Consider the following 288358-nt stretch of genomic DNA (forward strand, 5'->3'; position numbering starts at 1 on the left):
AACAGCGCCGATCCTGACAAACAGTGCCGATCCTGACAAACAGTGCCGATCCTGACAAACAGTGCCGATCCTGACTAACAGCGCCGATCCTGACTAACAGTGCCGATCCTGACTAACAGCGTCGATCCTGACTAACAGCGCCGATCCTGACAAACAGCGCCGATCCTGACTAACAGCGCCGATCCTGGCTAACAGCGCCGATCCTGACTAACAGCGTCGATCCTGACTAACAGCGCCGATCCTGACTAACAGCGCCGATCCTGACTAACAGCGCCGATCCTGACTAACAGTGCCGATCTTGACTAACAGCGCCGATCCTGGCTAACAGCGCCGATCCTGACTAACAGCGCCGATCCTGACTAACAGCGCCGATCCTGACTAACAGCGCCGATCCTGGCTAACAGCGCCGATCCTGACTAACAGTGCCGATCTTGACTAACAGCGCCGATCCTGGCTAACAGCGCCGATCCTGACTAACAGCGCCGATCCTGACTAACAGCGCCGATCCTGGCTAACAGCGCCGATCCTGGCTAACAGCGCCGATCCTGACTAACAGCGCCGATCCTGACTAACAGCGCCGATCTTGACTAACAGTGCCGATCCTGACAAACAGTGCCGATCCTGGCTAACAGCGCCGATCCTGGCTAACAGCGCCGATCCTGACTAACAGTGCCGATCCTGACTAACAGCGCCGATCCTGACTAACAGCGCCGATCCTGGCTAACAGCGCCGATCCTGACTAACAGCGCCGATCCTGACTAACAGTACCGATCCTGGCTAACAGCGCCGATCCTGACTAACAGTACCGATCCTGACTAAATGTGCCGATCCTGACTAACAGTACCGATCCTGACTAACAGTGCCGATCCTGGCTAACAGTACCGATCCTGACTAACAGTGCCGATCCTGACTAACAGTACCGATCCTGACTAACAGCGCCGATCCTGACTAACAGTACCGATCCTGACTAAATGTGCCGATCCTGACTAACAGTACCGATCCTGACTAAATGTGCCGATCCTGACTAACAGTACCGATCCTGACTAAATGTGCCGATCCTGACTAACAGTACCGATCCTGACTAACAGTGCCGATCCTGGCTAACAGTACCGATCCTGACTAACAGTGCCGATCCTGACTAACAGTACCGATCCTGACTAACAGCGCCGATCCTGACTAACAGTACCGATCCTGACTAAATGTGCCGATCCTGACTAACAGTACCGATCCTGACTAAATGTGCCGATCCTGACTAACAGTACCGATCCTGACTAACAGTGCCGATCCTGGCTAACAGCGCCGATCCTGGCTAACAGCGCCGATCTTGACTAACAGTGCCGATCCTGACTAACAGTGCCGATCCTGACTAACAGTGCTGATCCTGACTAACAGTGCTGATCCTGAAATGGCCTAGGTGGACGAGTTCCATTGAAAACGCAGGATTTGCACCTGGAGATGGAGTTCTTGACATATCATGTCTCTCACAGAACTTCAGAATGCCAGTGTTGATTGAGCGTGGACTTAAAATGTTGGATAGAGCTACATTAACATTGCTCCCTTCACTTGAAGATCAAGTGGGAAATTTGATATCACCTGTTTAACATTACCGCCAAGACAATTTCTCTCCAGGTAATTGGAAACTGTACGGCTCCAGAAATTAAAACTGAGTAACACTGAACACACTTTGAAAACACAATCCATTTCTGGCTAGTTGGAAGTGTTTAGTAACAGTGTGGGTCCTACATAGCTAATGCAGATTGATTCTGAGCTCAAACTGGTTCTTCAGGCAAGACGGTGCAATTCCTGGAAACAAATTCAACTCAAATATAAAGAAAAACAACTTTGTTGGAAGCCTTGACTCGTTAGGATAGCTGGGAGTCGTAATAACTGTTACTGTTTTCGATTTATACTTTGTCATTGTCAACAAACAGAACATGTTTCACTTTTGCTTCTCAGCTTCCTAAATCCGGACAGCAGCCTCACAAAGGCAGCGCAGACAGGCGGTAAAATCTATCACAGGATAGTCAATACTGTTTGAAAACAGAATTTCTAAAGGGCTGACATCCTTTATGTGACAATCTTTCAAGGATGGCAAACTTACACCTCCCTGATCCTGGAGAGGGGGGAAAAAACATTAATCTGGACACAAAACATATTTACTCCTGCAAAATTCCACAAGTAAAAGCAAAATGCAGGGGTTATCCTTGTGTTGGGAATGTTTCTCTTCTGACAGTGTTGTTTTAAATTATGTTAGAAAATCCGCCTCCCCCCTCCCCTATTTCCCCCTCTCTGGATGTCACAGATGTTGCAGTCAGCTCTGGTCCCCTGCTCAGTCCTCGTCTCAGCATGGTGCCATCAAGCTTTTCTCCCCCATTGTTCGACAACTTAGAAAAAGAAGAGGAAAAGTACAAAAGCAGTTGCAAACATGCATGATAACAAATTCCAATAATTTACCAAGGAGCCTGAATCAGGCAGGCACCAGGCAGCCACACAGACTAAGTCGGTTGCTGCTGATGTTGGCGTTGTTACCAGCCACGGGATAGGCTTTACTCTCAGACTCATTCCCTATATGATGCCTTTCCTTGCTTCTCTTTTGCTTTACCTTGCCCTTTTTGCCGGGGCAGAGAGTTCTAAAGTCTGCCAATGTCAATGTACCTGTCCACTAGACAAGCCTATGAGAGGGTCAAGACATCTGCACTCCTTCAAGCCCAGCTACAGATCTCGAAGTAAGTAGCAAACCTTCTTCAAAAATATCCCTTTTTTTAATATTGCTTTTTCTGTAACAATCAAGATTGGGTTAACAAGAGGCAGACACCAAGCATCTCTCTATCTCTCTCTTTCTGTTCTCAAATAAACACTTTTAACTTCGATACAATGGGGCTGATTACAAATTTTAATGACCTTTTTGATATGCAATTCCGCCTTTTCTCTCTTGAGTTGAGCTAACAGCGTCTGTCTTCTTTCCCCGTTAAAAGAAATATGTAAAACTAGTTAAGTGTCTCTTTGTCGAACCATTGGAGCATCCTGTATAGAGATAGCTCTTGGGCAAAGCCCATTCTATTTATTTACCATTGAAATACAGGCAAGGGTCAAATCCCAGACTGCAGCGTTTCAGAGCGAAAAACAAATAGAATTCCAATTAAGTTTTATTTAAACTAAACTAGTCTTTAAAATTGAAAATTATTACTACTGAATTTACTTTATTGAAACAAAATAAGGAGTGAGGAAAATATGAGTGCTATTTTCTTTTATATATATCGTTCATCGAACGCCCTCAATTTGAAGTTAACACAATACCTTCCATCAGCAAAAATTATTTTAGTTGTCAAAACATTTCGTTCCTAAAAAAGAGATTTCCCCCCCAAAATATTCAATTTTTAAAGTTGTTAGTAAATGTAAGGGACATGGTGGAACTATTTCTCATCAAAGTCTTTTGCCACCTTTATCCACACAAACTTAAACCTGTCTCAGTTGGCGTAACTGACCTAGATTTCCACGGAACTAGTTCCAGTTGTCTTTCGTTTCGATAATACTGCAAATTTCTATCGCACTGCATAACGCAGACCAAAGTGACTCTCTGAAAGCTTTTTGGCAAAGTAATTTTTTTTCACTTTTAACAGCCAGACGCCGGTTTAAGTAATTTTGCATAAGCGGGGAAAAGGGGGTGAAATAGTTTTATTAAGGAGTTGGAATAAATTGAAATATTATAATGGTTAAGCTGCATCGGTCAGAAATAGAATATTCGGCGTGTTTCTGTCTGAGGAAAGTTTAAGGTCGCTCGGTTTCAACTTTCTAAATGTCCCATTTATAGATCTCAAGGGATACATTCATTAATTGGTTTATATTTTTTTGCAAAGACGAAGGAAACAAAGCATAGAGCAAAGCTTAAGTAATATATAATGAGCGTATGTGTATGATTGTGTGTATATATATGTTCAAATTAAATATGAATGTGCGTATGTATAGATGTATTTATCCATAGGTGTGCATGCTTGCATGAATTGGTACTTACTTAATTCCCTCTCTAAAAGTATTGGAAGAATTGAAGGAAGCAGGAAAAGTTGAAAGGACAATGGCTCAGATCAGACTCTGGGTTTCCTGTGCAGGCTGGAAATCCAGATCTGAATGAATGTTTCTACAAAAAAAGACAGATTACCGATCTATGAAATGTTTACTTCCTACAGGCAAGCACAATGATACATGATCCCCACCCATCAAATCAGCTACTCAACCCTTGAAAATAACACTTTGCCTCAGCCCTACAAATTACTCCAAAAAATGACCCATCATCAGAAAGCTTTCTTTTAGAAACTGTTTCCTGAAATCTTTTACTGTGATACATTCTTTCACTAACCAACTGCACTTCAGAGAATTCCAGAAAAGAATCGTTCTGAACTTATTGATCTATTTTCTGGGTCAGTTAATTTTCCAGGCAGTTTTAATTGAAAGTTTGTTTCGTTTTTAAATAAAACACTAAGCAGTATAACTATCAGTAGCAGGGAAATGTATGTCATGGTCATAAGTTAACAAATAGTTAAAGATTCAAATTCTCTTGGTTGATGAGCAGAATGAACCCTCCCAATGTCATCTATCTATCTGTGTCAAGTGCCCGTCTCAGCTGGATTTGAAATTGTCTTTCAATGTTAATTTTGTCTGTTAATTCCTGAAATTGTTCTATCATTGAGCAATGCTTGGTTCATGTGCGTTCTATTGGATTGTGTTTGATTATATTAAATTCCCATTGGGTCATGTTCATTTCATGGGTATTCCCACTGGGTTACTCTTGTTTCATGTCAAACCTCCACTAGGTTTGTCTTGTGTTAAATCCCCATGAGATTGTGCTTGTTCCAAGTATAACATGCGCTGGATTCCATCTATTTTATGTATGGTTGTTCATCAGACCAACAATTTAGGATTTTAATTAATGTCATTTAGGGACAGAAACCTGCCATCCTTACCCAGTCTGGCCGATACGTGACTCCAGTCCCACACCGGTGTGGTTGACTCTTAATTGCCATCTGTAGTTGTCTCATAAACAAATCAGTTGCAAGAAATGGGGCAAATAAGGATGGACAATAAATGTTGTCCTTGCCAGCAGCGCGCACATCCTGAGAATGTGTTTTTAAGCAATTTCTCTGCTAGTTCACTGGCTAATGCATTCTCATACATTTCCATTATATTTTAACATAATTGTTAATTCATTAATAAACAAAGTTAACAATTGCATTAAAATAGGGCATAAAGTATCACCAGTGTGCTACCAGAGGGAGAGCTGAAAGCAAGTGAATTTATGTTGACTGCAATGAATCTTGTGTGACTTTTTTATAGCATTGTCTCAGTGAAAGGCTCAATACTTCACTGGTGGATCTGGGAGATTTCAATTCTTTTGTGATGCTTATTACTATATGACTGACTATCTAGAAATAACATAAAATAATAGATGCTGCAGTTCATTTAATGTGGGAAAATAAATCTGTCCTTATAATTGTATACAGTTTATATGCCTCCTAATTCAAAATTGCTTCATTCAAATGGTTGCATAATTCAGAATTATTTTTCATGCATAAAATGATTTTGAATTTTCAAGAGTGGACTGTACTTTATTAAAATCATTCATGATGTTGGGGGATGCTGCAATGAGCAATAGCTAGCACAGGATAAGGAGACTGGAGTTATGCGATTACAGATGTTTATTAAAACTACGCTGTGTATTTAGAATTATAGGAGATTTCTGTTTGTCCTGGCCCCTGATACACTACCAATTTTAAAGTTTGCAATAATGCATTTACCTATATTTTTGTATGGCACCTCATGCTCAGAGAGGCTTTTCCGAATGGATAATGAGTTACCGTCGAGTAGCAGGGGGAAAGGGAAGAAAGCAAAGGAAAATGAGAGGGAAGGAGGACTCACAAAAGGAGAAATTGGGACAGGTCACCAAAAGCTTGGACAAAGAGAACCGTTTTAAGGGGCGTCTTAAAGGAGGAGAGTGAGGTAGAGAGGAGGAGGGGTTCAGGGGAGGAATCCCAGAACTTGGGGCCTTGCCAGTTGCACAGCTGCCAATAATGAATGAATGAAACTGGGAATGCTCAAGATGCCGGAGCCTGGTTTTAGAACTGAAGGAGGTTACAGAGACAGGCATGGGTGAGGCAATGGAGTTAGAATGCAAGGATCAAGCTTTGAATTTTGAAGCAAAACAAGGAAGAAAATAACAAACATCAGTGTTGGTTTAGCTGGCTATTATTTGTAAGCAGTAAATACTCAGATGTCTGGTGGTAGCGCAATAAAAATGTTTGTACCTTTTTAATTTTCCGCTCCTCAAGGTAAGGCATGAACACTTGAACTTTCTAAGTTCATGGATATCAGTAACAGATCCTCCCTAGTTAGTTATAACTCAGTTAAAGGTCTTTTGTGAGAGTGTTTTCAGACACAATCCAGGAGCTTGGCATTTACCCGAGTCTACAAGCTGGTTTTGGAAACCAGATTTAACAGCATACGAATTGGGAGAAAACTTGTGAACACAAGATTCCTCAAATCCAATTTTTTAAGAGCCCTGATGGAAAAGAAGGAGGCCATTTGGCCCATCAAGCCCATGCTGACCCAGCCAATTTAAAATAAGCTTCCTCTACTTTGTCTCTAAAAATATAATTTAATCCCAAGTTTAGAATCATTTTTCATTCCAGCCATCCCGGTGATCTCTGGTGAGATTATCAATGCTAATAATGAATGACAAATAGTTTTGTGCAGCGATTCTGTGCTCTGACTTGAGGCTGCATGAAACACATTTCACATAAGGCCCCAACAGCAGGGGAGAGGGGACATTTTCTTCTGGCCTGTGACATCAAACTCATAATGAAAGGACTTTGGGCTGACGTTGGAATCTAATGCTTCCAATAGACAATGTATTTTGTGGGTCATATGGGCACAACCCATGATTTTTCATCTATTAAATTTTCATTAGGGGAGAAATCACAGAATCATAGATTCACCTCGGTTGCATCAAACCCATTATAGCTACCAGTCAGCCATCTTATATTTCTTCAAATACATCAGAGTTGCTGTCCGTGCTACTGCACATCTCAATTGATACATAACATGTCAAAGAATGTACCCTATATGCTTATACTGCTGTGGCCCCCACCTATAAACTTGCACGTCCTTGGTGCAAGGGATAAGCATTGATCACGGGGATGAAAGGAGGGACAATAAGAGTCAAACGCAGGCCTCTCTCCCACAGGGATTGTGAAGCGGTGCCAGAGCCTGGGAACAAATCGGCCCTCCCCCAACTCAACATGAGGAGGAAGTTAATGAAAGTAAAATGAGGTGAAAAATATCTATATTTTACTATAATCCTTTGATATTTCCATAAAGGACAAATAGCAACTTGCACATTCAAACAAGTGCAGTAATTCCTTTCAGTCCAAACAATTATTATTCATTAATCAGTCCCTCATTTCCTTTAATTGGCTAATTAACCACTCAAAGGCTCCAGACCTTAAAATTAATTGAATTAATTATTTTCTTTATATAAAAAAAGTCTAATTCTGCTTGACAAACAAGCTGAAGGATATTGTTTGCAGAAGTGTGCAGCGTGACACTGTTCCACAGAAAATGAGTTTGCAGCATAAAGAGGCACTGTGATCGATGCAGACCCACATTCAGGTGTCAGCTGTAGCTCAGTCATAGCAATCTCACCTCTTGTGGATTCAAGCCCTGCTCCAGGCACTTGAGCAAATATATGAAGCTGACCCCAGAGCAGTCCCAGAGGTGCTGTCTTTTGGATAAGAAATTTAACCAAAGTTCTGTCTGCCCTCTCAGCTTGACATAAAGGATCCCACAGCACTATTTCAAAGAGGAGCAGGGGAGTTGTCCCCAGTCACCTGGCCATTATTAATTCGTCAACAAACATCACGAAAGCAGACTTTCTGGTCATTACTGTTTGTGGGAGCTTGCTGTGTGCAAATTTGCTGCTCGTTTCCTCCATTAGAACTGTGGGATATCATATGCCTCATCCCATGATTTTTTTATCCATTAAATTTTAATAGGAGGACAATGATTTCAAAAGTAATTCAGTGACTTTGGAATGCCATGAGGTATTGAAAGGTGCTACATAAATAAAAGTCTTCCTGTCCAGCTTTCTGAGGGGGATTTTTTTACTTTGTCTTCATCCCAGAAGCCTTTTTCCAGTAGAAAATACAAAGACTTAAATATCCAAACACAATTAATGTCAAAAACCTGTGGCCCAATCCCAAATATTAGCCCAATTTCCTTTCACCTGATCTTGGAAGTGCCCCAGTTACATTCCACTGGTGATAACAGCCCTCTGGTCCCTTGGCCATTCTTCATAGAGTGTGATTTTCAGCAGGTATTTGACTGCAGGAGGCATCATAATACAGGGACATTCATAATGTCCCAACACTTCCTTGTAGCTATGTTGGCAACAATTAAGGATGGAATCTAGGATCTTCATGATCTGTAGGTATTGTTGCAACTGCTGTAATGGGTGCATGTCGCTACTGAGCCACCAGAAGCAGTTCCAAATCAATTATGTTTAAGCATTACTTTGGAGGAAAGCCATTTACTGATGCTTCACTAATTACGTCAATGCTGCCTGGTTATCAAAAGAAGCTACCAATGATTACTGGGTTTTTAATATACAGTGTGCATTATAACATTAATGGCCACTGAGGTCACAGGTCATGAACTTTCATGGCCACATTATGTAGTTAAATGTAGTTATTCTATGGTGCTGTCCTAAATATTTATAGATGTTCTAAGGCTCATTATTACACTCTGAAGGCCCGGCTATTTCTTCCTTGGTATTATGTAGACTCTCTAAGTATAGATTTTCCTGTTCCTGTGCGTGAGGCTTTCGGATCTTCTGGAAAGAGAGCATAGAGGGAAACTGCAGGGGCTCCATTAGGGTTGCCTATATTCCTGTATTTGCTGCACTCTGACAATTGCAGGTGCAAGAACAGGAAAATCTGCTTCTTAAACTCTTTCCTCTTTCAGTTTTCCCTTCCTCTTACAGCCTCAGAATTACTTAACCACCACCTCATCTTCTTCTCTGCTACTCAATTTAACCTTGGCAATGTCCTTCACTAGGAACCCTGAGCCTTCATCCCAGCTCGTGAATAAACAAATGCTTGCATTGGAGTGTTCAAATCTAGGGAGAAATGGTATTTTTAGCCATCCTGTTTCTTTCAGAGTTCTACCAATCTCCCACCTGAGAATCCCATGGGAATCTCCTTTGTTTCCGATGAAAGCCACCAGCTAGAGCTATTATAATTATGTAAGCTCCAAATTTCTTCAGGAATTCTTCATTGCAGCAGGCTCAGGAAGAATAGAGTGACTTTGGATTTGTGGTTCCTAAACTTTTCCTTGCCTCATGCCTTGGTCGGTCATAGACTAGTTGATAGAGATTTCTTGCTATCGTAAGTCAACAGCTACGTTATCAATGTATCATGCACCTACTAATATGGTGGAAGGTGAACTGCATGCACTTTGGTCATTTTTGTCTGGCAATTATATTTTTTTGTGTGTTCAGGTCTCACACAATAACAGCAGCAGAACCCCCCTGGAAAGCAGCAGAGGAATTGGTTGTGCTATTTTCTAGATGTTCTGGATAGCTTTGTAAGGAGAGGAATCTTCTCTGCCCTCTTGCAAGGCTGATGGCATCAGGAATGGCTGGGTATGGTTACAAACTCTGGTTGGGCATCATCACATGAGCTTCTGCATCCACCATTCCCCCACCCCCACACTCCTACCATTGGTCGTACAACACAATCACACTCTGAAGAAGAGTCATATGGGCTTGAAATGTTAACTCTGTTTCTTTTTCCACAGATGCTGCCAGACCTGAGTTTTTCCAGCATTTTCTGTTTTTAATTTCAGATTTCCAACATCTGCAGTATTTTGCTTTTATACAATCATACTCACGGTGCCCCACCATCTCACACCCATCGGAAAGTGAATAGACTGTTGATTAGCTGATTGGATGATTGGATGATTCATGACTGTCAACCAGTCTTTTTCTCCATATCCAATAAATTTTATAAACTAGTAAGAAATAGAGTCCTAAGACAATCTTCTAAAAATCACAGTTTGCAAAAAACACACAATGTCTAAGGTTAGGTGTGATTCCACAATTGGACAGCACTTGCTGAACAATCCTGGGTGTGCTAAGAATTACACTAACGACCAATTAAAGAATATCAGCTGGGCTTGCAATATAGTTCACTTGTACTTGCTAGAAGCTACATATATTCATATACAAGGAACAGTCCTCTTCAGGCAAAAGGAACATGCCCAGGCATTGCACCTTTTTTGAATTAAACAGAAGTATGGGGGATAATTGTTCCCTGGTCATCCTCCATGGTGATGCCTTGACCAATTAGAATCAACTTGTCAATCAATCAGCACCCTTTCCTCATACAGTATAAATTGTTGCTCCCTTTGGAATTTGGAATTCTTGCGTCTGTCCTGATGAGTGCAAGAAGAAAAGCTTCAACACCATGTCACTTTTTACAGTAATACTAAAGCACAGTTTTTTTCCTAAAGCTATAATTTTCCTCCTGGGCTGTTTTCAGCAGTCTCCTGGAGATTGAGCTTCAATTCTTGAAGACACCAGGGGAATCCTGGAGGATTGACAGCCTTATCCTCGAGGGCAGAACTGGAGGAGAGAATTCTCTCCACTGGCATCTCCTCAGCTCAGTCAGGATCTGATGGCGGACTATGAGTCAGTACACTGATGTGACAAGGTCTGAGCATCCATGTGGACAGAGTTGGACCTTACCTGTGGGAAGCCTGGTGGAAGGAAGCAGCATGGACTCCTGAAGACTTTAAAAGACAACAGTGGATTTCCTGGAGGGCTAACGGGACACTGAACAGGGATTTGGGCCCAAACCATCATCTCCCAACCCCATCAAAGGCAGACAGGCGCTAGACTTTTCAATTGTATGGGCACCATCGATGGGCTTGTAACGGCAAGGGCACTGGCTAGCACCATGGAAATTAAGTACCCTCCCACTGGTCCTGCAAATTCTGGCAGGGCCAGCACTGGAATAAAAACAGGAAGTGCTGGAAAAGCTCAGCAGGTCTGGCAGCATCTATGGAGAGAGAAACAGAGTTAACGTTTTGAGTCCAATATGACTGTTCTTTGGAACTGGGGTTAAGCACTGGGCGTGATACCGAATGCACTCCTGGCTGTTCTCCCACATTCTACCCTCCATAAACTTGAGGTCATTCAAAACTCTGCTTCCCATTCCTAACTATAGCAAGTCTGGTTCTGCTATCTTTCATGTGCTCGCTGACCTAGATGGGTCCCAGTCAAACACCGCCTTGACTTTAAAATTCTCATCCTTGTTTTCAAATTCCTCTATGGCCTTGCCCCTCCCTATCTCTGTAATTTTCTCCAGCCCCACAACCCTCTGGTATATATGTGTTCCTCTAATTCTGGCCTATTGTGTATTTCCAATTATAATTGCTCTACTCTTGTGACTCTGCCTTCAGTTGTCTAGGCCCCAAGCTCTAGAATTCCCTCCCTACACTTCTCCACCTCTCTACCTAGCTTTCTTCCTTTAAGACACCCCTTAAAACCTACTTCTTTGACCAAGCTTTTGGCAATCTAACCTAATAACTTGGTGTCATATTTTGTTTTATAATGCTCCTGAGAAGCGCCTTGGGACATTTAATTAAGTTAAAGGTGCTATGTAAATATATGTTGTTGCTGTAATTAATCAGATCATGGGTCATGACTTTTCTGGGCTACTGAGTCAGAAATGATACAGTGGTGCTGGAATTTGTTCCATTTGTAATAAATCACTTCAAAGTATTTTTAATGAAAAGATAGTGGGAGGAGGTGGCATAGTGGTATTGTCACTACGCTAGTATTCTAGAGTAATGCTTTGGGGACCTGGGTTTGAATCCCATTTGAATTCAATAAAAATCTGGAATAAAAAGTCTAATGATGACCATGAAATCATCATCATTATGATGAAATCGTTGCTGATTGTTGTTAAAAACTCATCTCCCCATCTGGTTCACTAATGCCTTTTCAGCAAGGAAATCTGCTGTCCCTTAGCTGGTCTGGCAGACCCACAGCAATGTGGTTGACTCTTAAAAATGCCCTCTGAATGATGGCAATTAGGAATGGGCAATAAATGCTGGCCTACCAATGGCACCCACATCCCATAAACAAATTTTAAAAATGTTGACGTCTCTTGATCAGGTGATGACATGCATGAGTTCTACAGGTTACTCCCCATCTTTAACTCACAATGTAGTTACAGTTCTGGTAGCAATTACAAACCATGCCTGTGCTTAGCAATGTATTCGGTTAACTCTAACTCTGCATTGCCCCCTGACCAGGCAAGCAGAGCATTATTCAGGCATGGAATTTCCAATATACATCCAAATATTGGTTACTTTTAAAAAATTATCTAACAGATGTTGTGCAATCTTGCACTGAAAATGAAGCTGAAGCACTGAACTATCTCCACCATTAGCTGGTTCTAAAGACCATCCGTCAAAACTCAATGGGCCCTCAGGAAAAGAGTCAGAATTGCAAACTCTGTCATTGGACACCATTTTGCAAACACATTTACTGATATTAAACACAAACAATGGGAACAGCTCTCAAATGAGATGAAAGTGCAAATGCTTTATAATTGTCCAAGCATTTCATTTTTATAAAAATACACGATACTAATTGGTGATTTCAAGCCATATAGAGACTTCCAGTTACTGTAAGTTACTGTGTCACTGTATTATTTAGATCCTTCCTCAATTCTATAGCCTGTGTTTGAAATAATTTCACTATTGGCCTTGAACTTGGTTGTGCTGTTGGAGGTCAGTAATCTCAGCTCCAGGACACCGCTTCAGGAGTTCCTCAGGGTAGTGTCCTCGGCCCAACCAGCTTCAGCTGCTTCATCAATGACCTTCCTTCCATCATAAGGTCAGAAGTGGGGATGTTCACTGATGATTGCACAATGTTCAGCACCATTCGCGGCTCCTCAGATACTGAAGCAGTCCATGTCTAAATGCAGCAAGACTTGGACAATATCCAGGCTTGGGCTGACAAGTGGCAAGTAACATTCATGCCAGGCAATGACCATCTCCAACAAGAGAGAATCTAACCATAGCCCTTTGATGTTCAATGGCATTACCATCACTGAATCCCCCACCATCAACATCCTGGGGGTTACCGTTGACCAGAAGCTAAACTGGACTAGCCATGTAAATACTATGGCCACAAGAGCAGGTCAGAGGCTAGGAATCCTGCAACGAGTAACTCACCTCCTGTCTCCCCAAAGCTTGTCCACCATCCACAAGGCACAAGTCAGGAGTGTGATGGAATACTGCCCACTTGCCTGGATGAGTGCAACTCCTATACTCAAGAAACTTGACACCATCCAGGACAAAGCAGCCTGCTTGATTGGTACCACATTCACAAACATTCACTCCCTCCACCACCGACATACAGTGGCAGCAGTGTGTACCATCTACAAGATGCACTGCAGGAATTCACCAAGGCTCCTTAGACAGCACCTCCCAAACCCATGACCACTACCATCTAGAAGGACAAGGGCAGCAGATAGATGGGAACACCACCACCTGGAAGCTCCCCTCCAAGTCACTCACCATCCTGACTTGGAAATATATCGCTGTTCCTTCACTGTCGCTGGGTCAAAATCCTGGAACTCTCTTCTTAACAGCACTGTGGGTGTACCTACACCACATGGACTGCAGCGATTCAAGAAGGCAGCTCACTACCACCTTCTCAAGGGCAACTACGGATGGGCATTAAATGCTGGCCCAGCCAGCATAGCCCACATCCCATGAATGAATAAAAAAAAACTAGTTTACTAAGTGGTTCCACATCATCCCTTTCTCTCTCTCCCCATATCTCTGTCTCTTTCTCTCTCTCTCTCATCCTATCTCCTTCACTCTATCTCCTCTATCTCTCTGCTTCTCTCAATATATTGCCATTATCACAGGAACAATCACATCACTTTGCTTGTAAGGCCTCTTAACATAACACACCAATTCAAACTTTCTCACCCCAGACTAATTCATATTTCCATCTGAATGACAGATTTTCATTAATATACCTAACATAAATTTTGAAATAGATTTATTTCTATACCATTTAATCCCTTTTTGTAGAAAACCTTTCATACATTCTTGCCTTGAGATTAGTTTTTCTTAATAGTGTTTGTTGTTCTGATATAACATCCCTGCCTACCTATTTTTTTAAATCCCTTTAATTATTTGCACATTGATTTATCATTTGCCAGCACATCTATTCACCAGATTTTCTTCTCAAATTGCTCTTATTAAAATGATGTAGCATTTCTCTTAGCAGAGTATGATTATATTTTACATAAATACAATGATATAAATTGGAAGGCAAAGGTACACAAAAGGAGAAGTAAGAAAAAGTCTGATATTGCAAATTACTATCTGTCCAGTACTTGACCCTGCTTGGCTCAGACATTTCATTGATTCAGCCTGATCCAATTTAGTTTTGTTATCTTTGGGATCTTTGTCTTTTAACATGGGACCACAGTTCAAACTGTTACCACAATTGCTGAATGTTAAGTTATTCACCTTGATGTTGTCTGAAAAATGTAAAGTGTTGGATGGCTCATTCTGACTAAGAAATTTCAACCCATCTTGAACAGTCTATTTTCATTAGTTAGAGAAGTATTCAGGTTACCTGGTACCTCCTACCTCAGTCACTGAGGCAGCATAGAGGTGTTTCAAAGATAGTCTTTCGTGGCCTGTTATGGCTTTAAAATTCAAAAAACATTTCTTTTGTACACAATTCCTCCAGCAACCATCAATATTCAAGGCAGTTTAAGATCTCAACCTAACTAGACTCACTGATCATTTTCTTAAACAGTTTTAACCATTCTACTTGTTCTTAATTCACATTTCATTCATAACTGAGTCAACAAATGATGCTCTATTATCCCCTTCTCGAAAGAACTTGTACCAAAGTACTTTGCAGCAGTAAAATACTGGTATCACTTTAAGATGATACTTGTCAAAGAACTAATGTCTTTCATTCAGCAGTGTAATGTGGAGTGTGAGTGTAAGGGGTGAATAACTGCTTCATTACAAAAAAAATCCATTGGGTGGAGGAGTTGTTCAGCACAATAGTAGTTTCAGGCAAGCTAATAAGTCAACAAAAAAAACCTTAGTAAATGTTCAGACTATAACTTTGCAATGCTCCAGAGATGCTTTTACTTTTTCAAAAATACTGATCTGTGCATTTGAGCAGCGATATAAACTAAATTACAATCAAAATAAATCTAGACCTCATGACTTTAATCCAAAAAGCATACAACTGAACACTCATATGAAAGCACAAAGGCCTCCTTAAATCTCCCAATTATTTGCATACACAATCTTAAATTAAAATGATCCTGGTGCCTTAATCATGCTTAATGAATAAAGCCTTAGTTGCTCTCATCCACCTTAATATATTGATTCCTTCTTGTGGATTGATTAACTCAAACGTGCAAAATTTAATGCAACAATCCCAAGTTGTAAGAATAAGGAATATCAATGTAGTTTAATTAACTAGCTGTCCATAATAGCCATCCCAGAAAGAAAAAGCAGCATTCATGATTTGATCATGTGATCACTCGGTCTGTTAATTTAAGTTTTCAAACCCAAAATCAAATATTGCAAAAACATATTTGTATCCATGTACAAGAGAAAATAATTAACAAATGGTAGTCAGTATGTGTTCATCGAGAAAGCACTAATCAAAATCCTTATATTACTGCCAACAGCAACAACCATCTACAAAGGGATACTATATATATATATATAAAACAACTTATTATAGTTGTAATTTTTTGTGCTGCAGGGAAAAAACACACATTTAAACAATAGTACATTTAAAGTACATGAAACACAAAGGGCAGAGTTTTATAGCCCTGTCGTGGCAGGGGCGGCGCCATAAAATGCAGCGAGCCATTCATAAGTCCATCGACTTCGGCGGGACTGGAATATCCCACCGGCGGGAGGGGCTGTAAAATTCCATCCAAAAGAAAGTTTGTTAGTCTGTTATTTCAATCTCGTTTTCTCACAACAGTTTCAAGCTCTGATATTCACTATGGGCTTTCCATTTCTTTCTCTCCCTAAATCTGTTTTTGCTCTCTGTATATCTAACAAAGGAATTTGTACCAAACTACTTTTCCACAACTTTCTGCAGGACTGGATGATCCCGATGGCAGGCAGGGCTGGAATATCCCATCTTTGTTTGGTGCAAAAGCATTAATTGGCTTCTTTTGCTCTCAGTTTAGTGATGGTCCCTTTTCACAGAAACTTTTAAATGCTCCTGAACAAACCACTGCTCCTTATTGGTCATCATCGTCATCTTCCAGTTTCAGAATTTCCTCTTCCTGAGCTTCTATATCTTACAATTCCTGGTTTTCTTTCTTCTAAAATCCTTATAACATCTATATATATGATTAGGGTATTTTATACCTTGATCTCTATAGGCCTTATCTATAGACCTCAAATTGGGTCCCCAGAGGCTTTAAAAATAGCCCAGGCCATGAACTGGTACCTTTTGATCTTCAAACTAGTTCTGTTTATTCTGAACAAGTTCTCCTTTAGTCTTGAACTTGTTCTCTTGGCCTTGCTCCCAGTGCTATGAATGTGTCTCCATTGTTGAATAGATGCCATGGTGCCAGTACAACAGGCAAAATGCTTTGCCAAAACTTCAGCCTACACAGTTGGCTGAAAAGTTATGAGTGATGAATTTTATCTCTTGCAACTGGTGTCCAGTGATACCCGAGAAAGGTCAACTCAGACCAATGAAAGGGAACCTGCATTTCTAACCTGTGCAGGCAGACTGCTCAGAAAACAGAAAATACTCCCGAAACTGGAAGTGTCTACATCACTGCTCTGACAAGGCTACCTCCAGGGGCTCTGGGGTAAAACACCTCTTCAAATGGGTTTTAGTATCTCCAGCCACAAAATTAGGGCTGACATAGTCAGGAACTGCCCTCAACAACATTCATCATCACTATCACCAGCACCCTTCCATCTACGTAAGATGAGGGACATGAAGCAACTCAAATCCTTTTTTAATGAAGTAACTTCATGTGGTGCAATTTTGCTGATAGCTGAAGAGTCTGTGACAGGCAGGTACTGCCACAAATGCAGCATATGAATTGGTTATCAGGTGTTGTTGTGGGTTTTTGGTGTTGGCGCTTGTTGCCAAGCCAATGTAGTCTCTGATCATTGTGGTGATGCACGCGAGCCCACAGGTGACGTCACCAATTTTCCTCTTGTCAGCCAGTGTCTCCCAGATGCGAGAATTGGCAATAGGGCCTTCACAATACACTTTTAAGCATCCTTGAAGCAGAGTTTTGGGTGTCTGACTGGTCGCCTGGCTCTGGCTACCTCACCATATAGATAGTTCTTGGCTATGTGACCATCCTTTGAATGTGCCCAAGTCAGCAAAGTTGCCTCTGCTTGATGAGTGCCAACATACTTGGGATCTTTGCATCTCCTTCCATGAGATGTCCAGAATTCACCACAAACAGCAAAGATGAAAGTTGTTGAACGTCCTTTTGTGATAGCTGTAAGTCGTCCATATTTCACAGCCATTCAACAAGGTGCAGAGATCACAGGCTTCATAAACCCGCATCATGATCCTAAGCATCAGCTTCATGCATGCTTTATGAGTCAGCCAAAGGTGGTAACTGCTTTCCCTATGCATGCATGAAATTCTGCATCAAGGGACAGATTGTCTGTCACCGTGGACCCAAGGCAGCAGAATTTGCTAATCACTTCCGGTGGGGTGTTATTTAGTGTAATCAAGGGTGGAGATGTGACACCCATTCCCATGACCATGGTTTTCTTTAGTGCTTATAGTCAGGGAAAACAAGTTGCAGGCATGGGAGAGACAGTCCATGAGTCTTTGTTGCTGAGTTTCTTTGTAAGCGAATAACGTGGATTCATCCATTGAAGAGTTCTCTGGTCAGGACTTGCTGTATTTTGTCTTCACTTTCAGGCTGGATAGATTGTAGACCCTGTCATCTGACCTCGTATGCAGGTAAATGCCTTCCATGACTGCAGGAAAGTTAAAGGTCAGGACCATGAAAAAGTAGATGCCAATAAAGTGGGGGCTAGGACACAGCCCTGTTTCTCTCCATCCTTCAGCCTGAGATTGTAGGAAGTGGTGCTGTCTAACTGTACAGTGCAGTGCATGTTGTCATGAAGGAACAAAGAGACTGAGGAGCTTTGGTGGGCTGCCAATTTTCCCTAAAATGTTGTAGAGTTATGCTGTATATCGGTTGGTTTTGAATGCTTTACTGAGATCTACAAAATTGAGGGAAAGAGAGGTATCCTGTTCTCTACACTTCTCTTGCAGCTGGTGTATCAAGTAGATCATGTCCACTGTAGATCTGCCAGCATGGAAACCACGCTATGCTTTGGGGTATGCTTGGTCTGCAAGCAGATAGAGTCGTTTAAGAATAATCATGGTGCAAGCCTTTGCAGTGATACTAGGGAGTGAGATTCCCTTGCAATCTCTCCTGACACCAAATTAGCATGGGGGACTGGGGTGGTGCTCACATAGTCAGTACTGAGAAGAACTGCAACAACTACAAATTATAAGAAAGCATTAATAACCTTGGAGAATGGGTATATAATTAGTAAATTAATTTCCATATAGTTGGGTGTGATGTATTGCATTTTGGTAGGAAAAATAAGGAAGCTACATGTTGGAGAAAATAAATCTAAATCTGAAAGAGGAGCAACAGGATTTGGAAGTACAAATAGACAAAATGACTAAAAGAATCGAGGTAGGTTATTATATTCAATCTCAGTACTGTGAGTGACAGCTACATTTTTTGAGATGTTATCCTTTGGATAAGGAACAAGTTTAAGGTTCCATCAGCCTGTTCAGGTGAATGAACAGGAAGTTTCCTGGATCCTGGGCCAGTATCCCTCTGCTAACCAACATCTATATATATAAAAGCCAAATGTCTGACTGTTGGCAAACTCCTCTGCAGTCCTTGGGCCAATCTCAACTAAACTTGGTGGTATGATACCTTGGACCAAGAGGCATGTCGTCAAGGAGTGGGGTTGTGGGGGGTTGGTGGGTGGGGCGGGGAGTTGACATTGTTGGTCAGCACTTGATGCCCATGAGACATGAGTGCTACCACTCAGCTAAGGTTGACACCTCCTTAATAGCAAAGCTTTGCAGAATGACAGAATATAAAGCAGATTCATTAGAATCCTAATGTAAAGTGCTACTATATGTAGATGGTGGGATAGGGGGATTGGAGTGGTTGGGTGTAGAGATGAATGATGCGCGATTGCATCCTTCCCAACATGACCTGATTACATCTCCCTTCTTTGTAACCAATGTTTAAATCAGATACTGACGGTGAGACACATTTTTTCCATCAAGTGTGAGTGACATTACAGCAGCAGAGTGATAAAGAGGACAGATGACTCCTGAAATTGACGCTGCTGGGTTGAGTGACCTTTGTGCATTGCTCTTTCCATCTATATTTGTCATTGCACACCAGTCTCCATGGATTTTCTGAGCTCTTGTGTGAAATGCCGAGATCAGATTGTAGATGGTTGCCTCACTTGGAACTCAATATTTATAGAGCAACTTCGATGTAGTAAGAACATACCAAAGTGCTTCACAGAAATGCTATCAGACAGGAGGCCAATATTGGTTTGCTCAGAGCTACATTTTCATGATTGAGCAATATGGTTGGTTTGTGCTGGTGCAACAATTTCCATTTCCCAGTGTAGCTAACTGTAACTGGACCGAGTATCCATCTTTGGCTGCAATTGACAAATGTAAAAGTGCCTTTAACCTAAAAACTACCTGTTGAGGGCTACGAATAGGGAGTGTTTGATATTGGTGCTAATATCTACTCCTGAGGCAGCACAATTGGGAAAATTTGCTTAATGAGATGTCTTCTTTAAGGATAATGATGAAAAGAGCTTATATTTACATAGCACATTGTCATATTCTCAATTATCCCAAAGTACTTCATACTCAATAAATTATTATTGTAGTGCAGACACCTGTTGTTCTGCAGGCAAATGTAGCAGCTAATTTGTGCACAGCAAGATACTACAAACAGATGATGAACTAGTTAATCTATTTTCGGTGGTATTCATTGAGGGAGAAATGCAGAGAACTTACTGCTATCCTTCAAATAGTGCGCTGTTCTAGTTCTTAATAACACAGCTGATGATAGAGTTCCTTTTATCCCCTCATTTATATTCTACACTTCTGACAATGCAACACTCCCTTAGTACTGGACTTAAGTGTTAGCCTGGATTCACAGAATCACAGAATTGCTATTGCATAGAGGGAGGCTGTTCAGTCCTTCGTGTTTGCACCGGGTCTCTGAATGAGCAATTTACCTTGTGCTACTTCCCCACCTTCTCCCCGTAACCCTGCACAGTCTAATTCCCTTTTGAACCTTCAATTGAACCTGCCTCCACTGCACTCTTAGGTAGTGCATTCCAGACCTTAACAGACATTCCAGCAAAAGTACTGAAGACTTGTGCTCCAGAACTGTGTCCCTAGCTAAGTTGTTCCAGTACAGCTACAAGGCTGACAGGCAGTGGGCGATCAAGGGGGTTGTCCAACCCAACTGTCTGCCCCTCTTCCGTGGCTACGTTCGCGGCTGGGTGTCCCTGGAGAGGGAGCACGCGGTGTCTGCCAGCACCGTCGAGGCCTTTAGTGCCCGGTGGGCACCGCGGGGGTTGGGGTGCTTTATCGACCCCCTTAATCACATTTTGGGTTGATGTTTGTAAGTTTCCTTTAAATGTTCTCTTTGGTTTTAGAGTTCCCTAATTTAGATGTTGTGTTTATTTTGTCCCTGATTTTGTTAATTTAGTTTATTTGGTTGACTCCAAAAGAGTTACAAGACTGACATCTACATGGCAATGTGCAAAATTGCCCAGGTACGTCCTGTCCACAAAAATCAGGACAAATCCAACCTGGCCAATTACTGCGCCATCAGTCTACTCTCAATCACCAGCAAAGTGACGGAAAGTGTCATTGATAGTGCTATCAAGTGGCACTTACTCAGCAATAACTTGCTCACTGATGCTCAGTTTGAGATCTGCCAGGGCCACTCAGCTCTTGACCTCATTACAGCCATGGTCCAAACATGGACAAAAGAGCTGAACTCAAGAGGTGAGGTGACAGTAACTGTCTTTGACACCACGGCAGTATTTGACCGAGTGTGGCATCAAGGAGCCCTAGCAAAACTGGAGTCAATGGGAATCAGGGGGAAAACTCTCCATTGGTTGGAGTCATACCTAGCACAAAAGAAGATGGTTGTGGTTGTTGGAGGTCAATCATTTCAGCTTCAGGACATCACTGCAGGAGTTCCTCAGGGTACTGTCCTCGGTGCAACCATCTTCAGCTGTTCATCAATGACCTTCCTTCCATTATAAGGTCAGAAATGGGAATGTTTGCGGATGATTACACAACGTTCAGCAACATTCGCAACTCCTCAGCTACTGAAGCAGTCCATTTCCACATGCAGCAAAACCTGGAAAAAATATTCAGGCTTGGGCTGATAAGTGGCAAATAACATTTGTGCTACAAAAGTGCCAGGCAATGACCATCTCCAACAAGAGGGAATCTAACCATAGTCCCTTGACATCACTAAATCCCCCACTATCAACATCCTGGGTGTGACCATTGACCAGAAAGTGAACTGGACCAGCTGTATTAATACTGTGGTTACAAGATCAGGTCAGAGGCTGGGAATTCTGCAGACAGTAACTCACTTCCTGACATCCCAAAGCCTGTCCACCACCTACAACGCACAAGTCAGGGATGTGATGGAATACTCCCCACTTGCCTGGATAAGTGCAGCTCCAATAATGCTCAAGAAGCTTGACGCCATCCAGGACAAAGCAGCCTGCTTGATTGGCACCCCATCCACCAATATCCATTCCCTCCACCAACAAAGCACAGTGGCAGCAGTGTGTACAATCTACAAGATGCACTGCAGCAACTCATCAAGGCTCCTTTGACAACACCTTCCAAACCCACAACTGTTACCACCATGAAGGACATGGGCAGCAGATGCATGGGAACACTATCACCTGCAATTTCCCCTTCAAGCCCCACACCATCTTGACTTGGAAATATATCACTGTTCCTTCATTGTTGCTGGGTCAAAATCCTGATACTCTCTTCCTAACAGCACTGTGGGTGTACCCACACCACATGATCTGCAAGAAAGCAGCTCACCACCACCTTCTCAAGGGCAATTAGGGCTGGGCAACAAATGCTGGCCAAGCCAATGATGCCCACATCCCATGAATGAATATAAAAAAAACACACGCTATGTGAAAAAGTTTTTCCTCATGTCACTTTTGCTTCTTTTGCAAATTACTTTAAATCAATTTAAATCTGTGCCCTTTCATTCTCGATTCTTTCACGAATGAGAACAATTTCTGCATATCTCTGTCCGGACCCCAAATGATTTTCAATTCCTCAATCAAATCTTCCCTCAGCCTTCTCTTCTCCAAGGAAAACAGTGCCAACTTCTCCAATCTATCATCACAACTGAAGTTCCTGATCCCTGGAGCCATTCTTGTGAATCTTTTCTGCAATCTCTCCAATGCCTTAACATCCTTCCTAAAGTGCGGCACCCAGAACTGGACATAGTACTCCAGCTGAGGCGAAACTTACGGCTTATACAAGTTCAACAAAACCTCCTTGCTCTTGTACTCGATGCCCTATCAATAAAGCCTAGGATACTGTTTGCTTTATTAACCACTCTCTCAACCTCTCCTGCCACCTTCAATGCCTTATGCACATATATATCCTGGTCCCTATGCTCCTGCACCACCTTAAGAGCTATACCCTTCATCTTATATTGTCTCCCTATGTTCTTCCTACCAAAATGAATCACTTCACATTTCTCTGCATTGAGCGCCATCTGCCACTTGTCCCCTCCATTCCACCAACTTGTCTACGTCCTTCTTGTCTACGCCATCCTCTTCACAGTTCACACTGCTTCAAAATTTTGTATTATTCACAAATTTTGAAATTGTGCCCCATACACCAGGGCCTAGGTTATTAATATATATCAGGAAGAGTAAGGGTCCTAACACTGGCCTCTGGGGAACTCCACTACAAGCCTTCCTCCAGCCTAAAAAACATCCATTAACCACTACTCTGTTTCCTGTCACTCAGTCAATTTCATATCCATGTTGCTACTGTCCCTTTTATTCCGTGAGCTATAACTTTGCTCACAAGTCTGTTGTACAGCACTATATCAAATGCCTTTTGGAAGTCCATGTACACCACATCAACAGCATTGTCCTCATCAACACTCTCTGTTACCTCTTCAAAAAACTCCAGCAAGTTAGTTAAACACAATTTTTCATTAACAAATCCATGCTGGCTTTCCTCAGTTAATCTGCATTTGTCAATGTGACTATTGATTTTGTATTGAATTCTTGTTTCTAGAACATTCCCCGCCACCAAAGTTAAACTTACTGGTCTGTAGTCGCTGGGCTTATCTTTACACCCTTTTTTGAACAATGGTGTAACATTTGCAATGCTCAGTCTTCTGGCCCCACCACTGAGTCTAAGGAAGACTGAAAAATTATGGCCAGTGCCTCCACAATTTCCACTCTCTCCACCCTCATTATCCTTGGATGCATCTCATCCGGTCCTGGTGCCTTATCAACAAGTATAGACATCCTATCTAATACTTCCTCCTTATTAATTTTTAACCTTTCTAATGTCTGAATTACCTCTTCTTTCACCATGACCTGAGTAGCAGCTTCTTCCCTGGTAAAGACAGATGCAAAGTTTAATTTAATACCTCAGCCTCCATTTGTAAATCCTCTCAATCATTCCTAATCAGCCCTGCTGCTCCTTTCACCTCGCTTATTACTATTTAGATGTCTATAGAAGACTTTGTATTCTCTTTCATGTTAGCTGCCAGTTTCTTTTCATATGCCCTCTTTGCTTCTCTTAATTGTTCAGTACTGAAACCTGGACTCCCTCACCGTGGAGACTTCATCTAAAGGAAAAGCTAACTGCATCCTTTTGACCTGAACAGTAGTGGGTTGTAATAGACATCTGCCGCCTTGAAAGAGTTAAATGCCAGGGTGGGAGGGACGATGGTGGTGAAGGGAGTAGTGCGATAGGGGTCTGTGGAAGCGGGTCCCAGCACCTGCACCAGGCAGTTAAAGAAATGTAATTCTCCAAGCAAAGGGGAGGAGGGAAGGCAAAACATGGGCAGAGCAAAAAGCTGAACTGGAAACTTCAAACAAACCACAGCAAAGCAGGAACCGGGATTTATACAGGCTCTTCCAAGAATAAAGAATGCTAGAGATTTGAAGGTTGGGAGCTGCGCTGACATATTTTCTGAGAGTTTGAGAGCTTAGGAAAGTTTCCCGGGGGTTTGTGGAAGTTTCCTGGCAGTTTGTTGAGTTTGTAGGACTTGGGCTGAAAGCGGGACAGGCGACGGAGTTTCTCTCTCGGATGCTCAGTGAGGAGAGAGAATGGAGCCCAGGACAGCTCTGCTCCTCAGGGTCCTGCTCCTTTCGAAACTTTTCCTATCCTTGGAAGGTAAGTTTGGAAACTTTATTCTGACTTTTGCCCTCAATGTGACATGTCTGGTTGCTATTTCAGACATGTTTAGAACTTTAAATACAATTCAGGGAATTAGAGAAGAAAACATTTCTTTAAAAACATGCAATTTTGTATTTAAGTTAGGAAGAAAACACATTTTAAAACACTGCATGCAAATGTTTTAAGGTCTAACTTGCTATTTGAGTCAATTGTCAGCTAAAGCCCATTTAATTATTTATAAAATGTATCTCGTTATAGTTGGGATTCAGGTAAATTCACTGTGTGGTAGGTTAGAAATTCACCCTCCTCAACTAGCGGGGAAGGTATTTTTGTGGTATTTTAACGCTTGTTTAATATTTTCATGGGAGAATTCCTATTCATTTTGTGTTCCAACTTCCCCTTAAGCTTTACCGGGAACGGGAAAAATGAAATCCTTGCGTATCAGTAGATGAATTTATGAAGCCATGTCACTCCATTTGTTTACTAGAGAATCTGCCCTTTAAATCATTTGATGTCTGCTGTAGATCCCATTCCTACATCGCAGTCTGTTTTAAGGGGTTGTTGTCAGGCTGTGTCGAGCAAAAAAAAAACTAGTTGGTGTCAACAGATCTCGGGTTCTGTAAACGTTGCTTTGAAGCGGTTGGAATGAGCCTTTGGTGTGTTCTTTTTGTAAATCTTTGTGACGAGGGTGGGATAGTTTAAGTGTGTATTGCATGGTCGTGGTTCACAAATACAATAGCGTCTAGCCACAGAACTTCTAAAAAGGGGCACGGCCAGCTTTAACAGGTCCGTTTGAAATGATTCCTGTTTAGCATGCTCGTCCCGACACAACAAATTCCCCCCACACACACTTACAGGCGCTAACAGGAGCCCAAACTAACCTGTAATTAAAAACAAAAAGCTAAAAGCTACTGCGGATGCTGGAAATCCAAAACAAAATAAAAACAGAATTACCTGGAAAAACTCAGCAACTCAGGCAGCATCGGCGGAGAAGAAATCAGTCAACGTTGACTGATTTCTTCTCCGCCGATGCTGCCAGACTTGCTGAGTTTTTCCAGGTAATTCTGTTTTTATTTTGTAACCTGTAATTAAGTCAATTTACATTTTAAAAGGAACATGTTATTTTGTTTAATTGCCTTTGCAATTTTGGAAACAAGTTACACATTTAGTTAGAATTTAATCACAGTGCCTTCTTTATTCCGCACCGCCCCCCGCAAAACACTATTTCTTGGCAACATTATGAATTTTTCCTCTGGTCTACGTAAAGGAGTCAATCTCTCATTATTGGTGCTTTGTAGTTAGCCTCTTCCAATGGTTCTGTATGTAAATGCACAAGGGATTTGGGTTCAATCCTCCATGTGTGCTGGTCTCTGACTTAGTTGTTACTGGGCCACGAGAATTGTCCTCAGCACCATCTGCGGAGAGGGGAGATCAGCCAGGTTCCCCAACACAAAAACACCCGGAAAAACTCAGCAGGTCTGACAGCATCTGTGGAGAGGAGCACAGTTAACGTTTCGAGTCCGAATGACCCTTCTGCAGAACTAAGTAAAAATAGAAGAGAGGTGAAATATAAGCTGGTTTAAGCGGGCGGGCGGGGACAAGTAGAGCTGGATAGAGGGCCAGTGATAGGTGGAGATAACCAAAAGATGTCACAGACAAAAGGACAAAGAGGTGTTGAAGGTGGTGATATTATCTGAGGAATGTGCTAATTAAGGGTAGAAAGTAGGACGAGCAAGGTACAGATAGCCCTAGTGGGGGTGGGGTGGGGTGAAGGAATCAAAAAAAGGCTAAAAGGTAGAGATAAAACAATGGATGGAAAGAACACACCTTTTAGCCTTTTTTGATTCCTTCACCCCACCCCACCCCCACTAGGGCTATCTGTACCTTGCTTGACAAAAACAGAATTACCTGGAAAAACTCAGCAGGTCTGGCAGCATCGGCGGAGAAGAAAAGAGTTGACGTTTCGAGACGAAACTTCAATTCTTTTCTCCTCCGCCGATGCTGCCAGACCTGCTGAGTTTTTCCAGGTAATTCTGTTTTTGTTTTGGATTTCCAGCATCTGCAGTAGTTTTTTGTTTTTATCTCTGTACCTTGCTTGTCCTGCTTTCTACCCTTAATTAGCACATTCCTCAGATAATATCACCACCTTCAACACCTCTTTGCCCTTTTGTCTGTGACATCTTTTGGTTATCTCCACCTATCACTGGCCCTCTATCCAGCTCTACTTGTCCCACCCCCCCTTAAATCAGCTTATATTTCACCTCTCTTCTATTTTTACATAGTTCTGTTGAAGGGTCATTTGGACTCAAAACATTAACTGTGTTCTTCTCCGCAGATGCTGCCAGACCTGCTGAGTTTTTCCAGGTATTTTTGTTTTTGTTTTGGATTTCCAGCATCTGCAGTTTTTTGCTTTTATTATAGCCAGGTTCCCCATTCTTGTTCAATTCTGCTTGGAAGTGCTCAGAGACGCTAAGTCTCTTGCTCCAATTCTGAATAACAATTGCTTGCGTTTATACAGCACCCATGACACAGTAAAACATCCTTCACAGATTGCCATCAAACAAATGTTGACAGCCACAGAAGGAGACATTAGCATTAAGAATATCTTGGTCAAAGAAGTAGACTTTGAAGAACCTATTATAGGAGGAGAGAGAGGTAGTGCAGTTTTGGAAGGAAATTCCAGAGCTTATTACCTAGGCAGTTGAAAGCAAGGCTGCTAAAGGTGGAAACAATGAAAATTGGGGTATACAAGAGGCCAGAATAGAAAAGTTTATATTATTCATTCATGGGATGTGGGCATTGCTGGCTAGGCCAGCATTTATGGCCCATCCCTAATTGCCCTTGATCAGAGGGTAGTTAAGAGTCCCACATTGCTGTGTGTGGGTGTGGAGTCACATGTAGGTCAGACCAGGTCAGGTCAGCAGATTTCCTCTGCTAAAGGACATTAGTGAACCAGATGGGTTTTTACGACAATCAGCAATGGTTTTGTGATCATCATCAGACTTTTAATTCCAAATTTTTATTGAATTCCAATTTCACCATCTGTTGTGGTGTGATTCAAACCCAGACTATTACCCTGGGTCTCTGAAATACTAGTCCAATGACAATACCACTATTCCACCACCTCCCCCTAATAGAAATCTCAAAGAAAACAGATTAATTGCATAGAATGGATGGGCTGAATGACCTCCTTCTGTGCTGTAAATTACTCATAACTCTAACTGATGGGGATTGGTACGTAACCTATTTACCGACCCAGCTGAGCTTTTTCAGCAATTTTTGTTTTATTTCAGGCCTTCAACATCTGCAGTATTTTGCTTTTACCTACTTACCAATAGTGGCTGCACTTCTAAAGTAGATTACTAGAAATATTTTGGTGACATAGAGTCATATGGAATCAGATTCAATAGTAACTTTTGAAGGGAATTAGACAGACAATTGAAAAGGCTGATGGATTGGCTGATGGCTGTTAAATTGGGAAAAATTGAATAAGTCTTTCTAATAACCAACAGACAGAATGGCCTCCTACTGCACTGTATGATTCTATAAGTATAGCTCCCTACCATAGTATCAAAATATCTTAGTGATACATGCAAATTAAATGGCAATTCTGTGCCAGGAACATTGCAACCTGCAACAATGAGATGAATGACCAGGTAATCTGTTGGTTGAACAAGGGATATTATTTAGGACATTGGAAGAACCCCTTGCTCCTCTATTAAGTGTGCCATAGGGCCTTATACATCCATCAAACAGTGATAGGACATTATTTGAATGACCCAATAATGCATCTGTCCTTGGTGTCCATACCTAGTTCATGTGTATAGGACTTTTATCCCAGAAAGTGAGAGAGAGAACTTCTGTTAACACATTTCTCGATTATGATTGAAGGCTTGGCTGAGACGCAAATGAATGGGCCTACCTGCCACTGAGATCAGGGGCTGCATTTTATGAGCCCCACCCCTCGCCTCTCACCCTCCACCCCCACCCCCCCCACCCGGGCATGTTTTCAGTTGGGTGGGGGGATATCTCGTCAAACACTCCACCACCATCCCACCCACCCCAAACTTACCCCATAATACAGTCAGTGATGGGGGCCAAAATTGGCCGGCCACCCCCCCATATTTAAATAGATAATCAAGGGTCAATCAGGCTGGTTACCAAGCCAATTGACCCCAACAATATACTGACCACACCATAAAACAGCAATCAGGCAAGACGGACAGCCCGATTTAAAAAATAATTTTTCAAAGGGTGGGAAGGGAGGCGAGGTTCTAGCATTGAGGGCTGCCCTTTGAAGATCTGTGGGGGTGAAGCACCCTTAAGAAAGAACCCCTCCTTTTTTTCTACCTACCTGCTACCTTAAACCCACCACCCCACCCCCACTGCCTCCCCCCAGCCTCCCTTACCTGCCCAAACCCTCCCTGCCCAAGACCCTGGAATTACTTGTTTCTGGGGATCCATAGGCCACCTTCTGCTTCTTCATTGCAATCGTGACAGTGCCCACTAATGTGTTCTTGGTGCTGCTGGCACAGATGGAGCTGCTGGCCAGTCAGATTGGCTAACAGCTCCAGAACGCAGGATCTCCTCTCCAATGAGAGGTGGTGAAAAAGGCATATGGGACACTTGCCTTTATCAATCGAGGCATAGATTACAAAAGTAGGGAGGTCATGTTGGAGTTGTATAGAACCTTGGTGAGGCCACAGCTGGAGTACTGTATGCAGTTCTGGTCACCACATTATAGGAAGGATGTGATTGCACTGGAGGGGGTGCAGAGGAGATTCACCAGGACGTTGCCTGGGATGAAACATTTAAGTTATGAAGAGAGGTTGGATAGACTTGGGTTGTTTTCATTGGAGCAGAGAAGACTGAGGGGTGACCTGATCGAGCTGTACAAGATTATGAGGGGCGTGGATAGGGAGCAGCTGTTCCCCTTAGTTGAAGGGTCAGTCACAAGGGGGCATAAGTTCAAGGTGAGGGGCAGGAGGTTTAGGGGGGATGTGAGGAAAAACTTTTTTACTCAGAGGGTGGTGACGGTCTGGAATGCACTGCCTTGGGAGGGTGGTGGAGGTGGGTTGCCTCACATCCTTTAAAAAGTATCTGGATGAGCACTTGGCACGTCTTAATATTTAAGGCTATGGGCCAAGTGCTGGTAAATGGGATTGGGTAGGTAGGTCAGGTGTTTCTCGCATGTCGGTGCAGACTCGATGAGCCGAAGGGCCTCTTCTGCACTGTGATTCTGTGAGGGGCAGAAGTCCCACTCTGCCCTTGTTTAGCCCACCTGCAGTGTGTTATGGCTGTGGGGGGTGTGTGGGGGAGTGGGCATGGAGTGGGTTGGCTCCATTGCATTTTGCTTCCAGGAGGGGTAGTGAGCTGTCCGCCACTCACCCCTCCTTCCCACCCTCCCCCTCGCTCCCCCAGTAATATTCTACCCCAGGTGTTGTGTGAGGTGCAGTATGGGCCTTCATGGTTATGCTCACCCATTCAGCTCACTGTTCCATGGGTACACACAACTGGTGCTCTGCTCTGTCATAGGAGGCATAGCCAGGCTGCACAGATTGCCAGCGCCAGGATTCCTGATGCAAAATTAAAAATGGCAGCATTAGGTCGGAGATACCTTGTCCTGTCTCATCCAATGATTTTGCTTGCAAAATCTAACTTGCATGTAGAATCAAGGTGATGCATATGATAAGCCTTCATTCATTGCCAGAGAATGATTCAATGTATAAGCCACGCCTGTTTTTGCAGGGATGAAGGGAAACATGGCCACTGGAAAATATGTGGTGTACAATTACACACACTGTTGTCTCAGCAGCAGTGCAGAGAGATTCAAATCACATTGCTCACATCAGTACTGCAGAGGACAATAATTTTGGTGTCATTCAAAGAGGCAATAATAACTTGCAATCCTTGCCTGCAGAAGGATTGCCTGCACTTTACAATAAGGAGAGAAGGAAATGGTGGACACCAAGTGTGGGTGAAGGAGAGGGAAGGGACTATAGATGCTTTTGAAGAGGTTATTAATCATCCAATGTGTGCAGAGATCTCTGAACTACTTACTTTCTTCATCAGAGAATGGTCTTGGCTATGTTTAGAGATCTTTTGCTGCAGCATCATTATTTACCTGATTGCTGATGCCAGCCAAGGGATAGAGTCAGTAATAGCTGGCTCAGGGATTGCAGCCCTTATTTGATATTTATATTTGCTAACTGTGGGGAGAGTTCAATGAAGAATAATGGGACACCTGGTTACTTTTATACTCTCTCCCTTAGCCTGTGGTACTGTTGACACTAAGCTAAGCTAAGGTAAAAGCAAAAAACTGCGGATGCTGGAAATCCAAAACAAAAACAAAAATACCTGGAAAAACTCAGCAGGTCTGGCAGCATCTGCGGATAGGAGATAAAAACAAAAAACTACTGCGGATGCTGGAAATCCAAAACAAAAACAGAATTACCTGGAAAAACTCAGCCGGTCTGGCAGCATCGGCGGAGAAGAAAAGAGTTGACGTTTCGAGTCCTTATGACCCTTCAACAGAACTGAGTAAAATTAGGAGAGGGGTGAAATATAAGCTGATTTAAGGAGAAAACCCCCCTTAAACCAGATTATATTTCACCTCTCTTCTGTTTTTGCTTCGTTCTGTTGAAGGGTCATTTGGACTCGAAACGTTAACTGTGCTCCTATCCTCAGATGCTGCCAGACTTGCTGAGTTTTTCCAGGTATTTTTGTGTTGACACTGGAGCTAACTTTGACGGCCACTGCAACTTGGGCTGAGGACAGCCCAGACTGGAGGCTTGAACCTGAACATCTATATTGTTCAGCATTGTTAACAACGGAGTCGTTGAGGGAGTGAGCCTGGTCCTCCTAACGTAAATCAAGCGAGCTATGTGATTGCAGAGCTAGAAGATGTAAATGTAAAGGTAGGAATATGTATTGAGATAAGAAATTGGAAAAAGTATTTCTCTCATGGAGCCATGGAATGGCTACCAGCAAGAATTAATTAACACCTTATTGGCACCACAGGCAGCAAAGAGATGGTTAATTATCTGTTTGTTAAATGTTCTTAAGTATAAAGATAGACCCTGATGCTCATGATCTGGTAGATGATAATTAAGGGATGGTGTAATGCAGCTGCTCAGAGGTGAGGGTTGCAGGATTGGAAGGTGCACACAAATAAGGTGGGGATTAATATTCTGGATTAATATTAATATTCCTTCAAGTAGCTCAAGGAGAAATTTCTTATTCTGGAAGTTTTGTCTGTAGAAGATCTCCCAAACTGAGAACAATTTTGACTGTCCTTTAAGGACTATTGGTTAGGCTGCATAGAGACCAGGTAATCCAAATGCAGCATGATGCCAGCTGCATTTAGCAGAAACCAATATCCTAAATGTATTAAAAACAAAAAACTACTGCGGATGCTGGAAATCCAAAACAAAAACGGAATTACCTGGAAAAACTCAGCAGGTCTGGCAGCATCGGCGGAGAAGAAAAGAGTTGACGTTTCGAGTCCTCATGAGCCTTCAGCAGAACTGAGTGTAGTTAGGAGAGGGGTGAAATATAAGCTACTTTAAGGGTGGGGGGGGGGGGGGGGGGGGGGGTGGAGAAGCCGCTGATGCTGCCAGACCTGCTGAGTTTTTCCAGGTAATTCTGTTTTTGTCCTAAATGTATTTGCCAACCCCCTTGATATACCCAAGGGGGCTAACCTCTATTTTAAGTAGTCACCAAGGAGGCCCTTACAACCCATCAAACTGATACAGAGTCTGATGTGTTTTTAATGCTGTTCGGATGTGGGATGCTGGTCTCCTAAAGCATATCTCATTACATCCGCTTTTCCCCTCCGAGGTCCAATGTTAACCACACATTCCAGAATTAGTAACAAACATTTACTTGACTGCATCCTTCTCAGTTCAATAATAATTGTTATTTTAATGCTGTCTTGTGATTTCTGTTCTGTTTTGGAATGCAGTAATCATGTGTACACCTGGGGAACAATCTGTCTCCGGTGCCAGTAAACAGTTATTACTGTACAAGCCAGGTGGAGAACCAAGCTAAGATGAAAAAGCAACCCCTGATTGTTTGGTGGTTAAATGCCATGTGTGGTACTGAGGAATGAAGACAAGGAAGATCTCCAGTTCAATCTCTGAGTTGTGCTCTGTTAGTTTTTTTTTGAAAAATATACTTTATTCATAAAATATCTGGAAGAACATTCCAAAACATTTTAAAATCACCATCACAAAAGTACAATCAGATTCAACTTTTACACATGGATCATAAGGTGCATCAATACAATCAATGAATATTACAATCATTTCAATATGGTCAATGCAGACAATCAGACAATGGTATTGGAGTTATCAACATACATCATGTTGCACTCTGAGGTGCTTCAATACAATTATAATTTAATTAGTATTCAATGCAGACATTCATTGTGAGCTGTACAGCCCGAGGGGCTCTCAACAGTTCCCAGCCCCTCGGTGCACTGTGGCAGAAAGGTCTTATGTTAGTTCTATGTTAGTTATCAGAGTGGGTGGATAGGTGCCTACCATGACTGTTATTGAGTGACTCCCCAACCACTCAAACAGCCCCAGTGATGGTTGCTGTCAGAGCTTGGCATTTGAGGGAGGTGCTAAATGTTGGAGAAAGAACAAAGAAAGACTTGCATTTACATAGCACCTTTCAGAACGTACCAAAGAACTTTACAGCCAATGAAGTATTTTTTGAACTGTAGTCTCTGTTGTAATGTAGGAAACACAGTAGCCAGTGTGTGCATGGCATGCTCTCACTAACAGCAATGTGATAATGACCAGTTAATCTGTGATTTGGCGTTGGTTGTGAGATAAATATTGGCTCCGGCACCAGGTGGAACTCCCCTGATCGTCTTCAAAATAGTGGCATGGCATGTTTTAAGTCCACCTGAGAGGGTGAATGGGACTTCAGTCTCATCAGTCTGAAGGCATCTCCAGTGCTGCACTGAAAGGCTAGCTTGCTCCCAAGACTCTGGAGGGAGACTTCAAACCCTGACCTTCTGACTTAGAGGCAGGACTGAGCCACAGCTGACACAAGTAAACTGTATCTTGTCAGAAGGGTTGAGAAAATGGAATAAGTAGTAACATGGTAAGATTATTTCAGTGAAGTGAGTGCAGAATAGGGTGCCATTATTGAAACATAAGATTCTTTTCTTGGCTCCTCCAAAATTCCTTTGGAGTCTCTGCTTTTTCTCTTCCTCGCCTGAAAATGTGCTTGTGTTTACAGCTGTCACATTGTTCTGACACATTTTTGGGAAATTCAAGCATTAGCTGCGGGTCAAAGGTCACCTGTATCATTTTCCGAGGCACCGACCCTCAGTCGGTAGCTTGAAATGAAGAATTGGGCCTTCGTATCACTACCCAACCTCTGACCGGCACTTCCATCCCATGGGACCCTGAGCCAGGAGCTAAATTTACACCTTTGATGTTGTTAAAATAAAGCCAGTTTTAATGGTCTCAGGTATTTTACACTACGACTGTTTTAGTTGTCCTATGGGAAGAATTGATCTATTTTCCCTGTGTTGGATGCAGTGCATAAACCACTAGTGCAACAATTGTGTTTATAAGACCCTGGGGGCTGAAATAGGCTGAATTTTGCTTAGCTTAGTACCAATGTTACTTTCCATTTTATATGAATGTTAATGTGATCTTGCAGGCACAAATGCTTTGGCAACATTGAATTCCCTATCACTTTGCACCAGGAGCTTAATGCATTACTTAGCCTTATGCTGTGTGATGACTGGCATGAAGTGACACGGAGTAACTTCACTCATCTTGTGCCGCCAACAGGGAAGGGAATTGTACTCTCACATTTTCAGGAAGACTATCCTTTTGTACGCCCAAGATGGACATCTTTAGAAAATATTTCAAAATACAGCGTTAGTTGGTGTGTGGTCAAGTGGTATAGCCCAGGGAGGTGCCAGGTTTGGTTCCTGGTCCTGAGTTAGTTCAACTCAATGGACCCAGCAGCGCAGCTTGGCATGGGAATTCCTAGCCTCGGGAGAGAAGAAAAAGAAACTATCATCAGGGTGTGCAAACCTGATTGCTGCCTATGTGGCTACTAGGGTCCCAATGCTCCCTTGATAAATTCTCATTTCCCACCGGCTGCCCAGGTAACCGAGTGCCAATCTGGTCTCTAGATAAATTCGCCTTTCCCATTTGCATTTGGTTACCTGGGCAGCCAATCTGGTCCCTAGATAACTTCTCCTTTCCCACTGGCTGCCCAGGTAACTGAGTGCCAATCAGCAATAGCAAAGTTGCTACCGAAGCATTGGCTTCGGCACATCTTGGCTGGAAAGATAAGAATTAGTTAGGATTTTGACTCCTGACTAGGCCAAGGCTGGAACATGCACACGCGTACAGACATCTGAACAGACTTGATCAGTGAATAATCGCAATCCAAGCTCATAAATCAGGAAGCATCAATTTGACAAAGTAACTTTCAGTTAAGTTGTAGCCCTGTTGAAGGAGTCAGGGCTTGGTTCATTTTTTTGCCATTTTCATTCGCTGGGGCCTCTGCTACTCTCAAAAATAACAACAACTTGTATTTATATAGTTCTCTTGCATAGCAAAACATCCTAAGTCACTTCACAGGAGCATTATGAAACAAAATTTGGCACTGAGCCACATTATGAAGATATTGGGTTAGATGACCAAAAGAGGTAGGTTTTACAAAGCATCTCATAAAAGAAAAGCAAGGTGGAGAGGTAGGGAGGGAATTCCAGACCTTAGGGCTTTGGCAGCTGAAAGCATGGGCACTCTCTGTAAATAGTTTAACACCCAGATTTGGCAAACAATATGGGTATGGCGATGTCTTGGAGCTGGCTTCTCTCCCTTTACCATTGTCGATTGTTGTAAAAACCCATCTGGTTCACTAATATCCTTTACGGAAAGAAATCTGTCGTCCTTACCTGATCTGGCCTACATGTGACTCCAGACTCACAGCAATGTGGTTGACTCTTAAACACCCTCTGAAATGGCCTAGCAAGCCACTCAGTTGTAACAAACCGCTACAAAGACACAAAAAAAGAATGAAACCAGACGGACCACCCGGCATCGACCTTGGCACCAGAAACGACAGCAGCATTTGCAGCCCTGTCGTGCCCGCAAAGTCCTCCTTACTAACATCTGGGGGCTAGTGCCAAAATTGGGACACTGTCTCACAGACTAGTCAAGCAATAGCCTGACATTGTCATTCTCATGGAATAATACCTTACAGATAATGTCCCAGACACCACCATCACCATCCCTAAAGTATGTTCTGTCCCACCGGCAGGACAGACCCAGCAGAGGTGGCAGCACAGTGATATACACTTGGGAGGTAGTTGCCCTGGGAGTCCTCAACATAGACTCCAGTCCCCATGAAGTCTCATGGCATCAGGTCAAACATGGGCAAGGAAACCTCCTGCTGATTACCACGTACCCTCAGCTGATGAATCAGTGCACCTCCATGTTGAACATCACTTGGAGGAAGCACTGAGAGTGGCAAGAATGTACTCTGGGTGGGGGACTTCAAGGTCCATCACCGAGACTGGCTTGGTAGCATCACTACTGACCGAGCTGGCCGAGTCCTAAATGACATAGCGGCTAGACTGGGTCTGCTGCAGGTGGTGAGGGAACCAACAAGGGAGAAAAATATACTTAACCTCCTCCTCACCAACCTGCCTGCCGCAGATGCATCTGTCCATGACAGTATCGGCAGGAGTGACCACCAGACAGTCATTGTGGAGACGAAGTCCCACCTTCACGTTGAGGAAACCCTCCATCGTGTTATGTGGCGCTACCACTGTGCTAAATGGAATAGATTTCAAATAGATCTAGCAACTCAAGACTGGGCAACCATGAGGTGCTGTGGGCCATCAGCAGCAGCAGAATTGTAACCTCATGGCCTGGCATATCCCCCACTTTACCATTACCAACAAGCCAGGGGATCAACCCTGGTTCAATAAAGAGTTCAGGAGAGCATGCCAGGAGCAGCACCAGGCATACCTAAAAATGAGGTGTCAACCTGGTGAAGCTATAAATTAGGACTACTTGCATGCCAAACAGCATAAGCAGCAAGAGATAGACAGAGCTAAGCGATCCCACAACCAACGGATCAAATCTAAGCTTTGCAGCCTTGCCACATCCAGTCGTGAATGGTGGTGGACAATTAAACAACTTACTGGAGGAGGTGGCTCCACAAGTATCCCCATCCTCCATGATGGAGGAGCCCAGCACATCAGTGTAAAAGATAAGGCTGAAGCGTTCGTAACAATCTTCAGCCAGAAGTGCCAAGTGGATGATCCATCTCGGACTCCTCCGGAGGTCCCCAGTATCACAGCTGTCAGTCTTCAGCCAATTCGATTCACTCCACATGATATCAAGAAATGGCTGAAGGCACTGGATACTGCAAAGGCAATGGGCCTTGTCAATATTCCGGCAATAGTACTGAAGACTTGTGCTTCAGAACTTGCCGTGCCCCGAGCCAAGCTGTTCCAGTACAGCTACAACACTGGCATCTACCCGGCTATGTGGAAAATTGCCCAGTTATGTCCTGTACACAAAAAGCAGGACAAATCCAACCCGGCCAATTACCGCCCCATCAGTTTACTCTTGATAATCAGTAAAGTAATGGAAGGGGCCATCAACAGTGCTATCAAGCGGTACTTGCTCAGCAACAACCTGCTCACTGATGCCTAGTTTGGGTTCCGTAAGGGCCACTCAGCTCCTGACCTCGTTACATATTTGGTTTAAGCATGGACAAAAAAGCTGAATCCCAAGGTGAGGTGAGAGTGACTGCACTTGACATCAAGGCAGCATTTTGACCGAGAGTGGCATCAAGGAGCCCCAGCAAAATTGGAGTCAATGGGAATCAGGGGGAAAACTCTGCTGGTTTGAGTCATACCTAGCACAAAGGAAGATGGTTGTGGTTGTCAGAGGTCAGTCATCTCAGCTCCAGGACATCAGTGCAGGAGGTCCTCAGGGTAGTGTCCTAGGCCCAACCAGCTTTAGCTGCTTCATCAATGACCTTCCTTCCATCATAAGGTCAGAAGTGGGGATGTTCACTGATTGCACAATGTTCACAGAATCACAGTGCAGAAGAGGCCCTTTGTCCCATCGAGTCTGCACTGACATGTGAGAAACACCTGACCTACCTACCTAATCCCACTTACCAGCACTTGACCCATAGCCTTGAATGTTATAATGTGCTAAGTGCTCATCCAGGTACTTTTTAAAGGATGTGAGGCAATCCACCTCCACCACCCTCCCAAGGCAGTGCATTCCAGACCGTCACCACCCTCTGGGTAAAAATGTTTTTCCTCACATCCCCCCCTAAACCTCCCGCCCCTCACCTTGAAGTTATGCTCCCTTGTGACTGACCCTTCAACTAAGGGGAACAGCTGCTCCCTATCCACCCCGTCCATGCCCCTCATAATCTTGTACACCTTGATCAGGTCGCCCCTCAGTCTTCCCTGCTCCAACGAAAACAACCCAAGTCTATCCAACCTCTCTTCATAACTTAAATGTTTCATCCCAGGCAACATCCTGGTGAATTTCTGCACCCCTTCCAGTGCAATCACATCCTTCCTATAATGTGGCGACCAGAACTGCACACAGTACTCCAGCTGTGGCCTCACTAATGTTCTATACAACTCCAACATGACCTCCCTACTTTTGTAATCTATGCCTCGATTGATAAAGGCAAGTGTCCTATATGCCTTTTTCACCACCCCACTAACATGCCCCTCCACCTTCAGAGATCTATGGACACACACACCAAGGTCCCTTTGTTCCTCAGAACTTCCTAGTGCCATGCCATACATTGAATACTTCCTTGTCAAATTACTCCTTCCAAAGTGTATCACCTCACACTTTTCAGGGTTAAATTCCATCTGCCACTTATCTGCCCATTTGACCACCTCGTCCATATCTTCCTGTAGCCCAGGACACTCAACCTCACTGTTAACCACCCGGCCAATCTTTGTGTCATCCGCAAACTTACTAATCCTACCCCCCACATAGTCATCTATGTCGTTTAAATAAATGACAAATAATAGGGGACAGAGCACAGATCCCTGTGGTATGCCACTGGACACTGACTTCCAGTCACTAAAGCATCCTTCTGTCATCACCCTCTGCCTCCTACAACTAAGCCAATTTTGAATCCACCTTATCAAATTACCCTGTATCCCATGTTCCTTTGCCTTCTTTATAAGTCTCCCATGTGGGACCTTGTCAAAGGCTTTGCTGAAATCCATATAAACTACATCAACTACACTACTCTCATCTACACACCTGATCACCTCCTCAAAAAATTCAATCAAATTTGTTAGGCATGACCTCCCTTTGACAAAGCCATGCTGACTATCCCTGATCAAACCTTGCCTCTCCAAGTGGAGATAGATACTCTCCTTCAGAAATTTATATTTCTATTCGCAGTTCCTCAGATACTGAAGCAGTCCATGTCCAAATGCAGCAAGATCTGGGCAATATCCAGGCTCGGGCTGACAAGTAACATTCATGCCACACAAGTGTCAGGCAATGATCATCTCCAACAAGAGAGAATCCAACCATTGCCCTTGATGTTCAATGGCATTACCATCACTGAATTCCCCCACTATCAATATCCTGGGGGTTACCTTTGACCAGAAACTGAACTGGACTAGCCATATAAACACTGTGGCTACAAAAGCAGGTCAGAGGCCAGGAATCTTGCAATGAGTAACTCACCTCCTGACTCCCCAAAGCCTGTCCACCATCTACAAGGCACAAGTCAGCAGTGTGATGGAATACTCTCCACTTGCCTGGATGAGTGCAGCTCCTACAACACTGAAGAAGCTGGACACCATCCAGGACAAAGCACTCCGTTTGATTGGCACCACATCCACAAACATTCACTCCCTCCACCACCGACGCACAGTAGCAGCAGTGTGTACCATCTACAAGGTGCACTGCAGGAATTCACCAAGGCTCCTTAGACAGCACTTTTCAAACCCACAATCACTACTACATATTAGGGTAAGGGCAGCAGATAGATGGGAACATTATCTGGAAGTTCCCCTCCAAGTCACTCACCGTTCTGACTTGGAAATATATCGCCATTCCGTCACTGTCGTTGGGTCAAAATCCTGGAACACCCTAAAGGATATACCTACACCACATGGACTGCAGTGGTTCAAGAAGGCTGCTCACCACCACCTTCTCAGTGGTAACTAGGGATGGGCAATAAATGCTGGCCCAGCCAGCGAAGCCCACATCCCATGGATAAATAAAAAAAAACACCCCAGTGTTTTTTTGTCGTACTCCCCTGAGCTGAGTTCTCTCCTGCCCCACTCACCAATTGTCATCAAAATAATTAAGAAAAGCCTGTGAGCCACATGAGAAATAAAGTTGTTTTTTTAGAAAAAAACCACAACATAAAGTGAAACAAATGATACTTTATAGTCTCTTGGTGGAATCATCCCAGATTTGCACTAAGTCCTGTAGCAGGCGGGAAAAAGAATGTTTTTCCTGCCGGCCGCAATGGCGACTTTTCAGGCCGTATCATCCCAATCCCGTCTCATTAATCACGCATTCCCAGGAAACATGCTGTTTTGATGGAGGCAGGCTCTCATTCGCCAGGCACGCCATTACCTCACCTCTTCCTTATGCCGGGCGCCATATGTAAAGTGCAACCGCACGCCCACCTCTTAGTGTTTCCAGCCCAGGACTGCTGGACAGCAGACATGGCCTCGGAAACCAAGAAGACTGTAGCCCCCTGAATCAGTGACGCTTCCCTGGGGTGCCTTCTGGACACCGTTGGAGTATGCCACGATATCCTCTACCCCTGCTCTGGCTGCAGGAGGCCCATCATTGTCACCATTCCAGCTTGGGAGGCAGTGGCAAAGGTGGTCAGTGCCAATGCTGCATAGAAGAGGTCAACCAACCAGTGCTGAAAGAGGATGAATGATCTCATCCGTGCAGCCAGGGTAAGGCAACCATCTCATCACTCTAAACTCTCACACTCACAAACCCATCACACATTCACTGGTATCTCATTCACTGCCAGCTTAACGGACATCACCACGCACTCTCTCACACAAACCCTCACATCTCCATCTGGTCTCATCTCCTCTGCAAACTGCCTCACTGGCCCTCACCCTCTTGAGGCCACAGATCAAAATGTGTTCCCCCACACATCCTGGTATAACTCACACTCCACCCCCCATTCCCCAATAATTCCCTGGCCCTGCAGACTCTTCCCTTGCCTCAGGCCAATTCTCCCCCTTCCACAAACAAGCCATAGCCCTGCAGCCATTGGAAAGCCACCCCCGCCTTACGGCTGGTCTCGTAAGTAGAGACCTGCCCGTGAGCCCCCCGCCAAAAGTGATGTGGTGCTGCCTGGGAAACCTGGTGCTGAGCGCTGCCTGAAGCAAGGTAGGCAAACAAACCTCGAAGTGCTGAGCAAAGTGCAGCTCGCCAAGTGCACGTCGCTTATGTTCAGTTGTGAAACACATGCAATCATGCTGACATGCTCGGATGATCCAGCGTGGAGGGATGATTCTGGTGAGCTGGGCTTATAATGATATGCAGATGTACTACAATAAAATTCCTGACATGCGGTGGTGGGAAACACAGCGACCATTGACGGGCAGAACGGACAGTTGCAGCCCCGTTTCACGATAGCATGAAACCCATTTTTGGCCTTCCTGCCATATTGCCCACCACCAGCGGACATGGAAATTCCACCCTCTGCCTCTTTACATCAACATAAAACCTGTGTGTTCTAGGCAATGTTTCCTTGCTTCTTGTGAGCTCCTGAAGGTGTGTCCCCAGAGGGTTATGGAAGCAAGGTGGTTAAACGGAAATGAGACACAGAGCAGTCATTATCTAACTGAAAGGGAGACAAAGCTTGACGGGCTGAAGAGCCACCTTTTGTTTCTTGTCCACTTTGACCATCCTGAGAAAACAAAGCTGGAAAAAAAAAGGTAATGCAAGGTTTAATTGTGGGACAGAAAATATGCAAAAATAAACAAACAGGCAACACAACTAAACAAAAAGAACCACTGTGTATGAGGGATCTGAAAAACACAAGTTTAATCTAACTAATGCTACTTAGTCTGAGCTGAATTGTTTGATCCCAGCCAGGGTGGCTATATTCCAGTCGATTTTGGTGCCCTGGGCTGGGAGGGTAATGCCAGCCAAGATTCCTGCTCCTGATTGTTTTCCTGCTATCCGTGCTGCTATAACCCATGTTGGAAAGTTGCAACGGGCATCTACTGAGGACAGGAATTCATCTCTAAAGGTAGTATTGCTAAACCAATCAAACAGGGGAGGAGCTGGATGGTCGTGTAACAATGGTGGCAACTCATTCAAATCTCACTGAAACAAGTTGTGGAACTGATTTCAGTGATCTGGTAATTTATGGACGGGCACAAGGAAAGGAAAATGACAATGGCAGTGACTGTCCAGGAAGAAAAATCAATTATCGATGGGACCAGTTATCAATGGAAATTGGAACTCGTCCAGTTGAGCTACTGTGGATTGTTGTGAAAATCCAACTGGTCCACTAATACCCTTCAAAGAAGAGAAACTGCCACCTCTACTTGGCCTGCTCATTGGTTCCCTCAGGAAGGGAAGGGGGAATAAACATTGCCCTGCCCTCTCTTCCAACAATTTCAACAAACCACTTGTTGCTGGCACTGTTCATGAGAATGCGATACACAAACAAGTATTGGCACTGTATCAAGTTAGAAAGTCTGCAGCTTCACTAGTGAAGCCTTTTTCCAGCGATTCTGTTAACCTGCCAAACATATCCTTTAAATATCTTTTCACCTAGTGTTACCAGTGACAGATTCATGTACCACATTGAAGCACAATCTGGCATCAATAAACCAGATTAAATGGTCCGCGTTGCCTCACATACAAAGACACCAATGACAATATCCTAACACAAACATCACTCTTTCAGAATCCCTATGGAATAAAAATGCAGTCATCCTGACATCAAGCCTCAATAGTTGTTCAGAATGGAGCTGACGCTGTTTCCATAGCCAGCCATCGGCTCCGCACTTACATCCTCTGACTTCCTGTCTGTGGTAGAAATAACCCAATTTTCATATTGACCTATTTCCCACCCCCACTCCCCACCATTGCAGTGACTGAACATGGAAAGAGCTTTCAAGTCAGAATTAATAAAAAAGGAAGTTGGGGAACTGCCATCCTGATGCAGGATGTCTGAGGCCGGGGCTGTGTCAAACTACAGGAAATTCCAACAAAATCAGCACCTGATAAGTGAATAGAATGGAAAATCCTTTGTCCACACTCCAATTTCCCGATATTCTACCAGAAGTTTCATGACAAAAGCTTATGGGAGCCTCGTGACTAAATCAGTCTCAGAGTTAAAGGTTTAGGCCTGAATTTTGGCTCCTGAATCTGGAATGCAGTGTCGGGAAAATTCCCTGCTCCGCAAACCTGACTCGGGGGAAAAGTGCCCCAAACAGTCAGATTTTCGTTTCAGGGCTGGGGGAAGTTGTTAACAGTAGTAGGACCTCCCCGTCCCCTGAAACAGTGTGGAGGCAGCCACAGGGGCTGCCAGATGAAGAGGCAGGCTACCTGAAAGTTCTCCTGGACTTCATCCCAGCTGTTTTAAAAAAAAACAGCCCTCCAGCCCTCACCCTTTATCCACCACACACTCCCCATGCCTCATCCATGCCAACCCATGGCCCCTCATACCCTCTATGCCAACCTATGCCCCTCTAACAATCCCCATGGTCCTTTATAGCCCCATGTCAACTTCATGCCAACTCATGTCATCCCATGCCCCCACTCACCACCCTTTGTCCTTATACCCTCCATCCCAATTCGCACAGTATCCACCATTGGCGGACCTCAGGATCCATGCTGAAATGAAATACAACAAAGTTCTAAGTGTCTATTGCAGACTTTTTTTTATAAAAACAAACTCATTCAAAAAGCTCATACACTACACTTACATTCCTTCAATACATAATCCCTTATAAAAACAAACATTACATTCAAGTGCTTAATTCATTATAAAACAAATATTTGTATTCATAGTCCCACATCAAAGACTTCATAACAACTAGGAGCTGTCAAACTGAACTGACAGGCACTCCACTGTGATAATGATATGTTGTGAAATCAGTCATGTAGCACAAATCCTATGATGATAGGCTTATGTCAACAGACAGAGCAAATAGCAAGCACTGTTTTTTCAAACTGCAGCATTTTAAAAAGATTAAAGGGCAGATTTAAATGCCTATACAGCTTGACCGTTCCAATGAGTTTATTCACTTTTTAAACACATTCATGTCTACTTTTAACAATCCCAAAGGGCACTTGACCTCTCAGAAAGGTGTCCCTGGACCTATCCAAAAGGTTCCCATACCTCCCCAAAAAGGTATCTACCTCTCCAAAGAACTCTGGCAGATATTGGACCTACTCCTGAAAGGTCTAAAGCCTACAAGTCATATTTTGGGCATCTCAGTTACTAAAATTGAATATATTTGAAGGCCGCTGCACTTTTACAGGTGCGTTTGGAGGTTTGCTGGCATCTATTGATCCATATCCCACTGACAGTCAGCAGCTTCAGGAGAGAAAGGGAAGGGATGAAAATTCACAACCTCTCCCTTCAAAAACTGCAGCAATGAAATGTTCCCTTGTAGCTTGATGGATAATCCTTTTAGTCTAGGTCCAGCTCTTGCATGTATGTTTGACATTTCAACCCAAAAGCTTCCCAAAGAAAGACCTTGGCAGATTGTACTATGGCCATGTGTTACGCTAGTCAATCTTTAAGATAGGAAGTGAAACTGAGGCTGCAGCTGCCCTCTTGGATGGGTGTAAAAGATTCAATGGCAGTATTTCAAAGAACGGCAGGACAGTTCTCCCTGATGTCCTGGTCAATATTTATCCTTAATTCAACATGTATAAAAAAAACAGATTATCTGCTCACTATCACATTACAGTTTGTGTGACCTTGCTGTGAATAATTTGGCTTCCACGTTTCCTACAACAGTGTCTACACTTCAAAAGTGTAAAATGCTCTGGGATGTCCTGCAGTGAAAGGAGAGATTCAGATCAACTTTCTTGTATATTGCTGTGCTTTTGTGAATGAGGTCTCACCCACCTGGTATTGCTTTTTGTGTTTTTTAGAAGTTGCAGGTTCCCTTTTCATCATCACCAAAACTTGGTGTACACTTTCTGTGGCTTGATGACCAGGGCACCACTCCATGTGGGGTATTGAGAAGCTCCAACTATGGAGACTTGCAATGTACAGTTCTGGTGGTTATGTCCCAGCGTTCATGGTTAACTATACAAATTCTAAAACCTTGCCAATTAATTATCTAGTGGGGGAGTGAACACTAATATGATTTCCTTATAAACTGGTGCAACTTACTGTTCGATAATGTAGAAACTTGGAATTACACTTATCTCTTGCTCCCAATTTATAATAAACTCGGATCTAGAACAGATGTATCAAGACTTTTGTTGATATAAAGAGTACAAAGGACTCCTTTCCTGCATGACATTGCGGTGAGTCATACTGGAACTCAGCACCGTCCAGCATGATGTTCGGGCTGGGTCATAGGTGATCAGAATAACAAGATCTCAGTGTACGTGATGTACGATTTGAAAAGATTTCCTGTTTTGTTAGCTATGCGAGGGAAGCAGTGTGGATGTTTTTCATCCTTTCTGTCTGAGCGTGGCCTTGCACAGAGAAAGTATTATTCAACAGTGCGGTCCCTGAGCATGCACGCTCACAGGCCGTACTCACTCGCAGGCTTAGAGGCTGCATTCACACGCACGCTCATGGGCCACACTCACTCGCGCAGTCATGGGCTGTATGCACTCACGTGTTCACTCACACATTCAAAGGCCATTAAGCAACAACAAATCAGCTATATTCCCAAAGCCATTTTATTCTTGCACTTTGGACATCATCAGCTACAGACAGGCTAAAGGTGGCCATGAAGGGATTTGGGACAGCTAGCTAATAAATTAAATTCAGCGACAGGATTTGATTTAACAGTGACAAAGGTGGAACTTGCTGCTCATTTATATAAGGGACAACAATGAGTCCAATGCTTTATGCTTTTGGCAACTAATCTATGAGTACTCCTAGATTTAATGCCAAGGAAGTCAATCTGTACTCTTACCATCCAGTGCTCCAAATTGGGTGCGGCAAAGGTTGGGTGCAAAAGAGAACTTCTTTTCACTGCTACACCAGGTAATCTTTGGTTGGGTAGAATGTAAGTTAGATGCTGGGGCAAAAACTGAAAAACAATTATTCATTAACAAAGGCAAAAAGAAACGAGCGGTGTTTTGGATGCCCTCAACAGGAGTGAAACTAGAAAATTGGTCACTGAGATGAGATGAGTTGGCTGATCTCAGCCTGGGCAGCAGGGGGGATACCCCTGGGTTAGAGAGAGGAAAATTGGCCAGGGTTCCCATTCCTGATGGGATAACCCCATCTGCACATTTGCGCCAGTGTGGTGGGCATTGGGTGAAAGTAAGATTGCACCCTTCTGCGATGGCCTCCAAATCTTGTTGTGCAGAGTCCTACATGAAGAACATCCACTTCAGTGAGGTACTAGGCTGATTTAGTGGCTCTGAAACTGTATGGCAGCACTTGTTTAAAAAATAGGTAATTTGTGGAATTGTTGCCGACAAGGCTGGTATTTATTACCTGTCTTGGCCACTTTAGAGCTAACCCAGTTGGTGTGGGACTGAAGTCACATCTAGGCCAGATTTCCTTCTCTAGCGAACATTAATAAGCCAGCTGTGCTTTTCCAACAGCTTTGTGGTCATTTTTACTGAGACCAGCTTTTTATTTCCAGGTATTTCTAGAAGATGAATTCAAATTTTCTAATTTCTCAAAACTGACGTAGAATTTGAACACGCTCCCTCTAGGTTACTACTGGTCCAGTAACAACCACTACCACACCACCAAACCTGCTCATCTAGCTCTGAAGAACGGTCATACAGACTCCAAACGTTAACTCCGTTTCTCTCCCCACAGATGCTGAGTTTTCCAGCATTTTCTGTTTTTGTGTCAGATTTCCAGCATCCGCAGCATTTCGCTTTTGTCTGTCCGTGTAGCTCTTGTGCGATTTTTAAGATTCGACTGATGAAATAGACCAGGTGTGGAGGCGGGTCATAACCTCAACCGCTGCTGATAACTGGAATTTATCATTCAGGTTTCAGGCCGCGGCTGGACGAATATCCCCCTCTGATAATCGAACATCCGACCGACCTGGCGGTCTGCAGAGGGGAGCCGGCTACCCTGAACTGCCGGGCGGAGGGGAGGCCACAGCCGGTCATTGAGTGGTACAGGAACGGCGAGCGCGTGGAGACCAGCGAGGATGACCCTCAGTCCCAGCGCACCCTCCTGCCTCATGGCTCACTCTTCTTCTACCAGCTGAGCCAGGGGCGCAAGGGGAAGTCCGACGAGGGCGTGTACACGTGTGTGGCGCGCAACCACCTGGGATACGTTGTAAGCAGGAACGCGTCGCTCTACGTGGCATGTGAGTAGTCTGCTCCTTTTGATGGCCGTGCGGTTTTCCAGTGACGCAGACGGGTTGGAAGGTCTGCTCGGGACTCGAAACGTTAACTCTTGTCTTTCTCTCCACAGATGCTGTCAGGCCTGCCGAGTTTTTCCAGCAATTTTTAGCTTCTGTTGGTTAAAAGGTAGTTTCCCCCCCAACCCCATGTGATAGTGGGAAACGGTACCATTTTAAACGGCGCGCGAGAACATCGACACGTCAATCTTTGAACAGAACAACCTGAGGAGGTTGTTTTTTTTTGGTGGGTGGAGAGGGGAAGCACGCGGGTATTGGGCGGAGACATTTATTTCTTCGCCTTTAAAAGTAGCTCCATTGCGGTCGGCAGCTGCGGGGTTATTTAGCAGACATCTGCAAACGCCGCCCGCCAGTCAGGGCCAAAATGGCAGAGGCGCAGCATCACCCCCACCCTCACCCCCCTCCCCCCACCACCCTCACCCCTCCCCCCCACCCTCACCCCCTCCCCCCCGCCCTCCCCCCTCACCCCCCACCTTCCCCCCTCCCCCTCTCCCTCCCCACCCTCCCATCTCCCCCTCTCCCTCACCCCTACCCCCCATTCCCCTCACCTCCCTCTCCTCCACCTCCCCCCCTCATCCCCCTCTCCTTCCCCCCCACCCTCATCCCCCTCCCTCACCTTCCCCACCCCCTCCCTCCCTCCCCTCTCCCCCTCACCTGTACCCCCTCACCCCCTATCCCTCTCCCTCACCCCCTATCCCTCTCCCTCACCACCCCCTCTCCAACACACACATACACACACACACACACACCCCCCGCCCCCCGGCCAACGGCAGTTTTTTTTTCCCATCAGCCTCGAGCTGAAGTGCCTGTCCAGACCGGGTGGTTAATTTGCCACTGTTCTGATTAATAATTTGCGATCTTTGTCTGTCACAGGTTCTGAGGTATTCCCGCTCCATTTGCTTCATGGTGGCCGGGTTTCATCCTCCAGGCGCTTTTCGCTTCGCCCACGTTTTGCTTTGTGGTTTTTTTTTTTGGTTGGGGGGGTGGGATTCGAATTTAACCTCCATCTCTGATTGAATACCCCTTATGATCGATATCTCTGATTATATTTTGGAGATGCTAAAATACAACTCGTCCCGCAGAACGAATTCAGCACCAGAAAGGTAGTGGCGTCCGATGTTAGCTCCTCACTGAGCCTCTGGATGTTAACATCTTTTTCTTTGAAGTGTCCCCAAAATCCTTCCAAGGTAAACTGGATGCTCAGCCGCAGGATGACATTTAAGAGGAAAAGGGTTTGAGTGGTAGCAGAGCAAGTGGGGTTACACAGGTGTCTCAGAAGCTACCTGAGATGGCTTATAGCCTGCATCAAACGAAAATTATATGTAAAAACTACGATACATATGAAAATATTCTAGATGTGTCACTATTTATAATTGGCAGGCTTTTTGATTGAATCAGCACACAGGTAAGGGAGTGAAAATACAAGGGGTAGTGTCAATAGAATAACTAGCAATAACTATTTAATGCTCAATGGAAGTGGTAAATGACATGGGTAACATGAATTGAACAGTTGTGTCCAATTTATAAATAACCTGTCAAAACAAAAGCATCCACTGCTCTTTAAAAGCAACACGCGCTGGAGGTTTTCTAGCCCCAGGGTGTTTGTGCTTCCACTTGCTGCTTTAGGGTGGGGATGATGTTTCAAGAATGGTAAATGAGTTAACTTTACAACCAGAGAATTACTTTACTATTTGCAGTTAAACGACATTTACAGGACAAGTGCATTGCTTGTGCAGTTACATATGTGGACAAGTGCAAAATCAGAGACTTAATCACTGAGCAGTGATAGGTGAGTGGGACTAAGTATCGTTTAAAATTCAGCTGATATTTGTTGGGAATGATTTAAGGTTGAGGGTTTGTATAGGATATGCCCCACTTTCATTGCCCATAGGTAAATGGGTGTGTGGTTGTACTAGACAAATGCAAAACCTCCACAGTTGAGGTTATTGAAACAACTAAAACATTTTTGACACGGGGAAATAATTCTTTGTTATACTTGTGGCATTGCCTCCCCATTCTTCTAAACAAATTTTAGTTTGATGCCAGTTAGTGACTGGATATGTTACACTATTTCAGACTTTCATCTTGTTCTTAACGCCTCCATCTCCAATCAGCATGGTCTGAGGACCCTCCACTAATTCCTTGAACAGCAGCCTAACCCCAGTCCCCATCCACCACCCTCTGCTTGGCTGAACTTATTCTACCTAATTTCTCTCAAGCTGTCTCACTTCCTGGGGAGGGGAGTGCTGCTATGGTAACTGCATGGGACATAGTTGTCTTTTTTGTGGGGTGTGTGGAACATTCCTTGTTCCAGTCGTTCTAAGCCCCCATTCTTGCAACTCTTTCTGGTATCCTGCTGACTGTAACAGTGCTGTACCACCTTTCTCTCACCTTCGGATGGCCCATCTCTGACACTTCCTCTATTTCTGTCTCCATTTCTAGGGATGGGCTGATTACTAATAACCATTATAACCTGACTCCCACAGAAACCTTGATTACACTTCCTCACACTCTGCATCCTGTATGAACTGCCATTTTCTCCATTGTATCTGTTCTGATGATGCAACCCTCCACAATAACACTTTTTGTTATGTCTTCCTTTTCCCTCATTTAAACCCACTGTGGTTGACAGCCCTCCACTGTGTCAAATCCATTTCCTGCATTTCTGCTGTTGCCCCTTTTCACTCCCGCTGGCCTCCACATTCAAAGGAATCGACTCTGCCACCTCCTGCACGATGCCACCAACAAGCACATTTTCCCCCACCCCTCCTCTGTCAGTATGCTAAAGAGGCCATTTCTCCATGGCACCCTGGCCCGCTCCTTATCCCAACGTCTGGTTCCCTTTCTGCAGCATCTTCTCATGCAATCACAGGAGGTGTAGCACCTGCCCTTTCACCTCCTCACTGTCCAAGGCCCCAAATATTCCTTCCAGATGAAGCAGTGATTTACTTGTACTACTTCCTCCATTTTGAATTTTTTGCCTCGTGCTGGTTTAAATCTCAGTCTCTAACCTAGACCAGATTACCCTTTTGTTCTTCCCCTCGGGATTGTTCAGCAAATGCTACCCAATTGCGAATCACATCTAATGTTAGATATCATGTTCTGAGTTTTGCAAGCACGGGTCGGTTGAGTACAGTCAGTACCCTGCCTATTGCAAACAGCCACGGTTGTTGCATATGGTTCACTAGTCGTTGGGACATAATGGGTTTCGTACCTGGCATCACACTGGCACTAAAGTTTATATACCACATTACTCGTTTGCGTGGTAGGTCAAATGTCTTTTATACAGTGAGATATTATGATCTGAAATGCACTGCCAGACGGTGGTGGAATCAGATTCATTAGTATCATTGAAAAGAAAATTGGATAGATACTTGAAAAGGAAAATATTGCTTGACTATAGGGGAAGAGCATGGGAGTGGGTCCAACTGGATAGTTCTTTCAAAACAGCAGCATTAGCACAATGGGCTGAATGGTCAACTTCTGTGCTGAAAGATTCCAAAAGTATGGACCAGGAAAGTTCCAGCTTGAATCATTAGTTTGTACCCAGTCTACTGATGCAACAATGGGGTGAGATGCCACCACTATCCCTGGGCTAGGAAGTGGTTAAAAAAGCCAGGGCTTCTATTCACAATGTTGTTCAATAACTTCTGCTGGACAGTGTGTGAGAACAAGTTCCAGGAAAAGGAAATATGTGTAACTAGTGATCATCTCCATCAACCAAACCTCAGGGACTTGCTTTGGCCTCTTAATTTCCTATTAAATCATGCCAAGCTTTTATAAATGTGCAAATATCATGCAGTACTTACCTCTTTATACAACATTACCTCTGCCTCGATCAGAACTGATCCAACTCCAGTACAGCTACAACACTGGCATTCGCCCGGCTGTTTGGAAAACTGCCCAAGTATGTCCTGTACACACAAAAGTAGGACAAATCCAACCCGGCCAATTACAGCCACATCAGCCTAATCTCGATCATCAGTAAAGTAATGGAAGGGGTCATCAACAGTGCTATTAAGCGGCACTTGCTTAGCAATAACTTGCTCACTGTTGCCAGTTTGGGTTCCGTCAGGGCCATTGACCTCGTTCAGCCCAGATTCAGCTCCTGATCTCGTTACAGCCTTGGTTCAAACATGGACAAAAGAGCTGAACTCCAGAGGTGAGGTGAGAGTGACTGCCCTTGACATCAAGGCCGCATTTGACCGAGTGTGGCATCAAGGAACCCTAGCAAAACTGGAGTCAATGGGAATCAGAGGGAAAACTCTCCATTGTTTGGAGCCATACCTAGAACAAAGGAAGATGGTTGTGGTTGTTGGAGGTCAATCGTCTCGGCTCCAGGACATCACTGCAGGAGTTCCTCAGGTTAGTGTCCTCGGCCCAACCATCTTCAACTGCTTCATCAATGACCTTCCTTCCATCATAAGGTCAGAAGTGGGGAAGTTCGCTGATGATTGCACAATGTTCAGCACCATTCGCGACGACTCAGATACTGAAGCAGTCCATGTCCAAATGCAGCAAGACCTGGACAATATCCAGGGTTGGGCTGACAAGTGGCAAGTAACATTTGTACCACACATTGCCAAGCAATGACCATCTCCAACAAGTAAGAATCTAACCATTGCCCCATGATGTTCAATGGCATTACTATCACGGAATCCCCCACTATCAACATCCTGGGGGTTACCATTGACCAGAAACTGAACTGGACTAGCCATATAAATACTGTGCCAATAAGAGCAGGTCAGAGGCTAGGAATGGTGCAACAGATAACTCACCTCCTGACTCCCCAAAGCCTGTCCACCATCTACAAGGCACAAGTCAGAAGTGTGATGGAATGCTCCCGACTTGCCTAGATGAGTGCAGCTCCCACAATGCTCAAGAAGCTTGACACCGTCCAGGACAAAGCAGCCCGCTTGACTGGCACCACATCCACAAACATTCACTCCACCACCAACGCACAGTATCAGCTGTGTGTACCATCTACAAGATGCACTACAGGAATTCACCAAGGCTCCTTAGACAGCACCTTCCAAACCCACGACCATTACCATCTAGAAGCATAGGGGCAGCAGATTGATGGGAACACCACCACCTGCAAATTCCCCTCCTAATCACTTACCATCCTGACTTGGAAATATATTGCCGTCGCTAGGTCAAAATCCTGGAACTTCCTTCCCGACAGCACTGTGGGTCTAAGTACATGGACTGCAGCAATTTTCAAGAAGGCAGCTCACCACCATCGTCTCAAGGGCAACTAGGAATGGGCAATAAATGCTGGCCCAGCCACTGAAACCCACATCCTGTGACTGAATGAAAAGAAACATCTACTTCTCAAAGGAATCCAGTGAATCAGCTTTCACCCCATGAACTGACACTTCCACACATCCACAATTCTCTGGGATAAGGATTACCTGCTGATATCTAACCTAGTTCTGGTCTTACAATAGTTTTGAGGTTATGTCTTTGCAGCTGCTGTCACACTCCATTTGAACACCATGATCCATTTCTAAAGCTTTCACTTTCCCTCAATCTGCCCTTAATTTACTCATGCTATTTTCCCTCCAAAGAGGTGGGCAGACCTGCAGTGTGATGTGGTTCCACAGGAACTACCTGTTCTCTGATATCATAGCCAAGCATCTGTCCTTCATGAATGGGCAGAGTTGCAGCTTGTTCTTCATCTGATGCCCTCCCTTGTACATTTTTCAGCAAGGACCACTAAATTGTGATCAGGAGTGATCGCTCTATTGCACCCGCCAAACCCAGGGGTGTTTAGCACAATTATACAATGCCAGTACATCTGTACAGTAAAGCTGAGATCAACTGACTCAGCATGAACTGGGATCAACTCTTTTTCTACTTTGGTCGATGCAGTTACAGATGAGCCAGTAGGACAAGTGTTATAGAGCTGGTTTCACTGTGCTCGTGTTTAGGGCTTCCTCTCTCACCAGCACTTTCCTGTTAATTACATATAGCATTACATAGAATGTACAACACAGGAAGAAGCCATTTGTCTCAACTGCTTCAGGCCCATGTATACAATTCAAACAAACCTGCTCCCAACCCTCTTCAGCTAATCCTAAAAACATAGCCTTCTATTTCTTCTCCCTTTTGTGTTTAGGAATTATAGGAACAGGAAGAGGCCATTTACCACCTTGAACCTGTTTTGCCAATCACTGGGATCATGGCTGATCTGTATCTTAACTCCGTCCAGATACCTTGGCTCAATATTCCGTAATACTCTTGACTGGTAAAAAAATCTATTGATGTCAGATTTATTAATTGAGCTGACATGTACTGCCATTTGTGGGAGAGTTCCACATTCTCCTACCCTTTGCGTGAAGAACCATTTCTTAACTGCTCTCCTGAATGGCCTTGCTCTGATTTCGGAGTTTGCCTTGGACCCATTCACCAACTAACAAGTTCCTCTCTAACCTCAAAATGCTAAATATCTCAATCAACTCACCCCTTAATCTCTATATTCCAGAGAATACAAACCTTGTTTATACAATCTTTCCTCACAATCTGACCCTTGAAGTCCTGGTAACATTCTGGTGAAAATGAACTACACTCCCTTACAGGCCCATATCCTTTCTAAGTTGCGGTGTCCAGAACTGTACACAATACTCTAGATGCGGTCTAACCAGAACTGCTATGGCAAAACTTCCTCCCCTTAATGTTGTAGCCCCCTAGTTATAAAACTTAACATTCCATTAACCTGTCCATCTAGCTTCCCCTTAAATGCATCTATGCTATTCAGCTCAACAATTCTTACGGCAGTGAGTTCCACATTGTAACCACACTTTGGATTAGCAAGTTTCTTCTGAATTCCCTATTGTATTTATTAATGGCTATCTTATATGGCCCCTAGTTTTAGATACCCCATAAGTGGAAACATATCCTCTACAACTATTCTATCAAACCCCCGCCATACTCTTAAAGACATCTATCAGGTATCAGCTTTACTCAATAACTTCAACATAGAAAGTTGTTCCAAGGCACATCAAGTAACAGTAGATGCTGTGTTTCCCAGGGAAGGGAGAGAGATGACTGAAGACTGTCGAAGCAATAGGTTTTTTTATAAGATTTTAAAAGGCAGTGCAAATTATGGGAAGTGTTTTTGAGAGTAGGAATGAGGTAGCTTAAGGTTCTGTCACTTGAGGTGCATAGGCAGAGGGAGCACTGTTATGATTCTTGTAGACTTCGATAACATTTAAAAAGAAATTTGAACTTCCAGTTAATAGAAAGGATGATACCACAATATTCCACACAAACTAAAAGCACTATTTTTGTAAGCAACTTATACTTTAAACCACAAAACAAAATCTTTCCTTTTTCTTTTAGCAGAATCGAAAACACACTTCACAGATATACTTCGCACTGTCCTTTAAGTAGACTTCAATTCTCCCGGAACCAGGCCAAGGTGTTTCTGAGTACCTAAAGGGTTTTCTGTTCTTTTCCTATTTCAGCCTGGGAACTTTTAATCTCAGAACTGTCTTTCACAGTGAGATTTTCCCCCCAGAGATTCTTCCTCTAGACAAGCTAAGTAAATCTTCCAGCCTCATTTTAGCTCCTCACGAATTTGGTCTTTCCAATTTGAGCTTGAGCTCCCACCCACATTCTTGCGTGGTGAACGTTAGAGACTTTCGGCCTCTAGCTGCTCCCTCTCTCCCGAACTGATAATCTTAAATTGATTGTCGATGGAATTCCTAACCTTGTCTGTGAGTTTTCGGTGATATCTTAGACCCTTCCTTTCTGAAAACTGGTCTCCATGGCAACGTGGATTGCATGGGCCTTGCATCCAGGTAGAAATGCTATCCCTGAGACCCCAATCCTCTTTTATCTTGGATGTAAATGGACAGTTTAAACTGTTTAAAACCCAACATTCTCAACATTTCTCTGGGATTTTGGAGACTCACAATCTATCCACAGTTAGCACACAGGCTGCTGCCATTGTCTCCAAATGTAAACATGTTGCACCTTCTTCCCAGTGAAACAATCTGGGCTCCCTTTAACCTCTAACAATCAAACCACCCAGGCTTGCTGTCAAGCAGACTTAAGAACAAATCACATGACCCCCTTTAATTTTATCTTAAATTAAAGACACGGTCCCAAAACACAATAGCCTTTAATTGTAACAGCACTTTTAAAGTGTTGCGACTCTGCCTTGCACTACCTCCAATTTGGGAGGAGGTTACCAGCTGGTATAGGAACTGTTGCTGACACATATTAGCATTCTCCTTTGCATCTGGATCCTTGAAGTACCCTCGCACATGCATTTCTGAAGTCACACTACATAGATATGTATTATGAAACCATTGCACCATTAATTGTACATTGTATATATTATAAATCCAATGTACATACTGATCTGAGGCTGCTAGTACTGGTTGGAGGGATTGCTTCAGGTCTTCCCAAATGGCCACGTGTCATCGTCATTGGGACACATCTATCCTCACCACATTGCATTCCTGCGCCAACTGGAAGGCAAACAGAGTTCAATACTCGATTGTATAACTCTTGACTGTCAGTCAGCCAGCCCCTATATTCTCCCTTCTCCAATATCTTTAGAGCTAACAAACAAATGGGATCAAGGAAAATGAAAAAAAAAAGATGCACTTTTTTTTAATGCCTTTCTGATTTCTCCCTGGGAGTTGCTCTCAGTGGTGCCTTGGAGAGAATTCCTGGAGATACTCCAGGACAATGCTGGAGAGTTGGGAACCCAAAACTGATCACATGGTGCATTTAGGAGGAGTTTCCTGATCCAACCAGGACTGTGCTTGTATTGGGGATGAGGTAGTTCAGGCAGTTTGAAGCAACTTGTTTGATCATTGTGTCTGCTTTGTATACTTTTTGTTTTGTTTTTCTCTCACTTTTTGAACTGGGGTACTCAAAATCTGACAATTTAAATTTTTAGGTTGTTCTTTCGCTGAGAATTGAGAAACATCATTGCTGTTAATCTGGTAGAGATGTGTTACAGATGAGGGAGAGCAATCAGGGGGTGTGGAGGGGCTGGAGTTAGCTGTTTACATGTTGTGTAGCTTTTGGTATGTATTTCAAATGGTATGTATGCTTTCCAGCACGAGATAGAAATCTTTAAAAGTCCACTGACCAAGAAATGCACTTTCTTAAAATACTGTAGCACCCTTGCCACAAGGTTCCCACTCCAAGGCATACAAGCTGGTACCCAAGTGCCAGTACCCAGGGAGTGCTGCACTGTAAGAGGCACAGTCTTTCAGATGACCCATTAGCCTGTGACTCCATCTGCCTGCTCCAAGAGACGTAAAAGATCCAATAACAATATTTTGAAGAAGAGTGTGGGGTGTGGGGTTATCCCTGGTTCCTGGCTAATATTTATCCTTAAATCGACATCACAATATAGATTATCTGATCATTATCACATTGCTGTCTGTTACAGTTTGTTGTGCACAAACTGACTGCTGTTTCCTCGATTACAAGAGTGACTGCACTTCAGAAATACTTTGTTGGCTGTAAAACGCTTTGGGAAGTCCTGACATTGTGAAAGGCACTACCTAGATGCCAGTCTCTCTTTCATTCTTTGTCAAAGTGCCATTTGAAAATTATATCCAAATGGAATGAGTGAAAATAAATGAAAGGAATCGGATGGAGCTTATGCTTTAATCATATGCCAGGAGCTAAATTGAAGGCAAGAGGGATCAGGGGAAACTTTCCACTGGTTGGAATTGTTCTTAGTACAAAAGATGGATAATCATCACCGGCTTAGGATGTTGCTGCAGGAGTTCCTTAGATGCCCAACTATCAATGACCTTCCCTCCAACATAGGATTGCAAGTGGGAATGTTCGCTAACTAACACACTTGTGTGTTCAGTACCATTCGCAACCCCTCAGATACTGAAGCAGTTCATGCCCGTATGCAGCAAGACCTGAACAATATTCAGGCTCGGGCTGATAGGTAGCAAGCAACATTTGCATCACTCAAGTTCCAGATAATCTTCAACTTGAGACAATCAAACCATCTCCCCATGACATTCGATGGCATTACAATTGCCAAATTCCCCACTATCACTATCTTGGAGATCACCATTGACCAGAAAGTTAACTGGAACAGACATATAAATACTGTCGCTACAAGAGTAGATCAGAGGCTGGGAAGTTTGCAGTGAGTAACTCCCCAATGCCTGTCCAACATCAACAGGGCACAAGTCAGGAATGTGATGGAATATTCTCCACTTGCCTGGATGAGTGCAGCTTCAACAACACTCAAGAAGCTTGATACCAACCAGGACAAAGCAGCCTACTGATTGGCACCCCACCCACCACGTTAAACAGATCCCTCCACCAATGAAGCACAGTGGCAGCAGTGTGTACCATCCACAAGATGCACTGCAGCAACTCACCAAGTTTCCGTCGAGAGCACCTTTCAAACTTGTGACCTCTACCACCTAAAAGGACAAGGGCAAGCAGATGCACGGGAACACCACCACCTGCAACTTCCCCTCCAAGCCACACACCATTCCTGACTTGAAACTATATCGCGTTCCTTCACTGTCACTGGGTCAAAATCCTGGAACCCTGACACCCCACCCCCCCCACCACCTTTACAAATGCTGTAAACGTACCCATACCAGATGGATTACAACAGTTCAAGGCAGCTCACCATCACCTTTTAAGGGACAATTAGGGATGGACAACAAATGTTGGCCTAGTCAGTGATGCCCACATCCCATGAAAGAATAAAAAACTGAGTAGTGGTGCACACTACTCTGAAGTAACTAAGTACTTGTGCCTAATGCTGAATATTTACTGGGGGAGAAATTTGCTTGGACTGTGCCTCTTCTAGCAATGCTACACAGACTTACCTTGATTCAGCGGGCAGGCAGGACTGCGGACCATGCAGCTTTGCTTGTAGCACTGCTTGTTTCTGGGGAATCAATGCAACTCTGCATAGCACCACTAGAAATGATGCTACATGAACAAATTTCTCCCCCCACTGTGCTTCACAATAGTAGGGGCAGCTCCTTCCTATGGCTGCAGTCCAGATACCATGTTCCGGAAGGATCCGTGCATCTGGAGGATAAACAGGTGGATCGAAATTCTGCCAGAGTTGGTCACAGTTCTGTGAGTCTGAACAGCTTTTATCTGTATCCACATTATGGGCTGTGTCATGGTGAATGAAAGGAGATTTGCAAACCATTATTGTGAGGATCCAACCAACCCGAAAGTCTATAAATGCTAAACCTACCTGCCGCTGAGAATAAAATCAAATCTCACAACACTCAGTTGCACTTCTTCCAATTAGTCATACCAGAGCTAATCTGTTGCCTATTTTCCATTCCCATATTTCCACTGACCTTCAGCTATGTAAAATGATTCAATTTTTCCAGGTCTTGAGCAGCAGCATCCCAGCCAGCATTTACTATCCTCCTAGTGAAAGCACTGTACCAAAATTACAGGTCGTATACGTTTGTAAATCTTTTACTTGCGGCTAAAGCGAACAAACATTTTCCAACTGCAGCATCCCCTCCCACTCCACCCCCCAGCCCCGTCCCCAACGCCCCCCCCCACCCCACCAACACTAGCACCCGGGGAACCAAGACGAAGAGATGAGAAGGGTTAGCGTAAATCTCAGGTTTGGTCGTTAAATGCAGTTCAGAATGGCTAGCCTCATTCAGTAGAAGGCGTTACCTAATGCCTTGTAGAATATCTTGTGTATAGGCTTGTGTGGACCATAAACACAGTGTGGGGCAGAATGCCCTGTTCTGTGCTGTAAATTCAGTGATTAGGATCTGGTCAGTGTTGCCTGAGTACAGGTAGTCCAGGTGTGCAATTGCAAATACTGCACCAGCACAAAACTGCCTAGATTTCTCATTTAGTGAAAGAAAATCAAAGCACAAGGCGGCGTTTGATTAAAATTCACAAACTACAATACAAGCTGTCAGGAAATCTGATCGCCAGCAGCTTGAAGCAGTTAATAAATCTTTTGATCTGCTTTAGTTTTTACATGGGCCCAATGTTTGTTCTCCATATGTTAAGCACTTGATTAATCACATCAAAAGATTTCTTTTTTTCCCTGCCGGATTTGATTCTAATCTTTTTCATGTTTCATTGTTTAGGATTTCCCTATAAAACAAGCCCTTGTCCTTTAAATGAGTGACCAGGTAGTGCTCATAAATCTCTGTCAAACAACTGCTGGTGCATGGAGGTCATGCTGACTGATTTGGTCCCACAATCCTTTGTACTCCGCACCCTCAGTGGAATGTTCTAGAATGAACTCGACTTTCTCTTGGCCACCTGTGTAATTTATCTGTGGTACAGGCTGTGTTTTTTTTTGTTTTCATGTTGTCAGTGAGGCATTTTGACTCCCCAAGCCTCTCATTTTGTTTTCGGAGGAGTTGCAATAGGACAAACTAGTGTCAGGATTTGGGGGCAGCTTTATTCACCTTGATTTCTTCAGCCGCTTTCTCCTATCTTACCTCATTCAGTCAGATGGCTGGAGTGCGGTCTGAATAAACACTCGCATAACAACTAACTGTTTTTTATCTTTGAACCTTCTGGAACATTCCCGTCTAAAAATATCCAAAAAAAGAGATCTTAATGTAATTTCTACAATGTGCTTACTCCAATCTAGGGACTATCTAGTGTTTATTTAACAATATGAAAGCACTTTACACATCAGATGAGTTAAATATCTTGGGAAAGGAGCGTAGATAAGTTGAAAATAAATAACCAGGACAGCTTTTCAACAGTGCCTTGCACAGTGGAAAGAAATAATTTAATTATTTTCTCCTCGTCTAACAGACGTGTGAGTCTGAGAATTGGGGTTACGTGTTGCTGTTATATCTCTATACAGTGACAATATTGAGCAGGACTTTCTGCTGAAGGCATGGAATTGGTCTTTTAAAGATGGCCAAGGGCCCATAAAATTTAGGTTGAATCCTAGCTAGGCTCAAGAAATGCATATGAACATACGAAGATCTGATTGTGGCCTCAACTCCAATTTCCTGTCTACCCCCTATACCCTTAAACCCCCTTGCCAATCAAGAATCTATCTAATTCAACCTTAAAAATATTCAATGATCCTGCCTCCACCGCTCTCTGGGGAAGGGAGTTCCACAGACTCGCCACTCTCTGAGAGAAAAAATTCTCATCTCCGTCTTAAATGGGAGACCCCTTATTTTTAAACTGTATCCCCTAGTTCTAGTCTATCCTGCAAGGGGAAACATCCTTTCGGCATCCACTCTGTCAGTCCCCTTGGGATCTTGTATGTTTCAATAAGATCACCTCTTATTCTTCTAAACTTCAATGGATACAGGCCCAACCTATCCAACCTTTCCCCATATGATAATCCCCCTCCATCCCAGGAATCAATCGAGTGAACCTCTGAACTGCTTCTAAAGAAATTATATCCTTTCTTAAATAAGAAGACCAAAACTGTACACAGTACTCTAGATGTAGTCTCATGAGTACCCTATGCAACGGTTGCAAAACTTCTACTTTTATGTTCCATTTCCTTTGCAATAAATGACAACTTTCCATTTGCCTCCCTTGCTGTACTTGCATGCTAACTTTTTCTGATTCATGTGCCAGGACACCCAGATCCCTCTGTACCTTGAGTAATGCAATCTCTCCCCATTTAAATAATATGCTGCTTTTATTGTTTGAAGAACTAAACTGTCTGTTCTGACAATCAGAGATAATCTTTAATATAGTCTCCCCTTTCACAGAATTAAGATCACAAGAATGGCGTCTGACAGGGTGACTGACTCGATTTGTTTTGTGAATTATTTGGCATTTTAGGAACTAATAGTCACATGAAGAAGATGCAACAAATTGTTTACACCTTTCAGCTAGGATTTGGGGTAAAGCCATCCTGTAACGCATTTCTGGGTTTTGGATATTTGGATATGCAGAAACCCATCACGGTGCTGAAGAAGCTATTAAACAATTTACTGAGTGATGCACATGAATAGAATTTCAGCTTGTCTGTTATGAAGTTCACAGCCTCTCCCTACAGTTGCACACCTCACTTACTCAATCTTTGAGATCTCAGGTAGAGGCTGGCAAAAGCCAAAGCTCACCCAGTTTAACTGGCAAAAATGGCACTAGTTTAGTAACATACATCACTGATAAGTTTTGCACTGCCAGCCTGTCTTGGGTCACCTTACCTATTGGGCCATTGGCCCAGAGGATTATCAGGAACAATATGGGAAGCATTCTGACCTTTAGTTACAGATTTACCATAACAGATTTACCTCTCCAAATCCTATCAGGCTAGGCTGGTCACATTAGCAGCACCATCATGGTGTATTGTGAAGCTGTGTCTCGCAGGGTTATTGTCTCAATCCCAGAGGGCAGAATCAGGCCTAATATCCTGCTGTTTATCAATATCGAGAGCAAACTCAGGACATTATGTTGGGGAATCTCCATTGGTTGGTGGAAAAGGGGGATTGTTTGGTGGTGGGGGAGCAGAACCCCAGCAGCAATTCATCCCTGTATCTTCAAGCGACTCTTTCTACTAAACATCTGCAATCCTTTCAGAAATGTCTGGGCCTGATGATCTGAGGCTGTGTCTTGTTAGTGACGAGGACATCAGGTAGAGAGGGTGACATTCACTTTGCCTCAGGTAGGCTCAGCAAGTTTCTCATCAAACTTTGCAGGGATCGCGAGGTGGGATTAAACATGACAGCTCCCAACTTCTTCAAGGTAGGGAAGAGCCAACTGCAGCCATGTCGGTGCTTTTGACCGCAGTTGTGGCCAAGCTAATCTATTTGATAAGCATCATACTCGCAAAACTCATAATTGGCTCCACGTTCAAGCTTCATGTCTGTCCAAGGAGTCTATACTCTGGGGTTTCCTGCGTCCATTTCTCAGCTGGCAAGGCGGAATGATTGGCATGGGTTGGGCTTTTGAATCCATTTCCATCGTATTTGGAAAAAGATGGTTTGACGGTCTCACCAGAGGCTTTGGATGCTTTTCTCTTTCGGGCATGTCAGTACACTGTTGGGGGAAAGAAATCAGCCAATACACGTTAAAACATGAAACTCTTACTTCATCAGCTCAACTTGCCCACATTATTGATGAAAAATAATATACCTTTTGGTTAATGGTTCAAAAACACTGTAGACTACAACCCAAATTTGGGAAGCAGAACATTTCTAATTGCACTGCTGGTGTTTTCCACACTTCCAATGGGCCCAATAGAAAAAAAATTGTACCAATCATGAACATTTACTGAAGCACTACAGACAACACAAATATACAATCACCAACTTTTAGCAATGCAAAGGCCCCTTTCTCTTTGGTATAGCAGCAGGCACCATTACTGCTATACAAACTGGAAAGCTGAATGTGTTTTAGTGTCAACATCAATAGCAAGATGACACGGGAGTGGCGTTTAGATATTCCCGGTGGTGGGGGTTCTATCTCTCTTCCCTTGGTGGTTGAAATGATGGAGAGAAGAACGTGAGTCATTAATTTGTGGTGGTCTAGTGTTGCCAACCCTCCAGGATTGGCCTGGAGCCTCCAGGAATTGAAGATCAAACTCCAGGACGCTGCTGTGTGCAATGCTGGAGAAAAATTGCCAAGACATTAAAAGAGATTGTTTTTGTTTTGTCAGTTTCTTTGAGTTTTTCTCATTACTGGATATAAAAATATTGAAAATGGCAGAAAAAGGCTGTTTGGCTGACAGTCAAGCATTATCCAATTGGGTAATGAGTCTTTTTGCTTTTCAGTTGGCGTAGGAAGGCCGTACGTCACAAGGATGGATGTGTTCGGTAACTAATAGCTAGAGCTTGGGGCAAGTCATGTTATGAAACCTCCAGGAATACATTTATTCACAGTTGACAACCCTGTGGTGGTCCCTGGAAAGCTTTGTGCCCACTGATTGCATAAGGTTTTAATTTCATATAAGTATATTTGAGTGCACATCCTTTAATAATTCAAGAAAACTATATTTACCAAGAGCAGTGCAGTCTGTAAAGAGAGTGAAGACTATGTTAGCGTTATTTATAGAGATGCTTGTTCCAAGGCCCTCATTTAACTGCTTTTCAAGTGTTCTTAATACTGAAAATTTACTGCCCAACCAGTATTGTCTTTTCACCATCTTCAGAACACTCTGTGCTTGCACTTTCATTTCCCTGAGGTGCGTGGTGACAGAGTGTTGCTGCCAACAGTGCTCATTAAGAAAAATAATTTATACTTAAATTGTGTTGCAATTAAACAGCATCCGGTATGCATGAGCAGGCCTTCAAATGAACAATATGTTAGTGATCGCAGCTCTGAAGAGGCTACAAGGCCCTCATTAACATTACAGCTTCCCAGAGGCCTTGTTAGTCATTTACTGTGTCAGCCAGATTGTCCAGAAGAATTGTGGGACAGAGAGAGGCCCTGTCTGTTAACTGAGGCGGCAAATCGTACTATGGTGACATTTGAGAGTGCGGGGCAGGGGGCCTGGAAGGTGCAATAATCAGTCAGGACTTTAATTAAATACAGAGGAGCTGTTGTTGTCCCACTGAGAGGGTGGGAGGTGAGAGTCACCGTAACGGCCTGAACTGCACAGGTTTCATCCAACAATGTGGTGGACTGCAAATCCACTGATCCTCATTTCAATCAAGCTGTCTTTGAAGATTTTAAACTGCCTCCAGAAGAAAGTTTATTATTAAACTTTCACTGATCTTCAATTATTGAAAGACTGAACAGATCTCAGTTCTTTTTGTTTATAATTGTTAAGGGTTTACATATGGTCAACATAGAGAAGATGTTTTCGCTTGCGGGGGGAGTCCACAATTAGGGCCAATAGATATAAGATAGTCACTGATAAATTCAGTCAGAAATTGAGGAGAAGCTTTGAGTATGTGGAACTCGTTACCACAGAGTGGTTGAAGTGAATAGCATAGACGCATTTAAGAGGAAACTTGATAAGGGAGAAAGGAATAGAAGGACATGCCAATAGGATGCAATGAAATAGGTAGAGTTAGAGGAGGCATCTGTGGAACTTAAACACCAGCTGAATGAATTGCTTTTGTGCTTTGAATTCTGTGTAATATTGCACCAGGGAGCCTTTTAAATAATTTTAAAACAATTATACATGGTGGGAAATCGCAATGAAGACATGGAGGTAATGAGCATAGATGGGTTAAGCAGATATGCAGGGATCTTTACCATTTTAGTTATATTCCTGTAAAACAATATGGGCCTGAATTTTTTGGATGGTTGGGTCTCACTTCCTGCCACCCAAAGTGCCCTGCAGCCATTTCACACTCGAATGAGCGTTAAATGGCTGCAGGCAGCACTTCCTCCCCCACCCCCCACACCAGTTGGCAACTCTCCAGTCCCTGCAGTGACAGCACTGCAGTGGACAGAAGAAGAAATGCAGGAGGGCGTGTGAACCTAAGTCTGGGCATTGGAGGCCCAGGTAAATTCAAGGGGTCCCAGGGCGGGGAGGGTAGGGAAGGCCTGGAGGGGCATGAAGGGGGCATCTGGGGTGGGGGAAAGGGAGGTCCGGAGGCCACTGGACCTTAATGGGGTGGGAGGGGTGCCTGACTTTAGAAGGGGCCTTCTGATGGAGGCATCCCCACCTTCCCGCCCAAGATGTAACTTGTTTTTTTTTGAGTATCCCCGACGGAAGTTCAATCCTCCTGTCAGCCTAAAAATTAAGGGCCTTAATTGTGGCAAGGTCAGGCTTCCCGTCCGAGACCTTGCCCGCCCCAGCGTAAAGTTGCTGTGTGGTTGGGGCAGGCGGGAACCCGGAGGGTTCAATTTTTCACACTTGTCCCCACCTCTCACCTAAAAACCTGTCGGTGGGGGAGCATCAAATTCTAGCCATGGTGATTTTAGCCTAGGCCGGAATTTTTCAGTCCCTCACGTCGGCGGGATTTTTTGGTCCCACCGATGTGAATGGAGATTTCAATGGCTCACCAGCCCCTCCATGGGGAAACCTGCCACGAGGGCGCTGGAAAATACCGGCCTTAATTAGGAAGATTGTCCTGTCATCTATTTAGGTGTATTGGATTGCCTGGACACAAGGGAATTTGATGGGCAGAACGCACACCATGTTTATCTATCAGTCTATATCTTCTCTCTCTGTCTCTCGCGTCTCCTGCCCTCACCTGGCTCCAGAGACCTTTAGCCAAGTCTGATACACTCACCAGCTTGTGGTTGGATGCCTGTAAGTAAGTGTAATATGCTCACCATAATTCCTGACTTATTAATGGCAATCCCCTTTCAGTACTTGATCATATAAACAGGGCTTCCAGTGTTGCCCCATGCTATGTTGTGTACAGGATTAAGTTTAAAGAGCTCAGTACAAAGGTGATTACTTTGTAAGGCCATTACTCAGGGTTTTATTTGATTTTTTTCTGTCGTCACTTTAGTTTTAAAGAGCTTTTGTGGTGATTGATGTATTGCTAACCTTTTCTGCATCAATTCCAATAGAAGCACATTGGGTTGCCCCTTGGGTATTCCTCTTCTACCTTTACAACTTGGCAGAAAAGGAGGATGCCAGATGCACCAGGCACTCTACGCCCTCTGGTACTTCCACACCAGCATCCATAGGCAGGGTTTAACCTATCTGTGTTCGTCAGTAGACCAATGCATGAAGAGGCTGTTATTTACAAGAGATGCCATGCTGAGCATGCATCGACCAGACCAGACAGGGCAAAATATCTGATATTGGCTCATCCACCCTTTAAAATTTTGATATTGCACATTTTATACTGTTGTCCAAAATCAAAATTACACACCCTCCCCAGGATTGTTTGAAGCTTCTTTTGGGGTTATAAACACTAAGGCAACCGGCTGCCCTTGGATGTATAAAGCGAATGACTAATGTGTTATTAAAAACAAAAAGTGCTGGAAAAACTCAGCACATCGGGCAGCATCTCTAGAGGGAGAAACAGAGTTAATATTTTGAGTCCAATCTGGCTTCTTCAGAACCGAAGAGAGGCAGAAATGAGATGGATTTTATGTTGTTAAGAAAGGGGGGAGGGTCAAATGGTCATGATAGGTTAGACGGTGGGGGAGATTAATTTACAAAGATGTCACGGAACAAAAGGCAGAGATAGTGGGAATGGTAGCAGTAAAGGAACAAACCATTGGTCTAGAGTAGGTGTTAATAGTAGAATAAAGTTTAGTGCTGTCTGAAAACAAAATATGAGAACAAGGTACAGACTGGCACTAGGGGAAGAAATACAAAATGGAGTACAGAGTTCATAGTCTGAAGTTGTCAATATTGAGTCCAGGAGGATGTAAAGTGCTTAATCGAAAGATGAGGTGCTGTTCTTCCAGCTTGTGTTGGGCTTCACTGGACCATTGCAGTAGGCCGAGGACAGAAATGTGAACATGAGAGCAAGATGGAGAATTGATATGGCAAGTGACCAGAAGTTCAGGGTCATGTTTTCGCACTGAATGGAGCTGTTCTGCAAAGCGGTCACCCAGTCTGCGTTTGGTCTCCCCAGTGTAGAAGGGACCACATTGTAAGCAGCAAATACAATAGACTTAAGTTGAAAGAGGTACAAGTAAATCACAGCTTCACATGGAAGGAGTGTTTGGAGTCTTTGACAGAGGAAGGAGGAGGTAAAGGGACAGGTGTTCCACATCCTGCAATTGCATGGAAACGTGCTGTGGGAAGTGAATGAGGTGTTGGGGATGACAGAGGAGTGGGAATGGTCCCTTCAGAATGCTGACAGGGGAGGAGAGTGGAAGATGTGTTTTGTGGTGGCATCATGCTGGAGTTGGCAAAAACGACTGAGGATAATTCTTTGAATGCAGAGGCTGGTGGAGTAGAAAATGAGGATAGTGGGAACCCTATCATGGTTCTGGGAGGGAGGGAAAGGGGTGAGGGTAGAAGTGCAGGGAATGGGCCAGACACGGTTGAGGGCCCTGTCAACCACAGTGGGATGGAGGTTGAGAGGAATCCTAGGTTGAGGAAAAAGGAAGACATGTCTGAAGTGCTGTTGTGAAGGGAGCATATGGACCAACCATATAAACACTGTGGCTAGAAGATTAGGTCAGAGGCTGGGAATTCTGCAGAGAGTAACTCAACTCCTGACTCTCCAAAGACTGTCCACAAGCTACAAGGCACAAGTCAAGAGTGTGATGGAATACTTCCCACTTACTTGGATGAGTGCAGCTCCAACAACGCTTAAGAAGCTCGTTGCCATCCAGGACAGCCCACTTGATTGACACCCTATCCACAAACATTCACTCCCTCCACCACCGACGCACAGTGGCAGCTGTGTGTGCCATCTACAAGATGCACTGCAGCAACTTCCCAAGGCTCCTTCAACAGCACATTCTAAACCTGCGACCTCTATCACTTAGAAAGACAGGGGCATCAGATGCATGGGAACAACACCACCTGCAAGTTCCCCTCCAAACCACACACCACCCTGACTTGGAAATATATCGTTGTTACTTCACTGTCACTGGGTCAAAATCATGGAACTCCCTACCTAACACCAAACAGACTACAGCAGCTCAAGAAGGCAGCTCACCACTACCTTCTCAAGGGCAATAAATGCTGGTCTAGCCAGAGACGCCTGCATCCCATGAACGAATAAATTTAAAAAAATCATCAGAACAGACATGCTGGAGACTGAAAAACTGGAAGAATGGTATGGAGTCCTCACAAGAAGCAGGGTTAGGTGTAGTTGAGGTAGCTGAAGGCTTGTAATGAATATTTGCAGATAGTCTACCCCTAGAAATGGAGACTGAGAAGTCAAAGTAAGGGAAGGGGAGTGTTGGAGATGGATCAAGTGAAGGTGAGAGAAGGTGACAACATGTTGTTTGCATGAGCAAGCTATTATATTGCCTTCTCCATGGACAATTGACAGCAGCATTAGAGGGTTTATGTCATTTTATAGAGTAGCAGAATGTCCAACAGAATAAGCATTATAGATTGTACCCCTGGGCCCTATGTCCCCATGTATTTCATTACACAATTCCACTACACAATGACTATCCACAAGAATAGAGAATTTATTAATCTCTCCCAATGTGCGGTTTGTTTCTGACCATCAACACTGAATTACACAAAGTAATGTTCACCTCCAAGGCAGCTTGCACAAATATCCTTACTTTAAGGAAGTCTATGATCAAACCATTATCAGACCCACAAAGACAAAGCCAAGTGGTTCCTGGTCAATCAAGGCTATTCCCTGGTGCCATTGGTCATGCTGTCTACGCAACATTGAAAAGCACCATTTGAGCATAGTTATAACATCCAGCACCCACCACTGAGCACACTATTGACAAGTTGATTGGCTGGATTGATCTGAAAGTGTCCTGCAGTACAACCTGACATGGGCTTCATGGTTTGTTGTTGCATGCTACTCAATTTTGCCCTGCAAAGAGGTATCATTTTAAAGGCCTGAGTGGAGGAAGGGTATTATTTCATCAGGCCAATAATTAAACCTAATCTTGGCAGCAAGAGCCATCCAGGAAACACTCTCACAAGATATCTCTGAATTTTCCCATTGCTCGCTACAAATATGCCTTCAGCTAACAAAACTTTACATCTGCCACCCAACTAGTGTGACCCTTGATGAAATCATGACGAGCAAATCACAACATGCATCCCAAGTGCATCAATATCCTATGCTTCTAGATTTATTATTACCAGGCATGTCTTGTATGAATGTCAGAGTTTTCTTCCAGTACATGAACATTTTGGCTGCTGTGTATTCAGAGTGGTACCTTGGGGCTGAGGTGGCCTTAAACTCTCGGCAGCAGAATCCTGAAGATCTGCTGCTGGCCGTCTCATTCTGTAACTGTGGTCAGCCTCTGAAACTATCACAGGAATGCTTGGTTATGCTGGCATCATCTGTGCCCATTCCAGCCTTGCCTCAGTTTGAGCATGCCGACTGATCAGCATGGTTGAAGAAAGGATGGCACCGATAAGTTCATTGAAACTCTCCCTGCCCCTCATGGTCCTCTCTAACTGATCATCAAACCTGTTGAATTTAGTAGAGATTGTTTGCTTTACCTGGCCCTCGTATCTCGTGGCGGCCACAGGTGAAGCAGACACGTTTATTGAATCCAAATCCAAACATGGATGGGAAGTGGGCAAGTAACAGGAATGTAGGCTTCAGGATAAGCTAACCATGCAACTGCTTGGCACATGAAAGGTATTCATGTTGAAGGAATTGGCTGTGTGGTGGGAAGTCTGTCCTAGAGCCTTCCGGCCACGGACTTAATCAGGGGGGAGATGGGAAGGCGGAGAGGTCCCCACCCTCTACCCCCACCCCCAACCTGATTAAATGCACCCCCACCACCAACCCAGCACAGGAGAGGGCATTAAATTCCACCCAGTGAATTACTTTTGAATTGCAGTCAACTGTTTTGAAGATGAACCTAGGGCCAATTTGTGCATAGCGAGGTCCCACAAACAATAAATGATGGGGTTGGTTGATGGAGCACAGAGAAAGCGTGATTTTTGCATCTTACTGCAGGGCTGCTATTTGGTTCTGTACTGCAGTTATTTGCTTGTTGGCATCAAACTCCAAGTCCAAGTTACAATATGAACACTGGAAACTATGGATCATATTACAGAGTTACTTCCTGTTTGAAAATGTAAATAGGGGTACAATTACCACTGTATTGCAGTGTAATCAGCAGTGGAGGTATTTACTGTGTGTCACAACTGCCTATGAGACATCATCTGTTCTGGAGAACGTATTGGTTGTTTCAATAGCTTTTCGAGGCCTGAGGACCATCACCATTTATCAGGACTCAGAATCCCTCTGCTGGTTCACAGCACTCATTGCACCTTAACACAGAAATGAAAGGAAAAGGGGGTTCTTTTGGCCAAAGCATGAAAACAAGCCCCAATAAGAGTAGCTTGTTTTTCTTTAAAGTCTGGATTTAGCGCAATGTTTTGGTCCTAATTGCTGACTGCCATCATTTTATTTTGCCTGGAGGTGCTGAATCAGAAATCTGGAGCTTTAGCACTTGGAGCTGCAGATTAGACACAATTTTCTACACCCATTTCCACTGAAGGTGTGGACTGCTCTGGTGTGCTCTGGCTGGCATGCAGCGGCCCATTGCAGGATAACTCAAAAGGAGAGGGGGCCGATGTTCTCTGTGTCACTGGAGGCTCTGGTGGTGCAGGCCCAGAGGAGCAGGGATATCTTGTACCCACAGGGGACAAAAGTATGCCACCATGCCCTCCTGTTCCTCCCACCTGTAGCCACTGCTGCTGCTACGCCTGGCCTGAACTGTCGTCCTTCCATCTCTCATCCAGATCATAGGGGAGCCCTAGCAAGGTGCCTATGATCAAGTAATATTTTTCTCCCGTTGACTCCTGTAAGGTACAGTAACAACATTGTTACCCTTTTGTTTAAGGTGAAGTCCTCAGGGAGTTTCCAGAATAAATGTTGCTCGAGTGTTGGTGAAATCCTTACCCGGGGATGGATTTTCTGCTTGGGGCCGGGATTCCATTATCGGGATCAAATGCAGGCCACAACCCTGTGTTGTGTTGGGAATTATCCCCCGGACATGATTTTTGTATGATTGGCCAGTTAGTGGCCGGGGGCACACTTGCTGTTCAATTAAGAATGGTGGGTGGGCTTCCGATGCTAGAGGGTCAATAGGAGGCCCTCCAGCGATGATACATCGGCAGTCCCGCTACCCGTGGTGTAGCTCATCCTTGAAATAATGCTGTGGGATCTTTTATATCCACCTGAGAGGGCAGATGAGGAATGTTGGAGGAAACACCAAATGAATTTCCTGTTTAGCTTCAAATAGCATGGTAGGTTATGTAACCATTCTGACTTGAATCAACTAAGGGTGGATCTCGGCTCAATATCATAAGGTCAGCACCTCTGAAAAGGCAGCACCCTCTCAATACAGCCCTGGAGAGTCAACCTAGATCAACCGAAATGCTGGACAGGAATCAAATGCACAAGCTTCAGAGTTCCAATTTTAACACAGGTCACATTCAGACTGTATGGGGTACAGGGTGGAAGGGAATTTCCCCATAAAAAATTCAGTGTGAGGCCTGGGCCTTTATAGTTCCTTGGGCCTCATTTGCATGTCTGGATGCTAACTCCCACCTGAAGTTGGCTGGAATCATTGCTACTCACAGCGAGTGAGAGTTGAAAATCAGAGCGGTGGAAGTGGGGAGTCACCCGTAGAAATGGTCACTGTTCTGTGAGTGTGGAAGGTAGGATGGGAGATTGGTAAGGGAGGGTCCGGGGCAAATGAAGCCTGTTGCAGTGGGTGGATGGGTTTGGTTACAATCATGCCTCATGAGTGTGCTGTGCTGTCCAAAGACTGAAGCACTGAAAAATATAATTGGTCTTTTCTTGTCATGGCTGTGACCTAAGGACCCATTTTAATAGTTAGTTCAGATATCCTGTCATTAGAAGGCTGATGGTCGCTACATGTCATTGTTTAACACAGTCTAGTGCATTGTCTCTCCCTCCGTAGCAACTCGCCAGGTATACCTGGAGATTAAATACACTTATGCTAATGATCTTGTTTCATTTCAGCCTTGCGGGAGGAGTTCAGACAGCAGCCGAGCAATGTGGTGGTGGCATTGGGTGAACAGGCAGAAATGGAATGCTTGCCACCTCGAGGACATCCAGAGCCAACCGTCACGTGGCAGAAAGATGGGGCACCTCTAAACGAAAAGGACGAACGTTACAGAGTGAGTCCATCACTTGTTTCATAGCTGACCCGTTCCAATTGTAGACAACAGTAAGACTTTTTAAAGAATTATTAGTCAGTTCGTTAGCTGGTGTGTATGGGAATCCATTGTAATGCTTAAGATTCTCCAAACTAAACTACTGAGGAGGCCAGTTGAGGAGCGTTTCCTTTGCCTGATATGGGGTGCATACACTCTTTCCATAGAATAACATCCTCACTTACTTAAAGCAGGGAAATTTGCAGAGCACAGACCATACCCAACCAACCCGCACTTGCAAAACCTAAAATAAAATGTCTACTGTTAGATGTGATTTCAAGTTTGGGCAGCACTGGCTGAATAATCCTGAATGCACTCATGGAAAACCAACAATCAATTTAAGATAATCAGTCAAGCTCATAACATGGCCCATTTACACTTCTAGAAGTGACATAAATTCATACTCAGGATCCATTCTCTGCAAACAAAAGGAATATTTTCAATCTTATGCCTTTTTTAATTATCCAAACATTTTGGGAGTCTGTAGTTCCCTGTAGCTTTCTCCATGGCAACGCCTTGGCCAAACAGAGGTGACTTGCCAACCAATCAGCACCCTTTTCTCCTGGAACATAACTTATTGTGATTGTTTGCAATCTGGCATTCTTGTGTTTGTCCTGATGAGTGCAAGGTGGAAAGCTTTGGCAATATATCTCTTTTCAGCAATACTTAAGTTCTGTACTACCAAGCAACTGCTAGATGAGAATATAAGCTGTGAGGAGGACACAAAGAGGTTGCAAAGAGATATAGGCAGGTTAAGTGAGTGGGCAACAAGGTGGCAGATGGAGTATAATATGGGAAGTGTGAGATTATTTACGTTGATCGTAAGAATAGGAAAACAGAATATTTTTTCCAAGGTGTGAAATTTATAAATGTTAGTGTTCATAGTGTTACAATCCCCAGATGAGGTTACCACTGGACAAACTTGATCCAGCTTGATAGATCCTAGCTTTTATTTGTTGTTTAGATGTGTGGAGAGTAGCTACTGAACAGATTTACAGGAGTCAGCTGATGAACTTTTAACAAAAGAATAAACCATTTGTTCAACAAGAAAAGATGAACTATATTACAATACTCCTTCGCCCACAATCTTATTTTTACAGATATATACAGATTTGTAAGGATAACACAAGTTACAAAAGCTATCTTGTACTTTAATGTTCACAGTAAATACACAATCTGTGTAAACCTATGGTGATCTGTGGTGGTCAGGTGCACCAGACTCTAAAACCAAGTGACAGATGCCACCCAAGCAGATGCTATGGATCTCTCCTCAACTCCTGCCCCTGCCCCTCCCAGATGCTTGTTACACCATGAGTCAACCGGTCTCATGGCACCCGTCTTTCACACGATGGTTTCCAATTTTCATTCTCCAAGACCTTGCCTTGGAATCTTTTCTGAAACTGATGTTTTCTCTCAAACACCTTCCACAAGGGTTCACCTCCAGGGTTTCAAACTCTCCTTCTGATGTTCCTCTTCTCTGGGTTGCCACATGCAGGCAAGCTGTCTTCCACACACACTCTATCTCTCTGACTCAGCTGTCAACAGTACACCACTGCTTCACATGCCCATGGCAAGAGTTACAGACCTTCAGTTGTCTCTTTGGATCTTCTTGCCTCTTGCAAGCTGTTCTCGCTTTTAATCTTTCTGCATCTTTTGACTCTTTAAATTTGAAGCTTAGAGCCCTTCTCTCTGCCCCTCACTCTTAACTTCACTTAAGAGGACCTTATCCCAGGTCCCTGTCCTTCCTTTGACTAGAAGGTCTTCTTTGGACTTTCCCCTCTTCCATTATCCTGGATTTTTGGGGTTTTTCTTAACTTGGAACTGCTATCTGTCCCTTCTAGACTGCTTCTGCTTCACAGCTGTCTTCAAACTAACTGAACTCCAACAGCTTCTAAAGCAAACTGCAGTTTCTCTTCTTCTATATGTGTCTCTGTGGGAGGGACCTGCCTCTCTGGGCCTCTGTTGGTAAGCAACAGTCCAATCCTTCTACCCTTGTATATTTACCTTTACTTTAGAGGAGTTGTAAAACTCCTCATTAGAAATGCAAGCACCTTTTTAAAGTGAAACTAAAACTCCATTTGACCTTCCTTAGTACACAGATACAGAAATACAATCAAACATAAACTTTAAAGCTAAAACTCATTCCTAACACCCACAAATACAAATATAAGTTACTTAAACTATCCCTATTTCCTAACACCTGTTCAACCTTTCTTCATAAGGTAAGTGCCTCATCCGAAGAATAAGACAAATGAACATTCTCTGAACTGCTAATGCAATTATATCTTTTTTCAAATATGAAGACCAAAATTGTACAAACGTTCCAGATGTGGTCTCACTAAGGCCCTTTTCAGAAAGTGAAACTTCCCTACATTCATATTCCATTCCCCTTGCAATAAATGCCAGCATTCCATTTGCCTTCCTAATGACTTACTGTACCTGCATACTAATTTTTTGTGATTCATGTACCAGGGTACCCAGATTCCTCTGTACCACTGACTTTTGCAAACACTCTCCATTTAAATAGTATGCTGCTTTTCCATTATTCTTGCCAAAGTGGACAAGTTCACATTTTCCAACATTATACTCCATCTGCCAAATTGTTGTCCATCCTGTCTTTAATCTGTCTTTATCCCTTTGCAGGTTCTCTATCTCCCCTTGACAACTTACTTTCCTACATATCTTGGTATCATTGTCAAATTAACTAAATTCAGTTCCCTCATCATGTCATTGATGTAGATTGTAAATAATTGAGGGCCCAGCACTGATCCCTGTGGCACTCCACTAGCTTCAGCTTGCCAACCTGAGAAAGACCCATTTATCCCTACTCTCTCTGCTTCCTGTTAACTAACCAACCCTTTCTCCGTGCAAATATGTCACCCCTACACAATGTAATCTTGCCTTGTGTGGTAAGCTTTGATGTGGCACCTTCTCAAATGCTTTCTGGAAATCCAAATATACCACATCTACAAGTTTCCCTTTATCTAACTTGTTTGTAACTTCCTCAAAAAATTCTAACAAATTAGTTAAACATGATTCCCCTTTCACAAAGCCCTGTTGACTCTGCCTGATCAAATTATGATTTTCCAAGTATCCTGCTATAATAATGGATTCTAGCAATGATGTTTGACAATTTAATTATTGAATGGTGGAGCAGGCTCAACGGGCTGTATGGTCTACTCATGCTCCTAATTCTTATTTTCTTGTGTACACAACAACGAACATGCACTTTTCCCCATAGTGGGTAAAATTTTGACTTTTGTCTTGTTTTTAAAGACGTATTGAGACCGTGTGAAAGATTTGTCAGAATGAACATTATCTTCTTGAAAGTAGGAAATAGACAGTTGGGCTTCTAACAATGGAATGTGATATCCTGACTTATATTCTGGGACTCCCAGCAAAAATGACTTGAACTGCTGAATAAATTGACTGTTCCACTATTGTGTAACCATTATATCGTGAAGCTCTGTCTTTTTTTTAAAACAAATCTTGTGCTCTGTTTGTTTAGCAAGGGAACATTATTAAGAAAGCCTTTACCCATTTGGATTTGTTTCAGCACTGTGCTTTATCTTTTCCTGCAGGTCACTGTTGGCAAACTCATCATTTCCCACACTCAGTGGAGTGATTCGGGAGTGTACATCTGTGTAGCAATGAATAAAGTGGGACAGCGGGAGAGCAAGGCTGCCCGTTTGTCCGTACTAGGTGAGAGAAACCTTACAATTATTACCAGAGCACAAAACTCCCTCACTAAAGGCTGAAAGCAGAATTGGAGATTACAAGGACATGTCAAGTCTGTGTTGATGAAATACTCCATGGAACATGAGATGAATGACTAGCTAATCTGTTTTTGGTACTTTGGTGGAATGTTGGTCAGTACCCCAGGAAAATTCCTTGCTCAACCTTCAGTAATGCAGCGGGATCAATTATATAATTTCAGATGATTATTTGAAAAGAAAAAATGTGCAAGGATAGAGGGACGGCAGGAGAATGGCACAAGGTGAAATGCTCATTCTTAGAGCTGGTTCAGACACGATGGGCTGAATGGCCTGTGTTGTAACGATTCTGTGAATATCCATTTGAGCAATTGGATGTCGCCTCTTTCTAATGGTGCACCTCTGACAATGTAACACTACCTCATTACTACCTTTTGAGTGCTTCACTATAATCCAATGGGACAAACCCATGTTCTGCTGTTATGAATGCAGATAAGATTTCAGGGCCACTTCTAATTCTGCCATATACTTGTGGTAGATGAACAGCTGTGGAAAAGTTGTGGAACAGCTACTTGTGGGGAAATCTACAGAAGAGCAGTGGGGAGTATTCAAAAAGGAAATGGGGGTGGTGGTACAGGCTCAACATGTTCCCTCTAGGATGATAGGAAGGAGTAACAAGCCCAGAGAACCATGGATGACCAGAGATATTCAGGATACGATGAGAAGGAAAAGAGAGGCTTTTAGCAGGTGCAAGGGGAACAAATCAGCGGAGGCATTAGTGGAGTGTAGAAAGTGCAGAGTGGAGGTTAAGAAAGCAATTAGGAGAGCAAAGAGGGGATATGAGAAAGCTCTGGCTGGTAAAAGTAGGGAAATCCCAAGATATTCTATAAGTATATCAATGGGAAGAGGATAACCAAGGAAAGAGTAGGGCCCATTAGGGACCAAGGGGACAATCTATGGGTGGAGCCAGAGGACATCGGTAGAGTGTTGAACGAATACTTCACATCTGTCTTCACCCAAGAGAATGAGGATGAAGGTATGGAACTCGGGGAGAGAGACTGCGAGGTTCTTGAGCAAATTGATATAGGGAATGACAAGGTTTTGGAGGTGTTGGCAGGCTTAAAAGTGGACAAATCTTCAGGTCAGGATGATTTGTGTCCCAGGCTGCTGAGGGAGGCAAGGGAGGAGATCGCAGGGGCTCTGACCCAAATTTTTAATTCCTCTCTGGCCATGGGGGAGGTGCCAGAGGACTGGAGAACAGCTAATGTTCCGCTATTTAAGAAGGATTGTAGAGATAAGCCAGGGAACTACGGACCAGTGAGTCTCACGTCAGTGGTAGGGAAACTATTGGAGAAAATTCTGAAGGAGAGAATCTATCTCCACTTGGCGAGGCAAGGTTTGATCAGGGATAGTCAGCATGGCTTTGTCAGAGGGAGGTCATGCCTAACAAATTTGATTGAATTGTTTGAGGAGGTGATCAGGTGTGTAGATGAGAGTAGTGTAGTTGATGTAGTTTATATGGATTTCAGCAAAGCCTTTGACAAAGTCCCACATGGGAAACTTATAAAGAAGGCAAATGCACATGGGATACAGGGTAATTTGATAAGGTAGATTCAAAATTGGCTTAGTTGTAGGAGACAGAGGGTAATGACAGAAGGATGCTTTAGTGACTGGAAGTCAGTGTCCAGTGGTGTACCACAGGAATCTGTGCTCGGTCCCCTATTATTAGTAATTTATATAAACAGCATAGATGACTATGTGGGGGGGTAGGATTAGTAAGTTTGCGGATGACACAAAGCTTGGCCAGGTGGTTAACAGTGAGGTTGAGTGCCTTGGACTACAGGAAGATATAGATGGGATGGTCAAATGGGCAGATAAGTGGCAAATGGAATTTAACCCTGAAAAGTGTGAGGTGAAACACTTTGGAAGGAGTAATTTGACAAGGAAGTATTCAATGAATGGCATGACACTAGGAAGTTCTGAGGAACAAAGCGACCTTGGCATAGATCTCTGAAGGTGGAGGGGCATGTTAGTGGGGTGGTGAAAATGGCATATGGGACACTTGCCTTTATCAATTGAGGCATAGATTACAAAAGTGGGGAGGTCATGTTGGAGTTGTATAGAACCTTGGTGAGGCCACAGCTGGAGTACTGTGTGCAGCTCTGGTCGCCACATTATAGGAAGGATGTGATTGCACTGGAGGGGGTGCAGAGGAGATTCACCGGGATGTTGCCTGAGATGAAACATTTAAGTTATGAAGAGAGGCTGGATAGACTTGGGTTGTTAGGTTGTTTTTGTTGGAGCAGAGAAGACTGAGGGGCGACCTGATCGAGCTGTACAAGATTATGATGGGCATGGGCAGGGTGGATAGGGAGCAGCTGTTCCCTTTGTTGAAGGGTCAGTCACGAGGGGACACAAGTTCAAGGTGAGGGGCAGGAGGTTTAGGGAGGATGTGAGGAAAACTTTTTTACCCAGAGGGTGGTGACAGTCTGGAATGCGCTGCCTGGGAGGGTGGTGGAGGCAGGTTGCCTCACATCCTTTAAAAAGTACCTGAATGTGCACTCAGCACATCATAACATTCAAGGCTATGGGCCAAGTGCTGGTAAATGGGATTAGGTAGGTAGGTCAGGTGTTTCTCACGTGTCGGTGCAGACTCGATGGGCCAAAGGGCCTCTTCTGCACTGTGAGATTCTGTGATTCTGTAATTCATCCAGTGTCTGGACTTGCTACTGGCACTGCAGTCTGCTGTAGCACACATTTCAGAAATTTGAATTACTGTCCCAGTCATTCAGTCTAGGATGGTGAAATGGGGGAAGCCACAAGATGCTGCTCCCAATGAGGATTCACTTCCTTCTGCTGGCAATGACACAGCTCTAACTGTTTCTATCTAATTCTAGAAAAGCCAACCTTTGTCCAGAGGCCGGGTGATGCGACAGTAACAGTCGGGGATACGGTGAAGTTTTCCTGTGAAGTCCGTGGTGATCCAATGCCACGTGTGCACTGGCAGAAGGAAAATGGAGACCTTCCCACCGGGAGGTGAGTAAAAAGTGGCTTTAGAGGGCAGCTGAATAATCTGTACAGTAAGTTCACCAACTGGAACATTCTCCTGAAACCAAAACATTCTTTTCTGACTGTCTCTCCAGATAAAGTGTTTAGAAAAGAAACAAAGAAGGAAATTGTATTTATGTATCTTCTACATCCTCAGGACATCCCAAAAGGCTGCACAGTCAATGAAGTGTTTTTGAAATGTAGTCAAAGCTGTAATGTAGGAAACAAGGCAGACAGAATTATGAAGGGGTAAATACTGGCTAGGACACCAGGGAGAACTTTCCTGCTCTTTTTCCAAACTGTCCACGGAATCTTTTTGCTCACCTGGGAGGGTATATATGGCCAAGGTTTAACATCCCATCTGACAGTGCAGCTTTCCCTCAGTAGCTGCACTGAAATACAGACCGTTACTCTTAATGTCGGACTTTCAAATATATGGTTTCCTTCATTTATCTTCTAAACTCTATTTTGTTTCACAAAAAATGAGGAGTTGCTTTAAAGCTGCTAGGCCCCAATGTCTGACACCACAGTATGAGTTATTGCTTAAGGCGAGGGGGGGAAGAAAATTGATTTTGCACTTTGTGCTCTGACTATAGTTTTGATTCAACAGGTACGAGGTGAACTCTGATAACACGATAAGGATTCATTACACAACTCTCAATGATGCAGGCCGTTACACCTGCCTGGCTGAGAATGCGGTGGGTTCAGCTGCTGCCTCTGTCTCCCTCATCGTACGAGGTTAGTTTTGAGTTTGAAATGTTTGACTGGGAACAAGAAAGAGGTTTGGCAAGTGGAAAAATCCGATAGTGCAGTAACCTGACACCACATTCAGCCAGAGGTAGTGGTGGAAAGATAGCATAAATCTTTTTAAGTTTAAAATATTAGAAAATAATGGACTCAATTTTGAGGGTAAAGGTGAGTGTTGGAGATGTTATCAATTAAAATGGTGGGGAGAGAGGGATTATGCTTTTAGTTATATTGGTGACAGTTATTTCTGGATCTTTGCTGTTACAGTTCTTTATGATCATGTATTTCTAATTATAAACATACAATCAGACCCACATCTATGAACCAGAGCTTGCTTTCTTTTACATGACGTGAATGGGATTCCCTGCCCCAGCATAATGACGATCCTTCTATCTCGGTAATGATGCGCTGGAGATTATGTGGTATATCCATCATGTTCTTCTGTCTGCTTTGGAAGGTGCTAACTTGACCTTACTGTCCACTCATATTATCCAATCTTAGGCAAGTGAGTCAAGGGTTATAGGGGGCAGACACGAAAGTGAAGCTGAGACCACAACTAGATCAGCCATGATCTTATTGAATGGTGGAGCAAGCTCGAAGGGCCGAATGGCCTACTTCTGCTCCTATGTCTCTATGTGCAGAATCTTCTGTTCGGCATGCGGGGGGCGGGCCCTACATGCCGACATGTAAAATTATGCGCGGTGATGTCGGGCGTGCGTACCGACGTCACTACGCGTCATTCTGATCTTCCATTCGGCAGGTGCGCACTGGAGTCGGCTGTGTGCCTGCCAAACTGTCAAAGGTCTGTTAAGGACATTAATAAAACAATTAACCCATTTGAGAAAGCTGCCCATCCAAGCTCAAGGTTGTCGGGCAGGCGAAGAGCACAGGCGGCCTTCGCATTTTTCATGAAACCTCTTCCACGGGCGGGATGACGCTCCATGAAGGATTTATTAATGAAATAAATTTTTTTAATCAAAATTCATAAACATGCCCCAGCTCATGTGACACTGTCACATGGGGGGACATGTCTGAATAATTTTCTTTTTTCTTTACAGTTTTGCAACTGCACTTAATCTCCCTGAGGCAGAGAGCTGCCTCAGGGAGATTACTGCGCTCTTTCGTGTGCATGCGCGAAAGAGCATCAGCCCCAACTCTTCCTCCTCCCCCCACCCACACAGCTGAGCGCTACTGGGCGTGCGTCACGCTGGTGGGCCTTAATTGGCCCGCCCACATAAAATGGCAGCTCACAGCCGATCGTGGGTGGCGATCGGCTCCTTGCCCGCCTGTGCCCGCTCCTGACCAGCCCGCCCGACGGGGAGAAAATTCTCCCCTATGTTCCTAAAATTAAGAATTTAATTTATTGTGGGAAGAAATTCCACAGAAGCAAAACAAATTTTAAAAAATGGACATTAAAACCAACTTCTTCAAAATAATGTCATGGGATCTTTTACATCCACCTGAGAGGGCAGTCCAGGCCCCCATTTAATATCTCAGCTCAAGGTGAGGACCTCGAGCAGTATCAGTCTAGATTTTATGCTTGTTCATGGAGCAAAACTTGAACCCACAAGCTTCTGAATTAGAGGCAAGAGTGCAACTCACTGAGCCATAGCTGAGATACACTTTAGATAGCCCTCACAATGAATGAGTTATCAGATACTCTCGTGTGGCTTTTGGGAAAGGTGGCCGTGTCTCACCAACTTGGTTTTATTTGTTTGAAGGAGTTTGTAGGTTCTTGGATATACGTAGCCTGATTGACATTGTTTAAGTTGATTTAGGAAAACCTTTGCAACACAAAAGGCTACTTGATAGTCTTGTGACATTTACAAACAGATGTTGGGTTGAATAAAGTATTATTTGTATTCTCATAACCAGAAGGCTGTGTGATATAAAGTGAAATATTGTAGATATTGGAAATCTGAGATAGAACCAGAAAGTGCTGGAAAAACTCAGCAGGTCTGGCATCATCTGTGGAGAGAGAAACAGAGTTAACGTTTTGAATTGAATATGACTCTTCAGAGGAGAGATAGAAATGTGATGGGTTTTATACTGGTGAAAGGGGGAAGCGGGAGGTAGAACAAAAAGGATAGGTAGAGGGTGGGAGAGATTAAATAACAAAGATATAATGGAACAAAAGGCAAAGGGAATGGTAATGGTTATAGTAAGGAAACAAAACATTGGTCCAGAGTAAGTGTTAATGGCAGAATAATGAATAGCTGTATGAAAGGAAAAACATTATTGTTATTCATGGTGGTGGTTTTGTGTGGGGACCAGTTACTATTGGAATCCCACAAGGGTTAGTGTCCTTCACCATCTTTATAACTGATTAGATCAGTGCATTAGGGGAAAAATTCACAAGTTTGCAGATGGTACAAAAACTTGTGCGGGTGTTGTTAGGACATTAGATGAGAAAAACAGGTAACAAATAAATCTAGATTTGACATGGGAATGTAGCTGTGTTAACGCAGATATAAATAATGTTATGCACATTGGTATAGCCAACATTATGCACATGTAATTATTCAGCACTGCCAGTTCATGATTGGAGAAATATCTAGATGTTATGGTACATCTCTCTGAAGCAACCTGTGCTGAAGTTGTTGCAAATGCAAGTACAGTGCTGGGGTGTTTTGCTAGTATGATTATACTGTCCTTTTATAAGACCTTGGTCAGGCCTCATTTAAAATATTGTGTCCGCTTTTGGTCCCCTCACATGGGTGACTTAGAGGCAATGAAAAAGTTTCAAAACTAGGTCATTAGATTAATGCCAGTTTAAAGGTCCTTAATTACCATGGTAGTCTTGAAGAGCTTTTTTTGTCTTTAGTAAAACATAACCTTTGAGGATATTTGATTAGGATCTTTAAAATATTGAAATTATTAGATTGAGTTCCATTTGGGTAGGCTAGTTAATTTAATAGATTAGGGAGGACCAAGGGAATGTATAAATTATGTGAGCATAGAGCAAGGTTAGATGTCAAATTTTTCATTTCACAAAAGTGTCACTGTCCATTGGAACAAGTTGCTGGCTTGTGCAATAAGTTGAGAATTACTATAAACCTTAAAAAGGGAGCTGGACAGGGTACTGACCATGGCTGACAAAACAGCGTATAGAGATTAGGTGTTGTTTTGGATATATCTTCCAATGACTGTGGTCTCCTAGAACTCAACTTGATTGCTTTCAGGGATTGGACAGGAGTTTGTCAGAATTTGTTTTCCTCTGAATTATTCTCGGGTTATTTTCCATTTCTTTTTACCTCCCAATAAATTGTATGGCTGGTTAGTTGAGGGGGAGGGGAGAATGACAAATGGGGGTCATGGTCTGCTGTATTATCATGAGATGAGATTGATGGAGCAGTTAGTCTTTTCCAGTCCTCCATTTTGTATGTTTAAAATGGATGATCCCTCATTCAATAGACAATAAGGGAATATGAAATAGAAAAAGACAAAACTGAAAATTGGTCAGCATTTGGAAAAGAAATATAGATTATCATGCCTGCAATGGACCCCACTGCTCTTACTAGTTCATGATTTGTTTTTCTTACTTTCAGATGCTCTTGACACTGGTCAAGGAGACAGGCAGAAGGATACTCACCAGGAACTGTTGGATGTTAGGATTTACCTTGATAACGTTACTGTCCTTCCAACATCTTCACATGTTTATCTCCATTGGAAGGTAGCTGTCTGGCCTTTCTCCCTAATTTTCAAGCAGTTATTATTTTATCCTATGCATGATTGCCACTAGGCTCATTCCATAGTTGTTTTGATATAATGCTCTGCTGATTTCCTGAAGTCTATCCTCAATTATTTGGAAATTATTTAACATTTTGGAGAGTTTTTTTTCTAAATTAGAGGATTATATCTGTAATTTTGCTGAAAAAAGAGTCATGTCGAAGCTTTTCGCCTTGCGCTGTATGTCACGCAAACTCAAGGACAGCCCTAAGGCCATCACTTTCAGCCCTGAAAAGTGCCCAGTCTACCTCAGATTACCCTGGAAGGGCAAGGTATCTCAAAAATTTGAGTCACAGGTGAAGCTAGCTGTTTCATGCTGCTACTGTGCAGTAGCAACACGAGTGGTGTTCGCCACTAACAGGATGCTGCTGCCAAGCCAAAAACGACATTCTGCCTATCACACAAATGAGCAATGTGGCATATGAATTTCAGTGCCAGTGTGGTGCTAGGTATGTAGGCCGTATGTCCCAAAGACTGGCGGATCGTATCAAACAGCATGTCCCAGCCGCTGTTCGCAATGGGCAAGGTACAGACCCAACCAGCCCATGCTTGCAAAACTCAAAACACAGTGTCCAACATTAGATGTGATTCTGAGATTGGACAACATTTGCTAAATAATCCTCAGTGTGCTAAGAATTATGCTGATAACCAATTTAAGATTTTCAGTCAGGCTCGCAGTGTTCCATATTTGCGTGTACCGGAGGCTACATATATTAATACACGGGGCCCTATTCTTTGCAGACAGAAAGAACACGTACACACATTGTGCCTGTTTCAGCTAAACAAAATAAGTGATAGCCATTCACTGACTCGTTCCTCAAGGCAATGCCTTGATCAGTCAGGGTCAAGTTCCCTGGTTTAAATTTCTAACAGTGCTTGGCAGTTAACTGTCAGTCACCATCACTGGTGCATTCTCCATGCCAATGCCTCTATCAATCAGAGTCCGCTTGCCAACCAATCAGCACACTCTTCTCATACAGTATAATTGTTGTTTTCCCCTTATATTTGTATTCTTGTGAAGTGTCCTGATGAGTGCAAGATGAAAAGCTTTGACATGTCTTTTTTTCAGCAATACTCAAGTTCTGTACTACCAAATGGCTATACCTGTAGTTAGTCAGCTCCCTCAAGAGATTAAATAAATGAGAATGATTCAATGGCAGAGTAAAATGTACATTAACACATCAAGAGTTTGGGGGAACTGGTGTAAGAGAGACTGATTGTTAGGCAAATAATTAAAACAGTGTATCAGGATCTTAGCTCTACATTTATTTCATACCGTTGTTAACTTAGTAGTGCATCCATATCAAACCTGATGTTCAACAATGACATTATTAAGTATATCCCTGGCATGGAGCCTCATATTTTATTTGGGATTGCATATTGGGATATCATGGGAGGCGGGTCTACAGATTTTTGGTATTTGAAGTAGATGCCCTGCCATCTGCACCAGGAGCCCCATTTGTAAAATTTACCTTTTGATGCCAACAGTGAGAAGGCCAGTGCCCAACAATGGCAGCCACTACCTTGAGAATACCTTGCATTGATCTTCTGAAAGTTCTTGTGTTCTGCCAACAGTTGTTCAGAACAACCACATCCTTCTGAAGCAGTTTCAGAGGGGTTTAGTATTGAGGTCTGAAGCGATACTTAAACCGACCACTGTGTAACATCCAGTTCTGTTGGACCAGTTAGACTCTAACATCAGATGGTGTTCACACATGGACAACTTCCGGTAGGAGTTGCAGGATAAGGAACAGGACTTGGAACTTTAGCAAACGTGTCGCTGCCTTTAGCAAGGTCAACTCAGTTTTGCTAATCCCAGTCTTTCCGCTTGAATTTTCCCCTTTGATGCAATACGTTTAGGCCAGTGATCAAAGGTGAACTCACTCATCTGCACAAAACTCACTCAATTTTGTCTCCTTTCTGGCTTCTGCAGGTTATTTCGCCGTCTCAATACATTGATGGATTTCATGTTTTCTTTCGTTCTTTGATGCCCCCGAGTGCGGAATGGATGTGGCAGCAGGTTGCCCACCCCCTCGAGTGGAACACAGTGCTGACCACGCTGAGAAGGGGCTACAAATATGAGTTCAAGGTTCAGGCGTACAGCGGAAATTTCTACAGTCCTGACAGCAACACAAAACATGGAAGGATTCCCGAGGAAGGTGAGAGATGAAGACAGTAGATTGCTCCCTCCGATAGGTTTCACTTATTGGAAGGGATGAAGCTCAGCAGTGTCAGGGCTGGTACTTGTAATGTAGGCCAGGGTGGACTATGTCCTGTGGCCCTTTACAGATCCTGCTGCTATAAAGTGGCTAAGTGGTAGCAATACTGGCTCTGATTCAGAAGGTTGCGTGTTTAAATCCCATTCCAGTTATCTGTGTACAAAATCTAGGCTAACTCCTCAATGCAGCAGTGGTGGGTGTTCTGCATTGTCAGAGGTGCCTTTTTCAGATGAGAAGTCAAACTGATGCCGTGTTGCCCATCTCAAGTCGACTTAAAGAAAGAAAGGCTTGCGTTTATATAGCACTTTTCTCAACCACTAGACGCCTCTGAGCATGTTATAGCCAATGAAGTACTTTTTTGAAGGATAGGCTCTCTTGCAATGTAGAATAGACTCAGCCATTTTACATTCAGCAAACTCCTGCAAGCAGCAATGTGATAATGATCAGATATTCTGTTTTTTTTTGTGAGTGATAAATATTGACCAGGGCCTGGGCAAACTCCGCTGCTTTTTTTTCAAAATAGCACCATGGGATCTTGTAAATCCACCCAAGCTCACCACCACCTTCTCAAGGGCAATTAGGGATGGGCAGTAAAAATGCTGGCCTAGCTAGTCATGCCTGTGTCCTGTGAAAGAATAAATAAAAAGCAGGCAAATGGAGCCTTGGTTGAAGATCTCAGCTGAAAGACATCACCTCCAACAATGCAATGCTTCCTCAGTGCTAAACTGGAGCATCCGCCTAGATTTTTAGGCTCAAGCTCTAGAGTGGGACTGAACCCATCACCTTGTGAAACAGAGGCAACTGTGCTAGCAACTTAGTCACTCACTTGTAAAAGATTCCTTTGCACTATACAAAGTAGAACACGATTGTTCTCCCTCAACCAACATCACAACATCAACCAACAACAGATTATCTAATCATCATCACATAACACTTGAATTTTTTCCTTGCAAATTGCTGTAAGTTCTTTCTTTCCATGTGTCTGGCTTTCTACTCATTGTTCTGGGATGTCACTAGAGTTGTCATTCAGTGCTGTTCATTTTACTTCTCTTGCAGTTGAGTGAGAGAATGTGAGAGTTACAGAGTGGTGTTATACCAATATCAAAAGAGTGAGTGAAGGTCAAAGGTACAGGACCTACAACTTAAACAGCTGAAGGCTGGGAATTGTGCAGAGAGTAACTCTCCTCCTGACTCCCAAAGCCTGTCCAGCATCTACAAGGCACAAATCAGGAGTGTGATGGAATACTCTCTGCTTGCCTGGATGAGTGCAGCTCCAACAACACACAGAGAGCTCAACATCAACACCACCTAGGACAAAAGCAGCCCGCTTGATTGGCACCCCATCTGCCACCTTCAATGTTCACTTCCCTGACCAGTGAAACACAGTGGCAACAGTGTGTACCATCTACAAGACCCACTGCAGCAACTCTTCCAGCTTCTTTCGACAGCATCTTCTAAACCTGTGACCTCTGCCACCTAGAAGGACAAGGGCAGTGCTTGTCATCACTACCTGCAATTTCCCCTCCAAGCCACTCACCATCCTGACTTGGAAATATATCGCCGTACCTTCACTGTCGTTGGGTCAAAATCCTGGAATTCCTTTCCTAACAGCAATGTGGGTGTATCTACACCATGGACTGCAGTAGTTCAAGAGGGCGGCTCACCACCATCTTCTCAAGGGTAATTAGGGATGGGCAACAAATGCTGGCCTACCCAGTGAAACCCATACCCTATGAAAGAGTAAAAAAAACAGAAACGTTACTCCTAAATGATTTGTTTCCCTTTTCTGTGGGCAGGCTGTTGGCATGCACTCAGTGACTGATATCAGGAACTCCGCATGTGGTGAACTTTGAGTGCAGGCACACATTCAATGTTAGTGTTTAGGAGCCTTCCTAAAAGTGAGCCACATACATTGCATTTTTAAAAATGATTTATTCTTGAGAATCCATCCATTGCTGGCCAGGTGGGCATTTCTTGCCCACCTCTGCCCTCAAGAAGGTAGTAGTATTGTTCAATATTCCAGCCTCTGAGTAAATGTTAGAGAAGTCCTGGACTAGAACGTTATTCTATCAAATGAGCCTGGAGTTCCTTTCCTTAAACATTACAAGATTTTGTGGACAGGAGAACGTTGTGAGATCTCTAATGCAGAGTGCCTTTGATGTGAGTGTTTGTTTGGTATTTGCTCTTAATCTCCTATCTCTTGTGCTTCATGCTTAGTGCCGGATGCTGCCCCTCACAGTGTTATCGTTGCAAAGACAGAAAGTAGGAATGGCAGCGTTGTGGTCAGCTGGGAACCCCCTCCTCCCGAGTCCCACAACGGCATCATTAAAGGTTACAAGGTATGATTATAAACAGATAAGAATGAAAGGTATACAGTGTTTCTGGGAATAGTCATGAAAAACTGAAAGCTAAGCTCAAATAAGGTACTGTAGCACAGTGGCTACATAACTGGACTAGTAACCCAAAGATCTAGAGCAATGATCTGGAGACATGAGTTCAAATCCCACCATGGTAGCTCAGGAATTTAAATTCAATTAATATACCTGGGATTTGAAAAATGCTAGTGTCAATAATTGTCATAAGAACTAGGAGAAGGCCGTCTGGCTATTCAATAAGATCATGGCTGATCTGATTGTGGCCTTGACTCCACTCACCTGCCTATCTCCCATAGCCCTCAACTCCCTTGTCAATCAAAAATCTGTCTAACTCAGCCTGGAATATATTCAATGACTCAGCCTCCACTGCTCTCTGTGGAAGAGAATTCCAAAGACTAATGACCCTCTTGAGAGAGGAAATTCCTCCTCATCTCCATCTCATTCTTTTTAAACTGTGTCCCCTTGTCCTAGATTCCCCAACAAGAGGAAACATCCTCTCAGCATCTATCCTGTCCGGCAGTCTCAGAATCTCATATGTTCCAATAAGATCACCTCTCATTCTTCTAAACTCCAATGAGTATATGACCAACCTGCTCAACCTTTCCTCATAAGACAACCCCTTCACCCCAGAAATCAGTCAAGTGAATCTTCTCTGAACTGCTTCCAATGCAAGTGTATCCTTCCTTAAGGAGAGCATGACTGTGACCATGAACTACCAGCTCGTCGTAAAACCCATCCATGTCCTTATCCAGTCTGGCCTATACCTGACTCCAGACTCTTAACTGCCGTCTAAGGCGACAGATCAAGCTACTTAGCCTTATCCAAGAAGGCGGCTTCCCATCAACTTCTCAAGGGCAATTATGGGATGGTGGTAAATGCTGGTCCCACCAGAGTTGCCCATATTCCATGAAAGAATAAAAGAAACCTGTTCCATGTGAAATTTGATCTGCGAGTCTCTGAGAAAACCTTCTGTGTTTGTCTGGCCTGCATCTCAATTATAGGCAAATTGATGAGTAGGACTGTACAGTACTCAGGCTTATAACACCTGTGCAGAATTTGTAAAGTGGACTCATTGAACAGTTCATCAAATATTTAACAGGAAGAGTACCGGGTATTTAATTTGCCATTCAGGTTTTCAATAAAATTTATTTGGATTAAGGTATCAGACCGACATCAGGATTGAAAAAAGATGAGGTAAAACATAAATTAATGGTACTAACGACTGAAATATATCTTACTGTGATGGTAACAAAGAGAATTTAGCCTGAATCCCCCTTTTGGAGGCTGTTTTGCTAACCGGATTTAAATAGTCAACATTTTAAAAAACAGTTTGTGATCGCTCGCTATGGCTTGATGAGGCCTTTAAGTCAACTTAGAAGTAATTTATTAATTCACAAATTTGGAGAGTGTCTGCAATGTAAACTAGAGTCCCTACGGTAAATTCTATTTTAGCATTGCTGCATCAGGACAAGATCACTTCGGTTTGGCATAATATGGCCTGATCTAAAGTAAATGTCTTCATCTAGCAGTTTAAGAAGTGTAGAGGTTGTCGCAATTTTGCAAGGGCTGTGTGGTGATGGTGATGCAACAATGGATTTTATCAGCCCCCTTAAGATGAGCTGTGAAGTGGAGAGGAGTCATAAATTGGTATCTGAGGACAGGGTTGGCGTGCCTGTCATTGTTCCACTACCTTGCTATCTTACCAGCCACGGGAAAATGGCCGACAGCCCTACCATCCAGAGTCCTACTGAGCCACTTAAGTGGGCAATTAAGGGCCTCCTGCTGCCTCTGCTGGCACTTTATCCCTTCTGTGGTTGTGATGGTGCAATTCCATTCCTGTGCCCTCCCCCCTCCAGGGCCAGCCCCAGCAGTGGCCATTTTTTCTGCTAAACTAATACTTGGCCGCATCTTGTCAGCTGCAGCCCTGGGTACCGCTGACCATTGAAGCAGAGCTGCCCATCGCTTTCAGACCCATCAGTGAGACTCCCACTGCCAACACTAAATTCAGCTCATGGTATTCTGTGAGCTCGGACTGAAGAAGATCGTACTTCCTGGAAATTTCCTGACTTGTGCTATCTGCCTCGGGAGTGAAAATCCGGCCCAATAAGTCCAATCGTTTTCTCCACACCAGCACAAACCTTTTGGATTTCCTGCTTACCCGGCAAGTTTACACATTGTGTTAATGCTCTGTTAATAAGCAGCATGTGCTTCATCTTCTATATTGGTCTCTGTATCTGCAGTATATTTGCCAACTCACCCACTAGTAGATAGGCATGCTACCGTGTTCGCGAGCACGGAATGTAGCAACTAGCGACGAGGCAAAATGCGACCAGTCGACGACACCGAGGAAAGATGCAAAAATTCCACTGAAGTGAATAGGCCGTGCCTTACAGGCCAATTGTAAGTACAGTCCTCACCATAGTCGTCAAAGTTATCTCCCTCCAGTATGCCACAGTTTGGCCGTATCGAGCCGTTTGATCAGACCATCGATGACTGGTCACATTATATTGAACGCCTCGCACTCTTCTTTTTGGCCAACAACATATCAGGGAAGGAGAAGAGGCGGGGGATCCTCTTATCGACATGTGGCAGTAAAACATACGGCCTAATTCGTAGTCTAACGGCACCCAAAGCCCCAGATTCCAAGAGCTTTGATGAATTGGCAAACCTTGTGAAAAGCCACTTTCAGTTGAAATCCTCGGTAACAACGCAGCATTTTAAGTTTAATTTGTGGTGTTGCGCCCCTCGTGGGACAATCGCTTGCTGTGGTTGCAGCCTTAAAACAACTGACAGAGTACTGAGAGTTCGGCACGTCGATCAACAACATGTTAAGAGACCGATTAGTATGTGGAATTAATGAAGATGCTATTTTAAAAAGGTTGTTGTGAGAAATGAATTTAGACTTCAGCAAGGCGCTGGAGTTGGTGCTCGCAATGGAAAGCGCAGTCAGGGATTCATAAGCAATCAAGGGAGCACAAAATGGGGCTGTCCTTCACGTTGGGAGGGAAGCTTCGGTTAGAAATGGCGCGGAAGCGCAGGGCTCCGTGAAAAGACGGAAACAGCCACCATTAACAGACCAGCAAAAAGCAATGGTTTAACGGATAAAATACACATTAATAATGGCAGAAATGGAACCAGACAGCCTGCAAATGAATGGAAATTTAAAAGAATTGAGTGTTTCTACTGCCATTGTAATGGGCACATTATGTGATATTGTAAAGACAGATTGAGACAAAATTTTAAACAAAAAGGTAGGAATTGTGAAATCCACATATTAGAGGAACCGGAAGAAACAGTCAGATATTTACTCACTACACAACTTAAAAATGGGTAAAACAGCCAATCTACGTGACAGTGGAAGTCAATGGAAAACCTATCCAAATGGAGGTGGATACAGGGGCATCCACGACAGTTATAAGGGAACATACATTTAAATATCTGCACAGAAGAGACCACTCACTAAATCTGGAAAATTCAGATGCTAAATTAAAGACGTATACTGGTGAGGACATACGAGTAAGAGGTATATGCAAGATTCCAGTACAGTATGGAAATCTGTCTGTTAATTTACCCCTGATAGTGATAGCAGGCAGAGGACTGAGTGTCCTCAGAAGAAACTGGTTAAGAGAGGTTAATCTTGAGAAACTACTGAGATCTCAATCAGAAGCAGGAAATGTTACTGTTTGGGAAAAGGAGTACGTTGAGACTCAACAAAAGGAACTCGTAGGTGCTCTAGGACCGATGCCCTCAGATCCCAATTTGGACCACTAAAAAGGTATGAGGAAGAACAGAAGAAATTCAGCATATCTCTGGCCAAGATGAAGAATAAATTAGCCCAGAAAACAGAACAATGCTTAATTCTCCAGGAAACAACTAACAAATTTAAAGAAGAGGTGAAGAATCAGCTACGTGTAAACCAAGAAGCTTTAAAAATAGAGACCCCTGAGTTTTCAAAGGAGCTGACAGATGAAGAAATACTGGAAGGCTCAACCACTTGAGCTCACTCAAGTTGAGTTTAAACCTGAGCCTAATCTGGCCAATAGGGAAATTGAAAAGAAGGCCAAGATTAAAGTCAGCACTGCTAAGAAGAAAACCCATCAAAAGAAGATACATAGGAAGAAAAAGCAGAATTACTGACAAGGCCCTGAATTTTATTTTACATACAGCAAGCTGATCAGACCACATTGAATTTAGCCTTGCCCACATTCTGATTTTGAGAACCTTCCTGACAGTTGACCTTCATATTGTTGCACTTGGAGGGGAAGGATAGCAGGAGTGCATGCGATTGGGCTCGAAAGAGGGTAAAAGGAACTCCCCTTGGTTTGGAAGTACCTGTAGGATCTGTTGAGCCTGAGAGATTTGAAGAGACGAACTTACCGGTTCCTACTGGAGAGCCTAGTGGACAGATGACTCCTGAGAGGGAGGCCTTGGATAAACCGTCTGAAGTCATAGGACTATGACGTTCGACATGTTTGAAGAAGCCTGCAGAGAGACTGAATTTGTAAGTAGTTTATTGTCTAAATAATTAATACATTGCAAAGATTATAAATAGTACTTTTGAGTAAAAGGGGAAGGATGTGGTAATCTGAGGTGCAATACACCTTTAAGAGATTGACCACGTAACTGTATTATCCAATGGTTGTGTAGTGATTAACATTTATACAATGTTAATCAGTAGTTTAGAATAGTGCCTGGTTGAAGAAGCACACATTGTGTTAGTGCTGTGTTACTTGTATAAATAAACAGCATGTGCTTCAGCTTATTGGTCTCTGCATCTGTAGTACATTGTTTGCCAACTCACCCCCCTGTAGATAGCCGTGCAATTGTGTTTGCGAGCGAAGTGACCCGACAGAAGGAACATAACAGACAGGATTGCTGGCAGAACTGGAAATTCTCGTCCAAAGTCAACAGAGTTTTGGCTGCTTTCCAAATTTTCTGGTCCCACCTGCGACAATTCCTTTTGCAGGCGGGACCGGAAAATCCTGGCTGTTATTTCTAAACACTTGTTATTAAAAATAGAGAGGAGAAAGCTTATTCCACCCGCTTACAAGTGGATGCACATCTATTTGGCCAGAGTACATCAGCAGAAAACAATTGGCCTTTGGGCATGTAATTTGTAACTTGCTGCTTATATCTTGAGAGAGAGAGAGTTCATTTTCTGGGGTTGTATAATGGACCTTGACTTAGTAATGGTGCTTTGGTTCAACAATCTCATAGCACATTCCCCAGAAGCACATCAGGCACAAACCTGTTGGAAAATGGTGTACAGTCTAACCCATGATAATGACAGCGGCACACTGGTTCCCCTAGCCTGTCCCACACAATACGCATCACATTAACATACAAAAACCACCCCACCTCATCAGAAAGCTGTGTAATGTGTGCTTGTGTGAAGCATAAGTTGCATGTGAAAGATTCCCATATGGTCCCAAGTGCTGGCACAGCATTGTCTTTGTACTTGAACAGTACACAATGTTGAACGTTTGCCACCTCATTTAAACCCTGCTAAGTATATCTGTGGCAATGCCATCAGTACTGTATGAACAGCATGGCTGATGCCTTGTTTTGAACCTCATTGAGTGTTGGCACGTACCCTTGGCTGACAACATTCCAGGAAACCAAAGTGAAAAAACATAATTATACTGGGCCAATGATATAATTAAGGGTCAAGGGCCATGTTTCAGAACCACCCTGGGGCTGAAAGGCATAATGAAGAAGATGCAGTAATGTGCTTAATGAGAAATTAGTGAAATCAAGCTTGTGTTTTAAAAGGTGGAAAGAAAGGGAGGTGCGTTAATCCACCATTCTGACATCCTGTGAAGCAATGAACTAGAATAGAGCCAATGCCATGAATCTTGGTTTCAGCACGGTGTGGAATAGTGATCAACAGTGAGCAGACCTCCCTTCCATAGCAAGTGTCTGCCAATCCCTGATTTGTTCCATGCCAGGTGACTGCTGGTAGTATGCCCTCATACTTAATATGCAGATATTTCAATGACCTGAACTTTTGTTAAATATTTCCAGAATTCTTTGAGGTGAGGGGAAGGAGCGATGCATACATATTTTAATCAGTATAATTAGTACATAAGTTGTTGAGAAGATGGATGTTGATATTCACGTAAATAGAAAATACTGGAACTGCAGTGCAGTTCAATCATCATCTGCAGTGAAAAAGATCAAGGCTGGGAATTGGTTCCAGCATTACTGAATAGTCATCAGGAACCGCGTCTGATTTTCTTTTCACTTCTTCCAGGCGCACCAAGCCCAATTGTAGCACCACCTTCCACTGCTCAACTACTCGGCACAGACTGGGACCTTCCTATAGTCTGACTGTTTCCACCAGTCACTGGATAAACTTGACTCAAAGCCACTGCAGGAGTCACAAAGAGAGATAGGCCAACCTCATAAGTCTTCATAAAAATTAATGGTCACGTTAGGGCACCCCCAGACCCTTAACCCACCTTCTCCCAGATAACCGGAGCTTACAGTAGTTTGTGCTTCAATTTCAGATCTCAGCTTTTCCTTTTGGCTCTAGTGCAGCGATTTCACCAATCTGGAGAACCTCACAGGGACAATTTCCCCTTCCTGTTGCCTGCATGTGTATGGAAATCATGGGCACAATGTCCACGGACTTCTGCCCATTAATTGAATAGAGAACCATGGGCAAGAGCCTGGAATTCTGATCTGTGCAATCAGCAGTTGCAGCTCCATCAATAGTGCAAACTTGAAAAATTAGCCCCTCTTCAATCACAAGTCAAGGGCCCCAGTATCTGAGCACTCACCCATTAGGGGCAACTCTGTCGCCGGGATTTTCCGCTCACTGCCTTGGAAGTGCAGTGGGAGTCGCCGGGCTGGATTTTCCCTGTGGGTTTCTGAACCCCAGGTTCAGGTTGAAATGGTGATCAGAAGCCCGCATTGTGTGGGAAACAGTCACTCAATTAACAGCCAGAGGGCGGCTCATTGTCTGGTTAACATGGTGGTTGGGCTCTCGAAGCTGGAAAGCCAATCAATGGCCTTCCAACTTGGAAGCAACGGCAGGATGCCATGGCAGGTAAGTGAGGGAGAGGTCGCTTCAAAATGGAGGCGCCCTCTCTCTAACTTTTCACAACTTAAATGGAGTTAAATAAAAAATGGCCTAGCAGCTGGGCTAGGGGATGCGGGGGGGCAGTGGGGGGAACCCCTCTACATGGCAGCCTAAGTCTGCTGCTATCCCCAGTCAGGCAGAGGTGGCCTCTAAGTCTGCCAGGAGTGCTAGTCCCCTGGTTTGCAGTTGGGAAGCCGCTTCTTGGCAGCTAACCAGGCTACTGCCATCTCCAGGAACCTGGAGGATGTGGAAAACCGCAGTTGGCCTTAATAGGCCCTTAATAAGTTTAATCAGCTACCTGCCCACACCCCTACACTTCCTGCAACCCAGTTCCTGGAAAGTGGTCAGGGAGGTGGAGGGGCTGGAGTGGGGGAGCCCTCACATAATCCGGCGATCTTTGAGCCCCCAGCTGCCTCCATTTCCAGCCCTGGTGGTGGCACAATGTTCAGTCCCCCCATTTAGTGAAAGACCTGAGGCCTCGTGCCTCATTTCCAGCAAAATTATTGTTGCTGAGCAGGGAGTATCTTTGACTCTTGGCCTAGCGGTTTTTGCAAGGAACCTTATCCTCTAGCGGTGCTTTTTGGCAATTCAGCCACATTCCACTCACAACCAATGTAAAATTGTGGCCAAATTTCTGATTGGCTAAGTTTGTTGCCAACATTTGTAAATTCCTAAGATTTCTCCTATTGTGTTCCATTTATAGCTTGACTCCCAGAGTTTCAATGCTGGATTTCATAAACAAATCAATCAGTGAGTATAGATTCTAAATTTAGAAGGTAACTGTGTTTTATTGTGTGTGCTATGATATTGTAATTCAGGCTAGGGAGAGGCAGTCAGAGTGCGATTAGTTGAACCATGATATATTAGATGTGAGTTGCAATCCCTGGATGACAGAAGCACTGCATGTCTTCCAAAATGTTTTCTAGGAGGATTTCCTCCCTTTTCTTCACCCTTTGCCTTCTAAATCCCAGAGCTGCCCCCCTGCTATATTCCCCCTCTGTGCCTGCAGCTTCTGGTTACTTATTGATCACCACGGGCTTTGGGTGTGTCCCCACATGAGGAGAGGAATGGACCCCCAAAAATTTTTCAGCTTTTCAACACAGTTCACATCAAATATTTGATGCAAATATGAAGAAAATATGGATCCAAACTTGCTTATATAAAACTATGAATATTTCAATGTTTAATAAGTAGTCATTTGGCTCCTGTCTGGTGTGTTTGTGCTTTTAAGTATGTTCCTATGCTGATTCCTATGTGTAAGTGTTTCAGTGACCTCTCCACCCCTCTGACCGTGGGAGACACCGGGATAAGAAATGTAATAAAGCACGCAGTTTGGCCAAATGAGCCCACGGTCCTTGCATGAGGTCAGCTTATTTATTTGATGTTTTGGTGCACTAGGCGATTTATTCATGGTACACTGAGAGTACCAGGACGAGTGTTAGGTGATGGCAACCAGTGAACGGATATCAGCTGCCTGATCTATTCTGGGTGATTCTCTCACATTGAGTGCTGTGCTCTTGAGGGGGGGGTTTACTGGGCTAGGGATACTAGGTGTTTTTCTGTGTACAGTAAGCCCCCATTTTAAGCCGCCTCATTTAGCGTTGTTCCGATTTAACGTTGCGGATTTAATGGGGCCGGTATGAGCATTTACCATCCACTTTAGTATTGTTTTGCACCAGGGCTGATGTAGCATGCATGACCTGTTGGGCGCCATTTTGGAGCATTCTTTCGAGCTCCCAGACACTCTCCTGCTCGCCAATCTTCCCCTGCTCCCCGACTCCCTTCCGTTCCCTGATCCTCCTACTTACCGCTCCCTACCACCAGCCAAGTCTCTCCCATTCACCAACTCTCCTTTCCCCGACACTCCTGTTCCTCGACTCTCTCCTGCTTCTCGACTCTCTTTTGCTCCTTGACTCTCTCCCACTTGCCACCCTCCCACTCGTTGCTTTCCTCCCCAACCCTCCTGCTTGAAGCTCCTCTCGTTCTTTCTTTCGCTTCCTCCCTCTCACGCCCCCCCGGGGAGAGAGAAGCAGTGTGCAGGAGAGGTGGCAAGAGGTGAGTAGAAAGAATTAGCATATTTACTTTATATTTTTAAATGTATTTTATTTTAAAAGTTATTTCATTTGTGGATGTAGGAATTTACTGGGTATAATGTTTTAATATGTTTTTCTGATGAGAAAGATCCTACAGAACCTAACGACAGCTTTTACATTGGTTGTAAATCTAATTTGATTCATTTAAAGCTGCAATTTTCAGAAATGCAACTACAATGTTAAGTGAGGAATTACTGAATGGCAATGCAAGCTGCCCCTAAGCAGACACTCCAAACAGGCACTTGGAGCAATATTTAGGCTCTCTAGTCACAGGTAAATAGGAATTGAGATTGGTGTTTATAGAGAATAATGAAAAGCTTAGAGTCATAACCACCCCGTGTGTGGGCAAGATGGCTGCCTCGATTGAGTTATAGGCCTTAGGCCTCCGTATCCAATAATACCGTTTGCCTTTTGGCATCGCACTGTCGGCCCTCTTCAGGGTCAAAATACATATTTATGTGATATAAAGTGTTTTCTCTCCTTTTCTGCCTGTTCAAATGACAGGTCTGGTGTTATGGGAATGAGACACAACATCACAGAAATTGGACAGTGGATGGCAGCACACACCAGCTGGAGATACCCGCACTGAATTCTGGGATTGAATACCGCGTGCAGATTGCAGCGATCAATGGTGCTGGAGTCGGGGTACACACCAAACCACAATCCGTCTATCTAGGTCAGTAAGAAGTCAGTGGACATGAGGGAAAGGGAAGGCCATAGGCCATGTGGTGATGGTGGAGTAGGGGTAATGTCACTGCCCTAATAATCCAGAGGCCTAAGCTAATGCTCTGGGGGCACAGGTTCAAAGCTCACCACGGCAGTTGGTGGAATTTAAATTTAATTTAAAAAAAAATCTGAAATTGAAAGCTAGTCCCAATTAATGGTGACCATGCAACTATCATCAATTTTACCATGATCTTATCGAATTGCGGAGCAGGCTTGGGGGGGGCCGAGTGGCCGACTCCTGCTTCTAGTTCATGTTCGTATTGCACTCAGTTCTATTTCGTATTCCCTCCAGTTCTGTGGGTTCTCAGAAGTCTCTTTAGTATTGTAACTTGTTTAAGTCAGGTTGAGGTGTGTCAAGCCAGCTTCCTTCTGCTAAAATGGGGGGGGATTTATAGACCCACGTGTGCTGCCAGCTGCATTTCTGTTGTTAATCCAGTTCCTCCACACTTTTAGTCTCAGTAATCTCTTCCAGCCAACACCCTGAGCAGGATTTTGGGTTTGGGTCAGGAACCCGACATTGAGCTCAAATGGGGGTAACAACCCTGTGTGGGGAACAACCGCCTGGCAGTGATTTTCCTCGAATTGGCCAATTAGTGGCCAGAGGGTAGGTTTGCCATCCAATTAACGATGATGGGCAGGCTCCCAAAACTGGAGGATTAAGAGAACACTCAGAAAGAGGTGAGGTCTGCAGTTCTGGTCCCTCCATATGGCTGCAGCTGAACCGGAGAGGCAGGATGGACCTCAAAGCCAGCCCAGAGCGCTGGTCTGCTGCCAGAAGATGCCTTCAGGTTACTGGCCTAGTCTTCCGATGCCTCAGGGGGCCCACAGACTGACTAGAAATTCCAGTCGGCCTTGGACAGTAGGCCTTAACAGGCCATTTATCCTGCTTAATTGACAACCAGCCACATGTTCACCCCCATCCTGCCTCGAGAAAAGTGGCTCAGGGGTGGGATGGCACTGCAAACCAGCTTGCTGGCCACCTCCAAATGGAGGTGAAAATCCTGCCCCCCCACCCCGGCAACCCGTGTCACTGACTGTATCTCTATTGATGTTAATCCAGCTCAGTAACTCCTGCCAGCCAGCAGCCTGTGGTTAAAATTCCACTGAGTGCCATCTTCACTGCAGTTGTTAATGAATTTGTCTACAATCCCCTATGAGCTATTTAAATGAAAGTAAACAGATTAATGACCTCATTAAAATAGCATGCCAGGAATATATAAGTGCATTAAAATATTGCTAAGTGGAATTTCAGCTGCTGCATCTCTATGAATAGTTATCTGTAGGTCAGTAACTTCTCCCAGCCAAGCCTCTGTGTTGCTGATGTTGAGCACTCTATAACTGAGGTGATAAAAGCCCTGGTGATGGTTTTGTGCTGCTACACTTCCTGAAAGACTGATACTGTACAGAATCTGCTCCATGCTTTACAAGGTGAGAGTGTCACTTGCCCGTGCTGCTTTTTCTCCATCAGTTGACTCCATGAAGGAGGAGGAGCACCCAAGGACAAGGTGATGGTTTATCCTTTGGCATAAATGCGCTGAACCTGCACGATATTGAATCAGCTATTACGGCCTGTACAGACAGACATCTAGAAAGGAGGGACAAATGTGTGTTTCTTTAATATCTCGTCTGGCAGGAGAGTCTGAGTTTAATGTCTTCTCAGAAAGATGGCACCTCTGCCAGTGCGGCACTCCCTCAGTACTGCACGGCATTGGAATAAGCTTTGATTATATGCTCAAGTTACTGGAGTGTGACTCAGGCAACTGAATTTCCCACTGTGCTATTGGGTAGGTATAACATTCCACCTTTCCATTGCTGTAAAGTGCATGGACAAAGCCCCCTTGCCCCAAGTTTTTTTCTAAATGATTGCTTTGCCTGGTTTAGCACAAAACTGGGCAGACCGTGGAGAATGCAGGCTGGAAGTCCAGACTTTGTTGAGTTAGCTGGTATTGGTTGGGACCCTGTGCCAGGGAAGTGAGGAAGAACAATCAGCCAGCATTCCTAAAGCTGATTGTTATCCAGTGATCACAGCTGGGAGATATACATATTGGGTGAGGACAGGATCAGGCTCTATGATGATAAGAACAAAAGAACGCAAGAACTAGGAGCAGGAGTAGGCCATTCAGCCCCTCGAGCCTGCTCTACCATTTTATAAAATCATGGCAGATCTGATTGTGGCCTCAATTCCGCTTTCCTGTCTGTTCCCCATAACCCTTAACTCTCTTATTGATCAAAAATCTATCTAACTGAAACTTGACCCTGCCTCCACTGCTCTCTAAAGAAGAAAATTCCACAGACTCACGATCCTCTGAGAGAAAAAAATTCTTCATCTTAAATGGGAGACCCCTAATTTTTAAACTGTGTCCCCCCTAGTTCTAGACTCCCCCACAAAGGGAAACATCCTCTCAGCATCCACCCTGTTAAATCCCCTCAAGATCTCATGTTCAATAAGATCACCTCTCATTCTTCTAAACTCTTATGGATAAAGGTCCAACCTGTTCAACCTTTCCTCATAAGCTACCACCTTCATCCCAGAAATTAGTCCAGAGGGTCTTCTCTGAAGTACTTTAATGCAATTGTATCCTTTTTAAAGTAAGGAGACCAAAACTGTACACAGTATTCCAGATGTGGTCTCACGTAAGGCCCTGTGCAGCTGTAGCAACGCTTTCCTACTTTTATGCTCGATTCCCTTTGCAATCCCTCTGTACCATAGAGTTCTGCAGTCTCCCGCTCTCCATTTAAATAATATATTGCTTTTCTATTCTTTGTGCCAAAGTGGACAAGTTCACATTTTCCTACATTATACTCCATCTGCCAGATCTTTGCCCACTCTCTTAACCTATCTAAATCCTTCTGTAGACTCTTTACATCCTCTTGACAACTTACTTTCCTATCTATATTTGTGTCATCAGCAAATTTAAGTGACCAAACATTCGGTCCCTTTATCATTGTGATAGGTTGTAAATAGTTGAGCACTGATGCCTGTAGCACTCCACTAGTTACAGCTTATCTACCATCTCCTATGGTTGAATGGCCTTGCTGTCAATGCTTAAAGGGGAAGAATGCAATCAGTGCCTTCAGGAAAATTGGGGAGAGAAAAACTCCAGCATATGAACCCAGTGCTCTCTCAATTGGAATAATACACAGATGTTAGCTTCAGAAAGAACAATGGGTTGAGGTTTTGTGTAGAACTTTTCATTTACTTTGGCGTTTTGTCCATTTAGTTGCCTGGTTTGTTCCCCACTTGTTTCTGTTGGGGCCTTTCACAGAATTCAGTCAGGGAGTTGCGAACTAGAGCCCAAATCAGGTGCTTTGAGTTCACAGTCCAGGCTAATGCTTTAATGCATACTGAGCAAGTGCTGCATTAGCAGAGGTGCCACTCTCTAGGCGAGGTATTACATTATGGTCCCATCTGCTTGTTTCAGTGGTTCAGGTGGATGCCGTAGATCCCACGGCAACAGGCTGTTCTCTGAATGTTCGACCAACAAACCCCACCCTTCTCCCTTGGCCCATGCTCCTTTCACATACCTCGGCCCATTCCCTCTCCTCCCTCCCTTGGCCAGTACAGCCCCCTCTCTTAGCCTGTGCACCCCCCTAATTCTCCGACAACTCTCCTTCCCCCTTGGCCTGCTTAAGCCCATTCGGCCGTAAGAAGCCCCTCTCACAGCCCCTCTCTCAATCAACACTCCTCCCCTTGGCAGCCAGCACTAAAACCAATTAATTGCTCGCTAATGACTATTTATGGGATCTTATGATACGAATATTAATTAGGAGCAGGCATAGACCACTTGGCCCCTCGAGCCTGCTCCACCATTCAATAAGATCATGGCTGATCTGAATTTAACCTCAACCCCATATTCCTGCCTACCCCGAATAACCTTTCATCCCCTTGTTAATCAAGAATCTATCTGGCTCTGCCTTAAAAATATTCAAAGACTCTGCTTCCACCGCCTTTTGAGGAAAAGAGTTCCAAAGATTCACAGCTCCCTGAGAGAAAAAAAATTCTCCTCATCTCTGTCTCAAATGAGCGACCCCTTATTTTTAAACAGTAACCCCTAGTTCTATATTCTCCCACAAGAGGAAACAGCCTCTCCACATTCGCCCTGCCAAGACCCCTCAGGATCTTAAAGGCTTCAATTAAGTCGCCTCTTACTTTTCCAAATTCCAGTCTAACCTGTCCAGCCATTCCTCAGAAGACAACCCACCCATTCCTGGTATTAGTTTAGTAAACCTCTGAACTGCTTCTAATGCATTTACATCTTTATTTAAATAAGGAGACCAGTATTGTACACAATACTTGAGATGTGGTCTCACCAATGCCCTGTACGACTGAAGCATAACCTCCCTACTTTTGTAATCAATTCCCCTCACAATAAATGATTACATTATATTAGTTTTCCTAATTACCTACTGTACCTGAGTACTAAACTTTTATGATTCATGCACTAGGACACCCAGATTCCTCTAAATCTCAGAGCTCTGCAGTGTTTCACCATTTAGGTAATAAGTTTCTTTTTTAATCTTCCAGCCAAAATGAACTATTTCGCATTTGCCCGCTTTATACTACATTTCCCAGATCTTTGCCCACTCAACTTAACTTATGTATGTCACTTTGTAGCCTCCTTATGTCCTCTTCACAATTTACTTTCCCACCTATCTTTGAGTAGTCAGCAAATTTAGCCACCATTCCTTCAGTCCCTTCATCCACGTCATTTATATAAATTGTGGAAAAGTCGAGGCCCCAACACTGATCCCTCTGGCACACCACTCATCACATCCTACCAACCAGAAAAATACCCATTTATGCCAACTCTCTGCTTTCTGTTAACTAGCCAATCTTCTATCCATTCCAATATGTTACCCCTACACCATGAGCATTTATTTTCTGCAATAACCTTTGATATGGCATTTTATCAAATGTCCCTGGAAATCTAAGTACAGTACATCCACTGGTTCCCCTTTATTCACAGCACATGTGACTCCTTCAAAGAACCCCAATAAATTGGTTAAACACGATTTCCCTTTTACAAAACCATGTTGATTCGGCCTGAATACCTTGAATTTTTCTAAGTGCCCTGCAATAAAATAATAAAATCTTTAATAATAGCTTCTAACATTTTCCCTATGACAGACGTTAAGCTAACTGGCCTATAGTTTCCTGCTTTCTGTCTCCCTTTTTGAATAAAGAAGATATAGTTGCTATTTTCTAATCTAATGGAACCTAGGGCCCTCCCCTTGGAATTTTTCTTCTCATTGGAATGTATATGTTCTGTGTATTCTGAAATATCCCTTTAGAAATTCAGTAGTAGATGTTTATTGACCTACCCCTTAACCTCATTTGCCAGTTCACTTTAGCTAGCTCTGCTTTCATGCCTTCATAATTACCCTTATTTAAGTTTGAAATACTAGTCTTGGACACACTAATTTCTCCCTCAAAATGAATGTAAAATTCAATCACATTATGATGACTGCTACCTAGGGGTTCCTTCACTAGGAGGTTATCAATTAATCCTATCTCGTTGCTCAATACCAGTATAGCCTGCTCTCTGGTTGGCTCCAGAACATGCTGTTCTAAGAAACTACCCCGAAAACCGTCTATGAACTCCTCATCTATGCTATCTTTGCCCATCTGATTTTTCCAGTCTATGTATAGACTAAAATCTCCCATGATTATTGCTGTACCTTTCTGGAAAGCTCCCATTATTTCTTCCTTTACACTCTGTCCTACTGTTTAGTTACAATTAGGGTGCCTGTACACCACTCCCATAAGTGACTTCCTGCCTTTATCATTCCTCATCTCAACCCAAACCACTTGCACATCCTGGTTTCCTGAACTTAGGTCATCCCTCTCTAATGTGCTAATACCATCATTAATTAACAGAGCCATCCCTCCATATTTTCCTAACTTCCTGTTCTTCCTAAATGTCACATACCCTTCAATATTCAGGTCCCAATCTATGACATCCTGTTGCCATGTCTCTGTAATGGCTATCAGATCATATTTATTTCTATTTGCACTATCAGTTCATCAGTTTTATTTTGAATGCTATGTGCGTTTAGATATAAAGTCTTTAGTTTTGTCCTTTTATTATTTTTGTAGCATTGAGCCTTATCTGCTGACTTACTCTTAGATTTGTATTCTCTGTCTCTTCCTATCACAGTCTGTTTATCATTCTCATATTAATACCTGCCTCTCTTGCCTTATCTCTACTCTTTGGTTTACCACATCTTTCCAAATTTGATCCCTTGCCCCCACTAGTCAGTTTAAAACCCTCTCTACTTGCCTATTTAAGCAACTTGTGATGACACCACCAGCCCCAGCATGGTTCAGGTGCAGATACTCCCAACGGTACAAATCCCATTTTCTCCAATACTGGTGCCAGTGCCCCACAAACTGGAACCCACTTCTCCCACACCAGTCTTTGAGTCACGCATTCATTTCTCTAATCTTATCTTAATTGTCCTATGCCGATTTGCATGTGGCTCAGGTAATAATCCAGAAATTATTACCTTTTGAGTTTCTGCTTAATTTTGTGCCTAGCTCGTCATACTGACTATGCAGAGCCTGCTTCCTCATCCTGCCTATGTCCTTCGTACCTGCATGGACCACGACCACTGAATTCTCCCCCTCCCGCTGCAAGTTCCTCTCCAGCCCCGAGCAGATATCCCAAACCCTAGCACAGGGCAGGCAAGTAAGCTGGTTGGACTCTCGCTCTGCTACAGAGAACAGTGTCAACCCTCCTCACTATACTGACCCCTACTACCATTACATTCCTTTTTGCTCTTCCCACTTGGATGGTCTCCTTTACCACGGTGCCATGGTCAGTTCGCTCATCCACCCTGCAGCCCCTACTCTCATCCAAACAAGCTGAGAGAACCTCAAACCTGTTGGACAATTGCAGAGGCTCGCACTCCTGCACTCCTGCCCTCTGGGTCCCCTTACCTGTCTCACTCGCAGTCACAACCCCCTGTCCCTGGCCACTGACCAAATCAGAAGACCCTATCCTAAATGGTGTGACTGCCTCTTGGTATAAAGCATCTTGGTAACTTTCCCCCTCCCTGACGTCTCGCAGAGTCTGCAGCTCAATGACTCTGAGCCTAAGTTCCTCAAGCCACAAACTTACTGCAGACGTATTTGCGATGGATCACAATGTTTTAAATAATTACTTAATTATATTAATCACTTATTTATGTTGCTTTCTTACATATCTTATTAACTTTACCACCAATTTGTGTACTATTTTAAACCTAAGGGATCGAATAGAACTTACCCACTTACCAGATACTCACCAAACAGCTACCTCCTTTCCCTGTAGTAGATCAAGCACCAATTTCTATGGGGTGAGAAAGATAGAAAGAGGAAACGAACAATTTCTTGCCACCAACTTCACCGAACTCCCCTCTCACCAACTTCCAAGTCTTCACTCAGTTAGTCAGCTGCACTCCATTTTCCAAGGCTGCACTAAAGAACCCTGACTTCCTAGTAAACTGAACTTGGGCTACAATAACCAGATTCAGCCAGTTAACTAATTAACAACGCAGCTCCTACAGCTGAGAGTGAGTTTACCCTGTCTAAACTGCAAGAAAGAAAGAACTTAGCCTGCTTACACAGTATTTTCCAGTTACTGCTAATTACAGACTAGATTAGATTTTAAGAGCAAAATTTAAGAACAAAGTTAGCACTTAAAACTCTCCTCAGACCAAACTCCAAGTCTTCACTCAGTTAGTCAGCTGCACCCCATCTTGCTGTGCAATGGAACAGCTGCCATTTTTGCCTGCAATAAATCAGTTCATTGTATGTGAAATACCTGGAGGTGTTTTGAAGATATTTAGTAAGGTGCTGCAGTCTTTCTTTATCTCTGATCTATTCAGCCTCTTGCCCTGGGCATTAAACACTACCTGTTCAACAGACATGAAGCATCCTAAGTAAGTAATTTGGATCTCACATGGGATAGATTGTCGCTCTGTACAAGTCACACAAAGGTTATCTTGTGTGATTATGAAATACAACAAACTCATTTTTTTTAATAATGAAAAATCTATTCATTTATCCATTGTAGATTCTTTCTGTGCTGTGTTGTAATGAGTTGAACAGAAAACAATCATTTATCATTTGCCCTGCGCTGTAGGATTGAGACAGAGTTATTTCACATCATGTCGGGTACTTGATTGGAAACAGGAAAACAGGAATTGTGTACATTACATGCTCAGCTCCCTCATTAATCCCCATCAATCACCTAGGGTTAGAGGCCAATAGACCCCGGCCCCTTTTACACATGCAGCCCAGTTATAAACACAACACAGTAAAAGCAGCACAACAGAAGGACAGAGTAATTTCAGAGATGGGAGATTTTTATGGAGTTGGCAGCAATAAAATTATTTTATGAAACCAGTCAGGAAAAATTATGGTACTTTACCAGGACGACAAAATCGTTTTTCCAGCTAAGAGAGTCTGGGCTGCTTTAAAGTGAAAAAAAAAGTTGCATTGTTATGGCACCTGTCATGACCTTAAGACATCCCAAAGCAGTTATCACCCAATGAAGTACTTTTGAAGTGTAGTCACTGTTGTAATTGTAGGAAACACAGCAGCCAATTTTCACATAGCAATCTCCCATGAACAGTAACATGAACAAACGAATTAGGAGCAGGAGTAGGCCATTCAGCCCCTCGAGCCTGCTCTGCCATTCAATAATACCATGGCTGATCCAATTGTAACCTCAATGCCACATTCCTGCCTACCTCCGATAACCTTTAACTCGCTTGCTTGTCAAGAATCTATTTAGCTCTGCCTTAAAAATATTCAAAGACTCTGCTTCTACCATCTTTTGAGCAAGAGAGCTCCAAAGACTCATGACCCTCAGAGGAAAAAAATTCTCCTCATCTCTGTTTTAAATGGGCAACCCCTTATTTTTAAACAGTGATCCCTAGTTCTAATGTGATAATGACCAGATAAATTTGTTTCAGTGATGTTGATTTAGTAATTAAAAGTTGACCAGGGCTCTCGGGTGAACTTCTCTGCTCTTCTTTGTAACAATGCCATGGCGCCTTTTACATCCACTTTAGAGAGCAGACAGGGCCTGCCTGAAATGTGGCACCTCTGACAGAGCAGCACTTCCTCAGTATTGCAGGACAGGGGCTTCTAGTTGTAGTGGTCATTGGAATATATTGTGTGCCTTATATACTACACCACCAACCCCCCCGCCCCTGCCCCTTTCACTTGGTGCTCCATTTATCATTAGGCCCTCTATCTCTGGGACAATAAAAGAATCACAGTGAGAAGGGCTCAAAGTGTTCTCATGAAAGGTGGGTGGTGGGGGTGGGAGGTGCTGCTCCAAGCTGGAGCCAGGGTCTCGCACCCTCCAAACAAAAGCAGAAAAATTTTAATTTTGAAACTTTTTAAGTGAACCCCTTGACACGGGGACATCTGGGACAAGGGGAGGGACCCAGTTTCCGACTTTGGACCTGTAGCTCTCCCTCTGGCCTTTCCAGCTCTTAATTAGAGGAACAACCCCATTACACGGCTGAAGGCCACCTTGGGTAGGCTGCTGCCTCTGATCCTGTCAACCCTGTAGAATCAGTGTGGATTTCTTGGTGCAACAATTGGGAATGTGCATGATGGTCTGTGGCCATGAACGCAGGGCTCTGTTCAGCAATGGACTTCATAATTGTTTGCCTGATCAGTGTGTAAGTTGGACATAACTTGGGAAAAATGATCCATTCTGCTGGATTTCTGCACATTAGCACCTCACCTGGTTTTCTGGTCAGGCTCCATACTGGTGCCTGAAAGGGTCCAGTATTGAAATTTGTGATATTTTTTATAGTATTTTCAAATCTTTTTGTTTAGTTCATCAAGGAACATTGTGCCAAGTGTTCTGCTGTTTATTTGGTGCATCCAGGATGTTGGAACAAATGGTTTCCCAATGGGAAATCCCCCATAGTTATGATTTCATGAGGAAGAATACCGTGAGGAATAGAGAAATGCTAGGATGTTTGGGCTGTACCGGAAACAGGCTCTATATTCATTTCATGACCTTTCCACACATTACATTTATCTACCCACCCAATTACTGCACAAAAGTAGCCAGACAGGCTTGAGGTCACTAGGCAGTCAGACACAGAACTGTACCATCTACTGCAAGGATACCTGTACTTAAAAAAGCAGTATAGAGCTGGCACTGCTGGTAACAGTTACCTGTGACCTCAATCCCTCTTCCTCTGTACCCTTTTCGGAATGCTTCTCTGCTGTCCGTTTGGGAGAGCGTGGACATACTTCGTGCTACCTTGTTCTAAGCCACTTGCACCTAGAAACTTAATTGCTACTCTCTGAATTTATCATAAGTATCATTGGGTTTTATCAGCCATTTTTGTTGCCCAAAGAGACTTTGCAGAAGATAAAATACACAATGAAAAAAATTAGCCGTCTTTTCTATTGTTATGAGCATTTTATCCCCACATATGCAGCCACTTAACCCTTTAAATGGCCTGAACTCTAAATTTGCCCATCACCTTTTACACCTGATTTCCAACACTAGTCGCCTCCTTGAACCCACGCGTGTGCGCGTACACACACACACTGACACACACACAGACATGCAGACACACATGGACATGCAGACACAGACGCACACCTTTTTACACCTGATTTTGCACCACTGGTCACCCCCTGAAAACAGGCACACGCTCACATATATGCACATGTGTGCACACACACCCCCTCCTGCATACGCAAACACACTTTCCCACAATAAGCCACTATAGATTAGGAATCTACTCATGTGATGTGAATTAAGTTGACTCCGAAACAAGAAATAAAATGGATGGTTAGACAGATTCTTACTACACAGTGGCCAAGAAATCCCTTGCCAGGAACTCTACCCACTGAGCAGCAGCTTCGGTGGTTTAATTTTTTATAAGGAACCCATTTTCTGTTCTTTCACCCCTATCAGGAGAGTCCATGGCTTCAGTGGGTGGGGAATGATACACAAGAGAGAACTGCCATGGTCTTGATGGGCTGAATGGCCTCCTCCTGTGCTGTAATGATGGTGAGACATTACAACTGTGTGGAACAAACTGGATGGACCAGTAGGTCTTTTCCTGCCCATCATTTTCATACGTCTGCATGCTGTTTTTTTAAGGGATAAGTGTCTCCACTCTGCATAATGACTCGTGCTTTAACTGTTTAGGGTGTTAAGTATTCATTTGCTGGGAACCTTTAAATTTCAGATCCTTCAACTCAAGAAAAGTCAATGGATTCCTCGATCCTTGGACTGGTGCTGGAGTTTGTGAGGCAGCCAGTTTTCATTGCGAGTGCTGGGAGTGTGATCTGGGCTGTCCTGATGGTGCTCAGTGTGTGTTTGTACTGTCGCCACCGGACAAAACGCTGTAATATCCAAAAGAAACACAGACTAAGCAAAGGTGAGAGAAACCTTGTGACAGGTTATCAAAACCACGGGACCCTTTAAGAAGTTTGGAGACTTGGCAAAGTAGTAACACGGAGCTGAGGGCAAGCAGGTTGATGCTACTCACCCATGGAGCTGTTTATTGAAGGAGTCCAGTGTTTGCTACCTGCCCTAATTAGATAGGTCTATGGGGTTGGGCATCATTCTACCCACAAGGAATTGTTTATCTAGGATATAGAATTAGCTGTGAAGAAAGACCAGGGGCCCCCTCAGTTTTGGGAACTACATAAGTCATATTCTATTTGTCATGGAGCAGTATTTACTGAAAAGCGGGATAGGGTGTGTGATGGTTTAGAGGAGGAAGTGAGATTGAAATGAAAGAGAAGGAAGAGAAATGGAATACTGAAGGAAGGAGAGTGTGATAGTAATGGAGGACAGGAAGAGATGTAACAGCAGCAGAACAGACAGAGATAGGAGTGGAAAACAAGGGAGGGAGATAGTAATGGAAATGTAGGCTGAGATTTTCCGGTCCCGTCATGTGGTGGGACCCGCTGCAGGGGATGCAGTGGGTCAGTCAAAAGTCCATTGACTTTCAGCAGGACAGAAATATCCTGGTGACGGGTGGGGCTGGGAAATCCCGGCCATAGAGAATATGTGGCACAGAATGAGGCCCTTCAGTCCATCCTGTCTCTCTGGTTGAAAAGTGGTTATCCAGCTGAATCCCATTTTCCAGTTCTTGATCCGTAGCCTACATTGCAGCACTTGAAAGCCAGAACTTTACCCCTTCCCCCATTTAAGGGTTTCTTTCAGCCACCACGAGTATTTTACCAGTGGCAGGGTTGGAGGGGGGGAGCGAGCGAGAGTTATACCCTGGCAGCCTGCTTGTGCCCCATGGAGGGCCTTCCTAATGGCTATAGCAGCCCCTTTTGAAGAGGCCCCTGCTTGTTAATACATGAGGTGAGGCGATGGCATTGTTGCTGGACTAGTAATCCAGAGACCCAGGGGCTAACCCGGGTTCGAATCCCGCCACACCAGATGGTGGAATTTGAATTCAATAAAAATCTGGATTTAAATGTCTAATGATGACCATGAGACCATTGTCAATTGTTGTAGTTCACTTATGCCCAATCTGCCGTTCTTACCTGGTCTGGCCTACGTGTGACCACAGACCCACAGCAGTGAAGCAAGCCACTCAGATGTATCAAACCACTAAAAAGTCACAAAAAAGGAATGAAACCGGACGGACCACCTGGCATCGACCTAGGCACCAGAAAATATAACAGCAAACTCAGCCCTGCAAAGTCCACCAATCGTGAATGTTGGTGGACAATCAAACAACTCACTGGAGGAGGAGGAAGCTCCATAAATATCCCCATCCCCAATGATGGAGGAGCCCAGCACATCAGTTGCATTTGCAACAATCTTCAGCCAGAAATGCTGAGTGATGATCCATCTCGGCCTCCTCAGGAGGTCCCCAGTATCAGTCTTCAGCCAATTTGATTCACTCCACGTGATATCAAGAAACAGCTGAAGGCACTGGAAGGCCCTAACAATATTCCGGCAATAGCACCTCTGCTCCAGAACTTGCCACACTCATAGCCAAGCTGCGCCAGTACAGCTACCACACTAGCATCTACCCGGCTATGTGGAAAATTCCCCTGACATGTCCTGTACACAAAATGCAGTACAAATCAAACCCGGCCAATTATCGCTCCATCAGTCTACTCTCGATCATCAGTAAAGTAGTGGAAGGGGTCATCAACAGTGCTATCAAGCAGCACTTGCTTAGCAATAACCTGCTCACTGATGCCCAGTTTGGGTTCCACTCAGCTCCTGACCTCATTACAGCCTTGGTTCAAACATGGACAAAAGAGCTGAACTCCCAAGGTGAGGTGAGAGTGACTGCCCTTGACATCAAGGCAGCATTTTGACCGAGTGTGGCATCAAGGAGCCCAGCAAACCTAGAGTCAATGGGAATTGGGGGAAAAACTCTCCGCTCGTTGGATTCATACCTAGCACAAAGGGAGATGGAGGTCAGTCATCTCAGCTCCAGGACATCACTGCAGGAGTTCCTCAGCGTAGTGTCCTCAGCCCAACCATCTTTAGCTGCTTCGTCAACAACCTTCCTTCCATCATAAGGTTAGAAGCAGGGATGTTCACTTATGATTGCACAATGTTCAGCACCATTCGTGACTCCTCAGATACTGCAGCAGTCCATGTCCAAATGCAGCGAGATGTGGACAATATCCAGACTTGGGTTGACAAGTGGCAAGTAACATTCATGTCACACAAGTGCCAGGCAATGACCATCTCCAAGAAAAAATCTAACCATCGCCCCTTGATGTTCAATGGCATTACCATCACTGAATCCCCCAATATCAACATCCTGGGGGTCACCATTGACCAGAAACTGAACTGGACTAGCCATATAAATAGTGTAGCTAAAAGAGCAGGTCAGAGGCTAGGAATCCTGCAACGGGTAACTCACCTCCTGACTTCCCAAAGCCTGTCCACCATCTACAAGGCACAAGTCAGGAGTGTGATGGAATACTCCCCACTTACCTGGATGAATGCTGCTCCCACAACACTCAAGAAGCTTGACGCCATCCAGGACAAAGCAATCTGCTTGATTGGCACTACATCCACAAACATTCTCCACCGACGCACAGTAGCAGCAGTGTGTACCATCTACAAGATGTACTGCAGGAATTCACCAAGGCTCCTTAGGCAGCACCTTCCAAACCCATGACCACTACCATCTAGAAGGACAAGGGCAGAAGATACATGTGAACACCACCATCTGGAAGTTCCCCCTCCAAGTCACTCCTGACTTGGAAATATATTGCCAATCTTTTACTGTCACTGGGTCACAATCCTGGAACTCCCTTCCTAACAGCACTGTGGGTGTACTTACAGGACATGGACTGCAGTGGTTCAAGAAGGCAGCTCACCTTCTCATGGCAACTAGGGATGGGCAATAAATGCTGGCCCAGCCAGCGAAGCCCACATCCCATGAATGAATTTTTAAAAAAAAGACTTCTCAAATTACCCACCAACCCCCACCCGTTGTAATATGCCTTTAAGGGCTAGCAGCATAACATCACTAGAAGGGATGTGTGTCGTGCGATCCAGTTTTAGTTTTCACATTTGCTTTTGAACAGAGTACATGCACACCTGCACGCGCACGCGTACACACACGCACACACACCGAGCTTGGGTGTTTTAATCTTTCTATCCATGTATACCTGTTCTCATGTACCTAGCCTAAATAAATGAACCCACAAAGTGTTTACCCAATCCCTTATGAGTGATTGGTGCTTTTATATCATTATAACAACACAGCATCCCCAAACACTGGTACCTGCCTGACTGGCCCCGGGGAGCCCGTCTCACGCACTCTCTTCCAGGCCTCCAGCGAAGCTTCTGGTCAGGGACTGCTGCAGTCCCGGAAGTGACCACTGCTCCAAGCGGCGCTGCTGGGACGGATGAGCTGCTGGCAGCTCTTGGAGGCGGGAATTCCTGCCTCGGGGAGGGGTGGAAGCAGAAGCCACGACTCCAGACCCACAGCTTGACTCTTAAATTCCCTCTGAACTAGGGGGCAACTAGGGATGGGTAAAAAATGCTGGCCTAGCCAGCGACACCCACATCCCATGAACGTTAAAAAAAACTTCCCTCCAATCTTGGATATGTGCTGTAAATTTGTATGATTCTGATCCGTTCTACCAATTACTTTATTTCTATATCCTCTGGTTGATGACCTCTCTGCTAAGGGAAATAGGTCCTTTCAATCCATTGTAACATAATTTTATACACCTCAATTAAATCTCCCCTCAGCCTCCTCTGTTTCAAATAAAACAACCCCAGCCTATACAATCTTTCCTCATTGCTGAAATTCTCCATTTCTGGCAAGACCCTTGTAAATCTCCTCTACACCATCTCTAATGTGATCACATCCTCACTGTATGCGGTAGTCTAGCTGTTTCTGTGTTCTTATTGTAGTGGAAGTTGAGGGAGATTGACAGAATTCAAAGGAGGGAGAGGTGGGGGAAAGGAGAGAAGAGAGAAGTGAAGGAGAAGTGGGGAGAAAGAAAGACAAGAGATGAAGAGAATAAAAGCCTTGCATTTTTTTGAACACTTCACCAGTGCCATAGCTAATGGAGCAGAAGAGCTAACTGAATTTTTGAGAGACTTGACCCAAGAACCTCTGAGACCCACTGATCGATATTCATTAGTATCCTATGAGCCTCATTACTGATCCTAACTAGATAGGTATCCAACTGCTTTTAAAGGAATTAATTATCAGAGCGTTAACTGCCTTTGTTAGGAATCTGTTCTACATATTAGTCATCCTATGGGGAGCAATATTAGTCATGTTTGCATGATATAAGAAATCAAGAATTACAGTGTAATTCAGATAGTAGGATGAGGCTTTTGCTTTTCAGTGAACGCACCATGTTTCACCTGTATATTGGACATTAGAAATGAAAGAATTGTTCTACCAATTCAAGATGGGGCAACAAGGTAAATTTAGAACTTCCTGCTCCTGATGCAGAGTTACCAAGTGCTGGGAACCTCCATCCACAAAGCACTTTCCAAGACTGACTGATTTGTTCTCCTGGAGCGAGGTTCTGCACCCAGAATGTATCGCTGTGCGATTTTTCCAACCTTTAGTTGTCACATTTATTATTTGCCCTGTCTTCAATGATACATGTGCAAACCTGATTGAACCACACGAATCACTAGAACATCTGAGACACCCCAGAATGCAGAGGCCTCATTTCTGTCTTATTAATTCATGTTATTTTATGCACTGTAGGCTTGTACAGACTGGCTAATGAAGACATTGTTATCAAACACAGGTAAGCTGAGGCAAGATGAAGTGAGCGTTTGCACTGGTTAATCATGGGACAGCTGGTCTGATGCCATTTTGCTCTGTTCCAGGATGAACCTGACCGATTCTCCCTGGCTGTCAAATTCCTGGAAATCCAGCAGCTGCTCCAAGAACTTCAATCCTGGGAATAGTCAGCCCCTCTGGCTCCGCAGCCAGGAGAAGCAGACATACTGGAAAACAGGTGAATTGGAAGTGACTGAGTGACACCAAGCTAATGGCTGAAATGTGTTCCAAACCAGGCTGCATTTATCATCTGGTTGACCCAAAAAGAAGTTGATATTGGGCCTTTTCCTGTTCTCCTTGCAGCAGAGAAGGGGAAATCAACAGATGTGCTCACAATAATGAAGGGTTTTGATAGAGTGGCAGATAGGGAAAAACTGTTTCCACTGGCAGGAGGGTCAGTAACCAGAGAACACAGATTTAGAGTAACTAGCAAAATAGAACCAGAGGTGATGAGAAATTTTTTTTGGTGTAGCACATAATCGTGACCTGGAGCATGAAGGGCGGGGGATGCCAATTCAATAGAAATTATGAAAAGCGAACTGGATGTGCGCTTGAATAGGAACAATCTGTAGTGCCATGGAGAAAGAGTAAGCAGGTGAGACGAATTGGGTAGCTCTTTCAAAGAGACTGCACAAGCACGATGGACTGAATGGCCTCCTCTTGTGCTGTATGATCCTGTGCATCACTTGTGTCCTTGTGTTGATGGTGCTCCCACGATTGTATGAGTGAGATCCAGGCTACAATGAAGAGTTGTAATTCAGGTTTTCGGTGATGAACCATTCTCACCTCCCACCTCTGAGACCTGGCTTTGAATTAGTTACAGGTTGATATCTCAGCCAAATGAAAAATCAATAGTGAGCTCCACTTGGTATCCCTGGTGTCAGTTGCACCTGTGAAGGTAAATGATTCAACCCATAGAGGTGACAACCTAACATATTGCCAGAGATTGGCTGCTAAAGGTAATAGAAGTGAAAATTCTATGGGAATCCTCCAAGATTGGGGATACAGCACTTAGTTGGGGTTTTACCATATGTTCAATCTGGAATTTATTGGACTTGATGCTTTGTTTTTGGACTGGATGCATAAGTGGGAAGCACCCCATTCTCCATCGCTAACGTCCCTCACCACAAGTACAATGGACGTTCACCAGACTAATCCCTGGGATTGTTTTAGGAGGAGAGATTGAGGAAACTGGCCCTGTATTCTCTAGAGTTTTCAAGAATGAGAGGTGACCTCATTGGAACTTACAACATTCTTACAGGGCATGACAGGGTGGATGTAGGTAGGATGTTTCCCCTGGCTGGTGAGTCTAGAACCACGGGACTCAGTCTCAGAATAAGAGGCAGGCCATTTAACACCGAGATGAGGAGGAATTTCTTCACTCAGAAGGTGGTGAATCTTTGGAATTCTCTATCCCAAAGGGCTGTGGAAGCTCAATCATTGAGCATGTTCAAGACGGAAATCAGTAGAGTTCTGGATACTAATGACATCAAGGGATATGGAGATAGCACGGGATAGTGGCGTTGAGTTAGTTGATCAGCCATGATCTAATTGAATGGTGGAGCAGTCTAGATGGGCTGAATGTTCTACTCCTGTTCCCATGTATTTGATAGATCTCAGAATTAGAGAACAAACCTATGTAACTCACAATGTTAATTGTTTCATTTCTTGATAGATGCCCGAGCAGATTTATTTAAGATGTGAAAGTAAGTTCTTCATGAAGGCTGCTACAATGATTAATCACAGTTCCTTAGATTTTAGCTCTAATTAGGTTACTTTCTCATTGATTAACTAGTAAAGACCATCCAAATGAAGTAGTGGGTACCAGGTAGCGGTCTTGAATGTTGATTTTTTTGCTCAAGATTCAGCATTACAACGTTTGTTCACTATCAAAACAGCGTCACCGAGCTATCATCATCTGATGCCTAGGCCAAGCCAATTAGAATGCTGGCCCAAAATACCTAAGTTCCTCTCAATGTCACTTATGCTACCAGGTTGAGTGAAAAGAAGCCTAGGCCCCTCTTCTCTGAATCTCCCTCTTTTATTTTGTTCGTAGGTTCATCAGTTGAGAAGGCCCAGGGTTTGAGAGACCACAACGCCTTTATAGTGCCCGACAACAGCCTGTACGGGACGTTCAGCGTTGAAGGAAAAGATTTGAAGACGTTTAGTACTCCGCTTTCGCAGAGGTCTATGAATTCCAACTACACAGTTCAGCTGACTCCAGACCAAAGCCCTTTGCCACTGCTGAAAAACAACACGAATAGAAACAACGTCAACAGCTTTGGCCAGGTTACAAAGTTACCTTGGAAACAAACACAATACCTACAGCCAAATCCAGATTTGTGGGACAAAAACTGCAATAATGGTGAGAGTTTAAATCACCATTAGGTCTGGAAAGTTCTAGTTTAAAAAAAAAATCTCTCAATAATGCTTCCTTTGCTGAAACTGTTGGCATCGTCACTGTGATTTGGTTCCATGTGCGGTCATTGTCTTCTGGTATTTTACCCAGTTGACCATTTCCATGTTTTGAGTCTTGCTGGTGAATGTCAGTAGGCAGCAGGTCATTCAACTAATGGAGATCTCACCGCAGAGCCCAATCACAATTCCCTTCCACTCCAAAGCAACTACACAAGAAGTTGCAGCAAAGATTAGTTTACAGATGAGAAGCTCCTGCACATGTAATCAACTGTGTCCCTTATGGGGGAGGTAATGGTAATACTACTCACTAGACTAGTAATCCAGAGGCCCGTGCTACAGCTCTGGGGTCATGGGTTCAAATCCTACCATGGCTGCTGGTGGAATTTAAATTCAATTAATAAACCTGGAATGTAAAGCTAGTCTCAGTAATGGTGACCATGAAACTATCATCAATTCTTGTAAAGACCCATCAGGTTTCCTAATGCCTTTCACCGTCCTTACCTGGTCTGGCCTACATGTGACTCCAGATCCACATCACTGTGATTGACTCGTAACTGTCCTCTGAAATGTTCAGTTCAAGGACGAGCAACAAATGCTGGCTTTGTCAGCAACACCCACATCCCATGAAAGAATAAAGAAGAAAAAACAGCTGAGCTCAGTTAACTAGAATGGAATCTAGAACCTTCCATGTAATGAACCACTAGGGGAAACAAGATAATCAGGACCAATTTAGATGGACAGTATAAGCATGTGGTTCCTTGTGCTGATTGCTATCTAATGACTCTGGTTTCTGTGGTTGAGGGAAAGATCAGACTCTGCTCTTATGTTCTCTAGAGTATCATATCATGCTGATTCTCACTATCTGAGCTTAGTCACTATAATGGACATTTTGATGAGGCACCAGAGGTGCCTGTTAGATGAGTGACGTAATTCCTTTAGGAAAGGAGAGGAGAAAAAAAAAAACTGGAAAATAAAAAGTAAGAATCTTTCTTCTTAAAAATTCAATCTGGGAAATGTGGCAAATGTTGAAGAAAACAAAACACTTAAGGTAGAGAGATACTGAGCTGTACAGAACAAGAAAGGCCCCAAGTTTAATCATTGGTCTGCACTGAGGTAGCTGATCGCAGCCAGTGTTTCAGCAGTGGCAGTGGCCTTATATTTGGCCAGTACTGATTAAGAAAGTGAAGAAATGTCTCGAGTTTCTGTTTCCTGTTCCTGATCACTATACAATTCTGGGACTGCATATGATTGGATGTCAGGTGAGGACAGGCTCAGCTGTGATGCCTGTCATGGTTGCGAAACCTCCTGCACGCGATGTTTAGGGTCACAAATCGTCCAGCTTTTCCCTCACGTTTGGGGGAGGGGTGGTGGGGGTGAGCAACCCCCCACAGGCACAGAGTCAACATTTTCAGAAAAGGACAATGAGGAAAAACTAACGGAATAAGGCGGGAAAATACTCTGAGAGGTCAAGGAGGTTGTTTATACATTTCTTTTGTTTGAACCAACAGCAGTTTATATAACTGAACCCTGCCTTTCCTATCCTCGGAGTCTAGAAGTCAGAGCTGATGGAGTCGATGGCTCCATTTCAAACCCTTCTCCCTTCCAAGAAAAGTTCCTAATTTGTTTGCTTGTGTTTCCATGGTGATAGTTACCCTGAATTACGAAGATTAGATTATTAATGGAGCCAGCTGGAATCACAGTGTGTGACAGAATACAAAACCATTAACACGCTAGCCTACAGTTAATTTAAGCATTAATCAATTATTTTCACCTGTACATTACAATTATTTTAACCAATTTATTTAGGCCTGTTTTAATCGTTCATCTTAACCATTCTGTTAAGCTATTTATGTTGATCCGTTTATTGAATCTGTTTACTTTAACCTGTTTGACCAGTTTATTTTGCTTTGTATATTTAATCTTTTAAACTTCTTTATTTTAATCTGTTTATCGTCTTTTTAACTCATTTATTTAACCCATTTTATTTTAAAATGTTTATTTCAATCCATTCATTTTAACTTATCATAACCCATTTACTATAACTTGTTTATTTAATTGGTTCTTTTAAATGCCCTTGTTAAGACTGGGTAGAGGACATTCATATGAATGCACTAGCTAATCCAAAAATTACAGGATTTGAACTGCCTTCTCACAGTTACCAGTCTCCTGGTTCTATGAGCTCAATTTCTGAGCTGGAAGGTCTTTGCCTGAGTTGCAGTCCATAGAATGTTGTCATGGTGGAGAAAGCATGGGATTCCTTGGGTTTCTCAGAGAAAAAGAAGGGGGGGTGAGGACATCATTAAAACCACATATGGAACCATTCACAGAAGATTTGTGAGGTGGCCCAATCTTCTAAATTTCTAAACCCTTTCTTTCCAGAATCTAGTGTATAGGATGTAAAGCCAGTTACTCTGGGGTTTTGCTTGATTTACCTTGTGAATGTTACTTATGGGTTGAGGAAAAGCTTTATAGATCCTTGGAGAGCTAGGTTTAGGAGCTTTTGTAGACGCTTAATCCACGAGACAAACTACGCAGCCTATCTTCAGAAAGGTAAATGAGCTGGGGTAAATTCTATGACTGGCTGGGTTGTACATGTTCTGTGGAAGCATGAACACTGAGGCACTTTTATATCTTTTCACTGAGTCCTTTTGATTCCATTTCTAGGAAATAATGGATCTGTTATTACTGTCAGTCGGAACCCAATCACCAGCCCTGGATCTAGCCGCAAAGGTAAAAACACTGTCTTTAACATGATGAAGTTGATTTTGATTTTGGTGATCTTTGCTGAATGGGGCTCGGATACCCCTTGGAAGGGTATAAGGAAGTATCCAGGAAGCATGGTGCCATATTTGTGTAGGATATGGATTCATAGCTGCAGTTTCTCACTCTCCATTGGTCATTGGGTGGGGGGGATGTACTGTGGTAGACATTACTGAATAAGATTTGGTGGGGACAGTTAGAAGACGAGTTGCTCCAACTGCTTGATGACTCCTTCCACATCATTAGTTAGAATTATACTATTAGAGGATGCAGAGATTGTAGAGGTGGGAAGATTTATAAAATATTCATTAAAATAAACATTGGTTAAGCCGAAAGTTAATACAATGGGGAGTGGATAATGTTGTCAACTCATTCAAAACTCACATGGCCTATGAACAAGCACCTCATCTCTCTGTTAACTGTCAAATGAGAGCAATCAGTGTCTTTTGAGTTTTGAGTTGACAGTGTAGATAGGGACTAATGCTGTATCCAACCTCCAATATACCTGACTTGGGAGTGCTCTGAGAGAACAAAGGTACATTTACCATTTGCTGCTAACTGAAACTTTCACCTCATCTGCCCAAATCAAGGTAAAGACCCAGGAACAAAAGTGAAATGTCCATCATGTCCATGTTCACAGCACTGACCCATACTCTGCTCAGAGTCTTACTTAACATGGCACAGAATTTTAGATTTAATATCATTTCAATATGTTCTCATACTTGTTCACCTCCTGAGGCGTCGACTCATGGATGCTACCAGCCCTCAATACTTCACCCAAGATAACCATTCTTCGTGTGTCAGTCATTTGATATGCAACATGAACCAATTGTGTCCTCTCCCAGCTCTTGCTTTCGAGAAGAGTCACTGGAAACTGATTAGGACATGCACTGCTGATGAGGTTTTCCCTCTATCCAAAGCAGAACCTTTCTCACCTGGGCTGAAAGCACAGTTTCAAGTGTAAACCCCAATGTTAACTGGACAATCACTTACACATGCACTCCTCTTTCAAGAAGCACATCATGAAATGAGTGGTCCCACCTAATTGTAGAGTTCTGTTGTTCTGTGTTTGATTTTGAGAGTCTGGTAACTGATATATGCTCCCTGTGTTTGACTGATTAAGTCTTGGTGTGGACTCAGTGAAAAGTAAACAAACTGTAGAAAGAGCTGGAAACCAGAGCTGAAACATGGAGCACACAGTTTAAAGCTCTGTGAATAAAACCTGTTACACCTGTAGAAACTAGTGTCATCTCTGCATAGCTCTGAGATATAAATATACAACACTAACAGTGATTGGTGCTCAGCCCCAGATTACCTGATAGACCTTCAGAGGAAGCTGATGTGCCTCTACTCGCCCAACCTACCAGCCAGCATGACAAAACTGGGTCCTGCCAAAGGACCAGGAACTACTAGTTTAGGAAGTCTTAGCACCTGGTCCTGCCCCCTGCTGACATTTGTCTTGGGACATCATTTGTATGTACATCATTTATGTATCAGTCCTGCCTGAGCCCCAGTCTTGTAAGATCTCCACATTTGAAACTGCTTGGTTTTCTTTCTGAGTCAGTTGGTTGTGTTCTCACCTCGGAGTCAGCATTGGTGATTGGCTTCAATCTCCAGTTCATGATTTGAGCACACAATCTAGACTGACACTCTAGTGCAGTTCTAAGGCAGCACTGTGCTATTGGAGGGCGCTGTCTTTTCGATGACACATTAAATGAGCTATGCTTGTGTGTACTGTATGCAGGGGTTTGTCCTGAAATTAACAGCACCAAAGATATTCATTGCTGCTGCTTATGGGATGTTTCTGAGGTGTGATAGGTGTCAGTCTTTCAAATTTCTTCATCCCAAGCAGTTACTGCGTTCTGCCCCTAGAGAGCAGCACCAATTCACAGTTGTTCTTTGAGCCTGATTCTTCAGTTTCCTGTGTCCAAAAGTGACTGTACTATAGTTCCACAGAAAAAAGCAGCTCTCTAGTCGTCTGTAAGTTAGACAGTGAATGCCAGCAGGATATTTGACCATGATATCACAGCTGAGCCTGACCTGATGTCAGCCAGTGTCCAGTCTGAGTGAATTATAACCTGGAGTTTGGATGACACCTCATTTTCCCTTTCTTCACTCAGAGCTACCACATGTCACTCGTTGTGGTTTAAATATTTAACCTATCTAAATGTAACTCATTCATTATGTTTGGCCTAAAAATAAACCTGGCTACCTGCAGCTGTTTGGTTTGGAGTTGTCAACTTACCTGAACCTGGATCATCTGGTCACGTGAGGTTTCATCACCTGAGATCTCCCAATGTTGTTCTATTGGGCCCCTTGTGTTTGAGTATCATTGCTTGTTTCACATCATCAGTTGTTGCATGAGAAGCTTTAAGAAGCAGGACCGAGGGTGCAAGGGAAGACGGGAATCCGAGGATGGAGGAAGGGGTGTAGTAACCAAAGGCAGGAAAGAGGGGAAAGTGACAATGGAGGAGGGGAAGGGAAGCCGAGGGCAGGGATTAAGCAAAGGGGAAGAAAAAACCGAGGGTGAGGTGCCGGAGGATTGGAGGGTAGCTCATGTTGTTCCGTTGTTTAAAAAAGGCTCCAAAAGTAAACCAGGTAATTGCAGGCCAGTGAGCCTGATGTCAGTAGTAGGTAAATTATTGGAAGGTGTTCTGAGAGATCGGATATATAATTATTTGGACAGCCAAGAGCTGATTAAGGATAGTTAGCATTGCTTTGTGCGTGGTAGGTCGTGTTTAACGAACCTTGTAGAGTTTTTTGAGGAGGTTACCAAGAAAGTAGATGAAGGAATGGCTGTGGATGTTGTCTACATGGACTTTAGTAAGGCCTTTGACAAGGTCCCACATGGGAGGTTAGTTCAGAAGGTTCAGACACTTGGTATCCATGGAGAGGTTGAAAACTGGATTCGAAATTGGCTGTGTGGGAGAAGACAGAGAGTGGTAGTGGATGATTGCTTCTCAGACTGGAGGTCTGTGACTAGTGGTGTGCCTCAGGGATCTGTACTGGGACCATTGTTGTTTGTTGTCTGTATCAATGATTTGGATGATAATGTGGTGAATTGGATCAGCAAGTTTGCTGATGACACTAAGATTGGAGGCGTTGTGGACAGCGAGGAAGGCTTTCAAAGCTTGCAGAGAGATCTGGACCAACTGGAAAAATGGGCCAGAAAATGGCAGATGGAATTTAATGCGGAAAAGTGTGAGGTGTTACATTTTGGAAGGTCAAACCAAGGTAGGACATGCACAGTAAATGGTAGGGCACTGAGGAGTGCGGAGGAACAAAGGGATCTGGGAGTTCAGATACATAATTCCCTGAAAGTGGCGTCACAGGTAGACAAGGTTGTAAAGAAAGCTTTTGGCATACTGGTCTTCATAAATCAAAGTATTGAGTATAGGAGTTGGGATGTTATGGTGAGGTTGTATAAGACATTGGTGAGGCCAACTTTGGAGTATTGTGTGCAGTTCTGGTCGCCTAACTACAGGAAGGATATCAGTAAGATTGAGAGAGTGCAGAGAAGATTTACTAGGATGTTGCCGGGTCTTAAGGAGTTGAGTTACAGGGAAAGATTAAACAGGTTAGGACTTTATTCCTTGGAGCGTAGAAGAATGAGGGGAGATTTGATAGAAGTTTACAAAATTGTGAGGGGTATAGACAGAGTAAATGCGAGTAGGCTCTTTCCACTTAGATTAGGAGAAATAAATACGAGAGGACATGGCTTTAGGGTGAAAGGGGAAAGGTTTAGGGGGAACATTAGGGGGAACTTCTTCACTCAGAGAGTGGTGAGAGTGTGGAACGAGCTACCATCTGACGTGGTAAATGCGGGCTCACTCTTAAGTTTTAAGAATAAATTAGATAGATACATGGATGGGAGAGGTCTGGAGGGTGATGGACTAGGTGCAGGTAAATGGGACTAGCGGAATAATATTTCGGCACAGACTAGAAGGGCCGAATGGCCTGTTTTCTGTGCTGTAGTGTTCTATGATTCTATGGCTGGGGTGCAGAGGAGAGACCGAGGATGGGGGAGAAGAGGAATCATCTGGTCCCACCAGCAGCATCAATAGTGGTGGACGGGGGAACTTAATTTGGTGGGAGGCTGTAGTAATTATGGTTTTGTTAAATGTTGGACTGTACCTTTAAGAATAGTCCTGGGCAGTAAGATCACATGATCTGTGTAAACCAATGTATTAGCAGCACGGGCTACCTCCTTAGTCAGTGTAGATATTGAGATGGAGTTGAAAACATACATGTAGATGCTGCTGACTGTATTGTAAATAAACCTAATATTCCCACTTAGAAAGAGGTCTGCAGATCAATCCTATTACAAATAGGCGACTCGGCCACACTACACTGGTGATGAGGATAAATCAGGATAAATCGGAATCGGTACTGTACCTCGCCCAGCAATTGGAGTATCAATGACTGTTTTAAATAACAGAAGATATACTCACCCAAAATGCCTCAAATTTGGTAGAATCGATCTCCCTTTGAGCCAGCCACAGACAATTGGTCTCAGTATATTAAACACCTCGTGTCCTTCTTTCAAGGAAACAAAATCACGGGCGAAGAAAAGAGGCGGGCGATCCTCTTGAGTACTTGTGGGAGCAAAACCTACAGTGTGATTTGAAGTTTGATGGCACCCAGTGCCCCAGATTCGAAGAATTTTGAAGAATTGGTGGACCTCGTGAAGGGACATTTTCAACCTAAGCCCTCAGTCACGTAGCAGAGGTTCCAATTCAATTCGCGAAATAGAGCCCGGGGTGAGACAATTGCTAGCTATGTGGCGAATTTGAAGCAACTAATGTAACACTGTGAGTTCAGTGAGACTCTGAATGATGTGCTCAGAGATCGTTTAGTTTGTGTGAAAGAAGACGCTAGAAATAGCGCTGACAATGGAAAGGGATGTAAGAGATTCACAAGCAACACAAGGGACGCAAAATGGCGCCATACTCCAAATTGGGCAGGGAACAATCAGCCGAAAGTGACGCGAGAAAGCAAGACTCTGCCGCGAAGTGGGAAACAGAAACATATCTACAGCTAACCGAAAAATAAGAAGGAATAATTTAGCAGCTAATGGAAGGACAACTTTAATCAATGTGGAAACAATCAGTCTTTTAGCAATTGGCAGTTTAAGAAATTAGAATGTTACTTTTGTCACAGAAGTGGACATATAATGAGACAGAGCAGAGAGATTTAAACAGGCTTGCAAACAACAGAAGAAGCCCAATGAAATCTACAGTGTAGAAGAGCCTGAAACAACAAATTTTGACATCTATTCATTGTTTAACGTGAAAGTTGGGAAGACAGAGCCTATAATTTTTACAGCACAAGTGAATAGTAAACCAGTAAAAATGGAAGTAGACCTGGAACTTCACTACTAAGAGCACACTTTCAGATATTTAAATAATGGTGAACATCAATTAAATTTGGAACAAACATCTGCCAAGCTGAAAACATATACACAGGCAAAAAAATCCAATTAAAAGGTATCAGCAGAATAACTGAAACCAGTCGGCACAGCAACCCATGATGGTGGAAGTAGGTGAAGGGCCAAGCCACCTTGGGTGAGATTGGTTAAAGGAGATTAAATTAAACTGGTCCAAAATCTTCCAGTTGAGAGTAAGTGGGCTACCAGAGCTGCTTAAAAAGTATGCCACTGTCTTCAAGGAAAAAAATCCAAGGCCTGCAGGCCAAGATTTACGTGGATCCAGAAGCAACCCTTCGCTTCATGAAAGGAAGACCAGTGCCATATGCCCTGAGAGAGAAGGTTGACGCTGAGCTGAACCGGTTAGAGAGGCTGGGTGTCATAAAAGCGGTTCAGCACCCATAGTCCCTGTTCTTAGACCAGACCAAAGTGTCCGAATTTGTGGGGACTACAAACTAATGGTCAACAGAGTAGCCAGATTGGACAGGTACCCCATTCCAAAAAAGACCTATATGCCAAGCTAGCAGGAGGGACAACGTATACAAAGCTTGACATGAGTCACGCATATCAATAATTAGAGTTGGATAATGCCTCCTGGAAATTCATCACAATTAATACAAAGGGTTGTACCAATATACAAGCATGCCTTTCGGTGTTTTCTCAGCCTGTGCCATCTTTCAGCGAACAATGGAAAGCTTACTGCAGGGACTACCCCAGGTTGTAGCCTACTTAGACAATGTGCTGTTAACCGGATTCACTGAAAAGGAACATTTGGCTAACCTAGAGGGAGCCCTAAAACGTTTTTACAAGCAGGAGTGCGACTGAAAAAGAAAAAATGCACTTTTCAAGCAAAGGAAGCAATCTATTTGGGCCACCGGGTAGATTCTCAGGGGTTACACCCAGCTAAAGAGAACACCCATGAACACCTCTGAACTTAAATCATTTTTAGGGTTGATTAAATTATTATGGGTGATTTTTACCTAATTTATCTAGAGTTCTGTTCCTCTGTATTCACCACTAAGAAAGAACCAATGTTGGGCTTGGGAGGCACCCCAAAAAGAAGCTTTCATGAAAGTGAAACAACTGTTACACTCATCCAACCTGTTAATGCATTATGACCAGACGAAAGACTTGGTGCTAACATGTGATGCGTCTCCCGAAAGAGTGGGAGCGGTACTATCTCATAGAATGGACGATGGCACAGAGCGGCCAATGGTCTATGTACTCAGGATGCTTACCACAGCTGTAAAAGGATATTCCCAGATTGGAAAGGAAGATCTGTCGACCATTTTTGGTGTAAAAGAATTTCAGCAATACATGCACAGCCGGCATTTCACGATTGTATCAGACCACAAACCACTATTGGGTTTGTTTAGCGAGGGTAAGGCTATGCCACCTGTAGCCTCAGCAAGAATACAATGATGGGCCTAGTTTTAGTGGCTTATGGTTACACCTCTGTGCATAGACCTGGCATTCACATCGCAAATGCCGATGCCCTGAGTCGCCTGCCCTTAGAAGAGAATGACGAACATGCCCCAGTTCCACAGGAACTCGTTTTACTATTAAATTTTCTAGATTCCTTGCCAGTATGTGCCAGACAGACCCGAGACTGGGCAAATCGGGTCCCAATCCTATCTCGAGCGTGAGACCAAGTGTTACGTGGTTAGTCCCAGGAGCCAATCTCTGATGAAATGAAAACCGTTCTTCAACCGAAGACACAAGATGAGCAGTCAAGATGGCATTCTATCATGGGGTGCGTGAGTGATAGTTCCTCCAAAGGGAAGAGAGGCACTTATAGTCGAACTACACAGTGCCCATCCAGGGATCTCTTGAATGAAGACCATAGTGCACAGTTATCTGTGGTGGCCGGGGCTGGATGGCGGTATTGAAAATGTGATAAAGCACTGTGTGCAATATCAACAGTTGTAAAAGTTGGTGGTGGCAGCTGCCTTGCACCCATGGGAGTGGCCTGGGTAGACCCTGGGTGCGATTACACATTGACTATGTCGGACCCTTCCTTGGAACCATGTTTCTACTGATTATAGATGCCCATTCCAAGTGGTTAGATGTTTATAAGGTGAAATCACCAACATCGGGCGCTACAATAGGGAAACTACTCCAGAGCTTCGCCATCCACAGACTATCAGAAGTAGTCGTATCTGATAACAGTACTGCATTCACGAGTGTTGAGTTCCAACAATTTATCATCTTCAACAGTATTACCCATGTGAAGACTGCACCGTACCATCTGTCATCAAACGGACTGGTGGAAAGGGAAGTTCAAACTTTTAAGGCGGGAATGAAGAAGTTAACAGACGATTCATTGGAGGCCAAGCTTTCACGCTTTCTCTTTTACAGAACAACCCCCCATATGATGACAGGAGCAACACCTGCAGAATTGTTGATGAGCTGCCATCTTAGGACAAGACCGAACCTAATATTTCCAAATTTGGAGGGTAAGGTGAAGAAGAGTCAAGGAAACCAAAAAGCTGTGCATGGCTTGCATAGTTGTGAGAGACAATTTATGTTGGAGAAGCAGTATACTTGAAGAATTTCGGTGGAGGACCGAAGTGGTTACTGGGTAAAATAAGCTCAATGACTGGACCATTATCATGGAAGTGAAAGGCCGGATCACCCACAAGCATGTGGGCCATTTAAGAAAAAGAGATACCACAACCAAGATATGGTTCCACCTGTAACCATCACTGAACCAGTATTTCCTGTTGAAGATGCTCAACCAAGGACTGACATGCCTGATGTCTCTATCAGAATGGAAGACACTGAACTGCAAGTGCCCACCAAGGTACCTGATGTTCATGCAGTTCCTGAATATGGTTCCCGAGAAAGAACCTGAAGTTGTGGAGCTGCAACATTCCACATGAATCAGGAAGCCACCTGAAAGACTGAACTTGTAAATTTCATGACCTGTGTACATATTATAATGTCATAAGATAAATATACTTGTAAATGCAATATGTACAGCAATGTACATAAGGAGGAGGAATGTAGTAATTACGGTTTTGTTAAATGTTGGACCGTACTTTTAAGAATAGTCCTGTGATGTAAGATCAGATGATCTGTGTAAACCAACGTGTTAGCAGCACAGGCTACTTCCACGGTCAGTGTAGAGATAGAGATGGAGTTGAAAACACACGTGTAAATGCTGCTGGTTGTATTGTAAATAAACCTAATGTTTCCACTTAGAAAGTTATCTGCAGATCAATCCTATTACAAATAGGCGACTTGGCCACACTACCACAGAGGCCAAAAATCTGTTTCCCGATGAGAGGCCGGAATTTTGTTCTCTGGACTTTCAAGGCGAGTTAAAGGTGGGTCGAGCTTCCCAATGAACAGTGAGCACTCCCCTTAATTACTCATGCCATCCACCCACATCTGATATTAGGGCAACAGCAGCAGGAGACGCAATAACCTCGATGAACAGAGGGCAGAACATGGTGAGCTGCAAGTAATGGCTTGCATGAGGAGTGGCCAGGCAGCATAGTGACAACTGATGGCCAGCGCTTAATCATTCACATGTGGGATTAATGAGTAACTACTATGCTGTTAATGTGGGGGAACTGAATCTATTGAAGTTCCTGATCGGACTCCGATGCAGGCCCACATTCCAGAGCCTTAAACACTGCAGACATTGAAGCAACTACCAGCAAGATGGAATTCAGGAGACTTCCAAACAATGAAAGTGAAAATATATTTACAATTGTGTAAAATATTTACAATGGCTGTACACCTGTACCACCTTTGTGACTTTAATACTTCCTAATTTTTTGTTGCCTACTGCTATGTCTAGGTACAGCCCCGACATCTCTCGCTGAAGCGGATGCAGCCTGCTGCCTGCCCTGCTAACTGCGATGGGTTTGGTGTGCATCCTCTTGTAGCCCGAGACATAGAGGAGCCCGGTCTGTTAAGGTCTCCTGCTCAGGCGCAGGTACACCCTCCTCAGCCTGACCTACTGGAGATGATGGGGAGGTGCAGGGTCAGGGTACCCTTGGAGTGTCCTGGGACGAAGCCCCCGGGGCGTCTGACTGATGCTCCCCCACTCTTCAGGTGCCTAATGGCACCTCTTTGAGGAGAAGGGGCACTTGGAGGGAGGAGAGGGTGCTCCATCTCCCTCTCGCCTAGCCACTGCTGCACTGCACCCATGGCTAGAGCAACGGAGTGCAGGTCCCAGCACATATCTGGCAGCCACTGTGCGTTCTGCTGGACCTGGGTCTCCAAGGTGGCCACCACCCTTTCCAAGGAGGCAGCCACATGCTCGCATGCTGGAGCCACAGCAGCAGACAGAACATGGATGGACTCCTCCAGCCTTCAGTCCAGTCTGCTAATGGCCTCTGACAGGTCTGCCTGATCTTCCCCTGCCTGTCTCTGCATCTTCACCAGGTCTCTTATGGCCAACTCCAGAAGCTCAGCAAGGGGCTAATCAGGTGCTTGTTCTCCAGCAGCCCTCCGGCTGTCACTGCCTCTGCCAGATGTGGACCCGCGTCAGTGATGTGCTCACCAGATTGTGACCCTGAGCGTAGTCTAGAACATGTATCCACTGAGGTGACTGTATCTGTGCTGGTGGACGGTGCAGGTGAGCCAAATGATGGTGCATCCTCTGAAGATTCTGAGGCATCTTCATCAGAGGTGGAATTGGGGCTGGGGCATGTCCAGGTGGCAGTACTCCTCCGTTTCTTGCTGGTACTTGGAATGGAAGAAAGAAAGACTTTGTGATTCACTAAGCAGGCTCATAAATTAAAGAGAACTCAGTCAGTGCACGCATGTGACAACTGGAGACTGGATGCACCCTCACTGGCTTCTGGGGAGAGTTCGATCTCATCTTCAGCACAGGCATGGTCCTGCTGTTCCCCAGCTAGCTCAGCGGCCTGCTCCTCAAAAGGGGTGAGGACCCGGATCTCTGGCATGCCCCTCAGGTCTTGGCCCGCTCCCTTCTGTTGTGGGCATTCTTCTCCTACAGAAAGGCAATAGGATTGTGTAGTAATTATGGTTTTATTTAGTGTGTAATATACCTTTAAGAATAATGCTCGTTAAGGTATATCACATGATCTTTAGTATCCAATAGGAGAGTAGTGCAGGCTACCTCAGTCGTTAGTAGTGTAGAGATAGAGTTTGAGTTGAAAGCACACATGTAGTTGCTGCCGAGTTCCTTGCGAATAAACTTTAAATTTCCACCCAAGGAGTGTCTGCTGATCAACTGATCGGCCACCACTCACAACAGATTGATTGTGATCCCAATGGATGTGTGAGCAGTTCAGGAGCATGTATGCCTGTGGCAGCTGCTGAGCCCTCCCCAGTAAGTGATTTAGAAGCCGTAAGTCCTGCAACTGATATGAGATTGAGAGCTTAAAGTGGTTGGCACATATTCAGCGCTGATGTCCCATCTGCTGGTAGTGTGTGACATCCCTGTGCACTCCAACCTTTAGACTGCCTGGTGCCTTTATAAGAGTGTCAGTTTGCAGTGAGTAGATGGTGTACTTGTCCAGGTGGAGCTGGACAGATCATTCATTCTCTTCTGGCACTGCTGCCTAGTTTATTTTTGGGCCCCATGGTGCTAACCACCCCTCCTCCCAGGCCTCCTGCTGCCACGCCAGGGATACAGCACCTCCCGCCTCTCCTGGATGGCCTGCAACTGAAGGTTGCTTTCTTTTCCTCAACATGTTTGTGGATGCAGAATTCCGGGCTCCTGGTCTGCAGTGAGTGAATGGCTGTCCGGGTGCCCTTTAAATATGGCGCCTGGATCTTCAACCCCATGAGCTAACCGCCTGGGCCCACCACAAGATTCGCCATGCTCTGCACTGATGAATAAATGATGAGCTGAATAGGGCAAGATCACATGTGTTCAGCTATCCACACTCCCACTTCTGCGTATGCCACTGAAATTGAGACTTCGGAGTGGAAGGTTCCACTCTTAGTGTGAGGTGGGATTCACAGGGAAACCAGAGGGGGGAGCTTTGATTCCACCAGTAACTAATAGGAGCTCACTGATAACACTGGTAACACTAAGTTTTCACCCGTGGCCAGCTGTAATACAATAGCTCACTGATGTATAACTTGTGTAAATAAATAGTTAATTATATAAATAATGTATATTGTTATATTATAAATAGGTAATATTATATCAGTAATTATTTGTTATCCTAAAGCCTGGTACTATTCAATGACTACAGCATAACCTTCTCTGCAGTGCTATTGAAGTAGACAGGGTGAGTCTGTACTTGCTTTCATTTTGATATATTTTGCTGGAAACAGTGGCCATTTTTCTCCAGTTTTGCCTAGTTCAGTTTCATTTGCCAACTCAGGTGTCACGGAAAATGCTGGAGATACTCAGCACGTCTGGCAGCATCTGTGGCGTTAGAGAGAGAGACAGAGTTAACATCCTGCTGAAAGTCATCAACCGGAAACATTAACTCTGTTTCCTTCTCCCTGGATGCTGGCAGACCTGACCATTTCTAGCATTTTCTATCTTAATTTCAGATCTCCAACCTCTGCAATATTTTGCTTTTGTGTTGTGAGGTATCGCAGTGCCAGGGTAAGAGTTTAAACATTGAAAAAGGAACAGAGTAACAGAATGTGATTCGCTCCTCTAGTCTGGTATGCCATTTAATTATGTCATGGCTGATCTGTATCTGAACTCTGCTTTTACTAGAAATAGTTCTAATGGAGTGTACAGTTTTTAAATTGGGGTACTCAATCCAGATTTTTACAATCCATATATTTGGCTGATGCTGTATGATTTGTAGGATGTAGGGTTTTATATATAGTAAACCATATGAGCCATAACTCACTTGGAGTACCAGCCAGCTTCAGATTGCCACCCCATGCCAACTTACCTATGCCAAATCTATTCCTTGCCTGTCTCGTCCGACTTTCCGACTCAAGCCGGGCGAGATCCAGGCAGCGCAGCTGTCTCTGATGTCCAGTGTTGCAGTCCAGCAGAGTCGGACTGAAGGAGTACACGCCCCCTTTTTTATGGCATTAGCTGCCGTAAACCAGCTAAGTTTAAAGGCCTGATTGAAATTAACAGGCCAGGTAGAAGGTAAGTGCCTAAGGTGAGTGGATAGGATTGAAGGGGAGGGGTGTAGTAATTATGGCTTTATTTAGCGTGTAATGTACCTTTAAGAATAATACTTGTTAAGGAAGATCACATTATCTGTAGCAAACAACAGGAGAGTAGCGCAGGTTACCTCAGCAGCCAGTGTAGAGTTGGAGTTGAAAGCACACGTGTAGTTGCTGCTGAGTATGTTGTAAATAAACTTAAAGTTTTCACCCAAGAAGTGTCTGCTGATCAACTCTATCATTAATAGCACAACTTGTCCACCCTACAACAAACTGGCGATGAGGATAAAATAATATTGAACAGAAGTTAAAAAGAAATCGACACTGTACCTCGCCCAGTGATTGTAAGTAGCATGCTCTGTTAGAATTGAAGAAATTATCTTCTCTCAAAATGCCACAATTTGGGAGAATTGATCCTTTTGAACCAGCCACAGATGATTGGCCTCAGTACATAGAGCGCCTCAAGTTCTTTTTTTGAGCGAACGAGATTACGGGTAAAGAGAAGAGGCACGCGATCCTCTTGAGCACTTGTGAGAGCAAAGCCTACGGTTTGATCGAAGTTTGATGGCACCCATTGCCCCAGATTCAAAAAAATTTTGAATTGGTGGACCTCGTGAAGGGTCATTTCAAACCCAAACCCTCAGTCACGGTACAGAGGTTCAGATTTAATTCACAAAATAGAGCCACGGGTGAGACAATTGCTAGCAATATGACATATTTGAAGCAGTTAATGGAACATTGTAAGTTCAATGCAACTGTGAACGAGATGCTCAGAGATCGTTTAGTGTGTGGTGTGAAAGAGGACACTATTCAGAAAAGATTATTGTCCGAAGTGAGTCTGGATTTCAAGAAGATGGTAGGGATGGCGCTGGCTGTGGAAAGTGCAGTAAGAGATTCAAAAGCAATACAGGGTGCGCAAAATGGTGTTGTGTTCCACATTGGGTGGGAAACCTCAGCCGAAAGAGGCGTGAGAAAGCAAGACTCCACTGAGAAGTGGGAAACAGCTAGCCAAAGAATAAAGAAAAATAACTTGGCAGTGATGGTGAAGAAAATTTTTAAGAGGTGGAAACAATCAGTCTTTTAGCGATTGGCAATTTAAAAAAATCGAATGCTACTATTATCATAGAAATGGACATATAATGAGGCAGTGCAAGGAAAGATTCAAGCAGGCTTGTAAACAAAAGAAGCCCAATGAAATCTACAATGTTGTTTAATCTGAAAGTTGGAAAGACAGAACCAATATTTGTCACAGTGAAAGTAAATGGTAAACCTGTTAGAATGGAAGTAGACATGGGAGCTTCCACTACAGTAATTGGGGAACATACTTTCAGATATTTTAATAATGGTGAACATCAATTAATGTTGGCATTGAGAGACAGAGAACCAAGCCTTGTAGGACAAAATTGACTAAGGGAAATCCACCTTGATTGGCACTGAGATTCCAAAAGGAAGCTGGAAACGTTTCTATTTTGAAAAAGGAGTGTGCAAGGACTCAACAACCTGAAGAAATGCTGGCTGTCTTAAGCCAAAACCTGGAAGAACTGCAGAAGAAACTTGGAGAGACCCCGCTTGATGACACAGTTTCAGATGAGGTGAACAACCTTCAAAGGGAAAAAGAAAACCTGTTGACAGACCTTCACACACTACAAGATGCCCTCAAGTCAAAGTTTGTACCTCTGGAAAAGTATGAAGAGAAACAGAAAGAATTCAGCATCTCTCTGGACAAACTGAAGAACGAGTTGGCAGAGAGACACAACAATGTTCAATTTTCCAGGAGGCAGTAAACAAATACAAAAAAGAAATGGAAGAACTGAAGCGTCAGTTGGCAGCAAAGATACAGCAATGTTCAATTTTCCAGGAGGCAGCAAACAAATACAAAAAAGAGACGGAAGAGCTGAAGAATCAGCTAAATGAAGCCAAAGAGGCTTTGGAAGCAAACGTTGCAGAATTTTCCAAGAAGCAGACAGATAATGAAATTTTGGGAGACTCAGCCACTGAGCTCAGACAAGTTGAGCTTGCACCTGAGAGAAGTCTGGCTAACAGTGAAGTTAAAAGAAGGCCGAGATTAAAGTCTGTGCTAGAAAGAAGGAAGAAGATACAGAAATACTAATAGGGCCTAATCCTGGCAGCATATGAATACACTTTCGTACATAGGCCTGGTAATCAAATCACAAATGCTGATGCCCTTAGCTGTTTGCCTTTACAAGAAAATGATGAGCACGTCCCAGTTCCACAGGAACTTGTTTTGCTGTTAAATTTCTTAGATTCCTTGCCGGTATGTGCTTGACAGATTAGACAAGTCGGGATCCAGTCCTATCTCAAGTATAAGAACAGGTGCTACATGGTTGGTCACAGGAGCCTGTATCTGATTAAATGAAACCGTACTTCAATGGAAGACATGAACCAACCAACCAGGATGGCATCTTACTGTGGGGAGCATGAGTGATCGTTCCTCCAAAGGGAAGGGAGCCGTTTTTAATTGAACTGGAATATGGACTGTATAAATCTGGATTTAGTACCCATCCTGGGACCTCCTGAATGAAGACCATAGCACGCAGCTACCTATGGTGGCTGGGGATGGATGGCGACATTGAAAATGTGGTAAAGTACTGTGAAGTGAAGTCACTAACATCAGGCGCTACAATTGAGAAACTATGTCAGAGTTTTCCATCCACGGGCCACTAGAAGCAGTTGTTGCCAATAATGGCATGGCATTTACGAGTGCTGATTTTCAACAGTTTATCAGCCTCAATGGCATCACTCGTGAAAACTGCACCGTACCACCCTTCCTCAAATGGACTGGCCAAAAGGGCAGTTCAAACATTCAATGCAGGCATGAAAAAGCTAACTGGTGATTCCTTGGCAACCAAGCTAGCACACTTCCTTTTTCATTACAGGACTACCCCTCACACAACAACAAGTGTACCACCTGCAGATTTATTGTTGAAACGCCGTCTCAGGATGAGGTTGAGCTTAATAATGCTGAGTTTAGAGGGGAAGGTGGAAAGAAGTCAGTGAAGCCAGAAAACTAGACATGGCTGGCATAGGCACGAGAGGAAATTGACCATGGGAGAGCCGGTATACGTGAAGAACTTTGGGGAAGGACCAAAGTGGTTACCGAGTGAAATAAGTGTGGTGACTGGACCTCTATCTTACCACATGGAGGTGGAAAGCCAAATCATCTGTAAACATGTGGACCATTTAAGAAAGACAGAGACAAATCACCAAGATTTGGTTCCACCAGTGATCATGACCGGGTTTGCATTTCCTGTTGATGATACTCAAACCAGGACTGACTGACACGTCTGATGTTCCTGTAAGAGTTGAGGATACAGAACTGCAAGTGCCCACCGAAGCCCCTGATGTTCAGGCAACTCCAGGAAAGAAGGTCCCTGACGAATCTGAAATTGTGGAGCTGCGACGTTTTACATGTACTAGGAAACCACCTGGAAGACTGAATTTGTAAATTCCTTACCCAGTGTAAATATTATGTTGTCTTGAAAAATATGTACTTGTAAATATAATATGGATAGCTGAGTTAAAGGGGGAGGAATGTAGTAATTATGGTTTTATTTAGTGTGTTAATGTATCTTTGAGAATAATACTTGTTAAGGAATATCACATGATCTGTAGTAACGAGTATGAGAGTAACGTGGGCTACCTCAGCAGTCAGTGTAGAGTTAGAGTTGGAGTTGAAAGCACACATGTAGTTGCTGCTGAGCGTATTGTAAATAAACTTAAAGTTTCCACCCAAGAAGTGGCTGCTGATCAACTCTACAATTAACAGTGTAACTCAGCCACCCTACAACAGTTAGACATCAGGGGGCTATGGGGCTCAGACATTTGAGTGGGTTCGGACATTGGGAAGAGGTGGAACAAGCCAGACATTCGGGAGGGTGGGGGGCTGTGGACATCGGACATTGGGAGGGGACGGGGGTGTCAGACATTCGGGAGGCGGTTGAGGGGTTGAACATTCAGGTGGGGTGGGGGCATCGGACATTTGGAGGAGGTGGGAGGGTCGGACATTCAGGGGGATAGGGGGGTTGGAATTTCTGGGGGGGGATGGAGGGTTGAACATCGGGACGAGTGGGGGTCTGGTCGGACCTTGGGGTTGAGGATGTGTCAGGTTGGGCCTGCGAGGTGGAGGTTAGGGTCGGGTCAGGGTGAGGATTGGACGTGCTGGGTGTTGGGGGATGGTCTGCTCGGGTTGGGGAGTGAGAGCTGGGCCCAAGGGAAAGAGGGAGTCTTGTGAGGAGTCCCATGTGGGTGGGGTGGATCCCATGGAGTGTTGGGGGCAGAGAAAGCTGTGGTGGGGTGATTAGTCAGGGGTGGGGATGTCCCTGGATGGTTGGGGGTGTTGGGGGAGTGCCGTGGGGGGATTGGCCTGGGTCTTTACAATAGTTACCCAGAAGCTAGAAGAGGTTTTAATTCTCCTAACTTTTCTGATTAACTATCGGTGTAACCCTTCAGAAGCATCTGAAGTTTGCGTTTTATTTCACAGTGCAGGGCAATTGCCCAGAGGAAGTTTGCAGTTCTGGGCAATTGCCATGTAAATGCTTACCTGTGAAGTTCCGAGAGGGATTCCCCAGCACATCTTTAGGGTACACCCCCACACCCTGCCCCCCTCACCCCCAAATCCGATGCTGGGGAGCTTGGAAGTTATGGCCCCATATGTAGACAAGTGTGCATTGTACAGGGCATTTATATATACACAGTGTGTGTGTGTCCCCTGCCTGTGTGTGTTTGTGTCCCTGCCTGTATGTGTGTGTGTTTGTGTAGTTATGAAAGGTCATTGACCTTAAACATTAACTCTGTTTTAATCTTCACAGATGCTGCCTGACCTGCTGAGTATTTCCAGCATTTTCTGTTAGTTTCTTTTTACATTGTGTTTTAAAATGCCACTCAATTGCACCAATTCATGGCAGATTCTGTTTTCGGTGATAAGCAAATTAATTTGAGAGGAGACATGGATTGGGAGGGGGATGCTTTACAATACTGATGCAATTTTGGGTGCAGTTTGTGTCGGACTCTGAGATTAGGTTCAAGCGGGAACGCTACGCCACAATATATTCGGCAGTATGAGGTGTTTAGGGCAGTATACAGAACAGACTCATACAGTGTATTGAGCAGTATATAATATACTTGGTTGTTTTGTATAGAACAATGAAGTTATATAGATTAATGTATCATTATATTATGATTGGATCAAGTCAAAAACCGTACAAAACAAGTGATTTATTTTAATCTGCATACAAACAGGGAATTAATCGTTCCAGACAGACAGATATTAACTATCTTTTTAAGTGTTCCTTCTTGTTATAAAGCTACCATTGGCACCAACCCTAATTCTGTTGTTGGCACTGTAAGATATGAGGTTTCCCTGCTCCCTCTGGCATTGCTGTGTGCCATGCTGAGATGTGGTCTCCACAGGTATCCAATGGCAAATATAAACACACCCATCAGAGGGTGGAGCCACCATCTGTTCTGGCCAACGGTTTGTTTGGCAAGTATCAGATGGGCCTTCTCAGTCATTTGTCGGTTGCTGTGGACTGTCCCTAAAAATGTAGATGGAATAGAGTCTCTAGTCAAAAGCCTCAAGCCACTCAGGATTATACTTGTGCCTATTTACAAACTCCGGTTAAGATGATCATTGCCTGTAGTGACAAGTTGGCACAAAGAAGTATGTTGTCTTTGTATTCCTGGGAAAAGGGAAATGAACAGAAACAATGGGCGGGATCGTCCGTTCCCTTTGGCGTCAGGCGTCATGGTGGGCAGGGGGTGGGGGGGTGGGACAGTTCGGCACGAGGAGCAGAAATCGGTTTCACGCCCGCGTGAAAGCACAGCGGGCTCACCCGATGGTGTCCACCATTGCAGAATGTGAACCCCGCCAGAGGTCGGCGTGAACCCTATTTGCATACTGGTAATAGGACGCAAGTAAGGCCCATCCTAATTTACCATTAAACTGGCAGGAAAAACGCCGGCCCAGAACAAGTGCACAAGTGTGATATGCAGAAGTCGGGACTTACCATTGGGGCCTTGCTCAGATCGGGGACATCCAAGGAGAAGGTGATGCTGGAGTCCTATAGCTACCGGACCCTGGAAGAACACATGCACTGCATGCTGGGTGGATTCTCATGGATATGGCTTCACCGTGAAGCAGCTCATGGAAGGTGGGAGGTCTCAGTTGATGCTTCGGATCTGCTTCAGGACATCATGATCTTGGCCATGGGCTGCTACGGATGATTGGCATGGGGGGGAGGAGAGGATGGTCCAGCTGTGAGTGGGAGAGGAAGGTGTACTGGGTGGTGGGGGGTTGGAAGAGGAAGGTCTATGTTTGACTGGAGAGGAAGGTGTACCAAGTGGGGGTGTGAGGTTGGGAGTGGGGGGAGGGGGGGAAACAAAGGTGTCGGGGTTGTGAGGTTGGGAGGGAGGGATGAAGGTGTCAGGGGTGTAAGGTTGGGAGCGGGGAGGAGGGAGTACAGGGGGAGGAGTGTGCAATGGGGGAGAATACAGCCAGTGAAGAGGTAGGTGTAAGGGGGAGGAAGGTGTAAGGCAGGGATTTCGGGGGTGGGGGGAAGGTGTACCAAGTGAGGTTGGGAGGGAGGGAATGAAGGTGTCAGGGGGTGTGAGGTTGGGAGGGGGGGAACGAAGGTGCCAGAGGATATGAGGTTGGGAGGGAGAGACAAAGGTGTCAGGAGGGGTGAAGTTGGGAGGGGAGGACGAAGGTGCCTGGGGAGTGAGATTGGGAGGGGGGAACGAAGGCGTCTCGGGTGAGATCGGGAGCAGGGGATGATTGTGTCGGGGGGTTGATGTTGGGTGGGGGATGATGGTGTCAGGAGGTGAGGTTTAGAGGTGGGGGGATGAAGGTGTCAGGAGGGGTGAGGTTGGGTGGTGGGCAGAGGAAGGTGTCAGGAGGGGTGAGGTGGGGAGGGGGAGAAGGTTGTGACGGGCAGAATGAAGCTAGTAGGGTAATAGGTGTAAGGGGAGAGCAAGGTGTAAGGCAGGGAGTTCAGAGGGGCATGGTGTCCAGGGGGAGGAAGATATCAAGGAGAGGAGTGGGTTCGGAGGGGGGGAAGGTCCAGTGGGAGGAAGGTGTCCAAGGGAGGAGGGAGTTCGGAGGGGAGGAGGGAGTAAGGGGGTGGTTGCCCAGGTGAACGTGCAAGGGAGGGGTCTGTGGAGTGGATGACTGCCTCCTGGGGAGCAAACTCGGGGTTGGCGTAGTAGGTGGGAATATTGAGTATAGGAGGGGGCAGAGGGAGCTGCGAGGGTGAGGCTGATTCCATTGTGGCAGAAGGGGCAGCGAGGGTGATTGGTGGGGAATCGGGGGTAGAGATGGACCCTGGGCTGACTCTCCATGATGAGTTGGATAGCCAAATCTAGCGGCTCGTCATCTAACTCGGTCCTCACAGATGCCTCTTCCCCAGGAGCCCTCCGGGTGCCGGGGAGCTCGGCTGAATCTGCCTCCTCCTCCTGCTGCGGACGCATGCTCGTGTGGTGACCACCAGATTGTGAATCCAAGCCTGCTCTAGGTCTAGGTCCCACCGAGGTGTGTGTCTCTGCGCTGGTGCAGGGTGTGGGTAAATGCTGTGACGGGTCTTCCAAGCTGCTTATTTTCAGCTCTTCAATAGAGGAGGCACCCCCTTCACTGGAGGTTACCTGGATGGAGCTGGGGGCCTGGCTGGTTGAGGGTGTCAGTCGCTTGGCAGAGCTCTCTGTGAAGCAAAATAGAGATGATTAGTGTATGGCAGCAGATTCAAAAGCAGGAGAGAGAGCACTTAGATTTGCGCTGAGAGAGGGATGATGTAGTGCAGGATCCTCATGTTGGTATTCGCTGCCGACCTCACCGTCACCACAGGTACGGTCCATACCCTTACCAGTCAGAGCGATGGCACACTCCTCAAAGCGAGTGAGGGGCCTAATGTGGGCCACTCCGCTCCTGGTCTGTGACCTCTCCCTGCTGCTTTGAGCCAGCTTCTCCTGCATGAAAACAGATGGAGAGAGTGTGAGCAGGACGCAGGGCACTGCGTGGAATGTTTGTGTGGTGAATGCAGCCATGGATGGGGTGAGGACGCAAACTCCAGAGGATATAGCCTGATGGAGATGTGAGGGTGTGTGAGGGAGCTAGCGTTGTCCCTTGAGGTGTGAATATGTAATGGGTATGGGAGTGTGTGAGTTGAGAGTGATGAGGTGGTTGACTTATCCTTGTAGAACGATGAAAGCACTAATTCTCTTCCTGCACTGCATGGCTGACCTCCTCATGCTCAGGTGGCACTGACTGCCTCCCAGTCTGGATTGGTGACTCTGGTGTGTCTCCGGTAGCCAGAGTGGGGTATTGGACATTATGGCTACCTTTCAATGAATCCGGCAGGCGCCCCAGAGAGGCGTCACTAAATTTGGGGGCTGCCGTCTTTGCTTTCGGGGCCATCTGTCGCCTGGAGTAGTCCTGGACTGAAGACATGAAGTAGGCTGCGCTCTGAAGCGCTTTAAATATGGTGTCCGGAATGAGGAAGCACTGAAGTCACGGACTGGCAGGCAACTCTGAGCCCGCCCGCCAGTGATCCGGAGTGTTTCTCGTGAATGCATTGGTAATAAGGTGGGACACGCCGGGACTGGGATGATATGGCTAGAAAACCCGTCATTGCGGCCGGCGGGTAAAACATTTTTCACGCCTACTACTGCACTTATTGCAAATCTGGGATGATTCTGCCCAGCATTTGGATAATGTTCCATTCACCTAAGAAGAAATAAAGCTATGTATTCAGTTTTGATTGCTGTTCAACAGTTCAATGGGTGGTGGGAGAAGGAAGAGAGAGAGAGAGAGAGAGACTTTGCCTATTCTCCCTCTGTTAAAGACACAGTAAGATCACTACAGTGTCAATTTTGGTTCAGTGGGTAGCACTCTTGATCCTGAGTCTTAGGTCACACTCTAAAGAGACTTGGGTGGAAAATCTGTGCCAATCTCAGTGTAGAATGTAGGTGCTGTCTTTCAGATGAAACATTAAAGCCTTCTAGTGAAAGACCCTATAGTGCTATTTGGAAAAGAGCAGAGGAGTTATCCCCAGGTATATGCTGGTCAGTATTTTTCCCTCAACTAAAATCAACAAAACAGATTATCTGACCATTTTCACATTGCTATTTTTGGGACCTTGTTGTGCCCAAATTGGCTGCCGTGTTTCCTATATTACAACAGTGACTACACTTTAAAAAGTAATTATTGGCTGTAACATAATTTGGCAGATCCTAAGGTTGTGAAGGAATTCAGGTATCTCTCGTTCGATGTGTTTTCTAACAGTGTTTTCACTTTAGAATGATTGGTAGTTAAGGGATGTCCCCCAATATCGCTGCCTAGCACGGTTACTGAGCATGCTCAGTTTTTAAAAAAAATAATCTGCCACTTCACTGGCTTCCTCCCTGACACTCCTGTTCAATGCTTCCCTTCCACTCACCAACCCTCCCGTTTGTCACTTCTCCCGACTCTCATGTTTTCCACTTCCCTCCCGCTCACCAACCCTCCCACTCACCAACTCTACCACTTACTGCCTTCTTCTCACTCACTGCCTTCCTCCCAACCCTTCCGCTCAACATTTCCCCACACTCTCTTGCTCCTTTGCTCCCTCTCACTGCTCCTTTCCTGAGCCCTCATTCATGGCAATGGTCAAATGCTGAGGGAAGGGTTGAAGACGGAAGCAGTAAGTTGGGAAAGGCGGCGAGCGGGAGGGTTGGCGAATTGGAAGGAGGCGGCAAGCAGGCGAGGTGGAGAGCAGGGAGAGATGGAAGCGGGATAGTCAGGGAGGGAGGTGGAGTGTGAGAGAGGTGGTGAGCTGGAGATGGGAAATGGCAAACAAGAGGTAAGTTAAAGAATTTAGTATTGTAAGATTTTAAGTGTCCTGGCCAGAAGACAGGAAGGAAAATATATATGTATATCTACATCAACATGGCTACTTTATGAAATTATTATAATGTCTGTTTTTAAATGGACCAAGGCTTTACCCTGACTAGCCATGATTCATACCAGAGGAATTTCTAACCTTCAGAAACCAGCAGAGACCTACCTTTAAAGAGGTGCTAATGCCCTCGATGACTGCAGAAAATCAAATTCCAAAGAAATGCACCACCACCCTTTGCATTTCTAAGGCAGAGCTCCAGCCAAAAGGGACCTTGACTCCTCTATTAAACACCTGAAGATCCCAGACCTGGGAAAATACATCCTTTGTCCAACACTCAGGAGAAGTAGTGGGGGATATGTCACGTGACCTCCCCCAAGCTGCCAGAACCTGCAATATTGCTGAATTGAACTGAACCCAGGCAGTGTTTGACCATCTAACAGGTAGCACCAGAAAGAACTCTGTCCAGGTAAATTGCCTGGCTCTTATCTACACTGTGAACTACTAGAACATTGGAACTTCTGTAACTGTGCCTTCAAGACTAATTCCTGTCTATGTGCCTTCTCCCATTGTGGAAGTCCTTGCTTCTCGAAAGACGGATCATCCTGCAACAGTTTCATCTTGCTAACCTCTGAAGGAATACACCACTGGACCTTTTGACTCTGGACTCTGGACTCTGGACTCAAGTGAAACCACAACTCTTAATTATATCATGGTTTTTCCATGTACCATTTTCTTTCTCTATCCCGCTTGCAAAAAGTGGTGGATGTTGCAAAAACCCCTTCCCCCATTTTGTGCGTGTAAAATACACCAACCCTCATATTTTACCTTATCTCGAGTTTGTTGTGGGGTTATTAATAGAGGATTGGATCACTCCAAACTGAAGGGTTAGAGAAAATACACCAGCTCTCATACTCTATTTTTTCCCTCCTTATTAATATTTTAGTTATTCTTTTCTATTGTTTTTTATATTCTGTCCAATCTTCTGACCTACTACCTACCTTTGCGCAATTATGGGGGGAGCACAAAGGAATTCAGTGGTAGGAGGCAACAGCGTAGTGAGGGGAATTGACACTGTTCTCGGTAGCAAGGAGCGAGCGTCCAGATGGCTATATTGTCTGCCTGGTGCCAGGGTGAGGTACATTTACTCAGGGCTGGAGAGGAAGTTACAGTGGGAAGGGGAGGATCCAGTGGTCGTGGTCCATCTAGGTACCAGAGACGTAGGCAGGATAAGGAAGGAGGTTCTCCATAGGCAGTATGAGGAGCTAGGCACCAAATTAAGAAGCAGAACCTCAAAGGTGATCATTTCTGAATTATTACCTGAGCCACATGCAAATTGGCATAGGACAAATAAGATTAGAGAAAGGAATAGACTGGTGTGGGAGAAGTGGGTTCTGGTTTGTGGGACACTGGCACCAGTACCAAATAAAGGGGGAAATCAGAAATCAAAAACACTTTTCTGTTTACAGGCAGGTCGTGAGAGGAGAAGTCAAGGCTGTTTAAATTAATCCCCTTCTGGTCCGTAATGTAAGAGTAAGTTGGTAGAGTTAATGAGGATTTTTGAGCCAGTTAGGTTTTTATGTAAAAATTACAAGTCATTTTTACATATTTTCTTATATTTTTGTTTAACACTTTGTCTTTTAGAAACATATTAGAAGCGTTAAACAAGGGATAACTTTATTATAAAACAAAATATGACACCGAGCCACATAAGCAAATATTAGGTCTGATCAAAAGGTTGGTCAGAGGTAGGTTTTAAAGAGTGTCTTAAAGGAGGAAAGTGAGGCTGAGCTGGAGAGAAGCACAGGAAAGGAATCCCAGATCCTAGGAAAGTCGACGAAAGGGTTTTTTCCCTTTTGCAATAATCAATACTTATCAATCATTAGTCTAGAATGTTATAGTTTATTTATACTGTGTGATTTTTGCCTCACCTTTGTACAATTTGAAAATGAAATTGCTCTTCAATATTTAGTCTGGCATCAACATTATAATAAAAACAGAAACAAACAACAACAGCACCACCCTTGTCAGCAGGTTTAATAACAAAGTTAGGGTTGGACCTGAGAGAACGAAGTGCAGCAAGTTCAGACGGAGACAGGTCAGAGTGGGTGAGGGGAGCAGAGAAATTGAGACGGCCGATGTCACGCCTACCGTTCTCAGTGAAAAGATCAGTATCAGGTAAGAGACCATAAGGAGAGGTTCCAGTGGAAGCGGCAAGCGGGTGAAAGGATTCATTGAACAGGGGCAGGACTCCTGCCCAAAGAAGTGAGCACAGAGATGAAGGCAGCGGAAGAAGAGTTCAGCATTGTGCCGAGTCCAAAATTCGTTGAGGTGAGGGCATAAGGGTATGAAACTGAGTCCTTTGCTGAGTATAGGATGTTCAGCAACAGAGAGGGGAAGATCAGAGGGTATAGTGAATACACGGCAAGGGCTGGGATTAGAGGAAGGAATTTCACAGAGCGCTGACCCTTGTTCTGCTATTCAGACATTCTGATGCCATTATCAGCACCTTTTTTAACCCTAACCACTACCATTAATATTCCCTTTGTCTTGTGTCCATGACATCTTTGTCAATCTCTCCTTAGCCCCCACCTATCCCTGGCCTTCTATCCAACTTCACCTCCTCCACCCCACTTAAACAGTATAAATTTAATCACATTTCTACTTTTTTGCTCTGATAAAGAATCTTACGGACTCGAAACGATAACCCTGTTTCTCCACAGATGCTGTCAGACCTGCTGAGTTTTTCCAGCATTTTCAGTTTTTATTTCGGATTTCCAGCATCCGCAGTATTTTGTTTTTATCAGCATTATAATAATGTGTTGACACCCTACATGGCAGATAGCAACATTGCTAAGGAAGTGACATAATGTCAACTGGGTCTGTACATTATAATGAGAAGACCAAACTGAAAAGGTATGCCTGGATTGGTATCAAAATGCCATTGTCTACTCCTATCCTGTGTTTCTAACCTCTCTGTTTCATTGGCAGGTGATGGGAGGAAGGTGATGAAGACTTTTTGTTCTCCAAAGATCCAGCATCACACTTTTGGGCTGAGACTGGTGGATGCTCTCCCACCTCCTCCGCCTCTCCCTATAGAGGAAGCTGGGCAAGTCCGGGACACACAGGAAGGGTAAGGACTGTTCTATATTACTAAGAAAAATGGGGGCGGATAGAAGAAGGGGAACCATATTTACACTTCATGAACCATATGGTTTAAAAAACTGATGCAACTGACTACAGCAACCCTAGCTCTGTCACCATTAGAGATTAAGGGGGAAGGTTGGTGATGGTGCTATAATTTGCCTCAATATGAGCTACAGAGAGGATAGATCATTTCTGATGCCTATCCAATCAACATTACAAGAAGTTGTAAGCCTCTCTGTATTAGGTGAGGATAGGAATGGAGTTGGTGTGTGTGTGTGTGTGTGTGTGTTTGTGTTTTTTGGCTGAGACATTTAGGAGTGAAGTCAGGCAGCCCTTTCCCACACAATGGGGATGGAAATCTAAAACACCCCCAGCTTCCCTGTCACCTGCACCCCACAAAAGGCTGTGGATACTGGTTCAACTGAAATTTTCAAGACCAACATCGATAGTTGTTTGTTAGATGAAGCTATCAAGGTATCTGAATGAAGGGCAGATAACTGGAGTTGAGGTACTGATTAACTATGACCTAACTGAATGAGAGAAGAGGATTGAGGGGGCTGAACACCAAAAATAACAACTTGAATTTATGTGGTGTCTTTAATGTAGAGAATGGAAAGAATATCAAACAAATTTGACACCAAGCCATATAAGGAAATATTAGGACAGTTGGCTAAAAGATCTTGGTCAGTTAGGTAGGTTTTTAAGAATATTGTTAAGGGAGGAGAGAGAGAGAGGTAGAGTTGGAGAGGTTTAGAGAGACCTACTGTTGTTCCACCTTCCTATAAGGACTACAGGCACCAATTTTTCTGGAAGGGTAGTTCTGGGAAGATTGAAGGAAAAGGCTCACTTGTATTTGTGTTTTCTTTCAGACCAAGCAAATCTAATAATCTTTCAGAATCGAGCACGGTCACACCAGGAGCAATGAGGGTGGAAAGCTGCTCTCCTCTGGAAGATGACGAGATGTCCTATCAGACCACATGCTACAGCCGTCTGTCCACTGCCACCCTCTCACTGTCAGCAAACGACGACCCTGAAAACGGCCACCAGCCAGAGCAAGTCTCTCAGTACCTGGAGCTGACAAATGAGGATAACCTAAGGTTTGAGGATGAGTTTTCCTAAATTCTCTGCTACTTTCCACTAGACCATCTCTATCAAAAAGAAGTCTGGGGTGGGGGGCGGTGGGGGGTTGGCCTAACAGAGATCTTGAAAACGATGAAGGGTTTTGATAAGGTAGATGTAGAGAAGATTGGGCTGTTGGATTAGGTCAAAAACTCAGGGTCATGAAAATAAGTCAGTCATGAATAAATCCAGCAGGGAATTCAGGAGAAACCTAAGGAGTGTTAAGAATAAGGAATAATTGAGGCGAATAGCAATAATGCATTTAAGGGCAAGTTAGATTAACACATGAGGGAGACAGAAATGGAAATATATGCTGACTTAGGATAAGAGGAGGCTTGATGGATCAGAAACACTGGCATAAATCAGTTGGGCTGAGTGACTTATTTTGATGCTGTGCAGGAACATAAGAAAGAAGTAGACCATATGACCCCTCGAGCCTGCTCTGCCATTTAATATGATCGTGTCTGGTCTCTGTCTTTGAGCTATATTCTCTATAATGTTACTAACAACATGATGATTACCTTCACTTCACTTGGGTTACTGAATTTAGCTGGCTACTTCTGTATTTACATTTAAATCAGAGAATTCAAATTTCTTTCTTGCAACAAAAAGTATTTATAAAGCACCTTTCACAATCTTAAACCAAGTCATCCAAAGCAATTTACAGCCCGTAAGTACTTTTTTTTAGAATATTCACTGTGGTAATGAAGGAAAATTCAGCAGTTGGTTTACTCACAGAAATCTCCCACAAACTGCAATGTTGGCCATTAGTGAAAAAAAAAGACATTCTGCCTGCCATACCACACAATTGAGCAACGTTGTGTATGAATTTCAGGGCCAGTGCAATGCCAGGTATATAGGCCATACATCCCAATGATTGGCTGATTGAATCAAACAATGTTCTTTTGACTGTTCATAATAGGCAGAGTACAGACCGTGCTCAACCAGCCCACACTTACAAAACCCCCCAAAAAATGTCTACTGGTTGATGTGATTCCACAATTGGGCAGTACTTGCTGAATAATCCTGAGTGCTCTAATAGCTGAGTCTGGAGTGGGCGAGAGTGGAGCAGGGGCTCGAGGTGTTAGCTTTGATCTGTTTAACCAGGCCACCATGATCCTGCAACACTTTTTCCGGTTTTCCACCATCCTGCGATCTTCCTTTTCTGTTGAGCTCCAGCGAAACATCGGGTTCACAGCAGTGGTGTTTAACAAGACCAAGAGCCTTGACCCAATCCAAAAACTCTTTATAGTTAACATCCATGACTATGACACTAAGAGCAAGAAAGCGGGTGGTCCTGTTGATGCTGGTTCAGAATACCAGAAAAATATGGATGAGGAGATTGCCAAACTGCAACAGCTCTATGGGGGAGGAGACCTCACCTAATTCCCAGATTTTAAATTTGAGGAACCGAAATTTAATGAAATCAGCAAGTGATTAGGATCTACAGAAAGGAAGGCACTGTCTATTCTTCATTCATGTTTCCTGGGACTGTAAAGTTGTAACTTAATGAATTCCATTGGATTAAAAAAAAAGCTAACAACCAATTTAAGATAATCAGTTAAGCTGGAAGCTACATATATTCATATGCAGGGACCAGTTCTCTGCAAACAAAACATCAAGCTTTTCATCTTTTTTGAATTACCCGGAAGCTTGGGGAAACTATAATTCCCCATTGCTTTCTCCATGGCAATGACTCAGCCAATCAGAGTCGACTTGACAACCAATCAGCTTCTTATTCTTGAGATCTCACTCCAGGCAATGGTCTTTGTTCAAAAAACATTTATTTATATGCTAACTATTTACAAAGGTTGAATAAGACTAATGTATAGCTGGAGCTGCACTCTGAGATGCTACTCAGATATCCTCTCTCTGTGAGCACTGTGACATAGCTTCATTATCTGTTCAACAGCTGTGTGGAAATTGGTTGTTCCTTATCATGCAATCATGTTTACACTTCAAGAGTACTTCATTGGTTTTAAAGCACTTTGGGACTTCCTGAAGTCATGAAAAGCGCAATCCTTTTTTTAGATTGTGACGTTGATGACATGATCTAATTGAACAGAGGAACAGGCTCAAGGGCTGAATGACCTACTCTTGTTCCTATGCTACAATCAGGTCTGGGGAGGGGCAAAGCCAGTAGTTCTCTGCTCTCCATTTATCCCTGCCAAAAACTGTTTGTGAATGGTTGTTGGAAGGGGACATAGTTCTGATGAGTCGCAGTGACCCCCTTGTATTTGAATAGCTTGTTGATGCTCCAGTATTGAGCTTCACACTTGAATAATGCTTTAGGGGGAGGCAGTGGGGGGCAACTGATATCGCAGATTTGAGGTGTGGGGGATTTCTGTGACTTGTCCCTTGCTAGAGACCACCTACTTCCACCTCATTTGTTTTTACCCCTCGTCACCTGCTGATACCCTCGTCCATGCCTTCATTACCTCCAGACACAATCATTGCATCATTGCAATGTTTTATTCACTAGTCTTCCATCTCTCATCTTCCATAAACTTCCATTCATCCAAACTCTGCTGCTCATGTCCTAACCCGTGCCGAGTCCTGTTCGTCCATCGTACCAATGTTTGCTGGCCCACATTGACTCCCGGTCTGGCAATACTTCAATTTTAAAATTTTCATCCAGCGTTTAACTCCCTCCCTATTTCTGTAACCTCTTCCAATGTTATCGCTGCACTCCTCCAATTCTGGCTTCTTGCACATCAGTGATTCCCTTTACGCCACCTTTGGTGGCTTTGCCTTTGGCTGGCTAGGTCCTAAGATCTGGAATTCCCTAAACCCCTCCCCCGCTCTTTCTTCCTTCAAGACACTGTTAAAAACTAGCTCCTTGACCAAGCATTTGGTCATCTATACTTATGTGGTTTGGTGTCAAATTCTGATCAATATCTTTATTGTGAAGCATCTTGGAGCATTTTACTAAATGCAAGTTGATGTTGTTTGTATATGAAGCTCACAATGATGGGAATTAACTATTTTTCTTTACAGGCACTTCACAGACAGATCGCCCTCCTTTCAAAGACCTTTCTCACCTCCCCATACATATGGGTACATCTGCGGGCCATTGCCCTCTGACCTGGAAACGGATGCTGCGGACTATGACGATGAGGATGATGACCTGGACGTCGAGGTGGCCCGTATGAACTCTCACAGGTTCTTCCACAGACTCTGCCACACTCCAACCTCTAGCCTCAGCGAGTGCGAGAGCTCCCTCGCCGGATCATTGGCCAACGGCTGGGGCTCGGTCTCCGAAGAAAATTTCACCAGTGCCCGCTGCAGCATGGTCAGCTCCTCTGATGGCTCCTTCCTCATGGATGCCAACTTTGCCCAGGCCCTCGCTGTGGCAGTTGACAGTTTCTGCTTCGGTCTGAAACAAACGGAGATGGAGGCTCCTTACACAGGTAAATCTCAACATGATGATAGAACGGAATGGGGCAGTGGAATAAGAATTCCAGTTTCATCTTAGGCTCGTGGTTCAGCCAGTAGTGGAGGCAAATAGATTAGGGACAGGCTGATAGATGTCAGCCATGGCGCAATGGGTAGCTGTTTCACCTCTAACTCAGAAGGCTATGGATTCACGCCTCGTTCCAAAGTTTAGAATAATATTTTACAGAAGGAGAGAATTCAGCCACTTGTGTCTGGCTATTTGAAAGAGCTGGTAATTGGTCCCAAACTCTGCTCTTTCCCCATAACCTTGCAGATTTATCCTTTTTGGATTGTATAATCTAATTCACTTCTCGGAAGTTACTATTGAATTTGCCCGTTAAGAGTCAGCGAATTCCAGATTAAAACAAAGAAAATTCTTATCTCCTGTCCAGTTCTTTTGTCAATTATCTTAACTCTGCGTCCTCTAGTTAGTGACCCCCCTGCCAGTAGAATCAGCGGTGACCCTGGAAAGGAGACCTAATGTTCCCCACTTCTAACTACCCTCTGCTTTAATGCAACTGCTTTGAATGGGACTCATTTGGTGGAATTTTCCATGCCTGCTGGTGTTGGGTGTCGCAGAAGGCCTGAGCGGACAATATGGTGGGAAGGCCAAAATTTGGTCTCTCGCCATCGTGAAACACGTTTGCAACCGTCCACTCTGCCCTTCAGTGGTGGACCATGTTTCCCTACCGTCAGGCGTTGGGAACTTCATTGTAATATATCTGAATATCATTCTAAGCCCAGCTCTCCAAATCCACCTCCCCCATGTCAAATTTACTGCTCACATCAGCGGGAAAGCACACAAAAACATCTTGACAAGTGTGACTTGCAGAAGTCGGGTTTACCGTCAGGGCCTTGCTCACATTGCGGCATCCCAAGAGCATAAGAAGCTGGACTCCGACAGCGACGGGACCCTGGAAGGAAGATTCTGGAGAGGGGAAGGAGTCCGGAGTGGGGGAGAAGGAGTCTGGGAGGAGGAAAAAGTAAGGTTGGGGGAGGAGTCAGGAAGGGGGAGGGAGTGGGGTGGGGTGGGGTGGGGGGTGGGGGGGTGGGGGGAGTGGAAGGGGTCCGGAGTGGGGGGAAGGAGTCAGGAAGGGGGAAGGAGTAAGGCTGGGGCAAGGATTCCGGAGGGGGTAAGGAGTAAGGGTGGAAGAAGAAGTGGTGGGGGAAGAAGTCTGGGGAAGGGGGAAGAGTCCCAAGGTGGAGGTGGGGGAAGGAGTTTGTTGTATGGTGACTGAGTTGTACTATTAATGATAGAGTTGATCTGCAGACACTTCTTGGGTGGAAACTAAGTTGATTGACAATATACTCAGCAGCAACCGCAAGTGTACTTTCAATTCTAACGCAAACTCGACGCTGACTGCAGAGGTAGCTCGCATTACTCTCCTATTGGTTAATACAGATCATGTGATCTTCCTTAACAAGTATTATTCTTAAAGGTACATTACACACTAAATAAAACCATAATTACTACAGAGTTCCAATGGGAGATGGAGTTCCAAGGCTAGGGGAGGGCGATGTCCAGGTGAACATGCGAGGTAGGGCTCTGTGGAGCCAATGACTGCCTCCTGGGGAACGAAATGAGGGTGGGCATGGTAGGAGGGAATGGTGAGAATGAGAGAGAGCAGAGGCGGTAGCGTGGGAGGGTGACGGTGTGTCAGTATTGTAGAAGGGTCGGTGAGGGTGGTTGGTGGGGACTCGGAAGCAGACGCGGACCCTAAGGGTGGGAAGGGGGATGTCGGGGAGGTTAATGTGGATGGGGGTGGGATTTATGGGAAGTTAGGGATGATGCACATTCACCTGGGCATCCCCAAAAGAAAAAGGTTCTGGCTGGTAGGTGATGGTTGTGAGGTTGGAAGGTGATGCCAGGAGGAGTCAACAGTGATCGGGGAAAGGTCAGAGGAGCTGAAGACGAATGTTAAACGCACCATGCTTGCAAATCCAAAAGCAAAAGAAGACTCGTGGTGGGCGGGAACAGGTGCTGCATGGGAATGTGACCAGTGGGTGGGCGGAGATACAGGTCAGCTCAGATGGACAACTGAGAGAGAACCCCAGCAGGCAGCATTGGAAATGCTCCGGATATTGAGATGAGTGTGATGGTGGTAGGATCTGCGTGAGTGGGACGGTGCTTACACAAGGCTCCGAAAGGCCCTGCCACACATTCACTTCTCCCTCCAAAATCACTCGTGGCCCGGTTACGTGCAACTAACTGCTAGTAAGTTGGGGGTGGGGGGGATGCAGGAGGAGCACCTGCAAAGCCTGTGAATGAAGCTGAAAGACACTGTTACACATTATTCAGTGCAAGTGAATACATTTTCAGTTTATAAAGTGACAAAATATGTTCACCCTTGCAACCAACTCTGATCAGAATTCCTTAACTTTTTTGGGCCTAACAGATGCTGCCCTGACATCCACAGCAGGGGTGGAGACAGCCCTGTTGCTTGTGATGACTCTGGCGTGGATTCTCTGGAGAACTGAGGCGTTGGGAGCACCGGTTTGCTTCAGCTGTTCTCCCGTGAGCCAGCTGTTCCCTCTGAGGTGACAGAGGACGAGATTGAGGGGTCACAGGCAAAGGGAACTCAGAGGGAGCTGACAGCCTCTGAGATTCCTGAGTGGATGACCCAGGGGTGTCCAACTGCTGCTCGTCCTGCCTTCAGGTACCCGAGCGCCCTGGCCTGACTCCTTGAGGGGAAGGAGCACCTGGAGGGACGTCAAGGTGCCCCGTTTCCTTGTCGCGTTGGCACTGCATGAAGTCACCCATGGCTACCACAATGGAGTGCAGATCTGTGCGCATCTCCGCGTTCCGCTGGACCAGAGTCTCCATGGTGTATGCCATCCTTCCCATGGAGATCTCCATTAGCGCAATTGAGGGCACCACTTTATCAGAGAGCAGGTGAACATACTCCTCCGACTTGCGTGCCACTCTGTTGAGAGCTTCCAACAGCTCTGCATGATGTTCCCCCCTGCCTTCTGCTGACTCTCCACGATGAATTGGTAGGCGAATCCAGAGGGTCATCATCTGACTTGGACCTCACAGATGCCTCTTCCCCAGCAGTCCTCCAAGTGCCAGGTGCTGAACTTGCCTCCTCCTGCTACTGACACATGTCCTTGCGGTGACCACTAGATTGTGAAGCAGAGCCTGCTCTAGATCTAGGCCCCACCGAAGTGTGTCTCTCTGCACTGGTGGAAGGTGTGGGTAAGCACTGTGATGGATCTTCCAGGCTGCTTATTTCCAGCTCTTCAGTGGAGGAGGAGTCCTCTTGGCTGGAGGTGAGCACTTGGATGGAGCTGAGGGACTGGCTGGCTGATGGTGTTGATCGCCTGGCAGTGCTCCCTGTGAACCAAAGTAGAGATGATTAGTGCATGGCACCTGAGTCAAAAACAGGAGAGAAAGCTTTCACATTTGTGTTGAGAGAGGGATGGTGTGTTACAGGATCCTCACGTGGGTATTCACTGCTGACCTCGTCGTTGCCGCTGTCACAGTCCACGTCTTTACCGGTCAGCATGATGGCACGCTCTTCAAAGTGAATGAGGGGCCTAACGTGGATCACTCCACCCCCAGTTTTGGACCTCTCCCTGTTACTTTGAGCCAGCTTTTCCTGTATGAAAACAGATGGAGAGAGTGTGACCAGGACACATGGTGCTGTGTGGCATGTTTGTGTGGTGAGTGGAGCCATGGACAGAATGAGGATATGAGCTCAAGAGTATATGAGATTGATGGAAATGTGAGGGTGTGTGTGAGAGTTAGTGGTGTTGTCCCTTGAGGTGTGAGATCCCTGTGGAGGTGTGATGGGTTTGTGAGTGTATGAGTTGAGAATGATGAGAAGAGTTTCACAGTCATCATTACTGACACTAGATTTATATGCCAGATTTTATTAATGGAATTCAAATTCCATGAGTTGCCATGGGCCTCTGGATTACTAGTCCAGCGACATTACCATTATGCCACTGTTTCCCCCTAATTGATTGATCCAGTGTCTATAATCCTAGGTAGCACAGATGTAGTAACTGTAGCTTTAAGGAAAGTAGTGACTGTAGCTTTAAGACTTATTGTACTGTGCAGTATCATGTGACAGTGTGAACGAGTCAGCCCGAAGCACGGAGAACTTTAGGGGTGGAGTTTGTGTCTAGTTGTGGTTCTTGATGGAAGCATGTAACTGCTGCTGAAGCCCTGTACATAAAGTTCACTGTTTCTTATGAGAAACCTGTCTGGAAAATAAAGTCCATAGCAACAGAGCAGCCACCTCAGTGACAAGCTCAGTGCACCACCTTGGCCTACACGCCTGCTGCCTGGCATCTTGCAACCTGTCGTAACCAGGAACCACCTCCCACCTGCCCTCAGTGCTGATTGGGCAGAACTGTCCATCTGTACAGCATTGGTTAGATACAGAGTAAGGATTGGCCTACACTGTCCCTATTCCTCCAGGCACATACATTATGGGTTAGGTCCTGAGTAAAGCTCCCCCTACACTCTACCAATCAAACACTCCCACAGCAGGTGTAGGATTGATTCGATAAAGAGTAAAGCTGCTTCTACACTGTCCCATCAGGCAGGACAGGTGCAGCAGAGAAGCTAGAAGAACAGTGTGTCTTTTTTATTTTGGTAACAAGTGCATTTCAGCTTGATTTTTACCGGCACTGCATATTTGTAATAAACCGTGTAGACAGAGGCTTTTGCACCAGACCATTGGTCTGCAATTATTCCTGGCTGAAGAAGCAGGTGGAAAAAATAATTTTAAAACTCATACAATCAGCACCATTTATAGCAGATGTTTCTTTTGCATTAACTACATGGTCTGATTTAAAAAGCGTACTTACAATTGAGCTGCTATTCTTACTTTCCCAAATTGTAACCTCTGCTAACAATTGTTCTAAATAATCCAAGCGTTTTGAAATTGCTATAAATAGCCCACAGACAATCACCAGTGAGTTTTAATACCCTACTTTGAGGCAATTTAATAAACCTGTGTCTGATCAGGCATTAAACATCAAATCCTGGTAAATGAATTTGTGTCTGGGAAAAGAGACTAGGCCCAGATGGAACACTTCATTGTAAATCCGTATCTCTGGCACAGCATCTCTTTGCTTTTATTTATGGATTGTGCTATAATTTGTTTTGAGCAGGAAAGAATGAAAAAACTTGCATTTATATAGCGTCATTCACTACATCAAAATGCTGCAAAGTGCCTTACAGTCAATGGAATACTTTTGAAGTGTAGTCATTATTGTAGGAACTGTTTCACCCAACAATCTCCCACAAACAGCAATGAGGTAATTGGCCAGATAATCTTTGAGTGATGTTGGCTGAGCGGTAAATATTGAACAGGGTGGTTGGAAAGCTTCCCTGCTTCTTCACTGAACAATATGATGAGATGTTTTATCTCTGCATGAGGGGGCCTGAGTTTAGTGTCTCACCTGCCGCCAACTGTGCGCTCCCTGCACTGAAGTGTCAGCCGAGATAATGGCTGGAATTTTATGGCCCTGTCATGAGAGGGGCTGCTGGGCTGTAAAATGCGGTGAGACATTCTAAACTCCATTGACTTCGGTGAGAACATAAAATCCTGCTGCCGTAAAATTTTGGCTAATGTGTTGAAGTCTATGGGGTGACCCAGTCATAGAGGCATAGAAAAAGGCCCTTTGGCCCATCGAGTCTGTGCTGGTCAAACAAGTACCTAACTATTCTAATCCCATTTTCCAGCACTAGGCCCATAGCCTTGTATGCCACGGCATCGCAAGTGCACATCCAAATACTTCTTAAATGTTATGAGAGTTTCTGCCTCTACCACCCTTTCAGGCAGTGAGTTCCAGAATCCCACCACTGTCTGGGTGAAAAAATTCTTCCTCACATCTCCTCTAAACCTCCTGCCCCTTACCTTAAATCTATGCCCCCTGGTTATTGATCCCTCTACCAAGGGGAAAAGTTCCTTCCTGTCTACCCTATCTATGCCCCTCATAATTTTATACACCTCAATCATGTCCCCACCTCAGTCTCCTCTGCTCCATGGAAAATAACCCCAGTCTACCTAATCTCTCCTCATAACTAAAACTCTCCAGCCCAGGCAACATCCTGGTAAATCTCCTCTGCACTCTCCCTAGTGCAATCACATCTTTCCTATAATGCGGATTCCAGAACTGCACACAATAATCTAGCTGTGGCCTAACCAGTATTTTGTACAGTTCCAGCATAACCTCCCTGCTCTTATATTCTGTGCCTCAGCTAATAAAGACAAGTATCCCAGCGTTGGAAGTGTTATCCCGTTGAGCCAAGCCAGACAATGTAAGGCAGCTATCTATAATCCTGGTAATCTTATTTGCAAAAGCTATTAGAGGCTGTGCAGTGTGGTGAAGTAGCTGGAGTGTCCAACTAATGGTGCATGTTTTGCCTATGCCTCTCAATTCCATCTAGCTCAGCTAATTGGGACAGAGGTCTTTCTGATGAAAAACTGGCTCAGTTACTAACACACCCACCCCTGGATTAGACTATTATGTCTTCAGTACAATACCAGGAGTTTGAGCTAATTAAACCATGATGACACTCCAGTGCATTACAATTGGAGAGTTGGAACTGAAGTGAAATCCTTCAGATTAAAAGCCTGTTCAGTTGGATGTTCTGGATGAGTCGATTACAGTGAAAGTTGAGGTCACCTTAATGAACTCCAGCCAAAAATGCTACACCTTTCTCCCAACTCCATCCTGCTCTCAGGCTGCTCGCTGGGTCACAAGCCTGGAACTCTAAATTCATAGCATTCTCACCTCTGAGTCAGAAGGTTGTGGACTCAAGTTCCAGAATTTGAACACAACAATCTAGGCTGACACCTCAGTGCAATGCTGAGGGAGTACTGCATTATCAGAGGTGTCGTCTATCAAATGAGGCCTTAAACTGAGGTCCTATCTGCCCTCTCAGGTGGACAGTAAAAGATCCCATGGCATTATTTCAAGAAAGAGCAGGTGAGTTATCCCTGGTGTCTTGGCCAACATTTATTCCTCAGTCAACATCACAAAGAGCAGATTATCTTGCTAGTACTATGTTTGCTGTTTGTGGGAACTTACTGTGTACAAATTGGCTACCATATTTCCTATGTTAGAACAATGATTACACTTCAAAAGTATTTAATTGGCTGTAAAGTGCTTTGGCATGCCTGGTTGTCATGAAAGGCCATCGATGCCCACACCCCAGGAATGAATAAAAAGGTCTAAGATTGAACCAGGCCACTTGCAACCCAAGTATCCTCCTCAACCTGGAGCAAAACTCCTAACTCCATAACCTGAGATCACATCCTTCCACACTCACGAAATTACCCACTTCACAAAAAAAAAATACTGCAGGTGCTGGAATTCTGAAATAAAATGAGAAAATGCTGGAAATACCCAGCAGGTATGGCAGCATCTGTGGCGAGAAATAAAGTTAACATTTCAGGTCGATGATGACCCTACATCAGAACATTTTCTGTTTTTATTGCCCACTAACTCACTGGTGGTTATAACATGGAGTTTCAGGTACCTGAGGTGAGACTATATACCTGAATCCCCTGGTGAGGCAGAAAGTGGTCTAGAGTCCCTGTACGTTCAGTCTGAGACCTGGTGAGGCCAAGATATAGGCCCAGGGTAGGTATTCTCATGTGTGCAACACACTGCAGCCAGGGCACAGTCCTTTGTATGGCTGTCAAAATGTAAGAGGCATTTGAAATGACTTTTGTGATCAGTAAGAATGACAGACAGCATACCTATTTGGTGATATGGGGCTACTCAGTGTCAGGCAACAAAATAGATGTTATTTTTAAACGTTATTGCCAATGTAAGCGATTGGCTGTCCCGCTGAATAACATTTAGTCTGTCTCTGCAAACTCCCTAGATCTTTATCTTTAATGTCACAAAGTCCAGCTTATGTGATCTGTGTGTGTCGCTCCCATCCTGAATCAGGCTGGCCACTGGTTGGAATTGTGACCAGAGACCGGATGAACCTCAGTGGAATTTCATCCCTGATTATTTATTGACAGCAAGAGTCCTTGCTTTGTGCAAGTGATGTAGATCGGCATGGTCTTCATTCTCTCAAAACACTCTTAGCTTTCCCCCTAGTGCCTGGATGAATACACTACATTGTTGATAGCTAACCGTTCAATTCTGCTTTAAAGATCCTTGTAAATGGACTGTATGGCGCACATGTCACAATGATAAACATCTATTCTCCTGACCTTTGTAGCAGGTCTGTTTTCTGAGTGGTGCACTACATGGATTAAATGAAACGTAAAGTCATGTTTTATTGGATTGCTTGTCTGCTCATTTACTGGGTAATTGTAAAATGCATTTAAATTGGGGTCAGTGTTTATTGGGTTTTTTGTGTCTCCGAAGATGTGATATTTATGGCTTGGTCCAGCATCTCAGGCTGTAGGAATGCTGATTGAGCAGAAGACACTACTTCAATTAATTTATCTGCTTCTGTATCTTAAATCTGTCCCATCTTGTTCAACTTTATACTCGAACAAAGTGTTGATACAATTCTCACAGGAGTCGCATGTGCTTCAAGCCACTCTGTCTAGTTTACAGGAATTGTTTTACAAATAAAATGGCATTGACCAGAGAGAGGATTCCTTAGTTTCCCTAAGGCCTACTTGGGCTCTTCCCCAAGCAGCACCATATTATATCACATAGAGAAGAGAAGCTGAGATTCCTCATTGATACTGTTAGTTGATCTCAGCCTGGACAGCATTTTAGATGCTGAGATTGGCCTTTTTTGCAGCTGTATTAGGTGATAAAGGCAGGCATAGCTTGGATCTCCCACTCCAGCTAACCATCTAAAGAGTTCTGGCTGTTAATGTCACATGAGAATTGGCCCATGCTTTAGCTGTGATGCCCTTTATGGAACATTCATCTGCTGAAACTATCCTGGCTTGCTCTTGACAAATACATATTTGCTGCATAAATACAAGAGGACGAGGCCAGTAAAGGAGTGAGATAATTGGGAGGAGAAGAAGAAATTAGTGTTGTGAAACACATGCATGTCTTTATTGCTGTGAAACATAATGAGATTGGCGCATGTAAGGATATAAGTGTGTCACGAGCCATATGTAGTCTGGCAAACTATGAAAAACTATACACTAAAAATGTTTACAAACTTCTATACTCTGTCACTTTCTCGATCCCTCCTCCATCCCCATCTCCTTCCTTTGCTCTCTGTCTCTTTTTCTCTCTGTCTCTCTTTGTCTTTTTCTCTTTCTGTCCCTCCCTGCCTGTCCCTCCCTGTCTGTACCTCTACATCTGTCTCTCCTGTGTCTCTGTATGTCTTCTGTCTGTCTGTCTCTCTCTCTCTCTCTATGTCTGCCTATTTCCCTCTCTGTCTCCCTTTCTGTTGTCAGTGTACCTCACACATACATGCACACGATGTGTTAAGAATGTAAGTAGTTTTAGGAACAGGAGATGGCCAGAAGGCAAAACCAACCTCTTGATGATGGATCTAACCATTCCTGCTGCCTTCAGTAATACACCTGACTGCCTCTTGAGCCATTTATACTGTGCACCATTAGCCTTCTGAGGTTCCATTCCAGCTAACCTCCTGATTTTTAGCGTGTCTCTGGAATTTGAATCCTTTGCCGTACCTTTTGGTGTTCTCTTAATTTATTGCATCTTTAGTTTGTTGCTTTAGTTTTCAATACACATTGAGTTGTTCTATGATATAAAATGAGATTGATTTGCATGATTATAACTCATTTATTTCTCTAATCCCAGCTCTCTCTACAACCTCCTTTCTGCCCACTGCCTTCCCTGATGCTGTTGTATCCCACAATCCCTCAGAAGGATCAGAGGTCACGAGTGGGTGTCCAGAATCTGAACCTGGTCAGATTTGGGATTGGAATATGTCTTGGGCTGATGAGATAGAAGACAAAATCACACAAAAGGTGGGAATTGCAGCAAGGAACCAGACGGCTACTGGAAAAGATTCCAATGGACCCTTCAGCAAGCGCTCAGAGCAGCAACAACAGGCCAAATGCATCACCGGTACAATATATTCACTAACAAAGTAAAACCTAATTCATTAGTTTAGTTTGGGTATGGTCAGAGAACACAGGCTGCATGGGGAGAATGTCAAGGGTTTAAATCGAGTCTGGCTCAGTTTTGATCTTACTGACTCTCCACTAGTGAGTTTGACCAATGACACTAATCAGAAAGCCTGGTGCCAGCAGACTGCTCCATCTTAACATTGAGGTGAGGGTCCTGGTTCCTTCTAGAGTAGAAGGAGCAAAGTGGCGACCCAATTTGGTGCCCACCCAGCTTAGAAATACATCTAATATAAAGAAAAAAAAGCAGGTCAAGGAAGGGTGGGATCTTGGTTGGATCTTAGAGCAGCACTGTCTGGGAATTCACACTCATGGCTGACCAGTGGCTGGAAGGAGACATTAACTCAGGTTGCCTGCTCAGCATCATCACACCACATATATAAAATGACCCTTCTTTCATTTAAAAGTGACAAAGTGCTAGGCGTCAGCAAAGTTGCAAAGAGGAGGATAGAAGAATTTTTTTTATTCATTCGTGGGATGTGGGCATCGCTGGCTAGGCCAACATTTATTGCCCATCCCTAATTGCCCTTGTTCACAGTTGAGGTACATCAAGAAGTAGTGGGAGACAACAATTGCGATTACATTTGTTATTGTTTTTTAAGCGCATTTATAGGAACTCTCATTCACAATTTTCTCAACTGCTTTTGGAAGGAGAAAACAAATCCAGTGTAATTAAAAAAAATAATTGGTTGGTTGGTATCCAATATCATGAAGAACATCAATCCCTCCATGACCAACTAGGAGCAACCCAAGAAAGTCCTGTCTGACATGAACAAAAGCAAGCAAGTTGCTTTTTCACTATGAAATGTTACACCATATCCTCTCGATAGCCTAAACTATCAGCTGGAGAGTACTTTAGATTAAAGATTTCACATGTAATTCTCTTAACAGCAAGTATCATAAGATATCAGGTAGTTTGAGTTTATGAATAATACTGTATTGCAGTGGTAATGTTCCACCTCTGACCTGCCAATTTTCTTCTCCCTTTCACTTTTTGACCTACCAATGTAGTATTCAGCTTTTTATAAGTTTGTTGCTCCTCAGAAAGGGTGTGATATGAATTGTTAGACAGGCCAAAATGGTATGTTTAAGTTAGCTAAGCTGGCTGTTAAGGCAGTTTACGCTGCCTATAAGAAATTCTTCACTATGAAAGTTTATAGAGATTGCATTTGTGTTTTTTCTGTGGAAGAGGGAGTGACAAGTGTGACTTGATGTGGCCAAAATACAATGTAGACTGAAGCTGGTTTTAACTTAGTTACATTGGCTCGATTACTCAATGCAGGTTTCACAATAGAAGCTTTGGTTCAGATAATTCAACGGAAATAATATTTATTGATTTCTGCTGCACTAGGAGAAAACACTTCACTAGCATTAAATGGGTTATGAAGAGTTAAAAGATTATGGCAAATATGATATTGATTTTTGGCTTCAGAAATACTAATGGATACAGCCACAGTGAGTTCTGTAGACCCTTTGTCATGAATGTAATAATAAGAAAGCAAGAAAGAAGCTGTATTTATATAGTACCTTTCATGACCTTGGGATGTCCTAAAATGTGTCACGGTCAATTTAATACTTATGTAGTGTAGTCACTGGAACATCTAACTTGCACAATTGTGGCTGTGACTTAATGCCTCACCTGAAAACCAGTACAGCAGTCCCTCAGAATGCACTGAGCTGTCAGCCTCTCTGCAGTCACTATGCAGGGTTACACAGGAACAAGATAGTGAGAGACTGCAGCTATCTATGGCACCATTTTCCAACTAAAACTGGGGGAAGAAGGGAGAAAATTGAGGCCAAATAATGGACTGCTAGTGTTGCAACTTTCTGTAGGAAGATGCATTTTAATTGGGATTGGTGGAGCTGTACACTAGTGGAGTTAAATCCAATATAACTTCTGTTTTCCAGACATGCACAACTCCAAATTGGACATCCAGGTGAACCCTGCCCTCAGTGCAGTACATGTATCTTTCGCAACAGTTGGAGCCCCGGTACACAAGAGTTTCGCGGTTAGGAGGAAGGTGGAGAAAGTTGGATTGATGAACTTTCCAGTGGACACCAATGGTCTCACCATGGTTAAGGTCTAAAAACATGAGTGGATTGGAACACCCGACCCATCCCTGTATACACAGAAATCCATGGACATCAAGGATCCAGGTCCATGAGGAAGGGAGAGAAGGATGTTTATAGGGCGCAGACATTCCAGTGGTTATTGATGGGCTGCATGTGTACTTAATCATCTTCAGTTCCACTTGGGCAGGGCTGCATGTGGCAAAATGGAGGATGGTTCTGCGTGTAGTCTGTGTAGCTTTTATAGGAAACTCGGTAGTTTTGAACCCCAAAGGGGTCGGAAAGCTATTTCTAAACTTGCAATCTATTCGAAATCCAGGGCTGCAAACAAAAGTCGACATGTGTACATCCAGATGTTAGAAACCAGTGACAGCCGGTTGACTGACTGACTGAATGTAGACATTGGCTTGTAGATTGTGTAGATGGGTCTGAATGGGGGAGGCGGGATTAAATTCAAAAGCAAGGCTGTGTTCTTGGAGTGTCTGAGTACGTGTACGCAGACACCCCACCAGCATACATCAGCTTTTAACTTATCTCATTACTAATTAATCTAACAGATGTATGTAAATAAAACTGACCTTGAAAGCCAGTCTGGAGTGACATTAAAAACTCAACAAAAACATCAAGGAAGCCTGAAATGTCAATGACATAAGATCATTGGAAACGATGGTGTTCGATGACAGCACATCAATATCCATTGCCTATTGCTGGTCAAACATGGAAAGAGATCAAAGCACATAAACAGCTTGGTTGAAAAGAATCATCACTTAACATACTTAAGGGGCCCTTTTCTCTGAAGACCTAGTATTGGCAATAAGTTACTTCATCCCGAGTCTAATTGTACTTATTATTTTCACGATAAACAAATGATATTTTAAAAAGAAAAGATGTGTGTAGGTCATTGTGTGGAGACAAAAAGTATCTTCTGTGAGTTGAAGACTGCTTAAAAGGTTATTTCCAATTTTGAACCTCAGGGCTGCAAACAAATCGGACAACATCTGTACAAGTCAAGGATAGAACCCAGTGAAGAATAACTGAACACAAATATTATATTGTTCACTTTTTTCAAATAATTGTTCTGAGTTTCTTGCCACAGCATTGTATGTGTATATATTCAGGATATCTTTGATTGCCATGCCAATATTGTGCCATTAAGATGGGATGTGATGTGAGAGTCTGCTGCAGTCTCCACCATTTATTATCAGGGGCACTGATGCTCACCCATTCTACCTGGTGGATGATAAAAGTATCAAAACGTCAAATAAAAACTTTGGCCTAAATATTTACGGAGAGGTGGGGGTGGCAGGGAATACAGTTACGGAAAGGAGGGGAACCCAGAAATCCCAGGGATCTGGGTGTCCTGTCAAATTTAACAGCAGAACCCAATTTTCGTTTCCTATCTTCCATTTTCCCCCCGGCACCGGTCAGAATGATGGGCTGGCGGATAGGGAAGCTAGCATTAGAAGACGGCATCCTGGAACGTTTGGGGAGCAATCGGGAAATTCCGGGGCTTGGTCTTTGGGTTGTCGCAAACTGATGGGGAGGTAATGGTTGGTGGTGAAGAGGGGCAATCACATCAGCAATGAGAGACTGTGATTGGTGGAAGGTAAACCAATCACTTACATGAGGGCCTGAGTGGGGAGGGACTCCTGCTACTCCTGGCCCACCATGTATGCTCTTAAATAAACATTTACCTTGTGGAGCTGGCAGCTCCTGCCTCACCTTCGCTGCTGGGTTCCCAAGGAGTACTTAATCACACTTTGAATGACCTGAACTAGCTGGTGCCCTTAATGTGTTATAAGCAGCAACTTTGGCATTGCCTTCAGTAGGAATGGCAAGTGATTTACGTCATTTGCCCCATGAAAATGGTTGCCCATGATAAGTTTTCATGATGGTGACTATAAATTATTCAAAACAACCTCTTGTGTGTAACATACATTTTAAACTGGTATATTTAGTTCTGAACATTTGAAAGAAAAACAGAAATCAGGTATTCCCAATCGGCAGAGAAGTCTTCAATTTCCTGTGGCCAAACCTAATTTCACATTCAGGAGTTGAAAAGATGAAAGAAAACAAACTCACTCAGTCCATTAATTAAACTAAGACCTCAAAAGGCACCAGAGTAGCTGGTGACAGCATTCAGAAAGAACTGGCATTTATAGTACACCTTATCACATCCCTTGGGACGAGCCAAAGCACTTTATTACCAGAGAGCTAATTTGGGTCTTTGTCGTTGTACAGGTGAACATGATATAATTCATACGAGACCCACACAAGATCCCACATGCAGCAGCTGAGATGAATGCATGGTTTGCATGCTGTTGGTGACTAGTGCTGATTGAGGGAGGAATTTTAACCATAATACAAGGAGAACACCCAGATCGTCTCCAGAAAGTTAAACAAATAAGACAGGGTCTTGACGTAACTTCTCATCAGAAACTGCACCCCCAACAATGCAGCACTCACTGTACTGCTATCGCATTACGTGCTCCGTTAATGGTGCTTGAATGCACCAGTCCTCATTTAGGTGTAAGAAGGCTATCAACTTTGTCAATTTAGCAGTATTGAACTGAGTTGCACTTAGCTGCAGTTCAGCAGAAAAATAAGACTACAATTCAAGCTTGGCTCTGTGGTAGCAGTATCAGAAGGAGGAAGCAGAGAATAGAGCCCTACTCCAGGGACTTGAGCTCAAAATCTGAGCTGACACTCCATTGCTGTACGGTGGAAGTGCTGCACAGTCAGAGGTTCTGTCTTTCAGATGCAAGGTCAAACCAAAGCCCCATCTTCTCCCTGAGGTGCATATACAAGATCCTCTGGCACTATTTGAAGAAGAGTAGGGGAGTTCTGGTGTCCTGGCCAATATTTATCCTTCAAGCAACATCACCAAAAGAATTCCCAGATTCACTATTTATTATCTTTGCTGTTTGCCATGCACAAATTGGCTGCCGTGTTTCCCACATTACAACTGCGACTACACTTCAAAATCTAAAGTGCTTTGGGGTATCCTGTGGTTGTGGAGGATACCATCCGTTAACTTCTAGTGGATTCATCTAGTATTTCTATAGCACATCGTTCCTTATAAAACTGCTTGACTTGCCAGAAGCAATGCCACAGTAGATCCAATAATAAATGTAAAAAAATCCTTGTATCTAGTGCATGTTAATCACACATTGATGCAGGTGCAAAACAACCTTAAGAAAAATAATCTGCTGACAATTTCTAGCTCAGTTTTCATTGAGTTACTGAAAGAGACATTTAGTTGAAATCAGGCAATTACAGCCAAACATTTTGAATAAAAGATCCAATTAACTAACTTACATAATTAAATTGCTAATAAATGTCTGACACAAGAGTTGACCTCTATGCCCCTTCCCCTTGGGGCCCAAAGGAAGTGACAAATTACAAAGAATGAATTGTCAATGCAGTTGTGCGTCACATTAGAAAATAAGAATGAGCTATAGACACAATAGAAACAGGAAGTGGAGCTCCTCCTGACAGGAAGCACTAATTAGTTCATGGCGTTCATTAGTTTTCAATTGCACACTGATTGTGCTGTGGAACAGAGACATACAACAAAACGTTTTTCATCATTTTGCATCACCTGATTTTAGCCTACGTTTTGTCACAAATTCACCCAGCTGGATTAAACAAACACGAGAAAACTTCCTGTTCTAATTAGACAGGAGAAAAACAATAGTATTGACACATATATAAAGATCACCTCAGACTGCCCTCCTTGGCTGAACCTGCTATCAACTTTCAGCACCACACACTGTCTCTAAATACAGGAGTCACTATGGGGACATTTGTCACCACATTGACAGTTTTGTTGATATCGCTTGCTCAAATCTGGAGGACATAATTGATTATGTTTTTCTTTAATTGCTCCATCACATTTACATGTTTGTTGATTCCCTTCCCTTCATCCCTGACTATTGACTTTCCACAACTACCTTTTACAAACCTGTAGACTCCCAGAATCATTGGATTATGTTTTCTCCCATTCCATTCCTACAAAAACTATTCCCTTATCCGTGTTTTTTTGTTTTCATTGTTTCTGCCCTGAACCAGTAACACAATATCTGAAATACAAAAGCAAAATACTACAGATGTTAGAAACCTGAAATATCTGATCTAAGAAATGCTGAAAATACTCAGCTGCCCTGGCAGTATCTGGAGGGAGAAACTGAATTAACATTTCAGAGATAAAAACAGAAAATGCTGGAAAAACTCAGCCGGTCTCACAGCATCTATGGAGAGAGAAACAGAGTTAATGTTTCGAGTCCATATGACTTCTTCAATAAATTGCTGCAATAGGACAAGCAATTTAAATGTACCCCTTCCAATACAATATTCTGTGTTCCTCTACAATGGGAAGGCCAAACATAAAGCATTTCCATTTTGTCCATGTTAATCCTGACAGCCTTGTGGTGCATCATTTCAACTAACTCCTATTCAAATCTGATTTGGGCCTTTCTTGTCTTTGGCCACTTTTATTGTTCTAATGAAGTTCAGCACAAAGGTTAGGAACAGTTTCTTCTTTGACACTCTCTTGTCTTCTGGTTAGACATTAAGTTTGGCAACCTCAGTTCACAGTATTTTTTGCTAAATTTAACATCCATATATTACTTGTTCCCTTCCATTTGGAGCTCTTTACTCCAAGATTATTTTTCTAATGATTTTTCACACTCTGCTTGAAATGATAAAGACGGTTATATTATCTTACCTTAGAAGACCCAATAATCTTCCCAGCTACTTCTCCAATGGTACTGTGGTTTTCACCTCCACCCAGCAGTCAAAAAGCTTGATTTTCTTTTCTTCTATCATTTATTATTTTATTTACCTTTGGAAGGCCACGTCTCCATTTCCTCTTTTCAGTGTCACAAGGGGCCACATTTCTCCAGTCTTTGATCAATTCTATGGCGTCAGGGGTCAAGCCCCATTGCTGAATCAGCCTTCTGACCTCAGAAACATTCTTATCTCTGAGTGATCACAATTTGGCATTGTACTGAAGGTGTGGTCTAACTGGAACAGTATATAGTTCAAAAAGAATTCTCTCTGGTTTCAACTCCATTACTTGGTAATATGCCTCTGCATTCTGTTTGGGTTGTTGATTATTGCTCTTCAGAGACTAGCTGTGTCGAGCTTTAAGTCAACTTAAAGCACTGAAATCTTTCTCAACTTTGTCCTTAGCTAATATGGCATCACTTATGGGATATTCATTGTGACAAACTGAAGTCCATTCTGTTTTACAAAGAAACATACGAAAATGTGAGAAAGGAAAAGACCAACTAGTCCATCCAGCCTATCCTATGAAGTGGTGATGCCTCATGCACCATGATACAGGCCCTCTTGCTGAATATTCCCTCTAAACTGCATGGTTGCATTGTCATGCAGGAAACGGGAATGTGGCACACAGTGAACAAACAAGGTTTGCTTTGAGATGTGTTGCATGACTGCATGTCAATCTTAAAGGGACCACACAACAAGTTGGCCACACACTGCAAACAGATGTGAGAGGAAAGAGCGCTCTCTACCCATCCAAAGTCATATAAATTCTTAGGAGAGGCAAGCTACTGGAGGAAAACTCAGGACAGTTAGTAAATAAAAATATGAAAAATTCCTCACCAACCTTTTTAGACCATGAAAGGAGAACATTTTAGTGCAGGAGACCACCTGATTAATATTACAGAGAATCTACAGCTTGTACAACATCATTTCCTCCAGAAACAGGTCCAGCTTTCTCTTGAAGGTATACAATGCATCAGTGCTCCACATGTCCATTATTTGATGGGAAGAATCACCAAGCATCCATGACATGTAGTCATTACCCTTGGTCCTCACTAACCCATCCAGTTGATTACAGGATTGTATTATATATTTATTCCTTTCTACTTTCATTCCAAATACGAGGAGTGGATGAACAATCCTTTTCAATTGACTGCTAATAAGATGGAAGCTGTTCCTTCTCTCAAGCTGAAGAGTTGAGAATAGAATCATGGTGCTGGATTTTATGGCTACAAATTGCGAAGAGTGGCCAACCCCCTGCATGTGAATGTAAAATATGGTGTGATGACATTGAGTCGACAATACAATGTCATAAGGCCAGTCTCAGAAATTACAGAAGGTGAGCAGGTACTGAAGATGGAAGACTGCCACCAATTTGAAATTACCAACAAGCTATTGAGCTTGTTAAAGAGCCACTTGTACACCATTTCTCGTTGTCCATTGCATTTTTGGTATCAGACGGGAAAATGTTTGTAAGTGCTTTACAGCAGGAATGTTGAGGTGGCAACAAGGGTGGAAGAGAAGGCCTGCCACTGGGACCATGGCTGAATGTAGCAGCAGATTCTGCTGATCAAGGTGGCAGTATCTGTATGATTTCTGAATTTATTCATTGACCTTTTTGAGCTTTCCATTCGGAATATAGACAGATTCAGAGAGAAGGGGGCCTTTAAATTTGTAGCTGCGACTGACTTCCTGTTCACTGCATAACCCCTCTGCTGCACGATGACCCGACATAGACTACCGAATGGGCACAGAGCCCCCTTCTTAGTGCTAGTTTGCAGCCTTCCCACCAGACACTTGACTCGCCAAGCTGAGACGGCGAGGGCAGGAACGCGTGGACCACTCAATTTCCATTCCACCTCCCTCACTTTGTCGAAAATTATTAAATCCATCCCTTGGTGTCTGTGGGAAAGTAAACCAAAACGTTTGATCTGCTCATTCATCAAATACGGAGATGCAGATCCTGAGATATCATGGGCAGGGCCCAGGAAGGAGAGGGATCTGGATCTAGGGTGAGCAGAGCCTCAACCTGCCCATTGATGACATAGCTCGTGCCTGTCCCTAACGGGAGGGCTGGATGTGGGGTGGGGAGGAACCTTGTGACCCACTTTGTCAAAAATCTATCAACCTCAGCTTTGAAATCGTCAATGGAGCTCCATCCTCAACACTTTTTCAGGGAGAGAGTTCCAGAATTCCGTTATATTGGTTATGTGAAAACGTTCTTCCTGATAGTGCATCACCCCTGAATGGCTAAGCTCCAATTTTAAAGTGATACCTCCTTGCTTGGACTCCCCACCAAGGAAATAGTTTCTCCCCGTTTGCCTATTAACTCCTTCAGCCATCTAAAACACCTCAATTAGATCACCCCTTAATTTTGTGTACTTGAGGAAATGGTTTGTGCTCAGAATTTAATCCTCTTAGTCCCAGTATCATCCTGGTGAATCCCTGCTGCACATCCTCCAAGGTCAAGAAATCCTTCCTGAGGTATGGTGCTCAGAACTGAATGCAGTACTCCAGATGGGGTTTGCCAGAGTTTTATATAATTGGGTATCCCAAGTGCTGAGTGCATTTACATGGTATGTTACCATTGTGTCTCTTGTTCTGCTTTTGATGGACAGTTCTGCATAAGCTTGGGAATAAATATGACAAGCTCATTCAGCCATATTGTATGCCGGAGTCCCTGTTGTGAGACTCGGGAACCTGAATTTGATTACATATTTCTAAAACATAGCAATAAGAGCCCTGGCATCTTCAGCATCTTTTTTTATTCCTTCATGGGATGTGGGCATCACTGGCTAGGCCAGCATTTATTGCCCATTCCTAATTGCCCTTGAGAAGGTGGTGGTGAGCTGCCTTCTTGAACCACTGCAGTCCCTGTGGTGTAGGTACCCCCACAGTGCTGTTAAGGAGGGAATTCCTGGATTTTGACCCAGTGACACTGAAAGAACAGCGATATATTTCCAAGTCAGGATGGTGGGTGGCTTAGAGGGGATCTTCCAGTGGTGGTGTTCCCATGCATCTGCTGCCCTTGTCATCCTTGATGGTAGCAGTCATGGGTGCTGTCTAAGGAGCCTTGGTGAGTTCCTGCAGTGCACCTTGGAGATGGTACACACTGCTGCCACTGTGCATCGGTGGTGGAGGGAGTGAATGTTTGTAAATGGGGTGCCAATCTAGTGGGCTGCTTTGTCTTAGGTGGTGTCAAGCTAGGAGCTGCACTCATCCAGGCAAGTGGAGATTATTCCATCACACTCCTGACTTGTGTCTTGTAGATGGTGGACAGACTTCGGAGAGTCAGGAGGTGAGTTACTCGCTACAGGATTCCTAGCCTCTGATCTGTTCTTGTAGGCACAGTGTTTATGTGGCTAGTCCAGTTCAGTTTCAGGTCAATGGTAACCTCCAGGATGTTGATAATAGGGGATTCAGCGATGGTAATGCCATTGAATGTCAAGAGGTGATGGTTAGAATCTCTCTTGTTGGAGTTGGTCATTGCCTGGCATATGTGTGGCGCGAATGTTACCTGCCACTTTATCAGCCCAAGCCTGGATATTGTCCAAGCTGGATAATAAGTCTTGTTGTATTTGGACATGACTGCTTCAATACCTGAATTCAAATTTTACCAAATGCCATGGTAGCATTCGAACAAAGGTGACCAGAGCGTTACCCTGGGTCTCTGGATTACTCGTCCAGTGACAATACCAGTACACCACTGCCTCCCCCTAATGGTTGCCTAGAGGAGTGCATATGACCAAGGCTTCCCGTGGCACAGGGAGGTGGGTGAGTGGGAGGTCAGTCCTGCTGAGAGCCGACCTTCATTACAAAATATATCCTACCTGAATGGGCATTCCATGCCAGTTCCAGGTCGTACACGATATCGGATCATCCAGAGGCTGGTCAGATTGACAAAGAGGTGGATTCAGGGAGTGGTTTAACTGTCTGGCGGGGCTGGGGGTTTGGGGGAACGGGGTAGGGGCTGCTGGTTTTGGAGAACTCTCTTCCCCCTGGTCTTCAAAAAAAAATGTTAGCCCTTACCTTTTAAGCCCTCTTCTTCTTGCCTTTCAGGTTATACCGAGCAGGGTGTCCATCCAGCTATCTCTTAAAGTTGTATCAGAGTCCTATGTATGTCCTAAAACCTCAATATAAATGGATTAATAATATCCCTGCCTGATTTAGGTAAGCTCCTGGACTGGCCTGAGTTCAAATGGTTTCCAAATAGGATGGTAAATTGGCCACATCAATTTTACCTCATCTTGATACCATGGGTGGAATTTTCCCAGATTTGCACTAAGTGCAGTAGTGGGCGGGTAAAACGGCACTTTACCCACCAGCTGCGATGGAGGGCTTTCAACCATACCGTCCCAAACCTGCCTCATTATTTATGCACTCCTGGGAAGCTCTTCATTTCCATGGAGGGCAGACTCTTATTCGCCTGCCCGCCATCTCCCCACCGCCGCATCACGCTGGGCGCCATGTTTAAAGTCCAGCCGCAAGCGCAGTTCATTGCTTCCAGCTCACCACTGCTGCATGGAAGACATGGCCAGCAAAGGAAGAAAGACTGCAGCCCCACACTTCAACAATGGGTCCCCCGAGTGACTGCTGGATGCCGTGGAGGCCCACCAGGGTGTCCTGTGCCCACGCTCTAGCCGCAGGATGGGCAGCGACTTGACCAATCCAGCTTGGGAGGTGGTGGTAGCGGTGGTCAGCGCCAACACCCTTCAGAAGAGGACAGCCACCCAGTGCTGCAAGAGGGTGAATGATCTCCGTTCCACCAGGGTAAGTCACCCTTCCCATCTCACACAGTCATTCACACATCCACAGGGCCCTCACTCACTTCCAGTTCAAGGGACATCACCATTCACTCACACACACACCGTCATTGTCCTCATCCCATCCATGGGATCACTCATCACCCACACTGGCCAGGCATACTTATCATCTGGCTTGGCAGGCGTCTTGCTTGCTCTTCCTCCATCTCCATCCATGCAGGGCAAGCTGGCACACAACAACAGGGAGAGGTCGCAGACCGGTGGCAGAATGCCCAAAATCAAGGTGCTCATGGACTTTGAAAACAGAGCCATCCACCTGGCCAGCCACGATCTGGACCAGTCCGGGTCTGATGGTGAGGTCGACGATGTCTACAAAGTGAAGATCCAGCAGTGCAACATCCATCAGACAACCATGCTGTGAGTGATGTGTCCTGTTTCACAGGCCACTGCCATGCACTGCTTATCTCCCCTCGCTTTCGCAGGCACATCTGCCAAACAGCCGACAGAGCCTATGACCCAGGGCCTCCAATCAAGTCCTGAAGAAACCTCTGAAGAGGAATCTGGAGGCACCCTCCTGAAGTCCCATCACAGCGCTCACCTACACCCTCCACCAGTGCAGAGACACACGCTTCGGTGGAACCTAGCTTTAGAGTAGCCTCGGGATCACATTCTGGTGAGCACATCACACTTTCTGATCTAGAGCAGGTGGCGGCAGGGACTTCCCAGGTGTCCGGCACTCGGACGACTGCTGGAGGTCAGAACGTTGCTTCAGTCCGCGTCAGATGATGAGCCTCTGGACACGGTCATACCACAGTTGCTGGAGCTGCAAGGGGAAACTCGGGAACATCAGGAAGGGGTGTCCGCTGCACTCCTCCCGTTGCAAGGCACAATGGAGGAGCCCATCTGCCTTCAGGCTGAGGTGATAGCGCTGGCATGACAATGCACCAAGGTCAATGCTGGTAGGATGGTGGCTGCCATGGAGACGTTTGGTCCAGGAATTTACTCCTGCACTGCAGCGCAGGTGCAACTCCATCGCTGATGCCATAGTTGGCCTCCAGCAGTGTGTACACGAGAGGGGTGCCGGGCAGCTCGATCTCAGTCCAGCTACCCCTTCTCCTCAAGGAGTCAGCCTGAGGCCCTTGAGCACCCATGGGGAGGAGGATCAGCAGCTGCACACTCCGGACCCATCCATCCAGGTGACTCTGAGAATGTCCAGCCAATCCAACTCCCCTCTTGCTGTGACCTCGGCAGCTCCAGCTCCACAGGCCGAGGAGAGTGCCAGGAAAGCAGGCCGGGGCCCTCCAAGTCTCAGCCTTCCAGAGGACACATGCCAAGGTCATCATAGACAGGGCGTCGCAGTCAGCAGACTGCCTCCACCTCCAGTGTGGATGCCCATGGAGTAACAAGACGTAGTGGTAGGGTTAGGAAAGTTAAGGAGAATCAGTTGCACAGCCTTGGGCTCAGGTGCTAATCACCTGAACATACTGTTCACTATTGTCAATAAACTCCCAAGAATGTGTCTCTGCCTATGGCCCCTTGTTCTGATGAGCAGTGTTCTTATCACTTAAACATGAAACCTTTCCGCACAAGATAAAAGCAGCTGTTTCAGTCCAGGGCATCTTCTTGCTCTATGCAGCCTTCAGACCACAGTGATGGTTCAGCCTTACACTCCCTGGAAACATTCCTGATGCCTGCACCTCGGTGGTGCTGGTCATTGCTGCCAGAACGTAGAGGGCAGGCGCCACAGAGTTCTCTCATTCTCTCGATGTGCTGTCAGCACCTTTGAGGTGGGGCTGGCCCCCATCTCTTCAGCATCTGTGACCAGTGACTTTGTGCTCCTGAAGGGCTCAGGTGCTGAAGGCTGACAAAGCATCAGAACTTCTAAAGTTTCATGGTTGTGTCTCTAAGACATGACCCTGATCACGAAGTGCAAGTGAGCTGCACTCGGCCAGACAGGAGTCAGACATTCTCAGAGGCTGTGTGAAGATTTATGGAATTTCCTCACTGCATATCATCATTATCCTCCTGCAACTGAGTGACTGTTAGGACCTCCATCACCTGTCCATCACAGGAGCATTCTCATAGAGGGTATTCACACTGCCATAAGCCAGACTGGAGTCAAACGTTCACAAATGCAATGTGAGGATCTATGGGGTCACCTCACATTATGTCATCATCATCCTCCACAAGTCTAGCAGCTGTGAGGGCTTCCCGAGCGCACCTGCCTCATTTAGCCAGTGCGAGGGCCTTATCCCCGTCATCATTGCCTCCGAGAACCTCCTCAGCCTCATCCACGTCGGCATGCTCCTCATTGGAGGAGATGTGCAGCTCCTCCTCAGCCAGCTCATCTCCCCATTGCAGTGCCAGGCTGTAAAGGACACAGCAGACGACGATGATGTGTGACACCCTCTGCGGTCTGTACTGTAGGGCTTCACCAGACCTGTCCAGGCACTAGAACCTCACCTTCAGCATCCTGACGGTCTGCTCCACCAATGTGAGCTGCAGCATGAGCCTCATAGCGTCGCTCTGCTGCAGTCTGAGGCAGCCCTTGTCCCTGAGGAGCCATCCCTGCAGCTTCTGTGGACCCTGAGGGATCTGTGACCTACTGAGAATGTAGGCATCGTGCACACTCCCTGGAAACCATGCACACACCTGCAGGTTGCGTTTCTGGCGGTTGCATACCAGCTGCACATTCAGTGAGTGGAATGCCTTGTGGTTGATGTAGTCCATCATGTGTAGCGATGGAGACCTGAGCGCCACCCTGGTGGTCAATCGCACCCTGCACCTGTGAGAATCCCGAGATCAGGGCGAACCCAATGGCCCTTGCATCCTGGCTGTCACAGTCCCAGGCGAAATGCATAAAGTTGTGTGCCATGGAGAAGATGGCATCCCTGACCTCATGGATGCACTTGTGGGTGGCGGCTTGTAATATCCCACAGAGGTCACCTGTGGAGTCCTGAAAGGAGCCACTGGCAGAGAAATTGCGCGCCATGGTCACTTTCACAACCACTGGCAATGGATGCCCTCCATGATCCCTTGGTGCCAAGTCCTGCAGTAAGTGGCAGATGTGAGCGACCAGGTCCCTAGACATGCGCAGTCATTGGTGACACTGGTTCTCAGTCATCTGAATCAGAATGTTCAGGGTTCAAGTCCCATTCCTGAAACATGTGCACAAAGTCCAGGATGTAACTCTGTGAAGGGAGGTCCTGCACTGTTGGAGATGCCATCTTTCAGATGAGATGTGAGACATTGGCCCCTTCTGCGATCTCAGGTGGGTGTAAAAAAATTGCACCTGACTATTTTGAAGCAGAGCAGGGAGTTCACTATGATTTCCTGGCCAACATTTAGCCCTCTACCAACATCACTAAAGTAAATCACCAGGTTATGATCACATTGCTGCCTGTGGAACCTTGCTGCATGCAAACTGATCCAATGATGACGAAACAAGAGCAATATATGAGCAATATGGGATAGTGCATGACTTGGGAGGGGACCTTGGAGGTGGTAGTGTACCTATGTACCTACTGCCCTTCTCCTTCTCAGTGGTGACGGTTGAGGGTTTAGAAAGTGAAGAAGCCATTGCAAGTTGCAACTGTGCATCTTGTAGATGGCAGCCACTACAAACAGAAAGGAGGAAGTGGATGTTTAACGTGGCGGATGGGCTGCCAATGGAGTCTTTGTCAAATGGTTTGTTGAAGTTGTTAAAACCACTCTTCAACAAGGAGTTGCTCGAACAGGATCATCGTCTTTTGAACCTATGTTGGCTTGGCTATATCATACAGATCATCTTAAAGATTAATCAAGAAAATTTTTGATGCAGAACACATTGGTCTGCATATGTCTGGGTTTGTTTTGACACCTTTTTAGACAATGGGCACCAAATAAACCTGTTTCCGAGGATTCCTCTAATGTTCGTGACTCCTCCATAATCACTAACAATACTTTGCAAATCTCATCCCTTGTCTCTGTTAGTACTCGAGGATAAATATCATCCATCCCTGGAGATTTATTTGTTTTCAGGCTTTATAATCTATATGGCTTCCATCATTGATATAGAAGCTATTAATTTCACTGGGATTATCATGATTTATAGAGAACATGCCATTCCCACATCCCTTGTGAATAGATGAAGTTATCCACTGTATTAACAGTTTATGGTCATACTTTGTAACCTCTTTCAGGGTTTTTCTTTTATCTAATGACCCTCTCCCTGTTATAGTACTGAACTAGTTTCACCTTGTTATATTTTGAATCTGATGCTTTTTTCCATTACTCTTTGCCTGTTTGAACTACTTTTTAATATGTTTCTGCATGTTCTTTCATGTATTCATTTTGGCGAAGCCGTTCATTTTTCTCAGATTTATTTTTCCCTCCTTATTTCACTTCTAATTAACTTATTAATCTATTTCGGGTTTTTTATGCTCCTTGATCTCAGGCAGGTCCTTATCCTGCACGCTCAGCATTATGCCTTTAAAGGTCTTCTACTTGTTCCCGATTGAAATGTTTAACAACAAATGCCTTCAATTTTCTTAAACTCCTCTCAGAGTTCCCTCAAATTAGCCCTTGTATAATGATAGAGCTGGTTTCTAAATCCCGTGCTTGGACAAAACTTGATCATTCTGCTATCGCTATCTTATTTTAAGGGCAGCACAACATCCATTTCTTCAATATTTTGCCTACATAAAATGACCTAATCTCATCTTTATACATCAGTCAACACTTTGTTACCTCTTATCAGCTGCTGAAAAATGCCAGTTCCCAGGTTTTGAACCATTTACTGTAATAGCAGTCCCTGTTCTGAATTCATAACCTTCATCTGCTGTACTCCCCTCTCCTCTTTGTTTTGTTCAATAATATTAAGGGGCTCTTTTATTTTCTACCTTCCAGTTCTGATGAAATATTGGCCCTTTCTCTTTTCAGGTTCTACATGTTCTCAGCGGCTTTTCTTTCTATTTCAAATGTCTTACATCTACCATTTTTATTTCCTTTTTTGTCAGGAGAGAAACAATGACGGATATCTCTAAGGATTGAAAACACTTGTCTTGTTTTTTTTTCCCCCTCTGAAATCCTCTCCTGACCTGGATATTCTTGATGATAATCAAGTGTAGTTGAATCCTGATTAAAACAGAACTGCTTTTCCAGTGAATGTTATGACTGCATATGGATCTCTAAAGACCCAAAGAAAACCAAATGTCCCACAAATCATGCACACAACCCACAGTTAACATTAAAACTCAGTTGTGGGCAGCTGTCCTCATTCATTTTCATTAAAGTAGACTGTTTACTGAATCATCTGTCTGAGGTGACCTACATTTGAGGCTTATCTTGACACCGATGTAATGTATAAATAAGAATGACCCATTTGAAATGTTTCAGCTATAGCCCTTCCAAACCTATCCATCTGCAACTGGGTCTGCAGTGAAATAAAATGAACTAGTGCATTTCTTATAAAAGACTGTTAGCACCACTTTTCAGTGCCTCAGTGTCAGCTTCCCAACAACAGAGACTGAGATTTGAATCCTCATCTCTAATGATCCTTACATTGCGCAAGTCCTGCTATATTAGTGGACTAATTCGTAGGAGAACCGGCCTCATCCCACCTAGACATCTTCACCGTTCAACAATGCGGCACTGGCTTTGGAAAATCCCAGGTTCACGCTAAGGATAGTAGAAATCTGGAATTCTCTCCACCAAAAGGCTGAGGGCCAGTTGGAGCTTTCAAGGCTGAAATCACTAATTTTTTGTTGGGTAATGATATCAACAAATAGGTGGACAAATGGAGTTGAGGTTCAGATCAGTTATGATCTAATAGAATCTTACAATGGGCTCGAGGGGCTAAATGGTTTCCTGCTGTTCTGTAATAACTTGACGGACCGGACAGGTTTCAACAAGAAACAGATAAACTTTATTACCGAGAGCATTTCAGATGCTACATGCTCGATCAGGACTCTTGTCAGGAAGCCATGTTCTTGCACTTAGTGCTCATTGGTCAGAGCCTCCAAGAACATCACGTGACCCCTAATAGACAGTGGGAGAGGCTATACCTTCAGTTACTACATTTCCTCCCTCTTTAGTTTTTTAGTTTCTATTTACAGAGAACATATGAATATCCAACAACATATACATATATACAACTTCAGGTGATTAAAGATTAAGTTTCTGAGGTGCTTTCCTTATTTTGTTAGAGCGGCGTAGTTCTACCAATTGAGGTTCCCTCACGGGATCGACATGATCAGGAACAGCAGTACAAGGTACATCATTAGAAAGTGGAAGCTCTGGGTTAGGCAACTCTACAGAGAAATTGGACATGTCTATTCCAGGTCAATCTGTCAACTCAGGGATTGATGGTTCGTTGTTAATCACAGGCAGAATAGTTAGTTGCTGGAATGTCTCTCTATCACGAATATGGTCCGTGTGTTTTCAAAAGATCCTGTCTTCCACTTCCACCTGGAAGGATAAGGGACCAGTCTCTGAGACAATGATTCCAGGAACCCAACAAGGTCCACTTCCGAAATTCTGCACGAATACCGTGTCTCCTATAATGAATCTGCTATGAATATCATGATTCAATTTTTGATTATGCTGATTCCTCTCTACCTTCCCCTCTAAGTTTTGAAACACCAGAGTTAACCTTGTATGTAAGCGGTGTTTCATCAATAATTAAAACGGTGTTGAACCCGTAGTCGAAATGAGGTGTTGTACGATAACTGAGGAGAAAGCGGGAAAGTCGAGTTTCCAGAGCACTTTCTGTTAACCTCTTCATTCCAGGTTTGAAAGTTTGCACAGCTTTCTCAGATAAACCATTTGATGAGGAATGGTATGGGGCTAGTTCCATTTAAATTTATGAATCTCTGAAACTCTGTGCAGGTAAAGACTGTACTGTTATCAGAAACGATGATTTCCTGTAGGCCATGTATATTAAAACAATGCCGCAGCTTCTCGATAGTTGCACTCGATGTTGGTGATCTGACTTCGTATATATCCATCCATTTAGAATGTGCATCTCTGATCAACAAAAACATGGTACCTAAGAATGGACCAACATAATCAATATATAGTCCAACCCAGAGTCGACCAGGCCACTCTCATGGATGCAGTGGAGCTGAAACAGGCAACTTCTCTTGTTGCTGACAGTGGAGACAGTGCTTGACCATGCTTTCAATGTCACTGTCAATGCCTGGCCCCCGGACATTGTGCAAGTATTTTATCTTTGATATGCCTGGTTGCGCACTGTGAAGCTCTGTCAAGAGTGGTTCTCTTCCTTATGAAGGGATAATAACTCTTGATCCCCGCAACAAAATTCCATCTTGATAACTTAATTCTGTTTATTGGCATGGAATGGTCTAATCTCTTCAGACACTGGTGAATTTGACCACCCTTGCAAAACAAGGTCTCTGACTCTGGACAAAATTGGATCACTGTTCTTCGCACACACAGGTGTAGAATCCAAGAAATTCAGTACTAGCAAACTTCTTGTGGCACTGGAGCATGTACAATGCTATCTGGTGGAGGATGACTGAGTGCATCTACATTTGCAATATGTAAGTCAGGACGGTACATAAAGGTATATTCATACGCAGAACATATCAAAGCCCAACGTATTCCAGTTGATACTATTGGTGGAATCATCTTATCCTCACTGAACAAACCTATTAATGGTTTATGGTCTGACACAATAGTGAAATGTCATCCCTGCAGGTACTGGTGGAATTTCTTCAGTCAGAATACCACCGATAAACCTTCCTTTTATAGTTGGGAATGACCCTTCTCGATTGTGGAGAAGGTTCTCAAGACATAGCCAATGGGCCTTTCAGATCCATTTTTCATTCTATGTGATAACACAGCTCCCCCACCATAAGGAGAGTCATCAGATGTTAATATCAACTCTTTTGATGGGTTGTAGTGTACCAATAAACATGACAAATGCAATAGTTCCTTTACATTCGCAAAGACTTTTCCTGTTCTGAATTCGACGACCAATGGTTATTCTTTTTTAACAAGTGTAATGGTGCTAAAATAGTTGATAAGTTTGTCAAGAAATGGCCGTACCCAGGAAAGACTTGAGTTCGGTTACATTGGATGGTGAGGGTCATCTTTTAGTGCCTGAACTTTCTCTTCTACCAGATGCAAACCCATGGCGTCCGCCCTCTGACCCAGGTAAGTAACTTCTGGCACTTGGAGTGTACATTTTTCTTTCTTTATTCATATACCAGCTTCCAAGAATCTCCTTAGCACCTCTTCCAGGTTGGCCAAATGTTCAGTCTCAGTTGACCCTGTGATCAGAACATCATCTAGGTATACTACCACTTGGGGAAGTCCTTCAAAAGACTCTCCAGTGTCATTTGGAAAATTGCTCATGCAGACAATACTCCAAAGGGTAGGTGAGTATACTTGGGTGTGTTGATGGTCACATATCTTCTCGATGTGCTATCCAGCTCTAATTGTTGGTAAGCGTGGCTCATATCCAATTTTGCACAAGACTTGCCTCCAGCCAGCTTTGCATATAAGTTGTCGATCCTTGGGATGAGGTACTTATCAAGTTTGGCTACCTTGTTTATGGTCAATTTATAGTCCCGACAAATGCATATGGTTTAACATAGAAACATAGAAAATAGGAGCAGGAGTAGGCCATTCGGCCCTTCGAGCCTGCTCTACCGTTCATCATGATCACGTCTGATCATCCAACTCAACAGCCTGCTCCCATTTTCTCCCCATATCCTTTGATCCCTTTCGCCCCAAGAGCTATATCTAACTCCTTCTTGAAAACATGCAATGTTTTGGCCTCAACTACTTTCTGTGGTAGCGAATTCCACAGGCTCACAATCCTCTGGGTGAAGAAATTTCTCCTCATCTCAGTCCTAAATGGTCTATCCCTTATCCTCAGACTGTGATCCCTGGTTCTGGACTCCCCCTCCATCGGGAACATCCTTCCTGCATCTACCCTGTCTAGTCCTGTTAGAATTTTATAGGTTTCTATGAGATCCCCCCTCATTCTTCTGAACTCCAGCGAATATAACCCTAATCAACTCAATCTCTCCTCATATGTCAGTCCTGCCATCCCAGGAATCAATCTGGTAAACCTTCGCTGCACTCCCTCTATAGCAAGAACATCCTTCCTCAGATGAGACCAAAACTGCACACAATATTCCAGGTGTGGTCTCACCAAGGTGCTGTATAATTGCAGCAAGACATCTCTGCTCCTGTATTTGAATCCTCTCGCTATGAAGGCCAACATACCATTTGCCTTCTTTACCGCCTGCTGCACCTGCATGCTTACCTTTAGTGACTGGTGTACGAGGACACCCAGATCTCGTTGCGCATTCCCCTCTCTCAATTTATAGCCATTCAGATAATAATCTGCTTTCCTGCTTTTGCTACCAAGGTGGATAACCTCACATTTATCCACATTATATTGCATTTGCCATGCATTTCCCCACTCACTCAGCTTGTCCAAATCACACTGATTTCAGTGGTCAGGCTTAACCACTGGGACAATGGGTGCAGCCCATTCCGAGAATTGGGCAGGTTGGATGATGCCCAGCTTTTCTAACCGGCACAGCTCTGTATCCACCCTCTCCTTCAACGCATAAGGCACAGATCTGGTCTAAGAGAACCGTGATGTCGCCTGAGGATCCATGTATATTTTTGCTTGCAAGCCTTTTAATATCCCTAATTCATCCTGAAATATACTGTCATATTTCCTTAGCTGTTCAGAAACTCCTCCTGTTTCCAGGTGAAATATTTCAGACTAGCCAGGCTCAATTTTCTGTGACCAGTTTCGGTCCAGAAGATTAGGTCCTTCACCTGTCACTATGATCACTGGAAGCTGAGCTGCCTATTGCCTAGATGACACTGGTGCTGTGGTGATGCCCTTTACCTGATTAGATTCTCCAGGGTATGTCTTCAATTTAGTGGTTGGGCACCTTCATATAGATATTTAAATGTGTGCTCTCCCACCTCTGTGGTTGAGGGTCCCGTATCCACCTCCATTATTAGTGGCTTCCCATTAACTTGGATTGTGACACCGGTTATGTTAAACAGGGAATAAATGTTGGTATTGGCAGCTTCAGGTTCTGCTGTATTTTTCAATTCAATCATGTTGGTTTGCTGCCTTATGGGCTGTTTCGATTTCGCCCTGCATTGCCTTACTACGTGACCTTTCTTATGGCAGTATTGGCATTCTGCCTCCTTGAATCTGCAGGTGCTTGGTCCATGGTCACCTCCACATCTATAACAAATTAACCTTGGAGTTGCTGCTGAAGTGTTTCTACTCGGCCTTTACATGTTTCCAACAGTGGACATTACCTCTCCCTTCGCTGCTGTGTCCCTGGTTTTCGTGCCATGTCCGGCAGTAGGTTCCCACCCCACAGGAATAACAGTGTCATATTGTATGTGTTGCAAAGCCTGAGAGCCTCTCACAGCACTTTCCATGGCGAGGGACTTTTCCAGGGCGCGCTTCAAGTCAATGTCAGCCTCTGCGAGTAAACGGCGCTGAATGGCATCTTCCTGAACCCCACAAACTAATCGGTCCCGCAGCGTATCACTTAATGTGTCCACGAAGTCGCCGTGTTCTGTCAACTGGTTGTGATGAACTCTCCCGGGGCCCTAACTCTGGAATTAAATATAAACCTCTGCATTATTATGGATGACTTTGGCTGGAAATGTGTTTCACGAGGTCCACTAATTCATTAAAACATTTAGAATTGGGTGTGTTGGGGCTGTCAGGCTATGGATAAGATTGTATGTCTTGCTATCACATACACTCAGAAGGATTGCTTTCTGCTTTTCCTCCAAGGCAATTTCATTCGCTACAAAATAAAAACCAAGGCGCTCTACACACTGGCTCCAGTCTTCCATAGTCGAATCATAAGGGTCGATTCTGCCGAAGAGTGGCATGACTGGTGAGTAGTTGTTTCTTTTTCCTTAAGATTCGATGCACTCACATTAACAAGGTGAGGTGCAGCGTCGGAGCTATTTTACCCTCATTGCTAAATTTAATGACATGACGGACTGGACAGATTTCAACAAGAAACAGATAAACTTTATTACCGAGAGCTTTTGAAGATGCTACATGGTCGATCAGGACTCTCGTCAGGAAGCCCTACTCCCCCCGGATTACCCGTGCTTAGGGCTCATTGGTCGGAGTCTCCAAGAACATCGTGTGACCCCTAATAGACAGCAGGAGAGGCTATATCTTCAGTTACTATATGTTCCTATGTTTATAAGGCCCAAATGTTCTTTTTGACTGACTGTGGAAAGGCACAGAAGAGTTGGGAACTTGAACAAAGAGCTAAGGAAAACTTCACTTGCTTATTTTCAGAGGTTTATTGTACTTATGAGTCACTAGTGGAAGCATATTCACTAAAAATATTCTGTGGAGTGAGCCATTCATGCAGTATGGTGATATGTGAATGTCTTCAGCCACGAACGCTGCAGATGGTGAACTACTAATCTCACTGCGGTAGTCAGACTAAGTATAAAATCCGAAGTGATCAACTCCCTAGCAAACAACTCGACAATAACATTGGCAGGGTGTGTTATATCATGCCGATGTATCCCCTGGGCTTGTGAGTTAATAATTGTTAGCTACATAGCACTGAATGTCGCTCTCACTTCTGTGCAACATTTTAGAATGATGTTTCCCAACATTGAAAATGATTTTTTCCCCTGTGTGTCTTGGAATTTTACACTATTTTCACTTTTTCAATGAATCACACTCACTCTCATTAAGTGAAACATTTACAGAAGATTAGTCTTCGAATTTGCTATTTCTTTAAGAGGTGAAACGAGCCAAATATTAATGGGGCAGAATTTTTCGCTGAGTGGGCGGGTCCGCGCCCTACCCACTTGAGCGTAAAATAACGGGTGATGACATCAGGTGACCGTCCGCACCAGCGCAATATTTCGGTTGGCGGGCATGCCCAGGAGTCGGAGCTGCACCCGCCATCAATTACGAGGCCAGTTGAGGCCATTGAAAAGTCTATGAAACTGGATTTTATATTGCCGTGCGATTTCACGATCGTTGCATGGGTAAAACGGGCAGGCAATCGACAATTTGCTAAACCTCATCCAAAGGCGGGATAAAAAGGGTCAACAGCATTGCCAGTGTGAGTAGTGAGGGGTTTTGGAGATAGTTTGCTGCTGGTTGCTTATTGGTATTGGCAGCTTCATCTCTGTTTGGGGCTTCATTGTGAGTATTTCCAGGCTTCATTTCAGGACTTATTGGTGTCTCCAAGGTCCCCAGAAAATTCAGACCATGTGGACCCTTCGAGGTATCAGACAGCCTTCCGTTACCCTGGTACTGGGGATTGTGGTCTCCACTGGAGGCACCTCCTCTGAGGTGGAAGAGAGGAGCAGAAGACAGAGAGTAGGCCACGTGTCCAGGGCAGGGAGCAGCTTCCAGGGGAGGGACCTATGGGAGGAAAGGCGCAGGCACAAGGGGCGCAGGGCCAGCAGGAAGTCCAAGGTGGAAAGGGCCGCAAAAGATGCCACTAACCTGCTGCCAGGATTTACAGGCGGCAACGCAGCTACCTCAATATGTCTGAGGTGCAATGCAGAAGGAGGCCCCACCTCTCGAGACCATGACCTCCATTTGTCAGATGATTGGGGCTAAGATCAGCTCCAGCTGTGTGGGTGGACAACCCATGCCACTGGCTCTGAAGATCACAGCGGCCCTCAACTTCTATACCTCTAGCTCTTTCCAGGGGTCAGTGGGGGATCTGTGTGGAGTCTCCCAATCAGCTGTCCACAGTTGCGTCAAGCTGGTGACAGAAGCTCTGTTCAAGCAGGTACTGACCTTTATTCTTTACCGCACAGATGAGGCCAGCCAGGCTGAGTGAGCCAGAGGCTTTGCAGTGATTGCTGAGTTCCCCTGCATCCAGGATGCCATCGACTACATACAAGTGGCCATCAAGGCACCAGCAGGTCAGCTGGGTGCCTTCATCAACAGGAAGGGATTCCACTCCATGAATGTGCAGATAGTGTGTGACCACAAGATGTATATTTTGCAAGTCTGTGCAAGGTACCCTGGCAACTCCCATGACGCTTACATCCTGAGGCACTCCCAGGTGCCGAGGCTCTTCATTGTTCCAACCCAACTGGATGGATGTCTGTTGGGTGACAAGGGCTATCTGTTGAAGAGGTGGTTTATGATGCCTATCCGCCACCCAAGAACAGAGGGAGAGAAGCATTACAATAGGAGTTATGCCTCCACAAGGGTAGTGGTAGAAAAGACCATAGGTCTTCCCAAGATGTGCTTCCGATGCCTGGACCATTCAGGGGGTGCACAACAATACTCTCCAGAGTGGGGGTCACTGATTGTGGTTGCATGCTGTGCTCTCCACAATCTGGCAATGGCAAGGGGAGACCCATTGGAGGAAGAGGGTGTTGATGCAGCTGCACAGGCCACAGATGATGAATTGAGTATTGAGTCAGTAGAGGAGCCCGGTGAGGAGAACGCCAAGCGCATGGAAGCAAACCTTGGTAATCTCCAGGGAGGCAGGGACACCAAGCACACCTTGATCCAGCGCTCCTTCAGCTGGGCTACCAAAGATCTGCTTCCACCTCATGCCAGGGCTGCCACCTCCATCCCGGGTATCTGAAATGACTCTTTCCTTTCCACCCAAAGTCCACTCAGTGCCTGTGCAATAAAGTATCCAGCCACTCATGTCCAGCATTACAGACTGGCATACCCTACACCAGAAAGAAAAAAGGTGAAGCATACGCAGGCCATCAGAACCAAAGCAAATTTAATGTTATTGTCACATTGAAAGCATAATGACATTACCATTACTAGTCTCCACACCAGCAGACATATAAAGTAAATGTAAATGAACAGAAAATCCACTGTGAACTGTCCCTCTTGTGCTCATGGTGCCTTTAACTTATGAGTGCTACGCCCTTGTGACCCCTCCCCCGCACCACCCCACCCCCAACCCCCCCGCCCCGCCTGAGGTCAGCGCCTATGTGAGGGTTTGCAGGTCTGAACGCAATCCCGAGAACTTCTGATTCTGTCCCTGGAGCTGCCTCTCCAAGAGAATTTCCACTCTCTCAATGGAGGAGGCATTGCGCTCTGCCATAAGGGTCAATACAGTGCTCACACTCCACATGGACTGCTCCACAAAGGAGACCATGGCACGCAAAGCCTCATGGATATCCATCAGATCCTCCCACACATCCCGCTGGACATCCAGCATCTGCTGTCTAATGGATGACTCCAGAGGCTCATCATCTGCCTTCAACTGAGCATCGTCCTGGTCTCCAGCAGTCCTCCAACTGCTGACACCCTGGGCACTCTGCCTCTGCCTGCACCTCAAGTGAGTGTGAAGTGCCCTCACCAATGGGTACCGGCATTCTAGCTGCCGATCTAATGCCCACCGAGGTGCTGGTATCTGCGCTGGCACCTCGCTCAGAGAGCAGGTGTGACACAGATGCAAATGAGTCAGTGGTCCTCTGAAGTCAGGGGTGGCTCTTCAGGGCCCAGAGAGCAAACGCCTGCTGGCAAATCTAAAAGGGAGAACAAGGACACATCATTAGTTAAAGTCATCACATTGTCACTGTGCATGCCAGGCACCCTGGTGAGACAGTGGAGATCTGCAACATGGTGCTACCATCTTCCAACGATCAATGGGGAATCCAAGTTTGAAGCTCCGATCAATGAAGAGACAACATTAGAATGGTTGCACAATCTGAAACTTTCACCTCTGTGCACTGCACTCTTACCTTCATCTGGCATCTCTGGCTCTCCACGCCCGGTTGCACAGGGAGCATCCCGGCTCTCCAGATCAAGGGCTTCCTGCTCGAACCTGGTTAACAGCAGCAGGTTGAGCAGGTCTCCTCCTCCTGATTGGTTATGGCTTATCTTCTCCTGAAAGAGCAGAGGACCATGCACTCCACTCTCTACCTGCAGCGCCATTGCAGCCTGGCCAACCCCAGCTGAGAAACACCTCGCTGGCCACATCTGAGTCGCGGCCCTCGAGCCTCAAGGCACTCAGTCCAAGCAGCCAGGGCTCACCCCACTGGCCAGCTCCGCTATGATTGACAGTTGGCACTCTGACTCTAGCACCCCGGAGGTCCATCAAGGGGGCGCGGCCACACCTTAACACTTCTGCACACTGACCTATGCCAAAATGGTACTTGGCCTTCCTGAGTGCAGCAGGCCGTTGAGCCTCTTCCGGCACTGCACCCATGTGTGCCGCATCACGCCATAGCGGCTAACCAGTGCTGCCACCTCCTCCCATGCCCTCTTTGTGAGGAGCCTTTGGGGGGGCGCTGCCTGGGATGTTTTTAAACCAGCCGCCGGGTCGCCATTGGACCCAGTGGCCGACAGGCACCCGGCCCTTCCCGACCAATGGGGAGCTGCATGTCACTCTGGGCAGGCCTTAATTGGCCCGCCAGGCATGAAATCACGGTCGGGTGACGCCCCATTTCCCAGCCAATCCCTGGCCTGCCCACTGCATCCGCCCATCAAACTCAAAATTCTGCCTGTAGTGTTTCACTTCCTGCAATCAAGACATACATTAATCTAGATTAATTGCTTTAATTAGTTACTAAAAATGAACAGAGAAACATGAAATTTAAAGCAGAATACTTCAAAAATTGTCACATTCATGGAGATATCCTGAATTTTGAAAAGCACAAAGTATCTTCATGTGCTTCTCCTATTTTCTCCTGGCAATGTGTAGGATTAGTAAGTCCCTGTTTAATGTTGCCCCAGTTAACGTTGTTTTGCTTTAACGTCAGTCGGTTAATAGGGGTCTGCATTCTCGTTTAGTGTCGCTAGATTTGTTTTAACGCTGTTTCCCGCTGGCCTGATGTAGAGCTGCAGGATTGGCGTCATTTTGGAGCTGCCTCTCTGGCTCCTTGACCTTATCTCTCGCTGCCGACCCTCTGCATTGGTTCACAGCCTCGCCCTCCTGACCCACCCCCTCTCTGTTCTTGCTTTCCTGCTCTCTGACTCTCCCGCTTGACTTCCCTCTCCTGAACCCTCGCTGTGAGCGCAGGCTCTGGAGATGAGCGGCAAGAGGCAGGAGGGGGAAGCTTTGACTTGCAGAAAGTAAGCTCTTTTCAAATGGGTTTGCGATCAGCTTCACCCCTTTTTGATCAGGAATCACTTGGTGGCAGCTTCATGGATGTGTCTCCACATACATATGGACTTAACCACTTGCAACTATCATGTTAGCTACAGAGTAAGGTCAGGAATGTACTGTCTGAGAGTATGGTGGAAGCAGGTTCAATCGAGACATTCATAAGGGAACTAGACTGTTATTTGAAAAGAGACAATGTGCAGGGTTATGGGGAGAAGATGGGAGAATGGCACTAAGTAATTTGCTCATTCGGAGAGCTGGTGCACACACGATGGGCCAAATAGCCTCCTCTGCGCTGTAACAATCCTGTGATTCTGTAACAGACCCCTGACCTCAACACTGAGACAATTTACTCAACAATGGAGTGAATATGTTCAGGATCCAGGCCGGGATGTGAATCTTCTCCACTGTGGTAAAACCACGGGGCAACGGCCTCACTTACTCCACCTTCACCCACGTTGTGGACATGGGAACCACGAGCAGGTGTCTTTAAAGCCTGGGCAGGGGTGGAAAGGGAGATTTCTGATCAAAGAAGGTGAAGCTGATCACAAACCCACCTGAAAAGAACTTACTTCCAGCAAGTCGGAGCTGGTCCTCCTGCCACTCGCTGCTCATCTCCAGAGCCCACACTCACAGCGAGGGTTCAGGAGAGGAATGCGGAGAGTGGGAGAATCGGGGAACTGGAGGTTCGTCATGAGGGAGGAATAGCAAGAGTAGTTGATGGGTTAGGGAGGGGGTGAGGCAGCGAGAGGCTAGGTGAGGGAGCAGGAGAGCCCTCGGGTTTAGAGGGTTGGCAGCGAGAATGTGGGCTAGGGAGCCAGAGAGGCCGCAAGTCTGAGGGTTGGCAAAGAGGTAAGTCAGGGAATGGCAGAGGCTGCAAACTGGAGGGTCAGCGAGGGGAATTGTCCACAGCGATGAGGAGTGTCAGAGAGCAGGATGTGTGGCGAGCAGGATTGGCAGCAAGTGGGAGATATGGTAAGTAGAAAGTTACCATATTTCATTTATATTTTCATTTAGCAATGTAAAGTTTTTCAATTAAAGGGTATAATGTTTTAATGTTTTTTTTCCTGATGAAAAAGGGTCTTATAGAGACTAACCACAGCTTTTATATTGCTTTTAAATGGGAAATTGTGATTCTTTAAAGTCATTTCATGTAAAGTTGCAATTTTCAAGAATGCAACTACAACTTTAAGTTAGGACTTACTGTGTTGTATACCCAGTCTGACGATGCAAAAGTGGATTTATCTGCCAAGATCAGAATACAACCAAAATCTTGTCCTTCCAGGCTTCTTGTACTATGCCTTATAAGGGATAACAGCATGCCATCACTTGAAGGGAAGTGTGTTATGTGATCCAATCTCAGTTTCACTTTTGTTTTTGAGCAGAAAACACGCACACACATGCGGATGCACAGACACACACACACACACACACACACATGCATGCATGCACACGCTTGCGCACACACCTCTGCTGCTGATGTGTTCAAGCTTCCTATGCAGGCCTCCAGGGAGTCAAGGACACCATCTTCGCGAAGGCACAGAAATTTCAGCACTTCGCCCAGGATCAGCAAAGCAACGAAGCAAGAGCGCTAGTATTTGCACAATTTCCACAGGTGCAGGGTGCCTTTGAGTGCACTCACGTGGTGCTTAGATCTCCATGGCAACAAGCAGTCAACTACATCAACCATAAGGGCTTCTGCTCACTGAATGTTCAGCTAGTGTGCTACCACCACAAACACATCCTGTAGGCCTGAGCATGATTCTCAGGGAGTGTCCATGACTCCTACATCTTTAGCAGGTCTCAAATCCCTGACATCTTCCAGCGTTCAGAGAAGCTGCAGGGCTGGCTCCTTGGTGACAAGGGCTACTCACAGAGGACATGGCTGATGATGCAGCGGCCTCATACTGCAGCAGAGCGACAGAACAAAGTGGCTCATGCCGCAACATGGACTTTGGTGGAACAAACGATAGGCATTTTGAAAATGAGGTTCTGGTGCCTTGATAGGTCTGGTAGAGCTCTGCAATACAGGCCTCAGAGGGTGTTGCACATCATTGCTGCTTAATGTGCACTCTACCACCTGCAAAAGAGGAACACCTGGCTGAGGAGGAGATGGAGGAGCTGCACGTAGCCTCCGATGAGGAGGACGTTGAAGGGAATGATGGTGATGAGGTCCTCAAAGGTGACGATGCCGGCGATGAGGCCATTGCACTGGCCAGATGAGGTAGGTGCACTGGGGGACTTCTCATAGCCACAAGATTCATGGAGGATGATGAGGAGATTCAGTGAGGACAGTCCTGATATCCTCATCTTACACCTGTGAATGTTTGACTCCTGTGTGGCTGATGGCAGCGCACATACCCTCAGTTTTCAGGCTCATGTCATGGAGATGCAGCAGAGGCCCTAATAGTTGCTAGGTTCCAGGAGGAATGATAATGACATGCAGTGAGGACACTCCATAGATATTCATGTAGTCTCTGTGAATGTCTGACTCCTGTCTGGCTGAGGGCAGCTCGCTTGCGCTGTGATCAGGGTCACATCATAGAGACGCAGCCGTGAAACTTTAAATGCACCTGATCCTTTGTCAGCCTTCAGCATCTGACCCCTTCAGGAGCACAGCGTCACCGGTCACAGAGGCTGAAGAGATGGGGGGTGGCCAGACCCACCTCAAAAGGTGCTGAGAGCACACGGAGAGAATGACGGAATTCTGTGACACCTGGCCACCACATTCTGGAAGCAAGAACTAGCACCGTAAAGGTGCAGGTATTACTGATGTGTCCAGTGAGTGTGAAGCTGGACCATCACTTTGGTCTGAAGGTTACACACTGCATAGGGAAGAGGCCCTGGACTGAGACACCTGCCTTTATCTTGTGCAGCTTTCACATCTGAGTGACAAGAACAATGTCATTATAACAAGGAGCCGTAGGCAAGGAAACATTCTTGGAAGTTTATTTACAATATTGAACATTAAGTATGTGAGATTAACATCCATGTTCAGGCTGTGCAATTACATCTTCTTAACTTTCCTAAACCTGCTGCTACATCTTGGTGCTCTCTGGCCATCCACAGCGGAGGTGGAGGCAGCCTGTTGACTGCTATGCCCTGTCTGTGATGACTTTGATGGGCATTCTCTGGAGGGCCAAGGCCTGGAAGACCCCGGCCTGTTTTCAAGGTCCAGACATGTGGCAGTGGCACCCTCCTCGGCCCATGGATCTGGAGGTGCTGGGGTCACAGGAAGAGGGGATTTGGATGGACCGGACACTCCTGGAGACCCCTGGGTGGATGGCCCTGAGGGGTGCACCAGTTGATCAACAATGGCATCAGTGATGGAGTTCAGCCCATGTAGCAGTGCAGGACCAATGTCCAGGAGCAACATCTCTATGGTGGCCACCATCCTACCTGTGTTGACCTCAGTGCGTTGGCATGCCAGCACTAGCACCTTGACGGCAGGAATTCCTCCAACAGTCTGCAACCTCTCCTTTTTGTTGTGTGCCAGTTTGTCCTGCATGAATACAGATAGAGAGAGTGTAAGCAGTACATCTGCCAAGCCAGGTGATAAGAATGCCTGGCATGTGGGTGGCGAGTAGTGCCATGGATGGGATGAGGACACGATCCACAGGGCAGATGAAGGTGCATGCGAGAGAGTGAATGCTGATGAACTGGCAGTGAGTGACATTCCTGTGGATGAGTGATGGACTTGTAAGTGTGTGAGTTGAGAGTGATGAGAAGAGTGACTTACCATGGCGGAAGTGAGGAGATCATTCATCCTCTTACGGCTGTCCTTTTTGCAGGGCATTGATGCTGACCATCGCTGCCACCGCCTCCCATGCTGGATTGGCGATCTTGCTTGCTGGACTTCATCCAGAGTGGGGTAGAGGACTTCATTGAGTGCTCGAGGGGGCTGTTGCTAAATTTGGGGGCAGCATGTTTCCTCCCTTTGGCAGTCATGGCTTTCCAACATTTTCCAATGCTTTAGAGAGAGCTAGCCCTGTGCAGGGGCGGCCTTTAAACATGGTGCCCGGATTACTGAAGACCCGAAGTGATGGCGGGGTGAGTGAATCAGAGGCCACCCCGCCAGTGACCCCACACGTTTCCCGGGAATGCATTATTAATGAGACAGGGCTCATCGGGAATGGGACGACACAACCCGAGAAGTTGCCATTGTGGCCAGCGGCTAAAACGTCCTTTTTCCCGCCTGCTCCTGCACTTAGTGCAAATCCAGCACGATTCCATCCTCTGTCTTTTTGGAAGTCTTTAAAGTGGCCCAGCTGCAAAACCCCTAATTTTGTGTCTCCAGCAAAAGTTTGAGACTGGATTCCCTAACCAATACCAAACCCAAATCACCACTGATCCCATGGGGTAAGCCAAACCATTTCCAATCTTTCTCAAACCAAGCAAAATCCACTTACCCTCACTCTTGGTTCCCCGAAGAGTAACACATTCCCATCAATGCTGCTCCATTTTCTCTGATACTAATGAGTCTTAAATTGTCGTGTAAGCTTCTTCAGGACAACTTAAATTAACTCCTTCCGAGTGTTCATATACAGGGAGACATTCCAAAGTCTGTCTGCCCTGGATCACCTGGCACAACAGGAACTGGAAAACTGATTGGTGTAAAGGATCTTGCTTGCTTTACAATTTTTTTTTTAAAGAATTCTTTCATGGGTTGTGGGCATTGCTGGCAAGGCCAGCATTTGTTGCCCATCCCTAATTGTCCTTGAACTAAGGGGTGCATTCGGCAGATGGGAGAGAGTCAACCACATTGCTGTGGGTCTGGAGTCACATGTAGGCTAGACTAGGTAACGATGGCAGATTTCCTTCTCTAGAGGGCATTTGTGAACCAGGTGGGTTTTTATGACAATTGTTTCATGGTCACTATTATTGGGGCTAACTTTATATTTCAGATTTATTAATTGAATGTAAAGTCCACCAGCTGCTGTGGTGGGATTTGAAACCATGGCCCTAGAACATTAGCCTGGGCCTCTGGATTTCAAGTCCAGTGACATTACCATTGCACTACCACCTCCACTCCACCCCCCACCCCCCAAATCACCCCTTTAAGCCCCAAAGTTCCAAAACCAGGACATCTCCTGTTACATACCCCTTTTCAAAAGATTCATTCTTTCAAAAGATTTGGAATTGCACATTTGGAATTTGTATGTCTCTTTGTCCATCTGCACTCTTTTGGAATTGTACACCCCCTGTTGGGAATGGGCTGGCAGCTGGGTTGGGAGAAGGGCTCAAATTGGGTAGGATGGCAGAGGGGTGTTGTGCCCATTGCCTTCCAGCCTCCACTGGTATTTTACCAGTGGTTGGGTAGGTGGTGGGCAGCCAGCCCACTCTTAAGCTAATTGAGTCCTTTAAGTGGACAACTAATGGCCACCTAAGGGCCTCTTCCTGCTGCCGCTACTATTTTGCCAGTAGTCGCGGAGGGCACCTCATCACTGAGAGGCTACTCAGTGAAAGCTTGTGGCCTCCCTCTATGCTCGTAGAAGGGACTGGTCCTTCTGCTTGGGCACCCATTGGTCCATGGAGAGCCACTTTAGCAGCAAGGGCTGCCCCTGCTGGAAGACCCCCATGCCTTTGTGATGGAACAACTACCCCCTCCGCAACCCACCTGCCCGATACTACCTGATTGGCCCCAGTGAGGCCTGACTGCACTTCACTCTTGCTCCATTGTCACTGGTCTGGAACCTGCTCCAGGTGACACAGTTGGGGCTGAAGATCTGCCAGCCCTCTGATTGGCCAGCAGCTCTTTGAGGCCTCAGAGGGGCCTGGACAATATAAAATAAAGTCTCAGCTTCCAGGGCTTGCTCCCTATTTTCCGGCCAGTGGTTGGGACCTCTGCCTCCATGTGAATCTAACTGCTTTGATGATTCCGCCTTCCACACCAGAGCTTCTGCAATGTCTCCTTTTGCTTCAGCTGAAGATTCCCCTCCACCATGGAAGGGAGGATCCTTAATGGGGTCTGTCCCTTTTCCTTTAGTTTTCTGTCACCTCTTTCTCTGTTTCACAACTGTGAAAAGGTCTCCCTTGTCCCCGTTCTATATTTCCATCACCCTCTATATTCGACAGATCACCTTCTGCCATTTTCCCCACTGCTAACCTGACCTCATCATCAAACACACCTTCTCCTCCTCTCCACTCTCCCCACTGTGACACCCAACTTCACCCTTCCACCACCATCTCCAGCCACTACGACAGGTGACTTCTCGTGCAAATGCAGATAACGCAACATGTCCATCCACCTCCTTCTGCACCTGCCTAGTGCTCCAGACAATCCTACTGAGTGAATCAATAATTTTCAGATACTTCTTCCAGCCATTTACACTGTAGCTGCTGTTTGTGGCTTGGTCTCCTCCACACTGAGGGAGACCAAACACAGGTTAGCTGACCACTCTGCCAGATGTCTGCATTCTGTCTACAATGTGACCTGTGGTGTCTGGCACTCCAATTTATTTTCCCACACTGATTCTGACCTTCCTGTTGCTAACCTCGTACACTGGCCCAATGAAGTTTCAAACCTAACTATAATTCTTACTTTGTCTTCAGTATGAAGTGTTGGTTCTATGTACTAGGTTGTTAATCGTATATTCAATGTTTTAAATTGTATGCAGGTGCCAGGCATTAACTGGGGATTCATTTAGAAACATAGAAACTAGGAGCAGGAATAGGCCATTTGGCCCTTGGAGCCTGCTCCACCATTCATTATGATCATGGCTGATCATCCAACTCAATAGCCTGCTCACGCTTTCTCCCCATATCCTTTGATCCCTTTCACCCCAAGAGCTATATCTAATTCCTTCTTGAAAGCATACAATGTTTTGGTTTCAACTACTTTCTTTGGTAACGAATTCCACAGGCTCACCACTCTCTGGGTGAAGAAATTTCTCCTCATCTCAGTCCTAAATGGTCTACCCCATATCCTCAGACTGTGACCCCTGGTTCTGGACTCCCCCACTATCGGGAATATCCTTCCTGCATCTACCCTGTCTAGTCCTGTTAGAAATTTATAGGTTTCTATGAGATCCCCCCTCATTCTTCTGAACTCCAGTGAATAATCCTAATCGACTCAATCTCTCACAGAATCAGAATCACAGAATCACAGAATCACAGTGCAGAAGAGGCCCTTCAGCCCATTGACTCTACACCGACACGTGAGAAACACCTGACCTACCGACCTAATCCCATTTACCAGTAGTTGGCCCATAGCCTTGAATGTTATGATGTGCCAAGTGCTCATCCAGGTACTTTTTAAAGGATGTGAGGCAACCTGCCTCCACCACCCTTCCAGGCAGTGCATTCCAGACCGTCACCAACCACCCTCTGGGTAAAATAATTTTTCCTCACATCCCCCCTAAACCTCCTGCCCCTCACCTTGAACTTATGCCCCCTTGTGACTGATCCTTCAACTAAGGGGAACAGCTGCTCCCTATCCACCCTGTCCATGCCCCTCATAATCTTGTACAGTTCGATCAGGTCGCCCCTCAGTCTTCTCTGCTCCAACAAAAACAAACCAAGTCTATCCAACCTCTCAGCTTAAATGTTTCATCCCAGGCAACATCCTGGTGAATCTCCTCTGCACCCCCTCCAGTGCAATCACATCCTTCCTATAATGTGGTGACCAGAACAGCACACAGTACTCCAGCTGTGGCCTCACCAAGGTTCCATACAACTTCAACATGACCTCCCTACTTTTGTAATCTATGCCTCGATTGATAAAGGCAAGTGTCCCACATGCCTTTTTCACCACCCCACTAACATGCCCCTCTGCCTTCAGAGATCTATGGACACACACGCCAAGGTCCCTTTGTTCCTCAGAACTTCCTAGTGCCATGCCGTTCATTGAAAATGTCTCCTCATATGTCAGTCCCGCCATCCCAGGAATCAGTTGGGTAAATCTTTGCTGCACTCCCTCTATAGCAAGTACATCCTTCCTCAGATAAGGAGACCAAAACTGCACACAATATTCCAGGTGTGGTCTCACCAAGGCCCTGTACAATTGCAGCAAGACATCCCTGTTCCTGTACCTGAATCCTCTGGCTATGAAGACCAACATACCATTTGCCTTCTTTACCGCCTGCTGCACCTGCATGCTTACCTTCAGCGACTGGTGTACAAGGACACCCAGGTCTCATTGCACATTCCCCTATCTCAATTTATAGCCATTCAGATTGAACCCCTAGCAAAATAGACACAAACTAAAATGGTGGTTGTTGAGTTGGGAGGCATATGCTTGTAATGTGTAACTCTGTAAATAAATATAAAAGTATGTAAAGATTCTATCTTTGACTAACTGGCTTTCTGGAGTAGAACATAGATGTGATGGTATCTCTGGGGAGGGGCACGTTGCTGTTGGATTAGGAACCCTCCAGCAGAACACCATATGGGGAGTCTGTTTGTTTTCTTTGTATCAACCTGCTGTTTTCCTCTCCTAGATTCTTCAGTTGTTGGAGATTGCTCCATTTTGCTAGTGTTTCCTATTCCCATTCCTAGCTAAGATAAAAGCAAAATACTGCGAACGCTGGAAATCTGAAATGTAAACAGAAAATGCTGGAAAATCCCATTTCTATCTACCTTGACTCCATTCCATCTCAGCTGTTCAGCCATTCCCTGTGTCTCAAAATTGTCTATAATTTCTCTCATTATAGCTCATATTATCTCATGTTTTTGTTTATAGGGGTTCAGTTAGCTAGAGTGTGATGCAGACAACATGGTTTCAGTCCCCTTACTGTGGTAGTTGATAGAGGCCTGCCTCGTTACCTTGCCCCATGCTTGCGAAGTGGTGCCCCTCAAGTTATATAACCAACTCAGAGAGAGAGAAAGAGAGAGCGAGAGTGAGAACTATTGCTCCTTGTGGACTATGGCTACCTGCCTACCTACCTACCATTCCCTCCATCATTTGCCACTACAATGTTGGTGGGGGAAGGTCAGCCTCTGAAAGGCGCAGAGATGAGGAGACAACAGGCTGAACTATGGAATTTGAGACACAGTCTAGCACGAGTAACCGAAGACTGTCTTATGTTATTACTCCTTCAGCCATTTAACCATCTTCTGTTTTCCATTTAACTACTTTATAGGTCTTTCTACTTCTTATGCCTATTCCCCTACCCCTTTTCCTTGCTTCCGTTCCTTCTTAAATGCTGTTTCTCTGTAATTTCATCTAGTTCTGCTGAAGGATTTATGCCCAACATATTAGTCTTTCGGAAATCCTGTTAGTCTGGCTGTTTCCTTCAGATACGGACTGACCTGTCATTTTCATCAACTGCAATTTTTGGCATTTCACAGGAACACAAGGATTAGGAGCAGGAGTAGGCCATTTGGCCCCTCAAGTCTGCTCCACCATTTGATAAGATCAGGGCTGATCTGATTATGCTCTCAACTCCACACGCCTGACAGTCCCCATAGCCCTTGTCAATCAAAAACCTATCTAATTCAGCCTTGAATATATTCAATAAACCAGCCTCTATTGCTTGAAAGAGCATTCTGCTAACGAACCTCTGAGAAAAAATCATTCTCATCTCAGTCTTAAATGGGAGGCCCCTGATTTTTAAACTCTGTCTCCTAGTTCTAGACTCCTCCATAAGGGGGAACACTCTCTCAGTATCCACCCTGTAATGTCTCTAATAACAAATCTGTGCACTTTTTATTGCAATGATTTGCCCGTGGGTGCTAATTACCTTATCACAGAATCATAGAATCATGCAGCACAGACGGAGGTCCATTTTGGTCCATGTTACCTGTGCCAGGTCTTTAAATAAACTATCCAATTAGTCCCACTCCCCTATGCTTTTTCAATAACCCTGCAAATTTTGCCTTTTCAATTCCCTTTTGAAAGTTGCTATTAAATCTGCTTCCATCGTGCAGCGCATTACATTTCATTGCCTAAAAGAATTCTCTGCCTCTCACCTCTGGATCTTCTGTCCTCATGCAGACATTTCACAGATTTATAATGAGTGCATTTTAATTATCTGACAAAAGTTAGGTTGCTAATAAACTGTTATTACCTTTGGCTTCTCAGCCTTAAATAAAAGCAAGCAGCACCAAATAAAATTAAGGTTTCTTTTGGTCACAGCTTGGTCTCACCCAGACAATTTGACATAGGCTTGTGAGTGTATAATCACTGTCTACTAATTGTTATCATTAATTGAAGCTGCAAGATGGAACAATCTTCCTTCCAACTTTCCAGATTGCTTAGAATTAACTCACTGGGATTTTTCCAAAGTGCAGCACTGTGTAAAATACTTGTAAGGCCACTTTAAAAACGCCATTTTTGAGGCCATTTTTTTTACATTCCTGAAGAGAAACTGCAAAAGATATAGAAGAGATGGATACAACCTTTAACTTTGAGTTTTACAGAAAAGTCTGCATTACAGGCCAATCAAAATTGAACTGAAACTGTATTCTTACTGTACTTTAACTTGAAGCTACGTGTTTTAATTGTTTCGATATATATCCAGTCACTAACTGAATTTCTAAAACGGCAAACAATAAAATCTGAATGAAGTAAACCCAAAAATACACAAGGCGTCATTAAGGCGGTTGGCATCGGTACATTTAAGATAAGTACATGAATGAGAAAGGAATAGAAGGTTATGCTAATAGGGTTAGATGAGGAGGCTCATGTGGAGCATAAACATCAGCAAGAGCCGAATGGCCCGTTTCTGTGCTCTACATTCTATAAAATTCAGTGTAACATTTAGGTAAGTAACTGATAATATTCTGAAAAGAAAACTTCTTCAAAACGATTAAACTTTTTCATATTTTAAGGTAAAAGAATCCTTACCGATCCTTTACAAAGTCTTACCTGGAGGCAATACTGACAACATCATGAGGAAGACATAGAATCATTTTGCACAGAAGGAGCTCATTCAGTCCATCATAGCTTTATCGACTCTAAAAAAAAAGCTGTCCAAATAGTCCACACCCCTGCTCTTCCCCAAAAGCTCTGCAATTGTTGCCTTTTAATGTACAGTGTATTGAATGTACTTTCGCTTTTAGACAGTGCATCCCAGGTCATAACAACATGCTAAATAAAAACATTTCTCCTCATGTTGCCTCTGGTTCTTTTGCCAATGATCTACGTCCTTTGGCTACTGACCCTTCTGCCTATGGAGGGTCTCACATTATCTCTTTCAAAGAATGTAAGCTGCTCTGAAATTGGATTTAAAGGTATAGTGGTGCTTTTGGCTCTTAATGCATTGGACTCACATAATCACCAGCACCTTCAAAGTAAACCTGCTGGATTTGCTAAACACAGCTACTAGCAAGAAGTAGATAAAACACAGTCTGGAGATGTCAGCACTAACATCCAATTTGACCCCAAATAACAGGACCTGATATTTTCTGGTGAACTAGTTTAATGATGTGTGAACAACATGAAAATGGTGAACAGCTCCCTCCGGTGCAACCTCAGAGATTCAGTGAGGATGAATTGCTGTTATGCACTTCAGGAAGTGCTAATGATACGAAGTGAAAATCAGTTTATTGCGCTTATTCCCAAGTATCAAACTGATACTGAACTGATATCATTGCTGGTCGTTCACTAGACATTTTAGCTCTTCAAATGTTTTCATCTTTTTGCTGAATTTTATTCACATTGAGTAAAGGTGTTGCAACTTTTAACCGTCGTCCCCTCAATCACTCCTGGGTCAGTGCAGTACAGGTCAAGTCCAGAGCAATGTTCCTTCTGCACCCCGCTATCAAACTCTCAGCTATGGTAGAGCACAGCTCAGATGCAGCTTCAAGCTCCTTCAAACATTCCCAACACGAACCCCTTCATCCAATACTGTGTTGCCCCTTTCCTAACTTGCACCAGGTCCTGTTCATCCATCAGCCTGTGCTTTCTGATCTACATTGGTCCCCGGTCCAGCAATGCTTCCATGGCATCATCTCCTCTCAACCTCTGGAACCTCTTCCAGTCCAACAACTCTGAGATATCTGAGTTCCTCCAATTTTGCCCTCTTGTTTATCCCCAGCTTTCTTCATCCCACCATTGGCAGCCATGCCTTCTGCTGTCTAAGCCCTTTGCTTTGAAATTCTCTTGCTAGATCTCTCCACCTCTCTCTCTTCCTTTAAGACCTTCCTTGAAATCTATCTACTTTGACCAAGTTTTTGATCACTCATCCTAATATCTCTTCATGTGTCAAATATTGTCTGTTATTGTTCCTGTGAAGTGATTTAAGTTGGTTGGCTACATTAAATGTGCTGTAAAAAGGCAAATTATATTCAGCGACCTGATTGCCCAGTTGGATTGGGACGGTGATATTTCAAGTCTCTACCTCACCTTTTTGTGATAATACCCTCATTCTGTATTCATAACCATCCAGACAGTTCATTTGGTAAAGGTGTTTGCCATCCCCTGTGAAGCTGAACCAGATACCAGGAAGCTCTCCGCTTTCATCACTCCTTATGTAAAGAGCAATAGGGGAAGGATATAAAGCCAGCCATCACACTTGCCACACTAACTTCATGAAGGAGCAACCAAATAATGTTTTGCAACACAGTAATTTGCTTCAATGTTGATTATTATTCTGCATCTGGCAACTGAAAGAAAATTAAGGGTTGCCAAAGACAGCCACATCCCTTTAAAAATGTACTGAAATTAATAACAGCATGGCGGGTCTTGAAATTACACTCAGGGATGAATGCATAATGTGATTGGATTTCCTCTATATTTTAACAGAGACATTAACCTAGTTAAAATGAATGGATTAAGATGTTAGTTAATGCAGTCACAAGGAAGGTATTTGTGCATTTCTGCTCCTCAGCAACATTTTGAGGGACACGGAATGATGGTAAGATTCTTTTATAGCTGATTAATTTGTTCTTTAAGCTCTTGACTATGAGCTATTCTGGTAGAAATACATATTGACATGAAATTGACAATCTGCCTTCGAGAAATCTCAAAATTGCTGGCATAGAAAATAAATATTACATTGGTGCAGTAGGGGATATTCTTCTGAGGTTGGGTAAGGGGAATGATTTCTTTTGGTCACCACCAGTTGCCAAATTGTTTATTATAGAGTTATAGAATAGTTGAACACAGAAGGAGATCATTCAGCCCATTGAATGTGGTAGCTTTCTCGAAGAGCAATTCAGCGAGTTCGACTTCCCCTCCACTTTCCCCTTATATCTGCAATTGTTTTTCCTTCAAATGGTTATTGAATTTCCCTGTGAAGGTTATTATTGAACCTGTATCCACCACCCCATCAGGCAGTGCATTCCAAATCCTAGCCACTTGTTGCATACAAAATGTTTTTTCCTCATGTTGCCTCTGGTTTTTTTGCCAATTACCTTAAATCTGTGCCCTCTGGTTAACAACCCTTCAGCCATTGGAAGTAGATTCTCTTTATTTACTCTAACAAAACTTTCCATGATTTTAAACACCAAAATCAAATCTCCTCTGAGTCTTCTAAGCTTTTCTAGGTTATCCACTCTCTCATCCCTCAAAAACATTTTAGTGAATCTCTTCTGTACCCTCTCCAAAGTTTCATGTCTTTCCTAAGGTTAGATGCCCAGAACTGCGTTCCAAAGAAGAGTCACGTTGGACTTGAAATGTTAATCCTGTTTCTCTCTCCACAGATGCTGCCAGACCTGCTAAGTTTTCCCAGCACTGTTTTTATTTGCTCAGAATTGGACCCAATCCTCCATCTGGGGCTGAACTAGTATCTTATTAGCATGAACATAACTTCCATTTGTACTTTAGTTTATTGACCAAATGCCTCTATTTGTAAAGCCTAGCATATATTTTATAAATTGTTTTGTACTGTCACCTTCGAAGATTGTACTCAAAAACTCCCTTTAGAACTGTACCATTTAGCTTTGTATCTTGTTCTTCCTGCCAAAATGTATCACCGCACGCTTTTCTGTGTTGAATCTTGTCTGTCAGGTGTCTGTCCATTCCATCAGCCTGTCTATGTCCTCTTGAAGTTTATTCCTCACTGTTTACTACACTTCAAAGTTTCTTGTAATCTGCAAATTTTGAAACTATGTTCCATAGCCCCACAAGACCAAGTCATTGATGAATATCATAAAACAGCAGCGCTCCTACACCACCACCTTGGGGAACTCCACTGTATACCTCTCTCTAGCCCAAAAAAAGGTCACACACCACAACTCTTTTGCACCTAACCATGATAAGTCGGCATAGTGTATATTATGAAACTATAATTGCATCCAACAGAGGACACGAGGCCCTGGAAGTGATAATGTTAATTAATTTGCTATATTCCTGGTTGGGATGCAGAGTATCAACAATTCAGGGCATAGTCAACAGAGAACAGCTAGTTAACTTTACAAACGATATGATTTCTCTTCAGTATAAATTGAACCTTCAGAGTGAAAGTTCACCAGATAAGAAAGCACATCTAGAGTACCTGGCTGAGCTTTAGTGGGCTGCGTGGTCATTCTTTTCCCTGGCTTTCCTGAAAAAACACTGCAGGAAAAGTGGGATAAACTGGTCATGCCAATTGTCTGCAGGAGTGGCCAGAAGTTAGGTGAGGCTACATTGTATTCTCCTGAGGCTATGTGCAAAGCCACTGAACCTTGCAGTGATAATGATCAAAGGAAACCCCAGCCAATATCCCAAGCCACCATCAACTTTCCCTATGATTCTATTAAGAATTGACCAGTCGAGGGTATTGCAAAAAGAGATGCTGTATCCATGAGTCACAAACGCTAATAAAGATCTTATTCTGGTGAGGGCAAAGGGTTAATGACCTGTTGAGTCAGCCAGTCAATCATACAGCCAGAACAGCACCTGCAGATAGAGGTTCAGATTCGGTACCACAGCAATTACATGTCACTGTGAAAAATTGATCATGGTTTTTCTCTGCTTACAGCCCCTGGAGGTTGCAGGGAGTTGGATGAAATAATTAAAAAAGGCCCTATTATGTGGGCAAACTGTCGATCACACGTACTCTGTGAGATCTTGGAAGCTGCTCCTGAGTCCGGTCTCTTATGAAAAACGTTTGGCAATTTTTTTTCCCCCTCTCAACTACAGTGACCCAATTCATAGCATAACGCTGAGTTACTTGGTAACAAACACAACTGGGATGCCTGCATGTGGCATTATTGTGACACAAAAATTACTTGCAGCTGTGTGGCTGCCCTCCTCCCCGGCCTTGTTAGAATACGCGGCTGCGAAAAAAATAAAAGATCCCTTGTCGTTTTCCTGAGCACTCCTTTCACTCTCCGCCCCTCCAATATTTTATTTATTGGTTTCTTTGCGCTCATCTGAGTGAAGGATATCAGTGTCAGCAGTAAGGTCTCCAAAGGCAGGTACAGCATGGGCCAGATGGAATGAAGTTTCCCTGCACAGCTACAATACACACGCCAGCCGTGCCATATTTTAGAATAACAGCACTTACTACATTAGTCAAATATTTCCATTTTACTCTGCATCTATCCATACTGTTTTGCTGAGCATTGCTGTAGGCAATGGTCACTGCTGCATTTACCAGTTTGGTACTGTGGCTGCCAGTCATTGGATGAAAACTATCCACACTTCATTAAATTAAGATCATGAACAACCATCATCTTATGACTTTCATCTTATTAGCCAGATTTCATCTCACCCACTGTAATCCTCTTTACAGCGCATTGAATCTGGACACAATAGCAACTCAGAGACAGCAGAATTTTCAGGTCTTAAACGAACTTTAATTTTCTCTTCTCTCCTGTGTCAGCTTGGCTCATTCTCACTTTCCAAGTCAGAAGGTTGCAAGTTCTGTCCGACTACAAGGCACGACCAGGTTGATGCTTCAGTACAGTCCCTGGGAACCCTGAACTGCCAACACCGTCTGTGTTTTCCGTGAGGTGTCAAAGTGTTCATGGGACTGTTCGAGTAAGAGCAGAGAGCTGCCTTGGCCATCATTCATCCCTTAACCAGCACCAGCAAAAACATGTTAACTGGCCATTTGTCTCTGTCGCTGGTTGTGGGATCTTGCTGAGCATAAATTATGTGCTTGCCTCTGTAACAACAACTAAATGCTGATGTAAATTATTGGCTGTAAAGTGCTTTGTGAGATTGGGAGTGAAAAGTAACTTCAAGTTCTTTTGCTTCTGTATTTCAAATGTCAAATATCAAAGCATTGGTGTTGTAAAGTAAATCATAATAGCATTTCAAAACAGTGATATTGGGGGGGAATTTTAACCTGAAAAATGAAGGGTTGAAAACCAGGGTCTGAATTTTCCAGGCGGTGGGCAGGCTCGGCAGGAGTGGGTGGGAGCGGTCGTGGAGCCGATCGCCGCCCGCGATTGGCTCCGCGCCGCCATTTTACACGGGCGGGCCAATTAAGGCCCGCCCAGCAGAAGATGCGAGCTGTAATGCACAGCGCTACCTGTGCAGGCGGTGGGGGGGGTGGGAAGGAGGGAGAGTCGGGGCCAGTGCTCTTTTGCGCATGTGCGCGACAGAGCGCTTCAATCTCCCTGAGGCACGGAGCTGCCTCAGGGAGATTGAATCGATATTGAAATAATTAAATAAATGGAGGAAAATATTGACTAAACACAGTCACATGAGATGGGACTTGTTTTTATATCTTGGAAAGTTTTATTTACTTAATAAAAGCTTTAGGAAACCTGATCGGTGGGTGAGGTTTCCTAAAAACGCAAAGGGCGCTTGGCCTTTCTGCTTGCCGCCAACTTTAAGGTTGGACGGGCAGCTTTAACAATTATATTAATTACTTCCTTAATGGCCTTGATAGGCCATTTAAATAATCGACGGGCGCGCTGCTGACTCCGGCACGCGCCCGCTGAACGAAACATCGCAAGACAGCGCAATGACGTCGGGACACACGCCCGACATCTTAGTGCGTCATTTTATGCATCGGTGCATCAGGCCTGCCCCTGCGTGTAGACTGAAAAATCCTGCCCCAGATCTCTGAAACAGGAAACCAACCATCTCACACTCACCCACTTCTAGTTTCAGCAAAAGCAAGAAGGGCAGGCAACCAGGAAGAAATTTAGTCATTTAAAGATTTTAATGAGGCTGCATGCCTTCATATTCTATTTTTAACCACAGGAGAAGGGTTGGATCTATCAGCTAAGTGCCTTTATCTCAGTGCTTGTGGGCTTGGGAGAACAGGAGTAATTCCTCCAGGTCCAGTAAGCAAACACAGTAAACTTCATCCCCCCCATGATCCATCTGCTCCACCTCCTCATGATTGAACCACCCCAACAATCACTTGGCCCTAGGACCACCATATGAACTACCTCCCCCTTCCCCAGGATTGGATCCCACTCCCGCAATTGGACAGTCCCTCAATCAGATGCTCCTTTCAGTCACCAGTGACCACTCCCAACTCCCCACCAGCCCTCAGTTCGACTGTGGCTGAGTGCTGCAGAATTTCCCTCCTGTTAAGTAGCCAGTCTGTCAATCAAGTTGGCTGTGGACAGTAAATCCGCAGGGGAAAATAATTAAAGATGTCCTGCACTTAAAGGCTGTAAGATGTTCAGGGAACCACACTTCCAAGTTTCTTAACCTCAAAAACAACTCTCTCACTCCTTTCAATTCACCATTATGCTCACGTTTCTGCCCTCGGCCTGCTACAATGTTCCAGTGAGGCCCAACGCAAGCTGAAGGAATAGCATCCCATCTTCCGATTAGGCACTTTACAGCCTTCGGGACTCAACATTGAGTTCAACAGACCATGAACTCTGTCCTCCATTTTGATTTTTTCTCCCAAGCACCAGTCTGTAACTTGTTCTCATATTGTTGCTTTCAAACAGTGCTGGCCTTTATTTTGCTGTTAACACCTACTCTAGACCAATGCTTTGTGTCTTTAATACTATCAGTACCACTCCCTTTGCCTTGTGTTCCATGACATCTTTGTCATTTAATTTCCCCGCCCTCTAACCGATACCTGACCTCTTTTGCTCCATTTGCCCCCTCCCTCCTTTTTCAACAGCATAAAACCCACCACATTCTTACCTCTCTTCAAAACCGAAGAAGAGTCATATTGGACTCAAAATGTTGACTCTGTTTTTCTCTCTACACAGATGCTGCCTGACGTGCTGAGGTTTTCCAGCACTTTGTTTTTATTTCTCACTCCTTTCCCGTCTCTGAGCTAAAATTGAGCACCTTGTGTTTCTTGATTGACCCAAGTCACCAAATGAAGTTTGACCATCTTGCCCCCAAGCTATTGCCCCTCCTTCCTAACATAGTCTGGAAACCATAAACATCAGAGAGAAAACAATGCTGTTCGAAGATAAATTGTTGTGGTAAATGGATTTAATTTCTGACACTCGTCCTCAGGAAAAATGAACCACTAAAAGAAGACAACTAAGAGTCTCCCTTCTCTAAACAAGACTCCTCTGGTATTTTCCAAATGCTTTTCTTTCCCTGCCATTCTCCCTGTGCCCTGTTCATGTTGCTGGAAGCCCCCAGTGGGGAGCAAGGAATCAACAGAACACTGGCAAAACCCTTTAAGAAAACAGAGCAAGCCATACAATCACCTTTGAGCTCATGGAGAATTATAATCTCTGGTGAGATCTTAGGGTTAATTTTACTGGGATGTCATGACTGCTGACAGTTCTATGCCATATAATGATTAAATTATTGAATCATCAGGTGCTTGTGTGACTGACTGCGAGTGTCATACTGACAACCTGAAGGCTGCTTATAATTATTTTACCCAAAACTATGTTTAATCTACAAGGATTCTTGACTAAGCAGAGCCTGGAGCTCTCTGTACTGTAGGCTTACTGTAACTCTGAATTTAATCAGCTTGTTAGGTCAGTTGCTGCTTCCACAGTTCCAGAAACTCACAAGTTTCATGATTTGCATGACATTTTACTGGCACACTACAACCTTAATGAGCATGCTGAACTCACAGACCTCCTTTGGGGCGCAGCTTATATGCCCTGAGTGAACTGTACGATCTACCTGCTCATCGACTGATGTTCCAGAGCTAACTTACATAATTTGCCACTGTAGTCATGTGCTTGCGCCCAAACAGAACTAATTTTTGCAAAGGCTTCTTCATGAAGACAGGGCCCTTTAAATTGCAGGAATAGTGATTAACTGGGCTGAGGTGCATCATCATTGATCAGTCACTGTCGATAGGAACTGGAATCTGGTCATAATGCTACTCAGCGATTGAGTTTAGTGTTTATTCTAATTGAAGAACCAAGCTGAAGGGCATGGCCCACAATGTAGGACATCAGCATGGTCGAAAACAATCAGAGGGGCACACTATGGGACAGTGTTTGGTCATGATCTATTCTAATACATACAGGCCTCTGATTGCTTCAGTTTGCGATGGGAATGGAGGTGGAAAAAAAGAGCAGGAAATTAACCGAAAGGAGAAATCAAGAAGCCAAACTGCGGGGAGATGGAAATTTAAGACAGTGATTAGAAAAGATAATAAAAGGAAGACATGATGAAAATAAAATCTGGCAATCACACCAGGATACCTTTACATGGGAGTGCTGTGAGGCTGTTTATATGAAGTGATGGTGACACCACCCTCGGGGTGATTTATTTGGTTCCCAATGTACCATCTTGCCGGCAAAACTCTTGCCACCAGCTGCAAAAAGATGCATTCCCCTCCATCAAAAGCGATTTTATAAGTTAAATTTTGTGCGCTAATATCATAAAGTCACCTCCAAGCTCATATTTCTCCAATTCTACATTACAATGTTAATGGTTTCATTTCCTTTGTGTACAGTTGTTAACACATCTGTTAACACAGTCACATTATATTTGTTAGTGCTACATTAATCCATTTCTAAACCCGGTATACCTCAGCAAACACCTTAACCAGTACACCATAAAACAGCATGCATGGGAACTTAAATCTTTGAAGTGCCAACACATAATACTTTACCTTCATGAAACGTTAGCTTCAGTGGTTTTATTGGTGAAATCAAAGTTTGAAACGTAACCCTGTGATATATTTTTCATTCAGTTTCATGCAGCGCACAACCAAACCAAGAAGGAGCATTCCCCCATCCCCCCACCATAGAGTTACAGCTCTCCCCATAACAATCACACAGCTGAAAAACATGTAGGATAATTGCCAGTCAGAAGGGCTCTGCTGTCAAATTCTTCATCAGCCTCAACTTCTTTGGCTTCTTCCAGGCCTCTGCTGGAGTTTTCTGCAGGATCGTACAGTCAGCAGCTGACAAATTATAAGGGAGATGAATGAAGGTTTTTTTTTTTGCTAGGGCAGGGCAATTAAATCCTCTTTGCCATTGATGATGGCAGTCAGTATGAGCAGGCACTCAGGTTTGTGGTTCTCTGGCTTCCCACAAGCCGGGGCATCATCTTCACGAATGGGACAATCCGGACATTCCCAAATCACCCAGCAGTATTCATCAACCGTAAGTGCTTTCACTCTTTCAATGTGATGTGCAGCCATAAATAGATCTTTATGCAAGTGTGCACAAGATTTCTGGGCACCTGCCATGGTGCTTTTGGCTCGTGGCACTCCTCCCTAATCTCTTCACACTTCAAAGTAGATCTACTGGCTGCTCAGAAACAAGAGATACCCAGTTAAAATGTACCTAATGAGACCTTTGAGGAACCCAATCAATGAGGTCCAAAGCCATACTATGAAAGTCATAAGACAACAGGATATATCAATGAGAAAGCCATCAGCACGCTGAAGATACCTGCATAGGTCTGGAGGCACCTTTCAGTATACACCAGCCGTGGTCTCCAGGATGGTCATGGTGTGCTCAACATTGCACCGCACTGGATTTGGGCATGCAGGAGCAACAAGGCAGAGCGCACCTCTTCAAACAGCTCCAAAGAGTTAACGGGTGAGGAGGAACATAATGTGACCAATGCATCAGGAGTGGCACACAAAAATGGACAACATGGAAAAGTGGTGGAAACAAGTAATCTTCTTACGGCTCAAAAATTAAACAGTAACTTCGTAACCCAACATCGTGCAACACAGCCATGTGCATTTACAAGTCTTTACTCTTCCTCTTAGCTGTTCTACATGATGCTTCAGCAGAGGCAGAGTCAGCTTGCTCAGAACCCTGCTCTGACTGCCAAGATGCTCTTGGCAGACATCCATTACCAGGAGTCAATGTGGTTTTATGAAAGGGAAATTGTGTTGACAAATTTGTTAAGAGTTTTTTGAGGATGCACCTAATAGGGTAGATAAAAAGGAACCAGTAGATGCAGTATACTTGAATTTTCAAAAGGCATTCTATAAAGGTACCACAAAAAAGCTAATATGCAAGATAAGGGCACATGGAGTTTGGGGCAACATATTAGCATGGATAGAAGATTGGTTTACAGGCAGGGATAAATGGGGCATTTTCAAGTTGGTAGCTGAAACAAGTGGAGTGTCACAAGGATCAATGCTGGGGCCTCAGCTATTTATAATCTATATTAATGACATAAGCCAAGAGATCGAGAATAATATACCTAAGTTTACTGACAATATATAGCAAGCTGTGAAGATATAAAGAGATGTAGACTGCTTAAGGTGAGTGGGCTACAAGGTGACATTATGTACACTTGGCTGAGAGCCCAGACAGTATTAGAACAGTTGCCATTGGAATTGGCGGGGGACATAAGGTGGCATGGATGGAGCATGGGGAAGGTGAAGGGGATGTGAGGGGTGAGGGATAGAGGGCCTTTGTGTTTTGATTTTAGCTGGGACAAAGTCCCACAGCATTGAAGCAGGCCTTTTAAACAGCCCGCCTCTGCACCCAGCAGCCAGTGGCTGCCTCCATATTTCTTCCAGGGTCAGCTGGCCTGACTTCAGCCTGCACACACCCCCCCAGCAATGAAGCCTTTGCTTTCTCCCAAGGCAGATGTGCTGAGCTGGGAATCTCCCCGACTCCCCCCTACCCACCTCAAGGATGAAATCCAGGCCTTTATCTTCTCTTCACAACTTACTCTCCTACCTATCTTGCTGTCATCAGCAAATTTAGCAACCATACATTTGGTCCCTTCATCCAAGTCATTGATATGGATTGTAAATAGTTGAGTTCCCAGCACTGTGGCACTCCACTAATGACAGCTTGCCAATCTGAAAATGACTCATTTATCCCTACTGTCTGCTTCCTGTTAGCTAACCAATCCTCTATCCATGCTAATATTTTACCCCCTATACCATGAGTTTTGTGTAGTAACTTTTGATGTGATACTTTATTAAACGCCTTTTGGATATCCAAGTACACCACATCTACAGGGTCTCCTTTATTCATGTTGCTTGTTACTTCCTCAAAGAACTCTAATAAATTAGTTAAGGATGATTTCCCTTTCACAAAACCATGTAGACTCTGCCTGATTGCATTAAGATTTTCTAAGCGCCCTGCTATTATCGGCTTGATACTAGATTCTAGCATTTTCCAGATGACAGATGTTAGACTAAATGGCCTGTAGCTTCCTATTTTCTGTCTCCCTCCTTCCTGGATGGAGGAGTTACATTCGCTGTTTTCCAATCTGGTGGGATCTTTCCAGAAGCTAGGGAATTTTGAGGGGCAGGCTTGAGGGATAATATCTCCTGCTCCTATTTAGACAGAATTGTTTCAATGCAGAAGGAGGCCATTTGGTCCATCCTATCTGCATCAGCTCTCCGAATGAGCAACTCACTGAGTGCCATTTTCCCACCTTCTCCCTGTAACCCTGCACATTCTTCCTTTTCAGATAACAGTTTAATTCCCTTTTGAATGCTTCAATTGAACCTGCCTCCACCACTTTCTCAGGCCCTAACCTTTCGTTGCATTAAAAAGTTTTTCCTCATACCACTTTTACTTCTTTCACTAATTACTTTCAATCTGTGCCCTCTTGTTCTTGACCCTTTCATGAGTGGGAACAGTTTCTCCCTATCTACTCTGTCCAGAGCCCTCATGATTTTGAATGCCTCTATCAAATCTCCTCTCAGCCTTCTTTTCTTTAAGGAAAACAGTCCTAGCTTTTCCAGTCTCTCTTCATAACTGAAGTTCCTCATCCCTGGAACCATTCTTGTGAGTATTTTCTGCACCCTATCTAATGCCTTCACATCCTCCCTAATGTGCAGGACCCAGAACTGAATGCAATATTCTAGCCGAGTCTGAACAAGTGACTTATATAAGTTCAACATAACCTCCTTGCTTTTGTAATCTACGTCCCTATGCCCCTTTCTTATGTTCTTACATCACACTCTTTGCTACAGCTCCCGAAGTGTCCTCTTCACTAATGGCCCTGACATGCTGCATTTAGTTGCGCAGAGCTTAGAGTGCCCTGTGGCCTCTGATTCAGACTCTCTACTGCTGCCCCTGTCCCGCAATCTCCTCTAGCTCACTTGCGATGTGTGAATCACCCAACTACCTGCCTTCCCAGTCTCACTGAAGTGTGAATACCTGGTGCCTGGTCTGCACGAGTATGTACCAGAGGGTGACCTCTGCTGAGGGGGTCATCGCCATCCTCTTGAGCCATCTCCTGCGGAATGCTTAAAGGTCCTTTGGGAAATTAAAGGCATGAATTAGAACTATCAAGGTAAGAATGTCAAAGTCATCCTTATTGCCACTCACTACTGACATCAGGTAAACATGAGTGAGTACTATATGTTATGTGGCTGTCTGTTAGGAAATATCCTGTCACCAGATAGCTGGAAGGCTCCCATCTCAGTCCGGCATGCCAAGACTCCACTGATATCCAGTGTCTCTTCCTCTGCAACCATCAATTGTATGAAGGCTGGAGGACCACCTCCCATTCTCGGCCTCTCCCTGGCATTCTGTGCCCTCTCCTTCTGCCAAGAAGGGAAGGGGAGACTTGAGTAAGAGCAATTATATGTGTTGAACAGATGGATCAAGGTCATTTGCTGTGATTATGAGGGAGAGGCATGACATTGCATAAGGATGAGGGCGAGTGTCAATGATGGATGAAAGATGGGGATGTGAGGAAGTGCCGAGACAAAGAAGGATGGATTTTGCTGCATAGACTTTCCTACATTACAACCGTGACTACACCTCAAAAACTTCAATGGCTGTGAAGAGATTTGAGACATACAGTGGGTGTGGAAAGCACTCTAGAAATGCAAGTCTTCGCTTTTTTCAGAGAGGGATGGATGCAGCTGTAAGATATGTTTGTGAGAAGTGATGCGATGGAGCAGGCTTGAGAAGGCAGTGTGAGGGGGTTGGTGTGATACACACATCAGGGTGTATTTGAATGTGCCACTGTACTCAATTTTCCTGCCCTGCTTAGTTCATTATATTGCTTTCAGCATTTGAATTCACGAGCATGGTGTCATACTCCTGCTGCTGACCTCCTCAGCTACCTCCAGCAACATCGTCTTCGTTTCACTAGCAGGTCTCTTCCTCCCATCAGTAGAGAACAGTATCTCCCTGAGACAAAAACAAAAATTGCTGGAAAAACTCAGCAGGTCTGACAGCATCTGTGGAGAGGAATAGAGTTAACATTTCGAGTCTGTATGACTCTTCATCAGAACTAAAGAGAAATAGAAATGTGATGAAATATAAGCTGTTTAAGTGTGGGTTGGACAGGTGAAGCTGGATAGAGGGCCAGTGATAGGTGGATAGGAGAGATTGCCAAAGATGTCATAAACAAAATGTCAAAGGGGTGTTGATGATGGTGATATTAGCTAAAGGATGTGCTAATGGTGATGTTAAGAGTAGAAAGCAGGATGAGCAAGTGACAGATGGCCCTAGTGGGGGTGGGGTGGGGTGATCGAAATAGGCTAAAAGGTGGAGATAAAATAATGGATGGAAATAATTTTTAAAAATAGTAATAGAAATAAGTGGGAAAGAAAAATATATATATTAAAAAATATATAGTAATTATTAGAAAAAGAGGATCAAAAAGGGGTGAGGATGGAGGAGAGAGTTCATGATCAGAAGTTGTTGAACTCAACTTTAAGACCGGAAAGCTGCAAAGTGCCTAGTCGGAAGATGAGGTGCTGTTCCTCCAGTTTGCGTTGAGCTTCAATGGAACATTGCAGCAGGCCAAGGACGGACATGTGGGCATGAGAGCAGGGTGATGTGTTGAAATAGCAAGCGACAGGAAGGTCTGGGTCAGTCTACGTTTGGTCTCTCCAATGTAGAGGAGACCGCATTGGGAGCAGCGAATGCAGTAGACTAAATTGAGGGAAGTGCAAGTGAAGCGCTGCTTCACTTGAAAGGAGTGTTTGGGCGACAAGATGTGCTTTCCTCTAAGGCTGCTCATAGAATCTTCCCATTTTCAATTTCAAGGAGCGATATGAATAGGAGAAGGACAACATGAGGTGGTTTCCCATTGCCTTCTCACACTTGCTTAAACACAAGTCCTCATCCCAAAGGATCACTGCCTGTAAGCAGTCATTGTCCCTCGAGATTCTAGCTCACCACCAAAAATTAACTGGTCCCCCCCTTTGACTATGACTCGAAACCCTGAGCAGGAGGCCCCTACCTGGGCCTGGGATGACTCGCAAATGCCGTTCCAATTTACTCACCGAGCTTTCTCTGTCGCTTCCAAAGAATGATTGAGGAGCAAGAGCAGGGTTTAATCCTAAAGCAACAGAAAAATTTCTTAACCCAACTGCATTTTCAAATCAACCTTTATTACAATTAATATCGAATTCTCAAGAAAGTACATTCACTTACATTCTGAATTACAAGGTTGTAAGTTCAAGTTCTACTCCAGGTGTTGAGCTCATGTTCTAGGCTAACACTCCCATGCAGTTATATACTAAAGAAATGCTGCACTGTTAGAGGTACCTCTTCAGATGAATTTTAAATCAAGAACATTTTCCTGATGTTATACTGGGTTTAGAATTTCTTAGTCTGATCTCTTATTCAGACATGAAAGATTTCATTGGCCTGTTGGAGGAGGAGCGGGTAAATTCTCCCTGGTGTCCTGGCCAATAATTATTCCTCAATCAACATTGTTAAAACGAATCAATTGGTCATTTATTTATTTGTGGGACCTTGTTGCGTGGAAACCAATTGCCACACTTGCCTACATTACTTAATTGAACCACATGCCATATGAACTTTATTAGGCTGCAGAGCACTTGGAGATTACCTGGGGTCATGAAGGGTGCTATATAAATGCAGTTTCTTTCTTTATTTCTTAGAAAATACTAAGCTTAGACATACTCATTTGAGTCTGGCTTAGCAATTAGTCTATGACATTATGACTATGAATTGTTCACTCAATCCTCTTTTACAAATCAAAGGGAACATTAGCCCATTGGTTAACCTCTCCATTAAAAACAATTTTCTAAGTTAAATTTCATATGCTAATATCGTAAAATTATTTCCAAGTTCATGTTTCTCCAATTCTATTTTGCAATGTAATGGTTTAATTTCCCTTGTGTATAGTTTTCAACATATCTGTTAACACATTCACCTTATATTCCTGTCAGTGCTGTTTTAATCCATTTCTTAAACTGATCTTAAGCAATCACCTTAACCGGTGTATGACAAAACAGCATGCAAGGGGACTTAAACCTTTGAAGTCCTAACAATAACACTTCATGAAATGTTAGTTTTGTTGTTTTTATCGATGAAACGTAACTGCTGAGGAATATTTTTCAAATTTAGTGCCGCGTACAAACAATTCAACTGAAAAGCATTGAATATAATTCTCGCGGAACAATAGCTTTGACCAGTCGGTGTCTGAAGCTCTTATTTGATAGAAACCATATGTACATTTACAGCTGGCCAATTATTCTCGAGATTGTTCTGACGAATCCCTTGCGGGGGTGCAGAGCTGAGCTGACATGAGCACTCAAGTTTACTGTCAGGCCACTCATTTCCACAGTTTGCTTCAAAGTTAGCAGAACATTCCCGTTAAATGCCGAGGCTGCCTCACTCGTTGCCCATTTTTTGGGGGGTCGGTGCCGATTCAGTTCCTAACTTGGTTGCTCATTGTTGTAGCGGAGGTTTGAAGCGAGCGGTGGGATTTCGCACGGAATGGTGTAGTCCACTCTGAGTACAGGATATGTTGCATTAGAGGAGGGTGCGGGCCGTCATTACGCGGCTCCCGGTGGTTACATTTCATATTTGACACTTGCGATTGAGTAACATCTGAGCGTGGCAATGCGGCTGCCCTCTGCTCCAGACCGACAGCTGCACGTTAAAGGGAGACTTATACCATTCAGAACTCTCCCGAACCATTATTAACTTGGGTAGTTTCATTTAGTTTCCTACTTCTGCTTATAAAGTTCACACATGCATCCTTCTTTTGAAGGTGGTGATTCATTCTGGAGGGCGATAGTCACTGCCTCCTAGAGAATATGTTAACGCCAACACTCATTGGACCATAAAGGAACAGAGGCAATAATGCCCTCACTTAACACCCATATCGTGCAGCGATTATTTGAAAGGAGTCATAACTGGGTGGGCTCCTGATTGAGGCTTGCCCTTATCTGGATGATGCCCTCCACTATTTACCATCAGCTTAGCTCAGTGGTAGCAAGCTGTGAATTCAAAGTCGCACTCCAAGGAATTGAGTTCAAAAATGAAAGTTGACACTCCGATGCAGTATTGAAGGAGCGCTGTGCTGTCAGAGGTTCCATCTCAGACCTCTCTGTAGATCTATCACATCCCACAGGACTATTTTGAAGAGATGTCTTCTTGGTGTCCTAGACAGTATTTATCTTTCAACCACCACTTCAAACTGGCTGGGCCATAATTTGCTGTGGCTGGGCATCTAATCGCATCTGCCATTAGTTAGAATTGCCCTTGTACTTTTGATGTTTTCAAACATTTACATGGCAAGTTGCCAGTGTAAGCTGAAAGGAGAGAGTGAGAGAAACAGGACATCTGGGACCTGAATGAACAGAGCAAGCAACTGCAACTCCTTAACCAATCAGATTGAAGGATTGTGAAATTAACAACTGTGAAAGAAGTGTAAATGAGACGGGGTGAATTCAATGTCAAATCAGGTATAGAAATAATGAGAGGGAAAGAAAGATTAGAATGGAGGGAGAGAGAAGACAAGGACAGGAAAAGTAAGAAAGGATTTTAATATTTCATATTTTTAACATACTTAACAGTGGAAATCTGAAGGAATGTGACTGCACACGTGTAACAGTTAATCGTCAGTGCCAGAGGTTAGCTGATAGTAATTAACATAGTTAAAAAGGTGCTGAGACTGAAATGTACAAAATCTAACTTTCTGGGGTGTCATGAAAATATAATAATTCTCATAATATTATTGTGATTTATTGTAAAAGTGGTTAATAGTGGGGTTTGGATAGTTTCTCTGTGTATATGTGTGTGTGTGTGTGTGTGGGGGGGGGGGGGGGGGGTGTTATTGGAATTGAAGACAGCTGGCTTGGAGGCTTTGAAGAAGCTGGGTTTGGAATGATAAATACATAAACATGGCTGAATTTTTAGAATGTGAGGAAAATTTGCATTTTTAGATAAATTAGGTTAGTTTAAATTTCAAAGAGATGGTAGAGTGTTACACTTAGCCAGAGGAAGCTAAGACAAACATCCCCAAAGGTTACTGATAATATGAACACTATATGAAAAGATTTATATTATGAGAAAGGTAAAGTTCCAAATACATATTGGAACAAACAAAATTTGCATTAAAAAAGGAAAACATGCATAAAGGAGAAAAGGCTGTGTGCAAGAGAGGAAGGCATTCTAAGATCTAACACGAGTGTGAGAAGCCTCCAGCATCTATGCATCAAGTTGCTGTCTACAGGAAATGAAGCTGAGAAAACTTGCTTTAAATTCTGCTGTGCAGGGTATTGGGTAACTTTGCCTGGATATATTTTTAAGTCTATTTGTTTTTTACAGTTGCCTTAATGGGAGTGTAACTGGAAGCCAGATTAATTAGGGGTTTTAGAAGTTATTATAGTAGTAATTATAGTAGACCTATGTTATCTGCTTGAAATCTTTTCTTTTCTTAATAAATGTTTAATTTAGTTTTCTAAAACCTCTGAAGGCATAGCAGTTTTATTACTTCCGAATTCAGGGCACGCAACTCAAAATAAAATACAAATTGCAAAACAGTTGTGACCACGTGATCAAGTTTCCTTCATGGGTTTGATCCACCTGGCACACATCATCTGCCACGTCATAACAGGGGTGAGTTTAATTTTTAACCACCACATAAATACAGCAACTTCATGCCTTTCTCTGCATTTCAATGGTGAGGTAGGCAGTGAAATGCCATTTTCGTGAAATAATGTATCCCAGACAGCAACCTTTGGACTCCATATTTAAATGTGGATCTGCATTTGTCTGAAGTTACTGTAGCATTTGTGCATAAGTAATGTCAAGCACCATTAGCCTCATTATTAAGACAGCAAATTCTGATCCATTATCTGGTCATTATCACATTGCTGTTTGTGAGACCTATTTACGTGAAAATTGGTTGCCATATTTCCTACAGTCCAGCCATGACAATATTTAAAAAGTACTTAATTGGTTGTAAAGCACTTTTAGATTTCGTGAAATAACAAAAGGCACTATATAAATGCAAGTGGGTAACTAGCAGAATGGATAAGGGAGAGCCAGTGGATGTGGTATATTTGGATTTTCAGAAAGCTTTTGATAAAGTCCCACATAAGGGGTTAGTGTGTAAAATTAAAGCATGAGATGGGAGTAATATATTGGCATGGATTGATCTGCAAGGTTCAGTGCTTGGGCCCCAGCTATTCACAATATATATCAACGATTTGGATCAGGGAACCAAATGTAATATTTCCTCATTTGCTGATGACACAAAACTTGGTGGGAATGTGAGCGATGAGGAGGATGTTAAGAGGCTTCAAGGTGATTTAGACAGGTTGAGTGAGTGGGCAAATACATGGCAGATGCAGTATAACATGGATAAGAGTCGAGTTACCCACTTTGGTAGGAAAAACAGAATGGCAGAGTATTATTTAAATGGTGATAGATTGGGAAATGTTGGTGTAAAAAGGGTCCTGGGTGTCCTTGTACACCAATCACTGAAAGCAAGCATGCAGATGCAGCAAGCAGTTAAGAAGGCAAACGATATATTGGCCTTCATTGTGCGAGGACTTGAGAACAGGAGCAAGGATGGCTTACTGCAGCTGTACAGGGCCTTGCTGAGACCACACCTGGAATATTGTGTGCAGCTTTGGTCTCCTTACCTAAGAAAGTATATACTTGCCATAGATGGAGTGCAGCGAAGGTTCACCAGACTGATTTCTGGGATGGCAGGATTGTCGCATGAGGAGAGATTGGGCTGACTAGGCCTGTATTCACTAGAGTTTAGAAGAATGAGAAGAGATCTCATTAAAACATATAAAACTCTGATAGGGATGGACAGACTGGATTCAGGGATGATGTTTCCTCTTGTGGGGGGGGGGGGGGAGTCTAGAACAAGGGTCACAGTCTCAAGGCTATTTAGGACTGAGATGAAGAGAAACTTCTTCACTGAGAGGGTGGTAAACCTATGGAATTTTCTACCACAAAAGGCTGTGGAGGCCAAGTCACTGAATATATTTTAAGAAGGAAATAGATTTATGGACTCTAAAGGCATCAAGGGGTATGGAGAGAAAGTGGAAACATGGCGTTGAGATAGAGGATCAGCTATGATCATATTGAATGTTGGAGCAGGCTTGGAGGGCCAAATAACCTACTCCTCCTATTTTCTATATTCCTTTGTAAGTTCTACTTTTCTTTCTTCTCTGTCAACTCAATATAAACCAAGGATTTTACTTTCGATCTATTTTGATGTGAATGACTCAGTACAGCAACAACTCCATGGGCTGTGATTGCACTTTAAACCATTAACTTTTGAATGTTATTTAGGCAGTGATTTTTATCGCAAGCAGTGGGAAAGCTGGATTTATTGATTCTGACAGCAGGGAGGTGTTAACTTAACTCATCATTGAACCCAGGGCTTCAGCTGTATGTACATTCATCTGTTCACCTAAACTGTTGGGATTAATCTTGTTCACATCTTAAGGAACAGTTTCAATGAGCGCATCATTTCTAAAGGCCCGCGAGATTCCAACTCCTCACTGAAAGATCGGTCTCCCCACATCTCGAGAAGAGGAAAAGAAACTAAAAAGAAACTTAGATTCTGCAAAGGAAATATACAAAAAAATAATTCCGAAGAAATCATATTGGACTCGAAATGTTGACTCTGTTTCTCTCTCCACAGATGCTGCCAGACTTGCTGAGTTTTTCCAGCACTTTGAGTTTTTATTTCAGATTTCCAGCATCTGCAGTATTTTGCTTTTATTATACAGAAAAAAAGAGCAGAATTTTGCCCTTGGCTGGAAGCCGACCGCCGCCCGCGATCAGCACCGGACCGCGATTTCACGCTGGTGGGCCAATTAAGGCCTGTTCGGCATGAAATGCGAGCGGCAGCACAGAGCGCTGCCTGTGCGGGAGGGGTGGGGGGGGGTGGGGGGGAGGAGGAGGGTGAGCCGGCTGAGCATGAACTTCACTCATGTGCACGAGTGAGCACTTCATAATCTCCCTGAGGTACAGATGAACCTCGGGGAGATGAGGAAGTGCTTTTAACAAAAGAGAAATGAAGAAAATAAAAGTGTAATAAAACATGCCCCCTCATGTGGCTCTGTCACGTGAGCAGGTACATGTTATTACTTAAAAATAAAATTAAAAATTAAAAATTTATTTGCTTTTGGAAACCTCATCCCGCCCGTGGATGAGGTTTCCAAAAACTTGCAAAGGCCACTTGGCCTTTTCGCCTGCCTGCCTAACCTTAGGTTGGAAGGGCAGTGAAACATTTGTTAATTGATTACTTAATGGCCTTAATAGGCCTCTTAATTGTTGGTGGGTGCCCACTGACTGAGCTATCGCGCGACTGCGCATTGATGTCAGCACGCTTGGCTGACGTCAACGCGCATCATTTCATGCTTGATCTGGTCAGGTGTGCGCCCGCCCGCCAAGCAAACATTTCTGCCCATGGTTTCTATGAGACTATATAAAAGGGACAGTGGCAGCGTGGGTGCAAGTTGGCTGAGTGACAGGAAACGGAGTAGTATGGTGAATGGTTGTTTTTCAGACTGGAGGAGGGGAAACAGTGGAGCTCCCCAGGGGTTGGTAACATGACTACTGCTTTTCCTGATCTATATTAATGATTGGAACTTGACATACTATCGGAGGGAATCAATGAGTTGCCTGTAGCAGCTTTTATCAAAGAAAGAAAGACTTGCATTTATCTAGGACTTATCACGACCACTGGACATCTCAAAGCACCTCACAGCCAATGAAGTACTTTTGTAAGGTCGTCACTGCTGTAAATGTAGAAAACGTGGTAACACGTTGTACACGGTAAGATCCCATAAACAGCAATGTGATAATCACCAAATAATCTGTTTTTGTGGTGTCAATTTGAGGGATAAATATCGGCCAAGTCACCAGGGGGTAACTCTCCTGCTCTTCTTCAAAATAGTGCCATGGGATCTTTTACAATCACCTGTGCAGGCAAATGGGACTTTGGTTAACATCTGATCTAAAAGACAGAAACTCTGACTTCCTCAGTTTTGCACTGGTGTGCCGGCCTTAATTCTTGTGCTCAAGCCCTGGAGTGGGATGTGAACCGAGAACCTTATGCCTCCAAAGCAGTGAGTCTGCTACCAAATGAGCCACAGCTGACAAATGGAAAGACAAATAGAAACTGTGTAAACTCACAGAGGGACAGTCAGGGCCTTGTATTCATAATTCCTTTTGATTTTTAACAGCTTTTCTTTGCCAGTGTGACTGTGGCTGGAAGGCCTGCACGTAATTGTGAAGAGAGTGGAGATTAGTCACAGACCAGAGAACAAAGAGACAGTAGCTCAGAGAGGGAGGGGCCCTTTGCTGCTCTCATTCCCCATTGGGGCTTGGTCTTGATCAGTCCAGAAACACTTTCTGTAAAATTATTCTTGTGACTTCAATAACAGAAACTGATTTCCTGACCTCCCTCTTCCACCAAAAAAAAGGAAATTGAGCAAATTCCTGCTCAGTCACTGGATCCATTCCTGTGCTGATGGGAAATGGTATGGAACAGCTGGAAGTCTTATCTTTCCAGTTCTTACAATTTCCAGTCACTTTGAGTGTGCAGTAAATTCCTTTACTTATGGGGGAGAGCTTTTTAACCTCAATCCACAGAGGCCTCCCTCAGGCCTTGGTGCACCCAGGGCATTTAAGCAAGAGAGACGTATTTATATAGCTCCTTTCATGAACATAGACATGCTTTACAGTTAATGAAGTACTTTTGAATTGTAGTTAATGCAGGAATATGTGGCAGCCAATTTGCATTCAGCAAGATCAGACAAACAACAGTGATAATGCCCAGATAATTTGTTTTATAGTGATGTTAATTGTGGGAATAATATCAGTTATGGATTATCTCCCTTGTTTTTCTTTGAACAATAGCATGGGATCATTTATGTCCACATGAGAAGGCAGATTGGGCCTTGGTTTAAGACCCTACCTAGTCTTACACAGTACAGAATCAGGCCATTTGGCCCATCTGGTCCATTCCAGTGTTTATGTTCCACTTGAGTTTCCTCTTTGCTCTTTAACTAACAAAATTTATATATGAATATTTGTCACTATTCCTTTCTCCCTTGTGTTTATCTAGCCTCCTCCAAAATGTGGCTATGCTAATTGCCTTGTGGCATTGGGTTCCAGATTCTAATCAATCCCTGGTTAAAGAAGTTTCTCTTAAATTCCATATTGAATTTATTGGTGACTCGCTTATCGCCTCCACTTTAGGTATCGTCTGCAGTTGGAAATATTTCGAGTTTTCTAGGAAAATGAGCCCCAGCCATAACCTCTCGATTCTGGTATCATTCCAGTAAATCTGTTTTTCACTTTATCCATGAGTGCCTCTTTGTCCATTGTATAATATAGAGATCAGAACTTGTTCACTGTACTTGTCTAACCAACTGTTTTTTAAGTTTATTCGTTTTATGGGATGTGGGTGTCACCGGCAAAACCAACATTTATTGCCCACCCCAAGTTGCCCTTGAACTGAGCAATTTCAGAGGTCAGTTAAGAGTCAACCACATTTCTGTGGATCTGGAGTCACACACAGGCCAAACTAGAAAAGGATGGCAAATTTTCTCCCCAAAAACACATTTGTGAACCAGACAGGCTTTTGCGACAATCGATGATAGTTTCAAGGTCGCCATTACTGAGACAAGCTTTCAATTCCAGATTTTGTTAACTGAATTTAAATCCCACCAAATGCTGAGGTGGGATTTGACCCTATATCCCCAGAGAATTAGTGTGGATCTCTAGTTGTACTAGAGGATTACTAGTTTAGTGACATTATCACCACACCACCATCTCCCCATAAGTTGTAAACAGGTTTAACATAACTTCCCTGCTTTTCAATTTTATCCCCCTCAAAAAGAATCTCGGTGCCTTGTTTGCTTTTTAATGGCCTTTTTAACCTGCAATGTTACTTGTGATTTGTGTATCTGCACCGATCCCTCTGCTCATCTACCCCATTTGGACACTTATTTTCTGAGGTTTGTGTGGCCTCATTATTCCTACCAAAATGTACCACCTAACACACTTATCCATATTGAAATTAATTTGCCATGCAAGTTTATTAATGTCTTTCTATATCACAGCCCTCCTCCTGCATTAACTCAAACCCCAGATTGGCGTGCGTCTACAAATCTTGACTTTGGACTTCTGATTCCCAGGTGCAAATCATTTACCTAAAGAGTGAGCATCAGCAGTCCCAGCATCGATCTTTGCAGAATTCCACTTCCCAATTTTTGGCAGTCTGAGTAACTACCTTCAAACCCTATCCTCTGTTTCCATCTCAGACAGTGCAGCACTCCCTCAGCACTGCACTGAAGTGGCAGTCTAGATTGTTGGGCTCAAGTTACTGGAGTGGGACTTGAATCCACAATCTTTTAACTTAGGGGCTGACACCAGTTAATTTTGCATGCACTAGAAGAGATATTGCACTACGTTGACAAATTGGATGCAATTGCTGATTACCACACGTATGCACGCACACAGACGCGCACACACACATACACACACACACAATCCCTGTTTATTCCAGTTTAAAGCAGGGATAACAAATGGACTAAATTTTTCTGGCTCATCATTATTCAGGTTTTGGACAGATAGGGTGGACATAATAAATAGTTGGAGAAGATATTATGGCCCATCAAGCCTGCTGCATTGTTAAATATGATCCTGGCTGATCTTGGGCCTCAATTCCATTCTCCTGCCCACTCCCCATATCCCTTAGTTCCCTAAGAGACCAAAAATCTATCCATCACAGCCTGAAATATATTCAATGATGGAGTATCCACAACCCTCAAGTCAAGAATTCCAAAGATTCTCCTCGTCACAGTCCTGATTGATCAGCCCCATGTTCCAGATTCCCCAGCCAGAGGGAAGCTGTCAAGCCCCTTCATAATACTAAATGTTTCAATGAGAGCACCTCTCATTCTTCTAAACTCCAGAGAATAAAGACCCAATTTATTCAGAGGACAACCCCCTCATCCCAGGGACTAATCTAGTGAACCTCACTGTACCACCTCCAATGCAAATGTATCCTTGCTTAAACATGGAGACCAAAATTCCACACAGTATCCAGGTGTGGTCTTGCCAAAGCTCTGGACAATTGTAACAAGGCTTCTTTTATTCTTGTATTCTAATCCCCTTACAATAAAGGCTAAATTGGTACTTGCTTTCCTATATGCTTGCTGTACCTATATGCTAACTTTCTGACCCAAGTCCCTCTCAACATTAACATTTACAAGTTTCAGGCCTTTCAAAAAAAAATTCCTTTTTATTCTTACGACCAAGAGCAAATTACCTCATACTTCCCCACATTATACTCCATTGGCCATCTTGTTGCCCACTCACTTAAACTGTCTATGTCTTTGCAGCCTCTTTGTGTCCTCCTCACAGCTTGCATTCTCATCTAGCTTTGTAGTACCAGTGAACTTAGATACATTACTCTCTGTCTGTTTATCTAAGTCATTAATATAGATTGTAAATAGCTGAGGCCCCAGTGTCACAATGATGTGACTTGCGCATGAGTTTAATTTTGTCAGCTGATCAAACATATATGGAACTGCTATAGAAAGGACATTTAAAAAGATGCAGACACTGACTTAAGATGGCTGCCACAAGTCACCTGATGTCTGGTATTACAAGCTGGCTCATTTTCTGGAACGTCCCGATGTGGAATACAATTACGACATGCCCAGAGATTCTCCTATAGAATTTTGCACCTGTTGATATCAAGAACTACTTCAAAAGGTTTATGAAAACTATATTAGACCTCACATTTACATTTCTACAAGGCTACCTCTCAAGCAGAGACAGAAAGTCTATCAATAATAAGTCTAATAGCTATATGGAAAAGTGTTCTTCCTATCTCATCAGGATGGATAATGGATCATTCAGAAGTTAATTGGTTGGGACATTACAGAATCTAATCACCTTGGCCATGAAAGAATAGCCACAGTCTGTCAGACATGGGCTCAGCAGATAGCTTCTGAAATCATTATGGGGGAGAGAGTCATTTGACTAGAATAACCATTTGTGAAATGTCTTGTATTACAACACACAAGCTGCTAAAATCAGCAAAAAACAGCCAGGCCACCACGTTTGTGTTAGGGGCGGGGAGGGGGTGATGAGTCCCTCTACAGGGCAGCATTTAGCCGAACCTGCACCTTTGGCAGGAGGGCCTGTAGGCTTGCCTGGAGTGTTGGCACCTGGCCTGCTACTGGGTGTCTGCCTTCAGGCAGTTAAACTGTCTCCTGTAATGCCAGGACACTGGAGGCTGATTAGAAAACCCTTGTCAGCCTCCTTTAACTATGCTTAACAAAAATCCTAATGCAAATAATTGGCTGCCCACCTCGTGGGGGATGGGTAGCCTCTAGCCAGCATCAGGAACGGTATTGTTTAACTGGTACACTGGCTGGCGCCTTTCTTCCCGATCTTGTTGGGACCTGGAAATTCGGCCATTAAGCGTCAATTACTTTGTAGACTCAACTCAGTTTAGGCAACACGGGGTGAGTTTCAGTTTAAATAGCTCAGATTCATTAATTCAATTTTAGAGGTCAACATAAATAATCTAGTATAATTAACTCAGTATAAATAATTTAGTGTTAGCCAAACACAGTGTAGGTCCACCCTTTGCCGCCGCTGACAGTCTCTGGGAGACAGTGGTCTCCAGGTCTGGGCCTGCCTAAAATAAAGTTGCCCCATGCCTTTTAGTATTGCTGTCAAACTGCATCAGAGCCATCCCCGGCCTAGCTGTGGTGCTGCCAAAGGCCACCCTGTAGAGGGGCTCATTTCCCCACATACACATCCACCCGCGACTCCCGCAACACAAAAGTGGAGGCCTGGCTGTTTTTTTTACTGATTATTGAAGAAGCTGATGACCTCCATGTTGAAGCACCCTCTCAGTTACTTACTCTTTCTTTCAGCCTCTCAATCTGCAAGATGTCTGATTGGCCCTCCAGCTTCAAAAGGAGTCATTGGGAAAGACCTCCCTGTGTGTGCCTGCTTAACCAACCAGAGAAAAAGAAATTGGGAAGACTGGGCACGCACGCTGCTCTGCCCCCCTCCCCCGCTTCTCCATGTCTAACCTTCTATTCTCATCAGTTGAGATCCCAAAGCATCAGATCTCTACCTGACTTTTCCTGACCGTTGTACCTAGTGAATGTATGTGTTTAGGTAACGGTTAGATAATTTATCCCTGCTGTATGGGTAATGGCATCATGCTATGGGTGTGAAGGCTTTATCCTACATGCTCTGAGGTTCCAGTTGTAGAATGACGTGATTCCATTCACAGACAGTAGGTATCAAACTTCACTCATGCTTTGGTTCGCTGAATTAGCCGGAGATGAAGCAGCCAGTGCCTGAATCGGTTCCGCAGCTTCCAGGGCTTAAAGGTGTCTGGAACTTTCCTAAGGATAAAGGAAATCTGACTCCAGTCAGGCCCAGCTAAACATATTCTCGTGTGAAAAGAAATATCAGCATAAAATGGACTCTGTGGCTCTGAATCTGCTCCAGTTATAGGTCCCATTCCAGCCTAACTCAGCCATTCAGTGATCAGGCTCCTTTATTGGCAGATTTGAGCTTTCTGAGCTTCTATTCAATTAGATTGACTCTTTCTGACTAATGATGACTCCTGGTACCTAAAAAAAAATCCTGCGTCATAACAAAAAACAATCCTTGTAACACAGCTGTGACAATATAAATTGAAGTTGCTATGGCTGAGTGTGGGCGTGAGTTTATCTCTTTTTGCATGCATAAGTACAGTGACTTATTCTGACCTATTCAGAAGTAGCCTCTCTATTCTGCTTTCTTTTTGCTTTATTCAGACTTCTGGGCTCTTCCTGTTAACAAAATACAAGTGGTTTCCCCCTAAGTCAACCGTAGGGATTGCAGTTCCATCAACTGCAGTGTCGTCATTTGATGGGGATTGCAGTGGATAATGGGGACCTAATCTGTGGGCAATCGGTTCAAACCTCCAGCCTCTTCCTCGAACAATTCAGCTGAGCAGTTTGTTTTTTGTGTGCATTGAATACATGAAACTGTTGCTGTTGACAGATATTTAATTTTAATGTCAAAGTAAGGTGTGTGAATTCAATATTGGCATTGCCACATGATTGTGTCACTGTTGGTTAACATACTTGGGAGTAACGGATAACCTGATCAATTAAAAAAACAGCATAAGTAACTCCCAGCAACAACAGCCTGCATTTATGCTCCTTTAACGGGATAAAATCTCTCAAGTTACTTCACAGGAGAGTCATATAGCAAACTTTGACACCAAGCCACATAGAAACATAGGGCAGAATTTTACAACCCTGTTTCGGTGGGGACGGGGTCGTAAAGTGCAGCAGGCCATTATAAATCCCATTGATGACAGCGGGAATTTAAAATCCCGCTGCCGTAAAATCTGCACATAGAAACAGGAGTAGGAGTAGGCCATTTGGCCCTTCGAGCCTGCTCTGCCATTCATTATGATCATGGCTGATCATCCAACTCAATAGCCTGCTCCCGCTTTCTCCCCATATCCTTTGATCCCTTTCACCCCAAGAGCTATATCCAACTCCTTCTTGAAAACATACAATGTTTTGGCCTCAACTACTTTCTGTGGTAACGAATTCCACAGGCTCACCACTCTCTGGGTGAAGAAATTTCTCCTCGTCTCAGTCCTAAATGGTCTACCCCATATCCTCAGACTGTGACCCTTGGTTTTGGACTCCCCCACCATCGGGAACATCCTTCATGCATCTCCCCTGTCTAGTCCTGTTAGAATTTTATATGTTTCTATGAGATCCCCCCTCATTCTTCTAAACTCCAGCGAATATAATCCTAACCGACTCAATCTCTCCTCATCTCTCCGTCATCTCAGGAATCAGTCTGGTAAACCTTCGCTGCACTCCCTCTGTAGCAAGAACATCCTTCCTCAGATAAGGAGACCAAAACTGCACACAATATTCTAGGTGTGGTCTCACCAAGGCCCTGTATAATTGCAGCAAGACATCCCTGTTCCTGTACTTGAATCCTCTGGGTTTGAAGGCCAACATACCATTTGTCTTCTTCACCACCTGCTGCACCTGCATGCTTACCTTCAGTGACAGGTGTACGAGGACACCCATGTCTTGTTGCACATTCCCCTCTCTCAATTTATAGCCATTCAGATAATAATCTGCCTTCCTGTTTTTGCTACCAAAGTGGATAACCTCACATTTATCCACATTATACTACATCTGCCATGCATTTGCCCACTCACTCAGCTTGTCCAAATCACACTGAAGCATCTCTGCATCCTCCTCACAGCTCACCCTCCCACCCAGCTTTGTGTCATCTGCAAATTTGGATGCTATCAAGTCAGATGGCCAAAAATTTGATCAAAAAGTGTGTTTTATCGAGCATCTTTTGAGGAGGAAAGAGAGGTGAAGAGGTTTAGGGAGGGAATTCCAGAGTTCATGGCCTAGACAACTGAAAATATGGCCAGCAATGATTGGGCAATTAAAATCAGGGATGCATAAGAAGGTGAAATTGGAGGGGAGCAGATATCTTGGAGGTTGAGAGGCGAGAGGAGATTACGGAGCTAAGGAGGGGAGAGGCCAGGGAGGGGGTTGTAAAGAAGCAGAAGGGTTTTAAAATCAAGGCATTGCTTAACTGGGAATCCGATGTAGGTCAGCAAGCAAAGGTGGATGGGTGAACGAGACTTGCTGTTAGGACAGAGGCAGCAGAGATTTGGATGATGTCAAGTTTACAGAGGGTAAATATGGGAGCCTGGCCAGGAGTGCATTGGAATAGTCAAGTCTAGAGGTAATGACTGGGGGGAATGAGGGTTTCCCTATACATGACTTAGTATGAATAAATCAGTACGAGTTCAGTTTCAGAATCAGTACTTATATATGTCGTTCCAAATTAGTATCAGCAAAGAACAAACAAACTCAGTGTCAATATGGTAAACACAACTTAGCGTGGAATTTTCCTCTCCCACCAGCAGTGGGAAACGTGGCGGGCAGGGGAGCAACACTTGGTAGGAGGCCAAAAATCAGTTTCCCGACATTGGGAGTTGGTTTGGAGTCTTGTTGGCCCGACTTTCGTGGCGGAGCTATGTCGGGAACCCCACTTGCACCTCGTGAATGCTCATTAAAAGGCCAACACACCAGAATCTTGTTCCGCTTCCAAATTTAGCACCCTGCCATTGGGAATTTAGAACATCTTGTTTCACGACTGTACGTAAGTGGCATGCACCTGGCGAGTTAGATTTCTTCCTGGACTTTCAGGTCAGTAGACGCTGTTTCTGCCTTCCTTTCACACTGTCACTGAGAGATTTCGGCTGCCTGTCTCACACACACATTGCGCCAAGGGGGGAGCAGTGAGACTGAGCCAGGGCTGAAGGGGCGGAGTCAAGGAACAGAGTGGAAGAGTGAATAGCTGTCCGGGTGCCTTTCAAATATGGCGCCCAGATGTTGGAGCCTATGAGATGACGGCGGGGTGGGCCCTTTCCTGCCCACTCCACCATGAGATTCAACATGCTCCTCACAGCTGCATCATGAATGACCTGAACAGTGCAAGATCTCGCATGTTCAGCAGCCCCGCACTCCAGCGAAAGTCACTCTGACTTTCCCTTCTGCCACCGGACTTGGACTCTGGGTGGGAAAATTCCATCCTTAGTGTTAATAACTCGGCATATCTAACTCGGTGTCACATGAGTTTCAATATAAGTCACTCAAAATCAGTAACTCAATATCAGCAGTCAATTATAAGTAAGCAAGTGTAACTCCATTTAAGTTTAAGTAGCTCAATACCACAACTTCAAATGTGTAATTGAGTATAAGTAATTTATCATCAGGCTTAATACACTGGAAAAGTTTTCTCAATTTCCTCGACCAACATCAATAAAAATGATTGGGGTTGGGATTGCTCTTGGTATTGTTGAAAGGGCAGTAATCAGTAACTCAGGAGTCTGATTTACACTAATTCAATTTATTCTTCCTGAAAGAAATCGAAGGTGGAGCATGGTGTGTAAAACACGCAATCAATTCGCTGTTGTTTGCGGCCAAATTTAGCCTTTTTATCTGGTCACGTCTCATCTCTGTTTGTGGGAGCTTGCTGTGTGCAAATTAGCTGCCGTGGTTCATATATTACAAGTGACTACACTTCAAAAAGTACTTCACTGTCTGTGAATCGTGATGGGTCATCCTGAGGTTATGGTAACTCGGTAATAGCGTAACTCAATACAAGTAATTCAGTTGAAACAATTCAGTATCAGTCACTCAGTGAAGGTAATCCAGTATAAACAACTCAAAAGCAGTATCTGTATTCAGAATGGGAAATTCAGTATAAATGTTGCAGATTTGGACTTTATGATAGTGTTTAGTAGTATTTAACATTTAAAGGGCAGATATCCAGATGTAGGAATCTGCAGAACATCCTGTTTTGAGACACTTTATTCAAACATTGCCGTGGGTCAGGTTACTGTAGAACAGCTGGCCAGTCTAATCTCACATATAATATATGCACATTTTACTGACATAACTGTAAGCTTACACACTGCAAACTGTAACACATACACTGCCACGTGTTCACTCACACTGACATACAGGCATACTTACATTTCATACTGACATGCATTTGGACTGACACATGTATGCTTATACACATTGGGAATACACAGGTCCCGTGTCCTCCAGAGCTACGTCCGGAACCCCATATGTATCTCATGAACGCTCATTAAAAGGCAAACACACTGGAATCTTGCTCCCTCTCCAAATTTAGCGGCGCTAACTTAGTGATGCAGTCACACTGGCACACAATTCACATTGATGCACGCACTCAATCTGACACACACACTGACCGGCATTCATGTACACTCACATTAATACTTGCAGACCCAAACTGATATGCACACAGACAGGAACACTCAAACTGATGTGCAGTGTTGCACATACTCATACTGATCAAATCACATTGATACATGCACACTCACAATGATATGTATAGACACTGACACATTCACTGAGACAACAGTTGGGTTCTGAAAAGTGTAGAGAAATTGAGAGACCTTGGGAGTACATGTCTACAGATCCCTGAAGATGGATAGATAAGGTGGTCAAGAAGGTATACAGGATACTTTTGTCTATTGACCAAGGCCTAGAATGTAAGAGCAGGAAGGTTATGCTAGAATATTAGACTGCAGCTAGAGTCACCACAGGAAGAATGTGATCGCACTAGAAAGGGTATAGAAGAAATTTACAAGGATGTTGCTTATGGCAGTGGCAGTGTATATGCAGTCTATAACTTTACAAGGATGGAGAAATTTAGCAATGAGGAAAGACTATATAGGCTGGATGTGATTTCTTTGGAATAGTGGAGGCTGAGGGGAGATTTATTGAGATGCATAAAATTGAGGGGCTGAGATAGAGCGGAGTCGATTTCTGTAAGCAGTGGGGTCAATAATCAGGGGCATAGATTGAAAGAAATGGGTAGAATTAGAGGAGAGTTGAGTATTTCTTTCATCCAGAGGGTGATGGTGGTCTGGAATTCACTGCCTGAAAGGATGGTGGAGGCAGAAATTTTCATCCCATTTTTAAAAAATGGGTATACACTTGAGTTGTCACAACCTCCAGGGCTATGGACCAAGACCTGGAAGGTAGGATTAGGCGGGAAAGCTATTTTTTGGCTGGCACAGACAAGATGGGCCAATCGGCCTCTTTCTGTGCCACAGATCTTTCCGTGTTTCAATACGTTGACATATACACACTTGTACACACACACTTATGGTAACAAACACTCATAACTCACCAATGGGCACCTGGGCTCTCACGTTTACATGAACACATAGACTGACATGTATCAGAGACTGAAAAGAAACAAAGGCATTTTTGTTTTGCTTCTTTAAAATGTTTAATTCTTTAAAAAAATTATAGTCTTCGGGTTAGAGAAAACCAGAATATTTTTGGTCAGGTCTAACAATAACATTATTTTTGGTACAATTTGACTTTACACTGTAAATGAATAACAGAAAACACGAGAACGCTTTCAACTGTTTCAGAGGGACTGTGATTGCTGAAGAAATAATTGAGTGTTGACCAATCCTACCATCGGGCTTTTGAGCTTTCTCATTCATGACTCCGTAAGACCCATAGTTCTATGGAATGTCATTTCTCAAGCTCATTCCTTTTGCTTTACCTCCATAAAGCAGCGATGGCACTGCACAGTGGTTGTTAGGGTCCTAAAGACAAATCATCGAGCCATCCTGTGTGTTAGCAAAGCACCTCAGGTCTTTGTGTCGCTATTCCCTCTGCTTGTGACAAATTCCAAATACCACCACAAATAATGCAACACTGCCCCTACAAAAATCTTGCACAGCCACTTTATTTTGTACATAGCAACGGTTGTGTTGGAGTAGAGACAATTTTGGAGCTCCTGAGGTGTGTGCATTCCTATCAATATTCTTGCAGTCTATCAGGGTTACAATCAGACACCTGTATATGTCATGGGATTCCTGCTACTTTCTCTCATGGAGACTGAATAAAACAGGCACAATGGAGGAGGGTCTATCCCAGCATTCCTAGTAGTAGTGAAGGCTCACTATTAAAATGACTGTCCTCTATATTGGTGGATTTTCCTTATCTTCTAAGCAGAGCTGTATGATTCTACATTTCCATCAGGAATCCATGCTTGCAAAGAACATGGGCTATAGGTTGGACTACAATATTATAGTGATTGTGGTTCCCTGCTCAAAGTATGGGCTTTCCAATGTGTTAGTTTTTATGTCTGAATGTGGAGGTTATTTTCTCACACTTTGATACCCCAGATATTTAATTCAAAAACCCAACCACTGAATTTCTTATTTTCTTAAATATCCTCCCTCCTTCGCCTGAAACCTTGATATGCTGGGATACTGTTCCACAGGCATCAGAGGGCTATTCAAACACTGGTGGGCGAGCAGCGTCAAGCCAAGCTAATCCCAATCCTATCCTGCTTTGAATTCATACACTTCAGAGCAGGAGTTTGCTGATAGTGTTTAGCAGAGGTGGATTTTTCCCCTCCCTATGGTGATGGGATCAGCTGTAGGGCCATCATCTCCATCTGGGCAATCAGCCTACTCAAGACAGACTAGAGAACAGTCCTGTGACATCCTTGTTCTGTCTGGTTTGGTTCAACCCTGGACAGTCCATTAACTAGTCGAAACATTGTGGGAACCAGAGTTCTCCTATAATTACACCCCTATTCTTCTTCAAATGTGCAGTCATGTTAGTTGGTATATTGTCAACTATCTTTAACAAAGAAGCATCTGACAGAGGCCAGGACCCAATTCAGTGATATATAAAAACTTGCTGGGGGAAGGAGCTTGAATAATCTCAAGTGGCACCTCAAACCAACTAATTTTACAAATGAGTGCACTTGACGTAGAGATCCACGCACTGCAGCACTGATTGGAATATCAGGCCATGATATTTTCTCAAGCCATTCCATGACCCAGCCACCTTTTTCTGTTTAATAAAGGGCAGAAAATTGAGTTGACCACAAAATGGTGGTCTTCATTCTAATTAATATTCCCAGTATGATACTCTCTAGCAGGAGAGTTAAATTGCAAAACCTACCTCTGTAATTCACCCCATCACCACCTTTCATTCAGGATGTGACACAATTCAATTTAGAATGGACAAACCTCCAACCGAGATGCGTCTTCATTTTAAAAAATTCCAGGCAAAGGGCAGTTTCCTTCCTTGAGCGTCAGACCATACATGTATCTATATATCTCTAGATAAATAACCACTCATATTTTATCTAATGAACATTTGTACGAAATGTTTTTAATACAACAAAATATCAGGCTACATTCATTCTCATTAAAACTTTATACCAGCAGCCACTGCCCTTCCATCATGACTTTTCAAACAGAACTGTTCTCACGGAGTGGGCACTAACTAACAGCTTGTTCCAAAGCATATTCACTTCAGTATTGCGGTCCGCTATCAAAGCATCATCTTGGTGCACAGACGGGAACATTCATAGGACATGCAGGCAGCGGTCACCCTATCCATTCAGAGGAAGCGCAGCAGTATTTTCCGATATGGCTGCCCTGCGGCCTTTGGGATCTGATAGGCGGATCCAGAATGCGTTGTGCTTGTGTTTCACAGAGTGCAAATATATATATATTTTTAGTTCAGTCTGTTAGACGCATACTTGCTATTGAAAAAGATTGGCACATTCAGACAATAACCTTATAATATCCAACATTATCTTTTTTTTTCATTTATAAATACGTTCACCAGAAGGCCAGGAAATGCTTAGAAACAAACAAAAACAAAATAATTCCCAATTATTTACAAAGTTAACATGGATTTTCCTGATGTCCAGCGACATGTCATAAATTAAATGTAAAACGTTTCTTTCTCAAATTTCAAAACTTGAACTTTTTCGTAAAAGGCAAATCATTCTGTACAGGGCTGAGTGAGAGGAGAGTGGGAGGTGCCTCTGCCAGACACCTCATCTACTGCCTGGTTCTTCTGTACACTCTTGTCTTCAGTTCATCTCTTGTCCTGCAAACCCCCAAAAACACACGTTATAAGTATTTTACCATCAACATCAACAGAATCCAACACTACAGAATGATATCGAGGCCAAGAGAGGACAGTTTGCACAGACAAGGTACGTATTTCCTTGAGTGTGGGAGATTAAGGGGTGAGCTTGTTGAGGTGTTTAAGATGATTAAAGGACTTCAATAGGGTAAAGAGAGAGAAACTGTTTCCTCTAATGGGAAAATCCAGAACAAGGGGGTGTAACTTTAAAATTAGAGTTAGGATATCTGGGAGAACTTCTTCACACCAAAGCTACTGGGAACATGGAAAGCACTCCCCAAAAGGCTGTAAAGGCTAGGAGTCAATTGAACATTTCAAAACTGAGATTGATGGATTTTTTGTTAAGTAAGGGGTGTGGAACCAAGTCAATTAAATCGAGTTCAGATACAGACCAGCCATGATCTAACTGAATGGTGGAATAGGCTCAAGGGGCTGAGTGGCCTCTTCTAGTTCCTATGGACAACACGTTGCCATGATCATGTAGCATAACTGCTCCAAACGTTTCATCAGCATTCCTATGGTCAGTGCTCCTCTGAAAGCCTGTTTCTAATATGCCATCCTGACCTCTTCCTCTCCACTGCATCCTCAAAGTGCTGAAATTGTGATATTGCATTGTTTGTTGGCTCCTTCAGTTCCCTCCCTTTTCCTTGCCTCCAACAAACTACAGGCTTCGAAAATCCAAGCTTAAGGTCACCTACTTGTTTTTTTTCCTGATTTACCTCATCTTTTCTCCAGCTCTTTTCAATCTTGTCGTGTCTGAGTGCTTTTCTTTTATTCTTTCAGGGAGCGTGCCAAGGCCAGCATTTGTTGCCCATCCTTAAATGAGGTGGTGAAGCAGCTGAAGATGGTTGGGCCGAGGACACTACCCTGAGGAATGTCTGCAGTGATATCCTAGAACTGAGATGATTGACCTCTAACAACCACAACCATCTTCCTTTGTTATAATTATATATATATGTATATATATATATATATATATATATATATAACCAGAGGAGATTTTTATCCCCTGATTCCCATTGACTTCAATTTTTTAAGCGCATCTTGATGCCACACACAGTCAAATGCTGCCTTGATGTCAAGGAGTCACTCACACCTCACCTGTTGAATTCCGCTCTTTTGTCCATGTTTGGAGATCTTGACCCCAATAGCCCCAGCAGAATCCAAACTAAGCATCTGTGAGCAGCTTATTGCTCTGTAAGTGCCACTTGGTAACACTTCGTCAACACCTTCCATGACTTCACTGATGATTTGAGAATAGACTGATGGGTTGGTAATTGGCCAGATTAAATCTGTCCTGTTTTTTTATGGACACGCCATGCCTGGACAATTTTTCACATTTCCCTTCATTAATATATATCCAATTCCCTGTTGAGCATTATGATTGAATCTGCTTCATCCTCAGCTTTTTCCAGAGCATTCTTGTTCAATGCCTGCAGCATTTTACACTTGGCTGCATTAAGTCCCATTAGCCAATTGTCAGCTCGTTTGTAAGTGTTGGTTTGGCTCCTTCTGTAGCTCCTGGGCTGCCCCCTCCAATTCCATCATGACAGGGCCAGCGAATTAAAAAACGAAAACTCAATTCCTCCCATGAACTCGCACAGCAATTGTCATTAAGCTGTGCCAACATTAGGATTGCCAACTCCAGACGGTTATGTTCCTAGAGATTTCACCACATGACCTCCCTGAGTCACAAACCACTCCTGCCATTGGTCCATTTGCCAGGCATACTGCCTTCCCACGGCCAATCAGAAAGAACACAGACCCTTTATCAACCATCCTGAGTGTTGATCACCATTCTTTTCCAATCTTTCTATTCCTGGAGACTCCAGGCCGACCCAGCAAGTCTGATGTTTTAAATATGAAGCTGTCTCCTCCAATAAAGACATTTTAATCTGCCATTGTGGATTCTGGATTGCATTACTAGTCTGCGTTTAAATGGGGTGTGCGGGGAACAGAAACTGCTGGGAGTAGAAATGGCTTTTGACACCTTTCTAATCCATTCCTGATACAGACTTCAAAATCAGGCTCTTTTAATTACACCACATGCCGGTTTCTCAATGTTATACCTTTGTTTCGCTCTCATACTTCACCCTCAGTAAACCATCACTTTTCGATCAGATAGACCACTCAACTTATTAACTGCCTCCACATCTTTCATAATAAATAGCCTTTGCTTTGTTATTCCTTTCCAACCACAGTTAAGAAATACTATTCAACACAAAAGCATACAGATTCTGAGCCACATATGTTGTAGCATCACCAGGTTAACACCTCATTTTTAGACATGCCTGGTGCTGCTCCTGACATGCTTGCCTGCACTCTTCATTGAACCAGGGTTGATCCTCTGGCTTGATATTTATTGCAGAATGAAGGTTATGCTGGGCCATGAGGTTACAGGTTGTGGTTGAATACAACTTTGCTGCTGTTGATGGCCCACGGCGCCTCATGGATGCCCAGTTTTGAGTTGCTAGATCTGTTCTGAATCTATTCCATTTAGCATGGTAGTAGTTTCACACAACACAATGGATGATATCCTCAGTGTGAAGATGGGACTTTATCTCCACAAGGACTGTGCAATGGTCATTCCTAACAATTACTTACTTACTTACTCAGTACTACGACAAGTAGAATGGTGAGGAAGAGGTAAGGTAAATTCTTCCCTCACCAACTGCTGTTGGCTCAGTCTGGCAGATATGACCTTCAGGACTTGGTCAGCTCAGTCAGTAGTGGCGCTACCAAGCCACTCTTGATGATGGGCATTGAAGTGCCCCATCCAGAGCTCATTAAATGTCCTTGCTACCTTCAATGCTTCTCCAAAGTGGTGTTCAACATGGAGGAAGGAGGATGGGGGTGGGGGGGCCGGTAGGTGGTAATCTTCAGGAGGTTTCCATGCCCATATTTGACCTGATGCCATGAGACTTCATGGGTTCTGGAGTCAATGTTGAGGGACTCCCAGTGCAACTCCCTCTTGACTGTATACCACTGTGCCGCCACCTCCAGTGTGTCTGTTCTACTGGTGCAACAGAACATACCCAGAGATGATTCTTGCCCCACTGAACTGATAATTCTTGTCTCAACTTAATTGTTTTCTCCCCCGCCCAATTTTTTCCTACCAAATCTGTGACTCTTCCAACACCCTCTGCCATATCTCCTGGCCCTAAAGATGCACTTTTTGCCATAGATGTTCAATCCCTCTACACCTCCATCTCTCCGCTTTTTTGTATACACTCTAATTTCCGCACTTCAACTCTCGCCATTGCCCCTCCCTTCCAGGATCATGGAGAGTTCCCCTTATCCTGACCTTTCACCCGTACCAGCCTCTACACTCAACCCTCCTCCATTTCTGCCACCTCCAGCATAATGCCCAACACCAAACATATCTTCCAAAGGAGCTTTGCCTCCGTCACACCCAGGTCCACTCCTCAGTCACCTCAACACCTCATTCCCTTCCCAAGACACTTGCCCGTGCAAGTGCAGGAGATGCCGCACTTGCACCACAATACAGGGCATCAAACACTCCTTCCAAGTGAAACAGCGATTTAGTTGTACTTCTGTCAACTTATTACACTGTATTTGCTGCATGCAGAGAGGCTTCATCTACGCTAGGAGAACAAATGCAGATTGGGTAATCACTTTGCATAACACTTTCATTCAGCCTGCAAACATGACCCTGAGCTTCCAGGCACCTCTCATTTTAATTCTCTGCTCCACTCCCATTCTCACCTAGCCTTGGCCTCCTAAATATTCCGATGAAGTTCAACATAAGCTCGAGGAACATCTTTCGAATAGGCGCTTTATTGCCTTCCAGATTCAAAATTGAGTTCAACAATTTCAGATCTGTCCCCTCTTTCTCCATTTTCTCAGGCAGCAGCTGTCAGTAATGATTCTTCTATTGCTATTTTCACCTCTGAGACCCATCTTCTGTTGCTTCTCTTGCCTCATTACCATCTCCTTTTGTCTTACACCACTTCCCCTTTGGGCATTCAATCTCTTCTGCCTTCCACCCTATCACAGTCCTTCTCTTTGGTTATCGCTGCATCCCCCACTCGCCCCTTTCTGCCTCTGCACTTGATTAAAAGCTCTTACGCCTTTAACTTTTCTCAGCATTGATGAAAGATCATCGTTTTCTCTCCACAGATGCTGTCTGGTCTGCTGAGTATTTCCAGCATTTTCTGTTTACATTTCCCCAATCTTCTTCACTTATGCTCAATAGCTGAGACTTTGTTCAGCTGATCTTTGGGGTAGTAGCCAAGGGTATAATATCAGAGAGTTTTCTTATTTCAATTGTAACAGTTGGTTGAACGTTTGTCTGGCTGGGAAAGAACGGACTTCAACTTTTGAACTTTGGAGTCAATCAATTTTGTGGCTGTCACTCGCCCACTGAATGTGTTTATTATATTGAGTAGAACAGAATGACGATTCGTCAGGGGGATTTACAGCCCAGTGCTCTTAAACTCACCACACGGTACTTCCTCCATGTCTCCTTCACCGCCCCCAGCCCACAAACCTACTAGACTCGACGTACAGCTTCTGGGAGATAGCTACTGTCATTGGATCCCCAGGACACCTGCTCAGAAACCAGGAACCCTGGTTCTCAGTTGAGGGTGGGGGTGGTGGTGGGGGAGGGGATGTGATTACAGGCTTAAATAAATCCTTTAAAGATGTCTGTTATGCATTGCAAAAATAAAATTTTGTTAAAGCAACAGTTTCCCACGGGAGATCCAAAAAATAGGAACAGGTTTCCTTAGGGTCATTAGGCGATCGAGTTGCACAATCTCTGATATTTGATTCCGTTTCACATTTTTCTAATATTCTGACCTTAGGCAGTGAAGAAAATATGCAGACACAGCACACACTTTGAAGTCTATCCTTACGTATGTAATTCATATATTAAAAGCATGTTCAATTCATTAGACCAAGATAGCTTAATACAATCTCTTTCCCTTTAGGGTACGAACTGTCTGTAAAGAAATGGGAGACATTTATCAAACATAGATGCTTCAGAGTACAGACTGAATGGAATATAACAGGCTGGATATTTTTAGATAAATTGAATAAATGAATATAAAATAATTATGATCGACTGTTGGGTTTGGCAAGTTTTCACTGCAGAAAAATAATATTTTGACAGAGAAAATCCTGCCATTTATAGCTGAGGCCTAAAAGGCTGTAAAAGCCTAGATGCAAACATTGGTGAAAATCATTAACGTTAGAGCAGATCTGAACATAAAGATGCCGCCAGGGGTTTCAGGAACCTTGTAAGTGAACAATATGCATTAAATTTATCTTGGTTTACAGGTTCTGTCACAGCATCTACACATGACCTCACAGTAGCCCCAATATATGCCAAGAAACCTTGTCCTAAAGTTTTAATAGAAGAATTATGGCAGATTTGGCCTGTTTCCTGCAGCATTTTATGTTCCTGAAAAGGCTATTTTTTTTTGTCAGCACATGGTGAAAATTTAGCGATACAACCAAGAAACTTCAATTGACATGACGTCTTTCCTGTGAGAACATTCTAATAGATGCACAAACAGCAAGATTAGGATTAGTTACTTAGCCTAGGGGAAAAATGGGCTTTGTTCATCTTCCTGAGATTCGACTATCAATGCTCCTACATTCTGCATGTGATTGTGATTTTCCACTCTTGCTCTTCAAGATACAGGATCTGTATTGATGTTTTAAAACATTGTTTTCAGGATGTGGCAATATTGGAAAGGCCACATTCATTGTCCTGACAAGGTTGCGCTGGGACTTCTCCTTGAATCTTTGCCATCCTTGTGGTGATGGTGCTCCCATGATCGTGTCAGATATTGACCCAGTGATGATGGAGCAACAGAGGTATATGCCTAAGTCAGGATGACATGTGAGTTGGAGGGTCATGTCTCACTGCCGTTTGGCCAGTGCAATACTGGACCACCTAGAGTCCAACCCAGCTGGTATAAAGGTAAATGAGTTTGAAGTTAAGAAGTGGGGGAGAATCCAGCGTGGCAGGCCTAGGTTATTTGTGTGAAACCTAAAGATGTATTCCCGCTCCTCCTGGCCCCATAATTGAAAGCTTGGCTTTTTGGCCCCCACTTTGGCAGGACCAGCAGCTCTGTCCAGTTGTGTCCCTGCACAAAAAAGCCCATGGCTTGAAACAGGCAGGTATTCTGGCAATTGAGTAGCAGGGAATGCTGGTTGAAATGGGAGCACAAATGAGGCAGTGAACATTTTCCCAGCAACAACACGAGCACAAAAAATAGGAGCAGGAATAGACCATATGGCCTGTTGAGCCTACTCTGCCATTCAATACGATCATGGCTGATCTTGGATTTCAACTCCATTTTCCTGCTCGCTCCTCATATCCCTTAACTTATGCATTAGTCTGAGCCTCTGGAATACGAGTCCAGTGACATTACCACTATGCCACCATTTCCCCAAACAAAGTTTGACGTTGAAGTGCATGAGGAGATAATGGGTTAGATGACCTAAAGCTTGGTCAAAGAACTAAGTTTTAAAGTGCATTTTAAAAGGCAGAAAGAGAGGTAGACAGACAGAGGTTTAGGGAGGAGATTCCAGAGCTTAGGGCCCAGACAGCTGAAGGCATGGCCATCAATGGTATAGCAATTAAAATCAGGGATACTCAAGATGCCAGAATTAGTTATTTAACTGCATTTTAGAGGTGCCACCACCTTATTTTCATCCACTGCCATCAATGAAAACCTCGGTCACTGACTTCGCTTCAGCCTGTCACTTTTTTCCCTTTATTCTTTCATAGGATGTGGGCAGTGCAGGTAAAGCCAGCATTTGCCCTTGAACTGAATATTTCAGAGGGTCAGGAGTCACCCAACCAGATAAGGACATTGTGTGTATGGTCAATTAGCTTTCCCTAAGAGACATCAGCGAACCAGATGGGTCTTTACAACAATCAATGATAGTCACCATTACTGAGACTAGCTTTATATTCCAGACTTTATTAATTGAATTGCCGTGGTGGGATTTGAACTCAAGTTCCCAGAGCATTAGCCTGGGCCTATCTGAATTACTAGTCCGGTGATATCACCACTATGCCACTGTATCCACCTAACTCGGAAAACTCTGATCTCAGTCACAACTCAATAAGCCCAGTCTCCTGCCTAACACTGCCGGGGCTTACATACCACATGGGCATCAACATGTACTTTAGAAAAATCACTAAGAGGTAATGAATTCACCCTCAAAATGTGATCATAATCTCAAAAAGGGAGCACAGTACCTGGGATACTAGTGTCCAACAAATTCTAAGTGGGCTATTTGCTTTTCTTATTAATGTGCTACTCAGACCTGAGGTGATGTTTGATCCTTCCATTGCTTCAGGCTGTGATGAAATACTTCGCTTTAATGGTCCCCATGTCTTTGTAAGAACAAGGCATATTCTACAATTTGGAAACTGTGAACAAAGTGACATCAGAGCCACAGGTAGTCCAACTTCGGATGGTCACATTAGAGGTTAAAATTTAACTGCTGACTCCTTGTGGCCTTGAAATTCCATCACGCCGGAGAACGGGCCCTCAGGGTGGGGTGCACGCTACATGTGTCTGTTCAGTGATCCCAAGCAGCACTTTAACTTGGTGCAAGGACCTCAGTAAAATGCATCAGGCATGCAGCCTACACCACCTACGCTACTTACTGGCTACGCCCCTGTTAAACTGGTTTGTGATCAACCGTCTCTAATGCCACATAAAGGCAGCCAGCACGTCTTAAAGGAGAGGTGCTTCCTGGCTCCAGATAGGGGGTCAAACATTTTAGATCCAACCTAAAATGCTGGTAGTGTTCCAGATAGGGCACCCAGGTTTCTGATGTCTTGTTGGAGGGTCCCAGTGCTAGACGATGGGCAGGAGATCCCATGTTCTGCTCACCCTCCACACCCTCTTGAGGGGCAGAAACCCCTCCTTTGCCATGAATAAAGAGGTTACAGAAGAGAACAATGCCAGGAGCTTAGCTCCCAGGTCATGGTTGTAATGCTGCAGAAAGTCTAATGACCTCACCAGAGTTGTCAAGGTAAGAATTCTGCTTTCTTAACCTCTGCGCACATCTACCACCTCCAGCCTCACAATTCACCACACTTTTCACCTACTTCCCTTCACTATCCTGCAATCGCTGCACCACATTTCATTACACCTCCTTTTCCTTCCATCCTCGCTGTTACAATCCTCACTTCTCCACACCTCATATCTTACAGCTGCTTCAACTATAACAAGCACATTCTCCACACACTTCACCGGACTGTTACTAATGCACTCCTTTCTTTCTTGCAGGAGAAGGTCACACACAACTTAAGAAAGCTGGCGCCGGAGGAGGCTGAGCCCACCTGCACATCCCGGTCACCACAGGTAGGGGACAGTCATGGCCACAGTCAGTGGCAAAGCTGGAGGAGATGTTACACGGGGGGTTTTACACCATATCCTCTTTTCTCTTCCAACTGCTAATTGACCATACACACACTGCATGACAAACTGCAGGAAGAGGAGGGCAGCCTGCCTGAAGATGCACCATCAAACGATTTGACCCAAGCTACCACCAACTACCTGAACTAACAGGTAGGGAGGGGATTTGAATAATGCATCACCAGGAGGATAACTCTGACAATACAGCACTCCTGCAGTACTGCAATATATTGGAGTTCAGTATCGTCTGTCTCTGAGGCCGTTGAGCCAAGCTGACAGATTTATCAAACCAGTGCAGGTTGTGAGCATTAGAGTGCCTATTGAAACAATGACAGGAAAATAATGTAACATGGAATGACATCCACAGGCAACAAAACACAGCACTTTGTTCTCCTGGCTGAAAGCAAAAACCCTTTCAGATCACAGAGATAGTGCCTCACATCTGAAGCCCAGTCCATCTCAGCTTAATGTTTCAGGAAGGTATCCGAGTTGAAGGCTGTCTCCAGCTCACTTGAAAAGTACACCTTGTAAAAGGCCCAAAGTCACTCCGGTTAATTGTACAAGATCTAGAACAACCAAGATAGTTTCCATTAGTGAGTGAAAAACTCATCAAGTGGGAGGAGGCTCGTGTGAAGCATAAATACTGGCATGGACCTATTAGAGAGAATGGCCTGTTTCCATGCTGCAAGTACTCCGTAAAACTTGTCACTAGTCACTAGTCTTGAAAGAACTGAAGTTGCTTAGAGAGGTCTTTATTATTACACCAATCGTCTGAAAAACTTTCATTTGTGTTTAACTTGCTTAACGTTCTTCTTAAGTGTCTTTATTTATTTTGTTGATCGTTTCCACGACAGAAATCTTCAAAGGCAAATGAAACAGTGTATTGCATTAGGCCATGCGATTTATTGTGCCTGCAGGTTGCATTCATGTGCTCTGCTTTTAGAGGTTGTGCAACATGTGGGGAAGGCTTTCTTACAAGGTATAGGAGTCGGATTCAACAATGCAGAGTTATATTAATCCGATGCATTGGGTTGAAATCCAGCTAGGACCGTTGGGATATAAGTTGTCTCTCTCTGCTAGCTGTAGGCGACACACATTTGAGAAATCCTGATCCAGTTTCGAGTGGCTAGATGGCTACAGAACTGCCCACATTTTGGCACCGTCAGTCTCAGCAGCTGCAAGAATAACTGGTGTGTGAAATGGAAATGTCACAGTTGTTAAGCAGGGATCTCTTAATCTGAGCTGGGCCAACGGCAATACAAAGAAAGAACTTACATTCTTAGCGTGCTGTTTCTGACACCAGGATGTCCTAAAGTGCTTTACAGCCAATGAGGGACTTTGAAATGTAGTCAGCCATGGAACGTAAGGAAACACAGCAACCAATCTGCCCACAGAAAGGTCTAGTAAACAATAAGGAAATAAATTGTCATCTGATCTATTTTAGTGATATTGGTTGAGGGGTAAACATTGGCCAGGATACAGGGAAAAGCCCCCTGCTCTTCTAATAGTGCCATGGGCTCTTTTTCACATCTGGCCAAGTGGGAAGATGGGACCTGGGTTGAATGTCTCATCTGAAAGACGGCACCTCCAAAAGTCCAGCACTCCCCCAGTACTGCATTGAAGTAGTAACCTAGAATAGGTGCCCAAAATTGTGGCACAGGGCATGAAATCACAACCATCTAACAGAGAGGTGCAAATACCACCACCGTGCCAAGGCTGACACATAGGGCAGAAGGAACCGAATGTACTAATTGGTTGTACTAAATTTGATTGAGGAATGTCAGCACAGACAGGGGTCATTATGTACAGCAGCTGTTGCATCCCATCTACAAAATGTCACTCAATAATGAGCCGGGACTCCACCTGGTGACCTTGCAAGCCAGTAGGTTGACTCTGAGAGCAAGTTCCGCTGATGAGAAGCATCATTCAACAAGCGATGCCTCAGACTAATTGTGAATCCGATTGAGACAGGACATAGATTAAATCTCAAACGAAGACTTTCCATTTTATTTTCTCCATAACGGCTTGTGGAAGCAGTCTGGAGGGTTCCCATTGAACAAAGCACAGTCCCATCACATCTCGACCGACAGCATTCCTGTGACAGATACACCACTGGAATCTTCAGACAAGATGAAAGAGCCTTTGTGGAGAAGCCAAAAGACACAACAAAAGAAAAAATTGTTGAAAGGAATTGAGGCTGAAGCTAGCCCTTTGCACAAGGTAAGGCTTGACAGGTCTGTGCAGGCCTCAGAGCCAAGAGCCATCTCACAAGCTATTCTTTTCATTCCCGTGGCAGTCACATTAGGGAGTATCAGGTAGATAAAGTGCAGAAGGGCTCAGTGGATGTTAATACAGTGATTAGCTTTGTAATCTAAGACACACTATACACCTCTACAGGATACCTAACATAGACATCTGTAAATCCTTACCCTCCAGCAGGAGCTCTATGGAGAGAATTTTCATCGCTCTTTGCAACAAGTAATAATTTAACTCTTAAAATACAATAGCTTGTAAAGCTGGTTTTCAACACCTCATTAAGAGATATGCTGCCTACCTATTTTCTTCTCCTGGATTGGAAGGTCTGCGTACCTAAAGATCAAGTTTCCATTTTGCAATATCTTTCCGGAACGTGTACAGAACTGCATGATAGGTTAATACAAAAATCAGAGCTCTACAGATACAGTGACTGCTATACTGACCCAGACTTGTACACATACAGGTATTGCTGTACCAACCCAATCTGTACAGATACAGGTATACAGGTACTGACCCGCAGATGCATCGGTCCATGGCAGTATCAGTAGGATTGACCACCGCACAGTCCTTGTGGAGACAAAGGGCGGAATCATCCCAGATTTGCATTAAATGCAGTAGTGGGCGAGTAAAACGACGCTTTACCCGCTGGCCGCAGTGGCAGCTTTTCACGCTGTATTGTCCCAAACCTGCCACGTTATTCCCAGGATATGCGCCGTTTTGATGGCGGGCGGGCTCCAATTCGCCTGCCATGCTATCACCTCGCCACTTCATCATGCCAAGCACCACATTTAATATACAGCCGGGCTCAGTGCTTCCAGCCCAGGACTGCGCAAAGACAACATGGACCCGAAAGGCAAGAAGACTGCAGCCCTCAAGCACCTTTTGGACACCGTGGAGGCCCGCTGTGATGTCCTTTATCACCACTCTGGCCAAAGGAGGGGCATCTACATTACCACTCTGGCTATGGGCAATGGCAGTGGTGATCAGTGCCAATGTGGCAGAGAAGAGGTAAGCCACCCAATGCAAATAGGGGATGAATGATCTCATCCACACAGCCAGGATATGGCAACCATCTCATCACTCTAAACTCACACACTCAAGCCCATCACACATTCACTGGCATCTCACTCACTGCCGGCTCAAGGGACACCACCACCCATTCTCATACACACCCTCACATCTCCATCTGGCCTCATCTCCTCTGGGGACTGCCTCCTCAGCCCTCGCCATCTTGAGGACACTTGCACAGATCAACATGTGCCCCCACACACACCCTGGGATACCCTCCTTTCCCAGTACAGCCCTCGCCCTGCAGCCTCTTCCCTTGCCTGAGGCCACTTCTCCTCCTTCTCCAAGTAAGCCCTAGCCCTGCAGCCGTTGAAAAGCCGCCCACATATGGCTGATCTGGTAGGTAGAAACCTGCCCGTGAGCCCCCTAAAAGTGATGTGGTGCTGTCTGTGAAGCCTGGCGCTGATGACTGCGAGTGCTGACTGAAGCAAGGTAGGCAAACAAACCTCGAAGTCCTGAGCAAAGTGCAGCCCGCCAAGTGCACGCCTCATGGATGCTGTTGTGAAACATGTCAGTGTGTTTTCCTGCCGACATGGGTGGACAATCCAGCCGGGTAGGGAAGGATGATTCCAGTGGGCAGGCCTTATAATGATACGCTGATGTATTACAGTGAGGTTCCCGACGTCTGATGGAGGGGAACATGGCCTGCCATCGGCAGACAGAGCGGACAATCGCAAACTGGTTTCACAATGTGGTGAAACCGATTTTTTGGTCTTTTCGCCATGTTGTCCATTCACGCCACTGAACACGCCCGACGCCAGCAGGCACGGAAAATCCCGGCCAAAGTCCCATCTTCACATTGAGGATACCCTCCATCATGTGTGGCACTACCACCGTGCTAAATGGGATAGATTTTGAACAGATTTATCAACTCAAGACTGGGCATCCATGCGCTGTGGGGCATCCATGCGCTGTGGGCCATCAGCAGCAGCAGCAGAACTATATTCTATCACAATCCGTAAACTCATGGCCCGGCATATCCCCCACTCTACCATTACCACGAAGCCAGGGGATCAACCCAGGTTTAATGAAGAGTGCAGGAGGGCATGCCAGGAGCAACACCAAGCGTACCTAAAAACGAGGTGTCAACCTGCTGAAGCTACAACTTGCATGCCAAGCAGCATAAGCAGCAAGTGATAGTCGGAGCTAAGCAAATCTAACCTAAAGATCACGTCTAAGCTCCGCAGTCCTGTCACATTCAGTCGTGAATGGTGGTGGACAATTGAACAACTCACTGGAGGAGGAGGCTCCAGAAATATTCCCATCCTCAATGATGGAGAAGCCCAGCACAGCAGTGCAAAAGATAAGGCTGAAGCATTCGCAACAATCTTCAGCCAGAAGTGCCAAGTGGATGACCCATCTCGGCCTCCTCCGGAGGTCCCCAGCATCTCAGATGCCAGCCTTCAGCAAATTTGATTCACTCCATGTGATATCAAGAAATGACTGAAGGCACTGGATACTGCAAAGGCTATGGGCTCTGATAACATTCCGGCAATAGTACTGAATACTTGTGCTCCAGAGCTTGCTGCGTCCCTAGCCAAACTGTTCCAGTACAGCTACAACACTGGCATCTACACGGCTATGTGCACAAATATAACCCGGCCAATTATCACCTTGCCAGTCTACTCTCCATCATCAGCAAAGAGATGGAAGGGGTCATCAACAATGCTATCAAGCGGCACTTGTTTATCAATAACCTGCCCACTGATGCTCTGAAGTTTGGGTTCCATGAGGGCCACTCAGCTCCTGACCTCATTACAGTCTTGGTTCAAACATGGACGAAAAAGGTGAACTCCAGAGATGAGGCGAGAGTGACTGCCCTAGACTTCAAGGCAGTTTTTGACGAAGTGTGGCATCAAGGAGCCCTAGCAAAACTGGAGTCAATGGGAATCAGGGGGAAAACTCTCCGCTGGTTGTAGTCATACCCAACACAAAGGAAGATGGTTGTGGTTGTTGGAGGTCAATCTTCTCAATTCCAAGACATCACTGCAGGAGTTCCTCAGGGTAGTGCCCTAGGCTCAGCCATCCTCAACTACTTCATCAATGACATTCCTTCCACCATAAGGTCAGAAATGGGGATGTTTGCTGATTGCACAACGTTCAGCACCATTCACGACTCCTCAATTACTGAAGCAGTCCATGTCCATATGGACTGCAGCGGTTCAAGGATGCCGCTCACCAACACCTTCTTAAGGACAAAAGGGATGGGCAATATATGCTAGCCTAGCCAGTGATGCCCAGGTCCCACGAATGAATGAAAAAAACAATCTGCACAGATATAATATTACTGTACTGACCCAATCTGCACAGATATAATGGTACTGTACTGACCTAATCTGCACAGATATAATGTTACTGTACTGACCCAATCTGCACAGATACAGGAATTGCTGAAATGACCCAGTCCTATAGAGATCCAGGTATCGCTGTACCAACCCAGGTATCGCTGTACCAACCCAGGTAGTAAATAAAACCAGGTATCGCTGTACCAACGCAGGTAGTAAATAAACCCAGGTATTGCTGTACAGGTACAGGTGTCACTGAACTGACCCAGTTCTGTACAGAAATAGATGTTGAACCCAGTTCTTTCTTGGTTCAAGCTGCTGTTCATAATAATGCTGATCCTGCAATGGTACGTGATCAGGTAATAAGTACAGTACCTGTACCAACGTACTACCAGAATCAGTAAATGCTGTACTCATACCTGTACCAATACAGAACCTGGTACATGCAGTACACCCAGTAGAAGCAAGCTTTCCTCTGCATTTGGTTGTGCTTTATTTGAGCTGGGAGCATTTGATGCTAACCTTTAGGTAGCGATTTTAAACACTACTATCCCTCATCTCAATTAGCACAAAACACTACCTCATTTTAAGAAGGAATCAAACTTATAATTCACCTTCTTTAAACTTATGTTATTTTGCAATATGTGGTTGGATAATCTTTCTGCCCCTTTCATCTAGGGAAATATGTATTTGTTTCAAATGATGGACCAAGTTCTCTCAGCAGGCTGAAAGTGCGGCCCAGTAAAGTTAAAGAAAAACTTGCATTTATATTGCGCCTTTCACATCCATAGGACATTCCAAAGCATGTTACAGGTAATGAGTCACTTTTGAAGTATCGTCACTGCTGAAGGTATATGTTATCCTAGTTAAATTTATACGTATGATGACTTAATTCTGGTTTTGTGATAGGTCTTTGTTTACTCATTTGGTTTCGATGTTGACAACAGTCTTTAGCATAAAGCATCTCCTTACTATGACTCATTTTGTCACAAACTAACAATTTCCAATTATGGATGCTGTATTTATAGTTCTGTAATTTCAATTTACTTTTAAATGCCAGGATTGTTACACACCTCTTGAAAATTGTCCAACTTGAGCATGAAGCTCACTGCCATCATTCCATCGATGGTATAACTTAATGTCTGCATTTTATAGGATATACTGCCCTGGAATTCCATAGGAATTCTTATCTAAATATAAAGTAGTCTTTAAGAAATATAATGGGGAATTCAGGGTAAATGTCTTTACCCAGAAAGTAGCAAGAATGTGCATCTTGCCATCACAGGGAGTAGCTGAGACGAATTCTATAGATGTTTTTAAAGGAGTAGCAAGAAAAACACAGAGGGTAAAAAAGAATACAAGATTATGCTGATTGAGTTAAATGAAGAGAGATGGGAGAAGGCTCACGTGCTGCATACACGCAGTCACGGACCAGTCAGGTTGAATCACCTGAATGACTGGTTTCTGTAGTGCAAATTCTATATAATTCTGACAATAGCTGTGTCACTAGGCTTTCCACTAGAGTTACACAGGGAAACTGAGTTAGTCCTGTGGAATTTCGGTGTCCTCTATCTCAGGAGCCATGGTGCTGAAGACAATAACCCCGTGTTTCATTCTTAGCACAGACTTTGCTGTTTACGTGAACTGAGGATAAAACTGGTGGGGATGTTCTGAGAGGCGTTTGTTGGACACAATGCACTACTGGTCAGTAAACTGCTGATTCTGCAAACTACCATGTGGCCAGTCTTGCCCATACCAATGGCACTGTGCCAGTTAGGTGAGACTCCTGTTGCACACTTTTCGGTGACTGGTTAAATGCCAGAAAGTCAATTACATTCCTGCCTTTGGATGTGGGGTGTGAAATGATGGCAATCTCAAGGGGAGAGAGAAATGCAAATAAACTGGGATGGGGCAGGAAGGTTTACTACAGACAGATCTCTTCAGCAAACTTAACAGGTCCAGTAATGCTTTTTAGGAACAGATCTGTCTGTGTGTGTGTGTGTGTGTGTGTGCGTGTTACAGTACCTCAGGCCTCAGATGCTCATACTACCTCTTACCTCACTACGGTCTGCTCCAGCTCCTCTGCTCCGCCCTGCTACATGACCCCGTGACCCTGTTGAACCTCTGGATGATGAACTTCCTGTCGTGGAGCAATTACTTGACATTTGACCCCGTTGCAGGAAGGTGGGTTTACTGTATGGTATCAAGTCATCTTCTGGAAGAGCAAGTAAAGAAAACTGAAGAGTTAATCCATCTGCCGAAAACGATTAGAAAGCACTTTCACTTGTACGGAACCTTTCACATTTCAAAGCACTTCACAGCCAATAAAGGCCCTACAGCATTTCATGATCATAGTACTGGTTTAACAATGCTGAGGTCATGAGTTCAAATCCCCCACTGTGGCAAGATGTGAATCGGAGGTTAAAAGCATCTATTTGTGCATTATTAACATCAGAAAAAAATGGCTATGAAAGCTGGTTTTATGAACAAAATAATTTTGTGAACGTCCTCCAGAAAATGAACCCGACATCCTCACATAGTCAGCTATATATATAGATTCAGTTGTCGATTATGTGGTTGGCTCTTGGTGCCCTTAGGAGATTGGCAAAGCAGTATGTTACCCCTGTCTCACAATCAAGTAAATGCATGTATGGTCACTTTGTTATATATACAAATGCAGCAACTAATTGGTGCAAAACTCCCACAAACAGCAAATGAATTGAATGACCACTTAATTCATAGTTGGTAGTGATGGTTGAAGGAGGACACCAGATTAATTTCTTGATCTTCAAATAATGTCATGGGATCTTTTGTGCCCTTAGCAAATTGAAATTGCTCTTCAGCTAATATAAGGTGGTAATGCTACCATTGGAAGGATGACGTGGTTTGGTCGAGCCAAGGAGCATTGTTCATAGACTGGCACCAAGAGGTACAGTTTCAGCTTGTTGCGTGGACATAAAACTGCCATTGTGGATTGGCACCTGCTCTAGAACCTGTCCAGTTTCCATTAGGGATCTGAAAGCCAGGTGGTTCCTGTCATGTACAGCCGACACATAACACCAGTTATATACCAGGACAGCAAGCTGAAAGTCTGCCCCCAAGGTCCCAGCAAGCGAAGGTATTGAGGGTGATTGAAGAGTTGCGATTGTGAAAAAAACACAGGTCAGAGGTACAACACTGTGGTGTCAAATCTCTGGCATGTACTCCCATCGAACGTGGCTGCATGCTCCAAATGTGGGATTGATGACTCTAAATGAGATGGTTGGTAGATGTGGCTGCTCTCTGAAAAAGGCTTGATAAATGATCTTTTCCTGTCTGTTAAATAAATATAATGTGGAAACCCTATATAAAAATAGAGAATAAACAATATGTTGTGTGATTTCTGTGACCTCACTTGCATGGCCACTTACTTTCAATGTGTGAAATTTGGATACCTTATGCATTCCAGTCAATCTTCCATTCATTCACCAGGAATTTGCCCTGCACAGTGGGCTGCCTAACCTAATGTCTACTCAAGGTTATCTGCTGAGACTAACGTAAATTTTGTGCCTGAAAATTCCTGGATAATGCAGGCTCCTTAAACATTCAACAGCAGGTTTACTGGGGCTGCACCGGATCAGACGCTGCCGGAGGGGAGGAAAAGGACGACTATCTAATTTGGTACTTAAAGGTCCCAGCCCACGAAGCCGACTGGTGCAAAGGAGGAGGAGTCCTTTGTCACCTTGAGGCATGGTGGTGACAGCTTCACCGTTTCACATCGGCAGAAGCATGTTGGGATGCCGTTCTGGCCTCTTACTGGAAAATAACACCATCATGATGCCTGAATGAGGGGGACAGGGATTGAGATAAAAGGAGCTCACGCTTGGAGCTGGAAAGACTAAAGCACTGCAGGGTTCCCTCACACTGTGGGGAACAGTAACACCTCCCTGCACCATGTGTCACTCTCTGTATTTCTACTGATGGTAATCCAGCTCTGTCACACTGTCAGCTCAGTAACTCTTCTCAATCAGCACCCTCCATTATGGACTGCATCTCTCCTGATGTCAATCCACGTCCCTCAAACTCAGGGGTGGAATTTGCCGAAGTCAATGGACATTTGAACGGCTTGCTGCATTTTACGGCCCCAACCTGCCGCGATGGGGCCATAAAGCTCTGCCCCCTGGGGCTCAGTAACTCCACCCAGCCACTACAATGCATTACTTACTGACAGACCAGCTCACTAACAACATTGAGCTTGTTAACTCTCCTGTCCAGCACAGTATTACTGACTATATCTCCACTGATGTTAGTAAGATCTCCCACACTGTCAGATTCAGAAACTCCATCCATTATGCTACTGTCAGCACTTATTACTTAAAACTTTTCCGTTGGAGGAGAGGGTGCAGTGCACTGGAATGTCAGAGAACTGCCTGGAGAGTGGAACAGTACAGATCCTGTCAGCGGCACAGATGGAAAGAACAAATAATTGATGCACCCAGTAACAATGAAATGGAATTCAGAACACTCGCTGTGTCTGTTTTTCTCTGTTTCATTAACAAAGTGAGCATTTGAATACTAGATTTGCCTGAGCTTAACATCCCATTGCCTTGCTGTCTCAGCGCTCTTAATAATTCGGCAGAATTTTAATATACATAAAGCACTTGAACAAACATCAGCGCAGGGTTAGAATTAATGCAATCAATTAACTCCAGCTCTGATGGAATGTCACACCACAGTTACTGCACTTTTCACATAGCAGCTAATTTAAGGTTTCTGTTGAAGTTTAATGCTGACCCAATCAATCTGCTATAAGCACCTCAGACCCACTGTGCCAAGTATTGAGAAATTGTTGGAAAGGAACTAATTGGACCTCAACCTTGTTAAAAGAATTTTGTTGCCATTTTGATTATGATTTATTCTCCCATCTAGGATAAAAGGTTATGAATTGTGCAATTTTAAAACAATTGATTTTCTTCCACATTAATAAATTTAAAGGGGCAGGCATCTCCGAAACAGCAATATAGGTTTAAGCAACTCCAAAAGAGGCAGGTGCTGCTGGAGGGTGGGGACAAATGGTTAGGATGAGCCTCAATAGTGTGGGAATAAACTGAACTTCAGCATCAAAGGCCCATCACAGCCAGAGTTTTTGTGGGTTACTATATGGGAACAGATAAACAGGAGCGGGCTATTCAGCCCCTCTGCTGCTCAACTAGATCATGGATGCTCTGTACCTCAACTTACCCTCCTTAGTTCCATATCACTTGACACCGTTTAAGGAAAATCCATCAATTTTGATCTTAAAAGCCCCAATTAATCCAACATCCACATCTTTTCCTGGAAAGAATTGCAGATTTCAATCACCTGTTGCATGAAAGGGTGCTCCCTGGTTTCCCTCCTAAGTGGCCTAGCATTAAGCTAAAAGTTTAAGCTCTTGGTTCTACCAACAGAGGAAATGGTTTCCCTGCATCTACTCTTTGTTGCATATTAATCACATTGACAACTTCAATCAGACCATCCCTCAACCATCTAGTCTCAGGGAAACATAAGCCAAGTTGATGCAACTTAGGCCAGGATTTTCCAGCCCCGTCATGGTGGGAGCTGCCGTGGGAGACTTGGCTGCCCAGCCAAAAGTCCATGGACTTTTGGTGGGACTGGATGATCCAGGTGGTGGGCAGGGCTGGAATACCCTGCCCATATGCTCAATAGTTTAACCCTCTAAGCCTGGTATCATTTGGGGTATCAAAACATTCCACAAACATGATGGTGGTCAACTGCTGAGGTTGGGGGGGGGTGGCGGAATGCTGCCTGTGGAGAGCAGCGGGCTAGATTGAGTAGGGGTAATGGATTAATAAAGTTTTGCCTCGCTTATCACCAGGGATCGTGCAGTATTTATTTAGCAAGTTCCCTCAAGAGACTGCATGAAGAGCCCATGAAAGTTTAAATTGCATAGGGTTTGTAGAAAGAATGGACTTGATACATGCTTTTCAGGTTTAACTATGCACAATAGCCAACATTGGGTGCTCCATTTCAGTAGATCACCAAGGAATATTAAATAAAAAGGCAAGCAATTATATCGTACCTTTCAGAACCTTAGGGCATCTCAAAACAGATTACAGCCAATGGAGTGAAGCCAGTGTGGTAATGTAGGAAACTAAGGTTCCACAAACAGCAATGAGATAATCACCAGTGTTATTTTAGGTATGGCTGAAAGATAAATTTTGGCTAAGTTACTGGGAAAACATTGCTGCTGTCCTTTGGACTAGTGCCATTGGTTCTTTTAAAGAGGACAGATGGGGTCTCAGTCTCATCTGAAAGCTGGCACCTCCAACAGTGCAGCACTCTCTTAGTAAGTTTTGTGCTCAAGTCTCTGAAGTGGGGCATGAACCCACAACCTTCAGACTCAGATCTACAGGAGCTACTACTGAGCTACAGCTGACACCTAGTAGGGAAACATCTTCACTTCTAATAATGCAGCGAGTGACTACCCACCTCAGACCAGTGAATACAACTCACAGGAACTAGCAGGTCTCTCCTCAGACATGGACACCCACATGTCAGAAGGGATCAGAAGTATTTCTGCAATCACGAGCGATCATTTTAAAAAGAAAACGTGTCTTTTGTTGTTCCAGTTACAAAAAACACATGTGCCAGGAATGGAAAATGGTCCTAAACAGTGGCAGAGGGACTTATTTTCCTGATGTGCATGCACATATTGAATATAGAGCCAAACACTCTTGTTCCTGCAGTGTGCTCCTGGAGCTGCTGATTGCTGGGCATATAGTATTACAAGTAATGACCACCCTCAGGTACCTAATCTACGTGACTATTCTTGAAGTCAGTATCAACAAGCTGGATTGGGAGTTACGGTGTCATTATTGAGCCTAGTCCTATCCTCACCAGATGTCTGGCAAGGTGCTCATTCTAAGTCTTCCAGTGATCTACCAGGATCACTGATAAGCAATCAGGAATGGGGGCATCTGGATGAATGTTTCCCTTCCGAGTCAAGGGGTGCTGAGGCCAATTTGAGCACCTGCTGCAGACCCAACGCAGATCATGGATCAAATCTGGCTTTCCAGGAAGCGTCTTTATGAACTGAGCTATAGTGGAGCTGTTTAAATGAAAAAGAGAACAACTTTGGATGGAATGGGTAGCTGGTGAGAAATCCCTTGTGTTGCTCAGATGAATTGGCATCACGGGGATATGGGTTTACCAAGGAACAAGACTATTTAACAGTGACCATCCAAACTATGCTTAAAGCAGAGAATTGGACTAGTTCCTGTCTGGGATGGAGATTGCACAGCACAAGGGACAGGTCATGGTCATTGTGGTCTACTGGACTAGGTTCAATCACCTAGAGAGATCAGAGAGGAATTTTCTGGATTTTTTTCCATCCTAATTGACCTTGGGTTTTTGATCGAGATTTCCCAAGAGACTACATGAGATCTATGGGGTTAGAGAAGCATCACAGCCATATGGGACAGGCTAGTTGGACCATTTGGCCTCTGCCTGTCTGATTTCTGAAGAGAAGTAAGTTTAATTTCTAAAGAGCCTGACTGAATTGAAATAACTACATGCCAGAATTCGGTTCTGTTATTCTTCAAGTCAAATTGACCTCCTCCACTGTCCTAAGTGCTTATTCCTCTCACCATTTTTGTGTCGCGATGAAGCTGCTCTGTTGTGAGAATGCGCACTCTCTGTTCGCTGATCGGCTGACTGCCTCCTTTCTATGGATGAAGCACTGCCGTCATGGTCCAGCGAGGTCAGGCTGCTCTCCAATCCAGTGGGCTGCAGGTAAGGTGTCTCCACAATTCCATCAGCTGGAGGAGGTTCAGGTGGTGGTGGCAGGTCTGTCCAAGGCAGAGATAGAGTAAGTCAAAAAAACTGGCTAAGTCAGCGTCCTTATAGCACCCCTGGGCTAGAGAGAGGGGTGATAAATCAAGCAGGATTCCTGATCCCTAACCGGTAACTCTTTTTTGGAGAGTGTGCATGTGTCGACATTGTGTTGTGTATTGCACTGAGTAAGACTAACACATGTTCAGCTGCAGGCAGCCATTATTAAACTAACTTTATTTACACCTCCCCAACAGAGAGGGCAGCACAAAGAGCAATATAACAAAGTGCTCAGATTTTGAAATATACTACACTCTCTCCCCACTTAAAAAAAACCATTTAAAGCTTAAATGTAAAATATTACATGTAGATAAGTTCCAAGAATACAATATGACTAACCCAACATCAACAATATCTGAAAATTTAACAGATTGGGTTGCATATTTGTTTTTACTGCAATCACAACCAGATATTGATATTGCCAGAGTAATTAACAAGTAAAAATAATATTTTTCCTTAACATTAGTATATGTTTAACAAAAATATAATTTGACAATTAGTAATGAAAAGGACAACATTTTTCTTCTTCCTTTCTATAAACTTCCAATTATTCTCTCTGGCTTCTTTCTCTTTCTGTGTGGGTATCTCCTTTCATTAGCTTGACTCTGTTCTCTCAACATCTCTGACTGCGTCAAACCTTTGACTTTGACTACCAACTCCACTCAATGGTTGGGACTGTGATATTGATTGATTTATCTTCATCAAACACCCTGAATCACTTTGCTGTACAGGTGGAGTCTGTAATTGTGGTAAACTTTCAATTTTTTTTTTGATTTTCACTTTCTTCTGACTTTCAATTAGGCTATAGGAGGAATTTGGATTATAGGAGGTTTTTCATGCTCTCCCTTTGTCAGATTTTCTTTTTCAAGCAAATGATCTACATGACAACGATGGAGTCTCTCTCAAATCTTCACTAGATATGTGAATTCACCTAGCATCTTTACAACAACTCCAATCACCTTGGTAGATTTTCACAATGACTTTCTGGCCAGCACTGAACTCTAAGTTTCATATCTTGTGTGTCATGACTCATCTTCACCTTGTCTTGCTTTTCTCCTACTTTGCTATTGATGGCAGGCTGAAGCAAACTAAACCTTGTCCTAGGAGCATGTTTAAACACTAACTCGTAAGGTGAGCAACCTGTTGTAGATTGTAAGGTTATTCTGTAAAAGGACAGAACATTGTCTGGCCTGTGTCAAAAGGATACATGGAAATTATGGCCCAGCTGCTACCAAATACTTCTGCAAAGACCTCTTCACTGTCTGTACATTTTTTTCTCCAGCACTATTCAATGCTGTGTCTTCTGATGGTATTAGAGTGTGTTTGACTCCATCTTACTTAGAAATATTTCAAACTCTTCTGGCATAAACTGTGGACCATTATCTGACAACAATACCTCTGGCAACCCATAAATTGCAAACCAACTTCTCAAAATCTCAAATAGTTTTGGCACTTGTGCTATTGGGCATAGACGCAACATTTATCTACTTGCTATAGCTATCAACCAAAACAAGGTACTCTTTCCCTTCCACTTCAAAGAAATCAACATGTAGGGGCAGGAGGTTTAGGGGGGGATGCGAGGAAAAACTTTTTTACCCAGAGGGTGGTGACGGTCTGGAATGTGCTGCCTGGGAGGTTGGCGGAGGCGGGTTGCCTCACATCCTTTAAAAAGTACCTGGATGAGCACTTGGCACGTCATAACATTCAAGGCTATGGGCTAAGTGCTGGTAAATGGGATTAGGTAGGTAGGTCAGGTGTTTCTCACGTGTCGGTGCAGACTCGGTAGGCCGTCGGCACTGTGTGATTCTATGATTCTGATTCTGTACTCATTCCCATGGCTTTCTTGTGTCTTACCATGGAATGAAAGAAACCTTGCTTGGATCATTTCTCATTCTGAGACACACTTCACAACTTTTCACCAACTCTTCAATATCTCTGTCTACCTATGCACACCAAAAATAGCCTCTTGCTACTGCTTTCATATAGACTATCCCTGTGTGCTCTTGGTGAAGTTCCTCTAACAATGTCTGAACCTTGGCAGAATAATGACTCATAACCCCCTTAGGAGACAGCCTTGATCTACACACAGTTCATTTCTATGGCGAAACACTCCTGCAATTACTCATCAGTGCACTCTTTCAGGCAGCCATTCATTACATAATTGAGCACTTTACTGAGCACCACATCCTTGCAAGTTTCTTCACTAATTTCTCTGGCAGACATTTTTCCAGGCTAGATCGAACTCCTTCTTCAGGTACCATACCCTGTGAGGGCATTGGTGACCATGGGCTTCCAAAGGATTGGTCCATGATTATGCTTGGCAAAGTACTGCAGTGATTTGCCGTTGTTTTCTGCAATATTGCTGACCAGGAAATTCCCCCACTCTTACAGCCTGTCATCAGGCATGCTGGAAGGATTTACAGCTGATAGTCAACATGTTTGGCCACATTATGAACGTGCCTTCTGTGGCCATCAAGTCCTGAAGTGGGACTTGAACCCAGAGGTGGGGACACGGCCACTGCATCATAAGACCTCCAGTAATAGGATATATCATCGTATTCCACTCTAACACTAATTTCACCTAATAATGTTATTGGAATAACTAGTCAGTTTCACACTAGTTGTACATAACGGAATGTGACTTAAGGATTCTTGTACTCTCCTTCCAAGATAACTGACACTGCTGCAGCTGTACCAGTGGTGAAAGTAAGTTGTGAATCTCTAACTTTCATTTTTATCGTGGGCGCTGGAATTACATCTTCAGTCTCATTACTCTCATCTTCTGTGTGCTGTTTTCTTGCTCTCCGACTGAGTCCAACTCATTGTCTTTATGCTCGATAACATCAACTTCTGTTTCCATATCTATCAGACGTGCATTCGAGGACTTTCAGATTGCTGAACTAGCTTTAGGTCTACCACGACCTCAACCTAGTGCATGACTGCAACCTGGAGCATTCCAGTTTCCTCTACTCCTGCGGGCCAGCTGGATATACTCTCCAACAGGCATTGCCTGGAAATGGGGACTTCTAAATAGTTGGTTGTAAATCAGTACACCAAGGTGGTAGTATCTTTCGCTCGGCAAAATCAACATAACTTATGTGACCCATAGAGTTCCACTTAGACAAAATCTTTGATACTTATGTCATTTGGACGTGTTTTAGGAATCGGAGCTTATGCACCCTCAGTAATTTAAAATGAAATTACATATTCTTATTTCATTAGCGTGATTGACCGGAAATGGGGGCTTTTAAGTAGCCTCCTTCCACGTCAGTTTATTGCCTTTCTAAAAAGCTTGGCCTGGATTTTATTGTGGCTTCAAGGTCAATTTCTAAGTTTGTGCTATACCCACAGTGATGAGAGAGTTTCTTTAGTTCGAGAATGTAGTCTGCAACAGTCTCATTTGGCAACTATTTCCTTTAATGGAATGCAACTCTCAGTGCAACCTCATTCTTAGTTGTGCCATAATATGAGTCCAGAATATCATTAATTTCTGCATATTCCATTGATCTAGGGTCTCGTGGGCAAAATTGGGTAAAACAGCATCAAAAGCATCTGGCTCCATCATGGTAAGGAAAACATTTACTTTATCCTCATCTCCTACTTTATTCTCTTTCAGGCAAGTGTAACCTTTGTTCGTAATTACACCAGTCCTCGTTGTTAGGTTGAATTCCCCGATTGTCCACAAATATGTCTTCAGTGCCAATTTTTCAATTATGTACGTCCTGACTCACTGTGTACCTTAATACAATGAGCACACGGAGAATTCTTTCAAATTGTTCAAACTTGTTCAAAATCAACTTTAGAACTTTCAAAAATGTGTCACAATGTTCTTCAGTCCTTAATTTCTGAAATGAAATATAAAAGAAAATCCTCTCTCACACTTGTCACCATCTTTCTGTTGTGTATTGCGCTGAGTAAGATTAACACATGATCAACTGCAGGCAGACATGCAAACATTATTGAACTAACTTTATCAACACCTCTCCAATATAGAGGGCAGCAGAGAAGGCAATGGCCATCTCCAACAAAAGAGAATCTAACCATCTCCCTGACATTCAATGGCATTACCATCACTGAGTCCCCCACTATCAACATTTTGGGAGTTACTATTGATGAGCAACCAAACTGGATCAGCCATATAAATACAGTGGCTACAAGAACAGGTCAGAGGCTGAGTTACTCTGCAGAGAGTAACTCATCTGCTCACTCACCAAACTCTGTCCATCATCTACACGGCACAAGTCAGGAGTGTGATGGAATACTCTCCACTTGCCTGGATGAGGGCAGCTCCAACAACACTCGAGAAACTCAACACCATCCAGGACAAAGCAGCCCGCTTGATTGGCATCCCATCCACCACAATAAACATTCACTCCCTCCACCATCGACGCACAGTAGCAGCAGTGTGTACCAACTACAAGATGTACCGCAGCAACTCACCAAAGCTCCTTTAACAGCACTTTCCAAACCCATGACCTCTACCATTTAGAAGGGCAAGGGCAGCAGATGCATGGGAACACCACCACCTGCAAGTTCCCCCTCAAGCCATACATCAACCTGATGTGGAAATATATCGCCGTTCCTTCACTGTCGCAGGGTCAAAATCCTGGAACTCCCTTCCTAACAGCACTGTGGGTGTACCCACATCACATGGACTGCAGTGGTTCAAGAAGGCTTCAAGGGCAGTTAGGGATGGGCATCAAATGCTGGATGTGCCGCCCACATCCCATGAAGGAATGAAATAAAAAAAAATGCTGAGATCTTGCAACATACTACACACATCATAAGAAAAGTCAAGATGAGATAAAGTCATTTGGCCTTTGGATGTCTCATCATTTCAGTTGTCTAAAACAATAGTCTTGCATCCAAATTACAGATTGAGTGAGAATCGAGATCATGTCTGGTGCCAGCTTATCGGTGAAACACCCAGGTCAAGGATAGAACAGTTGCACAGTGCTGCGGGTTGTCTTTCCTTCAGGCTTTTTATCGTGCCTTGGATGGGCATCACTCCACAACCAGGAGGCCCGAGAGCAACCAAAAACTGAGCCTCATTAATATTAAAGCGGCAATCTGGCTCTGCTTGTCAAGCAGATTCCTGTCTGCAACAAATGAATACCAGCCTTGCTGGCAAATTAAATTCTGGTGGAAAGTGGGGGAATGGGGTGTAGGAGAAGCGACAATATGGTGGGGGATGATGTCACTGTCATTTTTAAAGACTTTAAAAACAAACCTTACTTATTTGGTGGTCACTGATTGTAACACAACTGTTTAAGGATCATGATGGATGGAAGGGAAGGTCGGGGGGGACGCAGACCCAGCTTCTGCTCCTCTCAACCCAAGCCTATTGGAACAACTGAGGCCTAAAACTGGAACTATCATTTACATAGGGGGGGGACCTACTACCTGCCTTAGGTGTTCATCCTGGATGCCTGCAAACTTCCTTTAATCAACAAGGCAGCACCGATAATGCAGCTTCACATCGGGGGAGATGTTGCACCCTGAAGATGGTCCTTTTTTGCCTCTTTTCTCTGCTGAGAAAACAGACGCGATGAGGACCAATATCTACACCCTATGCTCATGCCTTCAAAACCACACTCCCAAAGGATACAGTGCATTCAAGAGAGAAGGGGAGAAACTAAAAGGGCCAAGCAAAAACTGACTGAACCATTCAAATCCAAATTGCGTTAAATATTAATTAGGTGCCCTTCTCCAGGACACAAATTGGTTGCTTCTGATTTTCTCTTCCCATATGGCTATGGGTAAACTACATGTCAAGCTTTCAATTATAAATGAGAATGTCCGACTTCCTATGTAAATGCATCATGGGCAGAATTTTCCATTTGACGTGCGGGAGGGTGGGCCCCACACGTCAGCGCTTAAAATGACACGCGGTGACATTGGGCGAGTGTCCCAACGTCACCGCGATATTTAGCTGGGCGGATGCGCAATGAAGCGCGCCGCGCGCCCGCCATTAATTAAAGGGCTTGTTAAGGCCCTTAACTTGGCAATCGGCACCGATTTTCAGGCGCCCGTGCGATCTTCAGCTCAGCACACGGGCAGGCGGGTAAGTAGCTTTTTAGCAAAATTCATCCACGGGCGGGATATGTGGGCTCAGTGGGGTTGTCAGTGTTTGATGTGAAGTATTTATTGCAGAAAGTGTTTTAAACTTGCCTGTGTGATCGGTAGCAGTTCAGAACGAATTCCAGAAGCTTTCTCTGTACTTTGAAGCTTCAGCTCACCAGTCTGCAGTCAGGAATCTTTATCGGGCCTGCAGCTTTCCAGAGGCCTCCATTTAGCCTGGGTATGGGTTCTGACATCTCCACTGGAGGCAGCTCCTCTGAGGAGGAAGGGAGGGCTAGAGTAAGGAGGAGGCCAGGAGTGGACAATCAGCCACCAGGGGAGCCACCATTGGGAGGCCAGGCGCAGGCACAAGGGGTGCAGGGGCACAAGGTTGTCCAAGGTGGAAGGGGCCGCAGAAGACCCCACCATCCTGCTGCCAGGGTATGCAGGCGGTGAAGCAGCTACCTCAATATGACTGAGGTGCAGTGCCGAAGGAGGCTCTGACTGTCAAGGGAGACAGTCAACTACATCTGGCAGATGAATGGCCCTGAGATCTCCCCTAACAGTGTGGGCGGACACCCCATGCCAGTGGCTCTGAAGGTCACAGTTGCCCTCCACTTCTATGCCCCTGGCTTCTTCCAGGGTTTGGTGGGTGATCTTTGTGGTGCCTCCCAATCAGCTGTCCACACTAGTGTCAAGCAGGTCACAGATGCTCTGTTCAGGCGTGCATTGACCTTCATCCACTTCCGCTGCGACCAGGCAAGCCAGGCACAGCGAGCCAGAGGCTTCGCGGCCATTGCTGGCTTCCCCCGTGTCCAGGGTGCTATAGACTGTACACATGTGGCCATCGAGGCACCATCAGGTGAGTCTGGTGCCTTTGTCAACAGGAAGGGCTTCCACTCCATGAACGTGCAGATAGTGTGTGATCACAGGATGCTGATTCTACAAGTCTGTGTAAGGTACCGAGGCAGCTCCCACGACGCCTACATCCTCAGACACTCCCAGGTGCCGGGGCTGGGTGACAAGGGCTATCCCCTCAGAAGGTGGCTCATGACGCATCTCCGCCATCCAAGAACAGAAGCTGAGCAGCGGTACAATAGGAGCCACGCCTCCACAAGGGCTGTGGTGGAGAGAGCCATCGGTCTTCTCAAGATGCGCTTCCGATGCCTGGACCTCTAAGGGGGCGCAATCCTGTACCCCCCAGATCTTGCGCTGGAAAGGAGAGACATGGTGGACGATGAAGACCTTGACGCAGTGGATACGGCTGCACACGATGAATCCAGCAGTGGCTCAGAGGATGAGGAAGCACAGGGCGATGATGAGGGGCAGCACGCCGACCCGCTACTACACCAAGGAGGCAGGGACACCCGGGACACTTTAATCCAATGAACCTTCAGCTAGCTCCACACACATGGATCAGCAGGACCAGCATTGCCTGGCGCTTCCACATGTGGCACTTAGGTGCTACATCTTCCACCTCATCAGCTGCAACTAAGGGCTTAGTACAGAAACATCAATGTCCACTCATGATATGTCTGTGAAACAGACAAATGCAGCACAAAGGAAACACCCTCAGCCACGGTCAGAAATGTGGATTTTATTCCCATCCATCACATGGTGCCACAAAATCAAATCAAAACGTTGTTCCAACGTTAAAAAATATAAATTCCCTAATCTCAGGCCAACACAGAAGCACCAGTGAGAAACCCGTGAAGTGCCTAACGTGCCTTATGTTTTCGTTTGCGGGTGCTACGTCTTGGTGCCGCCCCATCGCTCGGAGTGGCTTGTGAGACAGCCTGCTGACTCTGCTGTCCTGTTGGCCTCGATGACCTTGGCAGCCGTCCTCTGGCCCGTGGAGCCTGTGATGGCCCCGCCTGGGAGGGAGTGGCCAGTTCCAGAACTGGCATCTCCCCAGTTGTCGCAGCCTCAACGGATGCAACGGTCACTGGCAGAGGGGCGGAGGAGCTGCTGCCCTCATCTGGAGCCCTGAGAGGAGCTCACAGCGACGACAGGCAGCTACTGTCCCGACGTGAGGACACATTGGACCTCCCTGCTCACCGCAGATGGATGGGCAATGAGCTGGGACACTTGGTACTCAGACATCTCCCACATTGTGAATGACCACCTGTGGCCAGTAGCGCTCTGAGGGCTTGCGGGTCCGAGCATAACCTCAGCAGAAGCTGATCAATCCGTTGGAAGCCCCTTTCCATGAGAGTCGCCAATCTCTCAATGGAGGAAGCCTGACGCTCTGCCCTGAGGTTCATGCCATCACTGACACTCTGCCTGGATTCCTCCACCACAGAGACCAAGTGAAGCACACTCTCATGTAACACTCCCAGATGCTCCCGCACCTCTGGTTGCTTTTCCTGCAGCTGCTGCATGGCAGACATCTCCAGAGGCACATCATCACTGCCAGTCTCAGCATGTGCCTGGATCCCTGCAGTCATTCCGCTGTTGGCGCCATCGGCACTCTCTGTCTGTGCCATCTCCTCCAGCAATTGTGAAGTGTCCTCTCCACTGTGACCCGGGACACTAGCCGATATTACAATTCCCACCGATGTGGTAGTCGCTGCGCTGGTGCTGCCTCGATGAAATAGTGTGACACTCGTGACAATTGATGCCCCTCAGGTGTGGAAGGGGGCATCTGGATGTCCTCATTGCGGCCATGCTCTGGTGATGCTGAACTTAACAACAAGGACAGTGGATCAGTTAGCATTATCTCAGTAACACACTTCATCCCTTTCCCCACCTGGCTCGTAATGCACTCAACCTTCAAGAACCTAAGGAAGACGAGCATTGGTGGGGTGGTAAATAGTCAGGAGGAGGCCCAAACATTACACACGCATACAGACAGGCTGGTCAGATGGCCTAAGGAATGCCACATGGAATGTTATGTGGATAAGTGTGTGGTTAAGCACTTGGGCAGGACAAACAAGGTATGGGAATACAGGAGAAATGGTAGGACCGTGGAAAGTCAGGATGATTACAGGGACCTTGCTGGGCAGACCCGTTAAGGTAGCAGAACAGGAACATAAGGCATTTAACAAGATAAAAGCCAGACTTGCCTTTATTAGCCGAGGAATAGAATGTAGGAAAAGGGAGGTCATGTTGCAAGTGCAGAAAACTCTGTCAAGGCCACATCTACACATCTGCGTCCAGTTGTGACCTGCGCTTCATGGGAGGGATGGGATTGGAGTGGAGAGAGTGCAGAGGTTCCTGACCAGGATGCATGCTGGCCTGGAGAGTTGGAGTTATGAGGAAACATTGCATACACTGGTGACATTTGCTGTGGAGCACAGGAGATTGACGGGTCACATTATTGACCTTCATACCGTTATGAGGGGCATAGCACGGGTGGACAGAAGGCAACATTTCCCCTTGGCGCAGGGATGACTAACCTGGTGGCATTTATTTAAGGTGAAGGGCATGAGGTTGACAGGTGAGATGCTGAGGACCTTTTGGACAGAGTAATGTGGGACGCAGTGGCTGAAAGGGTGGTGGAGGTACAAACCCTCTTAAGATGCAATAAGTATTTGGATGTGCAGCAGTGATTCCATGGCATGTTAGGCCATGGGGATAGTGGTCAGAAATGGGATAAGGCGACTTTGGAAGGTGTTAGAGACGCACATCCTCAATGGGCCGAGGGACCTTTGTGTATGACCCACACGTCTGACTGTATCAGTCTGTGAATGAGCAGTGTTGCTGCATTAACGATTGCAGCAACCATCAGTGGTTTGGATGGTGGGGAGACAGTTCAGATGGGATTGTGGGCCTCAAATACCTGGCCGCTACACCCCAGCCTCACCGACACGTGGACCTGGGCATATGGTGGGTTTCCAACTCCAGGGCCTGCTGTTCGAAACGGCTCAGGATGACGAGCTTGTACATGTTGTGCGCATGTTTCTCCTGCGGAACAGAGAACGCCATTTATTGGGGCTGATCGCTCATGTACTCTGCACAGGCACGCCGCACCCCAAAGGGGGGCCCTCAAAGGCTAAGCCTATCTGCTGGGTTAAATGACCAAGGCCAACATGGTACTCACCCTTCCAGAGCGCAACAAATCGTTGAAGCGCTTACGGCACTGGATCCACGTTCGGCGCGCCACATCCCTGGAGCTCACCACCTCCGCCACCTCCTCCCAGGCACACTTCATCACATGGGGGGCCCTCCTCCTCCCATCCTGGGGAAACAGGACCTCTCGCCACGCTACCACCTCCTCGAGAAGGGCAGCAAGCCAGTCATCAGGGAAGCGAGGGGCACATTCCCCCCCCCCCCCCGCCCCTGCTGGCCTACCCTGCAGCCTGCCCTCCTCCTCTGGCCTTCCCTCAACATTGGCCTGCTGCGCAGACCCCATGTGGTGCCACCTGCAGCTGGCCATGGCGAACAGGCTAAAGGAGGCTGCCAGGCCTTTTTTTTATACAGACTGCCGAGTCCCCATTGGACCGGACGGTCTGTACATGCCCGCCGCAATTTTAAAAGTCCCGCTCTCCATGGGAGTGTGAAATGCGCTGGGCAAGCATTAATTGGCCTGCCCGCGCAAAATGGCGGCGCGGCCCCGACTGCCGGCGGCGATTGGGTCCGCGGTCGTCTCCGACAGCTTCAGCTCTGCCCGAATGCTGAATGGAAAATTTAGCCACATGTTTCTATTATAAGATCTCACCAGTGAAGGCACTGTAGTGTTTCAGTTTTAAGTTCTCCAGCAGCTAGCCCTGTACTGCAGGGAAACTCCTGTGCTCCAACTAATTACATTTCTTTCTAAATTTTAATTTTGAATAATATCATGACTGAGATCAGAGCATGTAGAGTCAAGAAGCAAGGAGCAGAATGGATACAAGCAAAGCAGAAAACAGCGAGTAGGTGTTAAGGCTAGCTACTCCGACTGGCAACAAGAGGGAAGTTGGGTTCCACAGAGATAGGTGCTGGGACCACTGCTGATCACCATTTACCATAGTAGATGTGGACTTAAATCAGAAGTACAGTCTCAAAGTCTACAGATGATACATGATTTGAAGGTACAGTCAATTACCTGACAAATTATTGGAAAACATTAACAGACCTGCAGAATGAAGAGGTAAATAATCACAGTATAGATTAATATGAGGTGGTGAAGTTTGGTAGGAAGAACAAGGAGTCACATACTCCTTGGAAAACAAGAGCCTAAATGGGATAAAGGAGCAAAGGAATCTAGGGGTATGGATGCATTAAAATTAGTGCCACAGGTGAGTAAGGGCATAAAAAGAAATGGAATTCATTTTTGAGAGATACAATTGAAAAGCAGAGAAATTATGTTAAAACTGTATCGAATCTAGGTTGGACCATATAAGGATATAGAGGAGGCGCAAAAAAGATTGACAAAAATGGTGCCAGAACTGAGAGGATATAGCTGTCAGGAGGCTCAAATGAAACATAAACATCAGCACAGTCTAGTTGGGTCAAATGGCCTATCTTAGCGTTGTAGTAATTCTGTAAAAATATGTACAAAATCTATGAGGTAAAACTTCCAAATTTGGTATGGGTGTAAAATGAGTGGAAGGAGAACATTTTCTCTGTTGATTTAGTTAGTTTTTGGTATTCCAAACTCATTTCTTGGCATGGAACTCACCCCCCTGAGAGATATCACGGCGGTACTGATTCGGCTTGGCTTTCTTTTTGGCCCTGGCTTTCTGGCTGGGTGGGGTGTTCACACTGCTGCTCCCCATCATTGGGGTGTGTCTCGTCTTTCCTGTAAATCAGATAAAAACAATTATGGGCTGGAAACGTCCACCAGGAGCCGATGTGCAGTTGGAATGGAGAGTGAGATTTCTCAGGATTACTGGAAGGTTGTCGATTAAATTTGCACGTTGCTTCACTGCAAGTTATAAGCTGCAAGCATTTTATTCCCAAAAGTGCCGTTGCATACACAGTATGATCCCAGAAGCCAGATCCCTGAGGATCCTTTCCCCTTTCTGTCCCCTTCATTCCCCTCCTCACGGTGCTAACTCTTGCTGGACCTGTTACTGGAGGTCTCTGCCCTCCAGTACCTCAATCAAGCACCTTTTCCCCACAATGCTTCGCGTCACTGAGTCCAAGAAGGGTATTCAACAATGGCGGGCACTGTGGTCAAGTCTGTCTCGGTCCTCAGATGCGGTCCACAGTCAAGCAGAAACTGGTTAGGGACCAGGAGCAGGATTTTTTTTTATTTGTTCATGGGATGTGGACGCCACTGGCTAGGCCAGCATTTATTGCCCAACCCCAATTGTTCAGAAGGCATTTTAAGAGCCGACCACATTGCTGTGGGTCTGGAGTCACATGTAGGCCAGACCAGGTAAGGACGGCAGATTTCCTTCCCTAAAGGACATTAGTGAACCCAGATGGGTTTTTTACAACAATTGGCAGTGGTTTCATGGTCATCATCAGACTTTTAATTCTAGATTTTTATTGGATTCAAATTTCACCATCTGCCGTGGTGGAATTCGAACCCGGAGCATTACCCTGGGTCTTTGGAATACTAGTCCAGTGACAAAACCACTATGCCACCTGGATGATATCCCCCTTTCCAATACCATGGGGTCTTAAGGCCAGTTATAGTCATCCTGTTGCTGCTTTGGTTATGGTCAGTTGACAATGACCAGAAATGCGTTCTACGCACATAGGTAAGTACCACTCCACTTACTGGAAGTATATGAAATGGCTATTTCCAATGTAGCATTTAAATAATGTCGCTTAGTGTCAAGATAATGAAATGGGTATCAAATTATTGAGTATTTTTCTCATCTATCCTCACACTGGATTCTGTTAATTTTCCAAAACCCTATGTTTTCTTCCAATACAAGGTGTTAAAGATATTTCACTGCAAAATGTTGAGCTGGAATGTTGTTTAAATATCCAGAAAACACTGCACATTATACCTTGATTACAAGGTTGGAGATTGGAACAGAGCTGATGAACCTGATCTATAACATCATCAGACATCGAGTATCAACTTGTGTTGTATTTCACGCTAGTTTCCAACTCAGGGCCAGTCACATACATCTCGTTATAACAAGCAAAGAACCGGAATATTGGTATAATGTCAGGATTTGGAACACTCCACCTCAAAAGGCAGTGGAAGATGATTCCATAAATAATTTTAAATTGAAGTTGACAAATACTTGAGGATGAGGAATTTACAGGATTATAGGCAAAAAGCAGTTGTGTGGGACTAAGCTCGACTGGACTGTGAAAAGGCCAGCACAGTCATGATGGGCAGAATAGCCTCCTTCTGTGCTGCAAGTTTCTGTGAATGAGATTTGAGTGTATGTTAAAGAATGCCCAAGATCTAGTTTGTACCAGCAATTAGGTAACGAAGATGCGGCATGAAGCATGTTAAATGGTTATGAAGTGGGAAGGGCCACTTCAACTGCCTTTAATATCCTTTAATTCAGTTTTTGAGTGGAAGCACTGGGCTTAGTGGTCTCCCTCAGCTGCACAGTGAGTAAATACAATCCATGATGCAGCACAGAGCCAAACAGGAAGGTCTTGCTTCAGTGCTGGGATGTTTCAATTAGTTTCAGGAAACCCAAGCTATAAAGGGAGAAAAATGTCAAGGAGCATGTCTGTTAGCAACTATAAAAACATCCCCATAGAAGTGGGGACTAGGTGAGGATTGGGTTTGGCTCAACTGTGATGCCTTCCATTGGACAATAGTCTACCAACTCTCACCATCTGAGCTCAGACATGAAGAATGGTCATTGGAGTAAGGCCCTGGAGGAAGGCTATTCAGCATAGGACCATATTCTAGGGCGGGACATATCATTTTCAGAGGAACAGGGGACTTAGTCCGTGATGTACCAGTCTGCAATTGAGCATCAGGGTGGGGAGCTTCACTTGCAGGCTAATAAAACTCAGGACTGATCCTGGCAGAAAGAGAGCCACATCGAGCAGTGATCACCAGGTCCTCACAAAACAGCATCTTCAATATTAAATAAGGTGCAACATTTCTAAAACTGGTTGTAATGTTAGATCTCAGTTATTCTCCACCATTGCCTGCCCCAATCAACGTAATTATATTCAATCAGTGTCACTTAAACATCTGTTGAATAACTATGATGCACACATGTGCGAAACATCTGTTAAACAGGTGCCTTCATTTCACCCATGCACTTGCCCATTTGCTGACATTTACTGGTGTAAAGTCCCTTCTTTTCCCCTACCCATGGATGTGTGGTCAAGCCTCACCTGCTCCGGGCACATTGATGTTCTCGGTGCTTATTGCCGGTGTTTGGCTCAGGTTGCGTTTGTGCCCGTGCCGATGTGGGCCAGCGGATTCCACGATAGCGTCTTCATTCCCGTTCACGTTTTGGTTGCTCTGCGATGGTGGAGGGGTCGGGGGTCTGGGCAGAGGGACTGGTCCCACTGGGAGCCGCCTGAAACAGGAGTGTAACTTGCATTAGTAAATGGCAATTTCACAAACCCCAAGTTCCCACCTCCTCTTCCCCCACAACAGGTAAATGTACCAATTCTGTGAACAGGCCTGGCACAGCCTGCCCCCTATCATTTTGCGGTAGTCTCCTGCCAGAGCTACAGCAAGAGACTGACAAAATACTCAACCCCACTAAACAGAAAATTTAAGTCTATGTCTTCATCTGTTCACTCGGTTATTGTGGGTTAATCTCAGGATTCATTGACTTCTTACTCTAGAAGAGATCTTGCTGGAGGCAATGGCTCTTTGTTCAAAAACATTTATTTGCATGCTGACTATTTACAAAGGTTAAATAAGACCAAGACATAGCTGGAGCTACTCTCCGAAATGCTTCCCACTCATCTCATCTCTCAGCAAGTGACATCACTGTGACAAAGCTCCTTATGCACATGCTCAGTAGCCATCATTAGAGTTAACCCTTTACTCTACATCTCTGAATCTTTATCCCATATTATTAAACACACATTCTCCTAAACCTCCCCCTCTCAGTCAGAGATTGACGCTGCCAGTACAAGAGGCTGTGTTCTCGACTCTCTTTGAGGACGTATAGGACATATGCTTTCCAGAATCTTCTCTTTGGAAGGCACCACCTCCTCAGGCGAAGGTTTCTGCTTCTGGTCTGCAGTATAAAAGGTGATGAACAGAGATTTTACTTTTCTTCTCTTTTTTTTCTTTCCCTTCTTCTTGGTATTTTGGGGCAAGATTAGACTGCTGGCTGCTCTTGCTTGAAAGAATGAAGCTCATTCAGCTCCTGTGAAGATATGTACAGCTGTAGAGGGACTACAAACCTCTACTACAAACTAAGTATTATGTAATGCCTCATCCATGAATGAATCAGATGGACAAAGAATATTCTGAAGAAAAAATGATGACTGTCCTGCTAATACTGTAGGAATTTATTTTTCTGTGGGCAGTGGTTCAGCTCACACTCTGTTCGGTGAGTTTGCTCCTCAGCAGGCCTGAATATCTTTGGAGCTTCATCACAATATAATGTGTTTTCAAAAAGCAAGGTTTATGATCTTCTCCTGCGACAAATCATCAATATCAGTGGCATCTTGGTTATCATCCTCTTCCACTCTTTCCTGAAAGAGCAAATTAAGGTCCAGGATGTCACCTTGCAGCCTGTCAACGTTGTCCTTGGTGCACCTGTCTCCCGCTGTATCTAGCATCACCTCGAAGAGAAATAAAAGATTTATGATGTCCTCCCGTGACTGTAAAGATGGAGATTTATCTATGAAGACTGATTCACAGCATTCTTAGCCAACTTGAATTTCTTGAATGGAGGTTCCTTTAAAAGGTTTATCCTTCTGTTTTGTAAATACAGATTTCCTGGAGTGACAGGCCACTTTAAGATAGCCTAACTTTCCACAGCTATGGCACTGCACAATTCAGGCAGTCCCGTCACAGTGAGGACATTAGAAAATAGCAGTCGGCGCCTTTTCAGGCTGTTTCCCTGGTTGCTGCCTTGCTAGACTTTCGATTTTACAACCCACAAATTAAATGACTTCATTGGGCTGTTCTTGGGAAATTCCCCTCGCATCGCTAACAAAAATCTCATTCTGCCTTTGCTCTTCGACCTGTCTGGCCAGTTGTACAGCTTTGCTTAAATTTAAATCTTCCCGAGATTGTACGAAGTCAGAGAGATTCTTATCTAAATTATCAACGACTATCTCTGATCAGGTCATCTTTTCGTGTTCCATACTCTCAATTTTTGGCTAGGTGGTACAATTCATCAATGAATGAGTCAATCCCTTCCCCCTTTTTGACTACGCTGATTAAATGTTGCCCTCTCTATGGCAATAATTTTATGAAGACTGAAGTCTGCTTCATCGTCTGCTATGCTCCCAGCAGTGTATAACAAAGTGCTACCTTGATCTTTGTTCTCTTTATTCACAAGGCTTAAAGCATTGTGGTACCGGGCAAAACATCTTTGCCAATTTTCCCATGCTCAGCTTATCTAAATTTGGAAAGGATTCTGGTAGGGGAAAAGTGGTAGCCATTTCTCATCCTAGGTTGGAGTTCTCTTTTCCTACGCTGCTTGTCTTGCCAGTTGCTGGGCTGCCCTCATTGTTTTGTTGTCTCCAGTGTGGTTGCTGGGTTGGCCTCAAAGCTCTTTGCCCACTGTTCTGCCCTGTTGCTGGGCTTCACTTCAGGATTTTTCCGCCATTTGCTACTGTTCCTGTGTGGGTGTAGTCACTGCTGCCACCATCAGTTATTGTGGGATTATCTCAGGATTCATTGGCTTCTTACTCTAGAAGATATCTTGCTGGAGGCAATGGTCTTTTGTTCAGCACCAATTATTTACATGCTGACTATTTACGACGGTTAAATAAGACCAAGACATTGGTGGAGCTACTCTCTGAGATGCTTCACGTTCATCTCCTCTCAGTGAGCGGCATCACTATGACATACCTCCCTGCACATATGCTCAGTAGCTATCATTAGAGTTAACCCTTTACTCTATATTCACTAACAGAAGAATCCTAAAAACATACATCACACAGTCTCTTCAGCTCACAATGTCTGTGTTGGCTTTAGTAAAGCTATCCAGTTAGTCCCACCAACACCACACCCCCACCTTTCTCCTACACAATTTCCTTTTAAGAGTTACTATTGAAAATGCTTCCACTATTCTTTCAGCCAGTGTATTTCAGATCATAAAAAAAGTTCACCCCCATCCCCAACCCCACCCGATTATTTTGTCAGTTATCTTAAATCTGCAACCTCTGGTTGCTAACCATCCTGCCATTGAAAATAGCTTCTCCTTATTTACTCTTTTAGAAGCCCTCCATGAAATCACCTCTTTAATCTCCTCTGCATTATATGTACAGAAGATATTCAAAAATTGTTTGATTGGTCCGGGATTGAGAATCAATAGTCAACAGCAGAGTTATAGATGGACTAGGCCATGGAGAGATTTGAACAGTGAAATGCCAGCATTTAATTCATTAAACTATTTTGTGTGATAATCAAACCTTTGTTTCTCTATTTTATTCTTAAGCTCTTAATTATTGCAGTGTAAACGTTCAACATTGCACACAATATTTACAGAAACCAACTTGTAAACCCACTCACCGGGGTAAATGTGGAATCTCGAACTGATGCAGCCTTGGAATGTCCTCAGTCATCCCATGCCCCGTTGATCGTGCCTCTTCCCGAGGTGATGGTGTTAGTGTCGCTGTGGATTGCTGCCCATATGAAGTAGCAGGAGATGATGCCTCTCCGCGAGGTGGTGGAGGTGGGCCTTCCTCCTCATGGGCACCTTCCACTAAGTAGGTCCTCTCAGGGAGTGGCGGGCACCACTCGTCAATGCCAGGGCTTTAAAAAGATGGGAGCGGAACTTACTCTCAAGGGAACAAACTGAAGGGGAAGTGTTTCTCACTCATTCAATATGATACTGAAATCACTTGTCATTGCTGACTATACCCCTTTAAGGGTAGTAGTATGCCAGGGATTTCAGACTGGTTGGAGCCACAGACCTGTGCCCACACCCGATTGTTGATCCATTCCCAACCCCGCTACCTCTCCCCACTGTAGACAGGCAGGAAAGCATTAATCAAGGGGTAAAAAAAATGTTGAAAAGTGTGATCCCAATTCCAACCCACCATCATTATATAAACAGTGGCGATATGGGTCATCGCTAAGATTCATACTATTGGCAGATGGGGGCCTATAAAGAAAAGGACTTGTATTTATATAGCACCTTTCACAGCTTCAGAGCATCTCAAAGTATTTAACAGCCAATGAAGTAATTTTTGACGAGTAGTTGCTTCTGTAATCCTACATAAAATGCAAAGGTTATGACTTGATTCCGGTGTTAGTGCTGGGATTGGAGCTCATGGAAATTGGACCTCATTGTTCATTGTCTTTGTAATTACTTTCTTTTTCAGATATCTTGTGCTCATGATCTAACACACCCTGGTGACCTCTCTAATTATAGTTACCAACATGAGGCCAATCGGCAACAAATTCTGGCCTACTTTGTGCTTTAGGCCTGCAACCCGAGGAAACTTGGTTGAGTTGGCACCAAAAACATGGAGAATCCTCAGAATTAGGATAGTGGCATTGAGGCCACAATCAGATCAGCCATGATCTTACTGAATGGCGGAGCAGGCTTAATGGGCCAAATGGCCTACTTCTGCTCCTAATTCATATGTTCAACAAGGCCCAGGGGCGAGAGGCCCTGACGTGCTGAGAGGTTCCCGAGTCCTACACTTGAGCGCATTTATAGTGAACACTCTGGTGTCACACCACATACCCATACTCCAATTCCTCTTCGTCCTCATAAGAGTCAATATCGACACTGGGTGGAGGGGGTGGTAGCAAATCTGTCCAGTTCATGGGTGGGGCTTTCACTGGCTTGGCATTTAGTTTCTGCTTCCCAGATTTCCCACCTGTGGAAGGGAGAACGCAGGTTAATATATCCAGCTGACATTTTCACCAGCGATTGCCTGATCTGTTTCTGGTTTGGATTAGTCTGATTGTTACATGTTATTTTTCTGATCCTTCCACTCCTTCAGGTGAGACATTTAAAGGTCCCACATCCCTGTTCCAGTTGATGTCAAAAACCCCCATTAGAAGAGCAAGTGGATTCTGGTTACTGACCAACACACCTCAACTAACATTATACAGTAACCCAGCCAGCTGTCTCATTCCTGATATCGGATATTGCGGGTGCAGAATGATTGCTGCGTTTACCTACAAAACAATCATGGCAAAAATACTTCGTGGAAGCCAACATCTCCCAATCCTCCTTAGACACAGGGGAGGTGCCAGAGAACTGGAGAATTGAAAGTGATGCACCTTTGTCCTGAAAAGAATAAGGATAAGCTCAGCAGCCACAGGCCAGTCAGTTTAAACTGGGTGGTGGGAAAGCTTTTAGGAACAATGACCCTGGACAAATTGACAGTCAATTGGACAAGCATGGATTAATTAAGAAAAGCCAGCAAGTACTTGTTCAAGGCAGCACATGTTTAACTAACTTGATCAAGTTTTTTGTTGAGATAACAGTGAAGATTGATGAGCTTACTGCAGTTGACATGGTGTATATGAACTTCCAAAAGATGTTTGATAAAGTGCCACATAACAGGCTTGCCAGCAAAGTTGAAAATCATGGAATAAAAGGGATTGTGACAGAATAGATATGAAATTGACGGAGTGAGAGGAAATAGAGAGTAGTGGCGATCAGTTTTATTTTCAGACTGGAAGAAGGTATATTGTGGGATTCCCCAGGGCCAGTTTTGGGACCACTGCTTTGCTTGATATCCATTCATGATCTAGGCTTGGGTGCATAGGGCACAATTTTAAAATTTGTGGATTACACAAAACTTGGAAGTACAGTGAGCTGTGAGGAGGATAGTAATAGACTTCAAGAAGTCATAGACAGCTGGTGGAATGGGTGGGCACGTGGCAGGTGAAACTTAATTCAGAGAAGTGTGAAGTGATACATTTTGGTAGGAAGAAGAGGAGAGGCAATAGAAAATAAAGAATACAATTCTAAAAGAGGTGCAGGAACATAGAGACCTGGAGGTTAAAGTGCACAAATCATTGAAGACGATAGGACAGGTTGAGAAAGTGGTTAAAAAGGCATGTGGGAACTGGGACTTTATAAAGAGAGGCATAGAGCAAGGAAGTTTTGGTGAATCTTTATAAAACACTGGTTTGGCCTCAACTGGACTACTGCATCCAGTTCTGGGCACCACACTTTAGGAAGGATGTGAAGGCAATAGAGAGGGTGCCAAAAAATTTACAAGGATGGTTTGGCTGGAGAAGCAGTGGTTGTTCTCCTTCAAAGACAGAAAGTTGAGTGGAGATTTGATAAGGGTGTTTAAAATCATGAGAGCTCAAACAGAATAGACAGACAGAAACGGCTGCCATTGGTGGAGGGGTCAAGAGCCAGAGAACAGCAATTTAAGGAAAATGGTGAAGGAATCAAAGGTGACTTGAGGAGAAACGTTTTTACGCTGTGATTGGTTAGGATCTGGTATGTCTACCTGAGAGGGTGATTCAGTTGTGGCTTTCTAAAAAGTATCGATAAGCACACGAAGAGAAAAACAATTAAAGGTATGGGGAATGGGGCTAACTGATTTGCTCTTTCACCGAAGTGGTACTGACATGATGGGCCAAATCGTCTCCTTCTGTGCTGCAACCATTCTATGACTGCTGGAGAGACCTGAAAATCCCACCCTATGATTTTAATCACTTTCAGGTATTTTGTTGGCATGACAAGGCACTATCTAAATTAAGGCAATTTTTTTTGGAAATTAGATAAGGCTTATTTTCTCCCTCTCTCTCCTGTGGGTGCTGACTCATGCTTGGGTTGGTACTCAGCGCTCCGACAGCCACCCTACCCAAGTGGCCACTTCTCATTGGGCAATAGATTATTTGACTATCAAGAGTCTGATGTCCACACACACACACTCACACAGACACAATATGTACATATAACAAAGAGCACAGAGACGCAACAGACATGCACTCAAACAACATGTACAAGCAGCTCACGGATACAACAGACATAGAAGCACACACAACACACAAGTGCACCCATAAACATATACATAATGAATGTACTCACATTGTCCCCTCAAAAATTCCCTGGGGTTTCGACTGTCTCCCACCATTTCCCAGTTGCTTTTCAAGGGGAAGATCCTCTTTCCAAAGGAAATGATGGTAAGAGGCAGGGGCAGGACTGTCTTGGTGGAAATTCCTGCTTCTTAGGCTGGACTGGGACCAGTCATATCAGTGGAGGTTGGTAGGTCAGTTTAGGTGAGGTGTACGTGTACCAGACTCCACAAAGCCAGTGGGGCCTAGAGCAGGTAAACAGCCCTGGATAATTTTGAGACCCTTGTTTCTCAAGAGTCAGTACATCCTTTATTTGAGACTGTGCTCTGTTGACTACATAAGGAGTGGCATGGAATCTGATCTCACCATTGCCACCCATGCTCTGTTCATCTGTCTATGGAGCCAATTCAAGCATGTGCACCAAAATTCCAGCCATGGTTGAATTCAGAGGGTTCGGTTGAACCAAGCCAAATCAGCTGGGAGGCTCCCTCTCCCACAAAAGGGAGTAAGGCTTTTTCAAATAAAAATTTGAAGTCTAAGATCGATAGATTTTCACTCTCCAAGGGTATTGTGAGCTAAGGTGGGTGGGTGGATGGAGTTATGATACAGATCAGCCATTGAATGGTGAACCAGCTTGAGGGATTGATTGGCCTACTCTTGTTCCTATGTCCCTGCAGCCTGACTACAAAGCTGCGTCAGTGGAAGCGAGTGGTAGAATCTTCTAGCGTGTATGCTTTGAGAAGGCACAAGGGGGATGGGAAATGGTGGGAGGGATATTAAATAGTAAGACATCCTGAACAGGATTGCCTGCTTCAGAACTCATCACACCCTGATTTTTCTCATCACTAAAATTCACTAGTAGCAAATTGTGGGCCAACCAAGTGCAGGAGCAGAAAATCCCAGGTTCTCTAATCCAAAACGTTGACGTTTTTTCTCTTTCAGATGTGGACGGTTTGAACAAGTTTTTATTTTAGTTAGTTATAGTTTGATTAAATGATGCCAACTTTCAAACATCTTACCAGCTTCTGGCCTGCTGCGTTCAGGCTGTGAGTACTGGGCATTGGAGGGTCCAGGTTGGAGGCCCCAGTGCCCATTGACAGGGTCTGCTGTGTATTGGTTCTGGACTCCGAGTGGCACCACAGGTGTGCTGGCGTATAACGTCGTCTGCTGAGCATTGAACGTACGCATCTCGTCACTGGCCGAATCAATGGTGCTGTAGATAGGCCCATCTGATACCATCGTTCCAAACTTCTCTGTCTGAGCAATGTAGTTGGAAATGCCAGCGTCTGGATCGAGGTACACACCAGATAAAACATTCAAGCACAATGAGGTTTGTCAATAAGGCCCAGAGGAAGCGCAGGCTAACAGAGCAGAAAGTGCTGATCAATAATTCACTCAGCTTTTCTTAATGTGAATGACCTAAAACTGTTCAAGACCATTGGGACCCATCAGATCAGTGAAGGTCAGTATATCAGATTACTTGATGGTACAGGATTGCATGCAAGGCTGATGCCCTGGGGTGTGGCCCTCAAAAGTCATTTGTCGAAAATACCAGGCTTATGATTGGCCTAATGCTGGGAACATGACAGAGGGAAGGTACATGGAAAAATTTAGTACTGAGGGAGAGGTGGAGGCTTGGTGATGTTATGCAGGTGGAAGTAGGTGGTCTTGGTAATGGTGTGGATAAGTGGTCATCTCATGGTTAAAGTCAAGGTAGTGATCAATCTTATTGAGTCTCGGATTGAGCTCACCGAGGACAGTGGAGTCAGTGGCTGGGGAACAGAGTTCATGGCGAGGACTGAAGACAATGGTCTCCATGGTAGGAGGAAATTTCTGCTCATCCAGAAATAGGAGGAGGCCAAGGATAGATACTGGTGAGGTGGTGGGGGGAGGGGGGGTGGGGGTGGGGGGAGGCGGGCTTCTGCAGGTAATGGCATGGGATTGGAAGAGAAGACACTGCAGATTCTCTGGCTACCAGTGGACAGATAAGAATGGAAACGGGCCATCCAGCTGGACAATTGTGGAGAGGCATTGGAGGTCAATGCTGTGCCTAAGGCTGCAGACAAGTTGAGAAGGATAATGGAGAATAGTTAACTGGGGTCACAGTCACAGCAATTGATTTATGAATTTGATGAGGGCTGTTCTAATGCTGTGGCAGGCGCAAAGCCTTGGGTAAAGAAGTTCCTCCTGAATTCCCTATTGAACTTATTGGTTAGTATCTCATATTTATGGCCCCCAATTTTGGATTTCCAACAAGTAGAAATATTTTCTCTATGTCTACCCTATCAAATACTTTCATAATATTAAAATCTTTTACCAGTTCATCCCCGAATCTTCTCTTTTCTAGAGAAAGCGCCCTAGTCTGTTCAGTCATCTTAACCTTAGTACTGAAAACCATCTTTTCAATAATATGAAGACAAGGACTGTGCACAGTATCCAAATGTGGTCTGACCAAGTTCTACACAATTTTAACAGAACCTACAATGCTGTACTCAGGGAGTGCTGCATTGTTGGAGGTGCGTGAACATTAATCAAGGTCCATCCAAACTCTCTCCATTCTGGCATTTCCTGTGGTATGTTAAAGATCTCATGGCATTGTTTGAAAAACACTGGGCAGTTCACTCATGTTCTGGTCAGCTTTATTCCTTTAACTAATGCTATCAGAAAGATAAATTCACTGGCTAACCACCTCAGTAACTGTGGAAGTTTCCTGTGAGCAAAAATGCCTGGTATGTTTATTCACATAACAACAGTAACTACACTCTAATGGAATTCGTCTACATGAAGCTCTGTTCAAGGTGTCTCTATGAGAGTTTACGGCAGTATACAAATGCAGGTTTTTCAGGCTACGGGGCCTTGGATCATAAGCAGCATCTGCTGAAAACTGGTTCTGGTTCCCAAATAATACTATGAATATGTTGACATACAATACGAAAGGTTGACTTTACCTTTCAATTTACCGCTCTCCTCGAGGAAGATAGGCCTCAATATTAAACCAGCTCGAGATGGGAAGGATAGAATTATGGGGGAAGAGGGTTAAAAAATTTTAAAATTGGGAACTTGTCCCCAACTCATCCTCAAAGGGTGGCATAGTTCATGAGCATAGTTAAATCAGGTTCTCACAGTGCAATTGGGAGCCTGAAATGAATTTAACAGTTGCCGGCCAAGTTGCCCTGTGCTTGTGAAAACCAGCAGGGACATGGAGGCAGGAGCTGCCAGCTACAGAAGGGAAGTGCCCCCTTGTCCCCTGGCCTTGATGTGTTTTCCCCTTGCTGATGTGCTTTCCTGCACCCTCCCCATCTCCCTGCAAATATTCGCCCAGGAACTCTGCTCAGCGCCTCACCATAGCATCACACCCAAGAGTGAGAGCTCAGCACAGATGGGGCTGCAGGTACGACATACGCTTGGCTTTGGTAGAGCAGTGGTTATTTTACTAACCTAGTAATTTAGAGACATGACCTAATAATCTAGTAGAACGTTGAACACCCAGTGCAGTGGTTTGAGAATTGGGATTCAGTTCAAAACATCGGGAAATAAAATGCTGGTATTGGTAAAAGTGACCTTAAAGCTATTAATTTAATTATAACCCGGCTAGTTATTGCTTTAAATCCCAACCAATTGATTTGTCCTTGAAGGTAACCTTAAGTTCTTAACTGATCTGGCCTATATGTGAACCCAGTGTCTCACACCAAAATAGTTGGCTCTTAACTGTCCACTGAAGTGGCCTCACAGCCACTCAGTTGTATCAAACTGTGGAATCATGTAGCCCACCACCAGCTTCGTAGGGTAACTAGAGATGGAGAATCAATACCAGTTTTGCCAATGACAACCATATCCCAAAAAGACATTTTTCAAAAGGCTTGGTAAAGCAAAATGCACTAACATGTGACACCATTTCTATTTGAGTAATAGCCATCCATCCCTTGACTGACATGTGCGTATATCATTTCGTTAATTGCTTGAGAAAGAAACATGGAGGTGTGATTCCATGAAGCCACACTCCCAGCGAGGGGCTGTGTGCATAGGGAGCGCGACGAGGAAAATCAAAAAAGCTGACATCACTGGTGCATTGCACACAGCACCAATATACTGGCTAGTGTCTACTGGATATTGCATTCAACACCCACACACACACAGAGAGAGTTGGGTGACAACAGATACTTTGTCTCCTCTCATTGGCATTCAGCAAACTCCAGCGCCTCACTCACCGTTGTAGAATCGCTCGGTAGCGTCATGTTTTGCCATACAGGAGCTGGCATTGGTTTCCTTTCCGTTCCCGTTCCGCATCAGATTGGTGGCTGGCCATGAGTCTGCCAGCCAGGGATAGTTTGTGACGTTTGCGTTCAGGATTCCTGGCCTGGGAGGACACATCAGGAGGTGAACACTACAGCTCAGTATCACGAATTAAAAACTTCGGCATGTAAATATTTTTAAATGAGTTGATTATGACTTGCCTGCTGCTTGTAATACCCGAGGCCTCTGCGTGTGGAAAAGCTACTGTGGGAAAGCAAAGACCAGTTAATCCTTTACAACAAACTGCATCCTTAAACCATAATGGAGACATATAACAATAGGACAGATAAAAGGACATCAAGTTCACCTCATTATAGTACTGACTGCAACCTTATACACGGACCTCTCAACCCTAGTACTGCTGCTTTCTGGGAGAGGCAAAAAGAGAGGAAAGAAAAACCTGTGGTCAATTCATGAAGAACCCCGGGAATTGTCTTTCCAACTTCCAAGAGTAATTAAGGAAAGTTAAGGAGTCCATGTTAATCCATGGCAGATCAAGACTTAAACTCACTCATAATAATAATGGTTAAAGGGATGAGGACCTTCAGTTAAGTAGTTAGATTGGAGAAACTGGGGCTGTTCTCCTTGAAGATGAGAAGGTTGAGAGAAGATTTGATAAGAGTTACTCAACATCATGAGGGGCCTGGACAGAGTAGACAGGGAGAACATGTTCCCATGGTTGAAAGCAGCGAGAACCAGGGGACACAGATTTAAGGTAATTGGCAAAACAAACAACGGAGACATGAGGAATAACTTTTTTACACAGTGAGTGGTTAGGATCTGGAATGCACTGTCTGAGTGTGTGGTGGAGGAAGGTTCAATTGCAGCTTTCAAAAGAGAATTGGATCATTACCTAAAGATTTGCAGGGCAGCAGGAAAAAGATGGGGGAATGGCACTCAGTGAATTATTCTTACACCAACATGAAGTAACACCCCAAAAAGCTGGTAGCTAGTGCTGGGATATTACATAGACCGTTTTTTTTTCATATTATAGTATAATTTGGGTTTATATTTCCTATTGTGTGTTTGATATTTATAACCAACTGCAAAGGTGCTTTCAGGCCTGAATTGTCAGGGCTTGTGAGTTGGACATGGTTGAGATTTTGGACTCCCCTGTCTTTTAGAAGAGTTATCTTATGTAATGAAAATCACTACATTTCCGCTCTTTCTGTGTCTGGACCCAGCCTGATTGATCTATGTTAATTTATTTCTCTCTTTTTTTTTTTGCTTACAGCAGTTCTTTGAAAAGAAAATCTATTTTATTGACCAGCTCTCTCTGCAAGGTTGACAGGCAGCCATTTTCTCATCAGATTTCCAAACAGCTCAGCTCTCCCAGCGTATACTTAATGCAGCATCACAAGGGTGTACAATACACTGAATAAAATTGATCTGACCGAGGGCTACCATTCCAGATAAATCATTTAATTTAAAAAGACAGCCAGGAATTAGTTTGCAGCTCTTTTAATAGGAGTGCACTGAACCTCTGCAGTTGAGATAATTTTCTTGTGTCTGTTACAAACAAAACAACTCATCTGGATGTGGTTGTGTAAAAAGCTGGGCAGAGCAATGCCCTTATTGAATGGCTATGTCCTTTGGAGTTTTGTTGCTTTCCTTCACAATCATAGCCTTTGTTCCTTTGTGGACCACAAGGCAATAGTTCAAAATATCAGAGAATAGATAATGGCTGCATAACATACCTGCTGGTGTGTATGCAAAGGAAGCTGTAAAGAAAAGAGGGAAGAGGATCGTCAGCAGATGGAATTAACACTTTACATTCTCTGTGTCATCCAGGCCATGCTGTTAATTGACCATATTCATGAGGGAGCATCATGGTCATCCCCAAATATGGCCTCTGATCTCTATTTTGACAGGATCGGGTACTAATCTTTATAAAACTACTGTGCCATAGACTGAGCGAAGACTCTCAGAATTTGAATTTTGAAAAAAAAACTGAACATATCTTGTCTGAGCAAGGGAGGGTCAAAATTGGAAAAACAAAATTGCTGATATCCAATTTTTTTTTTCAACTTCAGGAAGAAATTGCAACCCAAGCTGTGCAGTGACCTGTGCCACAGATGAAAACAGTCCGTGGGTCAGTGCCTGAGATTTCCCACATCTCGCGACCCCAATTCAGCTGCACTTTAAGAAGTGTTATGAAGGGGAAAGGTTCTTCCCCACTAGAAGGGGAAATTTAGCAGGTGTGTCCTGAGGCAGTCTGTTTGGGCAGTTACACGTTGACTCAGCTGAAACATGGTGGCTGAGAGGGAACAAAAACTATTTTTTTTTAAACCAAAAAGTGGCTGAATCTAAACAGGCACAAATAAGAAATGCATGGAACTGCCACATGACTTTGTGGCCCGAGTTACTCAGTAACTTGGAGTAATTCACTGCAGTGCTCCATTCTGTGGCAGCAAAGGTCAGCTGGACAGCTCACAGTCAGCATCTGAAGAATGGGTCCACTTACCTGGAGGGTGATGAGTTTAGTTAGTGCTGTAATGGAGGAGGAAGAACAGATATTGTTCAAGCATTATAATTGTGAGATTGACATTGCTGTGGTGCACAGAAAGACTCCCATTCGACATCTTGCTCCTGCCATCAAATGCTGGAATTAAAGTGGATGACATTGGAACTAGCTCTGCACCCACAGGCACCAGTGATCCAAGTTCCCAGCGTAAAACGAAATCTCCTCCAGGCTTACAGTGAAGTTATGACTCCAGCGCAGACAGATTTTCCATCTTGTGCCACTGGGAGACCCTGCTCATGGTCAGCAACCTCCCCTAGTTACAAAACACCTTTAGGTAAGTTCCAACAGCAGCAACCCATTCAGCTCAGTGCTGATATTAAACCACATTGATCAAATTGTTTTGTGGTCTTTGCTTACTTAATAGATCTTAGCTGGGGAGGCAGTACATTTAGCCCTAGCCATATGAGGACAAACTTGAGGGATAGCCCTCCTACCCTCCATGATTGAAAGGCCTGCCGCTTACTGCCACTGCTTAGACTGACACACACAAAATGGTGACTCTGTTGAGGCAGAAAGGGGCCCATGGGGAGGTACCTTATCGTGAATCAGTGCCTTCAGGAAAGGAGGGAAAGACCTGAGGAATACACAAGAGCAAACAAAATACTGTATATAGAGCCTGCTGCCACTGAAAGTTATCAGACATAATGAAGGGGGCCTAAGGAGGTACTCACTGTAGTAGAGGCAGGTGGGTGGGAATATTGCACCTGCCCCCTGTGATGAGGTTCAGTATATTAAGTATATTAAGTCTATACCGTACAATGGAGATGTGGAGGAGACATTACACCTCTCCATGATCTCTCTAACACACACTGGCTCCCGTTCTGGCAATGCCTTGATTTTAACAGTTCTTATCATTGCGTTCGTATCCCTCCAAGCCTTATTTCTCCATGCATCTGTAACCCCCTCCAGTCCTACAATCTTGCGAGATTCCTGCGCTCCTCCAAACCTGTCCTCTTGCCCCTGATTTTTGTAGCTGCACTCTTGATGGCCGTGCTTTCGATTGCCAAGGCCCTGAGTTCTGGAATTCCCTTCATAAACCTCTCCACCTCTCTTTCCTTTAAAATGTGACATGAAACCTACCTCCGTAAGCGCATGCCTAATATATCCCCATGTGAATCGGTGTTATATTATGTCTGATAACATTCCTGTGAAGTGCCTCGGGGCAATTTACTATGTTACAGGTGCTACATAAAGACAAGGCGTTGTTGTGGGTTTCCTTCTCACCAGTGAAATGACTGAGTTCCTTCCTTTTCTTTCTTCGGCAGTAGAGCCACACACTGAACCCCATCAGAATCACCCAGCACGCCCCTCCAATGCCAGCGATGAACGCTGGTTGCTTCACCACATCCGTTATCTGCTCTGCCAGGCTGACGTTCTCATTCTCCTCGACGGGAACTGGTTCCTGGTCTGAAGTTGGATCTGGGGAGAGTTGAACAGGTTAGAAGAGGCTCAAAAAGGTTGACAAAAATAAAGCAGTTTTTATATAAATATATATATATATATATACTAAAAATTCAGGTTGGAAATTCACCTTGGGCAGTAATGTGAAATGAGCAGTAACAAATTGTCCACCCGTTTCACACTCCACCAGCTTTTCATTACTGCCCGAGATGAAATTTTTTGCCCAATCCTCTGTCTTGAAATGTTAGGCTGGATTTCCGTGGAGTTGTGGAGACACCACAGGCTTTTAATAATGAACAGATGGGACGTGGATTTGGAAGCCTTACCCCCATTTCTAACTGATCCCATTTTTGCCGGGTCCTTATCCTGTAGGGTGGGAGTTACAATTTTACGGAGGCGAAGTAAATGCATGTGAAGGGCGGATAAGGTATGTATGCAGAACTATTAAAATGTGAAGCTATTTCCATTCCCAACCCTTTAAAAATTAAAAAAAAGCCTGCCTGTGTTAGTGAGAGTTGAAAACAAATCTGTTGTGCAGCTACAGTAGCTGTTTGTTGACATTACCCTAAGGGCTATCTTTATATCATTACTAATGGTTGGCTGCTTTTCACAACCTGTAAATATCCCAGCAAGCGGTGGAGGAGGTCGGGGGGGGGATTGCACCTTCACAGTTTGGTTGACAGCCCAAAGAGATTATTAAAGGATTAGCTGTCTCTCATGGGGGGGTTATGAATACAAGTCTGTTTGGTTTCATAAGGAATTGTGTGCTTTAGAGGCTTTAAAAGTTTTGAATGGGCTTCTGTGAATAGGACTGTTTAGGCTGTAATCGATACTTAGATGTTTATTTTATTTCACCTCAACATGGCTCCTGAGATCTTCCCATGGTGGATATTTGGTGATTTGCTATGAAGTGTGTAAGGAGAAAAGGTAGTGGGTGAGAGGCACGAGTTGGCATGGGGACTATAAGGGGCCATGGGTGTCGGGTGGGGTGCATGATTTGGCATGAAGAATATGGGAGGCCATGCGGTGGTGAGTGGGTGGCATGAGTTGCCACAGATGGGGCGTGGTAAGTGGGTGGGGGTGGTGGGGGTAAAGGGATGTGACGGGTGAGTTTTACATGGTGTAATAGTTAACAAAACAACAGGACCAGGTCCCAGAAAATCAAGGTGGGCATTTTAAACTATCTGCTTGGGCACTGGCAGCCCTTGCGGCTGCCTCCAATCTGCATCCCAACTCCAATCCGCACCCATAGGCCCTCCCTCACTCGGAGCGAAAATCGCGCCATTCTGGACACTTTTTCCCAAGGCAAGTGCACTGAGCCGAGAAATGTTCCAATTCGAGCTACCCGCCTCCGGACCGGAACTCCAGCCCCAGTCCAATGCTCCCTTTTACTATATTCCTTGCTGCTAGGCCATTCCTAATTCCAGCCACAGGAGAAAAAAAACAAAGGCTCAGAACTGATTGACCCTCTGATTCTCTCCTATCGGCTTGTGGAGGAGCCCCTGATCTCCACTATGTATGTCTACCAACACAGGGAGACCGGCGACTCACAGGGGAGGGGTGAGGGGTGAGACAAATGGCTCCCATCATTTGTCAGTGAGATTGAATAAAATGCAACACTCAGTGCAATGGAATGGCGAGATTTTGGAGAGGGACTTTCCTCGCTCGTGAAATCTTGACACATCTCAGGCAAAGCGGGAATTATACCCCTTAGCCCTGCGGACTTTTGGGTCTCAGGTTGATTGGATTTTTCAGATGAATGATGGCAGCTAAGATGCCCAGAGGAAGCCTGGCGTAGTTGAGAGCTGCCTCCAGGACAGCCAAAGAAATCGGAGTAGTATCAAGAAAAGCTTTCAATAGTGAAGCTGAACATTCGAATCAATATAATTCCCTCCCACTGCCATCCACAGGGTTTAAAGGGTTGAATAATGAAGGCAGGTTACACAAACTTGTACAGTATTCCCGCACTGGAGCTGACCAGGTCGGGAGTGCAAGGTACAGGCTTGCTACCTGCATCCATATCCCATGCCAGTGAAAATTGGGGGGTACCAGGAATGGGGGCACGAACCCTGAAATTGAGTCCTGCCTGTCATTTATAAATGGCTTTGGAGCCATTCTGGCTCTGTGAAAATCTGGGGCCAAGTGTAGCTGTGTGGACGAGTGACATGAGCCCAGGCCAATCTCCCTGCTGCTCTGAGTTGCTTGCTTGAAGGGATGTAACATTGACCTGGGTGAGAAGCTTCCTGCCACTCCTCAAGTGTAAAGGATTGAGGGGTGATCTAAATGAGATGTTTGAGATGATTAAAAGAGTTAATAGGACAGATGGAGACAGGGGTGTAGTGCCAAATTTTGAGGTGCAGGAGCTCTAAGAAAATGTGTTGGCGATATCATTTCCAAATCTACTATTATGCTGCTTTCCTATGTATTAATCATTTGAGTCCCAAACGTCAGTAAAACTATGCTTTTAAGCGAAAAGTATTACTGCCGGCAGGCATTTTATTTTGAACCATGTAGCGTTTTGAATCATTAGTATTCAGCATAGCTAAAATTTAATTATGCAACAGTTTAATTATCTAATTCAAATCTATTAAAAACATGTTTAAAGAAAACTTTGCTTACTTCTGACTGGGGGGATGGTATATAGAGGGACCACTGCTTTTCTTGATTTATATTATAACTCAGGCCTAGGTGGACAGGGCATAATTTCAAAACTTGAAGACGATGCAAGGCTTGGAAGTATTGTGAGCCGTGAGGAGGATAGTGATAGAATTCAAGAGGATACAGACAGGCTGGTGGAATGGGCAGATTCATGGCCGATGAAATTTAAAGTAGAGCAGTGTGAAGTGATATAAAATAAAGAGTACAATTCTAAATGAAATGCAGCAGCAGAGGGACCTGGGTGTATATGTGCATAAATCATTGAAAGTATCAGAGCGGTTTGAGGAAAGAATTAATAAATTATAATGAATCCTGGGTTTTATAAATAGGGGCACAGGGTACAAAAGCAAGTTAGTTACGAACCTTCATAAAACAGTGGTTCAGCCTCAATGGGAAGGTATGTGAGGTTTTAGAAAGGGTGCAGGAAAGATTTACAAGAATGGTTCTGAGGATGAGAGACTTCAGTTATGTGGATAGATTGATGAAGCTGGGGCTGTCCTCCTTGGAGAAGAGAAGGTTGAGAGATTTGTTTGACGTGTTCAAAATCATGAGGGATCTGGGTAGCATTAACGGGGAGGAACTGTTCCCATCAGCAAAAGATCGAGAACACCAAGGTGATTAGCAAAAGAACCAGAAGCAACACGAGGAAAAACCTTTTTATGCAGCAAATGGTTTGGATCTGGAATGCATCACCTGCGCGTCTGATGGAGGCAGATTCAATTGCAGTTTTCAAAAGGGAACTGGATAATTATCTGAAGAGAAAAGATTTACAGGGCTATGGGGAAAGGTCGAGGAATGGGACTGGATGAGTTGCTGTTGCAGAGAACTGACACACAGACAATGTGCTGAATGGCCTCCTTCTGTGCTGTAACCATTCAATGATTCTAGTATAGTTATATTCAAGGAACTTGATAAACACGAGGAAGAAAGAAGCTGAAGGTTACCCTGATAGTGTAATCAAGGCAGGTGGGAGGAAGACCGTGCAGAACATAAACATCAACATAGATGGGGTGGGCCAAATGGTCTGTTTCTATGCTGTAAATTCCATGTAAAGCTGCCAGCAGGGAATACAAACACTACACTGTGTTTTACATCCTCAGGCCATCACAACCAAGGAATTAATGTGAATCACTCTCTCTCCCAAAACTCTCTCTCCAAAATTCTCTCTGACTCCCCCACACACTCACTCTCTCCCTCACGCACCTCCTTCTCACTCTCCCCTCATACGCTTCTCTTTCTCTCCCTCACACGCCTCACTCTCTCTCTCCCCCCACATACCTCTCTCTCTCCTCCGCACATGCCCCTCTCTCTCTTCCCCCAACACATGCTTCCCTCTCTCTCTCCCTGCCACATGTCTCTCTCCCCCTCACACGCCTCTCTCTCTCCCCACACACTCTCCCCTCACATAGCTCTCTCACCCCACACACCTCTCTTTCTCCCTCCCTCTTCCCCACAAAAGCCTTCTCTCTCTCTCTCTCCCCCCCACACATGCCTCTCTCTCTCTCCTCCACACACGCCTCTCTCTCTCCCTGACAAATGCCTCACTCTCTCCCCCACACACGCCTCTTTCTCTCTCTCTCTCACACACGCCCCACTCTCTCCCCCACACACACACCTCTCTCTCTCTCCCCCTCAAACACGCCTCACTCTCTCCCCCACACACGCCT

General features: G+C 44.3%; 2 protein-coding genes and 1 pseudogene across 6 annotated transcripts in view; 2 read left to right on the plus strand and 1 right to left on the minus strand.

The window, feature by feature from the left end:
• The first annotated feature begins 24347 nt into the window (after window positions 1-24347).
• Window positions 24348-162162, plus strand: robo4 (roundabout, axon guidance receptor, homolog 4 (Drosophila)). Of its 2 annotated transcripts, XM_078531573.1 has the most exons (20): window positions 24348-24613; window positions 46824-47150; window positions 71675-71832; window positions 75450-75570; window positions 78479-78617; window positions 79240-79367; window positions 82925-83049; window positions 85039-85264; window positions 87542-87663; window positions 97381-97552; window positions 108823-109014; window positions 113815-113857; window positions 113940-114070; window positions 115949-116257; window positions 118975-119040; window positions 144445-144586; window positions 145470-145697; window positions 148717-149129; window positions 158878-159147; window positions 161115-162162. In XM_078531573.1, the coding sequence occupies exons 1-20, from the start codon at window positions 24547-24549 to the stop codon at window positions 161291-161293; spliced, it is 3558 nt and encodes a 1185-aa protein (XP_078387699.1). In that variant the 5' UTR covers window positions 24348-24546; the 3' UTR covers window positions 161294-162162. The 2 variants fall into 2 exon arrangements, with proteins under 2 accessions (XP_078387699.1, XP_078387700.1); XM_078531574.1 differs by lacking the exon at window positions 46824-47150 and having other exon boundaries at window positions 24419-24613.
• Window positions 146807-147243, plus strand: LOC144669058 (ATP synthase peripheral stalk subunit F6, mitochondrial pseudogene; annotated as a pseudogene).
• Window positions 162163-232074: 69912 nt separating the features above from the next.
• robo3 (roundabout, axon guidance receptor, homolog 3 (Drosophila)) overlaps window positions 232075-288358 on the minus strand; it is a 554342-nt gene continuing 498058 nt past the window's right edge. For 2 of the 4 annotated variants that reach the window (XM_078531575.1, XM_078531578.1), the window contains exons 17-28: window positions 283857-284051; window positions 281806-281829; window positions 280270-280312; window positions 280024-280172; window positions 276835-277101; window positions 273510-273645; window positions 272327-272569; window positions 269008-269195; window positions 266414-266533; window positions 254508-254708; window positions 248940-249097; window positions 232075-232823 (exon numbers count right to left, since the gene is read on the minus strand). In XM_078531575.1, the coding sequence (XP_078387701.1) occupies window positions 232812-232823; window positions 248940-249097; window positions 254508-254708; window positions 266414-266533; window positions 269008-269195; window positions 272327-272569; window positions 273510-273645; window positions 276835-277101; window positions 280024-280172; window positions 280270-280312; window positions 281806-281829; window positions 283857-284051 (1736 nt within the window). In that variant the 3' untranslated portion in view covers window positions 232075-232811. The remainder of the gene's footprint in view (window positions 232824-248939; window positions 249098-254507; window positions 254709-266413; window positions 266534-269007; window positions 269196-272326; window positions 272570-273509; window positions 273646-276834; window positions 277102-280023; window positions 280173-280269; window positions 280313-281805; window positions 281830-283856; window positions 284052-288358) is intronic. The other 2 variants (XM_078531576.1, XM_078531579.1) reach the window with 2 other exon arrangements.

The sequence above is a fragment of the Cetorhinus maximus genome, chromosome 2, assembly GCF_964194155.1.
Source record: "Cetorhinus maximus chromosome 2, sCetMax3.hap1.1, whole genome shotgun sequence".
NCBI lineage: Eukaryota > Metazoa > Chordata > Chondrichthyes > Lamniformes > Cetorhinidae > Cetorhinus > Cetorhinus maximus.

What these genes read in the sequence shown, in the direction of transcription:
- robo4 (XM_078531573.1), top strand. Translation starts at nt 24,547, where the DNA reads ATGGAGCCCAGGACAGCTCTGCTCCTCAGGGTCCTGCTCCTTTCGAAA. An exon ending in ACTTTTCCTATCCTTGGAAG is followed by an intron (nt 24,614 to 46,823) that starts GTAAGTTTGGAA and finishes TTTATCATTCAG; the next exon opens with GTTTCAGGCCGCGGCTGGAC. An exon ending in GGAGACCTTCCCACCGGGAG is followed by an intron (nt 78,618 to 79,239) that starts GTGAGTAAAAAG and finishes TTGATTCAACAG; the next exon opens with GTACGAGGTGAACTCTGATA.